This window comes from Anastrepha ludens, chromosome 5, assembly GCF_028408465.1.
Source record: "Anastrepha ludens isolate Willacy chromosome 5, idAnaLude1.1, whole genome shotgun sequence".
NCBI classification, from domain to species: Eukaryota; Metazoa; Arthropoda; class Insecta; order Diptera; family Tephritidae; genus Anastrepha; species Anastrepha ludens.
The window spans coordinates 59820772-60109129 of record NC_071501.1 but is presented as its reverse complement, the minus strand read 5'-3'; the positions used below and the strand labels follow the sequence as shown (position 1 = coordinate 60109129).

General features: G+C 39.1%; 2 protein-coding genes across 6 annotated transcripts; both read left to right on the top strand.

Annotated features, from left to right (window-relative positions):
* Positions 1–134549: 134549 nt before the first annotated feature.
* On the top strand, positions 134550–214678 carry LOC128864733 (protein Wnt-10b). The gene is made up of 6 exons (XM_054104485.1): positions 134550–134558; positions 149302–149481; positions 149548–149626; positions 201221–201603; positions 205339–205723; positions 214419–214678. The coding sequence occupies exons 1-6, from the start codon at positions 134550–134552 to the stop codon at positions 214604–214606; spliced, it is 1224 nt and encodes a 407-aa protein (XP_053960460.1). The 3' UTR covers positions 214607–214678.
* Positions 214679–223635: 8957 nt separating this feature from the next.
* On the top strand, positions 223636–276376 carry LOC128864935 (neither inactivation nor afterpotential protein C). 5 transcript variants are annotated; one of them, XM_054104713.1, is made up of 19 exons: positions 223636–223757; positions 231155–231459; positions 232660–232963; positions 241318–241598; positions 241674–241952; positions 242009–242397; positions 242956–243202; positions 244046–244347; positions 250899–251049; positions 254020–254161; positions 254251–254525; positions 254593–254879; positions 261284–261433; positions 261485–261585; positions 265277–265324; positions 266585–266772; positions 270036–270445; positions 275482–275803; positions 275888–276376. In XM_054104713.1, exons 2-19 carry the CDS (start codon positions 231175–231177, stop codon positions 276254–276256), a joined length of 4530 nt encoding a protein of 1509 aa, XP_053960688.1. In that variant the 5' UTR covers positions 223636–223757; positions 231155–231174; the 3' UTR covers positions 276257–276376. The 5 variants fall into 5 exon arrangements, with proteins under 5 accessions (XP_053960688.1, XP_053960692.1, XP_053960693.1 ...); XM_054104717.1 differs by having other exon boundaries at positions 275482–275807; positions 275888–275981; XM_054104716.1 differs by lacking the exon at positions 223636–223757 and adding an exon at positions 228839–228907.
* The last annotated feature ends 11982 nt before the right edge of the window (positions 276377–288358 follow it).

The window sequence follows — 288358 nt, the reverse complement described above, 5'->3', positions numbered from 1 at the left end:
CATCATCGGTGGCCATTTTCAGCGGGTGCTTCATTGTAGAGTGTGTGGTTCGGCCTTTTTCCAAAAGACTCTTTCCGAAAGAGTAGCGGCAATGCCGGATGACGCAACAGCTAACGCAATTTTTCCGGTAGATCTCAATTACTAATTACTGTTGTAATATCTTGAAAAATATTGTTTTTAATTATATGCTGTAAAGAGCCATATACATAGATCTATATGAAAACAACAATGTATTTAAGGTATTTAATTGGATAAGGATTAATGTTGTACCTATTTGTTGAAATCGTTTCGAAAATAAGCTATTAGTTGTCGTAAAAAGTAAATGACAAAAAATGTTATTGTATGGAATCGATAGCAAACTAAACGCGCTCCGAATCAATAAAAACTATTCAAAAACTGTATTTTAATTATGTGCGATTTACTTATATAGAACCTGAAAATAGCGTTTTATTTCGCTGTAAAATTGTATGTACATATAATTACATGGAATTCAGTACATACATAGATACATATGTACATACGTCCGAAATGAAATAATGCGAGCGATTCGTAAATACATACATACATAAGTCACCATACGATGTAATTCAACATTAATGAGGTGTGGTGAGATTATCGCTTAACGCCTGTTGCTTCATTCGGTTGACAGCGAACAAACACACAAACAGCTTTTTTTGGAAAAAGAGCTGCTTTTGTTTAAACAATTTTGGTTAAATAACAAATAAATCAATTTTTTTTTGATACAGAATGAAAGTAAATATTTCAAAGTTAAACTTCAAGAAAGTTTCATTTTAATTGGTTGATTCGTTTATGATTTATGGCCGTGAAAACAAAAAATTTATGTTTTTTTGCCACATTTTGACCGATTGCCACGCCCCCTTTATATATTTCTTCACATTATATAGATATAAACCTTCCTCTTCAATCAATCTATCTTTAAAAAAATCCGCATCAAAATCCGTTGCGTAGTTTTAAAGATTTAAGCGAATAAGGGGACATAGGGACAGAAAAAGCGACTTTGTTTTATAATATGTAGTGATATAACATCTACCATCCAAATTTATGAGGGCAGAAAAAAATCTTGACCTGCCTCATAACACAGCTCATATGCATATCTACATACAAACAATTCAACAGCAAATAGACAAACATATTCCTAGTATATGTAGAAAAAACTCATCTAAACAGTATGCGTTTACATATACATATGTTTGCATATATGAATACATACCCTACAAGACAGCTGACTATCATATACAGTACTATCTCGATAATCCGGACACGCGGTAGTCCGGTCACATCTATAATCCGGACAACTGCATAATTCGGACAGTTTAACATTTTTTACTCTATAATCCGGACATTTTTCAAATTTGCTTCGCAATATGTACATACATATGTATTTTAATTTTTAGTTTGCTTTGTGAGTTTTTCGTAAAATAGCGGTACTTTAACAACAATATATGTATACGAAATGCAACAGCATAAATCACGCGTTGTGTTTATTCTTTAGTGACAAACTGAATTGAGTGGACATTACTATTATGAGCAGTGGAAAATTTAATAAAAGGGCTCATAAACCCCTTACTCTTCAGAAAAAATGTGAAATTTTAGATCTCCTTGATAAAGGAAAATCATTAAGATGGTTTGAAATAGAATTTGGTGTCAACAAATCTACTGTTTTTGACATAAAAAAGAAACGTGATGCCATTAGAAAATTCGCGACTAAATGTGAAATGAAATAGTACATACTAAATAAAGAAAATGTTTGATTATGTACAGATGTACATATTATTATGTAAGTATGATATTAAAAAATATTGAAAAAAATTTAATAAAACTATTTATGTACATACATATATCTGAATTGCGTTATGTTCATTTCAAAAAAACAACGTTTAGTTAAAAAACAAAAATCATCTATAATCCGGGCACCCCCATAATCCGGTCGACCCCTAACATTAAGGGTGTCCGGATTATCGAGATAGTACTGTAAACACTCATATTATCATCATCCAACTACACATTTTTGTTCTAGCCATGGGAAAGTTCTGATAGTTTCCCCTTGTCGGTGTAATATTCTATCTCTCTTTTACCAATAGTAATTTCTTATAACTGAAAAATATATCTACTATGCTCTAAAGGCAAGGCAACTTCTCATTTTTGTTCTCAACAAGTAATCAGCACTGATAGGCCAAACTACTCATTTTCGTCATCAAAAAGTAATAAGCACTAACTCCTCAATAACTTCTCATTTTCGTTAAAAAGTAATAAGCCTGAGAAGTTTCGTTAAAATGTTTTATTTAGAGATTATAAAATTTATATTTTTTTGTTTTCACTAAAGAACTTTTACAAACCAATTCGGTGTTTCATCCACGGAGATTCGAAACCACGAATTTTCAAGTTTTAGCCAAGCATCTACTCATTCGGCCATGGCGACTATACAACAAATGCAGCTAAATTTCACACTAGTACTTTTTTCAGAGCACCACATTATTTCGTTAATATATATATAAATATGCATACATACAATTTCGCGCAATTTTCATAAAAAAACCAAAAGGTACAAATCCAATATGTAAACATGCATACAAATAATGTATATGGACATATCAAATAAACAAATCCATTCTGTACGCAAGCAAATGTAAGCTAATGTAAACTATGTACATTTCTTCACACTTGCGTATCACTCTCTCCCTCTCATTTCTCTCCAGCAGCCATATTAATTAATATGCTATTGTTAACGTGTGGTGAAGTATTCTGAGTAGAATTTCTTACCCGTGTTTTGTTAGAGCCCAAAATGAGGAACGGGCCGTAACTGCGCCTTCTCGATGAATTTACGTTCTCTGGCGCTACTGACAAAGACTGTATAAGCCCAACATTGAAGATCAATGTAACTTTAATGTTCGTGGCTTTAATTTAAAAAGAAGAATTTAAAGAGAATACATTATAAAACGGTCTCACATTTTGGTGCGTGCGTTTTATATTAGTAAATTTAAAACTTTATACAAATTTGGTAAAAACTGTTGCTTTTTTATAAGTTAATTGTTGCTATTTTCTGCATTTTACTATACGCTCGTGCGTGCACCAGAGAACGTTTATGATAGAGAGAAGTCTCACGAGCTACGAATACGAGTAGTGTGAATTGTCAAAAATGAAGTGTAACTGGCAGAGCTGATTACAGTGAATTCTGTATTAGTACATTGGCTCTGCACAGTTTTTGACCTACAAAGCTTTATACAACTTATATTTTATTACAGGGAATTATATACATATGTACGCATATATTTTCTAGATAGCATAAAGCTTTGAAATTTAAAATAAATAAAAGAAACATATTTTCATATATCAATTGCATCTTGAATTCTTATGGTATTACACACATATGCACTGACGCGACCATGAACTACCTCACTCGGAATCGCCTTATCATATCTACTTACAATAATTAGGGAGTAAATACCCAAATGAGCGAATTTCTGCCTAACATTTGCTAAAACATTTATATTTTGCATATGCATGTACATATTTATTTGTGCGATTACACACTTCATTTCCTAGCCTATGTGTGTACATATTTGTATTCTGAACTCCCATCAAAACAATGCATATTGGTATACACATTCATATCCATGTACATATAACCTGTATGTATACTTTTGTCAAGTGTAGACATGTAGTCAGACAGCTTAAAAAGTGCCAAAATAGAAGTGATACAAAAAGTAAAATTCAGCAAAACTGAGAATTTAAACAGGTACGTTGATTGCGGGCGAGTTCAATAAAATAGTGTACAGAGGGAACAAGTGGATAAAACAGAGAGAGTAGTAGTAAAACAATTAATTTTAACAGCTACGTTCGTATGGCTCAGTGTGGTGAGTTTTCACACTGAAGTGGTGTGCGAGCAATGGAAAATGTTAATCCGGTGAGTGCATCGCTCCTGCTGCCTGCGTTCGTCTCTCCTGCTAACGGTGACGCTCTTAGCATGCTGGCTCCAAGATTGAAGAGATAGCTGGAATGATGGTGCTGCAAAGACACGTAAATCAACAGATGAGAGGTGTTGGCTAATCAATCTCTGCACTGCTCAAAAAGGTAAAGGAGGTAAGGAAGAAATCAGCAACAAATAGCGAAGCCAAATTAAGTGTCAACACTAAAGCCAGTGGGAAGAGATCAAGGGTTCAATATAGCGGGAATTCCACGACTGAGAATTTTCCACAACCAATAGGAAAGCGTACGAGAACCATTTCCTTTAGCGTGCAAGCGTCACATTTGGCAGCCACAATGACAGGCAGCCAAAAACAAATAAATCGATACCCAATAATACTGAAGAGTGAGTGGAAGTACGCCGAGCTAAGCATCGCACAACACCTGCGCAATCATCGGCAGCGGCAGAAAACAGAAGCGGTACCTTCACGGAGATAGTGCGTCAAGGGGGTGAAAAGCTGCGAATTAGGGTCAGACCAGATGCTTTCATTATCGTAAACAAAGGCGTGGGGTCTTATGCAGATATTTTGCGTGCAATCAAATCGGACCCAAGCCTTTCGCAGCCCGGTGATAATGTTTCAAAGATTAGGAAAACACGAAAAAGGAAATGTTTTCCTACTAAAAACGAGGGGCGAGGGTTACAACGCGCAGTACCCAGGCTTGCTAGCAAAAGTTCTGGGCACTAAAGCCGAAGTCAGAGTCCTGACGCATGAACTAACAACAGAGTGCAGAGAGTATCTAGATACAAGGGAGGTGTAGTACAAGCTATACGAGACCAATTTAATATACCAAACATCAGCGTAGCGGTAGTGAAAAGCTTGCGTTTAAATCTTCCGGTAAGCACCGCAAATTTGCTCCTTTCTAAAGGAAACCTGGCTGGGCGGGTTGCCGTCTGCGGAAGGTAATACAACCTACACGATGCTTCCGTTACTTAGATTTTGGCCATCTAGCGAAAAGCTGTACAGATTGCGGTTGTACAGAATACAACAACATACAAAATAGTCAATACTGGAATATGGTATTCTACAGCAATATTTGCCAATATTTGTTGAATCTTGAATTTTTGTCAAGTCGAGTATGCATTCACATACATATGTATGTAAATATGTCATCTAAATGTTCGACAGCCGCAAGGGCGCATGAGCGTACAGTAAGTTGCAGAAAACAGCAACAAGTAGCTTATGAAAAAGTTCTGTCCTCGACATCTCGATGTTAGAGAAAATTTTGAGACAATTATTTTTTGTTTCCTGGTAGAAGGTAAATAATTCATTAGTATGTTATTTCATGTATGTAGTTCTCCAATTGATAAAAAGTGCACAAAAACATATGTAAATAGCAGCAAAGTAGGAAACTTACTCTGAAGTCACAGTGCGGCTTATTTGAAGGTTACTGTACATATTATATATTCAGCCTTCGGATGAAGCCCAAAGTGCCATATATTTAATACGAGTATTGAAGTTTCAGTAAGCTGTGCAGCGCTGTTCATAACAACAGGGACCACCGCCGCAAATTGTTGGACTAATATTTTTCAGTCTATATGCATTTTTTATTTCTAAAATGTATATTATTAAATACTTTTCCTCTTGGAACATTAAAATTCACATATCGAATAATTATGTACTTCTTCTTCTTCCTCTTATTTCGCGTGATAACCGCTTACGCGGTTTGGCAGAGCTTAACAAAGCCAGTCGTTTTTTTTTTCTCGTGCTAACCGGCGCCAATTGGACACACCAAGTGAAGTCAAGTCCTTCTCCACCTGATCTTTCCAACGCAAAGGAGGCCCTCCTCTTCCTCTGCTACCACCAGCTGGGACCGCATGGAATACTTTCAGAGCTGGAGCGTTTGTATCCAATCGGACGACATGACCCAGCCAACGTAGCCGCCATATCTTTGTTCGCTGCACTGTGGCTTATCAGCGGCTTATCATTCCGTCGCCGGCGATACTCGCCGTAACAAATGTGCAAAGGTCCAAAAATCTTGCCCAGAATATTTCTCTCGAACACTCCAAGATGCCCCTCATCGGATGTTGTCATCGTTCGAGCATCTACGCCATACGTTAAGACGGGCATGATGAGAGTCGTGTAGAGTGTTAGTTTTGTCCGTCGAGAGAGGACTTTACTGCTCAGTTGCCTACTTAGTCTAAAGTAGCACTTGTTGGCAAGAGAGATTCTACGTTGGATTTCCCGACTGACATTGTTATCAGTGATAATGCTGGTTCCTAAATATACGAAGTCTTTTACAACCTCGAAATCATAACTGTCAACAGTGATGTGGGTGCCGATACGCGAGTGTACCGACTGTTTGCTTGATGACAAGAGGTACCTCGTTTTGTCTTCGTTCACCACCAGACTCATTCGCTTTACTTCTTTATTCAGTTTGGCGAAGGCAGAACTAACAGCGCGGTTGTTAAGGCCGATGATGTCAATATTATCAGAATACGCCAACAATTGTACGTTGTTATAAAAAACTGTGACTGAGCGATTAAGTTCTGCGGTTCGCACGATATTTTCCGGCATCAGGTTAAGGAAGTCACATGGCAGCGAGTCACCCTGTCTGAAACTTTGTTTAGTATCAAACGGCTCAGAGAGGTCCTTCCCAATTCTAATGGCACTGCTGATGTTGAGCAACGTCATCCTGCATTGGCGCATTAGTTTTGTGGAGATACCAAATTCAGACATCGCGGCATACAGGAAACTCCTTTTCGTTATCTGTCGATTCTCCTTTCATGCGTTTTGTTCAAGACTTGGTTTATTGTAAATATTTGGTCGGTGGTACACGTTCCAGGTCTAAAGCCACACTGATAAGGTCCAAACAGTTGGTTGACGGTGGGCTTCAGCCTTTCACACAATACGCTCGTTAGAACCTTATAGGCGATATTTAGAAGACTAACCCCGTGGTATTTGGCGCAGATTGCAGGATCACCCTTCTTATGGATTGGGCAGAGCACACTTAAATTCCCATCGGCAGCCATGCTTTCATCCGACCATATTTTGCTCGCCGCCATGTTTGAATGGCAGTCCGTCGGCTTCCGTGGCTTTGTTGTTTTTTCGCTGCGTTATCGATATTCTCACCTCGGCATGGTCGGGTAGCGGACGACAACTTCGTCGTCAACGATAGGGGCGTCGGGATATTCACATACTCTGTGATATGCGCAGCTATCACTATTTAACAGATTCGAAAAGTTTTCCCTCCATAATTTAAGATTTCTCTGGATGTCAGTCCCCTGATCGCCGTCTCTGTTTTTACAGGAAAACGCCCCGGTCTTAAAACCTTCTGTAAGCCGCCGAACTTTCTGGTAGAATTTTTGGACGTTGTTCCTGTTGGCCAGCATCTCAAGCTCCTCGCAGTCACGTATTTCGGCCTCTCGTTTCTTCTTTCAGATAATACGTCTCTCTTCCTTTCTTAGTTATCTGTGGCGATCCCACATGGCTCGCGTTGCGCCCGATCGCAGCGTGGCTCTGTATGCGGCATCCTTTCGTTCTGCGGCAGCATGACATTCCTCGTCGTACCGACTGTTTTTTCGGGCTCGCCGGAAACTGATTTCTTCTTCGGCGGTGGTACGTAGAGAACGAGAAATTTTGCTCCATTTGACTGCAACAAGGTATTGTTCTGAGTCGATGTTGGGTCCTGTGATCGTACTTACATCTAATACACTAGAAGCGTGTCTTCCATCCATCACAACATGATCGATCTGGTTTCGCGTTTTCCGATCAGGAGACAGCCAGGTGGCTTGGTGAATTTTTTTTATGCGGGGATCTGGTGCTGCAGACTACCATATTTCGGGCCACGGCGAAGTCGATCAGCTTCCGTCCGTTACCGGATGTTTCGTTGTGCAGGCTGAAATTTCCGACTATGGGACCAAAAACTCCCTCCTTGCCGACCCTCGTGTTCAAGTCGCCAAACCCGATTTTTGTGTCGTGCCGGGGGCAGCGCTCATAGAAACGTTCCAGGCGCTCATAGAAGGAATCTTTGGTCGCCTCGTCCTTTTCTTCCGCCGGGGCGTGGGCGCAAATTAGCGAGATGTTAAAAAATCGCGCTTTGACGCGGATTATTGCGAGACGCTCGTCTACCGGAGTGAACGACAGTACTTGGCGACGAAGTCTCTCTCCCACAACAAATCCAACACCGAATTTGCACTCCTGTACATGCTAACTGTAGTAGACGTGACAAAGTGCTATGTTTTTCTCCCCTTGTCCGGTCCATCACATGTCTTGAATGGCAGTGATGTTAACCTTTACTCTCACGAGAACAGCAACCAGCCGGGCAGAGGCACCTTCCCCTTTAAGGGACCGGACATTCCAGGTGCATGCCTCAAATCATATTCCTTAGTTCGTTTGCAGGGGTCGTCATCAGTATAGGGAGGTCTCATCCTAGGCTTTGATAGTCTTTTCATTAGGGGGATTTTTAACTGTCGAGTCCCAAACCCAGCGCACAACCAGCTATCCTGGAATGCTTTGCCTTCTCACTTTAGCTCACTCCCGAACGGGTATTCGGAAGCTACCCAGAGGATACGTGGGCTAATCCCGGACGTTGGGAGCTGCTTGAACCATATGCAGAAGAATCGTCCTGGATACTCCCAAGTGAATGGCGATCATTAACTTTCTCCACTTGCGTTGACATTGGAACCATCCTAACTTACTAAATTACTAATTTACAGTGACTCTTAAAACACACCAAAAAAATAATATTTCTTCGGAAATACACAATTTGTATGTGTATACTACAAAGCGTCAATCATTCAATAAACGAATAACGAACATAATGAATGAAAATATGACTACTAATAGATCCAAAATAGTTCATGAATTCGCTCAATACTGGTCAAAGGAAGCGCTCGATAATAAAGTATACCCAACATTCCAGCAATACAACCGCGCAAATTTGCTAAATCTCTTTTAATCAGCGATCGCGTTCTCCTATTCGCACTTATCTCCAAAGCAACACAAAAGAAGATAAATAAATTAACACCCTGTTTAAACAGAATAATAAATATAGCAAGACAATTAGGTATTCCAATGGACTTTATAGCCAAAATTGGCAAAATCCCCTCAAAGGAAACCAAGTTACAATAAACACTAAACTGACCTCCTTTAGAGAAGATGAGACTCTTCCAATAATGTTTTGAAACAAATTGAACGAAATTACTCAGGAAATTTGGCTCAGAAATGAAATCTGCAACTAGCTACAATAATACATACGGAAAAATAAAAATAATCTTTCGTCCCTATTGCAGTTCAAGCTTTGCTGCCGAGCTAATACGCATATTTGAAGTTGTCAAATACCTTATGATTAAAAAGTACCGTGAAGGTGATGTTGAATGTTTTCTTCGATTGCCAGGCAGTCAATAAAGTATATTTTTTATCCGTCTTGAAAAGTAAAAGCACCCTCAATGTCGAAGAAGTCTCCCACTGCGAACTCTTTCTGCTATTGGGACACTTCTACATGTTTAACAAATTTTTCGTTTGCACTCTTCTAAACTCAGGGTTAAGTACAGTGATGTAAATGTGTGATCGAATACCTGCTGGGTTACGAAAATGGGATACGATACACTACTGGGTTACTCAAAGCGAGATGTGGTTAAACAATGACGCTGGCTACAACCGCAGCATGAAAAAGAAAGCGAAGGCAGAATAGATGCAATGTGCGAGAGCTGCGAAATCCATGCAATGTAGGCAGCGATCAAGACGATATGTCGCGATTTCGACAGCCGGTGTCATCATACACCATAATAATACAAAACAAGCAAGAGGAAGAGAAATTAAATGTGCCAATATTGAACATTCAGGGAATAGTATGTTAATATTGTGATTTGAAGATTTAAATTAAATAAGCCAATGAAAATGAAATGCGGCGTGTTAAATTGTCAAAGCACGAATTATAAAAATACCTCCAAATGCAGTTCTACGCGCTTTTATGTGGATGACGCCGTTGCAACAAAGTGTGTGTGTGCATAATTTCTTGCCTGTGGTAGTTTCACAAACAAGTAATTTCCCTTCTCTTTGTTTGCATATTCTTTAGCGATGACGTCGTTTTCTTGGGCAGCGACGGTAAATCAGTAACCAAAAAGTACAATAGCAGGAAGATTTGGTGTACGTGCACTTAGCGAAGATATGTCCTGGACGCTTGTAGTTGATTTCAATACTGTCAGGGGAGTATACGAAGACCGTAAAGATTGTTAAGGTTCCACAAGCCTAAGATAGCGGTCGGTATGTAAACTGTGATCACCGAACAACCTCCCAGTAAACAGTGCATTGTGAACTATTATTTAACATTGTAGTGCAAATATGTAAGTAAGTAAATAACTAAATTTATATAAATAACAAAATCCGCACAAAACAAAGCAGCTTACTCTGTTGCACAAATACTGCGCTATTGTTGCCGGCAAGTTGTCAATTCCGGCGTTACATAAATTATGCAAGATATCCGAACGCCTTCACCTGGAGGTGGGCTCCAGCAAAAAATTATGAAATTATCGCAAATAATTTACTTCACTATCTAAACATAATAAGTACATTGTTGGTACATCAACTAAAAAATATGGAAAAATATGAATGGAATCAAAATATTAGTTAGATTTACTCCAAACAGAAATCAAAACGTTAAAATGATTAATATGACTCCTCCACAAAATGATACTAACGTAAAATATGAAATGAGAGATGGATTGGATCCTGAAAAAACGCCAAGCAAGAAAAGGAAGGCTGAAGTATCACCTGAAATGCAGTATCCTTCGAGCTAAACGAGAAGAAAATCCGAGAGAGATCCAGGAGAAGTAAAAACATATCTTCTAAACAAGGGACTTAAAGCCGTCAACGCAGTGAATAAATTAAAATAGAAAACTAAGGAGCCTTTAGAAATATGTGAAAACATCAAGAAAATACATGAAATAAAAAGAATTTTACAATATGTTGTCACTGTTCAAGCTGTGAGGCAATAAAAACTCATACCACAATGCAAATCATGCCAGCCGTATATATATGTATATAGGGCCCGCCATCTATCGTTACGGATTTGAATTAGGTATTATTTGAAAAATGGTAACATTTAGCTATCATCTGACTTGACAGAAAATTAGTTTTATTCTTCCGCTGAACGAAAATGGTTGTGTATACGCTCAAAGTACGCTGGGAAATATTGCGACATTACTTTGAAAATCATGGTAATGTTGCAGAATGTGTACGAAAATTACGTACGGCAATGGGAAGAAGAAAAGCACCGAATGAAGCGTATATGCGTTACTTTGCGAAAAAAGTAAGAGAAACTGGGTTGCTTATTGACAAACCAACGCGTGACCGACCAAAAACCGTTCGTACACCCGTATGCCAACAAACCAGTAACAATTGATGCAATGAAGACCAACATACGCTATATCATAGCGGAAATACAGCCGCATACAATCGAAAATGTGTTGAAAAATTGGACCGATCGTATGGGATGGTGTATGGCTAGCCGAGGCAGTCATATGAATGAAGTTGTGTTCCATCATTAACCGGAAAGATTGTACTTCAAAATAAAAAAAACTGTTTGGAAAAATATTGAGTAGTTTCTTTTTTATAGCATTTTTAATTCCGTAAAGTTATATGGCGGTGTGGTGTGCGAGTTGATATTGTTCGACAAATGGAGGGACCTGCAGTTTCAAGCCGACTCCGAACGGCAGATATTTTTATGAGGAGCTTTTTTCATAGCAGAAATTCAATCGGAGTTTACCATTACCTGCCGAAGGGCGACCGCTATTAGAAAAGTATTTTTCTTAATTTTGGTGTTTCACCGAGATTCGAACCTACGTTCACTCTGTGAATTCCAAATGGTAGTCTTGCACCAACCCATTCGCCTACGGCGGCCGCCGTATGGACACAGGCAAAATTATTGTGGCAAACATCCAAGGTTTGTCAAATGCTCAGGGAAGCATAAAACGATTAAATGTCCAAAAGTCTAAACATCAACAACCGAAATACTTCAATTGTGGCGAGGCCCATCCTGCGAGCTACGGAAGATACGTGACCAACGAACTGGCTCAAAAATAAATTAAATAAGCAATACTCAAGACAAAAATACAAATAAAAAGCTTATAGAAAGCTGCTCAAAAAACCTTCCTCGCAAAATAATTTGACACACCAATACTGCATTACTTAAAAAACCAATATTTTCACAGGTAGTAAAAGAAAACTCACTCGGAATACGCTAGCACCTTACAACAAATATTACAAAAAATAACGGCACAACACGAGAATAAGATTGCACATTTTATCGACCTATCTTGCTCCTACCAATTATATAAAAACTGCTGGAAAAGCTTTTAGCCAAACGCCTCAACATAAATATTGATCACAGAAATATTATACCAAAACACTCTACCTCTGATCAAGTGCACAGAATTACTCGCATCATTGAAAGCGCCTTTAAGGAAAAAGGGTGTGCTCTGCTGTCTTTCTGGACGTGTCTAAGTCCTTTAACAAAGTTTGCCGTGGTGGGCTCCTCAACAAAATAAATGCGCCTCTGCCAAAACAATATTATGTATATATAGGGTTGTTCAATAGGTGCGCTTCAACTTTTTTCCGATAGGGAGGGCGAACGACGCAATATTTTTTATTTTTCGCTTGTCATTTGTAAACTTCATTAGTATACATTTCATCATGGAACGCTACACACTTGAGCAACGATTGCAAATCGTGCAAATTTTTTATGAAAATAATCGTTCTGTTGCTGCTACTTTAAGAGCATTACGTCCATTTAACAAGCCCGTTTTGGGGTTATGTGAAGTCATTAGTCTACAGTAACAAGCCGGCGACGATTTGTGAGCTCAGAGCCAATATTGAACGCGAAATTGCTGGAATTTCGGCCGATTTATGCAAAAGAGTGGTCGAAAATTGGGTTCAACGATTGGACTTCGTAAAACGTGCACGCGGTGGTCATGCAAAAGAAATCGAATTTCATACTTAAATGTATATGTTCAAACTCGATAATAAAAAACGCGCTCTTACTGAAAACCCCTATACAATTGGCGCTGACACCCTATTTTCGTGTTTGGCCGAGCTCTTCTTCCTATTTGTGGCGTGCGTTTTGATGCTGTTGCAGAAACTCTGATTGATTCAATCGAAAAACTTTTAACTGGCGTATATATATATAGTTTCCTTTAGCTCCTGTTGGGGCGTAAGGCCAGAACAAAATTATTGAAATCATTTCGATTGTGAGCAAGTTGTTTTAAGGAATTTCAGGTAGAGTTTGAGTTTAATAGATCCATATTCACCATGCATCGCCAGAAGGTCTTTGGTCTTTCACGGTTCTTTGTACCGTACGGATTCCATCACAGAGCCCTGCAAACTTTGACGGCATCTTTGCGCAAAGTGTGGCCTATCCAGCCAAATCATCAGCGTTTGATAATGAGCTCAATGGGGAATTCGTTGGTCAAATTAAGCAAATGCTGGTTTGGAATAACACGAGGCCACCGGATTCTCGAAACGAAATCAGTTCAAATAGACTTGACACAGAAGAAGATCAAATATCTACCACTACACATAAACGGTGCGAAAATCCCGCACCACAACACCGCCAAATATCATAATTAGTTATGACACAAGATACCAAGCTTAGATTGAGTGCTCACGTTAAAAAGAAAAAAGAAGGCAACCAATAAGCCTTATCCTTATAAAATAAAATTCTTTTATATAAGCAGGTGATTAAGCCAATTTGGATCTATGGGATCCAGCTATGGGGCTGCTCAAGCTACACCAATATAAAATCAATACAAAGATTCCAAAGTATAGTATTGCGATGCACTGTCAATGCACCTTGGTACGTTCACAACTAGAATACCAAACGCGGCCGTGGTATCGAATCAGTTGCACCTTCGATCAACAGAAACGCTGAGTCTCATATGGAAAGATTACGCCATCATGTAAATAGCGAAGCCTCTGCCCTAATTGACCCCGGTAAATGGGGGGAAAAGGCTGAAATGACAAAAAACCGCACCATCTCACGCAGAAGCTCACTTCTCCTTTGCATTATTGTTTTTTTTTTTAAGTGAAAACTTCTTTAGAATCATTGTGAGTGATTTGAGACTCGATGAAACGAAAAAGCTTCGTAGTGTCGCGTTATATGTTGACATACATATATGTGTGTGGCTGCGTACTGCTGAGCCACGCTAGTATAGTGAGTATTGTAGTATGTATACTACACTGCCTATTACTTGCTTTGGTGTTTAGTTCAAGCGTCATACGTATGTATGTTTGTATGTATGCTAGTACGTATGTGTGCGCGCCTGCGTATTACGGAGCCACGGTGAGCGAGAAGGCATTATGTATACCTATACTACACTACCTAATACTTGCTTAGACCAAGCCTCCTACAAATGTTTGTGTGTATGTTAGTACGTCTGTGTAATATACGCATTACGACGCTCATAATAGCAACCGCGTGTGCTGTATTGCGCCCGTATTTTTATATTCGTAAATATTTTCATATTTAAATATTTACCGCAATTATGCCGAAAAATAATGCAGAAAAGTGTCGTGAATATCGACAGAAAAAAAAACAAAAAGAAAATAAAACTAAAAAAACCGCAAAGACTTCAACAAAATGTGTAACAATCGCACTGAATCGACAACACGATCAAAAACAACAATTGACGTGGTATTTCAAAGATATGTTGACAACATCGAAACCAAAGCATTTGTATCATATTTTAGCTATCATAAGCCACTCGTATCATTTGTTGAAATTTAAATCATTGAGGATGAATAATAATAAAATGAAGAAAATAAAATATGAGCTTTATAGCAATATTATAATGAACCTATAATTATCCCGCTCCTAATGCTGCTTTCGTCTCATTCTCTCTCAGTTTGTTTTACGGAAGGCACTTCTATCGCGTCTAACCGTTAGACTGGTATTTAATTTTTTTTTTTGATTTTCATTTATTGCATACAATCTGCCATAACAATAACAATACGACTAAGTACTATTTTTACCTACAATTTTTTTATTTTATTTTAGTAAAGTTCAATCCCCCTTGCTGCAATTTAATTGCTGACACATTTCCGTTTGTGCCAAATTTAATCATCTACCTTTCTCACAATATTTACTTAAAGTGCTGACGACATGTTTGCATTGAGTGCACCTCAAACAGCTCACGTTGCATTGTGAGCTATAATGCATTCAATGTGATGATTGCTGTTCGACATTTAATATTAAGTAGCTAGTAAGAAACCAAATTATTAATAAGTCAACAGTCCGACTAAGAAGACATAGTCTTCCGGCAAAAAATAAAAATTATAATAAATACATAGAGGACATAGTCCTCTCTTTACAAAAAAAAGGAATTAATAAGTATTTTATTAAGTTATATGTTATAGTACAATTTTATAACTTTTGCATTTACGTATTTTACCTTTTAAATCTTTGCATTAAATCGATAGGCTGACGTTGTTTTAACCTTGAAGAGTAGTAGTAGAAATGTTATTCGCTCGGTTATTCGGATGAGTGGCAAGTCGGTTGTTATATTTCTGGCTGAGGTTGTTTATTTCTTCGAAATCTGTCGTAACTTTCACGTCACGGTGCAATATCTCGTTTCGCACAAACCATGGCGCATTGGCACACATGCGGAGCACCTTTGACTGAAATCTTTGCATAATCTCCAGATTTAATTTTGCAGCTGAGCCCCATAACTGAACTCCGTACGTCTATATCGGTTTCAGAATGAATTTGTAGATAAGCACCTTATTGTCTAGTGCAAGTGCTGAATTGTAGCCGATCGTAATTTCGGTATGCATTATTAAATGTATTTCCATTATACAAAATTAAATCCAAATTGTTCGTTAGTTTATAATTTGTTAAATAGTTTGTAAAAGAAAAATCACGGGGTTATCTATGTAAATCAGGGAGGCCACGCCAGGGTTGATGCGGTACCTTATGAGTGCACGCATTCAGAGTCAGGCTGGTGTTAATCAGGACAATGTCAACCGAACCTGCACGGCCAGATTAGTGGCGATGGGTGTCGAACGTATCCTGAGGCTCTGCCAGAGTTTTATCGGGGCGGGGGCTGCTGAGGCCGCTCCTTACATGGGAAACAGACGCTGACCAGGAAGCCTCCCAATATAAGTTCGCCTGGATTTTTCTATAGTTTACTTCGCTCACCTTTGACACAGAAATCTTATAGGACATGCTAGCTTTTATACCGCTGCCGCTCTTTGTCAGGGGTTGCTTATTTGTTAAAAACTTATTTCTAACTAACCTGATGCTACAGGCCGTCCGGCTGTACGCAGCCTGCCGTCCCCCAGGGTAAGTTAGAGTCCAAATTAGTGGTCCGCTCCTGAAGGAGCAAAGATCTCCATTGGAGTCTCTCGAGGTATGTGAGGCCTTTCGAGCCCAGCCCCCTTCCTTTTCAACCGAATTTTAGTCGCCTCTTACGACAGTAATGGCTTACCGCGGACGTATTCTTTTCCCCGACCCGCTTGGCTCGTTATAGGGTCCTCCTAGTCTGCTGGCATGCCTGCCTGTAAGACAGTGCCCTGTTAGAGCCCTAAAAAATTTCCGCCGTTCTTCCTGTTCAGTTTCAACAGTCGGTTTGTGTGGCCCATGTTGCATTCTAGCCACATCATCCTACTTATTGAACAGGTCAGGCATAGAGTCTATAATACGTTGGCAGCTTTGATGGTGTGTTTGTATATTAGTAGCTTACAAGTTGCTAGAGGTATGCTCGCTTTATCTTGTGGGATTCGTTATGTGGTACGCAATCTTATTAGTTTAACTGCTTCGTAGTTACCTTCTATGTCGCTGTAACCCGACATCCAAAGCAGGTTTATTGTAAAGTACTGTGATAGTTCTGCCAAACGGCGATACATTCTTCTACTGCCTTCGAGTTATTATTAGGTGATTGTAATGCTTTCAGGGCCGCTGGCTATCTGAATATATATTTATTTATTTCTCTTGTAGTGAAAACCCCTTTTGTTTAAGATACACAGGCTTCCCCTGATAACCAGAATTTCAGCATGAAATAAGCTACAATGATCCGGTAGCCGGAAGGAAATGTTGGCACTCATTTCCTCAGAGTGAAGGTCTCCGCCTACTTGTTCATTGATTTTTTAACCATCAGTATAGATACTGACTCCCATCTATTGTCCATTGCCCCATTGCCCCAATTTTCTCTCGTTGGGAAAGTTGTGGTAAAGGGGGCATTTAAGTGCAGCTCCAATGAGCTACAAAAGTCTGTTGTTTGATGTAAGAAGGGGTATTCCTCTAATATTTGTGTGTGACCCTTGCTGTTAGTGGCGAAGTAAAAAGATTCTCTTAACCTAAGTGTCGATTTAGGCATTCTTCTTCTTGTTTCGTCCGATAACCGCTTAAGCGATTTTGGGCGAATTTGGAGAAGGTATATACAACAAAACTTTTGTAGCCTATCGCTGACCTCATGGCGCGCTTAATGTCCAGATATACACACAGAATAAAATGGCCGATCTCAGACTGCATGTGTTACTAAAGGATCTCCGACACTGTCCTAAAGCTTTCAGCGGTCAATTTACCTTCAGCTCCACGTGAGTTTTCCAGAGCTTCTTCTTCTTAATTGGCGCGATAACCGCTTACGCGATTTTGGCCGAGCTCAACAAAGCGCGCCAGCCGTTTCTTTCTCGTGGTAACCGGCGCCAATTGGACACACCAAGTGAAGACAAGTCCTTCTCCACCTGATCTTTCTCTGCTACCACCAGCTGGTACCGCACCGAATACTTTCAAAGCCGGAGCGTTTGTATCCATTCGGACGACATGACCCAGCCAACGAAGCCGCTGGATCTTTATTCGCTGCGCTATGTCTATGCCGTCGTAAAGCTCATACAGCTCATTGTTCCATCGTCTGCGATATTCGCCGTTGCCAACGTGCAAAGGTCCAAAAATCTTGCCCAGAATCTTTCTCTCGAACACTCCAAGCGTCGCTTCATCGGATGTTGTCATCGTCCAAGCTTCTGCGCCATACGTTAGGACGGGCATGATGAGAGTCTTGTAGAGTGTTAGTTTTGTTCATCAAGAGGGGACTTTACTGCTCAGCTGCCTACTTAGTCCAAAGTAGCACTTGTTGGCAAGAGAGATTCTACGTTGGATTTCAAGGCTGACATTGTTATCGGTGTTAATGCTGGTTCCTAAATAAACGAAGTCTTTTACAACCTCGAAATTATAACTGTCTACAGTGACGTGGGTGCCGATACGCGAGTGCGCCGACTGTTTGTTTGAAGACAGGAGGTACTTCGTTTTGTCCTCGTTCACCACCAAACCCATTCGCTTTGCCTCTTTATCCAATTTGGAGAAGGCAGAACTAACAGCGCGGTTGTTAAGGCCGATGATATCGATATCATCGGCATACGCCAACAATTGTACGCTCTTATAAAATATTGTGCCTGAGCGATTAAGTTCTGCGGCTCGTACGATGCTCTCCAACATCAGAGCTACCTCTAGATATTTCACTTCCACAGGCTTCATGCCTTCAAACACTTTTCCGCGTGAACAAGACTAGGGAGATTTTACTGAAATGCTAGTGCACAAATATCATCCGCGTAAGCTTGGACGTGAAATAAGTATTGCATTTCATAATGAGTTCACTACCAAACACTACTAGATGAGATTACTCCGCTTTGAAGACAACCTCTCCCTAACTCTGGCCGGGGTACAGACGTTGAGTTTGTAAAGCTAGCACTCTTCTAGATAACAGGAAGTGAATACATCTTATGATTGCTGCATCCATTCCATACCACCTAGTCGCAAACTACATAGCGTTAAGGCTAGCATCGATAAAAGCCTCCCTACACCAGCAGAGACTCCCAATATGATGAGATAGACAGATAAACTCTTTACTTTATTTTGATTTGGCAATACCAATGATTCTAATAACATAATAATAATAAAGAATTTACGACAAAATATTCATCAAAATGCGATACCTATTACACATAAACATTTTTTGTTTTTCGTTTTTAATAATATTTGTTTGCAATTAAGCTTATAGCTTTTAAAGCATCAGTGATATACCAAACAAGACAGTCCCATTCAAATGAACCAATTCCATTTTAAGTACCTATTAATAATTTCTTCATGACTGAAATAAAGCTTTCCAAAATATATGGGACTCTTTTTAAAAATGGGCACCTTCCTAAAAAATGCCTTATGCTCTCTAAATCGTTCAAGTTACAAAGTGTACAGTTTTAATTTCTGTGTCCTCCAAGATGTATAAGGTCGCACCTGGTTTTCAAAATTCATATTATTTTATAATTATCTTCTGTTTTTCCAGATTGTCATTATTGAGGTGCATCGTCGGCAGGCTTGACTCAGTGGAATCAGTGAAAACTATGGAAGTGCAATTCACCCCTGTCAATCCTGTAGCTGATTCTGGAGAGGCTGGAACAGCTCATTTACGTCTCAGTGCTCAGACGATTTCTTTTATTAACAGAAGTAATATGGTTGATTCGGATACAAATCTGAAAAGTACCATTGCTCTAACGGCTATAGAGAAAGCGTCTATTCCGGGAGGCCAATTGGTGGGAGCAAATATAGATATTACGCAGGTAACCCCTGCCTGTCATGCCACCACATCCGAGAAAACCAAATTGGTTCCCGTCCTGGCACCAGTTTCGGGGACTTTGGTTAATCCGAGTTCGCACTCAGAGCCAGATACCGGAGTAAAGCTGTCCAAAGAGCAGAGAAAGCGACAAAGGCAGAGGAACGCAAAGAAGGCGAGACAAGTGGGAGCTATGGCTACGGCAAATGAAGCTATGCCAACTACGACTCAAAATGGAGCTGCGGCTCTTCTCCTTTCGGCCCCCCTGTAGCCGAAGCTGTCAAGAGGAACAGATCTGGTGATGCCCCATCGGATCTGGTCAACTTGGCAGGGGAGGCAATGGCGGTTGTAAAAGGAAGAAGAAAAGGAGAAAGAACAGCAAACCTGAATCACAAATAATCAATCTTAAACAACAGGTTACAGTGACTGCAAGAGGAGTCTCTTGCAGCAATCAAGTTTCTGGTGGTAGTACCAACAAACCCAGAAAAACGAGTGCTGCAGAAGCTAAAGGTGTAGGACCGAGCACAAAACCGAGTCCGCCTGGTGATTCACTATCATCTGTCGAAGGTAAATATGCTGCAGGAGCGGTATGATAGTAGAAATTTGTGGCGATGGATAAGCCAATTGTCATAAAAGCAATTGGACTTTGTCGAGAGCCTCGTTTTGAAGGCTAAAGAAGTCGAAAGATGTTCCGAGATTTGAGCAAATGAGAGTCGAGCACGGTATCTTCAAGGTACAATGCTCAAACTCTCAATCGTTCGGATAGTTGACTAAAACTGACGCTGCGAAGCCAGCATTTGAAGGGTGTACGTTTGTCATCCATCAAACGAACAAAATTCAAACACAGATGAGGGGTGACCATGCTGATCCCTGGGCCCGTAAGGGAGACGCATCCGATCATTTTCAAGCTCCATACCTTAAACAAAGGAGTGGATATGACGCACTGAAGATCGTGCCAATATACTAAGGTAGGAATGGGTTCCAAATATGGAAACTTTTCCCACCTGGTTCCTGGTGTGTACCCAGAATCGTTGAAGGTCATACGGTCTAGGTATGGGATGCGCCCATATCTGAATTTTGGAAGGGTACTCGTTACTGTTTTCGATTCAGACATGGACAATGTGTAACATTAAATTATGACTGTCCCTATGACACTCAACATTTCATTTACGCAGATTAACTTGCAGCACAGCATAGCAGCTACGGGTCTTTTATGCCGCAGCCATGCGAAACTGCACACAAATTTTCACATTATTTTAATTCAAGAACCATGGGTGTCCAAAAGGCAAATACAGGACTTGGGAGATATAAAGTAGTAGACCCCTTTGACCCCCTGAAACTTTATAAAGAGGAAGAGATTCGCCCGTGTATTATTATGCCAGAAAACGGTCGAATGAATTTTGTTAAGACAATTTTTTCGTCAAGACTTAGTTGCAGCCAAGATAGAGTATTGATTAGAAACAATGTTCTCTTTTCAAGTGTTGTTGGCCAAAGTTACGTCGATCAATCCGTTCATGCCAGTATAAGTACAGACATGATTGGTTCATTTCATGTACGATAGTTAACGAGGAAACGATAAGGTTCGCCTTCGCATCATTCGAAAACTTTAAGTCCCCAGGACCCAAAGCGTTTCAGAAAACAACTAATGAAGGTTCTGAAAAGAATCTTTACGGCATGCCTTGCGTACGCTTATGTTCCCCAATCGTGGAATTTGGTGAAATTTGTCTTTGTCCCAAAGCCAGACAAAGACAACTATGCTTTACCAAAAAGTTGAATACCTATAAGCCTTACATCGTTTACGCTTAAATGTCTGGAACGAATGGTCGAGAAGCACATTAGGAAAAGGATTCTAAGTTGCAACCCTCTCAATGTCAGACAATACGCTAACCAAAGTGGAAAATCTACACGAGTGTGTCAGCATAATCGAAAAATGTTTGGAAACAAGAGACTACACTCTTGGTGTGTTTGTGGACATTGAAAGAACTTTTGACAATGCTAGTTTTGATTGTATTGTGCTCTTCTAAAGCAGAAGATCTAGATCTTCGAGTAGAAGATATCATTGTCAGATGGATTCACTCTATGCTATCAAAGATGATGAAGGAAACGATGAAGGAGTCAAGGCTGAGGTTAAGAAGAGCTGTCCCCAAAGCAGTGCAATCTATCCCACACTTTGGTGCTTTTTTGTGGTCTCCTTTCTTAACAATCTGCGGATGATGTGTGCGTACTAATCTCAGTACGGCCACTTGTAGCTATATGCAATAAAATGCAGGTAGCCCTGTACAAGATTCATCATTGGTGCGAATTGCATGGTCTTTCGGTATAAAAACGACCTTGTTACTTTTCACTAGGAAGCGCAATATGGTAGGCCTGTTACTACCCACCTTAAAAGGAGTAGCGCTACAACTGTCTTCTAAGGGCAAATACTTAAAGGTAGTCCTTAGGGGCGGCCGCCGTAGCTAAATAGGTTGGTGCTTGACTACCATTCGGTTCAGAGGGAGGTCCAAATCTCGGTGAAACAGTTTTTTCTAATAGAGGTCACCCATTAGCAGGCAATGTCAAACCTCCGAGTGCATTTCTGGCATGAAAAAACTCCTTATAAAAATATCTGCCGTTCGGAGTCGGCTTGAAACTGTAGGTCCCTCTATTTGTGGAACAACATCAATGAACACGCCACAAATAGCATATACGCGCCCACCACACCCAAGAAGGGTGTACGCGCTAATTATATGTACAGGGTTTGATTGAAAAGTAACCAGCCTTCCCGCGCGGAGCGTCTGCCTAGTGATCAACCGAATCGGCTGTTGGGGGAAAATGATCGTTGGACCTTCCCCTTCCACTAGAAACCGGTCAAAGTTCGCTGGCAACAGCGGTGCAGTCAACATCGCTCCACACGTGAAAGCTGTTTTAAAAGTGTGTTAGGATTTTGCAGTGGCGAAAATGCAGCGATCGTTGGAGCAACGTTACTCGATCAAATGTTGCGTAAAGATAAACAAAACGAGTACCGAAACCATTGGGCTACCTCTGCATTGGCCAAGATGGGGGTTCCGGTGCTTCCCCACCCTCCCTACAGCCCAGACCTGTCCCCTCCGGACTTCTTCTTGTTCACGCGTCTGAAAAGAAAGCTGAAGGGGAGGCGTTTCGACTCCATCGAGGCGATCCAAAAAACTGTGACAGCCGAATTGAGGCGATTCCGCCAGATGAGTTTAAAAAATGTTTCCTGCAGTGGAAGGACCGCTACCAGCGGTGTATTGACGCTCAAGGGTCCTATTTTCAAGAATATTAGTTGTATAAGCCAAAATATTTAATAAAACTGCTTAAAAAAAAATAAGGCTCATTACTTTTCAATCAAACCCTGTATATACTATATGGTACATAATTAGGGAGTCTGAAAGGATTTTGGAGATCAAAGTGTGGACAAAAGACAGCCGCTCCTACTCTTTACGCCATTTTGGAACCATATGTAAAGAAATTGTATGAACGGTATGTGGTGGAGAATGTGACATTTAATTTCGCCAAAAATACTGGTTTGTTCAATTATAGGCAACATAACTCAACATCGCTACAGAATTCCCTATAAGAGTTTAGTTTTTTATGTTTCCTCAAAACGATATGATAACACTGTGGAACAAATTCAGGTTAGCAAAAATTAGGTCCATTCTGAGAGTGGCGGGTGAAAATAGAGGCAAAATTAGAAGACCCGTATCGCGCCGTTTTTTTATGTTAGTTCGAATTTTTTTTTTAATCGGCCTTCGAAGTTTGCAGTCAAATGCCGATTTTCAGTATATTGTTTCATAAGTACCACAAAAATTTTCGAAATCAATTTTTTCAAAAATTGTAATTGTTGCACAGGTCTCTAGCAATAATTTGGCTTTTACAGATTGAAAAAATATCAATTAGTCGACGAGTTATAGCCAAAAAACCATATAAACAATTTGCTCCGATTTCGAACTTCGAAGGTCGATTAAAAAAAAATTCGAACTAACATAAAAAAACGGCGCGATACGGGTCTTCTAATTTCGCCTCTATTTTCACCCGCCACTCTCAGAATGGACCTAATTTTTGCTAACCTGAATTTGTTGCACAGTGTAATCGGACTAGTACTTCGTTCTTCGATTTGCCTTGCCCAGAAGTCTCCTGGTCTTTGCGGATCCTCTCTTGAATGGATTTAAGATTTTTATGTTTAAGGATTGTATTTATACTTCAAAAGTCATGCCAAACTTTGACCAGTTCACTAACTGACGGCAAGCGGACGAATCTGGTCGTACTAGAAGTAAATCCAGGTAAGACAGACGTAGCGCTATTTACAAGGAAGTACAAGATTCCAAACTGGTCACCTCCGAGGCTTGGAGAAGTTGAGTTGACACTAAAATCATCGACCAAATACCTAGGCATTCTTGTGGATAGCAAACTGTCATGGAGGTAAAATGTCTAAGAAAGAGCAAAAAATCCTCCAATGTCTTATACACATGCAGAAAAATGCTCGGTAAGACTTGGGGCTTATCTCCTCGGCTCACACATTGGCTATATGTACTTGGTTCTCATTAGACCAATAGCGCTCTATGGTTCACTAGTATGGTGGACGGCGTGCGATAGTGACTTACGTTAAAAGATTGTAAAGTAAAGGATTGCAGGGATATGCGTAGCCGGCGCTATGAGCACAAGTCGATCAATGGATATAGAAAGAATTCTCAACTAGCATCCAATCAAACTAGTAGTTAGAAACTCAGCAAAAAGATATGCTCTAAGACTAAAAATGTCAGAACAGATGCTTTCTGGTCACAGAGGCTTTCAGGTCTTAGGAACATTCTGGATTCACACGGGAGGTCAGGCTACATAATTCCATAAGTTAAATTCATAAAGGTTTAGAACCACATACCTATACATACAATTTCTTTACATATGGTTCCAAAATGACTGTCTTTTGTACACAATTTGATCTCCAAAATCCTTTCAGACTAAGTAATTATATAAAGGGTGGCTAAATTTCAGGGGCCGATGTTGAATATAAACCACACCTAAACCTCAAGTTTTTCCACATTTTATTTGACATTTTTCAATTTCAGACTAACTCAATTGGAACCATGGAAAGATACACAATCGAGCACTGTGTTAAAGTTATTTAGGCTTATTATGAAAACGGACGTTCAAATCAAAACACATATCGCGCACTTCGTGATTTTTTCGGTCAATTCAATCGTCCAAATGTGCATACAATCGGAAAAATTGTGCAAAAGTTTGAGCAAACCGGGTCTGTGGGAGATGTGAAAACACCAGTGCATGCTCGTACAACTCGTTCTGCAGAAAATATTGTTGCTGTTCGCGATAGTGTGGTTGAAGAGCCGTCCACCTCAACTCGTCGTCGTGCCCATCAATTGCACCTCTCACGCTAGTGTTTGATGAACATTATGCATGAAGACTTGCACTTACACGCTGACAAGGTGCAATTGACTCAAGAACTAAAGCCTCTTGACCATTTCAAGCGTCGTCAATGGTCAGAATGGTGGCAGAAAATGGCAACAGTGAATTACCAATTTTCGAAGAGAATCATCTTCAGTGATGCGGCACATTGTCACCTCAGTGGATTCGTCAATAAGCAGAATCGCCGCATTTGGGCGAATGATAATCCAAGAGTGATTGCCGAAAAACCAAAGCACCCACAAAGAGTGACTGTTTGGGGCGGTTTATGGGCCGGCGGCATCATTAGGCCGTATTTTTTCTAAAATGAGGCCAGTCAAGCAGTTACTGTGAATAGTGTCCCTATCGTGAGATGCTAACGAACTTTTTATGGCGCGAACTGGAAGATATGGATGTGGACTATATGTGGTTTCAACAGGACGATGCCACTTGCCCCACAGCTAACGAAACAATTGCTCTTTCGCGCAAAATTTGATGGCCGAATAATCTTACGTCGCGGCGATGTCAATTGGCCGCCAAGATCATGTGATTTGACACCGTTGGACTTCTTTCTTTGGGGTTATTTGAAAGAAAAGATATACGTCGGTAAGGCAGCAACAATTCAAGAGCTAAACGGTGAGATAATTCCGCACATTAACGGCATAGAACCTAAATTATGCTTCAGCGAAAATTTTGACCATCGGATGGAGGAGTGCCGCCGAGGCCGCGGCGGCCATTTTACCGATATTTTGCTCCATACGTAATTGAGCCATACCAATAGTATCATAATAAAGAGAAATGATAATAATTTCCTAAAAAAATGTATTTTATTTAAAATCAACACCGGCCCTTGAAACTGAACCACCCTTTACATACAATATATATGTACAGTCCAATCGTGATAGTCCGACACATACGGGACCGACTCGTTGTCGGATTATCAAATATTCCGGACTACCGCAGGTTCCATTTAATGACACGAAAAGACAGAAAAAAATCACATCAACACCGTCAGAAATCGCGAGAGAACTGGCGTCGTTCAAATTTAATGACAAATACGTTGTGACCGGGAAACAAAACACAATCCCCCTCTGCTGCTCTGCTGCGACTGATCAAAATAAAATAATGCCAATTGCATCCATAGACGTTATGAGGTTGTCGGATTACCGAACGTGTCGGATTAAAAAAATGTCGGACTATCACGATTGTACTGTATATAATTAGCGCTTACACCCTTTTTGGGTCCCTACGTTTTTTCCAATCTTCGAAGCACTTCGAAAAATCATTTTTTTGTATCTTGTGCAGCTCCTCCTTCGATGCCGTCTTTATCTCATCAATCGTAGCGTGGCGACGTCCTTTCATGGGCCTCTTCAAGGAAAAGTCCCAGGGGGCCAGATCTGGGGAATACGGTGGCTGTGGCATCCTCAGTGTGTTGTTTTTGCCCAAAAAGTCGCGCACAAGCAACGATGTGTGAGCAGGGGCGTTATCGTGATGCTAGACCCTATTTTTGTTCTTCCACAAATCCGGGCGCTTCTGGCGGATTGCTTCACCCAAATTGCTCATACCTTGCAGGGAATATTCCGTATTGACCCTTTTACCTTGTGGCAAGAACTCATGATGCGCAACGCCCCTGTAATCGAAGAAAACGGTAAGCAAAACTTTTACATTCCACCGAACTTGAGTTTTGCGGCAGCTTCCATTGAGATGATTGAGCATTGGTTTCCACGTCTTAACCATAAACCCATGATTCGTCACCAGTTATTACACTCTGGAGCAAATTTTGGTCGTCGCGGACAGAGTCTAACATCGCATTAGCAACGTTCATGCGTTGCTGCTTTTGGTTGAAATTGAGCAGTTTTGGTATGAATTTTGCGGCGACCCGTCTCATGCCCAAATCATTGAAAAAGTCGAACAGCAGGAGCCAATCGATATGTCTAAGTCCTCAGCAACTTCTCTAACGGTGATTCGACGATTGGCCAATACCATTTTCTTCACCTTATCAATTTTTTCGTCTGTTGTTGTGCTCGGGCGTTCACATCTTTTCGGCCTTCTGAGAACATTTTGTACCACCAATAAACGTTGCTTTGGTCCAAAGTAGCTTTTCCGTATGACAAAGTCAACATTCGGAATGCATCCGCGCACTTAATTTCGTTTTTCACACAAGATTTTATACATCTTTTTGAATAGGTAAAAATCGAAGACGAGCCGAAACACGTGCAAGTAAAGCAGCAGTCAACAATTAACTGAACATTCAAAATGGTCGAACTCGTCGGCATGAGTGAGAGACATGAGTACCAACATATCGTCACACAAAAATCGAAATTCGAATATACGTAACCCGCGAATATTCAAAATTCGCGATACTTTTTGAACACACCTCGTATATATGTATATATGAAGTAAAATAAGAAAATATAGATTTTGGTTTTTAATAATTCATCTTTTAAAAGAAAATGTGCACAATATCCCACACTAATATGCTAGTTAACGCTTAAAATGAACCAAAAAGCTATCTTGATATGCTCCAGAATTAGAAGTTAATGATTTCGAGCAAACACCATCCATAACAATCATGCATAGCTTTGTTAATGTAAATACTACTGGAGATTCACTGAAGAAAGTTTGAAGGAAACCTCAAACAAGTAAGTTTTCCTACTAAAATCTTGTTCGAAATCTTGTCGAACTCTTTTGTAGAATCTATAGACTCTGATTTGAATTGACAATTTGAATAACATTGCGGAACGTTATAGCAATCTTCAGTGAAAACTGAAAGATGAGACACAGTAAATATTGTTTTGATTTGAACAAATCAAATGTTCGCTTTATAGGAAAGTTTGTCTTGTACGATACATTCACTTATATATATACATATATATATATAATACATTCACTTAGCTTAAGATAATATGGAAATTTGGATATAGGTTTTATATAATTTTTGCTATTAGAGCTTTTCTAAATAAGCTAGCTAAGCGGCCTATGTGGGTATTCCCTTATCCTCAAACAAGCTCAGGATTAGATCGATTTACAATCGATTTACAACCGGCAAGCCAACATTAGACGGGCCACTTAGCACATTTGTCAGATAACTAGACAGGTCTGCCCTAAAAGGAATGATCAGAGAAATCGGTGCAACATGAATCTGACTGACCTTCTATTAGTATCATATAATATATTTGTTGATACCCTCACCGACCACTGCCTAATGGGAACACATGGAAACGTATGGGGTTTGCCTCATATAACTTTTGTCGAGGAGGAGGTGATGGGCGTTGAACACTTCCACTGAAACTGTCTTGTTAGAATGTAATATTGGTGTCTAAACTCTTACTTCGTTTATCCCGCGGGCGGAGTGATTTCACTACATTGGGAATTAGAGGGGAAATTCAGCCCAATCCAGTTGCATTACTATAGCTTGCAGGCCTATGTATACGCCCTCTGTCCCCTTATAAGAATTGCTCGTAATTATGGACCGATTTTGACCATTTTCAATACTATCCGAACTACCTTGGCCAAACAAGTGATATGCGTACTAAATTTCATTGAAATGTGTGTATTCACTTTTTCTCGAGTTATCGCTTGCCGGGAGAGACGGATGGTCGGAGGGTCAGACAGGACTAAATCCACTCCTCTCGTCCCGTGAGCATTTTGGTTTATATATGCCTATATTAATCTCGATTCCTTTACGCTGTTACATACAACCGTGGACATATTAAATAATATGTAAATTAAACAGGATAAATTAATTGTGCGTAACTACTATTGATAGAAACGATTTGTTTTACAATAATAGCGGTCGAAAGGCTATGTCAAACCTCAGAGAGTATTAAATTAGTTACTATGTATGAAGGTATGTATATAAAAAAACGATATTTCTGTTATTTATAGTCTTCCTAAAAGGTGTATTTTCGGGGAAATTTTTGATGTTCTTAGGCAGTACTTATAGGTATACTCGTCTAACAGTTTGAGATACAAGCATATTTCATTCCTAAGATAATTGTTTTTTAGCTGAATAAATATTAACAATACCTTTCACTTTTAGTTACCATGGCATACATATTATTAAATTGGTGATATTTTTCTTAAATAACCAATTTACACAAATGCTGTAATTCTCAGTTATTTAGTATTTTAACAATTCTTTTTCTTAATGCACCAACATAGGTGCATTGGTATGTGTGTTTGCGCGTATTGTGAAATATTCTCCAACAGATATACGAATATACGAGTATGGTTGTACTGGCAATGAAAGCATTGCAAGAGTGGTTGCTTAAGTTTGAAATTCCACTCGAGCATTCATTTTTTTCTACACGTGGATTGCCAGATTTCGTCAGTATGTGCAAAAATACGGCCCGACAGTTTGATGTATAAAATATTTTATGATTAAAGATAGCTGTTTTAATATGAACTCCAGTTTCTATTTCACTTTTGAACACCTACTTACAAATGGATGTACCAGAAGTGTGCTTCTAAAACAATAGATGATTAAAGCATTTTATTGGTTCCTCGCAGAAAAAGCTGCTATCACACAATATACTCATACATACTATGTACTTAAAGGTTTAGAAAAAATAATAGTAGGAAATCATGATTCCTCTTTGTAATGTCTTATGGAAAGTGCAGGAAGATGTTTTCCGAAATAATATTTCATAAATTAAATCGAATTTCGTTAAACAAATCTGGCATCCCTTCGCTGACTACTTCTAAAAGTTACAGTGCGCATGCGTTTGCTGTCTTCAGCGTTTGTATTTCTATTTATGAGAACGATAAGTTAGAAACCGCTCGAAACTATTTTTTAATTAAATTTTTCTACCGATTTCCTCCTTTCTTTCTTAACGTCAAGCATCCAAAACCTCTGTCCTACCCTTCAGCCCCCCAAGCTAGCATTTCAGAATTCCTCTTTATTTGAAAATTTATAATTTGTGGAATTTCCTTAAACATGTATGTAATTTTGTTTTACGAATATTTGCACTCCCCTTTTTGTGTGTATGTATGTAGTTATATATAATGGCATTAATTTGTAATTAGTTTTCTTATGGAGCAACATTTTTCGGCATGAATTTTAAGTGAGAACGAGTTTACGTGTTTCAGTATCTTTAAATAACATTGAGTTAACAAGTTGGGCAAATTTCAGCGTATACTATACATACCATATACCGTTACATAAAAATAAAAATCAGTTTCCTCCCATTTTGTTCTACTGCACTTAATACTCGAACAATCCACTTTATATTTTCTATATACCGATTAGGTTTGACACGTACCCATAGCTACATAAAAGTCGACTTGAAATAAGTTAGAGCATATTGTAATTTAAAGTATTCTTTATCGTATTCCTAGTCGAGTTATGTTATAGCCCGCTTTTTCGCTTAGAGTCGACTTTGAATTTAGAGCAACGAAAACTGTTACTAAACCATATAGCAAACTGTCAAAATAATTAGAAGTTTAGTGAAAAAGCTAACTGTTTTATGCTATATGTTGAACGGGATTTTAGCATCATCCCATTGCCTAGGAGTCCAAAAGTTTATAAAAACAGAGCAAATCCGTTTGAATTAGACGATAGTGGGTTCTATTCTCGTATCGGTTTGACAAAGCCAATATGGAATTCATTATTCGCGTTTAAATGGAAAATCAAAGAAATAATACAGGTACTCTTAGATTCATAGAAAGAAATGTCCATCAAAGTGGAGTTGATATCTTAAAAGAGCGTAATTAATAGTTCTAAATAAAATTAAACTAATAGCACTGCTTTATAGCAAATCTGCATGGTGTACACCAGAAAGCTATTGGAAGGATAATAAAACAAATTTCCAAATGGATTGCAATGTTGCTACCACACTTTGCTTGATTCCGAAGCAGAAATTAACTGAACGAAGTAAAAAACAAATTTTACCAATAAGCTTGGATTCCTACCGTGTTCGTAGCTGTCAACTGCACTCGTGCGTGAATTAAATGTCCTTCAAAGAGCGTGGGTCCAACTTTGGAAGGTTCAATTTAAGCAGCAAGGTATACTATTCTCTAATTTTCAAGTAACTAGCCAAAAAGACGCCATAGTTTTATGAGCAAAAGTTTTATATATATATACATTCTGTCAAAAAAAAATATCGGGTCTACGAGTGGTTTTAGGTTTTTGCTGCGGGCCGCGAAGTCGTGAAAGATTTGCCCCGATCTGGTCGCCCATTAACGTCTTCAATGGATGAAAACGTCGACAAAGTTAAGGAAATGGTGCTGGAAAACCATCATTTAAGTTTGAGGGAGGTAGCTCGTGACCTCAGCGTGTCTCACGAGTCAATTCTTTCAAAAAATTCATCGGTTCAAGTGAACTCGGAGCCAACGTTTATCGAGCGTATCATAACAGGTGATGAGACGTGAATATATGAGTTTGACATGCATCACGACAGTACCAGAAGTTAAATATCTGGGAATAGTGATAGACAGGAGGTTATCTTTTAAAAATCACTTTGAGTATGCGACCAAAAAAGCATCAGTAACTGTAGCAGCCTTATCGCGAATAATGCCAACTTCTAGCGGCGATGCCAACTTCTAGCAGGCGTGGTGAAGAACCAACTATTATATGGTGCTCCTGTTTGGCACATGGCTATGCAACATCCTCCCTACTTCCGCGGTATAAAGGCAGCATATCACTTATGTGTGCTTCGAGTTTGTTCCGCCTTTAAAACGGTTTCAGAAGAAGCAGCGCAGGTTATCGCTGGAATGTATCCAATAGAGATACTGGCAAACGAAGCTGCAGTATTGGCTGACAATGAAACGCAACGCATCGTAGCACGGGAAACCAGTATCCAAACTTGGCAGCAAAAATGGGACAATACAATGAAGGGTCGCTGGACGCATCGCTACATTCCAGACGTGCGAAGTTGGATTGAAAGAAACCACGGAGAAGTGGATTTTTATCTGACGCAATTTTTAACCGGGCATGGATGCGTCAAGGCATAACTCCATCGGTTCAGACATGACACTAGCGATTACTGTGGGGTAAAAGCAATAAAAGACATTCACGACGTATTCTTCGAATGTAAGCGTTTTTATGGCTCGAAGCTTCGGCGCATATTTGGAGGAAACTGCGACCCAGATACATTCGTGCAATCCATACTTCAAAGCAGGGAAAAATGGACGGCAGCATGCGATGCCATAGCAGAGACCATGAAAGAACTAAGGACCCTCGAAAGACTACGGCGAAGAACCGGTGACTAATTCGCCCTTCCAAAAAAAAAAAACAAAAAAAAAACAGTTTCAAGCAGACTCCGAACGGCAGATATTTTATGAGAGGCTTTTTCATGGCAGAAATACACTCAGAGACTTGCTATTGCCTGCCGAGGGGCGACCGCTATTGGAAAAAAATTTTTCTTAATTTCGGTGTTTCACCGAGATTCGAACCTACGTTCTCTCTGTGAATTCCGAAAGGTAGTCACGCACCAACCCATTCGGCTACGGCGGCCGCCATTAGTCAGATTACCCAACTAAATATAACTAGCAGGTCACCCAAATTAATCCATACTTTTGACTCCAGTTAGAAATTCGGGCATAACAAAAGTATAAATATATAATTCGTAAAAAGGAATTCTGAAATATTAAATTTTCTAACGATTCTACAATAGTTTATATAATAGGCTATACATTCCAAAGTATAGTATAGTAGGTTCTATACTTTAAATTAAATTCCGCATAACTAATTACATTAAAAAATATTTTCTTAGTTGCGGATGTCTATACAACTACTGCCCGAATATTAATTGCAGAAAGCAGATACACCCTAGAAACCACCAGGGAGAGCATACAGAACTGCATTTATTAATAAATATTTCTGACTAAAATTTACTATTATAAAGTGAAACCCGAAACTCTCCATATGGAAAAATTAATTTCGATCCATAATGTAGCTATATCAATATCCTTCCTCTCTTTTATGCTTCTTATGTATTTGCGTAAACGGTGTATCTGGATATGGCTCTCTATACTTATGCTATGTTTCGACGGCACGTAATTCGCGCATTCCCCTGTTTCCATAGCGCATTCGTAATTCACTTTGGCAGCGCTACTTGTTGTTTTTCTTTTTGGCCTTTTATTATTATTATTTGCTGCGAATATCGGTGATGGAGAAAAAATTGAGTTAAAACCGATAATAGTTCGTACAATTTATCAATTTATAAAAAAGTTTCCGGTTCATCAGGGAATTATTTTTAAAGGAAAGCTCATCTGCACGCTGGCAGCCTGTTTCCCAGAAGGACTAACTTTCTTCCAGGCTAAATTTTCAGAGGTTAATGACAACTTCACAGTAGGAGATTAGCTGCTACTGCTCCTCATGGAGGTTGAACGGTTCCTCAGAGGGAAATTTGGTCTCCTTCTTAAGGTGCTCAGCAACGTTCTTGATATATTTAATATCTCTTCCCGTTGCCATTATTAAAATTCACCCATTCTTGTTATTATTCAATGTTTGGTAATTTTGTTCTGGTTTGTTCTTTTGTTTGGTTTGACAGCTTATATCCATAAATTTTCGATTATCGATAATTTCCAATAAAAAATTTGCAAGGTTATTGTGATTATTTGCAAATGATGTAATTCGATTTAAATATTTTATATGACAAATTACATTATTTGAAGGGTAATTGCGAATGGGAAAGCGAATTACGAATGGGAAGTTACCATGAACTGCTTCGCACATTCTCCTAGTAACATCTGTGATATCTACAAAGCACATACGGATAACAAAAAAATAACTTTATTAAGAATCAAGCATTAAGAGATCAGATAGTTTCTCCGACTTGGGTCCGACTTTCTTCTTTCAGATAAACTATTTAATTATTTTTTATTCTCTGTTTTTAGGCTTATAGGCTCAGTAGTTTAAAATTAATAAGAATTAGAGTAAACAAAACTACTTATAAAATAATTCAAAGAATTCGTAAGTGATATTTTGAATATGTATGAAAAAAATCGATACCACCATTTTTATAAATTATGTTGAACTCCTATCAGAGGAGGACTCTACGTCGCACTGATACAGGAACCCAGAGTGCGGAGCACTGAGGTAAGCGACTTCTCTCTCAAAAACTACAACTTGTACTATACGCGGACCCAGGGTAACTCCAGGACATGTATGCATTGTAGGAAAAAACATCTAAACATATTTTTAATTATGATATATCCTATAGCTCATCGGATGTTATGGTCATCAAAATGAAGGCTGCTGACGGCTTACAGAACATTGAGAGTAGGCTCACAACATTGGAGAAGACATTCAGTAGGACCTACAAAACGTCGTGTCCAATTAAATATGGCAAAAACTCCTATCCTCTTTTGTGGAGCAACGAGCTCTCAAATTTAAGAGATAAGCCAAATCAAATTTTTATCTCAGCTACTCAACAGGTATTTGGCAATTGAACAGATGAAGTCGGATACAATACAAGAAGGCAACCAAGGCCGCCAAGAAAGAGAGCTGGAGAGATTTCTGTTCTTCTATCGAATCCATCAGAAATTCTGGGAGGTTTAGCCGTATTTTGTCCAAAGATCATTCAATGGTTTCTTGGGTCAAAAGGCCAATGGTACTTGGACTTCTACGACAGAAGAATCTCTAAACTTCTTTTAAATACTTATTTTCCGGGATGTAGCACTCATGATAGCGGTGCTGGGAGAATTCGGCGGAGCCGATATGACCCACACCATCTTACCGATGTAATAGTTTCAAAAGAGAAGTTGCATGGGCAATGAAATCATTTTCACCTTTCAATCTCCAGGCCCAGACGGGATATTCCTTAAGATCCTGTTGATAGTATTCTACAATGGCTAATGGAAACTTTTAAATCGTATCTAAAACTAGGCTATATTCCAAATAGCTGGAAACTTGTTAGTCGTCTTCATACCAAAGGTAGGTAGAAGGGGACATGAATCAGTCTTTCGTCCTTCCTTTTAAAAACTTTTAAAACTGCACAACACGCTTAGCTCAAAAGCAAATCTACGGAGACAGCGCTTCACGAGGTAATCCGAAAAATAGAGGGGTCTCTAGTAAACAAACAGTATAGGGAGGCTCTTAACGCACTGGCACACGTTATGCCGGTAAATCTACATATCAAGAAGATGACAACCATGAGCGCATTTAGGTTAAATGAAGCGGGTCGCTGGAAGAAAAAAACTTATGGCCAAGCCAGTCTATTACTGCGACAGACTCTATTACCTCGGAGAGGACTGATTATTTCATCCCAACGTTAAGATTCAACAGGAATTTTGCCACCCATTTTCCATCTTGGGAGGAATGGAGTAAGGGATTCTCACTAAGCAACGTCGACTCTATAGTCTACACAGATGGTTCAAGAATGGAGTGTGGCATTAAAGCTGGTATATATCAGGTCAGTCCATAAGTTCGTGCGTATTTTACCCATAATTTTACTCTTGTACGATTTTTGCATACAAAAAATTATTCGCGGAATATATCGCAACTATTTATATTTTCTTTGATATATTGTGCATCCAACATGAGATTTTCATCCTGGATAGAAGCACGCGTCGTTAAAAACTAAAATGGAATCTTCGAACGCGTATAAGAGGCATATTTTGTATTTCTTTTATAAAAGAGGTAAAAATGCAACTACTGCTCCTGCAGAAATAAACACTGTTCACGGAGCGGATACCGTGAGTGTAAGTGGTAACTGTGTGTTCTCAGCTGCTGCAACGGCTTGAAAATGAAAGTTTTTTGAACCGTATTGTTAATGGTGCTGAAAAATGGGTCCTTTACAATAATCTTGTTCGCAAACGCCAATAGTTAGATAAAGATGAAATACCAGAACCGACCCCTAGAGATGGCCTTAACCCCAAGAAGATTCTCTTGTCTATTTGGTGGGATATGACCGGTATTGTTTGCTATGAAATCCTGGAACCAAATCAGACGATAACTGCTGATTATTATTCCCATCAGCTATCAAACCCGAATGAGGCACTTAACAAAAGTCGACCGTCTTTAGTGAATAGACGCAAAGTTTTGTTTCACCTCGATAACGCAAGACCTCATACCGCAAGGCAAACATTAGGCAAGCTGAACGAGCTCGGATGGGATATTGCACCTTGTGATTATCACCTTTAAGTGCACTTCAATCCCATATGAGTAACAAGAACTACTCCTCAAAGAAAGCAATAAAAAGGGATATCGAAGCGTATTTTGGCTCCAAGGACAGGGAATCAAAAATTTACCTAAACGTTGGGAAGACATTGTAAATAATGAAGGAAAATATATTATTGATTAATAAATACTTTAGGCATCTTTTTTATTAATTTCAAAACCACCTGTAAAAAACGCGCGAACTTATGGAGTGACCTTATATTATCATAGTCTTGGAATTGAAAAATCTGTGCGTCTTCCCAATACCAGGCGGAAGTACAGGCAATATGCGAAGCTTGTAGGCTAATAGTCGCAGACTTCCCTTTTAAACAGAACGTTATGATCCACCTACAACCTCAAACAGATGTCGACGCTGACAAGCATAAAACCACGGCACGCCTGAAGACTAACGGAAGTCATAATTGGCCTTTGGTCTGCCGGAGAACAAGCAAACAAAATGGGCATCCAACTGTGGCACACACTGTCACAGTTGTAAACAACTGGATAAAATGGAACAATCTTCCATTTCCTCTGTGAGTGCCCTACCCTATAGAATGACAGGATGTTACCCCTGGGTCAACCTCTGTTCGATAGTCTCGAACAACTATCTGGCTTAGATGTCGAGAACCTAATAAGGTTCTTGACTCACACAGACTGGATATAGTCATGCCGTAAATAAGCGTTAAACAAGTTGGTAACGAGGATGTGGCAACAAAATGGTGCGAAAGCGCAAGTTGGATTCTGGATGAATCACCCCTTCATCAACCAACCAGTGAAAACTCAAACAATGGGAGTATTTCGTGTATACAGAACTTTAAAAATGCCAACATGGAAAAACTCTGAGCATCGGAGAGGTTTGGCAGGTATATTAAAAAATCCTCTTTAAGAGTACGGAATAGTCTACAACACCACAGAATAATGACTAAGTGCCTTAACACGGTGTCGCCCTACAGTTGCGGATCCCCCCTTCCGAGCCTACTCGTGGGACCAAATAGCAAATGGATTCTAAAACAAGGAAATGAAAAGAAGAAGAAGAAGAAGGAAAAAACTAAGAGTGTGCTGGGCACGATCTCTGAGGACGATCTTCTGGCCTCCAGCCAGGACATGATCGTCGAGCCAAGTACGACGAGGGGGCACGTCACAGCCCCCCTCTTCTCAGGCCAAGCCGACTTCAGGTAGCCTCCAAGACGACCTCTAGTGAGGTGGTCAAGGCAGCTTCGGGAAAGGTTTCCATGGGGGCCTTTCCAAAGGCTGCCAAGGCGACCCCAGGTAATTACGCTCCGGTGGCCACTGTGAAGATCACCAAGAAGAAAAATAAGAAATCACCCGGTACCCTGCTCAAGCTGCGTTGCCTGAGAGCGAAACCCATCCTGGCAAAGATTCCCAAGAATGAACAGGGCGGTAAAGGGCACTGGCGGGACATCGAGGATCGTGCTAAGTGGGAGGCCGTGATTAAAGAGTACGAGGCCGCGACCGCCGCTAAGGTTAACCAGCCACAACAACAACCACTTCAACAGCCTAAATCGGCAAAGAGCTCGACTAAGCGTAACCGTTCACAGGATGTGAGCGAACGTAAACCCAAGAAGAGCAACAAGCGCGACAGCCGCGGCCGCGAGGGCGGCTTACAGTGAGGTGGCCGGGGATCATTTCCAAGTTGCCCTCGTGAACGCAAAAACCAATAGTGGAAGGGTGGTGTTGAGCCTTTGGGATGCTATTGAGGGACGGCTATCTAGTACGGTCGTCAGACACCTCATAGATAATAAAGGACCAGCATCTCTCTTTGACTCGGGTGAAATCTGGCAAGGTTGTCGGGTAGTAAAATGTGCCCATCAGTTCTCGAAGGAGTCTCTGCTACGGTTACAACGCCTCGGAAGAACTTTCGCTAAAGCTCATCCCTGCTTCAGAAATTCCAAGGCCACCACGAGCTCCAATTTGGTTGCCGAAAATGGAGCTCGAGAGTTCGGAAATTGTCAGCGTTTCAAGCTTCAAAATCCTGAGGTACCGATGAATTACTGGTCTGTCATCAAGGCAGAAGAACCTCAGCAACACAGCTCCGCCGTTTTACTGCTGGTTAGCAACGAATTCCTGGAGGCACTCGGAAAACAGCAGTTTAAACTTCGCTTTAGCCTCAGGTTGGCCAAAGTGCAGGTCTTCCCCGCCTCTGTTACCCTGGATGACGACTTGGAGAAAGTATGGGATGACACAAAGAAATTACTCGACGATCTGCGGTTGTCTGAGACGGACGCAGATTCTGAACAAAGGGAGCAGTCGTAAAGGTAAGCAACACTTTTATTAGTTTGTTAAAAGTAGTTCAAACTAAACTTCATCACTCTAAACTAGCCACCGATAACCTGGCGTTCACCCTCCGGGAGGAGGACATCGATGTCTGCCTGAGACAAGAGCCTTGAATCTGGCAGCAAAAAATCATGGGGCTGAGGGATAGATCCTATGCACTATTTTACGTCCAAACTGATGGTACGCTTAGAGCCTGTATCCTAGTTAGGAACACAATTAATGGCTTTTTGCTATTTAACTCCAGTTCACCGGATGTGACGGTGGTCAGGGTGGAACCATCCAGTGGCAATTTCATCTGCTTGTTGTCTGTCTATATGGCCCATGACAGGTCGGTGCCTCCGAGATCCAGCTTTTGGTGGATACTCTCCTACCCAAAAAAGAGAACATCCTGATCGGATGCGACGCGAATGCCAGACACACCATTTTAGGCAGCAGGGAGATCAATGAATAAGGTGAGTCTCTTTTTGATTTTATAATTAGCCGTAATTTACTCATTTGGAACAAGGGCAACACCCCAACCTTTCTTTTCCCGGCATCGGAAACATCAAGAGGTCGTGAGGAAGTTCTTGATATTTCTCTCTCCACAAACTCTTCTGCCGCTAGGGTTAAAAATTGGACGGTTACACAAAATAACTCTTTTTCGGATCACAGGCTGATCATTTTTGAAATCTATTTCGTTCGGTAAACCTTGCCACCCCGTGAGAACCCTAAAATAACTGATAGGTCTCTTTTTTATAGGGTTTCCAGGAGTAAGGTTTCGACTTCTACTAGGGAACAACTGGACATGCAAGTTGGGCACTTAGAAAGGTCCTATAAACTGCCTTTAAAGCGGAATGTCCAATATCCTTTAGCAAAAAAGACTCCTCCATGGTGGAGCAAGACGCTGACCGACTTGAAAAAGAAGGTTAGGAGAGTCTTGAATAAAATCTATCAAATTAGAAACTTTCAAGCTTACCGAGAAAGAATTTTGAAAGAATATGAGAAGGCCATTATAGAGGCGAAGCGCAACTCTTTGAAAGAGTACTGCGGATCCATTGATCCTTCAAAACATCTTTTTAGCGCGTATCTCGTTAAACACTTACCTGCTAGCTGGAAGCAAACCAAGGAGATCTTCATTCCTAAGACAGGAAGGAGGGGCCACCTCTTGGCTTAGAACTTCAGACCTATAAGTGTCCCCCTTAATTTGGAAGGTGTTCGGAAGAGTGATAGGTTTTCATTTTGATTTTGACATATGGTTGCCTAGATTAGTGAGTATTCTTTAGAAGGGCTGCAAAACCACTAAATTGGAGAGAGTGCAGAAAACTGCATTTGTGGGCATCACTCGGGCATGTGGAACATGTCCCGCCGCTGCCTTCAACGTGGTGCCTTCCTGTAGGAAATAGTAGCATCTTGATCAGATCTCCCCTTCCTTCTCTATACTTCGTACAGATGTCTCCATCCGCAAACTGGGTTTTGAGGGTTGCGCTAGGGATATCTTTCCGAGCAGGCTAGATTGGAATGAGTGGAGAGTCCTTTAAACTGCCGGAAACAAGCAGCGTCTTTCAAGCAGAGATCTTCGCGATCCTGCTGGCATGCAAAATACCTAGGGATCACTGTTGGCAGGGAGACATTAATATGTTTTCTTCTGGTCAACTCCTATAAGGAGGAAGTTAAATGTCTCGAGCGTTCCGGAAACATTTCCCTTATCTGGGTTCCTGGGCACAGAATTATAGAGGAACATGGAATTGTCGATGAGCTTGCCAGGAGGGGGTCAACAGAACCGGTTTCAGTTGTCCCCATCTCAGACAAAGGTACCCCCTTGATCATTGCTAAAGGTAAACTGCACAATTTCTTTCTCAAAAAAGCGCAAGACAGATGGAGGTCTATCTCATCGTGTGCTATCTCAATACCGCTATGGACTCAATACGACAGAAACGGGACGCATAAGGTGATGGGAATACCCCGCCATTCAATCTGCAAACTCATTGCGGTGTTCACTGGTCACTGGGTGATCGGAACTCATGCGGAGAAGCTTGTACTTCCGTACAACCCCTATTGGAGAAGCTGTGGGCATCCTGCAGAGAAAGATACTATTGAACAATTTCTTTGCAAATATCCGGCTCTGGCGGCTATGCGCTTGTGCCTTTTGTAGAAGGCCTGAAGAAATTCTCCAGCCTAGATCTTTTTTCTCTCATCCACTACATCAATAGCACTGGAGGCTGTAGATGGTTTCTCTTTCCAAAATTTTTCGGAGGTAGTGGCCCACATTATGTTATCAAAATGGCACGTAAGTGCTACTTGTGTATACCCGGGGTACTCTTGCCATATAGCCTACCTACCTATGTATGTTCCACAGTTGTGGTGATCGTTAGCTAGTGAAGGATGCACCACTACATTGGCAGGCCACAACTCAAGCAATATTTACCAGTGCGATTAACTTTTTATTATTAAGCTTATTCGAAATTAAATTTGAAACGGGAGAAAGATGCAGCAATTTGTAATGTTCATCTACTTTAATTTGTTTTTGTTTCCTTTTTGTTTTCAACACTTTTTCTCAGTAAGAATTCTTAATTAAAAATTTACATTCAAATATAGTATCCAAACTTAATTCCGTTTTTTAAAAACTGATTCCTGGGCTGAGCGTTACTAATTGTTATTAAATATTTAAATCTCAAAGAATATTTCCTCTGGCAATTGTTGTTCCTAGACCAGTGATACCTAAGTTCGAGGAGATTACTCTGTTCGATAGCATATCAACAGTGTTGAACGCTCTTTCGTCATCGAAAAAAGCCACCATAGGGAACACATTTCTCTATTGTTCCAACAACTTCGTGCAGTGTTGTTTTTACAAACTATCCCTTCTGGTAAGCATGATGTATATTCGTGAAGTTCTCGGTATTAAGAGAGCTCTTAATTGGAGAGAGAGAACTCAATTTGACTTTCTTATATTTTAAGTAAAGGCGAAGAGAGACTTATTGTTGTGAAAACTTTCGCAGTATTACGGCCTGGATTCCCTACTTTGTGAATATAGACCACACTAACCTCTCTCTATGAGTTTGGGATATACCCTGAAGGTTGAGATTACCGAAAGAGTTTAACTAATCATATTTTAATATATCCTATTGAATGCAGTAACATAATTGGCATTATTCCGCCCGGTCCTCCTGACTTGTATGGTTGGAAGGAGTTTACTGCCCAGATTACCTTAGTCTCTCTTGCTAGTTCATCCATCTGAACTCCAGAAAGGCTAGAACTTTGTACATTGTTCGTTCCATCTTGGCTGCCAGGGTGTATACGTTTAAAAGCGTTTGTAACAGGGTGGGCCAAATAAGACCTAGCGGTATGCGCAGTTGCTCCATGTTCTTGAAAGCACAAATTAGGATACTGCTCCGCCATTGGAGGCAAAAAGTTTCCAATCAATGTTCTGTAAGAAGCTCCTGAAATCGATTCCGTCGTTTCATTCGCATTTTCGAAGAAATATGGATAACTCTAGCGGCCGCCATAGCCGAATGGGTTGGTGCGTGATTACCATTCGGAATTCACAGAGAGAACGTTGCTTCGAATCTCGGTGAAACACCAAAATTAATGAATTTCTAATAGCGGCCGCCCCTCGGCAGGTAATGGCAAACTTCCAAGTGTATTTCTGCCATGAAAAAGCTCCTCATAAAAATATCTGCAGTTTGGAGTCGGCTTGAAATTGTAGGTCCTTCCATTTGTGGAACAACATCAAGGCGCACACCACAAATAGGAGGAGGAGCTCGGCCAAACACCCAAAAAGGGTGTTTTTATGTCGGATGAAGCGCATAACCATTTAAATGGTTATGTCAACAAGCAAAACTGTAGATTGTAGGGCTCTGAAAATCCAAGGGGAGCACACCAACATCAGTTGCACCCATCTAAATGTACTGTTTTGTGCGGTGTTATGGCCACTAGAATTGTATGGCTGTGGGCAAAAAGTAAGGTGAATTTGGTTGTAAAATGAAAAATCTTTATTTATTCTTGTAAATCAATTTCATCCCGTTCAAAATAATCCCCTCTCAATGAAATACACTTATGCCAAGGATTTTTTAATCCCCGAAACATGCCAAACAGTCCATTTCCGGTATAGCCATCAGCACCTTCTTCGATTCAGCTTTTATCTCCTCAATCGACTCGAAACGCGTTCCCCGGAGTGGTCTCTTGAGTTTTGGGAATAGCCAGAAGTCATACGGAGACATTATTATACCATTTATAAACATTTTTCTGCGACATGGTGGAATCACCAAATGCCTTCTGCAACATGCTAAACGTTTCCGCAGCCGAAATTTCATTCCGCAAACAAAATTTGATGGCACTTCTCTGCTCAATCAAATCAGACATTGTAAAAATCGAAAAATGCACTCTTGGTCGTTTGGTAAACACAAGCGTAAATATATTACTGATAATGACATTCACATGAAAGTTGGTCCAGATGTTATTAACAGTGCTGCCAGCTCATGAAAAAATAACTAGAGCGAAATTTTAATCCCGCGAAGTTTGACAAATAAATTCACCTTACTTTTTGCCCACAGTTATAGTGGCCATAACACCGCCACCATAGTATTCATAAGCAATGATCTGATCTAAAATTTGATGTCGAGCCCCTCTCTTCACCCTCTCTTTCTAACTCCATACACCACAAAGCGTTATGTGTACGCTTTAAACATATAATCTATATCAAATCAGTTATTAATAATTGCAAAAATTATAACTTCTGTAAAGCCAATTGGGAAACTGTCTTAAGCAAACCCGAACTATCACAGATGTATAATGATTATTATTAAAAAACTGTGCTACATCGTTAGCAGATTCATTAACAATTATCTTCAATAAATCACTAGCTTCTGATGAGTTTTTAAATAATTGGAAAAAATCATTTATCATACCGATACATAAGTTGGGAAGCAAGTCGGAAGTCCAAAATTATCGCCCTACCTGCAAAATCTCTTGCATACCCAAACTCTTTGAAAAGCTAGTTCTTCATTTGATTTTCTTTCTACTGTTACGAATTTAGGGTTATTTGCAAATTTTGTCTTAAACCAATTTGAAACAGCCCAACAATGCGATGTCATATTCACCGATGTTTCGGAAGCGTTCGATAGAGTCAGCCATAGTATCCTACTTAAAAAGCTGGGTTCAATTGCTCTTCATCCTAGCTTACTCAAGTGGCTTGCATCTTATCTAATAAATAGAACTCCCGTGTGGAGTTGCCTGATCTCCCATCGGGCGCGTCCTGCTTCTGAGTGCCTGAGTTGTGAGGTCTCTTCGGTGGCTGCACGACCTCCCAAAGAAGCAGGGAAATCGAAGAGCGCGGCAAGGAGGAAGAGAAGAAAGCGGCGGGCAAGGCTCATGCGGGAGAAATCCTCATGTGGCTCTGCCGGCCCTTCTGAGTCTGTGTCTTCCAAACGACCTCGGTCAGCGGAAGTGACACCCACGGAAGCTACCGAATCTACGGTGGGCACGGGCACTCCCAAGTTGTCTCGCTCTCGAGGCAAGCGGAGAAAGACGATGGCTGAAAGCAGCACACCTCCCTGCCCTGCGGTTGCCGCCAATGGCCGAGCCACGACCCCCAAGGTACGAGCGCGGTCTTGGCGCCAGTCAATGTGACGGGAAAAGGTTCTGCTGAGCCACGTCCCTATCGGCGCCTCGACAAAATGTCCAGTACAGCTGTCTGCCTGGCGAAATCTTCGCCAGTGGAGGATCGGGAGCTGGACCTTCGCCCAAGCACATCCAAGGGTGCGGCCAAGCCATCCTATAGCGAGAAGGCTGCTGGCCCACGACCTGTGGCTGTGATTGGAAAACTGGGGCCTAACCATCAGCTGACGGATGCAGAAATCAAATACTGCAAAAGCGTATACTGATGCGTCGGGTTATTGCCTCCGGTCCGGAAGCCAACGCGAAGGGCTATGAGACAAAGGACGGCTCCATAAAGGTGACGTGCGCGTCTCTGACCAACTTCGAGTGGATCAGGATCGTGGTCAATAACGTGCCCCCCATGGGGACCACTCGCTTCGCAGTCTACAGCGAGGAGAGTGTACCCCTCAGGAAGGCCATCTGCTGGATTCCGGATCCAGACCTGTCTACGGCGGATGTTCTATCCTGTCTACGTGCCCAGAATCCGGGCATCAACACGCGGCTTTGGCGAGTCGTCTCGTACACCAAGAGTAAAAACGGGACGGGAAGGAAGGGGCTACTCTTGTGGTGCGAGTAAACGAGGCCAGTGTTGATGTCATGGGCTCACGGTACGGGAACCGCCTGAGTCTCTTCTTTGGGACGGTCAGCTTCCATGTCTTTCCCAAATGATTAACTCGGACGATTCCTGTAGCTACCGTCCCTTGACGGTGACGCAAATTAACTTGCAGCATTCCAAAGCCGCTACTGCACTACTAAGTAGAAGGCTTTCCCAGCTGCACACATTACCCCACATAACAGCAGTGCTAGAGCCCTGGGTCTTTAGGGGCCGTCTCTGTGGCTTAAGTGTGCTGAAAGGGGCCACGTTATTATATGACAGGAGTTCGAGTAGACCTAGGAGCGGTCTTATAGTATCATCCCATCTCACTGTCACGGGTCTTGAGCAATTCTGTTGCCAAGACCTAGTAGCGGCTGAGGTGTGTTATAGAGGTAGACGCGGATGGTCGAAGTTTGTGAATGCATCTGCTTATTTTCCTTACGATGCTCTGGAAGGGCCACCACCTGGGAAGGCCACTAGTCTCGTGAGGTTCTGTGAGCGGCGCAGTCTGGGCCTCATCCTATGTTGCGATGCTAATGCCCAGCATACAATCTGGGGCAGCAGCAAGTGCAATGGACGGGGCTCTCGACTATTCGAATTTATCGCGTCCTCCTGCCTAGACATACAAAACAAGGGCTCACAGCTAACGTTTGTAACAGCTAGAAGGCAGGAGGTGATTGATCTAACCCTATCAAACTCAAAACTTAGGTGGTCAATCAAGAACTGGAGAGTCCTTGCCGAAGATTCGTGCTCGGACCACAGGTACATTGAGTTTCAGTGTGGCGAGGAGGCACAAATGCCATTGCCCTCTAGAAACCCCAGAAAAACAGACCGGCAGAAGTTTAGGGAGGCGTTGCGGGACCTTGACGTTGCGCCACCAAGACTTCGAAAAGAACAGGCCATTGAAGCTTCTGTTGAGAAACTCAACGCTGCCCTAACCGACTGTTTTGAGTCAACCTGTCCAATTCCACCTCTCCCGAGCCGGACTCCCGTTCCTTGGTGGAATCGAGAGCTTCAGATGTTGAGGCGTGAGTCGAGAAAACTTCTAAACCGGTCCCTCAAGACTAACCTTGCAGAGGACTGGGAGCGATACCGTGATGTTCAGAGGAACTACAAGAGGCTTATTCGGGAATCGAAAAAAGCCCCATTTTTAGGGAATTCTGCAGCGGTATTGAATCTCTGAGTGACACGGCGAAATTGGTTAGGATCCTGAAAAGGGACCCAACGGCAAAGCTGGGGTCACTTAGGAAATCTGATGGCTCCTTCACGGAGCGGAAACTCAAGCAAGCTGAGTGTCTCACTTTCCTGGTAATCAGATAAGCATCAGCCGGCAACAGCCCTTATTGATAGAGGCAGTTGTCAGAGCTATTACACCTTCTTGGAATGACTGGTTCGTTGCCAGATCTGTGGTGAATGAGGCCGCCATTCGATTTGCCATCAAATCTTTTGGCGACTACAAGTCGCCCGGACCAGATGGCATATATCCTGCCATGCTGAAGGAGGGTGCAGAGTTCGTGGCAGCAGCCCTGAAGAAAATCTTCTCGGCATGCCTGGCACTAGCTTACATACCACGCTCTTGGAGGATGGTGAGGGTCGCTTTGATCCCAAAGGTTGGAAAAGACGACTACACCAGCCCCAAAAGCTTTAGACCCATCAGCGTGACCTCTTTCATGCTGAAAAGACTCGAACGACTAGTGGAACTGCGCATACGTCAGAAGTCGCTGAAGGCTCACCCTCTGTCTCTATTTCAGCATGCCTATCAGAGTGGAAAATCCTGCGAGTCGGCACTGCAAAACCTTGTTGCTAGGGTAGAGCTGGCCATCGACAGGAGGGACTACGCTATGGGTATCTTTTTAGACAAAGAGAGGGCGTTTGATAATGCCACTTTTGATAGTATGTGTAAATCTGCTAGTAGGCACGGCGTAGACCGGGTGCTAGTAAATTGGATTCATTCGATGCTGGCCCAAAGAATCGTTTCGGTGCGAGCAGAGGAGGATCTGCTGGTGTCATCTGGGGTTACCATTGCTCTGGTGCATGGTAATCGATCCTCTACTCACGACTTTAAACGATTCGGGAGTCTACGCACAAGCATATGCGGACGATGTTGCTTGTTTGGTAACAGGCTCTTCGCTTAAGAACATCTGCAGGAAAGTGCAGAAAACTCTGGATCGGATTGACACTTGGTGCTGTGCGAACGGGCTATCGGCAAATCCCGCCAAGACTGGTATTGTCCTCTTTACCAGAAGGAGGAAGCTTGACGGACTCGTTCTGCCAAAGCTAAAAGGAGTCACAATCCAGCTATCCAAGGAAATTAAATATCTTGGAGTAATCCTCGATAGTTAGCTCCTATGGAAATCACACGTTGAGACAAAGGCATCCAAAGCGCTGACAGCTTTCTGGCAGTGCGCAAGTGTCTTTGGGAAAACGTGGGGTCTCTCTCCTAGCAAGGTCCCTGGATGAGTAGACTCTCTCTCGTGGGAGTCAGGAGGACCTTATTAAGACTACAACGCACTGTGGCCATCTGTTGCACCGGAGCTTATCCGACTACTTCAGGCCCGGCACTAGATGCTCTGATTGGTTTACCACCACTTGATGCTTTCATCCGAGGAGAGGCCTTGAAGGCCATCTGCAGACTGAAACACAGTGGGAACTGGTACGGCCCTTGTCCGGCATTGGAACACAGAGAAGGCATGGACATCGATCCAACGATTCTCTCCATGCCCCTTGACTCAATGTCATCAAGAGTCGTACTTGAAAAGAGATACAGTGTAGTGCCACCAGAAGACTCAGAAAATGAGCCCGGCAAACACTGTTTTCGCATTTTTACGGATGGCTCCAGGACCGAGCATGGCTCCGGCTCTGGGGTCTTCTTGGAATCCACCAGGACAAAACTGCACTTTGCTCTTGGAATGCATGCATCTGTGTTTCAAGCGGAGGTGTATGCAGTTCAAGAAGCGATGAACTTTGTTGTGGAAAAACGATGGAGAGGCAGATCTATATGTGTCTGCAGCGACAGCCAAGCAGCGCTTATGGCCTTAGGAAGCCCTCAAACCACATCACGGGTAGTGAAGTCCTGTAAATCCAGGCTGAACTATGTCGGTAGACATAATAGCCTGATGCTAACATGGGCCCGGGACACGTGGGTATCGTGGGTAACGAGACCTCTGACTCCTTAGCTAAGATGGGCTCTGAAGCCAACTTTTTTGGCCCAGAGCCCGCTTTGCCACTCCCCTCTGTGGCCATCACGGCCACGGTTAGCAAATGGGTAACTACTACCCACAAGCGAGCTTGGCAGGCTGAGAGAGGCTGCAGATGGACTAAACTGATGTTACCTGTCATGTCCGATCGACTGTCGCAAACCCTTCTGTCATTAAGCAGAGGGGAGTGTAGACGGCTGGTTGGACTGATGACGGGCCACTTTCTGTGGGCAAAGCACATGGAAAGGTTGGGCATCTCAGACAGTGTACTCTGCCCAACTTGTGAAGAGGAGGATGAGACGGCGGACCACTTCCTGTGTGTCTACCCCGCCTTCGCCCGAATCAGGCTTGAGGTCTTTGGCACTGACCATCTTGGCTCCCTGGCACCACAAGATCTGCTCCGATTTCTTCGGAGATCGGGTAGATTTAAGGAAAATTAAAAGGGAATCCACGTGTAGTACAATGGAGTCAATTAATGTCTGAGTGCTGCACGTGCTAGTTGTCCCGACAAAAAAAAAAACAAAATAGAACTCAGTTCGTTCGTATAAATAACATAAATTTTGATGCCATCAAACTTACCTCAGGTGTACCTCAAGTAGCCATATTGGGCCACTATTGTGCTTAATGTTTTTTAATGTCATTCCAGGCGCTTCCGAGACATTACGTTGTCTGATGTATGCAGATGACCTGAAAATTTACAGTCAGATAGAGGACGTAACTGACTGCATAAAATTTCAAGAAGGCTTAAAAGATTGGAAGCTTGGAGTGATGATAACTCCTTACCTCTTAATGCTGGTAAACGCCAGCACATGTTATTCAGTAGACACAAAGTTACGATTGATTTCAATTACAAGTTGGGCACTACCACCCTCAAAAAAACTTATGAAAAGAAAGACTTGGGGGTCATATTTACGTCGAACACGTCGTTTTCTAAACATATAGACTTTATGATTGCCAAGTCTAGATCTATGCTTAGCTTTGTAATAAGGAATTGAAGGGAGTTTCAGGATATTTCTACGTTGAGGAATTTGTATTTTTCTCTTGTGAGATCAAACCTCGAATATTGCAGCATTATTTGGGATCCATTATTTATGGGTTCGTCCTTAAGAATTGAGTTGATTCAAAACCATTTCAATAGATTTGTTATTCATTCACTTCGTTGGTCTTGCAGTTTGCCTGTATATAAAAGAAGATGTCTTTTGTTAGCATTGCCAACTTTAGAAATGCGGAGAAAATTTTCATCGGTAATATTTATAAGGCACATAGTTACGAACCATATCAAATGTCACTTCTTTTTAATTGTCCCCCTCGTAACCTTAGACTCAGTAATATGTTCCATTTACCTTATCACTAGACCAATTTTAGTCGAAATGAACCGCTTGCACTTTGTATAAGGCAGTCCAATTATGCAAAAATTTAGATATATTCTCTAACTCACGAGAGACTCTCAAATCAAATCTTAATCTGGAGATACACTATTTGAATTGTGACCAATGTATCTCACTGTATTGTTTACTAAATATATATTATATTTAAGCTTTAGTATTAGTAATCTATTTGAGTTATACTTTAATTGATGAAAGAATGAATAAATAAATAGATAAATATCTGTTAGGCGCGAAACCTACTTAAAATGATGCCATAAATTTATATATTTACTATATAAGTACAATGAACATTTAAATAGAAAAAGGGTATGTCTTCTTCGGCGAAAGCGATAACTTAGCAATGGGTCCTAACAGTTCTCCTTCGGACTGTCAAGAACACGTCCAAGTTTCCATTTAGTGGGTGATGCATTGTTGTCGTGGATAATCACCACATCGTCCCGTTTCAAGTTTTTCGTTGAACGAAACCACTTCGTGCGTTGCTGAAGATTCCCGAGATATTCATCTCGCCATCACTTCCAGAAATGTTGCCTTATTGATGTTATTATTAGCCATCGTTGATGAAGCGTTCCTTAAAAAACCTCTAAGGCAGGCTCCGGTAGACCTCTTAATGGTTCGCCGATCATAAAATGGCCTGGTGTTAGCACTTCAAAATCGTTAACGTCAGAGGGTATCCAACAAATAGGTCGAGAATTTACGCAGGCCTACACTGTTGCAAATTCTTCATACGTCAGAAGAGTAGAGTCTAAGACGCGTTTGAGGTGGTATTTAATACGCTTTATACCAGCCTCCCAATAGCCAACCATATGCGGGGGCTTGGTGGAATAAAGTGCCAAGTAGTTTGTGCATCAACGAAGTAAGACGTCGGCTTCCTGTCACCAATACAGCGTTCGAATGTAGCACGCAACTCTCTTTCGGCACCGACACAATTGGTGCCATTGTCGAAATAGATGTGTTTGCAATAACGTCTTCGATTGGTAAAGCGCTTGAAGGCGGCGATAAAACTAATTGCAGAGATAACTAACGAGTTCCTGGGCAATATCATCGGATGTTTGATATCGTTTGAGCACGATGGATTCTTAATACGGCCTCCTACTCTAATGTCTTCTGTATCCAGAAATGGTTGAAGGCGAATTAGACTGCTGCATATGGGTATTGGCTTCTTCGACCTGCGGCTTGGATTTTCTTGCAAACATGCTAACGTAACCATAGAGTGGGTCCACACATATAGCCTTTCGAACTTGTAACCAAAGCTTGATTGAATCTTCCAAACTAACTTCGCGCCCAGATTAACCCTGTGTGCGGTAGTAGGTAATGAGGTAGTTTTCAGGGGTGCGGTAATGAGGTAGTTTGTAGGGGTGCGATCCTTGTTTTTACGGCGATTAACACAACGTTGACATTGTTGCTGGAAGTTAGGGTTCGACAATAAACAGCAAGACGTGGAATTCAGTATCTCAACACCAGAGTTCAAAAACCACTTTAGGAAAGTACGTGTGAAATGTCCCGATGAATCCCTGATAGATCCAGTAGTGAGTCTGAGCCAGTCAGTAGGTCGTCCACATAAAAGTCGGACGTAACAACTTCAGCGATCCTTTCATATATATCGCCGGAATCTAATGCTGCGCGATGTAGCGACTTCACGGCGAGGTGCGAAGCGGAGGCCACCTCATAAGTCACCCTCAGTAGGCGGTAATCATGTAGAATTTCTGACGAATGCTCACGCCGAACAATACGCAACGTAGACCTTCTTTTTCTTAATTGGCGCGATAATTGGAGCGTTTGTATCCATTTCGACGACATGACCCAGCCAACGTAGCCGCTGGATCTTGTCTATGTCTATATCGTCGTAAAGCTGATACAGCTCATCGTTCCATCGTCTGCGATATTCGCCGTTTCCAACGTGCAAAGCTCCAAAAATCTTCCGCAGAATCTTTCTCTCAAACACTCCACGGATCGCTTCATCGGATATTGTCATCGTTCACGAGCCTTGTAGAGTGTTAGTCTTCTTCGTCGAGAGAGCCCTTTACTGCTCAGTTGCCTACTTAGTCCAAAGTAGCACTTGTTGGCAAGAGAGATTCTACGTTGGATTTCAAGGCTGACATTGTTATCGGTGTTAATGCCGGTTCCTAAATAAATTAAGTCTTTTACAACCTCGAAATCATAACTCAGCAGTGACGTAGGTGCCTATACGAGAGTGCGCCGACTGTTTGTTTGATGACAATATGTACCTCGTTTTGTCCTAGTTCACCACCAGACCCATGCGCTTTTCCTCTTTATCCAGTTTGGGGAAGGCAGAACTAACAGCGCGGTTGATAAGGCCGATGATGTCTCTTATAAAAAATTGTTCCTGAGCGATTAAGTTCTGAAACATCGTTTGGTATTAAACGGCTCGGAGAGGTCCTTCCCAATTCTGACGGCACTGCTCGGGTTGAGCAACGCCATTTTACAAAGCCATATTAGTTTTTTAGGGATACCAAATTCAGACACCACGGCATACAAGTAACTCCTTTCCGTACTGTCGAATGCAGCTTTGAATCCGACAAAAATATGGTATGTATTGATTCTCCTTTCATGGGCCTTTCCAAGATTTGGCGTATTGTGAATATTTGGTCGATGGTAGACTTTCCAGGTATAAAGCCACACTGATAAGGTCCAATCAGTTGGTTTACGGTGGGCTTCAGCCTTTCACACAATACTCTCGCTAGAACCTTATAGCCGATATTTAGAAGACTAATCCCGTGGTAGATGGCACAGATTGCAGGATCACCCTTCTTATGGATTGGGCAGAGCACACTTAAATTCCAATCGGCAGGCATGCTTCCATCCGACCATATTTTGCATGGGAGCTGATGCATGCACCTTACCAGCTCCTCGCCACCATGTTTGAATGGCTCAGCCGCTTGTCCATCAGCGACCGCGGCTTTGATGTTCTATAGCCGCGTTATCGCTATTCTCACCTCGTTATGGTCGGGTAACGGAACGACAATTCCGGTGTCAATGATTGGGGGCGCAGCTATCACTGTTTAATAGGTTAGAAAAGGGTTCCCTCCATAATTTAAGTATTTTTTGGATGTCAGTCACCAGGTCGCGGTCTTTTTTTTTTACAGGAAAACGCCCCGGTCTTAAAACCTTCTGTAAGCCGCCGAACTTTCTTGTAGAATTTTCGGGCGTTGTTCCTGTGGGCCAGCATCTCAAGCTCCTCGCACTCACGTATTTCGGACTCTCGTTTCTTCTGTCCGATAATACGTCTCTCTTCGTTTCTAAGTTCCCGGTTGCAATTTCACATGGCTCGCGTTGCGCCCGATCGCAGCGTGACTCTATAGGCAGCATCTTTTCTTTCGGCGGCAGCATGAAATTCCTCGTCGTACCAACTGGCTCGCCGGAATACGATTTCTTTTTTGGCGGCGGTACATAGAGAACGATAAATGTTGTTCCATTGCTCGTGCCTGTCGGAGTGTTGGGCAGTACTCTCTGAGAGCAGGAGTGAGAGCCGAGTGGCGAATCTTCTCGCTGTCTGTTTTGATTGCCACTTTTCGATGTCGAACATTCTTTGCGTAGGTAGATGTACATTTTTTGCTGTACAGAGACGTGTGCGCAGTTTGGCTGCAACGAGGTCGATGTTGGGTCTTCGGATCGTACGTACATCTAATACAATAGAAGCGTGTCTTCCATCTATCACAACATGATCGATCTGGTTTCGTGTTTTTCGATCAGGAGACAGCCAGGTAGCTCGGTGTATCTTCTTATGCTGGAATCTGGTGCTGCAGACTACCATGTTTCGGGTCCCGCTAAAGTCGATCAGCCTCTGTCCGTTCCCGGATGTTTCGTTGTGCAGGCTGAATTTTCCGACTGTGGGACCAAAAATTCCCTCCTTGCTCACCCTAGCGTTGAAGTCGCCAAGCACGATTTTTAGGTCGTGCCGGGGGCAGCGCCCATAGGAACGTTCCAGGTACTCATAGAAATCTTCGGTCGCATCGTCCTTCCTTTCCATCGGGGCGTGGGCGTAAAAACAGGCTTTAATGCGGATTATTGCGAGACGCTCGTCCACCGGAGTGAACGACAGTCTTGGCGGCGAAGTCTTTCTCGCACAACAAATCCGACACAGAATTTGCGTTCTTTTACATGGCAGCTGTAGTAGACGTCGCAAGGTCCTATGTTTTTCTGCCTTACCCCGTCCATCGCATTTCTTGAATTGGCAGTGATGCCAGCCTTTACTCTCACGAGGACATCAACCAGCCGGGCAGATACACCTTCCTTTTATTGGCGTTATTGTTAGCAGGTGTAGGCTGTTGTGTGTTGAGACTAGCGTAGAGTAGCGTGTGGTGACGACGCTGGCATATGATACACGATGATTGACTGCGACTGTTAGACTGTTAGCGATAACGTGACCATAACAGGCAGTTTCAAGCACGCACCTTGAACCTTGATTGCATTAAGCTTATCCTTCCAGTCAAATTGGCCAAACTTTGAGGTGAAAATTTTATGATCACCGATGCAGTACGTACACACAATTGCTTTAGGAGAACCAACAGTGGAGTTGAGTGGAGAACACTCTTTGCGGCTGCCCTTGCATTACCCGAAATCACTGGTCGGCCGAGTGCCCGCTCCAACGTGCTGCAAAGTTTGGTTAACTACTTCGCCCAGCATTGGCATTGACAAGCGTTAGAAATGCGTCCTGAAATGTGATCCATTCGGTGGGAATGCCGCTTAATGATGGCAGCTGCAGCTTTGTAAGCGGCTTTAGCGCGCGCGTAATTTGAGTGGCTTGAGGAGAAGGCACGTTAGGTGGCGCAGTAAGGCGTTTGAAATTCGCCTTAACGATAGTGTACGATTCCTCACCTTGAATACGTGATTGCTCTTCTATCTCAGAGTTTTCATCCCCACAAGACAATTCAACTTGTTGAGCTGCAAAAAAGTGACGCTAGTGTTTCTCCAACAATTCCATGTGCGTCGAAATAACTTCTACGACTACTGAAAGTTCGTCGGTTTTGCTTGCTTTTAAATAGCGTTTAATGCGGAATCGCGGACTTAAAGCGGCGACATTTTGCGGGTACGGTAAAATTGTTATTTTAAATAAGGCGGTGTGCATGCAATTAAAATATCGCGGTATCCGGCACGACGGACCAAATGTACATATTTAAAAGCGTTTGTAAAATGCACGTGTAGTTTGCCCGAATTTATTTAATAGAATAAAAAACGAATTAGAAAAATTTCCAAGTTGACAATCGATAAGTAATTCAGCCAACTCAAACATTTACATTTTTAAATGCTAAATACAAATGAGATAATCAAGTTTTTTCTGCCTGTTTCTGTGAAGCTAGCATCCGGTCTTTGCAAACAGATTGGTTTGCAGGGCTCCCTAGAGAGATATATGCGACCTAAGATGTGTCCCCCAATTCTTCATAAAAAATCATCCAGGACTCTTTCTTTGCTTTCTTCATTTCTATCTCGTTTCTCCCTTTCCTACTTTGCTTTGTTATCTACGCATTTCATATATTAGCAATAGTAAAGTGGCTAGTATGAAACCTTTGCCTATTGCTAATACCGTTGTGCCTGTAGCTTTTGGAAAGAACACTGCAGAGAACGTTAATGTACATATAGAGAAGTTTCAATGACGGGAACGAATGGAATTTTGAGGAGTACTCGTTTTGCGCGTGGTTCACTATACACATCACCAAAAGTTGACGGAAATATATTCAACTGGTCAAATCAAACGGTAGTTAACGCTGTAGGCTAGCTACAGATACTTTATCATAAAAAACAACTCTGCTAATTTCAATAGTGACTTAGAAAGAGCAAATCATCCAAAAATATATTCATATATTATGTCTGCCTAAGGCAGCTTCTGTTAAAACTTTGTTGAACCAAATCACATCCTTCATAGAGAATTGATTCAATATTTGGCTCTGTGGGCTTCATCCAAAGGCTGAACTTATGTGCAGTAACCTCCAAATAAGCCGCACTCTGATTTCAGTGTAAGTTTCTGTGCACTTTTTATCAATTAGAGAACTACACACGTAAAGTAATATATTAACTAACTATTTACCTACTATCAGAGAACATATAAAATCAGTTGGTACGACGAGGAATGTCATGCTGCCGCAGAAAGAAAAGATGCTGCCTATAGAGCCACGCTGCGATTGGGCGCAACGCGAGCCATGTGAAATCGCTACCGGGAACTAAGAAAGGAAGAGACGTATTATCCGACAGAAGAAACGAGAGGCCGAAATACGTGAGTGCGAGGAGCTTGAGACGCTGGCCAATAGGAACAACGTCCGAAAATTCTACAAGTATGTTCGGCGGCCGCCATAGCCGAATGGGTCGGTGCGTGACTACCATTCGGAATTCAGAGAGAGAACGTCGGTTCGAATCTCGGTGAAAATTAAGAAAAAGTTTTTTCTAATAGCGGTCGCCCCTCGGCAGGCAATGGCAAACCTTCGAGTGTATTTCTGCCATGAAAAATCTCCTCATAAAAATATTTGCCGTTCGGAGTCGGCTTGAAACTGTAGATCCCTCCATTTGTGGAACAACATCTAGACGCACACCACAAATAGGAGGAGGAGCTCGGCCAAACATCTAACAGAAGTGTACGCGCCAATTATATATGTATATATACCTATATATATGCATACATGTTTTCATCCGACAATATTTTGCATAAAAGCTGAAGCAGGCACCCTACCAGCTCCTCGTATTTATATATGTATATATATATATAAGTTCGGTGGCTTACAGAAGGTTTTAAGACTGGGGCGTTTTCCTGTAAGAACAAAGACGGCGATCTGGTGACTGACATCCAAAAAATACTTAAATTATGGAGGGAACACTCCTCGAACCTGTTAAATAGTGATAGCTGCGCAATTTAGGGAGAATGTGAAGATCCCGATACCCCAATCGCTGACGACGAAATTGTTGTTCCGCTACCCGATAATGAAGAAGTGAGAATAGCGATAACAGGACTAAAGAACATCAAAGCCGCGGTCTCTGATGGACTGCCGGCTGAGCCATTCAAACATGGCGGCGAGGAGCTGGTAAGGTGCCTGAATCAGCTTTTATGCAAAATATTGTCGGATGAAACCATTCCTGCCGATTGGAATTTAAGTGTGCTCTGCCCAATCCATAAAAAGGGGATCCTGCAATATGTGCCATTTACCACGTGATTAGTCTTATAAATATCGCCTTTAGGGTTCTACCGAGCGTATTTTGTGAAAGGCTGAAGCCCACCGCTCAACAGCACCAGCACCGTCAGAATTGGGAAGGACCTCTCCGAGCCGTTTGATACCAAACGAGGTTTCAGACAGGGTAACTCGCTGTCGTGTGACTTCTTTAACCTGATGTTGGAGAGAATCGTACGAGCCGCAGAACTTAATCGCTCAGGCACAATTTTTTATAAGAGCGAACAATTGATATTGACATAATCGACCTTACCAACCGCGCTATTAGTTCTACCTTTTCCATACCGAATAAAGAAGCAAAGCAAATGGGTCTGGTGGTGAACGAGATCGAAACGAAGTACCTCTTGTCATCAAACAAACAGTCGGCCGATATCCAATCCAACGTAGAATCTCTCTTGCCAGCAAGAGCTGCTTTGGACTGAGTAGGCATCTGAACAGTAAAGTCCTCTGTCGACGAACAAAACTAACACTCTACAAAGCTCTTATCATGCTTGTCTTAACGTGGCGCAGCGACGCTTGGAGTGTTTGAGAGAAAGATTCTGCGGAAGATTTTTGGACCTTTGCACGTTGGCAACGGCGAATATCGCAGGCGATGGAACGATGAGTTGTATGCGCTTTACGACGACAGACAGACATAGTGCAGCAAATAAAGATCCAGCGCCTACGTTCCGGCTATGAAAATATTCGATGCGGTACCAGCTGGTGGTGGCAGAGGAAGAAGGTGGCCTCCTTTGCGTTGGAGAAATCAGGTGGCTTCACTTGGTGTGTCCAACTGGCGCGAGTTAGCACGAGAAAGAAACCAGTTGCGTGCTTGGTTAAACTCGGCCAAAATCGCGTTAGCTGTTATCGCACCAATTAGAAGAAGAAGAAAAAGAAGGGAACGTAAAATAATTGTTTTGAAATTTTCTCCTGGTATCAAAATGTCCGACACAGAACTTTTTTATAAGCTACTTGTTGCTGTTTTCTGCATTTTACTGTACGCTCATGCGAGCACTTGACGAACAAGCAGCTGTGGTTGTCGAGCACTTAGAAGACATATTTAAATACATATAATGATGCATACATATGTACGGAGCTGTGGCCACTCGACTTGACAAAAATTCAAGATTCAACAAATATTGGCAAATATTTCTGTAGGAAATATTCTGGAATTGACTATTTAGATTTGATTTCTTCAATCTTAGAAGTAAACTTTTGTCATCGTTGAGAAAAATTGGCATGTGGGCGGCTCGTTTTATGAATGCAAGTATTTTTCTCATAGAAATATGAGCTCGAACTTATCAATTAATTTTTTTATTTTGATGTGCAATAGTTGAAACTGTTCAGCGCCGCCGCGACTATTTTAGACTGTTCAGCACCATGGCAACTAGAATGATAGCCGCTACGCCTGTGCCCATTAATGCATTTTGTTCTTGTAGTCGCTAGGCATAGAATTTTAGCTTGCTTTGGACGACATACGCATTTACAGTAATATTTAAGCTTTACATAGGCTCGGCCATGAAGTGTGCATACGCACATACATTTGAAAATTATTTCAGCATTTGTTAGGCAGGAATTCGCTCATTCGGGTATTTACTCCCTAATTGTTGCATGAAATATGATAAGGCGATTCCTCATGAGGTAGGTCATGGTTGCTTCAGTGCATATGTTTGTAACACTATAAGAATTCAAGACGCAATTGAACTTAATTGTCCCATATTTGTATGCAAATAGGTTTCTTTCAATTTCTCTTCTTTTATTTATTTATAAATTTCAAAGTTTTATACTATCTTGAAAATACATACGTATATTACTGCCTGTAATAAAGTGTCAGTTTAATAAAATTTCATTCGCCAAAGAAACAATTAAATGTTTTTTCAAACGCCTTGCAATTTGAATTCATACAGAGGCCAAAAACTGTGAAGAGCCAATGATCTGAGAATTCACTGTTATCAGCTCTGTTAAGTGCTTCCCCGCTATCGAGTTGGTCGAGGTGGAAAAGTCTTCGCGATTATAAATACTTCGCTTTTGGCAATTCATACTATTCGTAGCTCGTGAAGCTGAAGCTAAATTTTGTGAAACACAAAACGAATGGCGTCGGCATATATGTCAAATTCGCTCAGAGCCGAATAACGGTATGCTAGGTAGTACACCTCTAAAACTCCTTTCACCATGAATCCCACATACGCTCCCATCAAACAGATTTGATATACTCTCTCAGAGAACGTTAATACATATATAGAGAAGTCTCCACGGGCAACGAATAGTGTGCATTGTCAAAAATGAAGTCTAACCACCGGCGGGGTGTGGTGAAACTTTTAACAGAACTGATTACAGCGATTTCTCTCTTTAGTATGTATATGTATATTGGCTCTGCACAGTTTTTGGCTTCTGTAGGAAATCAAATTGACGAATAGCCGACGCCATATTGCAAGGAATTTGCTTGTGCATTTCTACGTTCCCTTGATAAACGTAATTTAATTCCATTTATATTTTCAAACAAACTTAATTGATTGATGAAAGTTTGAATGCCCCAACATTTAAAATCAAAGTAACTTTCAAGTTTGTTGATTTAATTAAAAAAAAGAATTTAAACAAAATATATTATAAAACGACCTCACATTTTGGTGTGTGCATCAAACATAAACATAAAATTTCGACTTATCGTTGAATATGACGTTTTCCTAAAAAGAATCTGGCTCACTTACATAGCGTTTGGCGAACTCCAGTCTCTTGTTTCTGTTAATATCTGAAATGTGGAGCTTGCGGCATGGCACTCTACTATGATAACCAGCGTTATACAGACAATTAAGGACTGTTCATGGGCTAACTATTTTATGCAAAGACTCTTGAATATTTCGGCATACTATCGTGGAGGTTATTTTTGGATTTTGCGCGACTGATGCTACTATGTTGCGTTCCGCACGTGAAGTCCATATTTTGCGCCTTCTGGCTTGGTGGTGATTAGCTTCCAATTTACCAGTATTACGTAATTACAAAAACAGCCTGCCTGTTCGCATATAAAACCTTGGGGACACTAAAGGGAAACTGCACTTTCGTGCAAGGATATTGGCCTGAAGACGGGACTCAATAGAATGGATTGTGAATTCACAAAATCTAAAAAAAAACACCGAGCAAAATACAGAAGAAGGATTCAGAGATGGTCGAAATGTCAACGTGGATCCAAGAGCAGCCTTTAGGTAAAGTAGCTTACTGCTAAGACCTCCGCCGGCACAGCATGCACCAATCCATGCAGCTGGAAGCGTCCGCACTGCGTTCAAAAATGTCAAAGCTGATAGCCCCGCAAGCGGCAATGGGCACAGTAACATCAGCATTCAAAAGAAGGATGTGCCCAATACCGCCATTGGAGGGCTACACTCAGCGCAGCATACGCCAACCAGCACTCTTGCAGCAGGAGCACGGTTCGTCACTCCCATTCAATTCCGATCCTCACAAAAGAGAGCGCGTCAATCGACGCTATTGAAATGTCTCCTCGGCTCGAGCTAATAAAAAACATAAGAAGGATGGAGAAGGATGCGATTTCCCAATGTAAACAGGTGATAAGGTCTATGCAGCAGGTGTTCAGATGCCAAAAGAACACTAGCAACTAAGTGAAAGTTGGGGTAGCAAAAATGGCTGAGCTGCTGTATGTAACATTGAACTACAGACGTTCGTGGAAAGCAGCAGAAGACGGAAGGGCGTTCTTGAATCCACGAAAGAACACCGTCATCCAGCAAATAATGGATACTCCCGCCTCGGCGACGACGAACCCGAAGCGAATGGCAACCAGTCCGGCTGCCCCTGAGAGTTGTAAGAAAGCCAGGGCAAATGGTCCCACAGGGAACAAAACAAAACCTCCTGAGAAAACTGATGAGGTCTGGCAGACAGCTATTAAGTGGGGCAACCAAATGAAGCCGAAATATAAGCTAGTCGAGCCAAGCTGAAGGACTTGCGCGCGAAGATTACGACTGATGAGTCAGTCAAAGAAAGATCCGTCAGGAAAACGAAGGCTGGGGCCATACTTCTGGACCTTGGTAGGGGAGAGAAAGCCACGCCAGAGTTCGTGAACCAGCTGAAAAGCACTGTGCAGAACACGGCTTCAATCGCGGAGTTGATTGATCACCACGATTAAGATACGAGGTCTCGACTCCCTGACGACCAAGGCGCAGGTAGAAACAGCAGTCCGGAAACTGCTCACAAGAGGAACAGACACAGACGAGGATAACGGCGCCGAATACACGGGAGCAAGTACGCGCTTTTCTCACGCTATCTACAGAAGTGGCCGCGAAGCTCATCGAAGTCGGCGATATAAAAATCGGCTGAATCCGAGCAAAGATGCGACATGCGAACAAATAAAGGAATGCTATCGCCGCCTTGGGATAGGACACACGCAAGCAAACTGCAGTGGACCTGGCCCTGATAGAAATGATACGTGCATCAGATGCGGGAAACCAGGGCACAAAATAAAGCCCCCAATTGCATTCACTGCGTAGACGCGAAACGCGACCGCATTGACCACCTGCCATGGTCAAGGAGATGTCCTCTAGCTAAAAAGTATGAAAGTACTCCAGGCAGATATGCATAGAAGTCGCCCAGCAGACGCCCTGCTCGAACAAATAGCTTTCGAGAGGGAAGGTCATCAGCGAGCAGTACGGACGGATTACCAAGGGAACCTGGTTCGCAGACGAAACAGGAACGGCCGCACTCTGGCTACCAAGTGGTAGCGCAGTCGCTGTCCCACAGCACGGAGCCGGTCGTTGCTACACATACGTTCAAAATAAACGCTTCACAATGCTAAGCTGCTATCTTACCCTCAGCGACAGTATTAAACAGTTTAGAGCGAAACTGTACCTAATTGAGGATAAGGCTCGGGAAGTAGGTGGCCCCTTCATCGTAGCCGGAGACTTCAACGCCAAGGCTGCCGAGTGGGACGCCCCTACTCCGAACACACGGGGAAGACATATACTAGACATGGCTGCTAGACTGGAGCCTGTAGTGGCAAACACAGGAAGCGCCACTACTTTTAGGAGACCAGGTTGTGAACACACCACGCCCTTGACTGCTAGTGACTGATAGCCTAGTTGAGGCAATCAACAGGTGGGAAGTTCTGGAAGGATATACGGGAAGTGACCAGCAGTATATCACATCACGGATCAGTGCGAGAACTGACCCTACGCCAACACCTAAAACAAAGCGCACTCGCAAATGGAACATGGCCAAAGTGAACACTGAAGCGTTTCTAGCTCACTTTGATGCAATTTCCATCCCGCACCCGGGCCTCAGAAAAACCTGCTTCCGTAATAGAAGAAGGTACACCAGAGCCAAACGAAACAGAGAGCCAAATGGAAGCAGCTGATTTCAGACAGTCCCAAAAAGCGCTGAAGCAAGCAATCATCTGCAGCAAGAAGGCAAAATGGGAGGAACTTCGGAGGAATCTAAATAGCAACCCTTGGGGTCTGGGCTATAAAATTGTAACGGGGCAGCTAAACGCCAACTGCACAGCCGTACATTTAGACAGTGATGCTATGAGAAAAATACTGACCAGACTGTTCCCCACGCACCCTATGATTTGTGGGGACCGAGACCGCCAAAGTGACGAGATGCTTCCTCCCTTCACCGAGGAAGAGCTTAAAACCGTGGCAAGAAGCCTCAAAAGAAACAAAGCTCCGGGTCCAGATGGCATCCCAGCTGAAGCTCTCAAACTTGTGGCTGAAAGCCGAGCAGATGTGATGCTCGATGTTTATGGTACAATGCATGCATTGCTAAAGGATTCTTCACTAAGCTGTTTAAAATACACAAACTGATGCTGATCAGTAAGTGTAAGGGTGGCCCAGCGCAACCGTCAGCTTGGCGTCCGCTTTGCATGCTGGACAGAGCCGGAAAATTGCTTGAGAAACTCATACAGCGCAGACATGCAGAGCATGTTGAGAGTGCAGGAGGATTATTACGGTTTCTGACGCGGGAAATCAACCTATGGAGCAATAGAGGAGGTGATAAGCAGTGCTCAAGACATACGCCTCTACCCGAACCGTTATGAAGAAAATTAAAGACGGGTTGTCAAGGATTTATCCTGAAGAAACTTCAGAATATTTAAATTTGAAAATTGTTGGCGGTTATAAAAGCATCCTTCAAGAACGTAACAAAATTTTTTATTTATGAAAATGTTGATTATAGAGCGCGCTGCAGGCGATTTCTGGAACCTCCTTTAAAAAAAGACGATTTACGGTGTACATCGTAACTCAGGATTGGATTATCTGAAATCAAAAAACCAAACAAATTTTGTTATTTAATATATTAGATTATCTAGTAATTAATCGTTCGGCTAATCAAAATAGTGAATTTTCACAAAATGGCGGCTTTTAAAAGAAATGATTTCGATTTTTACGTTAAAATTTGGCCGTAAATTGATTATAAAATGGAAAATAAGTATCAGATTTACAAAAGGAACGATTAATTACTAGAAAATGTATCTTTAAAGATTGAGTTAAAACGGTTGACCGATCAAAAAAGCCGTTTTCGAGATATCGTGTACACCGACTTGAAAAATGCCGTTTTGAAAAAAACACGTTTAAAGTTTCAATACCTACCTTAAAACGTGCCGAGGCATCTCTACATATTTAGGTATAACTCCGAAAGAATTGCTTAGATCTACTTCAAATTTCGTGCGTATACTTTTGAATATATGTACATTACAAAAATGCAATAAAAAAAATCGATTTTTTTGAAAGTCATAACTGCGTATAACCCCTTAACAGCCTACGATGGATAGACATTATAAAGGCACTACGAGAAAGGTTTCGAATACCTGCATACCTGCTAAAGATTCTCCAGAGCTACCTGAGTGAGCGTGAACTACTGTATGACACACCAGATGGCCAGAAAGCAAAGCGATAACGTCTGGCGCAGCTCAAGGATCTATTCTCGGCCCTGATCTCTGGAATCTGAGCTACGATGAGGTATTGAGCATAGAAATGCCAGAAGATACATGTCTAGTAGGATACGCGGACGATATAGCGGTGGTCATACCAGCTCGGGACTCTGAGGACGCTAGCAGGAAGCTGAACGAAGTCATGATAAGGACGCAAATATGGCTTAAGGACCACGACTGGAACTGCCAAACATAAAGCCGAAGTCATCCTTATGACACCAGGTCACACACGAGGTCAGCATGGAAATAAGCGACACGTTCGTAGTGACCCAAAACGTAGTGGAATACTTAGGTATTCAACTTGACGGCAGGCTTACCTTCTGGGCCCAAAGCAGCAAAGATCATGGATATGCTAAGTAGATTAATGGAAACCATCGGTGGGGCCAACACAGAGCTAAAGAAAGCTAATTGTACTAAACTGCAAAGCGAAGCGCAAAGCACTGGAGACTGTGCAACGAACAGCGAACAGCTGCACCTAGAGTTGCCTCAGCCTACCGCATTCTCTCAGGCGCATCAATTTTCGTAATCAGCGGGCAGATACCCATCGACCTCATAGTGCGGGAGCGAATGGATGCGTGGGACTCCAAGAAGAAACACGTCATCACTAGCTTTTCAGAATGGAGATGCCAAACCATGCTGCGGTAGCAAAGCCGATGGGGCACAGAACCGAGTGGCAGATGGACGGCGAAACTTATTCCACCAATTGACAAATGGGTCCAAAGGAACTTCGGGCAAGTGAACTACTTCTCAGCTCAGTTCCTCTCGGGCCACGGAAACTTCCGGAGATACCTATACTGCATGGGCAAGGTAACCGAGTCTAAGCGAATATACTGCGAAGCGCTGAGCGATGCCGCTGAACACACATTTTTTAGTTGTAATAGATCGCTCTCGGAAAGAAATACTCTGAGGGAGCAGATTGGCGGCATCACACCGGGCAACATAATCAGCAAAATGCTCAAACGCGAGGACAGCTAGGACGCGGTAAGGAAATACACCGAGAACGTACTACGGAAAAAAGATCGACCTCGACACAGTGGAGAAAAGTGAAGCCGTACAGATAGCGACACAAGAAGACGAGCTTATAGCATCGAAGCTGGCTACAAATATGGTGGACCCAGACGTGGGTGAATAGAATTGGTCCTTTATGGAGGGCCCACACTCCCGAAGAAAGCAGTTCCGGGAAGGGTGTCTCCCCAGAAGGAGAGGAGGGGTCGTTTTAGCGGCCACACCACACGACGTAGTAGACGATGGTCGCGGTAAGTGCGAAGGCATTTTAAACCCTTCTTCTTAATTGGCGCGATAACCGCGTACGCGATTTGGCCGAGTTTAACAAAGCGCTTTCTCGTGCTAACCGGCGCTAGTTAGACACACCAAGTGTAGCCAAGACCTTCTTCACCTGATCTTTCCAACACAGAGGAAGCCTTCCTCTTCCTCTACTACCATGAGCTGATACCGCATCGAATACTTTCAGAGCCGGAGCGTTTGTATCCATTCGGACGACATCACCCAGCCAACGTAGCCGCTGGATCTTTATTCGCTGCGCTATGTCTATGTCGTCGTAAAGCTCATATAGCTCATCGTTCCATCCCCTGCGATAGTCGCCGTTGCCAACGTGCAATGATCCAAAAATTTTGCGCAGAATCTTTCTCTCAAACACTCCAAGCGTCGCTTCATCGGATGTTGTCATCGTCCACGCTTCTGCGCCATACGTTAGGACGGGCATGATCAGAGTTCTGTAGAGTGTTAGTTTTGTTCGTCGGGAGAGGACTTTACTACTCAATTGCCTACTTAGTCCAAAGTAACACTTGTTGGCAAGAGAGACTCTACTTTGGATTTCAAGGCTGACATTGTTATCGGTGTTAATGCTGGTTCCTAAGTACACAAAGTCCTTTACAACCTCGAAATCATAACTGTCAACAGTGACGGGGGTGCCGCTACGCAAGTGCGCCTACTGTTTGTTTGATGACAACAGGTACTTCGTTTTGGGTATTTTCCAAGATTTGGCGTATTGTGAATATTTGGTCGGTGGTACACATTCCAGGTCTGGAGCCACGCTGATAAGGTCCAATCAGTTGGTTGACGGTGGGCTTCAGCCTTTCACACAATACGCTCGGTAGAACCTTATAGGCGATATATAGAAGACTAATCCCGCGGTAATTGGCACAAATTGCAGGATCACCCTTCTTATGGATTGGGCAGAGCACACTTAAATTCCAATCGGCAGGAATGGTTTCATCCGACAATATTTTGCATAGAGGCGCACGCACCTTAGTAGCTCCTCGACGCCATATTTGAATGGCTCAGCCGGCAGTCCGTCAGCGCCAGCGGCTTTGTTGTTCTTTAGCCGCGTTATCCATATTCTCACCTCGTCATGGTCGGGTAGCGGAACATCAATTCCGTCGTCAACGATTGTGGTATCGGAATCTTACATTCTCTGTGATATGCGCAGCTGTCACTATTTAGTATGTTCGAGAAGTGTTCCATCCATAATTTAAGAATGCTCTGGATGTCGGTCACCAGATCGCCGTCTCTGTTCTTACAGGAAAACGCCCCGGTCTTAAAACCTTCTGTAAGCCGCCGAACTTTCTGGCAGAAATTTCGGGCGTTTTTCCTATTGGCCAGCATCTCAATCTCCTCGCACTTACGTATTTCGGCCTCTCGTTTCTGCTTTCGGATAATACGTCTGTCTTCCTTTCTTAGTTCTATGTAGCGATATCACATGGCTCGCATTGCGCCCGATCGCAGCGTGGCTCTATAGGCAGCACCTTTTCTTTCTGCGGCTGCATGAAATTCCTCGTCGTACCAACTGGGTTGCCGGAATCCGATTTCTTTTTCAGCGGCGGTACGTAGAGAACGAGAAATGTTGTTCCATTGCTCGTGCGTACCGGATTGATGGGCAGTACTCTCTGAGAGCAGGAGTAAGAGTCGAGTGGCGAATCTTCTCGCTGTCTGTTTTGATTGTCACTTTTCGATGTCGAACATTCTTTGCGTAGGCAGATGTACGTTTTCTGCTGCTAAGGGACGTGTGCGCAGTTTGACTGCAACAAAGTAGTGATCCGAGTCGATGTTGGGTCCTCGGATCGTACTTACACCTAATACACTAGAATCGTGTCTTCTATCTATCACAACACGATCGATCTGGTTTCGCGTTTTTCGATCAGGAGACAGCCAGGTAGCTCGGTGAATCTTCTTATGCTGGAATCTGCTGCTGCAGACTACCATGTTTCGGGTCCCGGCGAAGTCGATCAACCTCTGTCCGTTACCGGATGTTTCGTTGTGCAGGCTGAATTTTCCGACTGTGGGACCAAAAATTCTTGCCCACCCTAGCGTTGAAATCGCCAAGCACGAGTTTTAGGTCGTGCCGGGGGCAGCGCTCATAGGAACGTTCCAGGTACTCATAGTATGCATAGGTACTCATATCCAAAATTAGCGATATGTAAAAAACAGGCTTTGATGCGGATTGTTGCGAGACGCTCGTCCACCGGAGTGAACGACAATACTTGACGACGAAGTCTCTCTCCCACAACAAATCCGACACTGAATTTGCGCTCCTTTACCTGGCAGCTGTAGTAGACGTTGCAAGGTCCTATGGTTTTCTTGCCTTGCCCCATCCATCGCATTACTTGGATGGCAGTGATGTCAGCCTTTACTATCACGAGAACATCAGCCAGCCGGGCAGAGGTACCTTCCCCGTTAAGGGACCGGACATTTCAGGTACGTGCCCTCAAATCGTGCTCCTCAGTTCGTTTACAGGCGTCGTCATCAGTGTAGGACGTTCTCATCCAGGCCGTTGTACATCTTTTCATTGGAGGGGATTTTTAAATGGCGGGTGTCAAACAAAGTGCACAACAAGCTATCCTGAGACGCTTCGCCATTTCACGTTAGCCCACTCCCGAACGGGTGTTCGGAAGCTACCCAGAGGATACTTGGCCTAATCCCGTGAGGTGTGTGCTGCTTGAACCATATGCAGGAGAATCGTCCGGGTCACTCCCAAGTGAATGGCGATCAGTAACTTTCCCCACTTGCGTGGACTTCTAAATATGGAACCATCCTCCCACCCTACCGCACCCACCAAAAAAAAAGAAGAAAAAAAAAACGTAATTAGCAATAACACTTTGCATCGTAGAATGCGATTTGCCAATTGTTTTGCCGAATTCGCCCAGAGACTTGTTTTCCAAGTACAATTTAATAAAATTTTTACGCATTTCTAATGGTAAGTCCTCACTTCGTCCCATTTTGTCATTTTCAATAGAGATATTACGCGCAACTGAAACTGAGTCGGCGATAAAAACTAATAACAGCCACTCTTATTTCATTTTCAGCAATATTAGTAAGCACACAATCGATTTTTACTGTTACTTTTGCAGCAAAAGTATCATGAGCTGAAAGTGTGCGAATAAATGTTTTGTAGCATATTGCTACCTCTACCTGCTTTCCTTGGAACCCTTCAGTATGAGTTGAAATAACGGGAGTTTTGTTTGCGGCAATTCATCAGGAATGTAACATTCTTAAAGTGACCCAAAAGAAATATATTGTCACAGCAAATATTATGCACAAAGCTAAAGTTTTTATGTACTACGCGTACGAAGAAATTGTGTGACCACTGTGTATAGTTAGATTGGCGCGTACATCCTTTTTGAGTATTTGGCCAAGCTCCTCTTCCTATTTGTGGCGTGCGTCTTGATGTTGTTTCACAAATGGAGGTTTGGCATTGTCTACCAAGGGCGCTATTGGAAAAAATCTTGTTCTTCATTTTGGTGTTTCACGGAGATTAAAACCTACGGCTTCCGAATAGTCATATATTTACATATATAATATAAAGTATTCATTTAGAGGTTTTACTTGTATATTTTTGCTAATTTGTGTTTAGTCGTGTTTTTTGTATTAATTATTACTTTCAATTTATTTATTTTTTCACTACTTTGTTTCCAACCTTAAGAGCTTTGTTCTCCGTATCACTGTTAGTTTACATTCTATTTGACTAGAACAAAATGTTAAAATTTTGTTACTTTCTTGTAAATTGTAACTGTAACTGTAGATGTATTATAAAAGATTCAAAGCCTCACATATGTATTTTAAACAAATAAATAAATATTGACTTCCCTAATAAGTTTGTATATATATATAATGTTTTTCATTGCGACGCTGCATGAGTTAATATAAGAATACTTGAAAATATGCGAAGGCTGCTTTACTAAAAATATTTGTGCCAACAACCATAAGTTGAAACGCAAGAAGTAACCCAAAAGCCACGGTAAAGCAACGAAAAAATATATACAATTAAAAACAAGGTATTTTCCCACAGTCTCTACTCACACATTATAACAAAAATCACGGTGATGTTACTATAGGTGTACCTTCCTCGACGCTGGCCAACTTACATACTTGCATTTGTGAAACTATTTCATTTTTTTACAAGCACAGGAGCACCATGCTCAAGTATGAAGCAATGTCAACAAATAAGGCCTGTAGGAATATTTGAAGAAGGTAATTGACTAGATAGTATTGAGGATTTTTTAAATTTTTATTATTATTTTTTAATTATTAATTTGGGTGGGTGGAATTGGGTACTAATATCGAACCTGTTATGATTTTGAAACATTAAAGGACTCTGATCTCCTCACACTCTACATTACCATATCACTTTAAATGTTTCCCAATACCGTTTTTTGTATAAAATCCCTTTAAATATTGTGACGTGAGGTTCAAAGACTTCTCGTGTACCGTCTGGTTTCTCAAGAAACCTTCTAACTCTGCCGACTACAAAGCTCACGTCGGGCTCAATTAAAGCATTAAGATACATTAAACTGCCTACTATTTGCCGCTTAGTTTGGTTTATCTCTTAATCTTCAAAACTTTTTATCATTTGGTGTGGGTCATTTGATATAGCAATTACCTTCCAATTTGTTCTATCATTCTTATGCATAACTTTTCGCAAGTACGCAGGCTGATGAATGAAAACCGAAGCGATCAACTTCAAATTCCAAGAAACAGCTTCCATCCATATGAGTCTTAAAATTATCTTGAAGATAATTGTACAATAGTTGCTACAGATTTTCTCACTGCATTTTCGGCAGTCCACTTATTATAAATTACCTTATGATCTCCTGGCACGTCAACCAAGGCCCAGGGTGAATTATCTTGGGTTTGCTTAGAGATCGAATCGAATACCCAATGTGGTGAAGCTACTTTTTCTCTCTGAGAAACGATTAAACATTTTGGAAAGTTAAAGATTCCGGGTTTTTCAGACACCTAAAGAAGTTAGATCTGACAGCGATGCCGCAGAATAGTGGCAAAGGAAGTGTTCAACGCTCTCCACCTCTTCGTCCTTCCTATAATTATGAAAGAAGTCAATAGAGGGACTGTAGGGATTTAATAGCAACCTGACTGTCGGAACAACGACATCATAACCTCTTTTACTGCTATTAACACGTCACTATAGGCTTAGATTCAGCTGGAGTACTGCTGAATGGATGACACTCCCTACCCTATTATTAAGCCTTAAGCCCTTAGTGAGCACAGCCATTAACCCTGGCACGTCTCAACACGTTGAACAACTAATGAGTCACTTTCAAACGCTTGGACGTAACAGGAGCATCTGGTTACGTTTTCGTTACAACCACCTAAACTATTTTCTCGCTAATCTTGAGGATCTATGTGAAGAACAAGGTGGGCGTTTCCACCAGGACCTTCCTACGAGAGAGGAATGCTATTGGAATGCACCCATGATGGCAGACTACTGTTGGAGTATGTGGAATGGTTCTCTGACCTCAACTTCTGAAAAGAAGTCTAATTAAAAACAGAGTTTCCAGCTTAAGAACGTAATTAAATAGTGTTAACCTTAAATATATTGGCTGTAGTCATAGAGGTTAAAAAAAGTTTTAACGTTGTGCCTAACTCTGTCATAATCCACTTAGTTACCCCTTTTTTCAATTTTGTCAAGTTACATGTACTATACTTATATTTCCGTCCCCAATTTTGAGAGATGACTATAGTCACTGACATACCCGCAGGATCCAATAATGTAATAAAATTGTTATAAATATATAACATTATGGTTCTTAATTTTTTTATTTCGTGAGTCCTGTGGTCTTGCCGAAGCTATTCCGGTATAAAAACAGCTAAATAAAGGAAAAGCGAAATAATTTTTCCTGATGATTTTTCACTCAAAGAGGGAAACCCCTCTGGTCGTCCAGTTGATGTAGACGATGCCCTAATCAAAGCAATAATCGATTATGACCGTCACAGCAAAACGCAGTTAACGCAACGCATTAACAGCTGCGATTTAAAATGTAAAGAAAATGATAAATTTCTAAAACGACTGATAACTGGATAAAAGATCATGGAGCAGGCCAGGCAAACCAACCAACCAACAACATCAAAAACTTATATCCATCAAAAGAAGGTTTTGTTATCAGTTTGATGATACTACAAAGGAATGGTCTACTTTGAACTCTTACCACCCAACCGAACGATCAATTCTGATATCTACGTTGAACAACTAACGAAATTAAACAATGCAGTTGAAGAAAAGCGGCCCGAATTGTCAAATCAAAAAGGTACTGTATTCCACCAAGGTCACACACATTTTGGGCCACTTGCAACAAATTATTAGAGCTTGGTGGGGATGTTTTGCCACATCTACCATGTAGTCCTGACCTTCCACCATTTGATTACTTTTTGTTTCGATCTTTACAAAACTCCTTGAATGGTAAAAATTTCAATAATGGTGATGGTGAATCCAAATCGTAGCTGATTCAGTTTTTTGCAAATAAAAACCAGATGTTTTAAGAACATGGATTATGACGCTGCCTGAAAGATGGCAAAAGTCATTGACCAAAAAGGGCAATACATTACAGAATAAAGTTATTTAGTTCCATGAAAAAATTGTCTTTGATTTTCTAAAAAAATATGCAATTACTTAGTTGCCAGCCCAATATAAAAGTTCGCACAAAGAGCATATTATGGCATAGATAGGGAAATATATTATGATAAAAACCCATATTATGAGGTGATGAAAAATGATAGGACATAAAGTATGTCAAGGGTGGGTGGTCAATCAAGGGTGGATGGTCAATCAAAAACTGGAGAGTCCTTGCCGAAGATTCGTGCTCGGACCACAGGTACATTGAGTTTCAGTGTGGCGAGGAGGCACAAATGCCATTGCCCTCTAGAAACCCCAGAAAAACAGACCGGCAGAAGTTTAGGGGGGCGCTGCGGGATCTTGACGTTGCGCCACCAAGACTTCGAAAAGAACAGGCCATTGAGGCGGCTGTTGAGAAGCTCAACGCTGCCCTAACTGAATGTTTTGAGTCAGCCTGTCCAATTCGACCTCTCCCTAACCGGACTCCCGTTCCTTGGTGGAATCGAGAGCTCCAGATGTTGAGGCGTGAGTCAAGAAAGCTTCTAAACCGGTCCCTCAAGACTAACCTTGTTGAGGACTGGGAGCGATACCGTGATGTTTAGAAAAACTACCAGAAGCTAATTCGGGAATTGAAAAGAGCCTCATATGGGGAATTCTGCAGCGGTATTCAATCTTTAAATGACACGGCGAAATTGGTTAGGACCCTGAAAAGGCACCCAACTGCAAAGCTGGGGTCCCATAGGAAGGGCAAAGTGAGACACTCAGCTTGCTGATAGAATCTCACTTTCCTGGTAATCAGCTAAGCGTCAGCCGGCAACAGCCCTTATTGATAGAGGCGGTTGTCAGAGCTGTTACACCTGCTTGGAGTGACTGGATCGTTGTCAGATCTGTGGTGAATGAGACCGCCATTCGATTCGCCATCAAATCGTTTGGCGGCTACAAGTCGCCCGGATCAGATGGCATATATCCTGCCATGCTGAAGGAAGGCGCAGAGTCCGTGACAACAGCCCTGAAGAAAATCTTCTCGACATGCCTGGCACTGGCGTAAATACCACGCTCTTGGAGGATAGTGAGAGTCGCTTTCATCCCAAAGGTTGAAAGAGACGACTACATGCCTTCTTTGATGCGGAAAAATCTCGAGTGACTGGTGGAATTGCGCATGTCAGAAGTCACTGAAGGCTCACCATCTGTCTCCCTTTCAGCATGCCTATCAAAGTGGAAAATCCTGCAAGTCGGCACTGCAAAACCTTGTTGCTAGGGTAGAGCTGGCCCTCGACAGGAGGGACTGATAATGCCCCTTTTGAGAGTATGTGTAGCTCTGCTAGTAGGCACGGCGTAGACCGGGTGCTAGTAAATTGGATTCGTTCGATGCTGGCCCAAAGAATCGTCTCGGTGCGAGCAGAGGAAGATCTGCTGGTGCCATCCAGGGTTAATAGAGGCTGCCCCCAAGGCGGTGTGCTGTCTCCATTGCTAAGGTGTCTAGTAATCTATCCTCTACTCACCACCTTAAACGATTCGGGGGTCCACGCACAAGGTAAGAGGCCCATCGCTTATGAACATCTGCAGGGAAGTGCAGAAAACTCTGGATCTGATTGACACTTGGTGCTGCGCGAATGGGCTATCGGTAAAACCCGCCAAGACTGGTATTGTCCCCTTCACCAGACGGAGGGAGCTTTATGGACTCGTTCTGCATAAGCTAAATGGAGTCACAATCCAGATATCCAAGGAAATTAAATATCTTGGTGTAATAATCGTTAGTAAGCTCCTATGGGAATCACACGTTGAAACAAAGCCATGCAAAGCAGTGACAGCTTTCTGGCACTGCAAATGTGTCTTTGGGAAAACGTGGGGTCTTTCTCCTAGCAAGGTCCTATGGATCTACACGGCTATGATAAGACCTATTACCACCTATGCATCAGTGGTCTGGATGAGTAGACTCTCTCTAGTGGGAGTCAGGAGGACCTTATCGAGACTACAACGCACTGTGGCCATCTGTTGCACCGGAGCTTTACCGACTACTTCAGGCCCGGCATTATATGCTCTGATTGGTTTATCACCACTTGATGCTTTCATCCAAGGAGAGGCCTTGAAGGCCATCTGCAGACTGAAACACAATGGGAACTGGTACGGCCCCTGTCCGGCATTGAAACACAGAGAAGGCATGGACATCGATCCAACGATTCTCTCCATGCCCCTTGACTCCATGCCATCAAGAGTTGTACTTGAAAAGAGATACAGTGTAGTGCTGCCAGAGGCTCAGTTGTGGTCAAACTCAGAAAATGAGCCCGGCAAACACTGTTTTCGCATTTTTACGTATGGCTCCAGGACCGAGCATGGCTCCGGCTCTGAGGTCTTCGTGGAATCCAGCAGGACAAAATTGCACTTTGCTCTTGGAATGCATGCATCTGTGTTTCAAGCGGAGCTGTATGCAGTTCAAGAAGCGATGAACTTTGTTGTGGAAAACCGATGGAGAGGCAGATCTACATGTGTCTGCAACGACAGCCAAGCTGCGTTTATGGCCTTAGACAGCCCCCCAACAACATCAGGGGTAGTCGAGTACTGTAAATCTAGGCTGAACTATGTCGGTAGACATAACAGCCTGATGCTAACATGGGTCCCGGGACACGTGGGTATCGTGGGAAATGAGACCTCTGACTCCTTAGCTAAGATGGGCTCTGAGGCCAACTTCTTTGGCCCAGAGCCCGTTTTGCCACTCCCTTCTGCGGCCATCAAAGCAACGGTTAGCAAATGGGTGACTCTAACCCACAAGCGAGCTTGGCAGGCTGAGAGAGGCTGCAGATGGACTAAACTGATGTTACCTGTCATGTCCGATCGACTGTCGCAAACCCCTCTGTCATTACGCAGAGGGGAGTGCAGACAGCTGGTTGGACTGATGACGGGCCACTTTCTGTGGGCGAAGCACATGGAAAGGTTGGGCATCTCAGGCAGTGTACTCTGCCCATCTTGTGAAGAGGAGATGAGACGGCGGACCACTTCCTGTGTGTCTACCCCGCCTTCGCTCGAATCAGTTTTGAGGTCTTTGGCACTGATGTGTTAAAAAGCGACCACCTTGGCTCCTTGGCACCACAAGATCTACTTAGATTTCTTCGGAGACCGTTTAGATTTAAAGAAAATTAAAAGGGAATCCAAGTGTAGTGCAACGGACTTAATTAATTTCTGAGTGCTGCACTTGCTAGTTGTCTCGACAAAAAAAAAGTGTATGTATGTGTTTTACTGTATGTATAATCATAGCTACAGTAAGACAAGGCTTAATTAATACCACAGAGAGCCCATTTACTGATGGACGGAAGAAATCTCCGCTGCATGCGAAAAATGTATAAGCCAAGACTCCCAAGAGGAACGGCCAGTTTTAAAGGAAACATTGTTCCCCCAACAAGAAGGTATCACAGCTAACATTGCGATGATGAAATTTTGCATATTTTCAAACAGATTAAAAACAATAAGGCCCCCGGCCTCAAGGCTCAGTGCTGGGCCCACTTTTCTGGAATATAATATACGACGGAGTTTTGTGGCTCAAACTACCAATCGAGTAAACTGAAATCGGGTGATCGAAATCACAAATGATTGGCTGCGCAATAATGGTCTGTGCGTTGGATACCATAAAACGGAAGCAGTTGTTATCAGTAGGAAAATAGTTGTGCCAGCAGTAGAAAACCACGCATTGGAGTCTAAGCTGTACATCAAATATCTTGGAGTAATTACTGAGCACAGGTTGAGCAAAAAGCAGCACTTCACATACGCCAAAGCCTCGTATTGATGCACGGATTCTGGGCATGCAGGCAGGGCAGGACATCCACTGGGGATATATCGGGATCCGGAATCCAGCAGATGGCCTTCCTAAAGGATACATTCTTCTCGCTGCAGACCGGGAAGCGCTGGGTCCGCATGAGAGGTACGTTATTGACGGCGGTATTGGTCCACTCGAAGTTGGTCAGAGATGCACACATCACCCTTATGGTACCGTCCTTTGTCTCATAGCCCTTCGCGTTGGCCTCGGGACCGGAGGCAACAACCCAACGCATGAGCCGGTTTTTGCAGAATTTAATTTCTGCATCAGTCAGCTGATGGTCAGGTCCCGCTGTAAACATACAGATTTTCAACACGAGTTCGTACAAAGACACTCGTCATCCGTGATCTATTTATTCTACAGACATTGGATTGGCCCGTTGTATCGGATACCCAACCCGTGTTTATAGAGTTCGCTGAGTATTGAAATGTCTATTTTGTGCTCTCGTACAGTCTCCTCGAGGAGGTTTTGTACCTTTTCGCAGTAATTCAAATTTATAAACTTCATTTATGTTCCTTCTGGGCCTTCTGTTCCGACTGGCCCGATATCCCTTGTTGAGGCGATGTTTGCGTGCATAGGTTTTTTACTTACACTTTTTGTCTCTTTTCACATCCCTATTCTAGAAGTCAGAATGGCTCTCTCTACCTTCTTGTGGAGCTCGGAAATGCTCACTACCACATCTCGCATTTGCTTTGGAAATTCCAACATCTCCATTAATTCTTTAAGTTTAGCGCTCATCCTGCGATTGAGCTTTTCGATTGCGACCTCCTTTGCGACACTCCTTTACAGCATACATAGTGACGCAGGTCTAGTTCTTCCAGTCAACGGAGGCAATGATCCAATCTGGAGCTTCTTTGGAAGGTGTTTTGGTGGCCCCCTGCTGCTGCTACTGCCATCTTCGTTAGTAGAACCAACGATGGTGTGGATGTTGCTAGTATATTTTGTTTTATGTTGTTCAAATCCATCTACAGCTCGTCGTGATGCCCTTCCTCTAATTTTCACCCGACCGACCGCATCAATATGCCTGTTTGCCAAAAATTGAGTGATTGTGATTCTGTCTTATTACTTACTCAATACATGCAGCCATACTTAACCTTCCTTTCAATCTCATCTGCAGAAGCTATCAGGCGGAGGAGGTGAAAGAAGGTCTGTTCCTCTATTTAAACGAATGTCCAGGTCTAGCTAGAGCAACTTTACGCTTTTGCGGTAAGTCTTTCCTACAGCAAATTGGTAAAATATCAGACATAGAGGTAAGAAGAGGACCTCACAAGCTGGATCTGATACAAAAACAAAAAACAAAACAAAAAAAACAGCAACAACACATCACAGTCGTAGTAAAACGGCGCCAGACGCCAATTCGGATTATTTCAGTAGCAACTCAACCACTTCAGCAACAACAACTCGAACACTACAATAATGTGTGCAACAATTATGCAAGGTTACCGGGAAAGTCATGCTAGATACTTAAGGAAATTAGTATTTCATTCATTTCAGATCACTTTTGATTATTTTGAACCCTTTTCAAGATATTTTATTTCGAAATTATTTAGAAAAACATATTTTACCTTAACATACAAAAGAATTCGACCCTTAATCTTAGATTTAAAAAAGTGGGCATACAAATAAAAACAAAATATATTTGAATAAACATATATGTACATATATATGCATGTTTTTATCAATCACGATGTATGTGTGGCAACATTAGACCGTTAACCGGCTTTCAGCAATTTTGAAGGAATCAACTGATTGGCTGACATAATAGGGGTCATGTTAGCGGTTTGTTTACGACAAAATTGAGATTGTGTTGGTGATGCAAAGAAAAATTAATGCAACCATTACTCATGTCACTACGTTGCCCTCTGAATAACGACTGATTGGACGAGTGTGTCAGTACTTGTAAAATGAGTTGGCAGAATTCTTGTGCCGAGTCCCCTATGACGTAAGAGCCGAAGATACTTTCAAAAATTTGATTCGGATGGCCAAACCTTGGATATGACGTACCCGTGTGTTATATGGTGCCGAATTCTAAATAATAAGCATATGGTATGCAAATAAATACATGAGAAATTTTTTTAACATGAGTTAACATTGGTGGCCGCCGTCGGCAGGCAATGGCAAACATCCTAGTGTATTTCTGCCATAAAAAAGCTCCTCATAAAAGACCATTTGCCGTTCGTAGTCGGCTTAAAACTGTAGGCAGAGATCGTTAATGTGTAGAGAAGTCTCACGAGCTACGAATAGTGTGAATTGTCGAAAATGAAGTCAAACCGCCGCCTTCTTCTTCCCTGAGAATGACACAGAGGTTATCGGGACTAAACTAGCAGGGCGAAAGTTAATCTGAGTTCCCCTTAACATTACTTTGTTGAAGGACGCTCACCAAAGACTGTTCCATGGCTTCCCCAGTCTCCGAGGATTTCATGGAGCTCTTGGCATCGGGCACCATGTTCGTCGGAAATGGCCGTAGTTCGTCAAGCTGATAAACTTCTTCCCCTTTTCCGTCAAGGACGCTATCCGAAGCAGCAGACGTGAGGAAGATCTTAGCTTTTGCCATCCTGCGGCCGAAGCAGTCGTCTCTCAATGGCACCCTAATGGGCCAGCCTACCACTATAGAATTTTTCATCTACGAGCGCTACTTGAAGGTGATCCCTGGCCACTGCTATAAGCCACCAACCTTGCCTGGGCATGGGAGGGGACCACTAATGACTGGTTATTTGGGCACTACCAGTCACGCACCTCTCGGGACTGGTACCACAACACATTAGCTTAATGTACTGTCAAGGTTACACTCGGTTGACTCGGTTGTTAAGCCCTCTTACATTTTACACTCAAAGAATTATCTTGTTCTTTTTTGCTTGCTCCACTCCGTGAGTTACAAGGTGTTAAAAATGGAAATCAACAAAGAGAAAATTCGGTTCATTTTACAGCTTTTCTTTGATGAAGGCTGCTATGATTGTGAATAGTGCTAATGGTGTCGATATTGTAACAATTAATTTGCAAGTACAATTTTGATTTCGTCGATTCACTGCAGGTATTTTTATGTTAAAGAAAATGTCGATAATGCAATCAAAGTTGACCCGCACTTTAGTAGTCTTAGCATCACCCAAGAGCTAAATATCGACCATAAAACAGTTTTAAACAATTTACACAAAATTTTACGCAAAAATAATGCATTTATATTTTTCCAAACTAATATAAAACCTTCGGCGTAAAGATCTTGGAACTCTTTTGAGTTCCTTACTACAAAGCCGAGCATTGACCTAGATTTGGTAATCATAAAGTCTATATGTTTAGAAAAAGACATTTTCATTGTATAACTAAATATGTTTCCAAGTCTTTCTTTTCACACATTTTTGAGAGGGTGGTAGTGACCAACTTATAATCGAAATCATTCGCAACTTTGTGTCTACTGAAAGACAAGTGTTCGCATTTGCCAGCATTAAGAGGTAAGAAGTTATCATCAGACCAAGCTTTCAATATTGTTAAGTCCTTTCGAAGTCTCATCCAGTCAGTTACGTCCTGAGTCATTAACAAAGAGATGGCCCGAGATGGCTGCCGTGATGTACATCTGACGTAACTAAGATAGGTAACTATCAGCATGCCGCGCTGATACTGCGATACAACATCTGAAATTTGGAAGAAAATCAAACCACGAACCAGTCTTTCTAAGAGTTTAGGTATACGAGATAATTTTGGACATCCAATTTGCTACCAGGATTATGTAAAAATTCACCAATTTACCAGATAGCCAGCGATTTATTAAAGAGTATTGTTAACGGTTGGGCTAACGATGTACGACGGTTTTTAATAATATAGGAGGGAAGCCATCTTTTCTAAGAGTTGGTAACACTTGAAAACATTAATACCTTCACATACTTAGATTCTTGAGTATAAGGTAGAATACATTGGTACTCGTATACTCAATTGAGAAAATAATCCGTTCTGTTTAATAGACGTGTCTTTCGTCACTCCGTACTAACGCAATACTTTTGAAACATTTTCGCTAATAAATGTCCTGTGTGTGTGTCCAAATGTGTCATGAAAGTGCGTTAATATTTTGCTTCGAATTTCTACAAAGTTCAGAAAATCAATTTATTACAAAAATTAATTATTTTTATTACGTTCTATTTATAGAATACCATATTATTTATGTGGCTGCCTTGGCTAAACTCAGTTTTCCCAGACCTTGGTGACGGTTTCTAGATCTAACTTACGAATGGCTTTCTCAGTATTTGCCTTAATGACCTGACTTGTTAAGGGATTGTTCGTATAATATCGGTATTTCGCCCGACCCAACCAAAGACAGACTAACGGCGTCAAACAGTAGCTCCGAGGGGACGTTCTAAAGTAACCATTCCTTTACTATATGGGGTTGTTGCTTCATGTCGTTGTCCTGTTGGAAATACGAGTACCATTCACCACTCATACCCAATTTGGTTGATAATTCCTTCAAATTACTTTTCAGAATATCTAAATAAACCAACCGGTCCAAAGTTGTTTCCACAAGCTAGAATTTACCAACACCACGCGCTGACATATAGCCATCATCCATGCCATCACCGAATCTCCGCTACGATTCCCAGTTGGGTTAAGGTTTTTCGGTTTCAGCTCCTCATTCGCCTTGCGCCATATTGTCTGTTTTCCAGAACCGAGAAAATTGAGTTTACTTTCAACACTAAACAACGCATTTATCCAGAAATCAATCGATTTGTCGGTATACTGTAAAGCGAATTCTGGGTTTTTACTCAGGACGCGACTATTATATCTGTTTTCACTCAAGGTACGAAGTGACTGTTTCGGCATGAACCTTATTATTGTGGTCGATTCCCAATGTATTCCAAACTTCTACAGGTGTGGTTTTTTGATATATAGTCTAACTCTAGGTTTGCTTGCTAAGGACTTTGTTTCAAAAAAGTTGTTTAATATTGTTTGCTGACTTAGCACAATAAATAGTTTTAGCGATGAAATTCAAAGAATTTCCATCTTTTTTTAATCTTCACGTTTGTTCTCGCACTTCAATGCACATTTTTTTAATTTGTGGCCTATTTTCACTAATAATATTGTATAATAATATATAACATAACAGCAAACTTCGTCAATCGAAACAAAACTGAAGTCTGAACTAACGTTATTATATAATATTTTTTGTATAACATGCGAAATTTTAAAAATGCTGCTCCCTCATTGGGGTAGTACGTTTACTCGTTTGTACATTCATCCTATTCAAATGGGATTCTAAAAATAGTAATAATAATTTACAATTCTATTACCTCCTTATCAAAAAAAATGTATCATGAAGCATTATCATAATTGGTGTCAAAAAAGAAGTCGAACATCTGGCATTATTGCGATTAGTTGGCACTTTAAAAGGGTGATTTCACAACTAATTTTCTGTCGATAGAACAATGCAAAGAAAGAACTAAACGTAATACATTAAAGTAGAATTTCAGTCGTGTTTTGTTGACTAAAATTCCAAATTGTAAACATGGGTAGACAGCGTGAACAAAGCTCAATTCAAGTCAGAAGTTTAATTATTAGTCATCATGAAGAGGGTAAAACCGTTGGGGAATTCGCGGAAATAGTGAATAGACCCTGTTCGACTCTATGCTACCACGTCGTTTCAAAGAAACCCGTGGAAATAAGAAGAAATCGGGACGACCAAAACCGTTATCGTGTAACAAATTAAGACACCGATTCCAAGCATAAGGCACTTGATGTCCGTCTATGGATTATGTACAACTGCGCTAAGGTGCTTGAAACACCTCCGCAATCTCCAGACATCCATGTAATTCAACATCTATGGGCAAGAAACAAGAACTAAAAGATGTTATTAAAAAAGAGTGGAGGAAAATAGATCCTTTAAAATGCAAGAAGCTGGTCGAATCCATGCCAAGATGAGTGAGTGCTGTGAGAAAAAACAAAGGCTTGCCGACTAAGTATATATTGTTTGTTCCTAAATACTATTTGCCTAACTCTAATGATTAAACGCATGTTCTTATACACATGATATTATAAGTATATTTTCAGATTCAATTAAATTACAGGTTGGGCATGCACTGAATATTACATTTTTAAAGCCTCTAGCATCTAGATTCAAGAGACCACCTCTTGAACGAAATATGAGGGTTATATGATATGCAAAGAAGTTGTCACAAAAGTAGTCTATATCTGAAAAATTTTAAATTGGATATGGCTCATTCCTCATCATCAGAAAATTCAAATTCTTTAGGCGATTTAACAACTCTGGTATAAAAGATTTGCGTGAGAAAACTCAATTATTACGTCTGTATTTGTGCTTTTAGCAAAATTAAGTCACTCTTTAACCCAGTTAGCATTTTTACGCAATGAATTTCAAAGAACTTCTATCTTTTCCATCTGTTTCCTCAGCAAGTTTACGCGGTAGTCTATTAGACGGCAAGCCGAGGGAATGCCAAAGAAATAATATATGGGCACGAAGGACGTGGATAAATAAGGGCAGCATTTTTGTTTCTACATATATGAATCATATATTAGGGGTGTTGGATCGTAAAAAATTATCTTTTTTATAAAGAATTACAGAAGTTGCTCGACTATCTCATATTTATCTATAGCCCACACTTGAGCCCCAAAAACATTATAGACCTTAAAGCAGCATCGAAGCTCTTCATTTTTTTCGCAATTATAAATAGAGGTGGTTCATATATTGCAGCTTTGGCTTTTTTTGAGTCTTAAACTTTTCAGCTCAAGTGTTTTTTATGTGAAAGTTTAAAATGTAGAAGAGCTGCCAAGTATTTATATTAATTTACAATTTTCGCAGGTTCATTCTCGTAAATGCAACTGAAGCAACCCGGTATTCTAAACATTCTCTGAAAAATACGACTTTCGATTTAGATTAACTTTCAAACCGTCGACGCACTTGCGTATCGGCACCTACGTCACTGTTGGCAGTTATGATTTCGAAGTTGTAAGAGGCCTTGTTTATTTAGGAACCAACATTAACACAGATAACAATGTCAGCCTTGAAATCCAACGTAGGCTTTCAAACCCAACTAAAAGCACAAAGAAGGTGAACGTTTTCTTTTTCCCTTGAAGGTTCAAAGGAAATATACTTGTTAAATTGAAATAGTTATCCATTGTAGAATAACCCTTACAGAACTCAGCCTGAAATTAATTTATTATTTCATTGCAATCTAACCATGCCAGTGGAAATTTAAAAAAATGTATCTAAAAAGATATTCCTCGATAGTTGGATACAAAGTTAAGGTCACCCTTCTTAAAAATACTAACAGTGGTAGCTTTACGAAAAGAGGAAAGGATCTACTTTCTTAGATATATATATTTATGTAATGATAAAAGTTCACAAAAAAAAGCAAATTTATGAAATTCATAGCTATAGCTAAAATTCATGTCGATGCCCGCATTTCAAACGGACCGGGGGATCACTGGGCGTAATTCGGCACATGAGTTGAAAAAAAAGAAAGTTTAAGTGATTATAAATGTTAAAAAGCTTTAAGTTTTATATTACCACAGGTGGATGTTGCTTCAACGTAATTTTCCCAAGAGCCAATTGTTGAGTCATATGTGATATGGGCGCCAATTAACTGTGGAGCATAAGAAAGCAATTGAACAACCACAACCATAGTGAATTGTTGGCAGCTGCTTTGCTTGCACGTGTTGCGGCTCGTCTTCGATTTTTACCTATTCAAGAAGATGGATCAAAGAACCTGTATTTTGTGTGAAAAACGAAATGAAGTGCGCGGATGCATTCCGAATGTTGACTGTGTCATACGGAGAGGCAACTTTGGACCAAAGCAACGTTTATCGGTGGTACAAAATGTTTTCAGAAGGCCGAGAATATGTGAACGACGGAAAGCGTGCCGAACGTCCGAGCACTTCAACAAGAGACGAAAAAATTGAGGAAGTGAAGAAAATGGTATTGGCCAATGGCCAATCAGCATTAGAGAATTTGCTGAAGACCTAGACATATCGATTGGATCTTGCCATTCGATTTTTTTAATGATTTGGGCATGAGACGGGTCGCCGCAAAATTCGTACCAAAACTGCTCAATTTTCACCAAATGCAGCAGCGCATGAACATTGTTAATGAGATGTTGGACTCTGTCCGCGACGACCCAAATTTGCTTCAAGGGTCATAACTGGTGGCGCATCGTGGGTTTATGGTGATGAAGTTGAAACCAATGGAAGCTGCCGCACGAACAATGTTCGGTCGAATGTAAAAGTTTTGCTTACCGTTTTCTTCGATTGCAGGGGCGTTGTGCAGCATGAGTTCTTGCCACAGGGTAAAACGGTCAATAAGGAATATTACCTGCAAGGTATGCGCAATTTGGGTGAAGCAATGTACAATTATGCACGACTTTTTGGTCAAAAACAACATACTAATGATGCCACAGCCACCGTATTCACAAGATCTGGCCCCTGTGATTTTTTCTTGTTCCCGAAACTGAAGAGGCCTATGAAAGGACGACGCCACGCTACGATTGATGAGATAATGACGGCGTCGAAGGAGGAGCTGAACAAGATAAAAAAAAATGATTTTTTGACGTGCTTCGAAGATTGGAAAAAGCGTTGGCACAAGTGCATAATATCTCACGGGGATAACTTTGAAGGTGACAAAATAGATATTAATGAATAAAATTTTTTTTTTTATTGCTGCCAAAAAATATTACACCTGTCTATATTAACAATAAGTAATTTGTTTTAAAGATATTTGGATAGTTAAGTGATACTGTAAGGCCATTGCACTTCAGGATCATTTCGGAATACATATGTAGTACATTTGTAAAATATTTACTATAATAATTAGGTAATTACATAATCATTATTGTTATAATACAAGAGGTCTGTTGGGGTTTTTCGTTTAAGTCTCTTCTTATTGAATTTTTCTTCGGCAGGAAGCTTCCTCATCGTCGGATTTGTGTGCGTCAGAAGTCTGCTCCTGAAAAGGTTAAATTTGTTTTCATCCGCAAAAACAACGGATTTCCAGAACGAAATGTCTTGTACAAATGTTGTCTGAAAAACTCTATTCTTTGTTTTCTATTACAAGAATTAATCAGCGGCTTATTTCGGGCAGTCCTTCCCTGAAAATTTTCTGTGCGTAGAACTCAACGAACAGTTTCAGAGTTACAGATCTTGCCTAAGTATTTTTTGACTTCGTTCGTTAATTTTGGAGCGCTTAAATCGGCTTTGTCTTTAACTTTGCGAACAATTCACCTCTTATCTGCATCATTAAATATTTTATTTGGCGCAGATCTGCCCTTATCTTTTATCCTGTTTTCGTGGCGAAACCTTTCTATGATGTGCTGGACTGTTGAAGAACTAATAGCAACAATTTCTGCAATTTTTCGTTGGCTTTTGTCATTTTAATTATTACGAATAACATCTTCCCTTTTTTCAAGTGAGGTCCGTTTTCCCATTTTAAAAAATTTAAATTTTTTCAACTTTTCTTTACAAAAACTTTTTGAGAATGACTAAAAACACTAAGGTAAACAGAAAAAAATACATTTTACCGTTATTGCATTCTGAGAGAAAATATCAAATACAAAGCATGATTTAAACTGTGAGCATATTTTGATGAGAAAACTATTTGTTTCTATATTTTTTCCCCAAGCTTTCTTTTTGTTATTGTTCTTTCTGCAGTGGTAAACAGTACTCGTACATACGTATCTTAGTACAAGTCGTATACATTTTTGTTTATTAAATTTAATAAACATCAAGTCGTTTTCGTTTTTCTAAAAAAGTATTACCTGCATCAAATAAGCTGTGAGTCAGTGTATAGTATGAAACATTTTACATAGGTACCTGTATTTTTTTTGAAAACTGTGTGTTGGTTTATGTTTGTAAATTTGTATATATGCAAATATTTTATGGTTGAGCTATTTTACAAACATACTTAACTATTACTTCTTTTTAAGTAATAAAAAATTAAGGGTTATCTGCTGCAATTTTTTTTGTTATCGACTTTCTATGTTATAAAAATTTTATTTACATATCAATTTCTTTCAAAGATACTTCGTTCCTGTTTGAACAACGACTGATTGGCCGAATTTGTGAATATGTGTGAAATTATGGTGCAAATTTCGGCAGGCGATAAGATTGTGTTAATGATTGTTATAAGGTCCCACGAATACTTACGACCGGGCTTACGCAAAATGGAAAAAACAACCGGCTTCCGTTATAGAATTTACATATTTAAGTGATCGCTTACTTCTAAGATTTATTATGTCAAGTCGTTGTAAAGAGTCGTTTCAAGGAGAGAATGGCAAAATAGAGTGAATTAAAGATGCGTTTGGTTGCAGAGTTGCCAAATCGACACTATTCAATATATTCTAACTCAATCTAAATGCATTCACATGTATTTCAATAAAAAAACTTTACATTTCAAAACTTCAGAATATTCAATACGCCTTTATGTGTTTCTCTTTAGACAAAATCTTCGTAAAAATGTAAGCCGCAATTTCTTATGAGCTCACATATTCGGCTTCAATTGATCCGTCGTTTAATTTGTCCCAAATGTAGTGGTACTTGATGTCAATATGCTTGCTTCCAGATTAGACCTGCGCATTTTTAACCATTGATAACGCGCTTTGATTGTCACACAAGATTTTCGTCGAAGTAGCCACATATTCTTCGAAACCCCTTTTCTCGCAATAAGCTACGAATGAATACGATTTCTTTGACCCCTTGGTTAGCCGCCACATATTCAGCTTCCATAGTACTCAGTACGACAATTGCCAGTTTTTTAGACTCCCAGGCCACGATACCTCCAGCCATAAAAATTGCAAAACCAGTGTACGACTTTCGGTCAATGGGGTCAAAGCCCCAATCAGAATCTGTAAAAATAAGAAATTCGTCCTGATTACGCCTATAAGAGGTTCTACATTTTTAGGTATCTCAATACATGTTCAGCCGTTTGAAAGTGATTTTGATGTGGATGCGAGTTGAACTGGGATAGTCTTGAAACTGCATGTGCTATTCCCGCCCTTGGATGATTGCCATATACATGAGCCCACCGATTAGACTTTGGTACTCTTTAATTGCGAGCCCATCACAGTCGTCTTCATATTTTCTTCAGATTTGTACCACTTGGCCATAGTGTAGATCCCAATTTACTTTCGTTCATGTTCCAAAGTTTCAGTAGTTCCAGTGTATACTTGTCTTGATGAAACCGAATGGCCCCACGCAATCCATCTCGCACGATCTCCATTCCAAGATAAAATAATATCGGGCCACGATTCTCTGCTTTCACATGCTCATTCAACTGCTGGATAGTCCGCTTTATTTCGTTTTCCGATGATGTTGTTATGGAGGATGGTTCCATGTGTAGAAGTCCACGCAAGTGGGGAAAGTTATTCATGTCGTCGACATACCTATAATCCGATGAAACTTACGTTCCCACCTTGGCGTTTAACGTACACACAGCTATCAGAGCGGCATCTGCTAAAACCCATTATTTCCAGAACTTCAGTTGCCTTTCTGTTCCACTCTCGGCCTGCTTGTTCTAGACCGTACAAAGCTTTTTCGAGTTTACAAATTTTATTGCGATTATTGCCGTCTTCATCTCCAGGCGTTCCCGCATGTACTATATATTTCTTCGATCAAATTACCATTCACATACGCCAATTCGATTTCCACATGGTTAACTAAGAGCTGATGTTTTACTGCCAGTGCGAGTAAAAAGCGAATGGTCGAATAACGCACCACGGGGGCAAACGTTTTTTGAGAGCACCCCTGCGCAACCAATCTTGCTTTAAATTTTTCCACTGATCTATTTGGTTCTTTCTTATTCTTTTTAATCGTAAAACCATGTTGATCCTATAATATTTTTATTTTCGGACTTACTCACGAGTGGCCACGTTTTGTAGTCCGCGTCCATAGCTTTCTTCCAGTTTTCTGCGTCGGCAGATTGCAATGCCTCTTGCACGGTTTGTGGATTTCCCGTGTACAAAATTAATGTTTGCTGCTTTGCACGATTTCGTGTTTGACGCCTAACAGGTTCAACCTCACTTTCCGTTACTTCCGAATCCTTTCTGCATTCAGCATTTGATTCACTTATTTCCGTTTTAAACTGCTCCTCTCTTCTGTTTCCAGTAACCGATTCGCTGCTTGCCGTTTCAAACTGTTCCTCTAAGTCATCGCTATCAATCACGTCAGTCGTATTATCTGGGTATAGAATCGCAACACAGAACGATTCAGATTCTTCCTGAGGTTGTTCCTTGTCAAGTTTATCGAAGGATTTTTCGAAGAAAGTTACGTCTCTTGCTTTAATTATTTGACGCTTTGCCGGATCGTAGAGTATGTATCCCTTTGTTAATGTCTCGTAGCCAACAAGTTTGCACTTCGACCCCTTTCGGTAAAATTTTCCGTTGCTCCTATTTTTGTTTAGCATAATCGCGTCACAACCAAACACACAGAAATGAATCACCGAAGGTTTCCTTCCAAACCATCGCTCAAACGGAGTAGTACCTGTTAACACTCTCGTTGGTGACCTGTTCTGCAGATATACAGCTCCTGCCCACATGCCTGTATTCTGTATGCCTCTCTGTTTAAAATACAACGAAAATTTTGAATTCACATATTCCTTGCCGTTGTCAGTTCTAAGCGTTTTAATTGATCGTCCCGTCATATTTTCCGTCAATGCCGCGAACCTTTTGAAGGTTTCAAAAGCTTCCGATTTTTGCTTAAAAAAATAAACAGAAACGAATCGTGAGAAATCGTCAATAAATGTTATTAAATAAAACGAACCGCCAAGTGATTTAGTAGTAAAATATATATAATTATTTCCCCTTCATCATAGGTTTCTGATTTTAAATAAAAAATAAAAAAAAAAATTTCAAAATAAAAAATCATCAAAATCGAAGCTGTTCTTGAGGACTTCCGAGAAAAAACCTTCATTGACGCCACTATAAATGGTCCGCACAAACCACTGTGTATCAATTCAAGTGCATAATATTTGCAAGGTATTGAATAAATCTCACACAAAGCACGCGTAATGCACTCTATTCTTTCTGCCATTTTAATATTTAGCCCGATGGCCATATTTTTGTCAGATAATTTATTAAAGTAATTTGTATTTAAATGGCGCTAACGGCAATGTCATTTTTCCACTCATTTTTCGAGATGCAGATGTACAATGCTGCAATTTTAAATTTTTTGCAAAATTTACAACAAAAATGTCATCGTTTTCATGAGCCTCAAACAGTTTTTCATTATTTTTTGTTTTTTACGATTTTAATAAATTGCTCATTGATAGAATATTATACTCCAAGTCAGGCATATGTCGCATATGTAAATGCGTGCTGGCCGTTTGATCGAACTGTCATTCGAACACCGACAGCCGCCCGAAAATGATTGAATGTAACCATAGATGTAAGCAAATTGTAAAAATATATATTTAATTACATACGGTTTTTGTAATAAATTCATTATAGGACGAATTTAAAAAAACTCAACCCCACCAAAAAAGATGTCATGGTGGTATGGCCAACAAATAAAAAATAAATTTGCGTATTATCTTTTTATTTCACCTTAAGCTGTAATCGCACGAGTTCCGGAGCAGCGAAACGCACTTAGGTAATATTTTACACTATACAATTTTGAAAAAGTGGTGCCTATTATTATATTAAACTATATTATTTACCAATGCTTTTGCAAGTCCTGTTTTTAAAATGTATTATAGGTTTCTAGCTTAGCCAGTTGTTAGTTGCCTTATTACAGTGGTGTAATTATTTATATTGGGTATGCGAATAAGTTGCCGCCCTCGTAAAAGAGCGACACCTCTGATACTATTTTTGTGTTCGCTTTAGTAATATACTGGTGATCTGAAGGAGTACGAGGTGTGTTCAAAACGTATTCATTAATATCTATTTTGCCCCTTTCAAAATAATCCCCATGATATACTATGCACTTGTGCCAACGTTTTTTCCAATCTTCGAAGCACTTCAAAAAATCTCAGCTTCTCCTTCGATAACGTCTTTATCTCGTCAATCGTAGCGTAGCGTAGTCCTTTCATGGGCCTCTTCAGTTTCGGGGGAAAAAACACAGGGGGCCAGATCTGGGGAATACGGTGGCTGTGGCATCATTAGTGTGTTGTTTTTGGCCAAAAAGTCGCGCGCAAGCAACGTATTGTGAGCAGGGGCGTTATCGCGATGCAAGTGCCAATTTTTGATCCTCCACAAATCTGGACGTTTCTGGCGGATTGCTTCACCCAAATTGACCGTTTTACTCAGTAGCAAGAACTCATGATGTACAACGCCCCTGCAATAGAAGAAAACGGTAAGCAAACCTTTTACATTCAACCGAACTTGCCATGCTTTTTTCGGCCTTGGTTCGTCCGGCAGCTTCTATTGAGATGATTGAGCGTCATAACCATAAACCCACGATGCACCACCAGTTATGACACTCTGGAGCAAATTTGGGTCGTCGCGGACAGAGTCCATGCTGCTTTTGGTCGAAATTGAGCAGTTTTGATACGAATTTTACGGCGACCCGTCTCATACCCAAATCATTGAAAAAATCGAATGACAAGAGCCAATCGATATGTCTAGGTCCTCAGCAACTTCTCTAACGCTGATTGGCCATTGGTCAATACCATTTTCTTCACTTCATCAATTTTTTGGTTTGTTGTTTTTCGTCTATTTCAAAATCTACTTTGTTATCATGTGCTTCTTTTGGTGTACATTTTGTCGCTGAATGGAACCTATCATTATAGTTTCGAATTGATCTCTGTATTAGTTATTTAACTGACAACCCTTTTTCTAATTTATACAAAATTCTAAATTTTTTTGCTATAGTGTTATGGAATCTTTCAATGTCTGCATTGCCCGTATGGCTATTGGGCTTAGTTAGATGAAGTTCTATATTTTCATTATCAAAAAATTATTTTATCCTTGCGGTTTTAAATTCATTGTCTGCAATTGTTTTCTTTGGTTTTCCCAATTTAGAGAAATGGTCTTCTAGTTGTTCGATAATGGTAATATGATTTCTGTCGTTTAAGGGATAAGCCGCTCCGAATTTTGAAAATTTATCTATGATGGTTAAAAAGTGGTATCCTTTCATAACATACGTATCTATGTATATAATTTCATTTTTTTCTGTCGGTGTTTCTTTAATATTAAATTTTAATTTGATGGGTTTTCTGTCATACGTCAGCTCTTGGCAAGTTTCGCACTGATTAATAACGATCTGGATCAACTCCAATAATTTTGGGTAATATATTTTATTTCTTATTTGATTGTATGTTTCCAATATGCCTGAGTGCATGAGTTGGCTGGAGTTTCTTCTTGATTTTGCCTGTCAGAGATTAAGCGATTTTGGCCAATCTGCTGACCAGGGTGCCCTACCATGCGAAGCCTACTCATATTTAATTGGATGTTATATATATCCATTGGTTCAACCGGACCCTGTCTAAATGGACTTGGCCGATATTGGCCTGAACCTTGTATAGGGTGTGGTCGTTGGAAATTAGCCATATTTGTAAATTGGTTGAAGTTGTTATACCTTCCGTTATTAAAATTGTTATTTTGTCTGTATTGTCCGGAATGGTTATATTTTATTTCATTTTGGTAATAAGGATTTTTGTTCCATTGCCTTTCTTGCGGCAAATTATTAAATTGTTTGCCTATATTTTGACTCATATTTCTACCGTCTGCATATGCATTATCCTTTATCTTGATACCTACTGTCCCATGTTTTTGTGTCCTTTATTTTAAATTTCCTATACTCTGGTCTAATGCAATTGTCTTCAAACCTTGCGTCATTCCTTTTATTGTATTTATTAGCATACTGTCCATGTTGCTTAAGTCTATATAATGGTCATCTGTATAGTATACTGACAACTCGTTTTATTAAGTTTTTTTCTTGGATCTCTATCATTAATTCACTTACATTAGCTAACTTGAGGTTTGCCACTTTCCTGTATAGTTGGTGCTGCTGTCTCTGTTGTTAACTTCTGTCCTATTCCTTAATTCGAGGTACGCCTGTCTCATTGCCTCCAATTGTTTTTCTCTTCTTGCCAATTCCTCTATCAGTTCTACAGGTGCCGCTTGAGGTTGACCTTCCGCCATATTACTTTGTTGATCAAATGCACGTTGCCTTCTTAGACGAATTTTTGCACAATTATTTAAGCAGCTTTTACTGATTTTCGTGGTGATTCAATTTAAAAAATGTTCACTTTAATTTGGTGGTGTCTGGCTTGAGGATTTTACCACTAAGATTTCACTGCACCAAAAATTTTAAAAATTGTTCCAGTGTGTGAAAAAGCAATATATGCATCCTCATTATCAAGGAATCAAATTTCTGTATTCGTGCGTTTAAGGATCGGTCACTCCAGGCTAACCCATGAACACCTCCGTCTATCCACGTCTCCTCTCACATGTCCCTTCTGTAACGATCAACTTAACCTTATACACATAATAGACATCTGTGCAAATTTAAATACTAAACGTGTCCCTATCTTTGGTTCCAAAAACCCCTCTGAACTTTTGAAAAACACCACAACAGAGAATGTCATTAAAATATATAACTTTATTAAAGCAATCGACTTAATTGAAAGCTTATAAAATTGTCATTTATCCTATACCTTAAAACTTAAACATAATCTCATAATTACCAAGCACCGAAGGCCCAAGCAGCTAGTGTGCTCTGTTTTTTTTTAAGTTAGTGTAATACTTTATATTATTCTAATAAATAATAATAATAATAATAATAATAATAAAAATTGTTCACTTCACTTTGGTGGTGTTTGGCTTGTTAAATTTAATACTAAGCTTTCACTGCACCTAAACTTCTTTGTACAAATTGAACGTGGTTCGTATCACGGGATCCTTTTCTTTTTTTCACTAGGATCCTACCGGCTGCGTCATTTAAATAATTAAATCTAATATTAAGTTTTTAAAAAAATGCGAGAGGAATTTATTGCATTAACTTATTACCTTTAGGCCAATTCTCAGACTGAATTTATATTTTTGATTTTCTTACTTGCTAAACTTAACTATTGTATTGCATCAGCATTAATCTAAATTAAATTGGCTTATTTCACATTACATTGGAAATTGATATTTTAATTGTCAGCATTGATTTCGCAAATTGTCAATATTAATATTTTATTAAGCTAATTTCGCAATTTCCAATGTAAGCATTTATTTTGCTTGCCGTTTCTTATTTAAAAAGTCGTCGAACTTGTCTATAGTTGCTTTTGCTTTTGCTTTAATTGTTTTGTCAAGTTCGTCGACTTTCTGGGTAACTAATATATATACAGTTAGTAACATAACTAAGTATACAGGAGCCTGATTTATGGCATTGTTTGACGCTAACGCTTTCCTTAATATGTCATCAAAATATTTTACCCATGGTAATTGAGTACTGGGATAAGCTTTCATATGCGCCTTAATTTAGCTGTAATTTTAGGTACCGTTATCCACTCTTTGCTTTGTCTTTGATGCCAGCCAAATGTAGGTATGTCACAAAAGTTAGTATACAGCAAACGATTGTTCAGTTAGCATAACATTTATTTTTACGTATTGATTAAAAAAGTTAAAGCTACAATATTAAAAGAAAATAATTAAAGTGAGTATAAAAATTTAGGGAAGTACGTTTTGTATTAATTTTTGTGGCATTTTTAGTAATGGCACCAAGAGGAAAAGAGCTTTCTGATGATTTAAAAAAAACTGATTATAAAATATCACAAGGAACATAAATCATTGCGAGAAATCGGTTGTTTGATAGATAGGAGTTTTGCTACAGTTCAAAAGTTTGTGAATAAATATAAAAGTACAGGAAGTACCACTAATAAAGAGCGCTGTGGGCGTCCGCCGCTCTTAAGTCCCAGAGAAAAAAGCTTAGTCGTACGGAAAATCAGGACAAACCCCAAATTGAAATCTGAAGTTGAAAATGAGACTGGAAAACAATTAAGCACCCAAACTATTCGCCGGGTTTGCATAGTGCTGGTTATCATGGGTGCAGTGTTAGGAAGGAATCCTTCGTGAGTAGTGTCAATCGGAGTAAACGGATTTCATTCGCAAAAGATCATGAAAAATATGACCAAACGTTTTGGAACCAAGTCATATGTTCTGATGACTTTAAGTTCAGTATCTATGGATCTGATGGCCGTGAAAAAGTTTGGAGAAAAGTTAACGCGGAATTGGATCCAAGCAATATGACCGGCACTGTGAAGCATGGAGGGGCTCTGTGATGGTTTGGGGATGTATGGCTGCGAACGGGGTTGGAAACTTGGTATTTATCGAAAATACAGGGTGGCTGATGAAAACCGCTACCAAAAAAAAATTTAATAACTTTTTTTCTTTTTAAGTTATCTGTTCCATTTTTGTTTTAATTTGCAGATTGATCTTTAAAATTTATTAAAATGGATAACTGGGACACGCAAACAAGAATTTGGATAGTCCGCCGCTATCACGCACTGGAGTCCGTAGTTTTGGTACAGAGAGAGTACAGGCGGATGTTTGGCGGCGATCCCCCGAGCAGATGGACCATAATGAGACTGGTGAATAATTTTGCTGAGCAAGGAACAGTCGCAAGAAGGCCTTATCATCGAAACCCACCAGTTCGGACGGAGGAAACGATCGCTGCTGTAGCTGCAGCTGTACAAAGCAATCCAAGGGTTTCAACAAGAAGCTTATCTGCTCAACTTGGTGTCAGCCGACAGTCTTTGCAAACAATAATGCACAAAGATTTAGACTTATTTCCCTACAAAATTCAAATGGTTAACAAACTGAATGCAGCAGACTTGCCGATTCGCTTGGAATTTTGCCAGAAGATCCTGCAAATGGTGGAAGAAGACCAAAACATGTTAAACTGCCTTTTCATGTCTGATGAGGCCCATTTCGATTTAAACGGCAATGTGAACAAACAAAATTGTCGAATATGGAGTACTTCTAACTCACAGATACTCCACGAGACGGAATTGCATCCTCTTTGCGTGACAGTGTGGTGTGCGGTTTCTTCACGCTGTATTGTCGGGCCTTATTTTTTTGAAGAAAATGGTCATACCGTTACGGTTACTGGAGACCGTTATTTGAAAATGCTGAAAGAATTTTTCTATCCAGAACTACGCCGAAAGAGAATTCCTTTCAACTCTGTGTGGTTTCAACAAGATGGGGCAACGTCTCACATAGCCCAGACTGTTATGACAGAGTTGCGACGAAAATTTCCCAATAAACTGATTTCAAGAAACTCCGAATTTCGTTGGCCCCCCAGGTCGCCTGACCTTACTGCACCTGACTTTTTCTTGTGGGGTTTATGTAAACAAGAAGTTTATAAAACAAAGCCAAAAAATTTGGATGAACTAAAACAATCCATTCGGGCAGCAATTGCGGCTATTCCTGTCGCAACTCTCAAAGCAGCAATGAACAACTTTTTACTAAGATGCCGCACTTGTGTCAACGAGCATGGGGGGCATTTAAATTCAATTATTTTTAAAACTAGTTAAGCTCATTTAATAAAATTTAATGACCTTCAACTTGAAAAAAAAATAAATGAATTCCATACACTAAAAAAAAAGTTATTTGAGTTTCTTAATGTAGCAAAATTCATCAGCCACCCTGTATTATGAACCGATATGGTTACTTAAATATTTTGAAAAATAGTTTAAAAGAAAGCGCTACGTAATTGGGCCTTGGAGCAATGTTTATCTTACATATATCAGGATAATGACCCCAAGCACACATCCAACATTGTACGAGAGTGTCTGTTGCGAAAACAGCTGAAAACACCCCCACAGTCCCCGGATACCAACCCAATCGAACATTTATGGGAACATTTAAAGCGGCATATACGTTAACATCCCATTAGATATAAGGAACAACTGAAAAACGTCCTTCAAGAGGAATGGAATAAAATACCACCAGCTGTAACTGAAAACTTGGTGAAATCAACGCCATCACGACTTAAAGCTATTGTAAAGTCTAATGGTTATCCTACCAAATACTAGGATTTGATTTTAATTATGTTTTTGATTTCACAAATTAATAATATGATGAACTGTATACTTACTTTTGAGACATGAATTTTTATAAAGTTTAATATATTTGGTTGCTTTTTAAAATTTTATCATTATTTGGATTAAATATGATTTTTGTATTTCATTCATGTAAATAAAACACAATTTTGTTATAACTTAGGTTGTTTGAAGGAATCGATTGGGGGTAAATTGAAAACGTATCCGGTGTATACTTACTTCTGTATGTAACTTGCATTAACACCAAAAACTGCTTCAGCTTTACGTAACGATAAGTTCGGCTTTGTCACAAACAAATCAATGATCTTGCTTTGGAGAGGTTTTTTTGTTTTGGATCTCGTCTCGGGAAGTCGTCATCGATTTCGGTATACTGTTGCATCCATTTATAAATACCTTCGACCTCTTCAAATATTTTTAATGCAGATTCACCTGAAATTTTTGGACCTATAGCGTGTGTACATGGCAACACTGCTTCAAATAATTTTTCATGCGCGGAAGTCATTTTCTAAAAACAACGACGCGTATCACGAGATCATGAAGGGTATTTTAAAAGACACCCTAGATGTTAGTTTAAAAATAAAACATGCAAAAATTCAGATTTTTTCAGGCTTCACTATTTTTATTCCATTTTTATGTGAAAAATTACATCATATAAATTTCCACCATGAGTACGTCTACAGGTAAAATCCGCCAAACAGTAAATTCATGAATGACTAATTGTTGCGCTACGGTAGCAATATTCTTAACAGAATGTTTTGGTCTGCTTGTTCGAATGATTATTTCCACCAAAAAAAATCACGAATTTCGCGATATGTTGTTCTTAAAGATCGGTCGTTTTCATAATATATTTCAATAATTTTAATGCGTTTTCTACCATGTAAATATCAATGGCTAAAATTTTATTGTACATCTGCCTACTTGGCAAATGTCAAAGAGACAAAAACAAGCTGCGATCAAGGAATTATTCACTAATTCGTCTAGGCGCCACTTTTGAAAGACTATTTATAAAAATAAAATTAAAATCAGCTTTCCAAGACTCACGTAAGTACTTTTCTAATCATTTTTCTTTAGAAAAACGTTTTATTTGTATATATGAATCTATAACAGGTTTTATTAAACATTAGGATTGGGTTAGTAAATATGAAATTAAATGAAATTATATACTCTGTGGTAAAAAAGTAAGGTGAATTTGGTTGTAAAATGAAAAATCTTTATTTATTCTTGTAAATCAATTTCATTCCCTTCAAAATAATCCCCTCTCGATGTAATACACTTATGCCAATGATTTGTCCAATCCCCGAAACATGCCAAATAGTCCATTTCCGGTATAGCCATCAGCACCTTCTTCGATTCAGCTTTTATCTCCTCAATCGACTCGAAACGCGTTCCCCGGAGTGGTCTCTTGAGTTTTGGGAATAGCCAGAAGTCACACGGAGCCAAATCAGGTGGATACGGTGGTTGCGGAACGATATGCGTGCAAGTTTTGGCGAAATGGTCACGAAGAACGAGTGCAGTGTGAGAAGGTGCATTATCGTGATGCAAAAACCTAGAGTTGTTGGCCCATAATTCTGGTCTTTTTAGACGAATTCCTTCACGTAAACGACGCATAACGCTCAAATAACATTCCTTATTAACAGTTTGGCCAGGTGGAAGGAATTCATAGTGCACCACACCCCGAAATCGAAAAAATTGTCATCATGACCTTTATTTTTGAACGACTTTGACGTGCTCTTTTCGGTCTGGCCTCGCCTTTAGCACGATATTCGCTTGATTGGTCGGTTGTTTCAGCTTCGTAAGCATAAATCCAAGTCTCATCTCCCGTAATGATGCATTTGAGCTTGTCCTGATAGTCTGAAAGCATTGTTTCACACACATCAACGCAACGACTTTTTTCCAAGAAATTGAGAGTTTTCGGTACCAAACGAGATTTGACTTTTCGTAGGCCCAAATGGTCTTTCAAAATGGTTTTCGCAGATCCTTCTGATATTCCGATCATATCAGTAAGGTCTTTAACAGTCAACCGATGATTTTTGAGCACTAACTCCTTCACTTTATTGACGTGTTGGTCATCTGTTGACGACGATGGTCGTCCGGAGCGCTACAAGTCATCAACACGTTCTCGACCCTCTTTGAAGTCTTTGTACCACTTATAAACATTTTTCTGCGACATTTGGTCGCGTTCCAGATGTGTTGCTAGTGGATGGCGTGATGTTTACTAATTTTATTTAAGACCCATTTATTTCTATGCTGTGGAAATAGTTTTAAATATTGCCATTACATTAGTCCAGAATAGGAATCTATCTTGAAATTTATTACTGTTTTGTCTTTAATGGTCCATGGGTTGGTTTCATAACTACAATTCGTTGAGCCCATCCATAATGAGAAGCCATTGAAAACTTATTTTGATATTTTTTATTTCTTTTGGCTAACTTCTTGGTAGTTTTCAAAATTTTGTTCAATCATTTATTTATGTTGATAATAAAACGTTAGACTGGCAAATAATTGATACCAAGCTTTAAGAAAATTACTATTACTAATTAAAACTTCGATATTCAATGCAGTGGAATCCTAATAATTCGTAATTGCTTCTTTACCATTTTCCGACGCACCTAACTTTATCGAGTAAAGTAACCATTACACTGCCTTACAAAAACGAACTTTTTTTCTGTCCTATGAACCAAATATACTTTTTCGGAAAGGGGAGAAAAAATAAAAATGCACGTGTATCGGCGATTTTCATGTACACGTCAGAATTTTTTTTTATGTATAAAATATAGAGCTCGTAATCCGCCTGTGTGAAAAACTTTGGATCAATTTTTAACCCTTTTTCCGTGATCCAATCGCGCTGAATTTCTGCAGGTAGACTCGTGGAAATGTTTTTATTATTTAAAATTAAAAAAAAAAAGAAATTTATCAATTCTCAGATTTTCTTTTTTTTTCTAAAAAAAATTTTTTTTCTACATTTTCGGCATAACTTGAAGGGACTCCAAATTTTTAAACAACTTATTAACCTTTAATTTATTGTTTCATACAACACACTCTGTGCCGTTTGTGTGTTTGTTACAGTTCCGGAAGTTCCGATCATCTGACAGTTGCGCTACTAGCAGACGTATACTTTGACAATTGTTTTAAGTTTTGTTGCGCGAAAACGTCTTTCTGTATATTTCATCTTACGAAAAATGCAGTGCCCGCCTCGAAATAACTTTTGTTACGTTTGTGGCTTATTCGCACCAAGTAAATATTTTAAAAATATTACGAAAACGATATTACGATGGAGAACCAACAGCAGCACCAACAATGCTATCAACATTTCTTGCATCGAATGCGAGATGCGGGAAACCAGAAGTATCGGAATTAGTACCAACACCCAGTGAACTTGGGACTGCAGTGCCGCATTTAGTAACGCAAGCCGACTTCAATGGCCTTGTACGAGAAGGAAAATTGTCAAAGAGAACAGCCGAACTCTTTGCATCACGCTTTAAGCAGTGGAATATAGTGCCGGCTGATTTTAAAATAACAGCCGCTCGTGATCGACGTAGCAGTATTCCATATGACGAATTTTTTAAATTGCACGAAGATAGGAGAAAAAACCTGGCTTATTGTTGTGACTTTTCATCGATGCATCGGCCAACAGCCTTAAAGTAGTGCTGCTTCATATCGGTAACAAACAGCCAGCTGTCCCGATCGCATATGCCACCAACCTCAAAGAAACATACGAAGGCATGGAATTAATATTACAGCTGATAAACTACCAAGAGCATAATTGGAAAATATGCTGCGATCTAAAAGTGATCGGATTACTCATGGGTGTTAAGCGTGGATTTCCAACCCACCAGTGCTTTTTGTGTACATGGGAAGGTCGCAAAAGAGATCAAGTAGACGTAGAAAGTATAGAAAATCTACCATTAGTGCAGCCATCTCAAATCATTTTGCCATCACTACACATTAAGCTCGGTGTCGTATCAAATTTTGTTAAAAAACTGGATCGTGAGGGTGAGGCGATTGCAAGTTTGCGCAATATTTTTCCGAAACTGAGCGGCGAAAAGATTCATGCAGGTATTTTTTTACGAAGGCTTTTAGTAACTTTATTTTTTAATGATGTGTATAATTTAAGGTGTTTTCAGTGGTCCGCAGATAAAAAAAATAGTTGCAAGTTATGAATTTTCATCAAAATTGAATGCTATCGAACAAGCATGGAAAGGCACAGTTGCCGTTATTGAGCAGTTTCTTGGCAACAAACGAGCTGACAATAATTATAAAAATATTATTGCAGAAATGATTTCGGCATATGGCAAAATCATTTAGATTGTTTCCCTAGTGATTTAGGAGCTTGTAGCGATAAACATGGCGAAAGGTTCCATCAGGACATTGCGGCTATTGAAAAGCGCTTTAAAGGACAAGACATTACGCATATGCTTGGCGAATACTGTTGGTCTATTTGTTGCGATACTGACACAAATGCTTACAAACGCAAACATAAAAGGCCTAAGTTTCTTTAAAAGCATTAAAACTTTTAATGTAAGAATTTTTAATTTTAATATTATTAATTTTAATAAAAAAAATTCGGGGTTTTATATCTCTATTGTAATGCGGAGTGAAATACCTTTCTTTTGATACCCACATCGGCATATCTCATGCAATTTTTCTTTTTAATTTCGAACAGGTGGCAACCCTGTGAAACATTGTCAGTGGCAACACCTAAGTGAAAAGTCTAGAAATGTTATACACTATCTGTGTGCCCAATTTGATTCAAATCCGTTAAGCTAATCCTGAGATCGTGTGGCTATACAGATATGCATACAAGAATTGCACGTTTAAAGTTATAAAATACAAAAAAAAAATTGTGACGTGTACATGAAAATCGCCGATACACGTGTATTTTTATTTTTTATCCCCTTTCCGAAAAAGTATATTTGGTTCATAGGACAGAATGTGTGTAACGCGGTGTTATGTTCTTAAATGTTGTGAATAAACGCGATTTTTTCAAAAGCCAACGGATTGTTCCGAGCCATTGGAAATTTGTAGGGTACGAATTATCGAAACTGTACTGTATTCGAAAAATATATTCTCAGCTTTTATATGTACATGTTTGCCAAAATTAGTCCCTTCTGTAGTTATAGCTGAATTATTAAAAATTCTTTCCAAGTTCGCTTTCATTTAAAAAAAAATAGCCAGTTGCATTCCACTTTATTCTTTTAATTAAAATGCCGGCAGCCAAAGTAACCCTTAGGCAACAAGTGGCTATGCAATCAGAGTATGGGAAACAAATACAAAATAAATTCCGACCTATATTTAATATATTCAAAGCACTACATGAGCAAGCATATGTACTTCTGCACATACATATGTATGTGCATACCTCAATAGAGCTTACAAATTCGTCTCACCCTCAGCTGCTGGTGCGATTCAGTCAATTATATCCTTTGTCTTTTTCGTCATAGGTATGCTTCCAAATTAGCACATTTCACAGTTAGAATATGGAAGTGGAGTATTTTAACCCTGGACGTACTTCGCTCATTTGACCCTATTGGAGGCTTTGATAGTCGTAGCGATTAACCCCTCCAATGAATATAAATAAGAAAGAAATAATAGTTAAAAAGAAAAATACATTTATTATTTTATATTATTTATTGATAATATTTTATGTTTTTAGACATATTAACCGAATATTAAATACATATAATTTTCCATATTACATATAATAAACAAACTGCTAAATAACTTCAACAAGAGATACGAAGTGGAATACGGTTGATGTTAGTCAAATAGACTAGCAAAGCATGCCCAGGGTTAAGTTATGCATCTAAAAGGGTTGCGCATAGTCTTTCATTCTTCTTTCTTTTGAAGCAGTTACTAGAAATCTGTGTTCCTTTGATCTATTTACAAGTGGTACTTGATTTATGTAATCGTCTTTCTGAAATATAAAAAAGAAATGTTTGGATTTGTAGAAAAAAAATTTTACTTCGAAAGAGTTATATTTGCCTTCCTTTTTCGAAGTAATTTCACTGTGCTAGGTGTGAAAGGGCACATTGTCAGAATATTTTTTTGCATTTAAACCGATTTTAAGCCGATAAGGCTTTCGTGCAAGTTCACACTTGTTATTCGAACATTGCGTATATACATACAGTGGTCACACAATTTATTCGTACACCCTGCGCAGTGCGTAAAAAACTTTAATTTTGCGCAAAATATTTGCTGTAACAATATATTTCTTTTGGGCCACTGTAAGAATGTTACATTCCTAATGAAATGCCGAAAACAAAATTTCCGTTATTTCAACTCATACTGAAGGATTCCAAGGAAAGCATGCAGACGTAGCAAAATGCTACAAAACATTTATTCGTACACTTTCAGGTCATGATATTGTTGGCGCAAAAGTAACAGTTAAAATTGTTCGTGTTTTTACTAATATTGCTGAAAACTAAATAAGATTGATTTCTCTTAATTTTTATCGCCGATTCAGTTTCAGTTGCGCGTAATATTTCGTTTGAAAATGACAAAATGGGACGAAGTGAGGGCTTACCATTAGAAATGCGCAAAAATTTTATTAAATTGTACTTGGAAAACAAATCTCTTGGCGAATTCGGCAAAACAATTGGCAAATCGCATTCTACAATGCAAAGTGTTATTGCTAATTACGTTAATACTGGTAAATTGGAAGCGTGAGGAACGCAGCATAGTAGATTCAGTCGCGAAAACTCCAAAAACAACCTCCCGGATAGTATGCCGAAATATTCAATAATCTTTGCATAAAAGCCCACAAAAAGTCCGTACCTGTCTGCATAACGCTGATTAGGATAGTAGAGTGGCACGCCGTAAGCCCTACATTTCAGATATTAACAGAAAGAAGAGATGGGAGTTCTCCAAACGCTATATAATTGAGCCAGATTCTTTTTAGGAAAACCCTTCATAAGTTTGGCAAAAAGAAAAGAAAACAGAACTGAATGAAAAAAACCTTATTTCACCCTTAAGCATGGAAGAGGAAATGCATCTGGAGTAGGAAAGATGGTTTGTGTTGATGATAAAATGGGCAAACATCTGTATTTAAACATTTTGAAGAATTATTTACATGACAGTGCCGTTAAACTTGGACTAGATACTAAAGCGTTCATGTTTCAACAAAACAATAACCCAAAACACTCATCTTATCTCGTGCAAGATTGGCTCGTTTACATCTGTAAGCAGCTTAAAACTTCACCTCAATCACCAATTGAGCTTGTCTGGGAGGTCTTAGATAGGAGAATCAGAAAGCACAAAATAACATCAAAGCCGTCATTAACGATAACTTTAAGTGTTGAGTGGGGGAAAGTTTCATCGACGTGGAAGCAGTTATTAAAGCTAAAGGAATAATATTTTTGCATAAAATAGTGCTTTATTTCGTTTTTTGCCTTAAGTTCTCTAATTCCAGAAATGAATTTGGAAGTTTTTAATCCTTAAATATTGAATAAATATGTTTTTTTAAGAATATATCCAATTTTTATTCTTTTATACAAATCGTTCTAAGTATCAGGATTATCTGTTTAGAAACTGTGTGTATACGAATAAATTACGTGGCCATTGCATGTAACAGGTGGCGCTAAAGTAATCCTCCTATCAGAAAATGCTATAAATTTTGGGTTTGGCCCCTAATGTCAGTTCTGTTTTGGCATATGTGTAGTAAACACATGCGAAATACACGTTAATAAACAATGTTACGCTACACTGCTCCAGAACGCGGAATATTGCTGACTATTTATTTGACCAATAATCGGTCGGTGACTTTGGCACAACGTGAATTTCGTCGCAGATTTCCTCGCCGTCCAACGCCTACTGGTGAAACACTGCGACGTTTAGCCGCTCGCCTCGAAGAGACTTGCACAACACGAGATGCTGCCAGGCGTGGCAAACCCCGGGGTAGCCGTTCTGCAGAGAATATTGCTGCTGTAGCCGAGGATGTCATGGAGACGTCGTCGACATCGACCAGACGACGTGCCACGCAAATGGGTATCAGTCGACGGTCTTTACCTTATTCACCACCAAGAGGAAGATGATTTTTCATCAAAAATAATCATGAGTGATGAGGCCCATTTCCATCTTAGAGGGTACGTAAATAAGCAAAATTTACGCTTCTGGGGCACTAAAAATCCGCGTGTAACACACGAAGAGCCATTACACCCGCTCAAAGTCACTGTATGGTGTGCTGTTTTCGCTGGAGGAGTCATCGGACCTTTTTTCTTCGAAGACGTCGCGGGCCAAACGGTTACTGTGAATGGTGAGCGCTACAGAGCAATGATCAACGAGTTCTTTTTGCCGCAACTTGATGAATTGGGATTGGAAAACATGTGGTTCCAACAGGACGGTGCAACGGCACACACTGCACGTGCCACAACCGATATGCTGAAGGATGCATTTCCCGGGCGCCTAATCTCCCGTTTTGGCGATTTGCAGTGGCCAGCAAGATCGCCTGATTTGACCGCTCCAGACTTCTTTTTGTGGGGCTTTTTGAAGTCGCGGGTTTATGTCAACAAGCATCAGACTCTTGCAGCTCTTAAAGACAATATCCGTCAAGAATGTGAGGACCTATCGCCGGAAGTTTTGGCCAAAGTGATGGAAAATGCCATAAAAAGGGCTCAAATGGCAATCAACTGTGGCGGCGGCCATTTACATGACATCATATTCTCGATTTGATGTAAAAAAAAAATTAAAAGACCAAAAAACAATAATCCACAAGAATAATCAAAGTTTTTCATTTTTTTGTTTAAATTACAGCCAAAAAACATCGCAAGGTTACTTTTGCGCCACCTTGTAGTAACAATTCCAACAAATTGCTATACATTAAGCAACATTTGTGTCGTTGCTCCACAAAAACAACAATCGGCTACTAAAGGCCTTGTACGAGGGTAGTTATTTATATTTCAAACCTCTGGTGTTGTCAGGCACCATATGATGTTTCCATTAAAGAGTTTAACCAATTACAGTCACTCACATCTTTTTTAATACAGTTACGATATTTTTTGTAAAGTGTTCTATATTATATAAACCATAATAATTTTCGAAAATGAAAAAAAGAGTACTCAGACTTTTTTTTTTTGCTTTATTTCATTTCTCAACATCAGAATTCGTTTTAAAGGTATGGTTCCTTCAGCAAAGTTTCTTATTTTGATAAACCAGTCTGAATGTCAGGATACTCTATTTTAAAGTGTTCATGTAAATCCACCAAATTGTAAAGTAACAATCTCTTCTGCGGTTTCAATTTCTTTCCATTTTCCTATCAGTCACAGATTCATACCCCCTTTCCTTTTTCAATTTTTTGGCTTTTGATACCATCCTTTTCGAAATACTAAATGTTTCACGCATTTGTTTCGATGTTACCTCATCTGCTACCGTTGTTAAAATTTGAATTTTATCATTTGTATTTTTTTTCTTACGTTAAGCAGACTTTATATTCTCCACGAATGCTGAATTCAAATTTTTTTTTCCTTGTTGAACATTTACTGTATCGCTGTATCTTCATTTTTTTCGTTGATGGTTTCTGCTATTATCTCTTTGACATTGATATCACTTAATTTTAAAAAACGTCGTTTTTTTATTGGTGGTTCACCAAGTTCCTGTAAACTATTGTTCCCCTTTTCTAATTTCATTTCCCAATTTCCTGGTTTTCAAAATTAGCTTCACTATCCGAACATTCTTTTGCATCAGAAGAAACTTCAGACTCATCGTTTTCTGCTCCTTGGTCAGCACTAGAAAAAATTAATCAAAATTTTCTGTCACAAATTTTGAAAACTTATTGACTGTATTTGCTTAAATATTAACTATTCGATGTACAATATGTATAAATATACATAAATATAAAGATTATACCCACTGTGAACTTGGACGTAGGTATATACACTGCACTTTCAGTAACATTTTGATCTCGATATATCTTCGTACGATATGATTTGCAAACGTATTTACCGATATATTGTTTGAATTTTACATCCCAGTGGGCGGTTATTTGGAATAAATTATGACGTACGCACTTATGACCTTTTTTCCTCAACGGATTGCAACACTCATTAGGTCGGACCATTTTCATAACAATGCATAATAATTTTTTTCTAACCTCAAAGCATAGACGACATACTAGGAATCACAGCACACTGACACTAGAAGTTGCAACGACTGTACGACTCTGCAAAGCCATGTTCGTGCAAATTCGAACGGTCTATCTCTATCCAAAAATGCATTTGATTTTAAAATCTCTGATTTGGTGGACATTTCGGGGCCCAGTTGGCGTGGTTTGACTCTTTTATTATTACATATTTGATCCAAAATGAATTAATTCAGTACAAACAAACAATAAACTAATATTTACCAACCTGCCTTTTTCCTTTGCCTCGTCTAATGGACAGTTCTGGGAGTTTGCCAATATACATAGATATATTGTAAAAGAGGTTAGCATAAAACGTGGCTTTGGCAGCTTCCAACCTTACAAATCCCTAGGACCACGTGGAACTATCTCCGCTGACGTGCAACATTGTTAAAGTGGCTGGGCTAATAACTGTCGCTCTTAATCCTGCGAAATAATAAAAAAACTACGAATAAATTTAGATTCACAACTTATTTTATTTGCTTTACAGAATATTCTCCAACTTTTTTATCATTGAGTTACTAGCTTCAAATGCTTTTGAGACCTAGAACAGGCAGCGTGGATGAATTTATTTCAAATTTTCTTCAAGCAAAGCTTGAATTGATCCATTTTAATGTTCTTTAGGTTTTTCAATTTGTTCAACATATATCCGCGTATTCATAAACCTAATGGGCCTAGATCTGGAGGAGATGGAGACAATTCGTCCACTAAAAAACTTTGAATATTGGTAGAGTCTTGCAGGAAACAAGGTGACGATTCCCCAAAAAGTGTGGACACTTGAGAAAAAATTTGTTGATTAAGGTTTCGTCGAAATAATACTGGGCGTTGACTTTAACTAATTTTGCGACAGAAAGCAGCCAAAGCTTATCTTTAGTAAATATGGTACAAACATGATAGATGTGGTTTTTTGATACCACACAATGGTTTTTTTTTGTCTGCTGAAATATCTGTCATACTCGATATATACACTCTAACATTATTTTTTACTTTTACTACTATTTTTTACTTATCGAGCCACATAGGTTTTTCAAGTTAGGTTAACTCGTTTTGCGATAAACAGAAAAAGAAATACGTATAATTAATGCATGTTTGTTCTTACACAGTATTGCTTCAAAAAAGTGCGAAAGCTATTAGGGCCCATGCTGCATCTACATAGACGACGATCTCGTTTAATTACATCCCCAGGAAATCAGTTGAGGTAAGAGCAGTTTTACTCCCCAAGGAGAAAAATTCACACATACGAGATCCAAGAACTTTACTTGCGGATTAGTCTATCATCCTTCCACATCTATCAAGAAATTTCCAGTCAGGGGTACGCCTTGGGGTGAGGTAATCTCACCACGGCTGCCAATAGTCTTCTACAAAAATTTAAAGATATTGGAAGAAAGATAAATGCATATCCTGATGATATTGTAATAGCAATCGAAACCCTTCCAATATTGTGTGATGTCTACAAAGATATCTCATCAAAGTGTACCTTTGGTGTAAGATAGGTTGCCCAAAGATACGACAGCGTTGCACACCAGCAGCTGATAAATAGTTACTGGCCCTAAACAGTGTTAGTTATGTCTACTATGGTATTATACAATTGTATAGTGGAACGCCTCTGAGGAGAGTGTGAACATTAAAAGAGCTGGCAAGGTCCAAATCTCGCATCTACTCTCATAATCGGTTCAATGTCAACCACTTCGACAAAAGATATGTATACGACACTATGTACATAAGACTCCTTCTAGCAGATTCACAGGTAAAATACGCCGTTAACAGTGAGTCAATAAGATTGAATACTTTAAGTAAGTCGGCAAACATGAGCCACGTTCACGGTGTGATAATAACTGATATTTCCGAGCTTTCCATACATCTATACGCTCCCCACAATCTGAACTGGTGGTAAGTATTAAAGCCGTGATAAAGTTACAGTGGAGATGATATCTAAGTTTTACATAGCCAGGTGGTAATAAAATTCCTCACAGAATTGGCGCAAATTTCAAAGGTGGCCATAAATTTCCGGGGATCTTTTAATGATGTGACGAAATAATTTCGCCCAAATGTAATATGGGTTCCTGGCCATTGCAACATCGGTGGAAATTGTACGGTAGCGTACAGGTATGCAGGCTACTCATTTTTAAGAAATCTGTAAGAATAGCAAATGAAAAATAGTGTAATGAACCCGCCAGTAGAATCGCCCGACAATTATGCTGACTATCGATGCTACACTGATTTCCGATATAACGGACCACTGTGTAATAGGCAATTATTTATCTTCGACCTGTGCCTTGTCCTGCACTGGAAATTCACCATTTTAGGTAGACACTTAAGTAATGAGTGGGAAGATCTCAGTACTGTGGTCTGGCCTCATTCATCTGTGATATTTGCGCCTTGCTACAGTGTAATAATAAGTCCAACGATTCTTCTCCGTTCCCTGACGTTCATTTTTGTTGTGGCGCTAGCTCCTGAAAAGCAGAAGATTGTTAAGCGTCGAAGCTAAACATGTTAAGCTATAAAAAAAAAATCATTAGAATAGAATTGGCTCGTTCGCTGCACCAGCAATGGCTTTAAATGTTCAGGAATTATTTTGTTTTAATGAAAAAGCAAAAATATTCATAGCTCCAATCACATTAATTTCAGCTCATAAAATAAGTATACATGCAGTTGAAACTCGATTCTCGCACGTAATGGAAACCGGGCTCGGTGCATGTGTCAAGGTTGTCGCAAGTACTACGATTTTTTTTCCAAACAAAATAAAATATTTTTTTAATGAAAGGAATCCAAGTTTATTTGCTCTTATTATATTAATAGAATACACTTTATAGCAATACGTTGCATGTGAAATTAAAGAAAATTTATTTTTGTTTGTTTTGCACGCAGGCGCTTGTTCGGTACCACACTGTTTCTAATCCTCTGCAGCGTCATTACATTGTTTAACCAAGCATTGTTTTGTTCTGCCCAATCCACGTATATATTGAATGCTGATATTGTCTCCTCCGATGTAATTTTATTTGTATTTAGCATCACGACGTTAGTTCCTTCACCGACGTTTCGACGCCTTCATTACAGTATTCTTCATTTAAAGCTGTGGATTCCGAATGAGGTTTTACAAACCATTGCTCGATTTCAGGTTGGTAGACTTGTTGCAATGGTTCTACCCGAAACAAAGTTGCAATGAATTGAAAATTGGATGCATCCTCCGAAAGACTAATGATATCATCACAATCCCACTCAGACCCTTTTTCAAGCAGTTTTTGAAATGATGACTGAATTGAGTTGCAGTAAGTGCATCCCATGCCCTAGCTAAAAAGCATATTGCATTTTGGTAGTTTCTCCACAAACAACATGTGACTTAAGAGGAATCTTTTGTTGTTCAGTTTTGTAATGTTTTGAGTTGTATTAGAGCGGTACAGTTCGGTGGGAAACACATTCATGATATTTGGCCATCGTAGCTCTTTAACTCGCCTTCGTTGGGATGACATAGATCATTATCAATGAGAAGAAGTGCTTTTTTCGGAAGATTTTGCGCACAATTAAGCAGTTTTTGATCAAAACAAGATTCTTTGATTTGACAAAAAATTAGCACTGGAGCAAATGTTCCTTGAAACCATTCTTCAAATAAAGCCAAAGTCATCCAAGGACCTTTTTTTCTTTTGTAGAAAACAGGCATCAATTTCCCAATATCCATTATTTTTACTTTATGATTCCAGCAGCATTTGTGCAAGCAAGGAACGTTATTCTCTCTTTACCGGGCATAAGAGCCGAGGCTTCTTTTGAGAGCACAAGAGCTTTGGGTAAAAGCTTCTAAAATAAGCCAGTCTCATCGGCACTGCATATCTGCTCTTCTGTCAAATTTAAATCTATAATTGTTTTGTTAAATTTGTGGAAGCCTCCAGGCTTGAATTTTGGCATGTAATAACTTGGCTTTCTCTTTTACTTACCACTTATCATTGGTAATTTTTTTGTCTTTTGATCCGCAAACCAATTGGACAAAGCCTTTCTTATTTTTGAAAACTCAGAAATCTTAAGAGTTTTCCTTTCCAATACCCGGACCGGATTCAAATCGCTTAACACTCTTCTTTATGGAATGTTCCATTTTCTATGCACGTGAAAGTTTTTAGCTAATGCATTCAAGAAAATTGCCTTATTTAATTTGTTCGGAATGTCAGTCAACCCAAAACTATAATTTCGTCAGCAAATGAATTAGACTGTAATTTCTCCTAAAAATTGTGTCGCAGGCATCCAGTATGTTTATAAATAAAATCACTCAGACAAACTGATAGAGACAGTAAACTTAGAAATAAGGCTGTTTCACATTGTTGAAAAGCAACTGACAGCTGAAAGTCATGAACACAATGCCGGTATCAAACTAATGCTTGCTAGCATCATAAGAAGCAAACCAATAACATAGTTTATTGCATTCACCTCTTTTTTCAGTTAGTACTGACCTTAAAACGAAAGCTGTTAAAATTTCATGATATTCTAGTCATTAATTCGTGAGTTATTGTGCTAAGAGTGACGCTACTTTTGTTGATATTTTTAAAACAAGGGATCAAAAAGAATTTAGTGTTTTCATTTTATACTGCTTCTTGATAGGAAAAAAATACCGCTTAAGCGAAGCAATGACTTGAAAAATATTATGAGGACTCCGCTTCATTAGAAACAACAATAAAATGATGGTTTGCTGACTTCAAGTATGCTCGTAGATCCACCGATGATGCAAAATGCAATGAATTTTCAAATGAGGCGGTAACACCTGAAAACATAAAAAAATCCGGAAAATGGTTTTGAATGACCGAAAAGTGAAGTTGCGTGAATTAGTCGATATCGTAAAGATATCAACAGAGAGCCTCTGTTCAAAGTTGGTGCCGCGTTTGCTCACTGTTGAGCAACAGCAAGAACGTGTTGATGATTCTGAGCAGTGTTTGGCCATGTTTAAACATAATAAACTGGAAGTTTTGCGTTCATATGTGACAATGGATGAAACTTGGATCCATCACTTCATTTCGGAATCAAAACGATCGTCATCTGACTGGACAGCAACTGGTGGACCTCGCCCAAAGCGCTCCTAAGCACAACAATGGGCTGGAAAAGTTATGGCCCGGTATTTTCGGATGTGCATGGTATAATATTCACCCACTATCTTAAGAAGGGAAATACCACCAACTGCGAATATTATATAGCATATTTGGAGCATTTGAAGGACAAAATTTAAGCGTTCGTATATGATAAAGAAAAACGTGTTTGTTTCATCAAGACAACGCACCGTGTCACAAGTCAATCAAAACAATGGCAAAACTAAAAGAATTGAACTTCGAATTGCTTCCACATCCACCGTAGGTATTTGCCATATTTGGCTCGCAGCGAGCACTGGTTGTTCGCAAATCTAAAAGAAATTGTTAACACTGAGGCTGATTTTGAGGAAAAAGATAAATCGTTCAACAAAAGTTGTATTGAAATGTTAGAGCGTCGCTTGAATGATTGCGTTGTTCTTGATGGAGTAAAGCTAATTTTGAACAAAAAATAAAAAAGTGTTTTCTTCGTTAGGCCCGGAACTTTCAATCCCATGTTTACATTATGCAAGTGGAGCAAATCATTATGAAGCAGTAATACACCAATTGTCCCGCAAGCTAAAATATAAGGAAAAAATATGCACAGATTGAAACAACGAAGTGGCAGAATTAAGGACAGAAAATAATGAACTATAATCCTGCACAGGAAACCCAAAATATAGATGTTCAAACATATAAATCAGATGAAGAAAAACTAACTAGAGAAATAGAATAGATACTAAAAAAAACAAGACCCAGCAAGAAACGTAAAACTGATTCCTCTTCTGAACAAATAAATATAATTTCGCAAACTGAACCCCTCCCATTTCTAAATTAAATATAAGTTATTGAAAATGCAACACCACTAATGCTGCTTAAAAATTTAACTTTAATTTAATGCTAATGCTAATATTGTGTAATCCACAATTATTGGCTTTGCCTTATATTTTTCTGCTTGTATTATTTCCATAATTCAAAAACTGAACTTTCAGCAAATTAAAAGTCATTGGCTTTGCCTTATATTTTTTTTGTTTGTATTTTTATTTCCATAAATCACTTTGCACTATCGCAATATTCTCATTACAAAGGAAGTGAGCCAGACACCTAAATTAAAAATATGTAGCAACAAACATTTCTTTAATATTAAATCTAAAGAAAATTAATTATTTGTAAAAAGTACATACAAAAAATTAACAATAAATAAGAATAAGCAAAATTTCATCTCATTAAAGAAAACTTATTAATAAATAATAATGAACTTAATTTATTGATTAAGCTAAAACTTTATTATAAAAAGAGAGAATTATTTAAGAATACGCAAAATTTCATCTCATTAAAGAAAACTTATTAATAAATAATAATGAACTTAATTTATTGATTAAGCTAAAACTTTATTATAAAAAGAGATAATTATTCTTCAGTGTGAATCTCAATATTAACTAACTGTTTTATTTAGTTTGAATCTTAATCTTAAACGTAACCTGTGCTTTCTTATCAAAATAAACCTGTGTTTTCCTAGTGTTTGCAAATCAGTGTTTTTTTTGTACGACGGCTTGACACGCAACATAACTTGTATGGACACGTTTTTCTTTTTCCTCTAAAACATTCTTTAAACAGAATGTAAATAGGTGAAATATGGGTTTGTAAATAATTAGGAATTCAACCACAAGTTTTTGGCTAGGTAAAAATTTTGCAGGTATTGCGCGATCTTGAATAAATTCAGGTAGTCGAAAGCTATTTATTTAACCTTCATACCTGGGTATGCAAAACTATTTGTATGCTAATTTATAACTTTAAGCCAAGCCAATCTACTACTTGACGTTAAAAACTACTTGATACAACAAGAAACATTACAAGAACTATTAACGTCCACTTCCACAAGTCTTTAAAATAATAATCATTAAATGTTTGTCTTTTGCATACGATACATTCAAAACCAACCATCATAAAGTGTATGCTGAGATCTTATTATTTATGCATTGGAATCAAAATATTTTAGGTTAAAGGAAATGTGTGAACTGTTTTTCAAAAGATGGTCCATCACACAAAGAAACGATTCAAGCACGAGAAGAGATGGGGACCTTGGTGCAGAGACGTTTTCATAAGTTACTAGGGTTGATCATCGATGACCAAAACCAGTGTGTGGTAATACCAATGGTGGTAGTTCTGCTAAAAATTTCATTAGGCGACTTTTCATAATTCTGCAAATTCCCTCCACAGGGCTATAAATGTTAAATGCCGAGAGCTATTGGTACTATTGGTACTATATGAAATTTTCGGTATATAAAACTATAATTAACGGAGCAAATTTAATAAAGAATTTTACAGTAGTTTCTATCGGTGCATTTTCAAAGGATGCGTAAGAATCCCTTGGTAAGGAATATAAAAGTTTCGCTTTAATCATCACAGAAAATGCTCGCGATTAGCTATGATACAAATGAGGATGGGTTTTGTATTTTTCCGTACATAGCGATGTGTACATCACCAGATTAAAGAACCGTTTAACAAGAAATACGAGCAGTAACTTGATAAAGAAACTCTTCGTTTTTTTTTTTTTTGCAATCAGCGAACTTGAAGGTATACAAACATAATAAAATTGTACCTATTTATACATAGGTATATCTGCAAAATCTGTCTTTATAAAGACTAATAAGAAATTATAGATTATACGCCTTCATTTTCCACAGTGCAGTGCTACATTTGATTTCTTTAGTGATTCATATTTTTGCGCTATGATATTTGAGGTTTGTAACTTTTGTTATACCTGAGGTCAGCAATTGCTTCGGTTGAAGATATTGTTGAAAACAGCTGTTTTACGAAGCGGAAACAAGGAAAATAAAAAAAAGTGTTGTAGAAAAAAGGGGAAAAAATGTTGGAGGAACTACATGCAGAAGTGGATAGTTGAGGCGACAAAGAGAGTATTGGTCAGTATGCGGGCAAAATAAATGCTATTATTACGCCGCTAGGCAATCTTGACACCATCAGCGATAATGATGAATTCGATGACAATATCCAACAGACTTTTTATTTGATCAATTTTTTAGAATATGCTATAGTCTTCTACCTGTTTTAAGCAAACAAAAATCCATTTTTTTATATAAGCGGTGTAGGTATATAGGAACCAAACTGCTTCAAATTTATTCTTCGATTCCTGAACTTTTTACTATTCTACAAAATTTTAGAAATCTGGGAATCTCTGACTTTTTATGTTAAGAAAGAATTATTAGTAGTTGAAATTTTCTCTTACCTTCAAAAGGAAGTATGTAACTACATCTTTCTTCTACTACCAGGAAAGAAAACTAAATGAATATCACATGGGATGAATATCAATGGATTAAATCGATCGTGTATAATATATTAGTTTTTTCACCGAGAGCTCGTAATTCGGTGATATTTGGCAATATTTGTTTATAAATTCGATTTTCAATAGGTAATTGGGAGATTCCAAGTTTCAGTTTTCCCAAAAATATATACTTTTTCCGTATTTATTCATATAATATAATGTTCATAAGGTGGATATAGTTTGTGGCGCAAATAGCGAGTGTACTAAAGTTCGAGGATATTATGGTAGGTAGGTAGGTAGGTGGGGTGGTTGTCATAGAGACACACTTAGACCTTTCGCAGGTCCATTGTGATACCACTGGCGCTTATCCTTACTCTACGTGTTCCTTTTCAAACCATCCGGTAGCTTTAATAAGCGAGCAGAGCTTCGTTAGTTTTAGATGGGCTATGTCCGCTACATCGGTTAGAAATGCTGTATCAAAAGTGCGCAGCCTTCTCATAGCTAGGCTTTCACACTCACATAAAAGGTATCTGACTGTTTCCTCTTCTTCTGTATTAAGACAGCTTCTATAAAAATCGAAGTACGGGAGTCCTAACCTTCTAACGTGGCTGCCTATTAAGCAATGACCAGTTAATTAGGTGTATTATCATTTTTCTTATAGATTCTCTGTTAAATCTTAGCAAGTTCTTCGATCGACCGCTGTTCCAGTTCGGCCATGTCTATCTGCTTAGTTCGCATGTTGTGAGGTTTTGCCAGCTTGTACATATTTACCTTTTTGATGGTTTCCCTGTCTATAAGTAATTTACAAGTGGATATGGGCATGGGTATCAGCGCCTTATCCGGTTCGAGATCGACCGTTGTACCGGTTCGTGCAAGTTCATCCGCCTTACAGTTTCCTGCAATATTCCTGTGGCCTGGCACCCAGATAAAGTGTACCTTGTAGCACTTAGATACGTCATTTAGTAGTTTAAAACATTCTAGAATTTTTATTGCCGCTTGACAGTCCGAGTAAATGAAGACTTCATTTGTGGATAATACTCTCGTTTTTATTTCTGTAAGTCTTTTATGGCAGTGACTTCCGCCTGAAATACATTGCAATGGTCAGGTAAGCCAAATGATTGGCATACTTCGAGTTTATCGGAGTAGACCCCTCCACCTACTTTGTTGTCCAGTTTTGAGCCATCTGTGTAGATGTTTAAATCAGTTTTCTTAACAATAAGCCCGATATCCCATTCCTCTTTGGAAGGAAATACTGTGACAAAGGATTTATTAAAATTGATGTCCTTGGTCCTACAGAAATCCGTTGTGCTGGGAATGCAGGAGAATTGTTCTAAAATTGAGGAGTGATCTCTTTGGTTCGTTCTGAGTAGGCCGATTTCTCTTAGTCTGAGAGTTGCTTTGGCAGCTGTTTGCTTACCGAATTGCTCTATTGGTAAAATATTAAGCATAATATTAAGCATCTGCGGGTGTGGTTCTAAGGGCCCCGCAGATGCAAAGACTGGCCATTCTTTGTACGTGTGCTATGGTTCTTTTCGGAGGATATCATAAATCGATGCATTTTATCACTCTAAACAATTTGATATGTTATGTGAACAAAGCTATGTAAAATTGTGCCCGGAAGTTTACACATTATTAAACACGAGAAGTGAGCAACGAACCCGACACCAACCGAATGATATCCACGCACAACCTATTCAGCTAAGCAAAATTAGAATACTCTATGCGTCACATATGTTACGGGGTCTTACTTAACATTTACTCTCACCACGAACTATGTGCTCATTCAAAGGAATAATAACCCAAATCTAAGATATTTCAAAACAGCTTTGTATCTAAATAGAAAGTTCGTAGAGATTACGTTCTGTGAAATATTTAACATTATGGTATTAAAATAATCCCTTATAGCCCGGCATTTTCTCCTCATGTGGAACAAATGCTGCTGATGTTAAATAACAGTAACGCACTTGCATGTACGCGCATATCTTGCTAAGAATGTATGATGCGCGCATAGCAGCAGGCGGGCATAACACTCACGCCAGTAACTTCGCCTTTACAGAATTGCATTAATCCAATGGTAATTTAACAAACTCTCTATTATGTCGTTTCAGAGGCTTGTGAGAACGCTGCAGGAAAGGGCGTACGCGACAACAAACAATAATTTTATAAACCGTTTTATACAAAGTGGATATTCAAAAGTATAATAATTATATGCCCGCGTCTCAGTATAGTTCGTTATTTAAATAAAAAACTTTAATAATGAATAATAAAGTTTTAAATCTTAATAAAGAGTTGTGTCGAAAACTTTGAGTATCACATCAATAAGTCCAATTAATAGCAATACTAGTGTTAATAATAATAAAAATAATAATAAGAAGAAGAAGAAGAATAGCAGCGAGATGAATAACAATAAAAAGTTACGAGGGCATAACAATGATTGGTTACAATATTATTATTACATATTGTATATGTTAAATTTAAAACGATAGCTTAAAAATATTTAGATAATTGTTAAATTGTGAATGCCAAGAATTACTTTCCACTTATTAATAAAAATCTGCAAAAATAACTAAACTTTATTGCGAAGTACTATAAGTATACAAGTGTGAATATTTAAATAAAAATCCTTATACCTCTCAATGATCAGATGAATATGTTTAACAATTCCAATTACATCAGGCCACAGCAAACAATGAGCTTGCCATTACAATCGAGGGAAATCTTGGCATTTTGCTCTAATAAAAGTGGTTTAATAAATCTAAAAATCTGTATTTTGTACTTTTATTTCTTGTGCAATGTTTTGGTTGTGCTTTAACCAAAGAAAGTTTTATCAACACCTAACACTTCGGCATCTCGAATACCAAAAACAACGGTACTATCAAAACGTAGCGCTCCTCCAATCCTTTAATACAAACATCGAATCCACTTTCATCTCAGGATACAATGCCTCGAAGAGCCAATTAGCCTCTGTTAGAATAATCCGCAAATACTCATGGGATACATTTGGTCACATTGGCTTACACTTCATTATTTTAATAATTCTAACTTGCCGTATAGGATGGTAAGCATTAAACACGGGACAGATACCTACATACAATAACTAACACTTTTTCTCGTATCAATATATATGTATATAAAATATAAGATCGATAACACCAGAAAACAATCGCTTTTTTACTCTCTGCGGTCTTTTTTTTCAATCAATGAAGTTCCGTTTATGACTTACTGTATTCGTTTCTTAACTATATTCATATAGTCCAAATAATAATAAAACATCTTAATGCCAACAAAATATATAAGGAAAATGCGAAACAAGCAACAAGGAATATTATGAAGAAAAATAAATGAGGTGAATGATAGCAAAAAGTGGTGGGACCTAGCCAGGGAGATACAAGGCACAACCTCAGACACAAGGTCTGGTATATCAGAAGAGGCATTTATTCTTTTAGTATTTTATGCACATAAAGTATATTATGAATCGCTACCAATATCGGATGATAGTTTAGATAAACCGATCTCTTCGAGAGAAATCTTACAAACGCTTCATAAAACAAAATCGGAAAAAGCTCCAGGCTTAGATAGAATCACATATGAATTCTTTACTGCCTTAATGCAGATGAGTTGGCTAAAGTCTACACTAGAATATATAATAATAGGCACGCAGATGTTACTTTTAAAACTAGTATCATATTCCCAATGTTTGAGAAAGGTAATAGAAGGAAGTGTCGAACTACAGAGGATTATTTTTCATCAACTGCATTGCCAAAATCATGATGGGCATACTAAACGAGCGACAAATTGGTTAGAGAGTAAAGGATTAATCACAGAAAGCCAAGCAGGTGCTCGGAAAAAGTACTCCACGGCGGATGACATTTACAACTTGACATCAATCATTCACATTATATTTGAAGAAAGAATTAAAGTTCATGCATTTTTGTAGACTCAAGGCAGATTTTGACATTTCATTTGATTTACATGACAGCTTGCGAGGTGGTATCTGGATTGAGAATATGAATGATGGACTTCCTCTGTATGCGAATGACATAGTTATGTTATCTGAAGATGTAGATGAACTGCAAAAAATTATTTATAATTTTGAAAATTATTGTAGCATATGGAATATACAAGTAAATTTACTAAAGTCAGCAATAATGGTTTTCCGTCAATGAGGAAGGTTAGCAAAGAGAAATGTTCAAAGGAGAACAAATACCATAGAATATGATCATCGAAGTATAAAATTGACTCCAAAGTTAAGTTTTAAACAACACGTTTTAAATAGAAGCAGCGTAGCAAACATTAGTATAAACGCTACATACGAATTTTTCTGGCCAAAGAAAAAATAAAATTATCAACAAAATGGAATATATTTTTGGCAGTAATAAAAGCAATACCAAGTTACGTCGCTCAAATTTGACTATGGTGCTAATAGATTGCCACGTAGATTCTGAAAAATTATCACACAAAGGCAAATCTTTTGGGCAAAAGCAGGTCAGCACTCAGAAAGAAAATTAAATCTAAATCTGATTTACGACTGTGAGATGACATATCAACTTTGAGATCGACGAACAAACAAAGACTGGGGAAAAGAGCTTTGAAAATTACTCGCATATACAAGGACCTAGATCATAATATTGGTAAAAGCTATGCCATACGATACGGTTCGCAATTATAAAATCTCTTGGATTTTCAAAGCCAGATGCCATCTTATTTACCTCGGAGGCCACAAAAATGTAAACTGCTCTCTTTGTAACTTAAACGAATTAGAAATGATAGCACACTTCTTAGGAAGGTGGCCTATTTTTAAACAAGTCAGATATCGGCACTTTGGGCAATTCTTCATAGACCAAGATGATGTTAATAGTAGATTGAATGGAATGGGTTCAGGCGGCTTTAAAATATATATATATATACAGTTAATTGTAAACGAACATAATTAAGAGCAATTTATTTTGAAGAAATTTAGTATTTAATGTCAATTTAATTGTGTTTTTCCGGCAGACGGCCAGTTTTTAAGATATTTATATATATTTCCATAACAAAGAATATATCTTTCTATTTATCTATCTATCTATGTATTATATATAGTCCAAGTCAACTTTTAGAAAAGCTTCCGCTGCTTCAGTATCTCAGTACTTCGGATTTGAGTGAATATACATATACAGGGTGGGCCATATAGCGTTTGCTTTTTGAACCACCTATTTTTTTGAGAATGGTAACACAAATGACATGTCAAATGTGTTGGGACGCTATACGCTTGAACAAAATTGCGAAATATTGAAAACCTATTTCCAAAGTGGTGAGTCTTCTACTCAAACTGTGAGAAATTTGAAAAACAAATTCCAATAAAAGATTTGCCAACAAGACAGTTTGTGGATCAATTCGTTAATTGTGTTCGTGAAAGTGGATCGTTAATGGAAAAAACAACACGTAAACCTGCTCCTACAAAGCCGAAAATGTGCGTGAACATACAACAACCTCAACTCGTCATCGTTCTCAAGAATTGAACATTTCACGCACTTCTTTGAGGAGAATTTTGCATAAAGACCTCGGTATGAAGGCTTACAAAGTTCAATGGGTGCAAGAACTGAAGCCTAATGACTATCCAATGAGTTTTCGGTTCGCTCAATGGGCAAAAAATCGTTTGACCGAAGATGAGCATTTTTACCGAAAAATCATCTTTTCTGATGAAGCTCATTTTTACTACGTCAATAAGCCAAATTGTCGGATTTGGGGCTCAGAAAATCCACTGTAGAGAAGCAAATGCATCCACAACGAGTCACTGTTTGGTGCGGTTTTTGGTCTGGCGGCATCATCGGGCCATTTTTTTTTTTTTCGAAAATGAGCGAGGAGCCGAGGTTACAGTAAATGTTACCGAGCCTTACCGTGACGTGCTCAACAAATTTCGAAGTTGCCATTCATGAAATTGGAGACCAAACAATCGAAAATGTGCTTAAAAATTGTGTTGATCAAATGGCCTACTGTAAAGCCAGTCGAGGCAGTCATTTGAACGATATTATTTTTTATTCATAAATGACAATGTTCAATCTTCAAAATCAAAAAAAAAAGTTTGAAAAAATATTGATTAGTTTTTTTTTATAGCCGATTCAAAAATCAAATTTTACATGGCCCACCCTATATATTATATTTATATCTTCAAAATAAAATTAATCTAGTCAGCAGTTCGGTATAAGAAATGAGATTTAAAAAGTATTAAGGAGTTTTTAAATAAAATGTCAAAGTAGTGGCTTAAAATTATAATTTATTATCATTAAAACCGAAACCAACATATTATTAGGTGCCATCTCAGATTATCCGAGACCTAAGATATCGATCAGAAAAAGAGCTTGGCTAATTTATATTTCAATTTATATTGCCCAAGTTTGTGTTTTGATGGGAGGTTTATGTGGGCCTGCTTTGACTAAGTTTTTAGTTGCTCTTCATAGAGAATAACCGTGGCTCCGTGGCTCCCAAATTATGTATGCATTCCTCAAGCTTTTTATCTAGGTGTCGTTTAGTAATGTTTTTACTTCAGCTATTTACTTGTTAAGTTTTTCTTATCTTCAGGATGTTAAGTAGTTTGCCACTACTTTCGGAGTTTCCTTTTTTGCTGCATTTTTTGTTTGTTATGCATTGAAACAAATTCCTTTTGTGCAATTTTAATAGTCGATGCCGAAAGGATGACCCCTTTATAAATGGAATCGTTGAAAAAAGCTATTGCTGCACCAATTTCGTTTTCCATTTTTAATTAAATACTTATTGCCAACTGTGCTTCCACACTTTGTCGAAAATAACTCCAGTCCATTTTATTATTATATAGACTTGTAAAAATTTGTTCGTTCAGATTTCCAAGAATTGTGATTAAAATGATCCGTCAATAGCTACTCGCATGACTTAATGGTCAGATGAGTTTGGAGAATATTTTTTACAATGCATACATCAAGTAAATGTGGTTATTTCTCCTTATCAGTAGGCTAATATGACGGATCTCCAGTGCCTATGAAATGTACATTATTTTCACTTGTAGCATCTAGCAATTTTTGGCCTTTGGAACTTGTTAAGCTTGATCTTCAATGATGATATATGTAAGTGAGAACATTTTTTTTTTTACGTTTTAAATATTTAAAGGTAAACAGAATTTATTTTAAATTGAGGGGAATATTGTGAAAGTAATGCAAGCGTGGAGCTCATTTATAATATATAATATAAATTGAAAATAATTGTGAAAAATATTAACTTAAATTGAAATGCAATAGATGAATTGCGAAAATAACATAAGATTTTGATTTGAAAATTTAAAAATTGTGAAAAAGGAAAAGAAGAAACTTTTTAGAAAAACTTTAAGAAAATCTTTAATTTGCTATGAAAATAATACAAACCAATAAGCAAATGACTGGATTAAGTGTGGCCAGTGGAAGTCGAATCTACGACTTTCCATTCGACGATAGATTTAAATTTAGCAAACGAAATAACGAAAACAGTTAAAGAAGTGTGTGCCAAACTTAATAAATACAGCTGAAAAATGATGCACTACTCGGATAAGCGAGATATATGCACGTTGGAATACCGGCAAACTACCTTAACACAAAGAAATTATTCAGTTTTATACTTTATCAAAAAGTCTACCAACATTTTTTTTAATATGGGACAAATATCCTTTAATAAAACGAGCTAGTGGAAATAACCCACCACATAATAATTCGTTAAAGTTGGTGGGCAAAAAGTAAGGTGAATTTATTTGTCAAACTTCGCGGGATTAAAATTTCGCTCTAGTTTTTTTTTCATGAGTTGGCAGCACTGTTAATAACATCTGGGCCAACTTTCATGTGAATGTCATTATCAGTAATATATTTACGCTTGTGTTTACCAAACGATCAAGAGTGCATTTTTCGATTTTTACAATGTCTGATTTGATTGAGCAGACAAGTGCCATCAAATTTTGTTTGCGGAATGAAATTTCGGCTGCGGAAACGTTTAGAATGTTGCAGAAGGCATTTGGTGATTCGACCATGTCGCAGAAAAATGTTTATAAGTGGTACAAAGACTTCAAAGAGGGTCGAGAACGTGTTGATGACTTGGAGCGCTCCGGTCGACCATCGACGTCAAGAGATGACCAACACGGCAATAATGTGAAGGAGTTAGTGCTCAAAAATCGTCGGTTGACTGTTAAAGACCTTACTGATATGATCGGAATATCAAAAGGATTTGTGAAAACCATTTTGAAAGACCATTTGGGCCACGAAAAGTCAAATCTCGTTTGGTACCGAAAACTCTTAATTTCTTGGAAAAAAGTCGTCGTGTTGATGTGTGTGAAACAATGTTTTCAGACTATCAGGACAAGCTCAAATGCATCATTACGGGAGATGAGACTTGGATTTATGCTTACGAAGCTGAAACAACCGACCAATCAAGCGAATATCGTGCTAAAAGCGAAAAGAGCACTCAAAGTCGTTAAAAATAAAGGTCATGATGACAGTTTTTCGATTTTCGTGGTGTGGTGCACTATGAATTCCTTCCACCTGGCCAAACTGTTAATAAGGAATATTATTTGAGCGTAATGCGTCGTTTACGTGAAGCAATTCGTCTAAAAAGACCAGAATTATGGGCCAACAACTCTTGGTTTTTGCATCTCGATGATGCACCGTCTCACACTGCACTCGTTCTTCGTGACCATTTCACCAAAAATTCCACGCATATCGTTCCGCAACCACCGTATTCGCCTGATTTGGCTCCGTGTGATTTCTGGCTATTCCCAAAACTCAAGAGACAACTCCGGGGAACGCGTTTCGAGTCAATTGAGGAGATAAAAGCTGAATCGAAGAAGGAGCTGATGGCTATACCGGAAATTGACTGTTTGGCATGTTTCGGGGATTGGAAAAATCGTTGGCATAAGTGTATTTCATCGAGAGGGGATTATTTTGAAGGGGATGAAATTGATTTACAAGAATAATTAAAGATTTTTCATTTTACAACCAAATTCACCTTACTTTTTGCCCACAGTATATACTTATAAGACTATTTTAGATAATTTAGAGATAATTTACATTAAGTATTAAAAACTAAAACTTGGTATTATGTCGGATGAAAATAACAATAATTTTATATATTAAGTTCAGCTAAGATTTTAATTTTAAGGAAAGCGTTAATATTATCTGAGTTTGCTGATTTCAGATGATCAGAGGGTTTGCTGCTGCCAAAAACTGTTGTTCGGATCTGACTTAAGCCAGGGCATTCGTCCAGGAGATGTTGTACTGATAAATCTGGTCTACTGCCGTATGAGCATGGCGGCTTCAAGGCTTCATTTAGTAAATGACTATGAGTGGGAATTAAATGTACACTTCGTAGATGTACAAAAGTTCTGATACCTCTGCAAGGGGCATGTTCTTCGATTTCAATGTAACTCAAATATGTTGCTCTCTGGTCAAAATAATGAGAAACGTATTTTTTTGTTCACCCAAAAAAAAAATTTTTGAGATTTATCGGCACTTTTGTTTTTCGGTTCAAAATCGATTTTTTTCATTATAAAGCGTGGTTAAATTACAAGGGCCGATGTTGAATGTGAACCAGACCGAAACGTCAAGTTTTTCCTGCATTTCATTTGACATTTTTTAATTCCAGACTAATTCAATTTGAACCATGGAAAGATACACAATCGAGCAACGCGTTAAAATTATTCAGGCTTATTATGAAAACGGACGTTCAAATCAAAACGCATATCGCGCACTACGTGATTTTTTCGGTCAATTCAATCGTCCAAATGTGCATACAATCGGAAAAATTGTGCAAAAGTTGGAGCAAACCGGGTCTGTGGGAGATGTGAAAACACCAGTGCATGCTCGTACAGCCCGTACTGCAGAAAATATTGCTGCTGTTCGCGATAGTGTGGTTGAAGAGCCGTCCACCTCAACTCGTCGTCGTGCCCACCAATTCTACCTCTCACGCTCGTTGTTGATGAACATTATGGATAAAGACTTGTATTTACACGCTTACAAGGTGCAATTGACTCAAGAACTAAGAACTAAAGCCTCTTGACCATTTCAAGCGTCGTCAATGGTCAGAATAGTGGCAGGAAATGGCAACAGTGAATTACCAATTTTCGAAGAGAATCATCTTCAGTGATGCGGCACATTGCCACCTCAGTGGATTCGTCAATAAGAATTGCCGCATTTGGGCGAATGATAATCCACGAGTGATTGCCGAAAAACCAATGCACGAACAAAGAGTGACTGTTTGGTGCGGTTTATTGGCCGGCGGCATATTTTTTCCAAAATAAGGCCGGTCAGGTAGTTACTGTGGATAGTGTTCGCTATCGTGAGATGATAAAGAACTTTTTATGGCCCGAATTGGAAGATATGGATGTGGACGATATGTGATTTCAACAGGACGGAGCTAAAAGTCACACAGCTAACAAAACAATGGCTCTTTTGCGCGAAAGATTTGATAACCGAATAATCTCCCGTCGCGGCGATGTCAATTGGCCGCCAAGATCATGTGATTTGACACCGTTGGACTTCTTTCTTTGGGGTTATTTGAAAGAAAAGGTGTGAGTCGATTAGCCATCAACAATAGCTAAAGGATGAGATAATTCGGTACATTAACGGCATAGAACCTCAATTATGCCTCAGCGTCATCGAAAATTTTGACCATCGGATGGAGGAGTGCCGCCGAGATCGCGGCGGCCGTTTGGCCGATACTTTGTTTCATACGTAATTGAGACGTACCAATATTATCATAATCAAGAGAATGAAATAATTTCTTAAAAAAATTGTATTTTATTCTAAATCAACACCGGCCCTTAAAAATTAACCACCCCTTATAAGAAACAATTTTTTTTTAATGCTCATAACTTAGTTAAAAATGAACCGATTTTAATGATTCTGGGTTCAAAATGATTGTCATTACTTGCACGAGCGACTTCATGTACAAACAATAGCAAAAAGTGGTTGAAAATTTTTTATTTTGCAAAAAAACACCATGGTCTTTAAATGTAAGATTTTTGTCAAAAACAACGCCGAGTACCTATCTTAAGAGTGTTAGTGTCTGGGATTATAGTGTTAGAAATGGAAAGGGAAGGGAAGATACACTTGTGTTTACGGCAGATGTGGAATGTTGCACACTTGTTCAAAGCAGTGCTAGCTCCTGATGATTTAGACCATTCAGAGATCTGACTTGAAATAATAAAAAAATGAGTTTTTATCTGGGAAAGACCGTTTGGGTCAGAGCAAATTATCAGATCATCAGCGTAAACAAAATGCCTAATAGATGGGCGTGGGGAAATTAAGGAAGTAATTTCATTGAAAGCTATGATGAGCAAAATTACTGAAAGGAGGGAACCTTGAGGTATGCCATTGTGTAATTTTAAAATATTAGTATTGTAGTTGTTGATACTAACAAAAAATTTGCGGTTCAGTAAAAAAGTATTTATTGTATGGTACATTTTCTTGCCAACTTTCCAGCGTTTTAATTGCCGAAGAACAATATGAGGACCTATCCTATCGAAAGCTTTTTCGAAGTCTAGGTTAAGAACTGAAACGTGTTTTCGAGAGGATAGAGCGTTAGAGGCAAAGCGTTCAAAATATAGAAGTGGGTCAATCACACCAAGACCCCTTTGAAACGTAAATTGATTGTCAGATATGAAACCTTTTTGTTTAGAGTACCACAGTAACCGAGTTGAAATTATATTTTCGAAAACTTTACTCATGCAGAGGAGTAAGGAGATAGGTCTGTAGTTCGAAATAATGGTATGGGGTTTATTAGGTTTAAGGATAGGAATAATCTTTGCAGTTTTCCAGGCCTGCGGGTAAATACTGTGGTTGAAAATGTTGTTATAGAGATTTACGAGTCTGTCCTAAGATTGCATGGGATTTTTGAGGAGGGCATATGAGATTTTATCCGCTCCTGGGGTATTGCAGGTCATTGAGCCTATTGCACTCTCAAATTCTTCTAGCGTAATTGGTAAATCAGAAAGGATGGATTTGGGGCAGGGAAACGTGTTGTTGTAGGGTTCAGATAGGATTTTGTTCTTTACTGTATTGAAATTTGTATGGAAATTAGAAGAATGTGAATAATCTCTCGAAGTGGTTGCAAATTCTTCGGAAATATCCTGTGCACTGTAGATCGGACCTCTTTGGAAGTGGACAAATTTTATATGGTTGCGTTGGCCTGATCCTGTAAATGATTTTAGGTCTGTCGAAATATGCTTGTGACTAGATGCCGGAGTGATTTCGGCAGTAAGTGTTTCTAATTCTTTAATTTTTGCTACTTTTAACTCTCTCCTAAATATAGCGTTCGCTTTTATAAATCTTACAAGGTTGTCTAACAAAGTAGAACTTGTTTATAACTCGCCCACAATGATTGTTTGTGGTTTCTTAGGGATGAGTAGACCAGTAAGGAAGCTTTGTAGCGAACTGGATTGAGGGATAGCAATGTGAACAGCCGTTTATATTATGCAAAGATGGCTTACTGCTACATGTATCTGACAAAAGAGAGAGGAACTTAGGCCAGTCCGCTTTGTCTGTTAAAAATTTTGCTCTAAGATTAATTTGGTAATGGAACGGTAGGTTGAGGGTAGTAACTGAGTAAGTGATCACTGTTATGGAGTTCGTCAAGTGTGTGGGATGACAATTTGGGTCCTAGGGAGGCGGAAACGGGGATAATGTCAGGATGGGTGAAGGAGCCTTGAGTGGAAAAGTGAGTGGGTGAACCGTCGTTAAGGACGATGAGCTTTTTGGATAGGATAATATCTGCAATTATTTCGCCTCTACGATTTGTTGATGGAGAGCCCCACAGTAGGCTCCAGGCATTGACATCACCGAGAAAGATGTAGGGAGAGAGAAATAAGATTGAGCATTTCTTGTCAGTTTTTACTACAATAATCTCTTTCATTTGCTTAAACTACGGGCAAAGCTTCCTGGAAGCGAAGTAGTTACCAGCGCAGTTTACGCAGAATATTTGAGTGCATGGTACTGGAAGATAGGGAGGAAGAGCGCACATATTACATGCAAGTGTTTTCTGACAGCGTTTAGCTGTGTGTCCAAGCAGTTGACAGCTCTTGCATCTCATTGGATTTGAATAATATGCTCTTACCTTAGTTGTATACCAAGAGACATCGATTTTCTCTAGAAGATAGTAAGAATCAAATGTAAAGAGTACAACTCTGCTGGGAAATGCTTTGCCCTTATTGTATTTCTGGAATTTATAAACACTTACAAGGACCATGATCTTTAAGGTTTTCCACTATTTCGCTCTCTAGTATTTCATTTAAGCACGGGGCGTAAATGGTGCCCTTGGATATATTATATTAAGGGTATTGTGAAGATCAACATTAACTTTACAAATTCCGTTTAAATGTTTGATTGCCAGAAATTTCTTAGCAATATTGGAGTTTTTTACCATTAATAAAAGATTTCCTCTTTCAAGTCCGTGATTTTCATGGGTTCTGAGATTATATTTTGCAGAGCTTTATGCACGGCAAAACACGAATATTTTTTCAGGGGCTTATCTGTATCAATGGCACTTACCACGAGATATTTCGGGTAGTCTTTTTTTACTGTTGGTAAGGACGGAAAAAACTATGTAGTTACTGATTTTGTGTTTTTGCTCTTTGGTTTGGGACTAGGGGATAACAAGGAAAACCCGTTATTCCTTAGTGGAGGTCCCTCTAGAGACATTTCGGCTTGCACTCCAAAAAAAACAATAAATCAGCAGAAGCAAAATCACACGAATTAGTAAGTGTAAAATAAGAAAGTAAAGAAAAGAATAATCGCTCTGAGGAGAAAAAAACACAACTACGCTGTGGAAATAACCGTATGGTTCGGAACGCAGTCGATGACTGCTTCGTATTTTAAATCGAAAAAATTAGCTTAGACTTTCTCACCATGTACTCCGAATCAGCAGCGAGTTTCTTGAATGGTGTTTCAAATATATATATATCCTCCGTTAAGTGTTGATACATTGTTGAATTGTTATATACTAAAGAACTGAAAAATCTTAAAAACTTGAGCAAAAATATTTATTTTTTTATTTAGCAAAGTTATCAAACTTCACCACTCGTAAAGATAAATATTTGCATTTGCCTAGAGAATTTAAATCTTTGGATCGGATATAAAATTAAATCCTAGTTCCTTCTGGCGATATGTTAAATCCAGGAAATCATGCTCAAGTATTCAATTTAAAAACGCCCCCCGAAGAAATTTTTTCGTTGCTAAAGATAAACGATTTTTAGATAAAAAATACAAAAAAATAATAAGGTTGATCACACATTTACTTGTACTTTTAGTAGAACGCTCATTATATATATTACCCGCAATCGCAACTATCTGCTCGTATTCTAATCGTGACGATAAAAGAAATGACAATGTTTTAATGGTAAATGAAATTTGAAGAGGGAGCAGCTGACGCTGTAATCCCACACAAAAGTAGTCCTAAACTCTAAATGCGCAGCCCAATATTGGCCAAACATCAAACCAGAAACTGGCGTTACTGCCCGAAACACATAATCAGAAAAACACCAAACACTACGTTAACTGTACATGAGGTTGGCTGCCACTTTTAAGCGTTGTAGCAATTTCATTTCTGCTCCGGCTACAGAAAGCCAAACGTTGACCAAATATTGTTCAAAAATGGTATCTGCCATACTTTTAGCTTCGTACCATTTTTGGAATAATGGAATGGAATAAATAAAAATTGATCAGTGTTGGAATTCAACTCTATGTGCTTTCTATAGAACATAATTGTCAAAAATCAAGGCGATCGCTGACATTTTATCAATTTCATCGAACGCTATTACGAAAAGAAGCGCGAAAGTGACCAAATTTGTGGCATTCCATTGCCTATATTAGATTAAAAACGATTAAGACAAAATCATTGATTGTCACTCTGCATGTTCCATTAGGTAGGAAACTTTTAAAAAAGTTTATAATTTTGCAAATGTATTTAATTGTTTCAAAATTCGGTAGAAAGCCTTTTATAAGTAGATTGCTGAACGTAAAACATAGATTCTTGACGATAGTGCATAGTCAAGGTGCAATAGGCCATCAATTGTGCCACTGCTCCGCCGTCTCATCCTCCTCTTCACAAGCTGGGCAGAGTACACTGTCTGAGATGCCCAACCTTTCCATGTGCTTTGCCCACAGAAAGGGGCCCGTCATCAGTCCAACCAGCCGTCTGCACTCCCCTCTGCTTAATGACAGAAGGGTTTGCGACAGTCGCTCGGACATGACAGGTAACATCAGTTTAGTCCATCTGCAGCCTCTCTCAGCCTGCCAAGCCCGCTTGTGGGTGGCAGTTACCCATTTGCTAACCGTGGCCGTGATGGCCGCAGAGGAGAGTGGCAAAACGGGCTCTGGGCCAAAGAAGTTGGCCGCAGAGCCCATCTTAGCTAAGTAGTCAGAGGTCTCGTTACCTGCGATACCCACGTGTCCCGACATAGTTCAGCCAGGATTTACAGGACTTGACTATCCCTGATGTGGTTGGGAGGCTGTCTAAGGCCATAAGCGCAGCTTGGCTGTCGCTACAGACACATATAGATCTACCTCTCCATCGGTTTTCCACAACAAAGTTCATCGCCTCTTGAACTGCATACACCTTCGCTTGAAACACAGATGCATGCATTCCAAGAACAAAGTGCAGTTTTGTCCCGCTGGATTCCACGTAGACCCCAAAGCCGGAGCCATGTTCGGTCCTGGAGCCATACGTAAAAATGCGAAAACAGTGTTTGCCGGGAATGGAGAGAATCGTTGGATCGACGTCCATGCCTTCTCTGTTTTCCAATGCCGGACAGGGGCCGTACCAGTTCCCATTGTGTTTCAGCCTGCAGATGGCCTTCAAGGCCTCTCCTTGGATGAAATCATCAATTGGTGGCAAGCCTTTCGGAGCATCTAATGCCGGGCCTGAAGTAGTCGGAAAAGCTCCGGTGAAACAGATGGCCACAGTGCGTTGTAGTCTCGATAAGGTTCTCCTGACTCCCCAGAGAGAGAGTCAACTCATCCAGACCACTGATGCATAGGTAATAATCGGTCTTATCATATCCATAGGACCTTGCTAAGAGAAAGACCCCACGTTTTCCCTAAGACACCTTTGCAGTGCCAGTAAGCTCTCAGTGCTTTGGATGTCTTTGTTTCAAGGTGTGATTTCCATAGGAGCTTACTATCGAGGATCACTCCAAGATATTTAATTTCCTTGGATAGCTGGATTGTGACTCCTTTTAGCTTAGGCAGAACGAGTCCATCAAGCTTTCTCCTTCTGGGGAAGAGGACAATACCAAGTGTCAATCCGATCCAGAATTTTCTTCACTTTCCTGCAGATGTTCATAAGCGAAGAGCCTGTTACCAAACAAGCAACATCGTCCGCATATGCTTGTGCGTAGACTCCCGAATCGTTTAAGGTGGTGAGTAGAGGATCGATTACCATGCACCAGAGCAATGGAGACAGCACACCGCCTTGGGGGCAGCCTCTATTAACCCCGGATGACACCAGCAGATTTTCTTCTGCTCGCACCGAGACGATTCTTTAGGCCAGCATCGAATGAATCCAAATTACTAGCACCCGGTCTACGCCGTTCCTACCAGCAGAGCTACACATACTGTCAAAAGTGGCATTATCAGTCCCTCCTATCGATGGCCAGCTCTACCCTAGCAACAAGGTTTTGCAGTGACGACTCGCAGGATTTTCCACTTTGATAGGCATACTGAAATGGAGACAGAGGGTGAGCCTTCAGCGACTTCTGACGTATGCGCAATTCCACCAGTCGTTCGAGACTTTTCCGCATGAAAGAAGACATGCTGATGGGTCTAAATCTTTTGGGGCTCGTGTAGTCGTCTCTTCCAACCTTTGGGATGAACGCGACCCTCACCATGCTCCAAGAGCGTGGTATGTAGACCAGTGCCAGGCCCAGAAGATTTTCTTCAGGGCTGCTGTCACGGACTCTGCACTTTCCTTCAGCATGGCAGGATATATGCCATCTGGTCCGGGCGACTTGTAGCCGCCAAAAGATTTGATGGCAAATCGAATGGCGGCCTCATTCACCACAGATCTGGCAACGAACCAGTTATGCCGAGAAGGTGTAACAGCTCTGACAACTGCCTCTATCAATAAGGGTTCCCGGCTTATCTGATTTCCAGGAAAGTGAGATTCCATCAGCAAGCTGAGTGTCTCACTTTGCCGCTCCGTGAAGGAGCCATCAGATTTCCTAAGCGACCCCAGCTTTGCAGTTGGGTCCCTTTTCAGGATCTTAACCAATTTCGCCGTACCACTCAGAGATTCAATACCGCTGTAGAATTTCCTATGTGAGGCTCTTTTCTATTCCCGAATAAGCCTCTTGTAGTTCTTCTGAACATCACGGTATCGCTCCCAGTCCGCAGCAAGGTTAGTCTTGAGGGCCCGGTTAAGAAGTCTTCTCGACTCAAGCCTCAACATCTGGCGCTCTTGATTCCACCAAGGAACGGGAGTCCGGTTATGGAGAGGTCGAATTGGACAGGCTGACTCAAAACATTCAGTTAGGGCAGCGTTGTTCTTTTCGAAGTCTTGGTGACGTAACGTCAAGGTCCCGCAACGCCTCCCTAAACTTCTGCCAGTCTGTTTTTCGTGGGGTTTCTAGAGGGAAATGGCATTTGTGCCTCCTCTTCACACTGAAACTCAATGTACCTGTGGTCCGAGCACGAATCTTCGGCAAGGACTCTCCAGTTCTTGATTGACCACCCAAGTTTTGAGTTTGATAGGGTTTGATCGATCACATCCTGCCTTCTAGCCGTTACAAACGTTGACTACGGGCTCTTGTTATATATGTCTAGGCAAGAGGACGCGATAAATTCGAATTGTCGAGAGCCCCGTCCATTGCACTTGGTGCTGCCCCAGATTGTATGCTGGGCATTAGCATCGCAACATAGGATGAGGCCCAGATTGCGCTGCTCGCAGAACCTCAAGAGACAAGTGGCCTTCCCGGGTGGTGGCCCTTCCAGAGCATCGTAAGGAAAATAAGCAGATACAATCACAAACTGCGACCATCCGCGTCTACCCCTGTAACACACCTCAGGCGCTACCAGGTCTTGGCAACAAAATTGCTCAAGACCCGTCACAGTGAGATGGGATGATACTATAAGACAGGTCCTAGGTCTACTCGAACTCCTGTCATTTTAAAAGGTGGCCCCTTGTAACGCGCTTCAGAGGCGGCCCTAAAGACCCAGGGCTCTTGCCCTGCTGTTATATGGGGTAATGTGTGCAGCTGGGTAAGCATTCTACTTAGTAGTGCAGTAGCGACTTTGGAATTCTGCAAGTTAATCTACGTCACCGTCAAGGGACGGTAGTTACAGGAACCGTCTGAGCCACTCATCTGGGATAGACATGGAAAGTGACAGTCGCAAAGAAGAGACTCAGAAGGTTACCGTGCGGTGAGCCCATGATATCAACACTGACCTCATCCACTCTCACCACAAGAGCAGACCTTTCCTTTCCCTCCCGGTTGTTGCTCTTGGTTTACGAGAGGACTCTACAAAGCCTCGTGATGATGCCCGGATACTGGGCACGTAGACAGGCTAGGACATCCGCCGCAGACAAGTCTGGATCCGGAATCCAGCAGAAGGCCTTCCTGGGGGGTACACTCTCCTCGCTGTAGACTGCGAGGCGAGTGGTCCCCATGGAGGCACGTTATTGACCACGGTCCTGATCCACTCGAAGTTGGCCAGAGACGCGCACGTCACCTTTATGGTGCCGTCCTTTGTCTCATAGCCCTTCGCAATAGTCAACTTTTTCAGTATTTGATTTCTGCATCCGTCAGCTGATGGTCAGGCCCCAGTTTACCAATCACAGCCACAGGTCGTGGGCTAGCAGCCTTCTCGCTATAGGATGGCTTGGCCGCACCCTTGGATGTGCTTGGGCGAAGGTCCAGCTCCCCAGCCTCCTCTGACGAAAATTTCGCTAGGCGGACAGCTGTGCTGGACGTTTTGTCGAGGCGCCGATAGGGACGTGGCTCAGCAGAACCTTTTCCCGCCACATTGACTGGCGCCAAGACCGCGCTCGTACCTTGGGGGGTTGTGGCTCGGCCATTGGCGGCAGCTGCAGGGCAGGGAGGTGTACCGCTTTCAGCCACCGTCCTTCTCCGTTCACCTCGAGAGCGTGACAGCTTGGGAGAGCCCGTACCCACCGAGGAATTGGATAGCTTCCGTGGGTGTCACTTCCGCTCACCGAGGTCTTTTGGAAGACACAGACGCAGAAGGGCCGGCAGAGCCACATGAGGACTTCTCCCACATGAGCCTTGCCCGCCGCTTTCTTCTCTCCCTCCTTGCCACGCTCTTCGATTTCCCGGCTTCTTTGGGAGGTCGTGCAGCCACCGAAGAGACCTCACAACTCAGGCCCTCCGAAACAGGGAAACATTTCTCAGACTCTGAAGGAGAGGAGATTGCGATAGCAACCCCCTGCCGCCTAAGCAGGTGGATTGCCCCTTGTGTGGATTCCACCTGAGGTAATAGATCCATTGTTTTCCATTACCTTTTTGGTTTTTTTCGGGACTCTTCCCTAGCCAGTTTGGTTCGCTGAAGGAGAGGAGATTGCGATAGCAACCCCCGTCTCCTCCAGGATGCGCTCTTGCTCATAGAGCTGAGAGACTTGGGTAATGGTTGGGGCCTCCAGAATTCATGCCCCTGCCGCCGGCGCGGTGGATTGCCACTTGTGTGGATTCCACCTGGAGTAATAGATCCATTGTTTTCCATTACCTTTTTCGTTTTTTTCGGGACTCCTCTCTAGCCAGTTTGGTTCGCGGATGGCACCCTGATTCTATGCCAACTTTGGGTCATCACACGAGTGTTGAACCCACCCCATCAGTGAAGGCCACTCGTGTGATGTCAGGGCTTCCCTATCCACCACCTGGGACGCGCCCGACGGGAGATCAGGCAACTCCACACGGGAAGATTCGACCCAACAAAGGGGCAAGGAGATAGTAAAAATTCACCAATAAAAATTGAAAACAAAAATCAATAAAATCAAAAGCAACGTTTAGTTGGCACATATCACCAAACAGCTTTATCGGCCAACTCTTATTTTTTTATTAGCACCAAAAGTTTGTAATGTAGATGGGTACATTATGATCGAATACAGAACGAGTTTGGAGTCTGTCCAGAAGCTTATATTTTCTCTCTGACAGCGGGGTGGTTGCTGCTGATGCTGGGCTGCCGATCGGTACGTCCGATATCGTAAACGCAGCCGTGTTGTCCGACTCCGAAGTAGCTCTATCTAACAGAATTTTTGTGCCCGCCACCCATCGCGACTTCTACTTATAGGTTAGGCGACTTTAGCGCAATAGTAGCCTTTTCAGAATCCTGGTTCAATTACTGAATTTTTAGGTAATGGTACTTGTGCAGTGTCCATTGCAGCTTTTCAATCCACAATTTAAAATAGACGCCACTTCGTTCAGCAGAACTCTGAATTCGTTGCCAGAAGCCCACGTAAAGCTTTTAATAACCAAAACAAGTATTTTAGATTTGAAATTTGGTTGCGAAATGTGTGTGTTGTAGGAAATTCACTAAAATCTGAAAATTGATTAAACTTGTTGTTACAAATTCTTTATAATTAATAGGTCAGAATCCAATATGGAATAACTTACACTTTTAAGAAAAAAAAGGAACTTTTGCGTAGGGAGATAGCGGTACAACTTAGCAAAATATGGCGTACACTTAGATCAGATGTGTTGTAGAAAGTACATAGTGGTTGAGTATTCTTCAAGAGGTATTCGTATGTTAGAAGGTAAAGGCCTAAACTTAGACGTATAAAACATTTATTCATCCAGGTTGATGTGTTTGATGGTAAGTTGATCCCGTTCGAATAAATATTCACTTCTTGCTGTGAACCCAATGCTTTGGAGAATATTATTTTGTCCGGATGGCATGGGGTAGGTAATACACAATTTAAAGCACGTTTTGCTGCTTTGTCGGCATATTCGCTGTCTGTGATGTACGTTTTACTTTTGGTGACAGGCTAATTAGTAATTGATGTAAACGGTATACAGGATCGTCAGCGATGCGAAATCTTTTTGCAGCTTTAAAGACAGTTAGACTGTCAGTGCATATCACCGGTTTTTATTGATGCCTTTACAGTGCCTTTCACAGTCAAAGCTGATAATATACCCTGCAGCTCCGATCAAATATGGTTGCATAGTTCGGAAGGAGCCCGCAGGCTGCAGTGTCGCCATTACTGTTTGTTACATCAAATGAGACTCCATTATCTTGTTTCGAGCCATCCGTGTATATGAAATTCCAGCCACTCTCGCAATGGATTTGTTACGCTATAAAAATGTTTCTGGTAAGTAGAGTTATTAGTTATTCCTTTACGCAGGATAGCTAATTCATTCACAAACACAAACATTAGCCTTGTCGATGTTATCTTTTCCATAGTCTTACTTACACACGAAATTAGAGTAATCGGCCTGTAGTGAGCAATTGAACCAGGATCTGTATTAGGTTTTGCTACTGGAACAAGAAAGGGTGTTTTAAATCTGTGTGGAATAATTCTAGAACTCAAGACAGCGTTGTAAAATTTAATCAAACGTTCTTTGAACATCACAGGAGTGAAGCGTAGCATTTGGTAATTTATGCCATCAAGTCCTGGTGTGGTGCCTTTCACAGTTTTAAGGACTGATTCTAGTTCATTGAATGTAATAGCATTTTCAAGGTGAATGACCAAACTGTCTATGCAGTCGGCAGGGCACGCGTACGAAGTATTTTTAAATTGGTAAATTAATTGTGAAGGAAAGTTCGATGTGAGCGATGCCTCGAAAATATACCTACCGAATTCGATGGAGATGTCCGATGGGTCGTAAAAACCGGACTATTGAAAGTTGTTGACTTAAGGATTTTCGGTGTATATGCGTTTTTATACTTTTCCAAAAGCTTCCGTTTAAGTGTATTGTGAATTCTTCAAAACTCTTACGTTTAGCAAGTCGTTTTTCTTTGTTGAACCGGGCATTACGTTTTTTATAATGTCATAAGAGTGGAAGTACAGAGTGACTTTAAGCATGTTCTCCATGCAGAAACTTTTTCGGTTCGCAGAGCGTTAAGAGCGGGTGTTCACCAAGAGACTTTCCTCGAAGCTATACTGCTTCGCGTAAGGATTTTTGAATCGTTATTGATATTTTTGACGTCAAATGCCGGTAGGCACTTCGTAACCAAAATTCTTGATACTTATTCCAGTTATCCTTTGAGGTGTTGTATTTTTTTAGTTTTTTTGTAGCAAGAGGAGTTTGTGGGGGATAGTGTGATAGAGCATATTATCTGTTGTGCCGATCACCTAAGATGAGCCATGAGGCGAGCGGATGTAATTGCGGGGAACATAATGTTAGGTATATATGCGTAAAGGTGGGGACTACAAAAACGTGTTGGAAAATAGTCTCCTCCCTTCGTTTTTTAGCAAGACAAACACATAAACCCATTAAAAAGTATTTGGGGTGTATTAGTCAGAAGAGTTTAGGTCAACAATCGCCAATTTGACAACAACAACGAGCTTAAAACGGCAATTAAAGCAGAATGGGACTCTATAGATGTAAATGTACTTAAAAAAATTGCAGAATCGATGAAAAAAATGTTATTTTGTGTCGCTAAAACAAATGGTGCTTCCTTAGAATACTAAAGCATTCTAGACGACAGAAAAAAAAATTTTTGAAATTTAGTTAAATTATTTTTACTAAACAGTGTCTTATCATCTTGAAACGCCTAGAAATAAGTTCATGCTATAGATTGTCTTTATGTATTAAAAAAAGTTCTAAATTCTGTAATGAAACAGCTTACTTTTGTTACTTTAATCGATGTGTAAAATTTTTATTTTCCTCTGAAATCTATAAATTAAAATACTTTGAAAAATTAGTTGTGTCTTATGATTATGGTATACATTTGTACCAGCGGTATCGAAAGGGAGATATTTTTGCCCATTATACATTTATAATTCTTTTCAGGTCTGAAATTATATCATAATTCCTAAAGGATTTTTTTCAATTTACCACAAGATAAAATTGTGTCCCAATCTTAAATTTTCTGCACTTTCGGGAAGAGTTTGATTTAAAATACCTATATATTACCTTACGTTCATAATTCCATCTATAAAGTGTAGTTCCTTTAGTTCCTTGCTTAAATGTGGATATGAAATTGCATCGATCTAAATTAGTGTTAGGTTATCATTAAATTTAAATCCGACCATCTGACATTTTCATGTTATATTTACATTCATCGCTAAAAATAACTCTTTTCCAGTAACGACTTCCTTTATTTAAGTACTGTTTTACGAAGCTGAGCCGACGCTTCCGATTTATGCTGTTTTCTTCTAACTGTTTGGCATCTAAATCCGATTTTCGAACGTAATTTCGCACTGTTTGAGTAGTAACACTAATCTCGATTCGCAGTTGTCAAATGGCAGCAAACTTTACAGCACTTATAGTAAAATGTTTTAAAATTTAGCGTCGAATAAAAGATTGCATTCGTCAATTAAATGGCGACCAGTTCTGATTCCTTACTTTTTTATTGATGCGCCGGTATTTTTATATACCTTTTCTATTTATTGAATAATAGAAACACTTCGTTTTACTGGTTTAGCATTTTTTTTATCAATAAATCGCGATACTTTTGGATGTTTATGATTGAATTTTTCATTTCATTGGACAATTCAGTCGATGTACGTCCCACGATTAAAATTACAAAAAATCGTTCTATATTACTTGCTAATTGAAAGCAAACGTGTACGAATATGAATTTTGCTCCTCCTCATCATAAAAACCAGCTGCTGTCGGAATCAGCTTAAAACTGTAGGCCCTCCATTTGTGGAACAACATCAAGACGCACTCCACAAATGGGAGGAGGAGGTCGGCGAGGTCTTAATACTGCGAAGACATCTTTACATGCATATATGCAAAAAACTCACGGTGTACCAAATAATGGCAAACTAGCAATAAATTCTAAATAATAAGAAATATTTCGATGTTAAGTGTTGGTCATAGGTGATGTCTTCAATTTCAGATTTGGCCGCTGCGTCTGCGCCTATGAATGTATTTTGTTTTTTTATTCGCAAGGCTTAGCATTTTAGATTTGGATGACATACGCACATATAAAATAAATTACTAATTAGAATACTGCTGATTTTATTAATATAAAATTGAAAATTATCTTTAATTTGATATGAATCAAACGCATAGTGTTTTTATATATTATTTTACATGCCATAGAGTTCTGTTACATATAAAGTGTGTCCCATAATTATAAGATCACGATAAATTTGCAAGTTTTGACCTTCCATTTTCAATTAATTTATTGTTAAACCGCGCTTTCTTCATCTTCACCGTCAAGTCTTGTCAAATTCGTTTTCATCCATGTTTTCCTTGGCGGTTTTTATCGCGTCCAATCGTTTTCCTCTTGTGTGGGCTTCACAAGGTATCATTTTTTCGTTAGCGCGCCTCGCTAGCATAGATATTACCATTATTTTAAAGAGTATACGAGTATATCTTCTGAATTTTTCTATAGTAATGCCAACGAGTCAACGGGCCGAGAGGGCCCGTGTAGCACATGTACCTAGCGGGGTAGAAAAATACGTATATTATTAAAATCTGTAATGTCTGGATAATCGCTCAGCCGATCAAGCCAAATAAGATATCAAATTAAAAGTAATTAAAATTGTCTCTATATTTATAAAGATAACAGAAAGTGTTTTTGTTTTTGGTAAAAATTTGAATATTTATGTTTCATAAAATATACAATATAAAACAATAAAATACAATAAATATATTGCAAATATATTACATAAACATTAAAATATGAATGAATAGGTAAAATGTCTAAACTTATAAAAATATAAAAATTCAACGCCGAAATTAGTTTTTAATCCGAGTTAACAGCTAAAAAGTACGCGGATTACATTAATTTTTGCACAGTGAATCTTCTTATTATATAGAATCTCTCTTGCCACCAAGTTCTACTTTGGACTAAGTAGGCAATTGAGTAGTAAAGTCCTCTCTCGACGAACAAAACTAACCCCGTCCTAACGTATGGCGCAGAAGCGTGGACGATGACAACATGAAGGCCGGCGGGCCAATTAAAAGGTCAAAAAAATCGATTTTTTTTTCCTGAAATCAATAGCTTAGATATTCAAGAACATGAGACACAAATTTTCAGAGTTAAATTCCAAGTATTTGCAGAGCTACAGAGCCGAGCGTAGTGCGGCGTCGAGCAACCGTGCGCTTATTGTTGTAGTTTGAAGCGCGTTTTCTCGGCTTTTCATTTTCACGATTTTACCTAATTTATGTACACGATTGCAAAAAAACTAAACGAGCTATCCATTTCATTCAAAATGCGTTATCTTCAGTATTGTTTTCTCTTCTATGTGAACTAAAAAAAACATCCAAAAACTTTTTTTAAGCGACTTTTTTACCCAGTTGAAGAGTTTTTTTTTCCTTGAAAAACCACTTTTTTTTCTACCTTCCCCAAAAATTCGAATTTTACGTGTTTCTCCCAATTTTCTTAGTGCACATCGAAGATAATTACATCAAAATTAATAATCTTTTTTTTTTTTTGTTTTCAGATGAAAATTGCAAGTTGTATCTTGTACAGAAGTTGGATACTTCAGTGGCAAGGCGCTCTGGGAATCTATTGATAACTCGGCTTACAATATATTGTTGGAGATTGTACAAATTTTTTTTTTTTGTTCAAATATATATTAAACTATCCCCAAAACTTCATTTGGCTAATTGTTTTTTTTCTCATCCTACAACGCTTCGCGAAAACTACTGAATTTAGGACATCTAATTGGCCCGCCGGCCTGAAGCGACACTTGGAGTGTTTGAGAGAAAGATTCTGCGTAAGATTTTTGGACCTTTGCACGTTGGCAACGGCGAATATCGCAGGCGATGGAACGATGAGCTGTATGAGCCTTACGACGACATAGACATAGCGCAGCGAATAAAGATCCAGCGGCTACGTTGGCTGGGTCACGCCGTCCGAATGGATACAAACGCTCCGGCTTTGAAAGTGTTCGATGCGGTACCAACTGGTGGTAGTAGAGAAAGAGGAAGGCCGCCTCTGCGTTGGAAAGATTAGGTGGAGAAGGACTTGGCTTCACTTGGTGTGTCCAATTGGCGCCGGTTAGCAAGAGAAAGAAACGACTGGCGCGCTTTGTTAAACTCGGCCAAAATCGCGTAAGCAGTTATCGCGCCAATTAAGAAGAAGAAGAAGAATCTTCTTATTAAAACCAACTAAATATTTCAAATATTTTGCAATGGCTTTCTTGGCAGCAAGCTCTGCAACTGTACAGATAAATATCGCAGAATTTCCATCTTTCGAAAATATCGTTATTTGGGAGCGTGTTATTGTCTGATTTCCATAAGTTGTGCGGGCTAACAACAACACGGGTACCAACTGGAATTGGTTCAACGGTTACTGAGTTACATATATTTCATCCGAAATTACAGCGCTCATTTTGTATTGTAGAATTTACACGAAATTAAAATGTTTGCCGGAAATGCACTCTACTTCTACATTTTTAACAAATGGACTCAAATAGTTAGTTACTTAAGTATCGCAGTTTTTGCATTTTCCAAAAGAACCGTTATATGGAAGTGGCGTAGTTTTGTTCCGATTTCAGCCTCTTCCATTTCCAACCCAGTCTGGGTAAAGTGTAACAAATGCATCAAGTTTCATAACGAAATCTCATTTAATTTCAGAGATAACGGTGTCTGACCATTGCTCCGTACAAGTGGAACCACTGCGCGATGATTTCACTGGTTCGCACCAACCCATTCGGCATAAATAATATACAATACAAGTTTCACTTTACATAACTACAATTGTATAACAATATAACAGCAATTTAACTATTTTTACATATTTATTTTTTTCTAGCATTTATTAGGTCGCTTGGACGAGTTCTCTTTAGACGTCTTTGTTTTTCCCCTTTCAAGAAGTTTGTTGATTTCTGCATTATTGTGTGTGTGTATTTTTTCAAAGTGCCTTGTTGTTATTTTTTTTTATTTCTTCGTCTACTGTTGCTATATTAGAAGTCCTATGGATGTCATCATTTTTCGTGTACCTGTCACACAAATTCGGTCAAAATTCGAAGAATCTTCGATTGTTGTCGTTGAATTTTTACTACATGAGACTTTTTAGCCGTTCCCCACACTTGAAGTCCATATAAACAGATTGGTTTAATCATAGTTTTGTACACTAACAATTTGTTCTGTATAGTAAGTCTGGATTTTGTGCTGACTAACCATTGAAGTTGCCGAAGTTTTTCTCTTATTTGTATGACCTTTTCCTTTGTGTGGTGATTCCAATTTAGTTTCAAATCCAAGTGAATTCCTAGTCATTTAGTAATTGGTTTTATTGTAATTGCTTTGCAATATATATATATGTATTTAAATATATTCCTTTCGAGATATTCGATTTCAAAGATTATTTTAGCTAGTTCAAGCCGGATGGTTCCATATGTAGAACTCCACGCAAGTTACTGATCGCCATTCACTTGGGAGTGGCCAGGACGATTCTTCTACATACGTTTCAAGCTGCAAACAACTTCCGGGATTAGTCCAAGTATCCTCTGGGCAGCTTCCGAACAGCTGTTCGAAAGCAAGCTAACGTGAGTAGGCGAAGCATGCCAGGATAGCTGGTTGCCGATAAAACTCGTAGACGTAGTTCAACAGTAGCGTTAAGATAAAGGTAAATAATAACACAGGTTTACAAATAATTTAAAACTTTTTAAGCAATAAGCAGATTATCCAATTCCAATGCCCGAAGATCCATATAATTTTTTTCTGAAATGTCAACAAAAAAACAGCTATGATGCCAACGAAGTATTTGAGAAGGTACTGTTTTCGAAAGAGATTTAAGATTTCATTTTAAACAGCTGGCGGTCATTAGAGCTTGTCGCATACGCACTTATTTTTTAGTAGATACGTTAGACTCGTAAGAACTTCTTATATTCGCTTATATTCAACTGCTCTATTATGCTTTGATTTCAATTTGCTTTAGTTATTATTAGATACTAAAAAATAAGAAAAAAAAACACTTTATAATTTCTAGGCCCCAACAATTTTGTTGCTGTTGAAAATAGGGCTGAAATCAAAAGTCAGGCTCCCACATTTTTCACGCTCCATTTTCCATACTCTAAATTATATGAATTTTTAATGGATCTCTGCTGTGGACTTAAATATATGTATATATTTAGGCTTCGACATAATTGAAACCAGCGATTTACTTGTTTATTGAACTTATTGGTCTTTTAGCATGTGATTGTTCATACACATGACCCACAAAGTCTGCGTTCACCCGAATAACCTTCTTAAATTTATTAAAAACAAAATAGAATATTATGATTAAATTGAAATCTTTACAATTTGTTTATTCACTACATTCCCAGCTTTTAAGGGCAAAAAAAAAAAAACAAGATTCCTCACTTCACTTTTTAGATAACGGGAAAATAATTTCAGCAGCATGTAAATGTGGTACCAAAAAGTCTGCGTTCAGCCTGTTTATATTGTTTATATTAATTTTTGATTGCACATTACTTCGACTGAATGTTAACAAAGCTTTGTTGAACATTTTATTTATAACTGCAGATAATTAAAGAACATGGAATGAAAGGGAAAAGAATTAAACGTGGAAAAATATATAAAAATATATAAATAAAGAAAATAATTATAAAAATGTGGAAAGACGGAAAAAGTTTTCGAAATATTGCAAAATCTATTGGGAGAACGTATTCCTCTATTCAGCGAGTTGTAACAAGTTTTCGGCAAACTGGAATTTTTACACCTAAGCCCAGGTCAGGGCGTCCGAAAAAATTATCGACCCGGGAAGAGCGTTCTATAATCAACTTGGCAAATGTTAACCCCCGGATTACATCCTCAAAATTAGTTGAAAACATAAATCAAACATTTAAAAAAAGTATTGTATTTGCGCTGAAACTGCCCGAAAAGTTCTAGCCATGGTAGAGTCGCCCGAAAAAAGCCTTTCATTTCTCTTGTGAACAGACGTAAACGCATTCAGTTTGCTAATGAGTACATAAATAAGCCTCCCGAGTTCTGGAAAAAAGTAATATTTTCAGACGAAAGTAAATTTTGTATATTCAGAATAAAAGGCCGTCAAATTGTTTGGCGAAAACCTGGAACTGTTCTTGAAAAGCAAAATCTTGTTGACACGGTTAAGCACGGAGGTGGTTTGGGGCTGCATGGCGGCAAATGGGGTGGGTCAGTTAGAATTTATTGATTCGACGATGGATAAATGGGGATACTTGAACATACTAAAACGGAATTTAAAGCAAAGTGCAGAAAATCTCGGCTTATCAAGAACATTTTGGTTTCAACAAGATAACGACCCGAAGCACACAGCCGAGATCGTTAAGCTTTGGCTCTTGTACAACGCTCCAAAACAGCTTAAAACACCGCCGCAGTCCCCCGATATTAACCCCATCAAGCATCTGTGGGATCTATTGGAAAAAAGAATTCGTCAGCAAGTGATTACTAGTAAAGAGGTTTTGCGGAGTGTCATGCAGGCAGAATGGAGGAAGATAACAGCAGAGGAAACAGATAAACTAGTAAGTTCAATGCCAAATAGGCTGAGTGAAGTCCTGAAGCAGCGTGGATATCCAATTAAATATTAGATTTAATTTTTGCATATAGCATATCATGTTTTTGTATTAGACTTTAAGACTGAACGCAGACTTTATGGTCGCTTTATTTACTTGTTACAACCATTATTCACCGTTAACTTATGAGAGGAATCTTGAAATTTATTTTTGTTTTTAAAACTTAAACATATAATAAACATATAAATATATACAAATTTATAAAAATTATAAAATCAGGTTGTGTGTTTCATTCACTAAAAAGTTATTGTAGGGTGAACGCAGACTTTGTGCACGAGTTCCGTTTCAAATAAATTACTTTTTTATTTCATTTGTGTAAATCGTGAGCAAAGAAACGCATTCTACAAAAGTTTGTTCCAACTATCTACTTCCGTTATTTAACTCCGTTCTGTGGCATTTCTAAATGGTTTCTCACGGTTTGAAACAGCCGCTAATGCATATATATAAGAAGCGCGTAGCTCAAAAGACGAACGAAAATGCATTTTAATTGGAATAAAAAAATTACTGCATGGTATTTTTACGATAGCGATAAAGAATTTAAGCTGATACCCATTTTGTTAACAGCTTCATAAGCCAGCTTTGCAGTAGGAAATCTCAACGCAATGCACAAATGTCAGTAAAACTGATAAAAGACATTGTGCTGCAATAAAAATGTCTCAGCATTCATTTAGTCGAAACTGTTTGCAACCAATCCAGCAATCTCACAAAAATACACTCTTAAAATCATTGCACAGTGTGCGAACGAAAACGAAATAGCTTATGAAATTTTGCCATATAAGAGATAAACCTACATCCTTATAACTTATGCACAATGTAAAAATAAATTAAGCTTGTATTGCCAACTACGGGCCCATTACATATATACATTCAGCATTGATGTAAATGTACACGAAAAAGCAATTTTTTTCGTAGTTCTTAATTTTCATAACGATCGCTATTTTTCCGCACGTATTTAATATGGATGGGCTACTGTATGTCGCATGCGCCGTTCCCTTTCAGTTGGCCAATGCTATTGGCATTTCGACTTCCATTCTGGTTCACTGAGTCACCTTTGGTCATGACCATTCATACCTTATGAGAATATTTTATACCCATACATATCTACAAACTCACACATAAACATGTACTTACGTATACGAGGATGATAGTGGATACTTCGCATTCTAAAATCCACTTAAGCCAAAGAGGCTAATAACTGATTGCGTATAAATTAACCGATAGTGTTTCGCGACGCATCGCTGTTGCAGAATGAACCGATACGTTATCAATATCAACTGGATGAGTTTAGATAAGCTTGTACACTTTACGAGCAATCGAAAGTGTAGCATTGCAACTAAAGTGGACGTGAAATCCTTTACTGATAAAGGCAACCATAATGGCAGAGCAAATACCTGAAATACTCACGGAATGCTTATGAATTGTATTGAATTCTCACTACTGGATTTTGGCCAAAGAGTGTTCCAACTTATTTTAAATATTAAAAGGGAGGCAGGTGATTAGGTTTAGCAAAATCAATTCATATTAATTGTTACAATCTTTGGCCTCCTGGTTTCGTTCTACGGAGCGGACAATCCGCACAATGTTTCATTCCACAACGAATAATAATAATACCAAAGTCTCTTGGCGCAGTATGCCTGACATGCAAATCATTTATTTTGGTGCTGGGCCAAGGGGAAGTTACAGAAAGAACTCATCAGCTGAACCACAATTTAGAGATCTACCATCGTTAATCATTTATTGTAAGAAGATAATACCATTTTCTTTATCCGATGTATCAAAATTGCTGATATGAAAGTTAAAATCTTGTGAAGGGTTTTTCAATAAGGGCGGGTAGATGTTGAAATGGAATAAAATGGCGTTTGCTGTGTGGCACGTAGCGCCATCCTGCTGGAACCACATGTCGTCTAGGTCCATATGGTTCAATATGGGCCATAAGAAATTGGAAGGGCCACCACGTATACCGAAAAATGGGCGCAATGCGCGCAACGTTTGCGTTAATGAACACTCATTTTGATAATAAAGTTTTATCATTTGAACGTGCTATTCAATCGTTTAACTTGCCATGATGATTTGGCATAAACAACTGAATAATTAACAAATGATTTGATAGATGTCACCAAAACAAAATGGCTGCCACAGGGCGCCAAAATCGACCCGCGCCAATTGAAAACCCCTTTATAACGCTCGAAGTGGTTCATTAAGGTCGTGATTTGTTTTACATGGAAAAAGTGGAATAAAATACCTTGATATTCGTTATGATCTATGGTATGCTCCGAAATTTATGAACAACTCAACACTTTAACCAGTAACTATTCGTCTGCTACTAGCTAAATTGTATTAGTTACTAACGTTACTGTATGGTTGTGAGTTAAATAGTCATTGTGATGGTGTGTGCCGCAGTAAACTTAATGTTTTGTTTAATAACATTACAAGATAATTTTACTGTAAAAAACGTTATGACCGCATTTCTGTTTCTGCGAAAAAATTGCTTTCGTATCTTTTGACGATTTGCTTATGTTTAAATGTTTAGTGTTACTCCAGAAGATCCCAGAACCTAGATACCTCAAAGATCGGCTGAAGCTTTTTAAATCTTGCCGTTCGTTAAACTTAGCCCCGATGATATTCTGTTGTTTGGTGACTGAACGTAAATACTTTGTGTTCTCTGCCCGTCTTCGAAATAACTTACTCCAAAAAATTAAACGCATAAAAGAGAGCTCGCCCTTCAAGCATAAATTGCTTCGTTACCCTGTCGAATATTGCTGAATGTACTCAAATGATTTCTCCTTATTTCAATATATTCCAATCAATTCCTACTCCTACCTTCCTACCTACCTCCCCAACTTCAACTTGTTTACCACTAGCTATTTTATTTATTTATTTTTGATTTTATTGTTAATCCTATTATGTATATACGATGTAATTATGTAAGTTATTCTTAAGGACAATCACTGTAAAAATAATCAATGGTTGTACGTTTGACTTTATTAATAAATAAATAAAACCAAATCAACAAACTTACGGTATATTTGGATAAAACATGTTCGTGTTGGGTTTTCCAAATACAGGGTGGGCCATATAGCGTTTGCTTTTTGAACCACCTATTTTTTTGAGAATCGTAACACAAATGACATGTCAAATGTGTTCATAATTTACTTAAAGGTTTGACATTTACGAAATGGGACGCTATACGCTTGGACAAAATTGGGAAATATTGAAAACCTATTTCCAAAGTGGTGAGTCTTCTTCATCTTTTGTGATTTTCACATCGGTGGCTACGTCAATAAGCAAAATTGTCGGATTTGGGGCTCAGAAAATCCACACGTTACTGTAGAGAAGCAAATGCATCCACAACGAGTCACACTTTAGTGCGGTTTTTGGTCTGGCGGCATCATCGGGCCATTTTTTTTCGAAAATGAGCGAGGAGCCGCGGTTACAGTAAATGGCGAGCGTTCCTGTGACATGTTCAACGAGTTTTTGTTTCCAAAAATTGAAGAGAATGACATGGACGACATTTGGTTACAACAGGACGGTGCAACTTGTCACACTGCCAAATTTTAACTCAAACTTTTGGCTACCGTTTTTGAAAACCGAATAACCAGCCGAAATTCCGATATCAATTGGCCGCCTCGCAGCTGTGATTTAAGCCCGTTGGGCTATTTTTTGTGGGGAGCCGTTAAGGACAAATGCTATACGAACCATCCAGAGACGATTGATGCTTTAAAACACGAAATCGAAGTTGCCATTCATGAAATTGGAACCCAAACAATCGAAAATGTGCTTAAAAATTGAGTTGATCGAATGGCCTACTGTAAAGCCAGTCGTGTCAGTCATTTGAACGATATTATTTTTCATTCTTAAATGACAATGTTCAATCTTTAAAATAAAAAAAAAATATTGAGTAGTTTTTGTTTTTATAGCCGATTCAAAAAGCAAATTTTACATGGCCCACCCTATATAAGAACTTGCAAAAACTCAAATATCCGCCATTGAGAAAAAAGGATGAAAACAACACACCCATTGGTAAGCCTCAAAACGCAACAAGTTCGATCTCCATCACCCAACTGCTCAGACACGCCTCATACTTTCCCTCGTACTCAAAAGTTGTAAAATATGGTCAACACAATACAATAAGCTTCCTCCTTCAGCCCAAGGTAGGTAGGGTGATTGTCGAATTGACACACTTAGACTTGTCGTAGATCCACTGAGATACCACTAGAACTAATTGGTCAGCTTCGGCTGGCACATTATTCAGTTGAGACAGAAGTGCGCCCATTTTCCGAATGAAAATGTCTGTTGTCTCATTATTTTGTTGTTTGTTTTCAAAACCTTCAACATAAATACGGCACGATGGCTTCGGAGGAGAAAACGATTCACGTAACATGCGAATAACATCATTAAAATCTCGACCTTTGATTTTACCCCACACCACCCTCTAATATCATTGACTTTTAACGAATCGACAATTGTAATTTTCGTCTACAGTATTTGCCGTTTACGCGAACGATTTTGCTATTCACAAACTTATGTTAACTAACACTGTTTAGTGTCTGTCTTCTTTTATTTACTCAAACGGAAAGAGAGTGGCATCTTTTTTAAATTAAATATCAAAATGAACGAATAGTTGTATGTTTGAGTGTTTCTTCAATTATATTTGCACAAACTAAATAAAAGAAAATAATGATTTATTTGAAATTAATTAAATTTAAATAATAAATGAAAGGATTGTCTACATCCCGGAGCAATCATCGATCCGTTGGTTAAGGGTTCACTATCTGCTCTCCAAATACTCAAAGGACATATTCGCATTTGCCCCGTTTTTGTTAATGGAATTTAAAATTTTTCATTCAAACTATTGTACTTGTTTTCTCGTTTCATTAAACCACGGCAAAATTATTGTCGTTTAGCTTGAGATAATTGAAATGTTAATCAAACAGCTGATTTTGTCTTATCGATTTTCGTTATGAGATGTTTTTTTCGTATATCAGTAACACAAGCTAAATTTTGTTAAGCACATCTCAAATGACGTAAGTCCATCTGTCAAATTCACTCAGAGCCGAATAACGGTCTGCTAGGTAGTAAATGGTTCGCTCGCTTCCGTTCTGGAAATTTCGATATGAAAGATGCACCTCCCTCCGGTCGACCTATCGTTGAAAAAGTCGAAGAAATTATGGAAAAGATTGACCAGGACCGTCACATAAGCTGTCATGCATCGCCAAGGCACTAAACATTCATCATCAAACGGGTTTGAACCATTTAAAAAAGGCTGGTTACAAAAAGAAGCTTGATGTTTGGGTACCACATGAATTGTCTGTGAAAAATTTACTGGACCGATTTAACATCTGCGATTCTTTGCTGAAACGAAATGAAATAGAACCATTTCTGAAGCAAATGGTAACTGGAGACGAAAAGTGGATCAAATGCGACAATAATGTGCGAAAAAGATCATGGTGCAAGGGTGGTGAAGCTCAACAAATGGTCGCAAAGCCAGAATTGACGCCTCGAAAGGTTATGCTATGTGTTTGGTGGGATTGGAAAGGAATCATCCACTATGAGCTGCTCCATCCTGCTCGAACGATTGATTCTACACTTTACTGTCAACAACTGATGAGATTGAAGCAAGCTATCGAAAAAAACGGCCAGAACTGATCAGCAGAAAGGGCGTCGTCTTCCATCAGGACAACGCTAGGCCACACACATCTTTGATGACTTGTCAAAAACAGGGAGAGCTTGGCTGGGAAGTTTTGATGCATCCACCATATAGCCCTGACCTTGCACCATCGGACTACCATTTGTTTCGGTCAATGCAGAACTTCCTTAATGGAGTAAAGTTGGCTTCAAGAGAAGCCTGTGAAAATTACTTGTCGCAGTTTTTCGCCGAGAAACCACAAAAGTTTTACACTGATGGAATAATGTCTCTAGAAGAAAAATGGCAAAAGGTGGTCGACCAAAATGGTACATATTTAATAAAGTTCATTATAAATATAAAAAAAATGAGTTGAAGTTAGACTAGAAATACGAAAAGACTTTTTCGATTACCCAATATATTGTAAGGTTAATTTGTGACTATAGCAAATGTTATACGTTTTAATTAAATATTTTGGTTTAATTATTATGAACATGTTTATTAAAAATCTAAACAAGAAATTAGAATTGGTTTAATTACATTAAAAGGTCAATTCTGCAATCTAAGGTAGAGACTTTTCACTTTATGCACTTATAATAAATTCGTTGACATTACATGTTGCGATGCATTGCTCACTTCATTATCTCATCGTTTAACTGAAATTGCCAGCACTGCTGCAAAAGAAAATAAACTTAAATGTGTAGGAAGAGAATGACAATTCTAAATTCTTATTCAGTTCAACAGTTCGGCACAAGAATAATAATAATTGACTTATTTATGGCCTATTATGTCTTATCTTCTGGTACTTAGGTACTTACATATATTATTATAATTTTGTATAGGTTTCATTGTTCACCTGATGGACGTGCGACTTGTCGCTCGGTGCCTGGATTAACTAAGGATCAACTTGAACTTTGCTATAAAGCCAGTGATGTAGCAAATGCAGCCCTTGAGGGTCTCGGTATGGCGATTCGTGAATGCCAATTACAGGTATAGAATATTTTCGATATACTATACTACTAAATTTATTTTAAACAACATTATCATAATTAATAGTTTCTATGGCATCGTTGGAATTGCTCATCCCTTAGCACAAAAATTCGCAACCCACATGTGTCAAATCTTCTTAAAAAAGGTGAGTAAAATTCTGAATGTTATCTTTACGTTATATATATTATATTAAATCCGAGAACGAAAAACTAACTAACATAATATCGCACATGCCCATATGCATTATATTGTTACTAATCCGCTAAATTATCTAATAAATTATCTTGTAAATTGATAATACGTATACAGCGCACTGCAATTAAAAAACCATTCATATTTATATTTGTGCTGAGATCCTCGAACTTCGTTGATCGCAATCACTTATTGCTTTTTATTCTGCTTTATTCTAAAATTGAATTTCATTTACTTTAGAACCGTGAATAAAACCAAGATTGTGTGGTGATGTAAGAAAAAATCCAAGAGTGATATGTTACTAGGTGTGACTTCTCGACACAAAATAGTGAGAGTAACTTTGTTCTAAACAAATTGCTGTCATAACCCCATTTACCTTCTGCTCAAATATGAACGAGACGTTATCAATAAAAGGGTCCGCGGATGACATATGGCCAAAATAAATTTTTTGTTTTTTGGTAGGACTTTTATAAGCTTACATGGCAAATTTCAGCATGATATGTCACACAGTTTGTTTTCTGTGCTACTGTAAACAAGTCAAGCTCGAGTGTGTTCTTCGAATTTAACGATGGAAATTCAAGTTGAACAAAGAATTTGTTTGAAATTTTGTTATTCCAACAAAATTTCGGCTTCAGACGCCTTAAAAATGTTGCAGACAACCTATGGGGACTCTGCTCTATCGCGTGCACGTGTTCTCCAGTGGTACAAATCGTTCAAAGAGGGCCGTACATCGGTTGAAAACTTGCCTCATGAACGTCGTCCAGCAACATCAGTAAACAACGAAAACATCGGAAAAGTAAAGGAAATTGTGGTTGAAAATCGCACAAATCGCAAAATCGGTTAACGCTGAATATTATTTAGACGTTTTAAAGCGTTTGCGCGAGAACATTCGTCTTAAAAAGAAGGAATTGTGGGACAACAAGTCATGGTTCTTGCATCACGATAATGCACCAGCTCACACATCACGTCTTGTTCGCGATTATTTGAACAAAAATAATATTAATATCGTTCCGCAAGCACCGTATTCGCCTGATATGGCTCCATGTGACTTTTTCCTGTTTCCCAAGCTCAAGTTGCCGCTCCGTGGAAAACATTTTGAGACAATTGAAGTCATAAAAGAGAATTCGAAGAACACACTCGAGCTTGACTTGTTTACAGTAGCACAGAAAACAAACTATGTGACATATCACGCTGAAAATTGCCATGTAAGCTTATAACAGTCCTACCAAAAAAAAAAAATAATTTTTTCCATATGTCATCCGCGGACCGTTTTATTGATAACGTCTCGTTTATATTTGAGCAGAAGGTATGTCACCTGATTCCTTTAAAATTGCTGAAAGCCGATTAACGGTTTTACGTTGCACGCTGCCCCATATACCATATGTAAATGTGTAATGTAAATATGCCTTGTAAATGCACGAGAGTTGCGGAGAACAATGGTTGATTTATTTACAGTGTGTCAAGTGCGAGCAGAAGCACACACTAATAATACGTCCCACCAAAGACACAGCCAGTATTTGCAGGTTTTGTGTTTGAGAGAATTGCAAACTATTACCACTGCGTGCTTGCCCTTAAGTATTGATCAGTCTTGAATTTGTTTCCGGCTATGAATTTGTTTCCAAGTCTCTTTAGGTAGTCGACATAATGCTTTATTTTGTTATTAAATTTTGGTGGACAGTATACAGCTGATATAGTCAATAGGCCATGAGTGTCATTAATTTGAAATGTCGTTGCTTGTAGATGGTTCATTTTGAGTTCCTCCATTTCGTTACATACAATATTTTGTCTTAAATAATAGCTGTGCCTCCGTGTGCTTTTTTGTCAGGATGATTGGTACACAAATTTTATAATATATCCTGGAATTCTTACAAAAGATTTATCACTAAAATATGTTTCCGATAGCATTAGTATGTCAATGCTGTTTTGTCTGATAAAGTTTTCAGTTTCCAGTATATGTTGGCTTAGTCCGTTTGCATTCCATAAGGCTATTGTCAAGTTATTTTCTTTGATCACCTATTTTGATGACGAGAAGTGTTATGATGTTCATTATGTTCAACATTTGATAGATTAGCTGACTTATCTTTGTTTTCAATTCTTGTATATCATGGTTTTGAGGCATAGTATTTATTTTATTTGTTACTTTGTTATTTGTTGACTGTGTTACTACTTGTGTTTTTGTAACTATATGTCCGTATCCAGCGAGCTCAGATATAATGTCATCCTTATCTGTAGAGTGATGCATATTTCGTAGTATAACCTTAAATCCTTTTTATTCCTTTGGACGAAATGTATATATTTGTGTGTATATATAATATTGTGTGTTTCGTTCTTTTAGAAGTTTTGTGGTTGTTGTGAAGTGTGTTAATTCTTTTGTCTGTATTTTTATTTTGTTGTTTTTAAGTACCTTAAGCTCATAGTTATTTTGAATGCTATCATTCAAAGCATAGATTAATGTGCTTAAGTATTGCATATTCTGCACATATATTGGTGGTGGTTTTGGTATTTTCTTTTGGTCGACCACCTTCGATGGTAGCGGCCTTTGTTGCTCTTTGTTGGTAGATTCTTCCACATCGCTCTCTTGAGAAAGTATGTCGAATCTATTCTCAGTTGGTGGTTGGCTCAACCAGTTTGTTAGTTGTTGCTGTTTTTCAGGTTTTTCAGGTGAGCTGCGAGTGCGTTTGGGTATTGCATTAGTGCGTGTGTTTAGTGTCGTTAACATTATGCAACTTGGGTTGGATACTGATGATACTGTTGTTGAAGTTGTTGAACTTACTGCTGCAGCACTGGTGTTTGTTGTGACTGTTGAGAGAGAAACTGCAGTCAGAGCATAAGAATTTATACTGTTTATTTATTTTGCTTTTATTTCTTTGTTCGCGCGCGAGGACATAACGCCGCTTGATCGGGCCGCAAGCGGTTGGCGTGAGAGAGAATTATTGTTTGTTGGTATTATTGATATTATATCGGATTCACTGTGCGAGCTTCTACGCTACGGGAGTGAGTGAAGGACACTTATATACTGAGTTCAAGCAATAATGATTTTTTCTGTTTATATTTATTTTTGTTTTGATTTTTATATATTTAAACTACACAATAGTAAAGCAAAGCTTAACGAGTCAGTTAGCTGATTTTTGGTTGCTATATATTCCACGCAAGTGAAGAAAGTCACTGATTGCCAATCACTTGTGAGTGACCTGGACTATTCTCCTAAATATGGTCCAAACAGCTCACAACTTCCAGGTTTCACACGGGTAGCTTCCGAGCATCCGTTTGAGAACGAGCTATTGTGAGAAGGCGATGCAGCACAGGATATCTGGTTAGGCGTTAGGTTTGCCACATAAAAATTCTTCTCCAATGAAAACGAAAGCAAGCCTCAGTTGAGAACCACCTACAATGATGACGACCACTGCGAACGAACTAAGAATTACGATTTGAGGGCATGCACCTGGAATGTCCGGTCCCTTAATGGGGAAGATGGCTCTGTCCAGTTGGTTGGACGGGGCAAGGCAAAACAAACATTTGACCTTGCAATGTCTACTACACCTACCATGTAAAGGAGGGCAAATTCGGTGTTGGATTTATTGTGGGAGATAGACTTGGTCGCCAACTACTTAAGTTGATTCCGGTAGACGAGCGTCTCGCAATACTTCCCGTAACAGCGCGTTTTTTCAACATATCGATCATTTACTGCCACGCCCCGACGGAACAGAAGGACGATGCGATCAAAGATTGATTCTTTGAGAGCCTGGAACGTTCCGATGTATGAGCGTTGCCCCCGCCACAACATAAAAATCAGACTTGACGACTTCAACGCCAGGATGGACAAGGAGGGAATTTTTGTTCCCACAGTTGAAAAATTCAACCCACACAACGAAACATTTGGTAACGGACAGATGCTGACCGACTTCGCCAGGGCCCGAAACATGATAATCTGCAGCACCAGATTCCAGCATAAGAAAATACACCAAGGTACGTCGCTGTCTTCTCATAGTAAAACGTAAAACCAGATCTATCATGTGGAGATCGATGGAAGACACGCTTCTAGCGGTTTAGATGTGCGTAGGATACGAGGACCCTACATCGACTCGGATCATTACCTTGTTGCAGCCAGTCGAGCTCCTGCTCTCAGAGAGTACCACTCAACAATCGAGCGCACCGCGTGCCGTGTTCGATCGCTACTGGGAACTGAAAAAGGAAGAGGGAAGTATTATCAGAATGAAGAAACGAGAGGCCGAAATACGTGAGTACGAGAAGCTGGCCAATAAGAAAAGCGTCCAAAAATTGTACTACAATGTTCGGTGGCTTACAGAAGGTTTCAAGACCGGGGAGTTTTCCTGTAAGAGCAATAACGGTGATATGGTGGCTGACATCCAGAGCGTACTCAAATTATGGAGGAAACACTTGTCGAACTCGTTAAATACAGGGTCCAGCACTCGAAATGTACCCAATTAAAAAGGCCATAAATTTAGTTTTGAAAATTACTTTTATTCAATTCAAAGTAAAAAATGTGTGCAAATAGTACCAAATTAAGAATCAATTTACTTTTCTCAAATATGATCACCTTTTGCCTTCACTTGGGATGGTCCAGAAACGAATCGCAAGCTGCCCTAATGTGACTTGCAGGTATTTTGGCCCGCTCGCGGACTTAGTTCGGTCCATGCTCTTCAAAATTGCCCAAATTCGCGTCTGCTGAATTTGAGAGTCATTGTGTGGACGTGAAGTTTGGAACGTTGTTTTTTAACAATTCTTGATTCACTCGAGCTTTGTGAGAAGGTGCCGAGTCCTGTTGAAACGTCCGTGGTCTACCACCGAAATGTTTGTCTGCCCACGGCTTCAAAGCAGCCTCCAGAACACTTTCCCGATAATATTTCGGATTTTCTCATTTACCTTGAAGCCAAGACTATAACGATGATGTGGCTAAAAAAACAAAACTGCGGGGGCCGATGGACTGCCGGCTGCGTTATTCAAACATGGCGGCGAGGAGCTGGTAAGGTGCATGCATCAGCTTCTATGCAAATTATGGTCGGATAAAAGCATGCCTGCGATTGGAACTTAAGTGTGCTCTATCCAATCCATAGGAAGGTCTTTACCGCAGAGTTTGGCATCAAGCGTCATTCCTAAATACTTCGCAGTATTGGAGTATGGAATTTGCGTACCTGATATGTATATAGGACGATATTGAATTTTTTTATTCGTAAAATTTACATGTCGCTTTTTACCCCGCTTTTTATTCGTAACCTCCATGTCCAGAAAGGAACTGTGTCACATGGTAGGTTGTATCTCCAAGACTCCGATTTAGCCATGATCGCAAATCGGGAATCAGTTTATAAGTCCATCGCACTTTACTGGAGGTATTCCATCGGTCTTGCCACCTTGTTAGTGAGACAAGCCGCTCTTCTTCTCTCACCGCTTTTTTATTTATTTCGGCATCCGCTGCACATCTGTCATAGACTCGCTTCATTTCACTCGCGAGAATATGCACTGGTATCATACCAGCTATGACAAACGCCGCGTCATCCGATATTGTTCTGTAGCCGCAACATGCCCTTAGGTCACTTAGCCTATATTCAGACAATAGCTTCCTTTTATTATCCTTCAGTTTCGCCGCATTTGCCCAAACTGGGGTTGCATACAGGAGGACTGAAGTGGCCACATTTCCCAGCAATTTTCTCCTAGTTGACTTAGGGCCACCTATGTTAGGTAAGATCCTTGAGAGTGCCGCTTGTATACTAGCAGTTTTACCTACCGCGTAGTCAATATGGGCCTTATAATTTAACCTACAATCGATCATAACTCCAAGGTATTTCAGAGCCGGTTGTGAGTGAACAATTCGCTCTCCCACTCTGAATCTCATATGCTCGACTTTTTTCCGACTTGTTATCAGAACCGCCTCCGTTTTTTGTTCTGCCAATTTGAGTCCCGCCTGTTCGAGCCAATCTTTCACTTGTTTTATCGCTCCATTTGTACTCTGTTCCACTTCCTGTATGTGCTTAGCCACCTTCACTATCGCTATATCATCCGCAAAGCCTATTATTTTTACCTCTCTGTATACCGGTAAGCGAAGAACTTTGTCGTACATAATATTCCAGAGGACAGCACCTAGGACCGATCCCTGCGGCACGCCAGCAGTAACTTTATACATTTTTATTCCAGCACTGCTCTCATACATCAGTTCTCTATCAGAGAAGTAACTCCTTAATGTCCTGAGAAGATTCAGCGGAATGCCAATTTCATACAGGCTATTCTAGATATGCGACCAACTTGCCGAATTAAAGGCGTTTTTGACATCCAATGTGGTTACAGCACAGTATTCCTTGGTGCTCCAACGCCACCGCTTTCTATTCATATTTTATTTAGTTTTTCCAAATAGTTGTATTTTTTTTCATAAGGCGTCTTGCGGCCCATTTTTATAATATTATCTTTGAATAAACAATAAAAGTGGGGATGCAGGATGTAAAAAAATAAAAATAAGGCCAAATTAGTTTAACAAGCTAACCTATTAGTGTTGTATTAATCTATTCCGCGACCGATAGAGTTAGCAAGATAGAAAGTTTTGTGACGCGAAATATTTACTGGCAAGCGTGTGCATAGGGATGAACTAGATTGCTAGTGTGGGGGGAGCTGGGCGACGGGAAAAAACGACGATATTGAGCGAGTGAGCAGGTGGATCGATAATATCGATAACGCATCCTTTGAATCGCAGAACCAAACAGGGTTGCAGCACAGACATTGCGCAAAATGTTTCGCAGATATCGTTGCGGGATATTTTGATTGCTATGCATGGTATTGAGACTAAGTTGCTGATAAACTGACCATCCAGCTTCCAAAAAAGATATAGATGAACTCAAAGAAAATTTTTCCCCACAAATTGAGAGTTTAAAAGTAGAAAACCGAGTGTTAAAAGAAAATCTATAACAACTTAAAAAAATAAGAGAAAGTGACCGGAAATAAATGGAGCGATTGGTTAGCCATAAAAAAAGAAATGAAATAATTGTACAAGGTTTAGTGAAAGATGCAACATCCACGGATATAATTACAAAAACATATATACAGCATTTGAATTTGCAACATGTTGCTGTCCGGAATGCACATATTATAGCTGAACGAAATGAAAAGGTTAACAAACTAGCAGAATATGGCAACGGAAATTTGGAAAAACTCGAAAAAGCTAAAGGGCCCCAATATGTTCACCGAAAAGTATCTAAGCTCAGAGGAACAGCAAAACAAAAAGGCACTGTTACAATTAAAAAAGAAATTTTCATCTTCAAATTTGCCCCACAAAATCATGTTAAGGGTGATGGTGTCTATATTGACAACCAGTTTATGGCCTTTAATACCGACATATCTCTTATGTGTAAAAATCAACTTGCTAAAGAAATACTGGCATACATTTTTGGTAGCGACCTTGCAAAAATTAATTTAAATCGAATTTAGAAGAAAGTAAAACAAAAAACTAAAATTATAATTTATATGTCAAAAGCAACAGTGACATATCCGCCATATGAAGAGACATAGTCAAATATGCGTTGGGTTTTAAGACAAAGATAAGATACAGTCGGACCATATGCAGATTACATTTACACTGCGACGGAAATCGGACAATTCTCTTAGACAGTATCAGAAACTATTATCTAAATTGACGGAGATTTTAATAACGCAGCGGCACGAAAGCAGGTTAATGGAAGTTAATTAAAAAATCCAAATGGCACAACTACAAATGCTTGCCGGCTTCTAAAAAACTATTAAGGAAACTATTAAGTAAAAGAAGTAATGCAGGACACAAAGACAAATATTTAAATGCAAGCAAAAAATATAAAGAAAAATGTGAAATAAGCAAGAAGGAATATTATGAACAAAAATAAATGAGGTAAATGATAGCACAGAGTAGTGGGATCTATTCAGGTCTGGTATATCAGCAGTGGCATTTAATGACCATTTTAAGGAGCTTTTAATCCAACTACCTCAGCGCATAAAATTCCGGATGATGCGAGGGCGAGTCATAAGTCCGTGACTTTTTGTATTTCTGACCTCTTTACTGAAAAATAAATACTGCTCCTGTCAACAGGCATATGTCAGTTGACTCCTGTCAAAATTTGAACGTGCTGTGTCAGTTAGTTTGTGTTTTACAGCTACCTTTATCAGACTACCCAGTAATTTGAGGCGAAAATGGAAAAAACTGAATTTCGTGTGCTTATTAAGCCGATTCACCCTTAGAAGCCCAATGTTTCGACTATTGTTCGATCTCTGATGTGTGGTGATGGATCCATGTTTCATCCACGGTTACAAAACGGCGCAAAAACTCCTCCATCTTGCGATTAAACAACGCCAAACCTTCCTGTGAAGTTGTTACACGATTGACAGATGCCTGTTGACAGGAGCAGTATTTCTTTTCCAGTAAAGAGGTCAGAAATACAAGAAGTCACGGACTTATTGACGCGCCCTCGTAGCTTAGACCGATCTCTTGAACAGAAATCTTCCAAACGCTTCATAAAACAAAATCGGAAAAAGCTCCAGGCTCTGATAGAATCACATATGAATTCTTTACTACCTTAATGCAGATGAGTCGGCTAAATTCTACACCAGAATATATAGGTAATAATAGGCACGCAGATGTTACTTTTAAAACTAGTGTCATATTCCCAATGTTTGAGAAAGGTAATATAACGAAGTGTCGAACTACAGAGGTGTATTTTTCATCAACTGCATTGCTAAAATCATGATGGGCATACTAAACGAGCGACAAATTGGTTAGAGAGTAAAGGATTAGTCACAAAAACCCAAGCAGGTTCTCGGAAAAAGTACTCCACGACGGACAACATTTACAACTTGATATCAATCATTCACATTAAATTTGAAGAAAAAAATACATTTTATGCATTTTTGTAGACTCAAGGCAGATTTGGACACAGTTCCAAGACATCTTTTAATTTACAAATTGCATACCCAGCATTGCAAGCAAAATTTAAAATTTCATCGAAAAGGTTACCCTTATCCCTTACAGACTCAGGCGAGAAAATGTCGGAAAAATTTAGTATATTATCAGGAGTGAGGCAGGGTTCGACTTATCTGAATGACTTACATGACAGCTTGGGAGGTGGTATCTGGATTGAGGATATAGGAGATAGTTATGTTATCTGAAGATGTAGATTGTAGCGTATGGAATACGCAAGAAAATTTACCAAAGTCAGTAATAATGGTTTTCCCTCAAGGAGGAAGTTTAGCAAACAGAAACATGCTTTAAAGAGAATCAGTGTAGCAGAAAATAATACAAACGCTGCAAATGAAGAAATGGAATATCTTTTTGGCAGTAACAAGATCAATACAAAGTTATGTCGGTCAAATTTGGAGTTTTGACCTGTTTGAAGAATCTTGCAGAATCGGTATTCACACCATTAGGTGCAGTCAAGAGTACAATTTCCCAAAAACATCTCCGAATCGGGGACTGTAGGTGAAAAGTCCAGACGAAATGCAAAATTATCAGAACGTTATGGCCCACCTACAACCTCAAGCAATCGTTGACATTAATAAACATGAAACGACGGGAAACCTGCAGACCTACGGCAGTCATAACTGGCTTCTGGTCTATCGGAGAACAAGCCGCCAAAATGGGCATCCCTCACAACACATACTGTCATAGTTGCAAACAACCGGAGAAAAAGGAGACAATCTTCCATTTCCTCTGTGAATGCCCTGCCCTATGGAAGGACAGAATGTTAACCCTGGGCCAACCGCTGTTCGAGAATATCGAACAACTGTCTGGCTTAGACGTCAATAACCTAATAAGGTTCCTTAACCGCACAGACTGGATATAGTCCTGCTGTAAATACCCGTTAAACAAGTTGGTAACGAGGATGTGGCAACAAAATGGTGCGGAAGCGCTAGTTGGATTCTGGAAGAATCACCACTTTAACCAACCAACCAACCAAAATAAAACTCGGTTGTATTTGTAGACAAATACACGTCTTATTGCATCCTTTTAGAAACTGGCTTTTAAAATTGTCATTTGTAGACATTACAATTTCTATGAAGATTCTATGATGATAATAGATTGTCTCGTAGATTCTCAAAAATTATCTTACGACGTCAAAACTTTTGGGCAAAAGCAGGCCAGGACGCAGAAAGAAAATGAAATCTATTGTAAATCTGACTTACGACATATCAGGTAGGAGGCTGTAGAATACTAACATAGATCTACCTACTTCTTTCAACTGCGAGTTCGACGAACAAACCGAGATTGTGGCAAAGAGCTTTGAAAAGTACTCGCATATACAAGGACCTAGATCATAATATTGGTAAAAGCTATTTCAACGGTATGGTTCAAAATTATAAAATCTCTTGGATTTTCAAAGCCATCTTATTTACCTAGGAGGCCACAAAACTTTAAAGTGCTCTCTTTGTAATTTAAATGATGATGATGTTAATAATAGATTGAATGGAATTGGTTCAGGCGGAATAGTGCTTTAAAATATAGGCAGTTAATTGTAAAAGTATAATTAAGCTTTGTGCATTTTATTTAAACCAAATTTGGTAACAAATTCAACGTCAATTTAATTGTGTTTTTCCGACAGACGACCATTTGATTCATTGTGGTATATTATTTAATAAAAAGTTTTTACGATATATACTTATAACAGGTGGCGCTAAAGTAATCCTCCTATCAGAAAATGCTATAAATTTTGCGATTGGCCCCTAATGTCAGTTCTATTTTGACATTTGTGTAGTAAACCCATGCGAAATACACGTTAATAAACAATGTTACGCTACACTGCTCCAGAATGCGGAATATTGCTAACTATTTATTTGATCAATAATCGGTCGGTGACTTTGGCAAAACGTGAATTTCGTCGCAGATTTCCTCGCCGTCCAACGCCTACTGGTGAAACACTGCGACGTTTAGCCGCTCGCCTCGAACAGACTGGCACAACACGAGATGCTGCCAGGCGTGGCACACTCCGGAGTAGCCGTTCTGCAGAGAATATTGCTGCTGTAGCCGAGGATGTCATGGAAGCGCCGTCGACATCGACCAGACGACGTGCCACGCAAATGGGTATCAGTCGACGGTCTTTACAGCGAATTTTGGTACTGGATTTGAAGATGTGTCCGTACAAAGTCCAGACGGTGCATCAGCTGTTAGCTGCTGACCGCCAATATCCGTCAAGAATGTGAGGACCTATCGCCGGAAGTTTTGGCCAAAGTGATGGAAAATGCCATAAAAAGGGCTCAAATGGCAATCAACTGTGGCGGCGGTCATTTACATGACATCATATTCTCGACTTGATGTAAAAAAAAATTAAAAAACCAAATAAAAATAATCCACAAGAAGAATCAAAGTTTTTCATTTTTTTTTCTTTAAATTACAGCCAAAAAACATCGCAAGGTTACTTTTGCGCCACCTTGTATTTGTATATTTCCATAATAAAGAAAGGAATCTATCTATCTAATCTAAATTATGTTTATCTTTACAGCTCTTAATTTTTTAACTTGTTTTGCTAAAACGCACTGAAAATACCCGTTTTTTTACAAGACAAAGCACAAAAAAATAGCTTCTCCTTGGCACTATAGGTTTGAATGTTGCATGATTGAATTAGGCCGCTTGCGCATCACTGGAGATCGTTGAAGTAGACATCATTCAGCATAACTGGCAGTTGTTCTAAGTACTACTATATACATACATATGTTCCAAAAAAAGTTTATTTATTCATATGAAACATAATTTTATATATAATTAAATAATATGGAGTAGAGCAAGTAGCAACTATTGGGTTAGAAAAGTGTTCAATTACGCTATTCGGTAGTTTCATCGTTAGTGGCATTGCGACTATCGACACTTGTGAAACTGGCAAACATAGTGTAGTTTTTATTGCAGCCTCCATGGGTGTCTCTGTATCTGTGGCGTATTGGTACTCGTATATTATACTTAATATAAACACACAAAGTTATAGTACGCTTTGCACATAGCAAAGACTGTGTGCTTTTGCATAACAAGCTCCTGCATTTACGTTGTGGTTTTCTTGTAACTTTAGAACATAAAACGTTAAATACAAGAGGCTATACGGAGAAATGTTTAATGACGTAATGCTTAATATGTTAAGACTTGCAGGCATCGGTTGTCCAGCTGTTGTTATTTCTGTTATCCGACTACGCAAGAGTAAACAACCATAGATGCATACTCTGTGCAGAATCCTGGCCACTTGAGCGAAAAAATTAGAGTTTGTTTAGATTTGGGTTTTATTATTTTTTTGTCGTTTCGAAATATCCATGGACAATTTCAATAAGCCGGGCTTTTTACAAAAAATTGTTGCAGAAGATTTCAGCTGCTTTCTATAAGCTATGTCTCTTGAATTCCACGTTGTGTATGATTTAGCAGTACTGCATAATTGATTTTTTTACAAACCGTTATGTAATCGTATTGCTTTCCAATGCTTCTCATCTGAAATTATGCAAAGGACAGTCAAAAGACAAGCATCGTGCTCCTCAACAAATGTCGCTCGAACTGGTATGAAATTCTATGTTCCCTAAACTATGCAAAATATAACAAACTATGTTTACTTAAACTTGAAAGCCCTAGCCTAAGCATGTCTGTTATGAGCTAGGAGGCTATAAACAAAATCGCTTGATCATCGCTAAACTGTTGTTGCATTTACATATAAATTTTTCGCTTGGCGAACAGCGAAATTCTCTACCATAGCAAGCAGAGAAGAGGTTATTCGAAAGTGACAAATGTTTATTTTGCAACTCCTGACAAAAGTATATGCATTAAAATACCATATATAAAAGCGTGAAATATAATAGTAAACCAAATTTGGAAAGCCTCGGGTTAGACTTTAAACAGATTTCCATCAGTTGAAACTGGACTAAGGTAGCTAGTCTACTAGCTAGATAGTCTACTAGCTAGACTAACATCAAATCAATTTGTAAGTTTGTATGTATAACTAAGTTGTTATTTTGAGAAGTTTTCACAGGGAACATGAATTCGGATGCAGTGAATTTCCCTGCTGGGTATATACTGCTGCATGACTTCGTATTTATCACTCATGCTTATAACGTGCACAGCATTAATCAAATGTATAGACGTGGTGCGCCTCTGAGTCTTGGCTTTCCATAGTTGAGGCACTAGCTTTGCACACGTGTGCAGAATATTCATCAGGGTATAAATGAATCTAATTAAATTGACTTCAAGTACTGTTCATTTTCCCCTGGTGAGTAAAATGAGGAAAACGTTAGGTTTTCAGAGCAGAAACCGCAAACCAGTTGGCAGTTCGTCTGTTTGAACTTATAATCCTATCGCTATAAACTTTTTAAAGCGTTCCACTAGCACTGATACTGAGTATTTAGACTTTATAAATATGAGTATGCACATGCGTGTGGACATACTGCACACATACAAACATATTTATATAGGTTTAATGCCTTTAATCACTGATACGGCACGATTGAACTAATTTTTGCAATATGGTTACTTAAATCATTCGTCCCTGAAACGATCCCAGTCGATAGCAGTCGATGTGCTAGTTAAGAAGCCCTATTACACCGGTCTACAAAATTCATTTTCTGGCTTTAGATTTTTTCAGTGTGAACCTTAGCCCCCGGTTCACTTGATCAGAGGCAATAATTTTTATGGAAGAAAATGGTTATTAAAGCAACCGTGTTTGATCTATTAATCCAAGGTTTTCAGATAATTCCGATAATACTGTACTTTGCTCGAAAATAAATATGTATCAAAATATTATTCCATCCAAAGGTATTTCGAAGTAGTAAAACTTCAGCAGCTTGATTTATTGGTTCACTTGGATAGAGACACTAAGTTTGCCTACATTATTTGCGCATTAAAGATAGATCGATTCATTGCGTTTCGTCGAAAACTTTTTAATTCCAATAAAATGGGAAATAAGAAAGGTTTAACAGATCCCGAAAAAAGGCAAATCGATATTTTGACGTTAGAGGGGCTTTCAAATCACCTGTCGAGGGGCGCCCGGTATTAGAAAAACTTGTTCTGCCATTTAATATTTCATGACCTCTGATTCGAACCCGATATTAGCTTATAATGACTTGCACTTATTCGTATTCATATTCAGTGAACTTTAAAGAGTTAACCGCATTTTGTTCAAAGTTGTTTGTCTCTTTTGGTACTTGGATACATATACAGATTTGTGAGATACTTATAAGATAGAAATCTGTACCCTCTGGAGGATGGTTCCATATGTAGAAGTCCACGCAAATTTGGACTGATCGCCATTCATTTGGGAGTGGCCAGGACGATTATTCTACATATGGTTCAAGCAGCTCACAAATTCTGGGATTAGCCCAAGTATCCTCTGGGTAGTTTTCGAACAGCCGTTCGGGAGCGAGACAACGTGAGAAGACGAAGCATCTGAGGATAGCTGGTTATGCACTGGGTTTGGGACCCTCCACGTAAAAGTCCCCTCCCATGAAAGCATGTACAAAGTCTCGGATGAGAACTTCCTATACTGATGACGACCTCTGCAAACGAACTAAGGACTACGATTTGAGGGTATGAACCTGGAATGTCCGGTCCCTTATTGGGGAAGGTGCCTCTGCCCGGCTAGTTAATACCCTCGTCAGGATAAAGGCTGACATCACTGCTATTCAAGAGATGCGATGGACAGAGCAAGGCAAGAAAAACATAGGACCTTCCGACGTCTACTACAGCTGCCATGTAAAGGATCGCAAATTCAGTGTGGGACTTGTTGTAGGAGAAAGACTTCGTAGCCAAATACTCCCGTTCAATACGGTGGACGAGCGTCTCGCAATAATCCGAATCAAAAAACGAGTTTTAACATCTCGCTCATCTGCGTCCACGGCCCGATGGAAGAGAAGACCGATGCGACCACAGATTCCTTCTATGAGCGCCTGGAACGTTTCTATGAGCACTGCACGAAAAGCTGCAATCACAACAGACAGCCAGAAGCTTCGCCACCCGACTCTCACTCCTGCTCTCAGAGAGTGCTTCCCAACAGTCCGGCATGCACGAGCAGTGGAGTAATATTTCTCGTTCTCTACTTACTGCCGCCGAAGAAGAAATCGGATTCTGGCGAGCCCGAAAAACCAGTTGGTACGACGAGGAATGTCATGCTGCCGCAGAAACAAAAGATGCTGCCTATAGATCCACGCTACGATCGGGCGCAACGCTGGCCATGTGGAATTGCTACCGAGAGCTAAGAAAGAAGGAGAGACGTTATATCCGAAAGAAGAAACGAGAGGCTGAAATACGTGAGTGGGAGGAGCTTGAGCTGCTGGCCAATAGGAATAACGCCCGAAAATTCTACCAGAAAATTTGGCGGTTTACAGAAGGTTTTAAGACTGGGTCGTTTTCCTGTAAGAACAAAGACGGCGATCTGGTGACTGAAATCCAGGGCGTAATTAAATTATAGAGGAAACAGTTCTCGAACCTATTAAATACTGATAGCTGCGCATATAACGCGGCTAAAGAACATCAAAGCTGCGGGCGCCGATGGACTGCCGGTTGAGCTATTCAAAAATGGCGGCGAGGAGCTGGTAAGGTGCATGCATCAGCTTCTATGCAAAATATGGTCGGATGAAAACATGCCTGCCGATTGGAATGTAAGTGTGCTCTGCCCAATCCCTAAGAATGATGATTCTGCAATCTGTGCCTATTACCCCGGGATTAGTCTTCTAAATATCGGCTGCAAGGTTTCAGCGGAGTTACCTATATGCTCAATACCAGCAACGCGATCAGAATTGGGAAGGACCTCTCCGAGCCGTTTGATACTAAACGAAGTTTCAGATAGGGTGACTCCCTGTCTTGTGACTTCTTTAACCTGATGCTGGAAAAGATCGTGCGAGCCGCAGAACTTAAACGCTCAGGAAAATTTTTTTATAAGAGCGTACAATTGTTGGCGTATGCCGATAATATTGTCATCATTGGCCTTAACAATCTTGCTGTTAGCTCTCTCTTTTCCTAACTGTATAAACAAGCAAAGCGAATGGGTCTGGTGGTGAACGAGGAAAAAACAAAGTACCTCCTGTCATCAAACAAACAGTCGGCGCACTCGCATATCGGCACCCACGTCACTGTTGACAGTTATGATTTTGAGGTTGTAAAGGACTTCGTTTATTTAGGAACCAGCATTAACACCGATAACAATGTCAGCCTAGAAATCCTACGTAGAATCTCTCTTGCCAACAAGTGCTACTTTCGACTAAGTAGGCAACTGAGTAGTGAAGTTCTCTTTCGACGAACACAATTAACACTCTATAAGGCTCTCATCATGTCCGTCCTAACGTATGGCGTAGAAGTGTACTCGATGACAATATCCGATGAAGCGTCGCTTGGAGTGTGTGAGAGAAAGATTCGACGGAAGATTTTTGGATCTTTGCACGTTGGCGATGGCGAGTATCACAGGCGGTGGAAAAATGAGCTATATGAGCTTTACGACGACAAAGACTTAGCGCAGTGAATAAAGATCCAGCGGCTCCATTGGCTGGGTCATTTTTTGAGAATGGATACACACGCTACGGCTCTGAAAGTATTCAATGCGGTACCAGCTGGTGGTAACAGAGGAAGAAGAAGGCCTCCTCCGTGTCAACCGGGCTATTCGGGTCAGGTTCTTCGATTTCGATGTAAGTCAAATATGTTGCTCTCTGGTTAAAATAATGAGACACGTATTTTTTTGTTCGCCCGATTTCAAGATTTATCGGCAGTTTTGTTTTTCGGCTCAAAGTCGATTTTTTTTAATTATATAAGAAAACTTTTTCTTTAAATGCTCATAACTTAGTTAAAAATGAGCCGATTTTAATGATTCTGGGTTCAAAATGATCGTCATTACTTGTAGAAACAATTGTAAAAAAGTAGCTGAAAATTTTTTATTTTGCAAAAAACAAAAAGTGCGAAACAGGGTTTTTACTCAAAAATTCATTACTCAAAAACAACAAATTTTAGCTACTGGGCATTCAGCTCAATTACAGTTTGAGATGCCCTTTTGATTTGGAAAAAGTTAAAAAAAAATACACTTTTTGAAATATTGAATTTCGAAAAAATTTAAATTTTTTTGTACTTTTGCACACCTATGTATGATTGTATTGAACGACAAACTGCAAGAAAAAGTTTCCATTTAGCTTCAATTGAAGTTTCTTCCTTTTTTAAAAGGCAAGTCCACGAAGCATTAATATCATTCTTTACAGCAGCTGTTCTGTTTTCAACATGTTTTTTAAAATTCATCTGAGGTGTTATTTCCACTCCTAAGTAAGTATATCGAGACACAGTCTGTATTTCTTCCTTACTATTGTATAATACCATTTCTCCTCTTTACTAAGCTTCGCACCTTTTCTGAACACCATTATTTGAGACTTTAAGCTGTTTACTTCAAGATTCCACAGGTTGCAGTAGCTTTCAAGGTTATTAATCATCACTTGTAGTTTGCCTGGGTGATCCGCTAACAAAATGATATCATCTGCATACATTAGAAGTCCAATATTTTCCCCTACTATTTATGTTTAATCCTCCTTCTAAGCTTTCATGTAAGTCGTTTATGTAAAGAGCAAATAGTATTGGCGACAAAAAACATCACTGTTTGACGCCTGACTTTGTTTTGAATGTATCTGAAATTTCTGAGCCATTCCATACAACTGTCTTTGTATCGCTGTATATGTTCCTATGAACTTCACTAGTTTCGTTGCAAGACCAATATGGTGCAGTTTATATATCACAGCGTTTCTTGATACTCTATCAAATGCCGCTTTAAAGTCGACAAAATACGCTTAAACTTTCTTCTTTTCTTCGAAATTTAAATGGATAATAGCGGCTAAATTGAATATATTGTCGACTGTGGAGTAATTCTTTCTGAAGCCGGCTTGATACTCGTTTAAGATACTGTTCCTTTCAGTACAAGAAGTTATTCTTTCGTTAATTATGCCCTTCATAACTTTAGCAATGCTGTTCATGAATGAAATTCCTCTATAGTTTCCTACCGGGGCAGAATCCCCTTTTTTGAAGATAGGAAACACTATGCTGGTTCTAAAAGCCTTGTCTACTTTGCCTTTTTCGTAAAGATTTGTGTAAGCATTTGCCATAGCCGCAATGAAACTATCGGGAACATTTTTTAAGAACTTGTAAGGAACTCTATCAATCCCTGGAACTTTATTTAATTTAACTTTGTTTAGCACAGATCTAACTTCGTCTGGTGAAAAAACTGGCTCAAGCAGATCGTCAGCGTGGAAGTTATGTGCATAAAAAATGTTCTTGTCATTAGCAGTAGGGCTTAGCAGATTTTCAAAATAAACCTTAAATTCAGGTGTTGATATGGCGGAACTTATTTCCACCAGCTAGCGCTATCTTTAATGTTGTTAATATTTTCTATAAGCCTGTTATACCATTCTTCTCTATTCCTTTTACATACTTCTTTAAAATATTTATTTGCTTTCAAGTATAACAATTTATTTATTTCATTATAGCTTTCTCTAAGGGCGCTTAAACTGTCAAATGGCGAGATTCTTGCTTCTTCACATTCTTTGATAAACCACTCATTCTTGCCTAACCTTTTTGATTTCATTTGGTACCTTATCGACGACTGTTCTATTGCTTCTTGGAGTTATTGAATATTAATATCTTTTTCTCTACTTATAATTCCTATATTCTTATTTAAGTTTTCTTGATACTTCTCCATTTTTTGGATATTCCTTTTTCAACTTTGGCAATAAGCAACATTTTGACATTTTGAAGGCTCTTCCACCCAACTTCAATTTAATTGGCTAATGGTCCGACCAACCTTTAAAATTAACTTCAAAGTCTAAAATTAATCGCTGTAATACATCTTTGTTGACTAAGCAGTAATCTATTGTCGATTCTCCCACTTGACTGATTAAAGTGAAATTTCCGTCCACATCCCCTTTTGTTCTACCATTTAAAACAATTAATCCGAAATCATTACAAAAATCAAGCAAGATCTTACCTCTTTGAATTTCTTATTTCGAACCATGTATCGCCCCCCTAGTTGTTGTTATTGTTCCCCAATTCGAGCATTCATATCACCAATTAGAAAGGGATTAATAATATCATCTTCTAGGAAAAGTGTAATAATATTATTTATTTCTTTCCGCCACTCAGCTTGTCTTATACATGTGGGAATCAGTGTAAATTCCTCAGCTTCGTTTTTAATTATTAATACATCTACACAGTCAGGGTTTCAAAAAACCATTGATAGTTAAGCGTTTTTAAGTTTGTTTTCACACCGCAGGAGTAGTGCTCCTCCTATACCTCTTAGAAAAAGACTAATGCGACTCGAATGTTTCCAAAATGTTGCGAAACCCCCAAAATATATTTTATACTTTTCTATTTTATCTGCACTTATGAGTGTTTCGAGTAATATGAAAATATCAAAAGACTTGACATATTGAAAAAATTCAGGTTGCAATGATTTGTTTTCTGATTATTAATTAATTTTTGTTTTTTACAATTTCTTAGTTTTTTGAGTTTACTTTATGTTCTTCCATTTTCAAAACTAAATTATTAAAATTAATGTTTGTATCGTCAAATTTATTACCATAGATATTATTCAATACTTTTGTTGCATTCTCCTCGCCACTCACCAATATTTTGTGTTTATCCCATTTAAACCATTTATTTTCTATTTTCATCCTGTTCCCCAATACTTGAATTTTACGCGTTGCTTCCATGTAACGAATTTCTCTTTTAAGTAGAAGTATAGGGTGGGCCATGTAAAATTTGCTTTTTGAATCGGCTATAAAAAAAAACGAATCAATATTTTTTCAAACTTTTTTTTTATTTTGAAGATTGAACATTGTCATTTATGAATGAAAAATAATATCGTTCAAATGACTGCCACGACTGGCTTTACAGTAGGCCATTCGATCAACCCAATTTTTAAGCAAATTTTCGATTGTTTGGGCTCCAATTTCATGAATGACAACTTCGATTTCGTGTTTTAAAGCATCAATCGTCTCTGGATGGTTGGCATAGCATTTGTCCTTAACGGCTCCCCACAAAAAATAGTCCAACGGGCTTAAATCACAGCTCCGAGGCGGCCAATTGATATCGGAATTTCGGCTGGTTATTCGGTTTTCAAAAACGGTAGCCAAAAGTTCGAGTGTAACTTTAGCAGTGTGACAAGTTGCGCCGTCCTATTGTAGCCAAATGTCGTCCATGTCATCCTCTTCAATTTTTGGAAACAACTCGTTGAGTATGTCACGGTAACGCTTGCCAGACCAAAAACCGCACCAAACAGTGACTCGTTGTGGATGCATTTGCTTCTCTACAGTAACGTGTGGATTTTCTGAGTCCCAAATCCGGCAATTTTGCTTATTGACGTAGTCACCGATATGAAAATGAGCTTCATCAGAAACGAAGAAGAAGACTCACCACTTTGGAAATAGGTATTCAATATTTCCCAATTTTGTTCAAGCGTATAGCGTCCCATTTCGTAAATGTCAAACCTTTAAATAAATTATGAACCCATTTGACTTGTCAATTGTGTTCCCATTTTCGTGGTTCAAAAAGCAAACGCTATATGGCCCACCCTGTAGTACCTGTTTTTCCTCTCGTTTGTCTACGCTTAGGTCGTTCTCAACGAAAATAGGAGAGCCCGCTAGCTTTTTGATATTCCTAAAGATTGCTCCAACCGCTGCTTCGGTTGAGAGTTCCACCCTAACTGCCATCTTATTGCTTCGTTCATATAGAAGTTTAACGCCTCGAATTGTTTTTGCTTCCACGCCCAGTGTTTCTTCGCAGATCTTTTTTACGGCTTTTTCCGGAAACGTTTGTTTTTCTATTCCTTTGAATACGTGGTTCTTTCTATTGCTGTCATCAATTAATCGCTTAATTTCGGTCTTCTCGCTTTCCATTTTGGCTTGCAGCAAGTTGACTTCAGAAACCAACGCTTTGTTTTCTTCAGTTAAAACCTTAACTTTTTCAGTTAGGTCCATCAACCTTTGCCAATACTATTAATAGACCGTTTTTCGTGGCTAAATTTTGTAAATTTTCTTCTAGCAAATCTTTCATAAGCCGCATTAACTCCGCTACATCCAAATTTCCAACCGACCTCTCTTTTCTGTATCCGGTGAGATTTCTACCAGCATTCTTTTGGATCACCGGGTGACATCCCTGCTATTAGTATTTAGTGGTGGTGTTCGTTGCATACTTCCAGGCTGCTAAATTGCTGTTGATTCTTTTTTTTTTTTTTTTTTTTTTTTTTTATTTTTTATTTTTAACACACTTTTATTAGGTCGGGTTGTATGTATGTATGTAACGGAATCTTTGAGCTTAATTTTCACTAGCTTCTAAACATCTGATCGACTTGAAATTTTCCACACCTACCAAGGACCGATGACAATGCAATAATTTGATAAAAGTTTTCCATTATCCTTATTGGGATTGCCAGGATTAATATTTTCTTTTTTTACCTGTGGGCAAAAAGTAAGGTGAATTTGGTTGTAAAATGAAAAATCTTTATTTATTCTTGTAAATCAATTTCATCCCCTTCAAAATAATTCCCTCTCGATGAAATACACTTATGCCAACAATTTTTCCAATCCCCGAAACATTCCAAATCGTCCATTTCCGGTAGAGGTCTCTTGAGTTTTGGGAATAGCCAGAAGTCACACGGAGCCAAATCAGGCGAATACGGTGGTTGCGGAACGATATGCGTGGAATTTTTGGCGAAATAGTCACGAAGAACGAGTGTAGTGTGAGACATGTGAGATAAATTTTCTATTATCCTTATTAGGATTGCCAGGATTAATATTTTATTTTTTTAACACATTTTTATTAGCTCGGGTTGTATGTATGAATGACTGTAACGGAATCTTTGAGCTTAATTTTCACTGGCTTCTAAAAATCTGATCGACTCGGAACACACAACATAGATGACTAGATGGGAAACTCTTTTTCTCGTGAGAGCGCTGAAAAATGTACATTTTTTTATAACATTTGCCAATATTGCCATACCGGTAGAAACATGAATTGGGTATTTTTTTAAACAAAAATTGAGAATTTTTAGTTTCCACACCACCATTGAGGTTAGTATTTAGTGTGCGGTTGTGTAATAGTATATTACTCGCAAACACCTACATATACTAAAAATAAAAAATAGTTAAAAAGAAACTAAAAAACACGCTTTTTAGCAAGAACTAAAAAGTAGAAAATAAAAAATAGTTTAAAAAAACTAAAAAACACGCTTTTATTGCCAATCGAACTAAAAAGTATAAAATAAATTTTAATGACAAAGAGACCTATAATGAAGTAATAGCAAGTCGAACGATCAGTCATAGTCAACTACCTCAGAACAGAATTATAACAAAAATTAAGATACAAATAGAATAATTCAAATTAGAGTTAAAAGCGTGGGATGCTTGATATAGTAAATATTACAATCATTCTATTGGCAACTACCTATGTACAGAGGGTTATGAAAGTGAAGCAAAATGTTCATTAGTAGCTCAGCAACTTGCCAGACGCAGACAGGGAGAAACTAATCAAATTTGATGGTGGCAGTTAAATCAAAAAGACGCTAGGACTCCAAAGGAATCCCGATTTGAACTTATTCCTGTTTTCCTTTGTTGGAAGCTAGATAAACTGGAAAGTAACTATACACTCAGTTTTTTTTTTTTTTTTTTTTTTTTTTTGTTTATTTATTTTCAACTAATATTATATTATTAAGTACTACAATAAACAATAGTATTAGTATAGTAATGATGTGTCGTACAATGTCTCTAGACGAGCTCTCAAGTACGTATATTATCTGATGTCGAGTAACTTTTCCTTAGTATTGAAATTAATTTTGTTTTAACTTAGAAGTTATTAAAATATTTTATAACTTTGATGCAGGGAGAAAGGGAACAAAAACGATGCATAGATTATTGTTTATAATAAAAGGTTTAAAAGTAGTAAAAGAAGGTAGTCAGACTAGAAAGGTGGTATGAGTTAGTGTTGCGTGTCATTTGTTAACCACCAGCAGTTTTTAATGGTAAGGGTGGATTCGATTTTGTCGCAGCTTGAAATATATATATCAAAACGTTTATTATTTGCATTAAGTGTTTTTGATGTGATTATTTTATTGTTCGCTCTTCTGAATATGTGATATATTATTGGCGTGTGGTTTTCGTTTTGTATAAAGCCTTTTTTGTCGAGGTATAAGAAGGATTCGGGAGGTGGAAATCCATTAGAAATAGCTAGTGAGAAATAATCGTCGCTTTCGTAGTAAAACGCTCTTATTAATATGTTATTGGTATTATATAGGCAACGCCGGATATGTTTTCTTATTAAATTTATAATATGACAATCAATTCTGGGCACTTTCGCTGTGTTATATAGCTTTGAGTTCGAGATGTATTTGGTATAGTTACTATTTTGTGATCTATATAAGGAAGTACATGATCGTAGTATTCTTCTCTCAAGCTTCCTTAGTCTTTCCATATATGAGGGTGAAATGTTGTACCAAATTGAGCAACCATATGTGAGTATCGGTCTTACCAGGGTTTGATACATTAATATTTTGACTTTCTTGTGTACTAGTTTCGATGAAAACATTCTTTTATAGATATGGAAAGCTCTTGCGGTCTTCTCGACTTGGAGGTTAATGTGATCGTTATATATTAGTATAAAAATTGATCAAGGTGAATACCGAGTTTTTTCGCAAAGAATCCAACTTTATAACCCACCAAAAATGATTCTTCAACGCCTATAGTTGGAGAAGCTCAATTGGGGCGAAAGTCTAGTAATGTCACATTAAACAGCCTGGTCTCAGCTGTATAGGGAATTTGGAACCCGAATGCTAGTCTAGAGTTGCATGCATTCTGTGAAGCTAGCCTCTCAGCATACAAAGAAATGTTCGCATTATATTAAGAGTACTCTGCTCAAAGTCGATGGTTGCACACCTGAAAATGTTTACGATGCCTAAGATGTAGTTTGAACCGCTGCACTTCTGGCGCAAGTAATCCATGTCATTGACAAGATACGTGTTTCAGTTGGTCGGACGCAACAGCTGTTTTATCATGGGTTAAGTAGGATCTCTCTAGTTCCACAAACGGTTTGGAATGACGCAATGGAATGGGTCTTAACCCATCAGGCATATTATCAAGAGGCGCTTCGCCTATCCTCGCCTTCAGTGGCAAAAGTCCGGAAGTTATGTCATAAATGGAGCTGATTCTTCTACTTCTCAATTGGCGCGATAACCACTTACGGAATTTTGCCCGAGCTTAAAAAGCGCGACAGTCGTTTCTTTCTCGTGTTAGCCGGTGCCAGTTGGACACACTAAGTGAATCCTAGTCCTTCTTCACATGATCTTTCAAGCGCATAGGAGGCCTTCCTATTCCTCTGCTACCACCAGCTGGTACTGCATTGAATACTTTCAGAGCCGGAACGTTTGTATCCATTCGGACGGCATTACCCAGCCAACGTAGGCGCTGGATCTTTATTCGCTGCGCTATGTCTATGTCATCGTAAAACTGGTACAGCTCATCGTTCCATCGCCTGCGATACTCGCCGTCGCCAACGTGCAAAAGTCCAAAAACCTTCCGCAGAAGAGCGTTAGTTTTTTTCATCGAGAGAGGACTTTACTACTCCCCCTACTTATACTCGTTCACAGAGGGACGTGGCAGGATGATGTCCTGTCGCCTCTACTTTAGCTAGTTGTTATTGACAAAGTTCTGATAATGCTACATAAGGGTGGGGTTAAGGTTGTATCATACGCCGAAGACTTGGTCCTGATGGTATTGGGTTTCCCGAGTTTCCCTCAGTCATGCCTGAGATTTTGGAAAGGTCACTGGCTGTACTCAGTCGCTGGGCTGCCACTTGTAGCCTCCGAGTCAACTCTGACAAATTGAACATCCACGTTCTCCCGCTTTCATCGGAAGTTAGGTATCTTGGAGTGACACTTGATTCCAAACTCCATTGTAAGCTACACATTACAAGTCGGGTAAAGAAGGCCAATATGGCCTTCTACTCCTGCAAATCTATGTTCGGTAAAAAATAGGAACTCAAGCCACAGGTCGTTTTGTGGATATACAACGCAGTGGTTTTGCTAATTTTAACAATGGATGACTGATTTGGTGGGAAGCTCTTCGGAAAGGCTATAATATCACTAAACTGGGGAGGGTGCAAAACTTGCCCCAGTTCTGCCCTTTTGCACTTACTTCCCATCGGCTTTTACGTTATTTCCATCGCAGCTCAAAGTGCAATCAGGTTAAAAGAGACTGACCTCTGGAAGCAAGCTCTCAAGGGACATGGTAGCATTTTCGGGCAGTGAACACCGTATTTATCCGAACTTCGAACAGATCTCTCTATCTGCAAATTGGAGTTTGAGGGTCGTGATAGTGCAATCTTTCCAAATACAGGGTGAACGATATGAAGTGTTACCTATTCAAAACATCATAACTTTTTTGTGTGAAATTAGTTTTTATTGATTTCAAATACAAAATTTTTCGAAAATGATTACAATTTTAACATATATTCACTTTAGCTCGATATGACCACCTTTTGCCTTGACTATAGCCTTCAAACGGTCAAAAACTGAGTTGCATGCTGCACGAATGTGATCTTGAGGTATTTTGGCCCATTCTCCTATAATCGCTTTTTTCAGCGCATCCATACTGACATATTTTTTAGTCCTCACCTTGCTCTTCAAAATGGACCAGATGGAATAGACCATCAGACTTGCGTCTGGCGAATTCGAAAGCCATTGTGTGGACGAAATGAAATGTGGAGCATGATTTTTTAACCATTCTTGGTTCACACGAGTTTTATGCGACGGTGCCGAGTCCTGTTGGAACGGCCATGGTCTACGACCGAAATGCTTGCGAGTCCACAGCTCTAAAGCAGCCTCTAAAACATTTTCCCGATAATAAGTCGCATTCACTTTGACACCAGGCTCGATAAAAACGGTTGGAGAGCGTCCATCAACGGTCACTGTGGCCCAAACTTACTTGCGATGGGAAATTGTTTCGAGTGGCCATACATAGGCTCAAATTCTCGTATGAGCGTTCGGTCAAGTAAACACGATCGTTTTGAGTGTTTATGAACTGCTCAATTGGGAAATTTTTTTCATCAGAAAACACAATGTTAGGAAATTCGCCACGTTCGTGCAAGCGCAACAACTCCTTTGCTCTTTCGCACCGAACTGTTTTTTGCTGGGATAAAAGTTCGTGTGCTTTTTGGGACTTGTAAGCCTTGACCTTCAGCTCATTTTTCAATATGCGTCGAATGCTGTCTTGCGATATTTTCAGTTCTTTGACCATTTTTCTTCCACTTCGACGTGGATTTCGTTCAAGTCGAGCCTTCACTCTCCGAACCATTTCTGGCGTTGTTGCGGTTTTTTTTGGTCTACCTCCATAGCGTTTTTCAATGCTACCAGTATCATTGTAACGCTTTATAGTCCGACACACAAACATTTTATTCACTTTGAGGTGACTGAGCTCACGAACAATGGCTGGTTGTGATTTTTCAGCCAAATATAACGCAATCTCACTATTACGTTTGAATTCCATCACAGAAAAAAAAATCAACAAAACAGAGAGGCAAATGCTTTTGATGGCTTATAAACAATATATTGAACTGTCATTAGAACAATTTTGACAGATACAAGCAGTGTGAAGTTGGTAACACTTCATATCGTTCACCAGGCTGGATGGGATCGAGGGGAAAATCTGCACCGAAGCTTTCACCTCTGTCTTCACTGACGGTTCCAAGATGGAGTGGGGAGTCGGAGCAGGGGTTTCTCTAAATCATCCAATTTATCTATCTCCTTTAAATTGCCAAATACTGCTAGTGTTTTTCAAGCAGAAGTCTTTGCGATCCTGCAGACGGTCAAAATGCTTAGGGAACGCGGGATTGAGGGAGATATTAACATTTTCTCCGATAGTCAAGCCACGATCAAGGCTCTGACGACGCCATGGTGCATAACGAAACTAGGAAACTCCTTTAAGGAGGAGATCAAAAGTCTTAGGTGTGCAGGTAATATATCTCTGATCTGGGTTCCAGGACATACCAATGTAAAGGGAAATGAAATTGCTTATGAATTTGCCAGGAAGGGGACCGAACTGGCCTCAGAGACCTCCTACCCGATCATTGGCATCCCCCTGACAGTTGTTAAAGAGGAACGTCATTCAACTTCCAAACTCGTAGCTGTGTTTACCGATCACTGGATGTCGGGATTTGGCAGATAGACGAATAAGATCACTGGATGCTCCTTTTTTCGAGCCAACCGCCAACCTAAATCCCACCAATCTTCTCCATTATATCAACAGCTCTGGCTGGCTGTAGATATTTCCCTGTTGGAGGTCACTTAATGGTATCAAAACGGCGCTTTAGTCCTACTTGAGGAGTGCCAGACTGGCGTTTCAACATTTCACCTACCTACCTACATGCTATATATTGTGGGGCTACAAAGCGGCTACGAGAGCAAAGTGGTACTATCCAATAACAACAACAACAAATGAAACAATAGCTACCAATTAAAAATAGTCAGACAGCCGCTGATTAAGCATTTTATCAATAGGATGCCATCGAAGAATTTCGGCGCTTGAAGCTCCTTTCGGAAGGTTATTATTTAAAAACGTTTATAAAAGCTACAGAAGCAAATAAGAATAGATGTGAACTTAATGCAATTTTGTCTTAAGATTGTCTCAATTAGGGAGCTGCAAAGTGGCGGTTAATGGGAAGTCACTATGGGAACTTATGGTGAAATTTTAAACTACTAAACACTTTGTGTTGCCATTAGTCTGCGACGTTTATTTAGCAATCTCGTGGTCGAACACGGATTAATTATTGAAAGGCGTTTATTTCGATAAAAACGAAAAAAAAAATTCGTCACAATATAAAGGTTGGCAAAAAAGTCTTGCGGTATTTCCGCAAGCTTGTCTTTGCAAGCGCGTAGTTCTAGTTGTATTCGTCGCATCGGTTCACGCTAGAGCTTTTTGTAAAGCTCTTTTCACGTGCTAACACGTGTTTGATTAATTGTTGTTTGCTTTTAGTCGTTCGTGAGTTATAGCGTCGCAAACATGGAGCAAAATAAAGAGAAAATACGGCATATTTTACAGTACTACTACGATAAAGGCAAAAATGCATCTCATGCTGCCAATAAAATTTGTGCAGTTTATGGACCCGATACAGTTTCCATTTCCACCGCACAACGATGGTTTCAACGTTTTCGTTCTGGTGCAGAGGTGATCGAAGATGCGCCACGGTCCGGAAGGCCTGTCGTCAAAAATTGCGATAAAATCGCTGAATTGATCGAAAGAGACCGGCATAGTAGCAGCCGTAGCATCGGCCAAGAGCTGAGCATGAGTCATCAAATCGTTATAAACCATTTGAAGAAGCTTGGATTCAAAAAGAAGCTCGATGTATGAGTGCCACACGACTTGACGCAAAAAAACATTTTTGTCCGTATGGATGCATGCGAATCGCTTCTGAATCGCAACAAAATCGACCCGTTTTTGAAGCGGATGGTGACTGGCGATGAAAAGTGGATCACTTACGATAACGTGCAGCGCAAACGGTCGTGGTCGAAAAGCGGTGAAGCTGCCCAGACGGTGGCCAAGCCTGGATTGACGGCCAGGAAGGTTCTTCTGTGTGTTTGGAGGGATTGCCAGGGAATCATCCACTATGAGCTGCTCCCCTATGGCCAAACGCTCAATTCGGACCTGTACTGCCAACAACTGGACCGCTTGAATGCAGCACTCATGTAGAAGAGGCCATCTTTGATCAACAGAGGCCAACTTGTCTTCCATCAGGACAACGCCAGGCCACACACATCTTTGGTGACGCGCCAGAAGCTCCGGGAGCTCGGATGGGAGGTTCTTTTGCATCCACCGTATAGTCCGGATCTCGCACCAAGTGATTACCACCTATTTCTGTCCATGGCGAACGAGCTTGGTAGTCGGAAGTTGTCCACAAGAGAGTCCTGTGAAAATTGGCTCTCCGAGTTTTTTGACAATAGAGAAACGAGCTTCTTGACTTAAATCGCATTATTATAACCAATTTTATGAACAATTGAAAATTCAATAAAAATACCGCAAGACTTTTTTGCCAACCCTTATTTGAAAATAGTAAATTTTATGTTACTCGATTGGTTCGACTTTTCACTGTAAGTGTGAACAGGCGTGGTTTTAAATCGCTACGCGAAATACTTTCGAAACCTAATAATTAGTGCGCACACTTGATCTGAGACAGGGGCTCTGAACATAAAAAAAAGCCAACTGGCTCGTTACAGTCCTACACTCACCCCCGTGCGAGCGTAGAAGCTCCCGCAATGAATCCGATAACAATTGGCCTCTGGTGACGATACAGCATGCTTGACTGAGCTTTGTATGTGTTAGTGCAGTCGGGTGGCGTCGTGTCACACATACTTGTTGTCGGTAAAAATCAAAAATTTTAGATATTAGCGTCAAGCACCCGACACGCACACATACAAAGTTCTTGTCAACCGATGCTTGACCGTCACCAGAGGCCAAATATCAACAAGCAATAGTTATCTCTCAAGCCAACCGCTTGCGGCCCGATCAAGCGAATAAAGCAACAAAAATACAGAACTAAACAATATGAAATCGAATGTTCTGTTTGCAGTTTCTCTCTCAACAGTTACAACAAACACCAGCGCAAAACGACACGAGCAACTTCAACAACACCAACTGCATCATCAGTATCCAACTCAACTTGCATAATGTCAACGCCACTACATACACGCATTTATGCAATAGGCAGCAACGCGCAAAAATAAATGCAAACTACAGCCAAGCGTACTCAGCTTTGCGGAAAAAGAAAATGCTCACTCCACAAACAAGCCTAAATCAGCAAAACGACACACGCTAACCCAATAGAAAAATCTGAGGGACTTATGCACAAGTAGTAACACAGACAACAAATAACAAAGTAACAAATACAACAAATATTATGCCTTAAAACGATGATATACCAGAATTAAAAACAATAATAAGTCAGCTAATCAATCAAATATCGAATATCATAACACTTCTCGCCACCAAAATGGATGTTAAAAAAAAAATGCCTTGACAATAGCCTTATGGAATAACGGACTAATTTTTAATTTTTGCTGGTTACGATATTTTGGTACTCATATCTCTCACTCATGCCTACGAATTCAGCCATTTTAAATGTTCAGTTAATTGTTGACAGCTCCTTTGCTTGCACGTGTTTCGGCTACTTTGGAACAAAGAAACGTTGCTTTGGTACAAAATGTTCTTAGAAGGCCGAGAAGATGTGAACGACGAAAAGCGTGCCGAACGCCCGAGCACTTCAACAACAGACGAAAAAATTGAATTTTAGAGGTATGGTTCCTTCGGCAAAGTTTCTTATTTTGATCCCTAGAATACGATTTTCACAGAACAATGAGCGATTTTTAAATCGACCCGCCCTAATAAGGCGTTTTTCAATAGGTGAGCTTCAACTTTTTTCCGATAGGGAGGGCGAACGACGCAATATTTTTTATTTTTCGCTTGTCATTTGTAAACTTCATTAGTATACATTTCCTCATGGAACGCTACACACTTGAGCAACGATTGCAAATCGTGCAAATTTTTTATGAAAATAATCGTTCTGTTGCTGCTACTTGATCCAGATTTTTTCCAAAAAATCATCTTCAGTGATGAAGCTCACTTTTGGCCAATGGCTTTGTGAACAAGCAAAATATGCGTTACTGGGCAGAAAGCAATCCACACGTGATTCATGAGGCACCGTTGCATCCCGAAAAAATCACTGTTTGGTGCGGTTTACATGCCGGCGGCGTATTGGCCCATAGTTTTTCGTTGACGAGAACGATCGCTACGTTACTGTGAATGGAAATCGATACCGCGACATGACGGGGCCACAACAGGACGGGGCCACAAGCAACACAGCACACGCTACAATTGATTTGTTGAAGAGTAAGTTCGATGAGCGCATTATTTCCAGAAATGGACCGGTCGAATGGCCGCCGCGCTCGTGTGATTTGACGCCTCTAGACTATTTTCTTTGGGGTTATGTGAAGTCATTGGTCTACAGTAACAAGCCGGCGACGATTTGTGAGCTCAGAGCCAATATTGAACGCGAAATTGCTGGAATTTCGGCCGATTTATGCAAAAGAGTGGTCGAAAATTGGGTTCAACGATTGGACTTCGTAAAAGGTGCACGCGGTGGTCATGCAAAAGAAATCGAATTTCATACTTAAATGTATATGTTCCAACTCGATAATAAAAAACAAATTAGTTAAAAAAGGCAAACCGTTTGTGTTTTATTCAAAAAAGTTCAAAAGTTGAAGCGCTCTTACTGAAAAACGCTTTATATATTATATATTACACAACCAAAAACTAAAAAGCACGGAGCTCGATGAAAACATCAATTCCGAGTGCCTACTGATATACATGACATATAAGTACGTATACTTATATAATTAATGCAACAAACTACGAGCAACATCTGACATTGAAATTATTGAAGAACTCTAACTCGAATAATAAAATAATAAATTAAAAATAAAACTATTTAAACAGCTTTGACTACCATAATATTTGCTACAGCTATACTACCAATAAAAAAAAATACCGGCTATATATGATAAAAACAACAGTGGGCGTATATATTCCTCAGATTCTGTGCAAAGATCGCCTAAATTCGCCCACATAACTATTATAAATAAAAACTGTCCCATATTTATACGTGAGAAGGAAAGTCAGTCAATCAGAGTCACGTCACGAGTAGCCCAAAAAAACTGCATGGTTTATATATAAAGAATGGCGTCTACACAATAACTATACTCATACATACGAGTATACTCATATGCTATCATCAAGATTGATAGCTATGGTGGAAAATAACAATTGTGAAGGGGATTTTGGGATTCAGCAGCCGAATTCTGCACATTACACCATCCACATTGAGGATGATAGATTACCAGGATTGCTCGTTAGGTAAGGTGAAAAAAAATTGAGGGGAGCTCTGGACTCCACGTCACTTAGGATGTGTTTCAGAAAATCTAGCTTGTGGTACTGACATACGATAAAAATCATCAAAGCTGCTGCATGGTTTGCCAATTGTGAAAAGTTGTGTGTGTTTTAAATTAAATGTAGCTATATTTGAAAATCAATTAAAATATCTATTCTAATTAAACAATACAATTTGCAGCTTTGCACGTTTGTATTCACCGCATTCGTAAATAAACTAATGGTATGATTATTGGCTGTTATGATTTTTATCACTACCACAAGCTAAATTTTGTGAAACACATCCCATGTGACATCAGCACATCTACGTAGTACACCTTTAAAAATCTCTTCACCATGATTTCACATGTATTTACACACTCGTGCAAACAGTCGTTGCTCAGATAGCAACGAAGCAACATGAGTGAAGGTTGTGTTGATTTGTTTTCGTATATCACTAACACACAAGAGAGTGCGTGACGTCGCATTAGTTGAGTTGTACAGTGTTGCCAACCATTTACTCTTCGCAAAAAATTTGCTTTTTTATACCCAAAATGCCAAAATTTTTATGTTTGGTGTTCTTTTCATTTTTTTTGTTTTAGTTTAAAGCTACCGAAACTAAGTTAAAAAAAACTGTGTTATTAAACAAAAGAATGTTAAAAAAGGTCACTCTGAGTAGATTTTAGTGTTAATGCAAATTTGTTGGTTCTTATAAAATGTGATATTATAAAAGTGAAAATTTAATTTTTTGCTCCTTTTAAGGTTATATTAGAATATTAACTTTTCTTGTCTCAACTCTTATTAACATTGAAAACCTTTTAAAAAAATAAATAAATAAATAATTGGCGCGTACACTTCTGTTAGGTGTTTGGCCGAGCTCCTCCTCCTATTTGTGGTGTGCGTCTTGATGTTGTTCCACATATGGAGGGACCTACAGTTTTAAGCCGACTCCGAACGGCAGATATTTTTATGAGGAGCTTTTTTCATGGCAGAAATGCACTCGGAGGCTTGCCATTGCCTGCCGAGGGGCGACCGCTATTAGAAAAATGTTTTCATTAATTTTGCCTTCACCGAGATTCGAACCAACGATCTCTCTGTGAATTCCGAATGGTAATCACGCACCAACCCATTCGGCTACGGCGTCCGCCTTTTTACACATTTTAAAAAGCATTTGAATTTACTGAATGCTAATTAAAACCATAGAGGTGTAATTTCTTCCGGTCCTCAATCCTTAGTGGGATATAGGGCATCAAGAGGTGTATTCACAGTAAAAATAAGCAACAAAATACCAGAAAATACTGAAGAAACCATAACGACATTTTTACAAAAAGAGTACCTTATCTTGTTACTTAACCTGAAATATAGCTAAAAAATCGTTCTCTTAACAAGAAACTCATAAATTTAATTTTACATAACCATAACACATACATATGTATATTTAAAAAAACGTACATTTTAAAGACAATTTGTCAAGCGTGCAAAGTTCTTTAAGTAATTTAATAAAAATTTGGTATTTTATTGTTTTTTTAAATGAGCATTTTAGGGCGTTTTTATATCCAAAGCAGGCAGCACTGCAGTAGCGAGAGAGAGATTTGACTGTTGAAAGGAGAAGAACATCAACAATAACCGCAATCGCGGGCAATGCGACCAGATGTTAAAAAAAATCAAGCTAAATAAAACTGAATTAATTATTGAACTAAGAAAAAAAAAGTTGAGAGCAAAGTAACGATACCACGATAGGCGCCATCTCATTATTCCTTCCATCATGAGTAATATACGAAAAAACAAGGATAATAGATTTTAACGCTTGGTTGATAAAAACAAAATTGAGGGAGAACTTTTAATTGAACAAAAATACACTTTAAATAACGCACAATAAAATTACGCACTTTCGCACCCTATTCGTAAGCAAGCCGTTGCCATGGTATGGGCATTGGCATATTTCCTATGTTGATTTTTATCATATGGTAGTAGCACGAGCTAAATTTTGTTAACCATATCCCAAGTGACGTCATCCCATCTGTCAAATTCGCTCAGAGCCGAATAACGGTCTGCTACGTAGTACACCTCTAAAAATCTTTTCACCATGCGAAAAGAATTAGCCAATGACACCACAATGACACCCGTCTTATTATCTAGGATTACCCCTAAGTATGTTATTTAACCTCAGAAAACAGTTGTAGTGTTACTCCTTTCCTCCTTGTTTAGAGCTACTTGCATTTTATTGCATATAGCTTCTAGTGACCGTCCTGAGATTAGTACGCATACATCACCAATTCCCAGAAGATTATTTAGAAGGGTCCACAACAAAGCCCTTATGGGCAGCCCTTCTCAAGCTTAACCTTGACTCTTTCATCGTTTTCTTCATCTGTGATATGCAGTCTCTTGGACAGCATAGAGTGGATCCATCTGACAATGATTTCTTCTACTCCATGACTTCTGAGAGAAAAGCACATAGAGTCAATGGTAGTATTGTCAAAAGCTCCTTCAATGTTCACAAACACACCAAGAGTGTAGTCTCTTGTTTCCAACAGTTTTTCGATTATGCTGACACACTCGTGTAGAGCCGATCCACAAGACTTTCGAATTTGGTTAGCGTGTTGTCCGAAATTGAGAGGGTTGCGACTTAGAACCCTTTTCCTAATGAGCTTCTCGACCACACGTTCCAGACTTTTAAGCATAAACGATGTAAGGCTTATAGGTCTGAAACTTTTTGGTAAATCAGTCCCAAAGTCTGGCAAAGACAACTTTCACCAAACGCCATGATTGTGGAACATAAGCGTACGCAAGACATGCCGTGAAGATTCTTTTCAGAACTTTCATTAGTTGTTCCCTGAAATGCTTGAGCATGATTGAGTAAATCTCATCGAGTCCTGGGGACTTAAAGTCTTCGAATGAATTGAAGGCGAACCTTATCGTTTCCTCGTTAACTATCGTAGATGCAATGAACCAATCACGTCTGCTGGTAGTTATACTGGCATGATCAGATTCGATGCAGCTTTGGCCAACAACACTTCTGCAGCCACAAAAATGTGTTGAAAAAAGAACATTGTTCGCTTCTGACTTGGAGTCAGCATAAGTACCATCAGATTTGAGCAATGAGTCCAGCTTATAGAAATTTCCTGGAAGCTTTTCGAAGGTTTGAAAGATCGGCATTCCACCAAGGGACAGCCTTAGCTTCTCATCTCCTACGTTCCGGGCGTACCTTCTAATAATACTCGATTAAAATTTGCCCCATTGAGTTTGTGACTTCTTCAATCGCAGTTATTGTCCGGATTTTGTTAACTTCGGAGATTTCCACTTTAATAAGATCATCATGTCGAGTTCAGTCCACTTTTCGAGGATTAGGACCTACTGGAATTGAGGTAGTCTCGACCGCAAGCCTAAACTTCATGTAACGATGGCTCGACAGGGAATCGATCTGATATTTTATCGTAAAATAATGTCTTATCAATCACTCCCTGTCTCCTGCTGGTTACGAGCCAAAGTTCGGTATAACCAAGGGAGATGACAAAATGAAATCCATGAGTGCATAGCCCATGAAGTTACATTTCGAGCTGCCCAGTGTGTTATGTAAATTTGCGACACATCCCACAATAAGGCCTAATTCCATGGATGATGCATATCTTACAACTTTCATAAACTCCCTCGTAGAGGGAAGGAGAATAGAATCGCAGGAAAAACAACGATTGTCTCTACCTCTTTACCCTCTAATAGATACTTTATCTTCACTGCGGAATTTTCTCTGACCTCTTCCTCCATATACAGGATATACCCCCATTTCATATCTCCCAAGCCCTGTATTGGAATTAGTATTATTTAAGGATTTGTATGCAGTTTCGCATGGCTAGGCATACGAGAGCCATAACCGATATGTTAGCTGAGCCGAGCTGCAAGTTAATTTGTGTAAAGAAAATGTTGAATGTCATAATTTCAAGTTACGCCTTGGCTATATCTGAATCAAGAACAGTAACGAGTACCCGCTCCAGATTTAGATATAGGCGCATTCCATACCTAGACTATATGACCTTCAACGATTCTAAGTCCATACCAAACAAATAGGCACTTCCATATTTAGCATCCATCCCCGCTTTGGTAGAGTGGTATAATCTCCAGTGCGTCATATCAAATCCTTCGTTTGAGGTATGGAGCCTGGAGATAATCTCACGCGGCTCCATTGGAGGCCCAGGGAACAGCATGCTCACATTCTAACTACGTTTGCTATAGCTATAGCTTCCAATTCCCTCTCCGCGTTCCTGTCCCTTTGCCACCTTCTCTAGCTTTTGAATAGATTTGCTCCTGTAGCTGGGACAGTGCCCATTGGTACATTTGTACTTTCTGTGCGCGAACTCGGGTTGACCATAGCCCCAACAGTCTCCTGCCAGGACAGGAACTACTTTGGGTTTCTCGTATGCGGTGACATAACAGACAGGGCTCCCTTTGTCATAACCACATCTGAGTCCAACAAATTGCCTCCCAGACTAGACCCTTTCTTCATAGCTGTTAGAGCAATGATACTTTTTAGATTCACAACTGAATCAACCACATTACTTCCATCCTCGAAACAAAGTGTCAGAGCGCTCAGACATAAATGAGCTAGTCCAGTCTCCCTAGGATTAGCAGGGGTCACCTATACCTCCATGGCTTTCACTGGTTCCACTGGGCCAAGCTCGTTTTCACCCAGCAACAGGCTCCCCATATAACTTCAAATAGGGCCCTCCGAGTATACACCGTCTACTAGGTGTCCATCCTCAACCAGTAGCTTGCTTCCCCAGGATACTAATTTCTTAGTAGCGAATGAGTTTTGAGCCTGCACATCCAATGCCGCAGCCGCTGGTGAACCAGCGGAAGGATTACGACAAGTGTGGGTACCCCGTTCAGAAAAATCCTAGTTTTTACTCATTCTGCTTACTAAATCTTCCAGTGAGTCACTGTTGAAGAGGAAACAGTTTATCCACCAGTAGTTGTAGTTTAACAGCGAAGGATTTACTGAGTTATATAGCAGGTCACCTCGCACAGAATGTGTGAGTTGGCGAGGTCAAGGAAAAATAATGAGTAATAAATATTGTTACGAAAGTGTTCGTTTTTATCCAAATAAAATATCTTTCAATAATTCGTATGAGTTCGACCACTGGATTATTAAAACAAAGTCACAAGCTATTAGTAACTTAAGACTGAATACTCAAACGTAATTTCTAGATTTGGCAACTCATTTCTTCAGGCGACTTCTGTCTCGCCTTGTTCTGTCTTGTCATCTGGTGTCAAGGCGAATTCATATTTTTACTTTTGTATCTTATTCGCTCGGTTTTTGTTGCCAGTCGGTTGTGGAACTTTCGTGTTTCGCTACACTGCTCTCTGCTTAAATCTGATAGTCTCGATTAGACACCAAATTCTTCGATCCCAATTGCAATTTATACGATACACCACATCTAGCAGTTTTTGAGAAGACTTCCTTACATTGCGGATTATAAAGAAGTATCAAATTACCTTCGCTGATTGGCCAGTAATTTCATATACAGCTGTGTTTTGTGTTCCTCTAGAGCACGATAAAATGTTTATGGGTGCAATGAATCAACCAATACAGTTGAATCCGAGGGCGGCTGCAAGAGTGTTGTACGTATTTTCTTAATTTCCATCAAGCAACACACCTCTTTAGATACTGTGACCTCGAAGTTCCTTGCTTGGTGTGAATGCAACTCAATAGGTACTCCAAATCGAGTCACCCAATTCTAAACAAAAATCTCAGTAATAGTTTTAGCTTTTTGGTTTGGTAGGGCGTAAACTTCTGGCCACTTACTGAAGTAGTTCATAACAACGAGTACATATTTGTAGGAGTACTAATTGGAAACGCTACATCCATGGCCACTCGCTCAAATGGTGAACCTGCGTTGTACTACTATAATCTACCACGACATTTTTTCTTTGGACCTTTTGCTGCTACGCGCAGTGTAAATGTCGAACCCATTCGATAATTGATTCTCTGCAATTTACTCAGTAAACCCACTGCCCCACTCTTGAGACTTCAATGGATGTCTGTCAGACTTAAAATCCGCAACCATCCACAGTATTTTATCATTTATCCGAGAGATGAAATGATTTCACCACAGTGGAAGAGGGACAACCACGTGACCTAACGTATGCGGTCGTGAGGAGGGTTCTCGTTGGATTATTAATATTAAATTTAGCTTATGTATTAAGCTATGAATATAGTTGCGATTATGGTGTTTGTATCGTGCGTACCTACATATCCATAGGTATATATTGTACATTACCCTATTTTGAAGTTGTTAAAATTTTACTTCGGATTTTTATTTGCATGTTCAAATTTCTCACAATCATTTTGCACATATGTATATATGTAATTACAACTATTTTGTAGATTTTGCGCTATGAATGACTCCTGCTTGTTATTATTGTATCATGTAGTTCGGCTAACTCCAGCTCAACTCAGTTTACCATAGCTGTCAAGATATATCCCATAAAAGTGTCGCAACCAAACCAAGTATTGACATGAAATACCAAGGTGCATACTTCTTTGTTCCAATAGCGATTGTATGTCTAGATTGGCGGGTGAAATATTTTGCATATCTTATTGAGTGCGCTCATCGCATTGTCACAGTAGGTTGTCAATCAAAGTGGTCCTCGAAAGAGCAAAAAGTATGCTTATTTAATTCCACCAGGGAATTAATGGCGTACATTGTGGCAGGGATTAAACGATCTTTGTCGTTTGGATATGTTGCCAAGAATTGCTCGAGTATTGTCTGTTTGTATATACTATATTTAAGTAGTATTCGGAAATGTAGCATACGTAAATATGTGCTTGATGATAGGTAGTAAGCTGATTTTAGTTCCAATGCTTGCATTCGTTTGTATGTGTAATTTATGCACGTTGAAGCAATAGGAACAGCAGCAGTGAATCTGTACATTGGATACATTGTGACGTGAACGCAGCAACATTGTCCACTACCAACATTTAGCACTGACATCCAGACAATAGACCGTTGGAGCAAAGCGCTGAAATTGACAAGCGGCCAAGCGTTTCCACAATTTCTGGTTTTTGTTCGCTTTGCAACATGTTAGCATCAGCCTGTTTGTAGTGACATTTTGTTGGACAGACATAGATTTAAGGCAGCGAACGTTATTTCAATCCGTTCAATTCTTTAGATGGACGACCGGTTGTCAAGGGACAGACTACGAATGTCGGCGGATAACAAGTTGACGTTGTTTGATTGATGGTGATTTAACGATATGTTAAGCAATCAATAGCAGATTTTGTCAACAACATTGCCGACGAAAGGAGACCAGATAATAACCAGAACACCGTAACAACAAAGCCGACACAGCAATGGAATTTACCTTTGCTTACTGATTGTTGGTTATGGCTGTGACAGTAGGTAACAATGGGGACACTGAGGGTGGCACTTATTTATGTATAAACGTATGTACATACATATGGATTGGTCATGACAATGCTCAGCACTTGTTGCAAATATTGCATTTGATGCACATCGCCGAGTGTAAGCTTTTATATATTTTATGGTCAAATTGCTGACGCTTCGCTGATTACATACTAAACGTCCTTGTATACATACAAACATACTTCTGTATATAAACACGTACTTGTGTTTGCATACAATTTATGCATTGCTTTAACTCCATTCTACGAATATCAACTTATTTTACTTTTACTGTTTAATCTAAAGTGTTTACATACATATTAAGGTGGTTTGAATTTTTCTCAATTTTCTTTCCATATCATTTTTATTCGTCCTTAACTGACAGAAAAATGTATATACGTATTCTCCTTCGATTATTTAATTAAATTTTGCTACAAGTAATGCACTTATATACTTACATGCTAGTATCATACATATTTATGTGAACTAGTTAACAAAATATTTATATTGGATCATTAAGAAAATATTTTCCATCTTAATGCCCTACGAAGTATGTCCTTCGGAACATGTAAATATACGAGGTGTGTTCAAGAAAGGCGAATTTTCAAAATGTCGCAGAAAATCGTCAAACATGCAAAACACTTGTCTTATTTTTGCCTCTCACAAACAAACTAAACATGCTATGTTGCCAAAAACCGTGAACCTATGATATCTTCGAGACGAGTGTACCAACATCAAAAAAAAAAATCGAAAGTCGAATGTACGTAGCCCGCGAAATTTGAAACCATATCCTTATTTTTGTAACACACCTCGTATACTCTACTTTCGTCACTTGCCCTGCTGCAAATCAGAATGTCTTCACTCTACAATCAGACTGCCCCATTTCGGCTTGGTACCAGTCCGCTCTTTATCCTTTCATTTGCCTATAATTTGACGATACCATTCGTCTATCGATCTATATCATATATATAAAATATCATAAGTAAATATAATATTATGTTTATTTACTTTCTTTTAAGCAGATGAATATGAATGAGTCGCAAAACACATGCTTGCTGGATTGATTACTTTCATCTTATTAGTGAACAAAAAGTAAAAGTGAAGCCTGATCCATGCACATCCATGTAAAAGAAGCGCTACAGTAATATTTAAATAAAACCATACTCAATCAATGAGAAATAATTATTACTACAACGTTAAATTTAATTAGCCAATATTAGCCAGAATTGGGACATTTTGAGTCCATTGTCACTAGTTTGAAGATGATTACGAAATAGTATGGTTAAATTGCTCACAGATTTACCCTTACCTGGGAGGCGAATGCGGTTGAAAAATGCGGGAAACACTCTACTTGTATTCTTTTTTGGTTTTAAGTTCGGACCCAGAGCCTTTCCGTCCATGTTGTAGTGCCGCTTGAATTAGCAAGATTCGTTCATATATATATACGAGTATGTACTCGCCAATAAGGTAGGAATGCGCTAGGAAAAACGAGTAGTGTGGTCCTGGACATATTGACCATGTGAAATTTATTGATATTTACTGCATATGTACGAACTTGTATTTAACTTTTGCTTTGTCTTACGCCAGACGATTGACGAGTGACATTGTGACATAGTGACATTTGCTTGACAGTAATGCAATTTTTCTGTACGGTCGTACATTATCCAAGCATATACATACATGTGTATACATATATATGCAAATTGAAGCTCAGCGATCAGCGATTGCTGGATGTATATTGATGGCTGGCTGTGCTTTTGAGTGACAGTTGACAAGTTGTACGATTGCACTTGCGGGCGACAGATATGTCTTAATCTGTATTGACTGAAACATAACATTAGCATGATATTGTCATAAACAATTACTTGAGCCCGAGGAAATGAATGTTGTGTGGGGTAGTTTGATTTGCATAGTTATCAAGATGAGAGGCGTCGATGAATTGCAATTGCAGCCAACGTATGTAAATGAAATAGGAAATTAAAAATACTGTAATATCCAATTAATTGAAATAAGAAACACTGAAATATATGTACTTAATAAGTTTTATAAATTCAGCCGATTTATAAATTATATTTTTAAAGATTAATGCTAATGACTTATATGCATGACAATTTTCACAGAGGCTGCACTCAATTAATTAAAATTTTAAATCGGAAGGTTTACTTTATTTAAATGAATTATAGATCACTGAAATACGAACATATGTATATTCGACATATTTTATTAATTTAAAGTACTTAATTAAGTATTTTTCCTAATGTTTCCGCAGTTTCAACATAACACAAGCAAAATCAAAAACTTATGGTACGAAGTATAGCGCAACTGTCAGCTGTTTGCATGTGTACAAATGGCGATCACAAAGTATTGTGATCTCTAACAATTCGTTTATAGTACACACATACATATGTAATATCAAAAGCCCACTCTCTAAATGACAATTATATTTATATCGTATGTGTGGTGTTCGTCTTGATGTTTTCACAAATGGAGGGACTTACATCTCCTCCTTCGACCGGCAGATGTTTTTTTATGAGGATCCTTTTCATGACAGCAACACATACACTCGGAGGTTTGCCATTCATTGTCTGCCGAGGAGCGACGGCCATTAGAAAAACTGAAAAGTAATACACGAAATTCCAGATCTTTCGGTCAAATTTTCGATGACAAAAGAAATTTATAATTTTTTTTGATAACACTGCGTTACAAAAACGAACTTTTTTTCTGTCCTATGAACCAAATATACTTTTCCGGAAAGGGGAGAAAAAATAAAAATACATGTGTATCGGCGATTTTCATGTACATGTCAGATTTTTTTTTTTTATGTATAAAATATAGAGCTCATAATCCGCCTGTGTGAAAAACTTTGGATCAATTTTTAACCCTTTTTCCGTGATCCAATCGCGCTGAATTTCTGCAGGCAGACTCGTGGAAATGTTTTTATTATGTGAAATTAAAAAAAAAAAATTTTATCAGTTCTCAGAATTTCTTGAATTTTTTTTTTCTACAAAAAAAATTTTTTTTTCAATTTTCGGCATAACTTCAAGAGACTCCAAATTTTTAAACAACTTATTAACCTTTAATTTATTGTTTCATACAACACACTCTGTGCCGTTTGTGTGTTTGTTCCAGCTCCGGAAGTTCCGATCATCTGACAGTTGCGCTGCTAGGAGACGTATACTTTGACAATTGTTTTTAGTTCTGTTGCGCGAAAACGTCTTTCTGTATATTTCATCTTACGAAAAATGCAGTGCCCGCCTCGAAATAACTATTGTTACGTTTGTGGCTTATTCGCACCAAGTAAAAATTATAAAAATATAAAATAATAAAAAAATTCGGGGTTTTATATCTCTATTGTAATGCGGAGTGAAATGCCTTTCTTTTGATACCCACATCGGCATATGTCATGCAATTTTTTTTTTTAATTTCGAACAGGTGGCAGCCCTGGGAAACATTGTCAGTGGCAACACCTAGGTGAAAAGTCTTGAAATGTGATACACTATCTGTGTGCCCAATTTCATTCAAATCCGTTAAGCTAATCCTGAGATCGTGTGGCTATACAGATATGCATACAAGAATTGCTCGTTTAAAGTTATAAAATACAAAAAAAAAAAAATTGTGACGTGTACATGAAAATCGCCGATACACGTGTATTTTTTATCCCCTTTCCGAAAAAGTATATTTGGTTCATACGACAGAATGTGTGTATCGCATTGTAATGATACTATAAATGTGAACTCATAAATAACCAGCTAATGCATTATATTTGTGGGCATGAGGTTTGAGCGCAATCAACCTAAAGTGCAGTGCCCCAAATGCAGAGCATTCTTCTTCACCGGTTGTGTAAATCTTTCATCAGCGGATGTGACATTTTTTAACAAACTTGGTACGAGCTTTTTCTATGAATCATGCTCTACTTTTCGATTGACCCTGTATACATATTCCTTAACTTCAACACATTTAGTGCCTGTCGACACACCGAATTCGGAATGCGTAACCTTGTATTCTATCATCCTTGAATTCTGCCCGCTCATTTAAATCAGTCGTTGTGCAAACGGCATCGATTTTTTGGCTTTACCCCTATATCACCAACAGAATCTCCGCTATTTCGTAAACAAATCGTTTTCATGCCCTCGGTGATGTCAACCAATCAGCTGATTCTTTCAAATTCGCTGAGAGCCGGTTAACGGTCTGATATTGGTCACACCTTCTGAATTTTGACGTGATAACGTCTTATAATTCGATTTAACAGGCTGCACGCACGAAAAAATGTGTCGTTACCTTGCTCATTAGTGTTACCTTACTCATATGTCGTTACCTTGCTCATTAGTGTTACCTTGCTCATATGTCGTTACCTTGCTCATTTGTCGTTACCTTGCTCATTGCATTGAATGAACTGCAAGCGAAAGCGCGGAACGAACGACAAAGCAAACAAAGCAAACGAACGGCAACGTTCGACATCTTGCTCTCTCCTACTTAAGTGAGCGTATATATGTATGTATATGCGCATATGTACATATATAAATTCACGTATTTGTATTTGCATATGCCTTCTTATTGATTATTTTTAATTTGATTCACTTGAAGAATTTAAAATAAAACCAAGTTTGTTAATAATACCAGTTGTTTTAATGTTATTATTATTAATTTTTTTATTATATATGAAAATGTATGGTAATATTTACCATATACCTTATAAGATATGTTGTATACTAATATATGTATTCGGAGGTTGAATTAGTTTTAAAGGTTTTTTTCGAAGATTTGGGGCTTTATTGTGAAAAAACGGTACAAAATATTTTATTTGAAGTATTGGCCATCGCTAGCTACAACTTTCGCCCATCTTTCGGGCAATTTCCGGATGCCGTTTCTCCAAAATTCTGGCCGCTGCTTGGCTATCCATGACTCAACCCATATTTTGGTAGCCTCGTACGAGGAGAACCGCTGGTCCGCCAAATCGAGACTCATATGCCGGAACAAATGATAATCGGAGGGAGCTATGTCTGGACTATACGGCGGGTGGGGTAACACTTCCCAGCCAAGCGTTCCAAGGTATTTTTTGACAGGTTGAGCAACATGCGGCCGAGCGTTGTCATGTTGCAAAATAACCTTGTCGTGCCTTTTTACCGTTTCCGGCCGTTTTTCTTTCAATGCCCGGCTTAAACGCATCAATTGCAGTCGGTAACGATCCCCCGTGATTGTTTCGCCCGGTTGGAGCAGCTCAAAATATACGACGCCGACCTGATCCCACCAAATGCAGAGCATGATTTTCTTGCCGTGAATATTCTGCTTGGCTGTCGTCGTTGATGAGTGGCCGGGCAAACCCCATGATTTTTTGCGTTTTGGGTTATCGTAGTGGATCCATTTTTCGTCGCCAGTCACCACCCGATGCAAAAAACCCTTCCGATTTTGTAGCTCGATCAGCAATTCGCACGTAAAAAATCGCCATCCGACGTCGCGCAGCTTCAACTCGTACGGGGCCCAATGTCCTTGCTTTTGGATCATTCCCATCGCTTTTAGACGCTTGCAAACGGTTGATTTATCAACGCCCAATGATTCAGCAAGCTCTTCTTGGGTTTGGCACGAGTCTTCGTTTACCAATTCCCCCAATTCCGCGTCCTCGAACTTTTTGGGCTGGCCAAGACGCTCCTTGTCTTCGGTGTGAAAATCACCACTTTTGAATCGTCGAAACCAGTACTCACATGTTGAAATCGACGGAGTATGGTCTGGGTAGGCCTCCTGCAGCAATTCACGGGCTTGGGCTGTATTTTTTTTTCAAATTGAAGCAGAAAAGCAAAGCTTCCCGCAAATTGCGTTTCGACTGCACGAAAGTTGACATACTCGGAGCACGAAAACACTGCGTTGTTTATACTTCAGCGAAATGACAGATACTGATAAACAAAGCCTAGGGATGAGGCTTTGTCATGAATATATATTCAGTATTTCCAACGCGATAAAGTGATAAATAGCGCCATCTGTGTGTCACCTTTAAAACTAATTCAACCTCCCAATATATAAACATGCATATACATATACAATTTCGCGCAATTTTCAAAAAGAACAAATCTATATGTAAAGAGGCATACAAGCATATGGGCATATCAAATATACGAATATATTCCGTACGCAAGCAAATGTAAGCTAATGTGCTTGAACTGCAAGCGAGAGCGCGGAACGAACGACAAAGAGCACAATCGGCCCCCGCGTTCGGCAACGTTCGACATCTGGCTCTGTCCTACTTGAGTGAGCATTATATGTATGCATATGCGCATATGTCTATACTAATATTATAAAGAGGAAAACTTTGTTTGTTTGTTTGTTTGGTTGTAATGAATAGGCTCAAAAACTACTGGACCGATTTTAAAAATTCTTTCACCATTCGAAAGCTACATCATCCACGAGTAACATGGATTATATTTTATTTTGGAAATAGGGCTCGAGATATAGGTCAAAACTTGAACCCGGGTAACCTTCGGATGTGTATGTACAATACGGGTATCAAATGGAAGCTGTTGGTAAATGCTTTAGTCCAGAGTATTTTTCATGCCGCTCCGTGACTGGGGTCTCGAGATATAGGTCAAAACGTGGACCCGGGTAACCTTTGGTTGTGTATGTACAATATGGGTATCAAATGAAATCTGTTGATAAGTGCTTTAATACGGGGTAATTTTCATACCTATTGATGACTAGGGTCTGGAAATATATGCCAAAACCTGGACCCGCCGTGTCTTTGAATCGAATTAAACCAAACTTACACACATTGTTAAGGAGGTATTGAAGATGGTTTCCGTATAGTTTGGATACCTATTGGTAGATAGGGTCTCGAGATATAGGTCAAAACGTGGACCCGGGTAACCTTCGGATGTGTATGTACAATATGGGTATCAAATGGAAGCTGTTGGTGAATGCTTTAGTTCAGAGTATTTCCATCGGCTCCGTGACTAGAGTCTCGAGATAGAGGCCAAAACGTGGACCCTAGAATGTGTTTGTACAATATGGATATCAAATGAAAGCTGTTGATAAGTGCTTTAATACGGGGTAATTTTCATACCTATTGATGACTAGGGTCTCGAAATATATGCCAAAACGTGGACCCGCCGTGTCTTTGCACCGAATTAAACCAAACTTACACACATTGTTAAGTAGGTATTGAAGATGATTTCCGTATAGTTTGAATACCTATTGGTAGATAGGGTCTCGAGATATAGGTCAAAACGTGGACCCAGCTAACCTTCGGACGTGTATGTACAATATGGGTATCAAATGAAAGCTGTTGGTGAATGCTTTAGTACAGAGTATTTTTCATGCCGCTCCGTGACTGGGGTCTCGAGATAAAGGTCAAAACGTGGACCCGGGTAACCTTTGGTTGTGTATGTACAATATGGGTATCAAATGAAAGCTGTTGATAAGTGCTTTAATACGGGGTAATTTTCATACCTATTGATGACTAGGGTCTCGAAATATATGCCAAAACGTGGACCCGCCGTGTCTTTGCACCGAATTAAACCAAACTTATGCACATTGTTAAGTAAGTATTGAAAATGGGTTTCGTAAAGTTTGGTTGTAATTCGGAGGACTGGCACGGGTACAGCGTTCTTTTGAACCAGCCATAATGTCCCTTACTTTTTTAACGCTTGGGGCGGAACTGAACTGTCAAATTGACAGTGCGAGTTACAATGTGTCAATATTTCTTTCTGATTTGGATGGCATAAGGAAAAAACGTAAGTGCAACATGTAAAAATTGTTTGTGAATTTTTTTGGAGTGGATTTTGGAACAGTGAATAATTTCTTACGAAATTTGAGAATTTAATGTGAAATACGAATGAAATTATGTGTTCGTGGAAAAAAAATTTTTTTTCGTTTTTTTTTTTTTTGAAAAATATAAATGGATAATGGTTAAAAAAGCTCCAATGCTTAATAAAACATATAAATTGAAACGAAAAATTCATGGATGATCAGGAAAAAACACGATTGTTTATTCATATGCGTTGATTTGAAATTTAAAAACAATCTTCTTTTTTCCTGATTTTCAATTTATATTTTATATTTACTCAAAAACAAATAGAAAAACAAAAAATATTGTTTATGCCAAAGCGCTTGAATAAAGAATAAAAAAATAAATAATATGAAAATCATATATTTTCTGTTCTAAACCATACCTATTCTATTTTAGTGTGCCCAGCGAAGGGGGCCGGGTTTGCTAGTAGGTATATAAATTCACATACTTGTATTTGCATATGCCTTCTTCCTGTGTGCATGGTAATGAACCATTTCTCTGTTGAGAATAGGACGATGATAGAAAAAGTAGGAAGTGAAAGGGAGTGTTTCGAGTGTAAAGTGTCTTGAAAAAGGCAAATCAATGATGGTGCTTCTTAGTGTTGTTGACTTATTAACGTCTTATGCACAATCGAAATTGAACATATCGCACCCTAAATACAAAAGGATCACAACTCAAAATTTTTCACACTCGAGCTTGACTTGTTTACAGTAGCACAGAAAACAAACTATGTGACATATCACGCTGAAAATTTTTTCACGTTTGTGTAAATGTAACTTGACCTATTCCATTGCAATTCAATTTACCTCCTCCTCTATATCCATACAAAATATCTATCAAACAAATAAAATTAAAATTTTGTTTTGAAAATTGCAACCCTTACATTAGTATTTTCTTGTGACGTTGTCACGTTAAACTATTGTCAGTAAACCGACTTTACAGACAACCTCTTTTTTTTACCATGGCTCATACACACAGACAAAATTATTCACACAACAACCAATTTTGTAATCAAGAAACTGTATGAGAAAAAGTAATTGAAAATGTTATTCTAAGAAAAATACACAAATATATTGTTCATTTAAAACTAACATAAACTTAACAAAACTTTACTCCATAAATAAAATATTAACGAAAATCATACGATTCCTCATATTTTCAAAGGACAAAATTATTCACACAAAGTATGAATATTAAATTTTAACTGATTTCATTTTTCTAACAAACCAACTTATGCTTTCGAATAAGTCCCATTATGAATATGATCATTCGAAACTCAACCTATTGGGACATTTCAAGTCTTGCTTTCGCCTTGTTAATACTTCCATAAATTTAGTTTGGAAAATTACTTTTATTCAATTCAAAGTAAAACATGTGTGAAAATAATACAAAATTAAGAATAAATTTACTTTTGCTCGATATGACCACCCTTTGCCTTGACTATGGCCTTGAGACGGTCCAGAAACGAATCGCAAGCTGCCCGAATGTGACTTGCAGGTATATTAGCCCACTCGCGGACAATGGCTTTTTTCAGCGCCTCGGGAACTTAGGTCGGAACTTGCTCTCCATAATGGCCCAGCGAAAATAATCCATCGGATTCGCGTCTGCGGAATTGGAAAGCCATTGTGTGGCCGTCATCGTCGTTCGGAACCTTGATTTTAAACCATTCTTGGTTCACTCGAGCTTTGTGAAACGATGCTGAGTCCTGCTGAAACGTCCAGGGTCTGCCACCGAAACGTGTGTCTGTCCATGGCTTCAAAGCACCGGCCCAATCCATTACCTGTGGCGGGTGCTGCCTCCTGGTGACCAATCGATGACTCAAATTCTCGTACGAACGGTCGGTCAAATAAACCCTATCGTTGTGGGAGTTTACGAATTTGAAAATTTGAAAAATTTTCTCGTCAGAAAACACAATGTTCGGAAATTGATCGCTTTCGGCCAAGCGTAGCAACTCATTTGCTCTCTCAAGTCTGACTTGTTACTACTTTGGTGTGAGATCATGCGCCTTGTGGATCTTGTAAAGCTTGACATTGAGATCATTGAACCATTTCTCGTGATGTTGCAATCTTTTGATGACCACCTCCATGACATTTCGCGATGTAGCATCATTGTAACAAGTAATGGTGCGATAAGCAAAAACTTTATTTATTCTAAGGTGCTCGAGCTCACGAATGATCGCTGGTTGTGATTTTCTAGCCAAATATAATGCAATCACACTATTATGTTTGAAATCCATTACTGATTTTCTTTTTTCGAATTTACTCTCTCCAAAATTCTTCCGCGCGCTTGTAAATAATACCAGCTGCGCGAGCGGTCGTAAGTTGATTACACTTCGAGTACCGGACCCTGTAATAAGAAAAATAAAAACAAAATCCAAAAATTACATCAACGCAAGTGGTAGCAGAAGTTCTTGAAGAGATTAATAAAGAAGCCCATCCGAAAACAGTTCGCAGGGCCTTGAAACGTGCCGGGTAGAGATCCCGAATGGCTCTAGGGAAACCACTCATCAGCAAAAGAAGAGGATAGAGTTCCCAAAGGAATATAAAAATAAGCCTCTTGATTTATGAAGCAACGTCATTTTTTAGTGACGAGAGTGAGTTCAACATGTTTCAATCGGATGGAAGGATGCGAGGCTGTAGAAGTACAGTGAATCATCGTGGTGGGGATGTATTCAACGGCAGGCATGGGAACTCTTGTATTTATTGCTGGTATTATAGATAAATCACTTTACTTTAATATTTAAAAAAAGAGGTTGTCTGTAAAGTCGGTTTACTGACGGTAGTTTAACGTGACAACGTCATAAGAAAATATTGATGTAATGGTTGCAATTTGCAAAACAAAATTTTAATTTTATTTGTTTGATAGATATTTTGTATGGATATAGAGGAGGAGGTAAATGGAATTGCAATGGAATAGGTCAAGTTACATTTACACAAACGTGAAAAATGACGAAACTTTTATCAAATTCATGAAAGATATGTTCAATTTCGATTGTGCATCAGACGTTATTAAGTCAACAACACTAAGAGGCAACATCATCGATCTGCCTTTTTCAAGACTCTTTACACTCGACAGAGAAATGGTTCATTACCATGCACACAGGAAGAAGGCATATGCAAATACAAATATGTGAATTTATATACACATGCGCAATATTTAAACCATTATTGAATTAAATTACTAATGATTTCAACGAAGATCAATAATTGGTTTTACCGAAAGTTCACGGGTATTTTTGTAAAATCATAGCTCGTCCAAGTTTTCAAAAATATGTTTATAATGTGATGATACAATATTAAGAAAACTCATTGTCGACTTTACTATGCCTTAATAAATAAAAACACGTTCTACATACTTTTTCCTTACGTACGCGAAGAGCCCTTATTTGGCATCCAATTTTTGGCAAGCCTATGGGTCTGGGAATAAAATAAATACTTTATAGCAATCAAACTGCTTAACCAAGAAGAAGTATGAAAAAATCCCAAAACAAAATATTTATGTATAAGAAAAGTTAAAATCCTTTAACCTACGTTGTGAAATACCCAAAACATCCAATTCATTTCAGCAGGGTAATGTCTAGTATTGTAATAATTTTTGAGTGCCCGACAAAACTACGCAAAATATTCTGACGGAAGCCTCTTAAAACCAACCAACTATGCATATTAAAAGCCTTTCTTATGTTTATAAGTTATATTCTTTTACATTCAACTTGCTGGACATCGCTTATACATATATATACATACGAGGACAGGACAATAAGTCCGTGACTTTTTGTATTTCTGACCTCTTTACTGAAACAGAAATACTGCTCCTGTCAACAGGCATCTGTCAGTTGACGCCTGTCAAAATTTGAACGTGCTACGTCAGTTAGTTTGTGTTTTACAGCTACCTTTATCAGACTACCCAGTAATTTGAGGAGAAAATGGAAAAAACTGAATTTCGTGGGCTTATTAAGCCGATTTACCCTTAGAAACCCACTGTTTCGACTGTTGTTTGGTCTCTGGTGTGTGGTGATAAATCCATGTTTCGTCCACGGTTACAAAACGGCGCAAAAACTCTTGCCTATTGCGATTAAACAACGCCAAACCTTCCTGTGAAGTTGTTACACGATTGCGTTTGTGGTCGACTGTGAATTACTGGGTAGTCTGATAAAGGTAGCTGTAAAACACAAACTAACTGACGCAGCACGTTCAAATTTTGACAGGAGTCAACTGACAGATGCCTGTTGACAGGAGCAGTATTTCTTTTTCAGTAAAGAGGTCAGAAATACAAGAAGTCACGGACTTATTGATCCGCCCTCGTATGATACTGGTGTCATCTCTCAAAATACCATATATGGTCTGTTCGTAAAATTTGTGAATTACAACTCTAATTTTGAACTGTTTTCTTAAACGTTTTGTTTTTCCAGGTATTCTTATAATGAGCCAATTTCAAGATTTTGACTATTTGTTAAACATTTCTTTAATTATATTTACAGGATACAGAGAAAGTGCATTTGCATTTGCGATCTCGGCAGCAGGTGTAGCCCACAATGTTGCCCGGGCTTGTAGCCAAGGTCGATTGGTATCTTGCGGTTGTGATCCTTCAATCAATCGCAAAACGCTGAGTAAAAATCTTCGAAGAAGCCTTGATAAAGAAAAAAAGCTGTTTCTTCAGTACTTAGAAACAAATCAAATACTCACACCCGAAGAAGAAAAAAAACACGAACGTGCGAAAATCACCAGCCGTTGGAAATGGGGAGGTTGTTCCCATAATATGGACTTCGGCGTTGAATTTTCTAAATTATTTTTGGATTGTCGGGAAAAAGCCGGAGATGTTCAATCAAAAATTAACCTACATAATAATAATGCTGGAAGGATTGTGAGTAAAATATAATAATTAAAGCTATGTTTTAATTAAATCTTTAACTTTAACCCTTGGCTTCTAAGATTTCCTTATATTTTATCACGTAATTCAAAAATAAAAAGTGTTTGGGGAGTTCAGTAAGAATAATACAAATGTTCGATTTATTTTGGTACTGTTAAATCTGGGAGAATCTGCAACGAACGTGAAAATACTCGAAATCGCAACTTTATAAAGAAGAAAATCTTATTAAAATTGGCGCTTTGCATATATAAAGGGTTTTTCAATTGGCGCGGGTCGATTTAGGCGCCCTGTGGCAGTCATTTTGTTTTGGTGACATCTGTCAAATCTTTTGTTTATTATTCAGTTGTTTATGCCAAATCATCATGGCAAGTTACACGATTGAACAGCACATGATAAAACCTTATTATCAAAATGAGTGTTCACTAACGCAACCGTTGCGCGCATTGCGCCCATTTTTCGGTAGGCGTGGTGGCCCTTCCAATTTCTTATGGTCCATATTGAACCATATGGACCTAGACGACATGTAGTTCTAGCAGGACGGCGCTACGTGTCACACAGCAAACGCCATTTTATTCCTTTAAAACATCTACCCGCCCTTATTGAAAAACCCTATATTTTTACCTTTTCCCATTGGAAGCACTCTGTATTGCGTTTGCTACTATGGCAAATTTTGTTCCACAGTTACACAGCCAGTGTCAAATTGAACTATTTAAGCTTCTCAGCTTTAATCAAAAAAAGCATAAATTATATTTAATGCTTCGAAAACTACTTTTTGGATATCTGAAATGAGCCGCATTTTCTACAAATAGGCGCAAAGTTTAAATAAGTTATATGGTTTGAAGCATTTAGAATAATTTCAGTACAGTGTACTGCCTCCTAGCAACCATCTCCTCAAATGGGCACTTGCCGTAAACGAATACTTTTTCAGTACCACAAAAATCTTAAGGTATTTTTTAGCTTTATCTCTATTGAGCTGGCAACCCTCCCATAACAGGACACGGACATTTTCCCCCCAACAAAAGTATTTTACTTGTTGTTCTCCTGTAAGCGAACAGAAGGGATGGGCAGCGATATAAAAACTCGGTTTGTGATTAATTGTGGTTTTTTATATAGGTTTTAAAACGGTTACCGGGTTATTGGCCTAGTCATATGAATTTATAAAACTCCGCATGAAAGTTAGTTGACATGATCTTTGTAATCAATTCAGGTCACCTCCGTGAGAGATAATCATATCTTAAAATCGGTAATAATGAATTTGTATTAGTTACACGTGCTGCTCAGTCGTACTAAAGGGTTTTCGAATAACAGGTGTTACTTTGGAATGGATTGCGCTATCGAGATGATTAACGATTTTTTATGGCCGAAATTGGGTGGTATTATCTCTCGAAGAGGTGATCACAATTAAGATCTTGTGATTTAACTCCTTGTGAGTTTTTATTTAAGACCACGTGAAAGAGAAGGTCTACGCCAACAGCCCAGGGTCGATTCAAGACCTCAAAGATGGAATTTGTAAGGCTATCGAGGACATAGGGCAGCCACTTTGCAATTCGGTTATGGAAAATTTCATTAAAAGGATATTGTCCTGTAAGCGTGGTCGTAGTAGTCATTTGCCTGATGTTATTTTCCACCATTAACGGCATACCCTCCCCTTTATAATAAAATAAACAACCGATCATTAAATTATAAAATTTCTCTTTGAATATCAAAATAACACCTCTTATTGGAAAACCCTTGCTAGCTGCGGTAATTTGACTGATTTAAAACATAGATTGGACAGACACCATCAAAACATGGCGGCTACAACCTATCAGTACCTACTCGTCTCTATTAGAAAACCCTATTGATATTTAATGGCACAGCTTTGTCAAATGCTCCACAAGCCGGCTAGCTGTTTTTGCCCCTATCTAGGTAACACAGCTACAATTTCACTCCCGCGCCGCTTAACCCAGGCTCTCTGGGATCATCCACCGCACTAGGATAAACGGAGTTGGGCGTTTACCCCTCCTCCGCCTACAATTCCTCTGTCAGAGTCGCACCATTCCCAAGACTCAGATTGCCGGAGGGGTTTGTGCCTACTGCTCACTGTGGATTGCGCTTCATGTCGCTGCTGGGATATTCCCGATCGGATACTAGCTCGACCAGTATCAACAACGGCGTCAGTGATCGCTGGTGTGAACTGCTCAATTGGTAGCTGACCCGACCGGATTGCATGGTGACTAGCCCACTCAATCCCAAAGTATGTAGGACCCTTCTGCGGTAAACTCTCCGGCTGGTAAAGGGTTTATCATCCTCACGGGCGTGGTCCTCGAAGTGTGAAACCCCCGCTACCGAGAGCCCTGTGAGATGGTTTTTACCTATCTTTCTCCCACTGTCCTTCAAAATATTTGTATTATTGCTGTTGTTGTTGTGCTCGTATTCATTTGGTTCGTGTGACCGTTTGCTTGGCATTGTAAGATCAGCACCTCTTGTTTTGGTAAGGCCACCGTTACTGTTCAATGGCAGTTACCAATGGGAGCGGTGAACCATAACAGCCTGGGTGGCAGCCCTTGGTCATGAGGGTGAATCATATCCCAACTACATTCACCGATTCCATGCAATGCGTCAAGGTACCTGCCCTAGAAGAGGTAATTGTTTGTAGATACTATTTTTTGTGTATTGGGTACTTTGCCGAAGGAACCATACCTCTAAAACGAATTCTGATGTCCCCCAATTTGGGTCGAACGAAAAATCCCACTTTGGCACACCCCCTGGAACTCCCCTGGGGGTCCCCATACAATCATTTCAAAATATCACCATTTTTGGCCTTTACATGAGAAAAGAAACTAAAAAGTTCGACCCAAATTGGGGGACATCAGAATTCGTTTTAGAGGTATGGTTCCTTCGGCAAAGTTTCTTATTTTGATCCCTAGAATATGATTTTCACAGAGCAATGGGCGATTTTTTTGTCTCCCCACAAAATACGGTAAAAGTTCGACCCAAATTGGGGAACATCAGAATTCGTTTTAGAGGTATGGTTCCTTCGGCAAAGTTTCTTATTTTGATCCCTAGAATATGATTTTCACAGAGCAATGGACGATTTTTTTGCCTCCCCACAAATCGACCCGGCCTAATATATATATATGTATATAACCATATAACCCTAACATTTGATATTTTTTTTTTTCATTTAATATTTTTTTAGGGTATTTTCAGGTGGATTCATAATATAAAATTTTCCCCAAAAAAAATCTGTCGGCATGTTATTTTATTCTAACCCTCAAATCTTGGTTCTTCCCCTTAATGCTTATCTAAAAATGAATTTCAGTGGATACCACAGGCTACTCAACTATGATGCCATAATTTTTGCCTCCTTCATAGTCAAGGAAATTGTTTGAAATTCATTCAAACTCTTTGCGACTTTAATATTCCAATTTTTTTCAATATACTATGATACCTTCTTTCATTTTTGCATTGTTAAATCAAGAAAATATAGTTTGAAAATAAGAAATATGTCGGAACCAAGTAAAATAATTTTTATTTAGAATTTAAACAAAAAATTGGCGAAAATGTTAAATATTTCAGAGGTGTTCAAATTATGAGTAAAGTCATTATGAAATCCGGCTCAATCTATGCCACTAAAGCAAATTATGAGAAAAGAAATATTTAAAACAATACCTAATTATCTATAAAACCGAAATATTCTGCACTTACTTCAATTTAGTCGATGTAATGAATTTGTATTTTTTTAAGGCCGTTTCTAACAACATGGAGTTGCGATGTAAATGTCATGGAATGTCCGGCAGTTGCCAATTGAAAACATGCTGGAAATCTGCGCCTAACTTTCACATAGTAGGCAAAGTCCTAAAACATCAGTTTCGACGAGCTATATTAGTTGACCAATCGAACTTTGGAAATGGAGAACCGATTGTCGTACTAAAGCGTTCACGCAATAAAAAGCTTAATTCAGCTAAAAAAATCGAACGAGTAGACGAACGGGAAGGCAATGACCGGCCTATTCGTAAAACAAAGACGAATAAACATGAAGAAAGGTCAGCAGGGTCGCTCGAAACATCATTATTTTATTACCAAAGATCCCCGAATTTTTGTGAGCGAGACTTGACCGCAGATATCCAAGGTAAGTTACGTATCTTAAGTACAAATTGTATTTAATTTATTTCGGCAGTGCAGTGAATCACTAATTACAGCCGGTTAATTATTGTGAATGAACGACGTCAATAGTTCCAGTGGCAAAGAAAAATGGAGAGGTAAGCGGCGATGTTTAGGTAATGCTAAAGCCCAGTCTTATGATCGAAAAGGACCCAGTTCCACGCATAGAATATATGCATATTTGGAGAAAGAAGCTGAGTACAATCTGCTTGTACTTATGGACAGCTCGCTAATGTTTTCAAAGCGGGTGGTCGTTTTATTAGTTGGTACCTGATAACCGGAAACCACACCAAATCGCAAAATCCATATCGTGCGATTAGAAAAATTTGTGCGGATATTGCGGAGTGCAGGGTTGTCCTCAGTAAGTGCGATTTTTTTGTGACGTGCTCGCGCCACTGTGTTCTTGAAGGATGCCGAGAAGTTTAGACGCGCAGTTGTCTTCCACATTTAAATCCGCAATGAAAGATCTCACATGAAATCCTGTCGTGAAAAGAATTAAAAAGATGTGGCCAATATCAGACCGTTAACCGGCTCTCAGTGAATTTGAAAGAATCAGCTGATTAGCTAACGTAACCGGGGTCATGACAGAGGGGTCTTTATGTAAAAACTGAGATTGGTTTGGTGATATACGGTAAAAATCAACACAGCATCCGTTGCCGTCTGAACAACGACTGATTGGACGAGAGTGGGAGTACGTGCGAAATGAGCGCGCAGAATAGTGCCGCCGAGTGCCCGGCAATTCACTCAATTCCTTAGCTGATGGCCAAACTTGGTATTCTATCATCCTTGGATCAAACTGTGCGGTATATACAAAAACGGGCACAATGGTGCAAGTAAATGTTCGACTAGTTGTTAGGCAAACATTTTTAAAGCAAAAACAAATCGAAAATGCGAAAGAAATGAAATGAGTTTCAGGTGCCGTTATAATACAGAATTACAGTTTACCACTCTAAAAAAGAGTGCAGATCACCAAAATAAAAAATTAAATTAAAGAGAATACTATTACCGCTACATACCTTCGGCCGTCGCCCTCACCGCTATCACTGCCCGCTGTCGCTCAGTCACTGTTGCCGCTTCTATTGCTGCCGCACAAGGCGAATTGAATACAGAAGGTGGGGTCTTCCCAAAAAATTTGCTTTATTTTTAATTTTGGCAACTATGACGTCAAGCACCTTAATAATACAAAACAAACAAAATGAGGAGAAAATTTTGTTTACTACTCTGTGAATCTGCTGCACAATTTAATGTTATTTTGGGAAACCAAACTGGTGAGAAGGGATAGCGTCTTTTTGTTTTAGAATCGGGTCAATTTTATCAAATAGTATTTTCTGAAACAATTTGGAGAGGATGGGCAGCAAGCCAATTGGCCTGTACGAGCTTGAAACAGTGGTTTCATGTTTGGCTTGTGCAACTTTCCATGTTTTTGGAAAGTATTGTAGCCTAATTATTCCGTAAAGAGGTCTCGTTTGTAGCTTATTATAGTATCGGGTAGTTCCTTTAGTATTTTCCCGTTTATATCGTCATGTCCCGGTGCCGTTTTGTCTTTGAGTTTCTGTATATGTATAATATTTTATTTCTTCTTTTGTCGTGTTTTGTATTGCGTGATCTGCATTTTCAATTGAGTTTGGAGCTCAATGCTTTTATTATCCATACTATTTGTAAATATTGTGAATATGTGCTTTCCATAGAAAATAGTTGGTAGCCGTAGTTGTTTCGAGGCTGCTAAGGTACTTCTTCAGTTGATTGTCTTTATGTTCTTGGAGAATCTGTTTGAGTTCATTTGATGATTTGTTTAGTTTAGTTTTATCGACTGGGTGTCTGGAGTGTTGCCATTTTTTTCTCAGTGTGCGTTTTTTCTTTTGCTTTTGGTCTAAAATAAAAGCAGGGTTTTTCTTTGTTGTTGAAGTTTCTAATATTGGTATGGATTGTGTTACTGCTTTTATTATGTCATCATTTAAGTATACAATTGCATAATCCAGTTCGGTGGTGGGTTTCAAAGAGACTCTGGTTCGATGTTTTCTTTTATGACATCACGAAATATATTCCAGTTATAGCGAAGTGATGATTGTTCCAACAGGTCTACCGTGGAGAGATATTATAATTGGTAAGTGGTCTGTTGATAAGTCAATGCACGATTTTATTGCAATGTTTTCATGAGTCAGGATTTCCGTAATACAAAAATCGATTAAGACAGGAAGCTTTTTAGTGTCAGTTGGCCAATGCATCGGTTTTCCTGTGCTTAATAGGACTATGAATAAGTTCGTGCGGTTTTTTTTCGAAATTTGAAACTTTATTGACGTAAAATGGTTACAAATTTAATATTCAAAATATTGTCCATCGCTTACTACTACTTTTTCCCATCTTTCTGGCAATTCACGGATTCCCTTTGTGAAAAATTCGGTCGGTTTTGCCGCAATCCACGAATCGATCCATTTTTTGACTTCATCGTAATTACGGAAGTGCTGGTCAGCCAGGCCATGTTGCATCGATCGGAAGAGATAGTAATCGGATGGCGCAAGGTCTGGACTATACGGCGGGTGGGGTAGGACATCCCATTTGAGCGTTTCTAAGTATGTTTTGACCACTTGTGCAACATGTGGCCGAGCATTGTCATGTTGCAAAATAACTTTGTCGTGTCTATCGGCGTATTGCGGCCGTTTTTCTCGCAGTGCTCGGCTCAAACGCATCAATTGTCGTCGGTAGACATCCCCCGTAATCGTTTCATTCGGTTTCAGTAGCTCATAATACACAACACCCAGCTGGTCCCACCAGATACACAGCATAACCTTCAGGCCATGAATATTCTGCGCCGACGTCGATGTTGAAGCATGGCCAGGGTATCCATACGTTGCCCGACGTTTTGGATTGTCGTAATGGACCCACTTTTCATCGCCAGTCACAATTCGATGCAAAAAACCCTTTCTTTTGTGCCGTTGAAGCAGTTGTTCGCATGCCATAAAACGGCGTTCAACGTCTCTTGGCTTCAATTCATACGGCACCCAATGGCCTACCTTTCGGATCATTCCCATGGCTTTTAAACGTTTGGAAATGGTTGATTGATCAACTCCCAAAGTTTTTGCAACCTCTTCTTGCGTTTGAGCCGGATCTTGATCGAGCAATTCCTCCAATTCGGTATCCATGAACTTTGGCGGCGCACCCTCGCGTTCTTCGTCTTCCAAGCCAAAATCACCACTTTTAAAGCGTGCAAACCACTTCTGGCACGTTCGCTCAGATAGAGCATGCTCACCATAAACTTCCACCAAGATACGATGACTTTCGGCTGCTTTTTTCTTCATATTAAAATAATGAAGAAGAATTCCCCGCAAAAACACATTATTTGGCACGAAATTCGACATTTTCAAGTGTGGTAAAAATATTGTTGTTTACGCTTCAAATAAAAAACTTATACTGACGTTTGTGCCTTACGACAGTAGCTCTCCAATGAATGTTTGGAAATGTGGATCGATGGAATAATAATCAAGTTACGCCATCTGTTGTAAAACCGCACGAACTTATAAATAGACCTATTAATATGCTGTTGTTATTTGCCTTAGTGGTGGTTATCCTAGATCCCCATGTTACGTGCTTAGCATTGCAGTCTCCTTCTGCTAGTTGTCGGTTTACAATTGATTTAAGATAATCAAGATATTGATATACTACTTGGGTGGACAATAAACAGCTGATATGTATATTTATTGGGCCAGTCAAAGTGTTGATGAAGACTGTAGTCGCTTGTATATATTCTGCTTTATAAATATCCATTTCTACGCATTTTGTTAATTTTTTTATTATGATTGCTGTTCCTCCATGATCTTTGTTTTTAGGGTGATTTGTATAATAAATATCGAAGCTTGGTATCTTTACATAGGTGTTCTCAGTGGCATGGGTTTCGGAAATAAGCATGATATCAATTGCATTGTCAGTTAAAAATATTTTCAATTCTAGTAAGTGGCGGTACAGTCCGTTAGCATTCCAGATGGCGATTATTAATTTATTGTTTCTCAAGTTTTGTTACAAGCAAGGTTATGATATTCATCACGTTGGCCATTTGAGCAAATAGTGGTTTCATCTTCTTGTAAGTCATTTTGGTGTTGTGTCGGGTAGGTGTTAGTTGTGAGAGAATGCTGTTTATGGCTCATTGATGACGACTGTAATACTGGTTCATTTTATAATTTGCAGTGTGATTTTCGCCGCATAGGGCACATTTAATTTCTTTTTTATTGGTGAAATGATGGATTTTGCAGTTAAGTGTATTATGGTTACCAGCATATTTTACACATACTGGATGTTTTGTCCAATAATTATTCGTGTGCTCATATTTTTGGCAGTTTGTGCATTCAGTGTAGGAAAAATTAATTTGGTAAACTTCTTTGTTATTGTCTTGTTGATTTATTTCTACAGCGAAGAAGGGGAAAGGTTGTTTTGTGTTACTGCGTTGAATGTTGTGTATGTTCAGCACTTCGTGACCAAGTTCTGTTAGTTCCATTATAATTTCGTTTTTATCTGTGGTACGATGAACGTTGGGAAGTATTACTTTGAAGCGTCGTTGGTCTTTAGGTCTAATAGTTTTAAAATATTTGCGTAATTAATGCTTTCTTGTGGTTGGATTTTAACTTCATTTATTGAGAATGTTTTGAGTTCGTATTTTGTATCAGCTAGTGATTAAAGGCTGTTGTTAACGCATATACATTGTCTACATTTTGCACATACATGTGTGTGGCTTAAGTTTGCGTTGTTCTGTTTGGATTTCCGGTTTTGTTTTCGGTTCTGTCTCCCTGTCAGTACATATTTATTTCACTTTCTTCAGCTTCTTGTGCCACTGACTCAAAGCGATTGTTTGAATTTGGATTGTCCAGCCTCTACTCTTTGAGTGTTTTTTGTACAGTATTTTGAGTTTTGTTTTTATGTTTTTTATTACGAACCATAATAATAATCATTAGTTTATTACATCTTCTTTTCCACTTAATTTATATATACATATGTACAATATGTATATAAATTATCTGGTCTTTAATTCACAGACCGAAACTTAGTTTTAAGTCACAAAATGGTTATTCTTTAAACTCTAACCTACAACTTACTAACAACCACTGACTTTAGAACTATCAAACCTCTTATTAATGTAGTCCTAAACTACCAGTGCCAGCAATTTGCGGATTTTTCCAACGTTCCATTTACGCAGCTCGTGGCGGATATTGATTTCCTGGCTTGCTTAGTAATGCTGATCTTGTGATTCTTGTTTATATTATTAGTTTATGTCAACTAATGTTGATAACATTATTCCTCTTCCCCTTGATTGCCGCGATAACCACTTAGGCGATTTTGGCCGAATTTAACAAAGCACACCAGTCGATTTTTTCTCGTGCTAACCGGCGCCAGTTGTATTTCAGATGTATCTATCTGTTTACATAATACAAACACCGGGACGTTTGCATCCATTCGCTTTGATTCTTTATCCAGTTTGGAAAAGGCGAAACTAACAGCGCAGTTGTTAAGGCCGATGATGTCAATATCTTACATCTTATAGAAAATTGTGTTTGAGCGATTAAGTTCTTTGGCTCGAACGATCCATTCCAGCATCAGGTTAAAGAAGTCACACGACAGCGAGTTAGCCTGTCCGAAACCTCGGATGGTATCAAACGGATCGGAGAGTTCCTTCCCAATTCTGACGGTGCTGTAGGTATTGAGAAACATCACCTTACAGAGCCGTATTAGTTTTGAGGGGATATCAAATTCAGACATCGTGGCGTATAAGTAACTCCTTTCGTACTGTCGAATGCAGTTATAAAATCGACAAAAAGATGGTGTTTGTCAATTTTCCTTACATGGGTCTTTTCCAAGACATGTATTTTGTAGATTTTTCAGGGCATAAGATCCAATCAGTTGGTTGATCCTGGGCTTCAGTCCTTCACACAATACGCTCGCTAGTACCTTATAGGCGAAATTTAGAAGATTAATCCCATGGTAATTGGCACAGATTGCAGGACCACCCTTCAATAGATTGGGCAGAGCACACTTAAGTTCCAATCAGCAGGCATACCTTCATCCGATCATATTTTGCATAGCTTACCCCCCCCCTTTCATTTCCATTGGAATGAAAGTTCAAAAACTTTAGTGAAAAATGTGTTTACACAGTTTTATTTGAAAGCTTTTTCTAATCATTATAAACTTAAAAAAATCCATACATTAAGATAAAATAGCAAAGCTATGGAAAAAGAACCTAAAACCAGCGTTGACAAAAGTCTACATACAGTAGGTACACAAATATCTTACTCCAGTGTGAAAAACTTTACTTAACTCTAAGTAATATTGCTCCTTAGTATTTAGTTGGTCCACCATTAGCATCAAGCTTCTATTAGTCGCTCTTTGAGTACTGAGGCGCTTGAAATCGGATTTTTTCTAATTTTTCGATATAAAATTTCCCAGACATGTTCAATAATATTCAAATCTTCACAATGTGTGCTGTGTGCTTTGGATCGTTATCCTGTTGAAAGACCCAACCTGGACCAAACTCCAAATCATCCACCGAAGATTTCAGATTGACTTTCAATAGTGATTTGTGTTTATAACAATCCATACTCAACAGCACCCCAAACCATTCCATTGCCGCCACCATGCTTCACTGTTGATACCAAATTCTTTCGACTCAGTGCAGTATTTTTTTCCTCCACACTTTTGCTCTTCCATCGCTACCGAATATATTAAACTTCGAATATTGTGTAAACAAAACTTTTTGCCAAAAATCCATCCCCTTTTCCCTGTGTGCTTTGGCGAACTCCAGGCGAAGTTTACGGTTTTCTTTTTTCAGAAATAAAAGGCTTTTTTTCGTGGTGTTCTACTATGAAAGCGGTTTTTGTTCAGACCTCTTTGAATTGTTCTTGAATGAACACACTTGTTGGATGAGCTTGCTATATCGTCGACCAATTTCGGAGCAGAAACTTTTTGGAATTTTTGTCCACTTCTTTTAGTATCAAGCTGACGTCTCTGCGAGATAGTTTGCTCGGGCGTCCACTGCGCGGCTTATCTTCGGTGGAACCACTATTTTTTAAGTTTTTTACAATGGTTTGGACTGTTGCACGACTTCAGTTTAAGGTTTTTGAAATTTCGCCATATGATTTTTGTTCTTTCCTTTGCTGAATAACTAAATTTCTAACGTCAACTGATATTTCTTTTCCAGGAGCCTTTGTAGATGCTTAAGTACTCAAATTGCAACTAAAATCAATATTAGCAAAGCAACAAACATAAGAAAAGGGAAAAAATAGACAAACGGTATTTTACCGTTATCACAACATAGGGTACAAGCTAGGAAACCGGTTCTGTATGCACACTTTTGCCAACGCTTTTTTTTGCGTTTTTTTAGCATAACTGTGTTGTTTTATGTTAAAGAATGGATTTGTTTTAGTTAAGTCGATTAGAAAAAGATTTCAAATGAAATTGCATAAACACATATTTAAGCAAAGTGTTTGTACTCTGTAAACAACGAAAGGGAGGGGTGTATGTAGACTTCTGTCGGCCACTGTATATATATATATAAATATATATAATTGGCGCGTACACTCTTTTTCCACTTTTTTTTTGGGTGTTTGGCCGTTATTTGTGGTGTGCGGCGGCCGCCATTTTACATAAGGTAAGGTACATATATAAAAATAGGAACGTACACAAATCATCGCGTCGAGTAATAGTGGCGACCAATGATGACTTTGCTCGTAAACACAAAGAGCAAACGGTCAATATAAACAGTGGGCAAAAATTAATGAATTTTGATAAACATTTTTTCCTTAGTGAGCTAGACTACGAAGAATCCTTGTTTTTCGTTTAAACTTGCGATGAAATTAAGTATAAAATGACGGTTAAAATTATTTTTCCGAAGGATTTCAACAATCCCAATATGCCTATGTTTCCAACAGTAAAATGTTTTATTTGTTTCCGACAACATTGAAGCATTTACATGTGAGATACCGGGCCAAACAGTGGAAAGAGTATGCCAAAATTGGACTAAGCGGATGGGCCATTTGAAGCGCAGTCGCGGTCAACATTTGCATGAAATAATCTTCAAACATTAAATTATGTGGACTGTACTATCGAATTCAATAAAAATTTCATGCATTTTTCTGAATTTTACGTGTGTTTTTTTGAAAAACTATCCTATAGCTCTTAAAAAGTCACCCTTTATGCTGCGCGATGTTATGTTATGTCGCTTCTGCTATTCGTTTTGTTCAAGGTCAAAGCAACGGCCTATTGTTCGCGCTGGAAGGTAATGCTTGTGCTGATGCTGTCGCATTTTCTTTTCAAAACCAAAACGCGAATACAATTCTTTCTGTAGAAAATATTCAAGCAATTTTAAACCCTGCATAGAACACAAGATTACGCCATCCCAAGGGTCATGGCATCAGTACAGCAACAAAACAAATAGAACAGAACCGGAGGAATAAGTTACGGAAAATTGCAAACAAATAACTTGCAGACAAAGGTTTGTTTATTTTCTGTGCTGACTTCATTCAAAGTAGCTGATGCCGCCAAGCTCACGAAGACTAAATTAGCGACTAGACATTTTCACCCACTTTGCTTTTGTGTGTTTTTTATTAATTATTAAAAATATAAAAAATTTACGTTGACTAATCCATACACACGTATATATAACTTAATTTTCCTTTTTTTTTTAGGTACATCGGGACGAAGGTGCAATCTAAACAGTACTGTCAGCGACGGTTGCACATCATTGTGTTGTGGCCGCGGTTACAGTTTGGTAAAGGAAGAGCGGGCTGAGCGTTGTCATTGCAAGTTTCACTGGTGCTGCAACGTAGAATGCGATGAATGTCAAGTTGAAGAATGGATAAGTGTTTGCAATTAACATTTGTTCAACTTAATGTTTTTTTGCACAAAGAAAAATCGTTAATTAAATCAATCAGAATTTATTGGTAAAGAAAAAGCAAATACATTTTCGTATGTTGTAAATAAATATGTATTATATAAACTTTTAAAATCATGTAGTTCAAGAGCCATAAAAATATATAGTTTTCGTCTAATAAGTGGTATTATAAACTTACGATTACAAATTAACATGTCTATACTTGCCTTATTTAATGATTAGGTTTCAACAGAGCAATGATTGCAACTAGAAATTTTGAGTGCTTGAATTGTGCTCATACATTACACCCCTTAACGCCCGCGAGCAGTAAAAATTCAATGAACGTTGAGATTGGCTTGATCGTCGTGGAGTGGGAGGACAAAAATTGTGAAACGGAGCTCTGCGAATGTGAGGAAATAAGTTGTCTTGTATGAATATTTTAAGTTCTTTGGATGTGAATGCTGTCCCGTTGCCCATTACTATCTCATCCAATCGTCCATGAGTTTGGAAGATTGATTGATTCAACTTCAAGCCTTATCTTTTCGTAATCTAAGCCTGCGTTGTCGAAACGGCCTCTTGCAGCCGATCTGTGAAATCAGCCTCTGTTTTGTCCATTAGCACAATAACGTTGAAAAACATTAAGGCAGCCATGAAATTTTGAAAACTTCCTGGCGCTGAAGACATTCCAAATTTTAGCCCCGTAAATTCTAAGGCGCCTTTGGGAGTGACGATTGTTTGGTAATTAATTGGCGACATGAAAATTGCATATACCTGCGCAAGGTAAATTTTGGCAAAAATACTGCGTCCTATAGAGAGTTGAGTATCAACTTATAAACGCCACAAATGCTTTCCGTCGCTTTTAGAAATCGGCACAATTGATGTGGCCCAGACCGAGTACTCAACTGGCTGCAAATATTTTGTTTTATTTCAATATTTTATAGTCAACCAATTTTTTTGTGTATTCTGGACTAATTTGGCTTCACTCTTCAAGTACTGTTCAAATCCGGAGATAGTGCAGGAGTTTCAACAAAGTGGGGACATTTATATATTAACTATATTTATATTTTTTGTGGCTTGTGCTTAGGGTCACTATCTTGATAAAACCGAAAGTGACTTTCATTTTTGTAATTTTATTTTATTTTAAACATATTTGTTCACTGTTTCTTCCATAAATTCAAATTCAAATTTCGAACTCCATTTTATGACATACGTGTTTTATAGTAGCTCGCAAATTTTGGGTTTTAAGATCCGTATTGACTTCGCGCCATATAAAAGATCCGCCACCTAGTCCAAATAAATTAAACATACCTTGTCTACAAAAAGTCCTACAAAATGCTGGAGTTCTTTTCAGATGGTCACGCGCAAACTGCAATCTCTTACTTCTATTCCCTGCACTTACGAAGGTTTATTACGGGATATTCTATCACTTAAGTTTACTTCCCTGAGTATGTTTTGAACAGGTTCTGGATAGAAAGTTTTGCTTGGCGAACATTTCAGTTATTTTACGATACGACATTCTTTTTTTGAAATGCTCCAAAATTAACTCATGTTTTTCTACCGAAGTACGCGGTCCCATGGATAAAAAAACAAGCGTACATAAAATATAATATTGCTTTATGTCTCTAACTCTACAAAATCTTGCATACTAAAATAAATTTGCGGTACTTTTAACTGTATCATTTAAGCTGCGGCGTGAATTCTGTAGCTTGTGTGTTTCTTTTTTTTTGCATTTCAATATTGAATAATATTGAATAGCATTTTGAGTGGACACTTTTTTGTATTTTACATTGAGAAGTGAAGTAGAGCAAAATAAATAAGATATCTGTATACTCTGGTTTTCCATTTTCGCAAAATATTGTGAAATATAGAACACTTTTCAAAAAATCGTATCTGTATCAAATAAGGTATGAGTGACTGAATATCCATAAAATCGTCATGGATGAATTTGAACAGCGGCAAGAATCATATTCTGCGCCATTTCTGCTTATGTTGCCGCAAAACGTAAGCATTAATGTTTTTGGAGTATTGTAAGTATTTTGCATTATAATTCGTTCATAGATTGCGTACGCATGCATGTGTACGCATTTCTGTATTTATTCTCAGCTGCCTGCAAAAAGAAATATTATATGAAAACATTTAAATATTGTGGGCACTAAACGAAATATGTATGTGCCTGCACTGCTTAACTCCAATAAGTGTCAACCGCCGTTGAATAGGCAATGTAAATGATTGCCAAAGGTCTACGATGGTTTGAAGAACTTGAAATAATAATAACATACGTTGCCATGGTCACATAATGTTTCAGTTATAAGATACCTTCAAAAAAACAACTATATCAGAAATTTTGATTCCGAAAGTATTTAAATTGAATTTCAGAAGAACAACAGTAGCTACACAATGAAACAGCCAGCGATGCTGAAGAAGTAGGTACAACATCATTTTTTATAAAGCATCACGGATTAAACACATTTCAAAGGACAGCACCAGATGGTAAGCCCGTGAAAATATTAATAGATACAGGTGCCACAAGTATTTATATGAAAAAAAGATTATAAATATGCTAAATGCATTTTACTGAACAAACCTATAAAAACAAATACCTTGCATGGTAGCTCAATAATAGCACACAAAAGAAAAATTAACCTAAATGACATGAAATTGAATTATTCGAAATAGATAAGCTTAAAAATTTCGATGTAATGGTTGGTTGGTTAGAGTGGTGATTCATCCAGAATCCAACTAGCGCTTCCACACCATTTTGTTGCCACATCCTCGTTACCAACTTATTTACCAGTTATTTACGGCATGACTATATCCAGTATGTGCGGTTTAAGAACCTTATTAGATTGTTAACATCTAAGCAGGACAGTTGTTCGAGACCCTGTCTGTCCTTCCATAAAGCAGAGCATTCACTGAGGAAGTGGAAGATTGTTTCCTTTTTTCCCGGTTATTTACAACTGTGACAGGAAATGTTCTGAGCGATGCCCATTTTGGCTGCTTGTTCTCCGACAGACCAAAAGCCAGTTATGACTGCCGTTAGTCTGCAAGCGTCCCGTCGTTTCATGTTTAACGAAGAACAGGTTGATATTCATTTTAGCGATGAAGTATCTGCTAGGGCTGTCGGAGTTATTCGTTTTAGTCTTCGTTTTTGCAGTTCTGAATGTGGAATTTTCAGCATATCTTCGTTTGTGTGTGTTAGTAGTCTGAGAATATGTTTTGTGCTGCATTCTCGAATGACGTCTTCCATAAATTTAATTTTGAGGTCAATGCGTATATCGTCATTGGTTATGTACCAGGCTGCGTTTGTGATGGTCCTTAGAATTTTTGATTGTAGTCGTTGCATTATTTTAATGTTTGATTTGCTTGCCGTTCCCCATAGTTCGATGCCATATTTCCAGATCGGAGTTATAAGAGTTTTGTAGATTAACAATTTATTACCAAGCGAAAGTCGCAAGCCGTTATATATGTAGTAGCCAGTAGAGTTGTCTGAATCTGTTCTTAACTTCGTTTCTCTTTTGAAGTATATACTCCTTCCAGGTCAGTTTTGCATCAATTATTATGCCTAAATATTTGGCTTTTGTATCATATTTAATGACTTAATTATTCATAGTCAATATTTGTGGATCATACTTTTTGTTTGTGTAAATTACTTGGGTAGTTTTATCTGTGTTAATTTCGATTCCCCATGTGTTACGAGTAAACCAGGCCAGCGTTGTATTAAGTAGCTGTTGTACTTTATTTGTGGCAACATTTATGTTTTTGTTAGAGGTCATTAAAACGGTGTCATCAGCAAAAGTTGCAATCATGCGATCATCACTTGGGCAGGGTATATCATGTGTATATATAATGTGTAAGAGTTGCCCCAAAACGCATCCCTGTGGAACACCTGCTTCCGTACGTACATCAGAGCATTTGTCCTGATATTTAACATAAAATATCTTTGATTAAGAAAACCCCACAAAAGTAGATAACAGTCAGTTGAAAGTATTTTTTTTAATTTGTGCAATAGTCCGTAATGCCATACACTGTCAAAGGCCTTAGCCACGTCAAGATAGACTGCGACGCAATAATTTTTCTTGTCAATTTCCTTTTGTATTTCGTTTGTTACTCTGTGTACCTGTTGTATCTTTGAATGTTTTCGCCGAAAGTCAAATTGATCAGAGGGAATGATGTCGTTAGATTATATTAGGGGATCGAGGCGGTCATAAATCAGTTCAAATAGCTTCGACAAAATATGCCTGTATGATGAAGGCTTGTTGGCATTTTTATTTGGTTTTGACAGAGCAATTATTTCAGAAAATTTCCAAGGCAAAGGGAAATATTTGAGTCTTATTGACGAGTTAAATATATTTATTAGATACTCAATTTCATTGCTGGGTAGATTCTTTATAATTTGTCCATTCATTCTGTCGTAGCCTGGAGATTTTTTATTGTTTATATTCTTAATTTTTGTCAGTATTTCATGTATGGTCACTTTTCTGGTTTTTCTGAAGCTATTTTGTTGCCTATTTATTGGATTGTAGAAGATATTTTTGAAGTGTTTCGCAAGTGTGCAAGCTTTATCCAAATGTGTTTTAGTCCACGTATTATTTTCGGTAAGAATTGCATGTTGGTGAAGTGTTGTTTTGTTAATGTTCTTCGTCGCTTTCCATAGGGAGAATTTGTCATTTTTTGAAGGGTCTAAATTTGCCAGATAAGATTGTAACTTTTTGTTTACAAATTCCTTTAGCATCTGTTTAATATTTTTAATCATTTTGTTTAAGATTGTTTTGTCGTCTGGATGTCTTATTGTTTGCCATTGTTTCCTTAGTTTTCTTTTACGTTTTATCTTCTGTGTAATGTCTTTCGGTTGTGTGTTTGACTGTTGGTGTTGATAAGGTTATTGCATGAATGATTGCATTGGTGAAAAACGCAAAAGCGCCATCGATTTGTTCTTCAGTCTTAAGTGGGGCATTGCAGTCAATTGCGCTTTTAATAGTTTCTCGGAAAATTCCGGTCTGTGATTTTATTGTATAATTTTGAGAAATGTACTTGGGACTCATTAGTTGTTTGACACCATAAAAATATTGGCGAATGATCTGATGACAAGTCGAAGTTAGGTTTAATTGTGAGGTGATTTTTATATATGTACACCTTTGTACATAAAAAAGTCGATAAGATCTTGCTTTTTATTCATGTCAGTGGGCCAGTAGGTACTGTCACCTGTACTTATGTAGTCGCTTTTCCTTTTTTGTATTGCATGCATTAGATGTTTTCCTTTGGTGTTTGTCAGTATTGATCCTCATGCTGTGTTTTTTGCGTTATAGTCACCTCCGCAAATAAACCTACTGCCGAGAGTTGTGAGATAGTCCAAGTATTGGACCGTCGAGTTGTTGTGTTTCGGTGGACAATATGCAGCTGATATCATCAGAGGCCCCATTTGGTCTTCAATTTGGGCAGGTGTAGCTTGAAAGTTGTCTTTTTTGTACGGGTCCATTGTAACACATTTGCATGCTTTTCGTAATATTATAGCTGAACCCCACCTGTGCAAATGTTTTATATGGTGTTACCATTTGCAAGAGAAGATTTTGGCTTTTTTCTTTAAGTGCTTGCTTTGGAAGCTCATCGGCATTTAATGTTGTGACTTTTGGTTTTAGTGCTGGGAGACGCTTAATTTTTAAGGACTTGTATACCATGCATCCTTTATAGTTTACGGTATGATAAACCATGATGTCGAGGACTAATTAGATGTTTAACGCTAAAATATAACTTGTCTTTAACAATGCATTCAAAAAGTGTAGATACAGCAGATAATTTGGAAATTGGTCTATAATTTGCAATATCGCTTTTATTACCGCTTTTGAAAATAGGAGTGACTGAAGTCAGCTTCCAATCATCAATAAATATTCCTTCGGCCAAAGATTTGTTAAAAATTAGCTTAAGAGGTTGTACCAAAGAACGACAATTTTTAAGCAAAGTTACCGAAAGCCCATCTACATCCGAATGAGCAGAGTTTTTAATCTTTAACAATCCCTCAATGACATCATCATCTGATACAACAAGTGTACCGAAGTCTACTGAGGAAGACACTTTCCCCAAGAAATTATGGCGAATGGCTGCCAAATGTACTTCCTGAATATCTTCATCAGACACAAAGATTGATGAAAAGAAATCGGCAAATAAATTCGCTGCCTCACTGACAGAGCCGGCAGTAACGTCCCTATAAAAACAGAATTAGGAATAGAAGAGGCCTTTTTAATCGATTTAATATATCGCCAAAAATTCTTCGGATTACTTTTTATATTAAGCTCAAAGACTTATTTAAAGTAATAATAAAGTAAAAGTATATTACGAAATTTATTCCCGTGGAGGATAAAAGACTCATAATAGCGGGTTTCCTTAGTTAACTTGAACTTTTTAAAAAACTTATTTCTCAAATTTTTATGATGTTTAAGTTCTTTCGTGCACCACGGACTTATAATTTACACGCTTAAAAATTGGAACATGTTGAGAACATATATCTAGGACTAAAGTTTTAAATATCTTAAAGCATTCAGCAACTTCAATATTGCTATGCAAGATGACGTTGCTCAACACCAGCAGCGCCGTCAGAATTGGGAAGGACCTCTCCGAGCCGTTTGATACCAAACGAGGTTTCAGACAGGATAACTCGCTGTCGTGTGACTTCTTTAACCTGATGTTGGAGAGCATCGTACGAGCCCCAGAACTTAATCGCTCAGGCACAATATTTTATAAGAGCGTACAATTGTTGGCGTATATCGATGATATCGATACATCGCCCTTAACAACCGCGCTGTTAGTTCTGCCTTCTCCAATCTGGATAAAGAGGCAAAGCAAATGGGTTTGGTGGTGAACGAGGACAAAAGGAAGTACCTCCTGTCTTCAAACAAACAGTCGGCGCACTCGCGTATCGGCACCCACGTCACTGTAGACAATTATAATTTCGTGGTTGTAAAAGACTTCGTTTATTTAGGAACCAGCATTAACACCGATAACAATGTCAGCCTTGAAATCCAATGTAGAATCTTTCTTGCCAACAAGTGCTACTTTGGACTAAGTAAGCAACTGAACAGTAAAGTCCTCTCGCGACGAACATGCCCGTCCTAACATATGGCGCAGAAGCGTGGACGATGAGATCATCCGATGAAGCGACGCTTGGAGTGTTCGAGAGAAAGATTCTGTGTAAGATTTTTGGACCTTTGCACGTTGGCAACGGTGAATATCGCAGACGATGGAACGTTGAGCTGTATGAGCTTTACGACGACATAGACATAGCGCAGCGTATAAAGATCCAGCGGTTACGTTGGCTGGGTCATGTCGTCCGAATGGATACAAGCTCTCCGGCTTTGAAAGTATTCGATGCGGTACCAGCTGGTGGTAGCAGAGAAAGAGGAAGGCCTCCTCTGCGTTGGAAAGATCAGGTGGAGAAGGACTTGGCTTCACTTGGTGTGTCCAATTGGCGCCGGTTAGCACGAGAAAGAAACGACTGGCGCGCTTTGCTAAGCTCGGCCAAAATCGCGTAAGCGGTTATCGCTCCAATTAAGAAGAAGATAGAGCCAATGTGTAATGCGAGGTTTTAACCCCATTTAACACCGACCGCTTTATTTCAAGTATGTAATGCAACTTTGGCCGTTTTTACTCTTTCCGCAATATTAGGTTTCAACGTGAGTTTCCTATCTAATATGAGTCCTAAGTACTTGACATTCTCTCTCAAAGAAATCTCCACACCCTTAATAGCCAGCGGGGAGATTATAAGAAGCCTATGTTTCCTTGTAAAGAGAACTATTTCAGTTTTTGTGGGGTTTATAGGAAGTCCCCTACTGTCAGTCCAGCTCCTAAGCATGGCCTGTTAGAGCGCAAAATGTACATAAGGGTGTTAGGATATTTGCAACCGTTATAATTGCTTAATAAAATTTGTTTAATAAAGTCATGCTCCGAGAATAGTTATACAAACAAAAGGAATGCGAATTACTGCTTTGTAAAGAGGAAGGGTAGGCGAAACTACCAAACACAAGAAATTATACGCAAATACACACACTTTCCACGACGGCATCCGTATAAAAACGCAAAAACAAACTGCATTTGGAAGCACGCGATACTTCGTTTTCATTAGTTTGTTTAGTTAAATGTCACAAATCACAATATCACCAAGTCATTTACTGAATTTCCACAAAAATTTAGTTTCTCCGCGTTTTATTAGTACTCATTTCGCCGCGGTGGGATGGCGGGCAGCGAAACGATATTTTCAGCTATTTGTTCGTATTTATTTCAACTAAGTTGTGTATTTGCAGATGACAGAGTCAAAAATTTATAATAACTATTTTAATACTTTCGGGCAACGAGCCGAAATGGAAATGCGTCATAAAATGGCATGTATTCGATGAAAAACATTTTTTAAATGTCGCCTTCAGGTTCAAATTATTCCAAAAGGCAAATTTAAATTTAAAATAAAATTTTTTGTATATATGATAGCTTTAAGATATGATAAAAAACAAAAACAAAATTATGTGGGTTGTCGGCCTCAGCAGCCGATTTTACCTGAAAATAGGATGGTGTGTTTCATTGGTAAAAAAAGTCATTAATTATTTAATTAATAAAATAATTTGCAGTAAACAAACCAATTTTTTCCCCTGTTTATAATTTTCTATTTGAAACATGTTTATAAGGCCCAAAAATTAAGCGAAAGTTTCACAGACTCCAATTATTTGCATAACTACATACTATATGTGTACTGGAAGGAACTTTGGACAAGTTTAGTAGGAGTTTGAAAATGTTTGGCAAAATAAAAGAATCTCCTTCACCAAATTCTGAAAACATTAATATTCGTAGCAAACGCAGTAAATTAATATTTTATTTATTCTTTGTGGGACTCGCGGGCCCATCCTAATGTACTCACATATCTACGTTTACTCTTACTTATATAAATATGTTCATCCCATTAGTCAGTTTTAAACCGTTTATTCGCAAATAACTTAAAAGGTTTCTGTTGAAAGGTTTCTATGCGAATTTTCAATTCCTTTCCAATACAATTTCAGTGCGCGTTATGCAGCGTATGGAGCTGCAGGCTGTTACGGTGAAGTAAAGTTTTTCAAAAGCTAGTAAAAGTGTGAATTTAGTTTAATAATATAAAATAAGTAAAAATTAAGATCTATAGGTTTGTATTTAAAAAATATTTAAAATTCTAAAAGATTCATAAAACATAAAAGTAATATATATTATAAAAATTATGTAAAATGTATATCAAACAGTTATTTCAAAATACCTGTTGTGCATGTTACAATAAAATTATTAAGTTTGTATACGTTTTCGAGTTATAATAACTATACTCTTGAAAATTATTACTTACATATATACAAGTGCATATGTAAACGTAAATGCAATATTTACGTACACGGGTACATTTAAGTACTCACATAGGTATGTTTCATATCACTTCACAACAAAAATTAATAAAACCGTACTTGGCATCCTCTGTAAATCAAAAAATAGGTCCATCAGATAAAGATTTGTAAAACAAACATTGCATGTCTAGAATCATGCATGGAAGTGGTGCAACGATTATTAGATTTTTGCTTATTAATATAATAAATCCGCTATTAACTTAATCTTCAGTCTGTTAAAGGAGATGGATTCGAGAGTTATTTCTGCAACTAAAGATTGGATTGCGATTGGAGGAGTCTTATATTGTGTGATGTGGCAAGCTTTTTTATCATATATCTTGAGCTATTGTGGAAAATTTGAGATCTCGATGGATTTGAGCATTTATGATATAATGTGGTGCGTTTGTAATCATTCTACTTATAAATGTTCTCGATTGTAATCCTTGAAGTATTTCGATGTTAGAATTGGCTGCAGTGCTTCAGAGCTTGTATGCCGTAGGTCCATATTGGTTTTAATATGGCTGTGTAGAGTGTGAGTAAGTGGCCAGTATAGATTTTTGAGTTTGATTCCAAGTGCCTTACGTTTAGTCCAAATATGTGTTTTCCATGTACGCTTGCTGTGGAGGAGTATACCAATATATTTCGTAAATAATTTTGGGGTCTGATTATATTATTGAGTTTTACGGGAGGGCAAGCGCTTCGATTGAGTGCGAGCGTTACTTGACCTCTTTTTGTCCCATTGGATTTTATTCTCCAATGTTTTAACCAGTGAGTTAAAATATCAAGTCCTTTTTGGAGTTTAAATGAAAACTTCTGGGGGTTAGAGTCAATTGCGAGAACAGCGGTGTCATCTGCAAGAGTTCCAACGATAGTTTCCTCAGAGACTGGTAAATCGTGCGTGTAAAGCAAGTAGAGGATTGGACTAATTATATTGCCCTGGGACACGCCAGCTAAACGTTCACAGAGTTCAGAGTGTTCTTCAAATGTCGGTCACTGAGGAAGGACTTTATAGAAATGTAATAATTTATAGGTAGAGTGTCTTGTTTTTATTTATTATTAATATAATATTATTATTATTTATTTAAAGTCTTGGAATATGTCGAAAACTGCGGCTAGGCAACACTTCTCAAAAACTTTGTAAATACTAAATATTTACGCGCCTGTGTACCTGTTCGATGGTAGCCTATGTCTTTCTGAAGCCGAATTAATGTTTTGGGATTCATTTTCGGCCTTGAATTTTGGGCATCAATCTTTTGAGAAAAAGGAATTTCATAACTTTAGAGACAAAGGGTGTTAAGCTGATGGGGCGATAAGATTATACTTTCTCGGTTTTGAAGAATTTTGTATACCCTTCTGCCTTGATAGCATGATTGGGTGAGTCGTATACTCGTACTGATGAGATTGTGGGTGGGCCTTTCGAGTTTTCCACAATAATATTTGTGGCTAGAATAGCTTCTGTACAGTAAGAATTTAAGCTGTGGTGTTTAATATGACCTATAATGAGAATAGCAGGGTCAGCATAATGTAATTTGGAGTTCGAAAACTGCTTTTATCTGTAAAATGAGTTTCGTATATTAGGAGAATATCTATGTCGTGAAATTTGAGTCGCGTTTTTATTTCTAGTATGTGTTTAAAAAGCCCATTGGCATTCCAAAGAATATTCATGGGTTTAAAGGGTTTCAGGGTGGTGTCGTGAGAGTAACGAGCAGATTCAGCATTGCGGAGGCTTCTTGCAAGACTTGTCAGAGAAGCGTCATCATTTATCGTATTTCACTTGATGTCTTGGGTGTTGTTTCTTTAGGCTTCGGGTCTGGGAGACTGAGAGACTCTTATATTTTTTGGGATAACTTGAGAATGAGTAGCAGCGATGGGTCTAGACGAACTTTGTGACTGGGTGAGAGGTGCAGGGTTCTCATTCTTGTTTCTCAGTGTCTGGCTGGTAATTCGCGTTTCGGGCGTGGGGGTTCAAAGACAATTCTCGTTCGAGTTTGGCTTTAGCTCGACAATGCTTGATGTTGTAGATATTTTCTGCTGAATGACCAAGCTCTTTCAGCACTTGTGAAATATTTTCTGTAGCTCTGGAAGGGTGTATAAAGTTTGTCTCCTGTTTGGACTTATAAGAATATAATTTCGTGTGTTTTTTCTCCAATAGAATCACAATAACTTTGTAGGCTTCTGGGGTAAATGGTTGTATTTTGACCGGGTTACCATTAATGAGTTTCAAGTCATATGAGTTTTTGGGCAACTCCTTTTAGAAGCTTTATTAGTGGAGTAATGGTGAGGTAAAAAATATTGGCGGGGGCTTTGGAGTTTTTTCACGGTGTTTGGGATTATCCTTTTCTGGAATTTCTAGAGAAGTAAATCTATTTTGGGTAGGTTGAGTGCTACGAGTATTCAGCCAATATTCATCAAGTTTAGCTTGCTTTTGAGAGACGTGCTGCTGAATCTGTAGGCAATATTTGCCCATCCGTACTTCTCTAAAGTAGCCAACATGTATACATGAAGGACTTTTAAATGCATTGGAAGCTTGGAATGCATTGGAAGTGCGGAAATAAAATGAAGACGCATATTGCTCAGGAAAGGTTGTCGGTAGATGCCCAGCAATAAATTTTTTCTCACAAGGGAAGTAAGCGCTTATTGAGCCAGTATGGGCGAGAGTTCACGTGAATGATCTTCATTGGCCCTACTTTTTCTATTTTACTCCGACAGCTGCTTATAAACAAATGGTTGTGTATTACTGGTAATTGGCGAAAGCGTTAAATAAAAACAATCACTTTGCATACAACAGTAATTTTCAAACTAGTAACAAACTAACCAGCTAACTAGTTCTTAGCACTTAATTTTAGTGCAGATTTTGCAGTTCAAATCCCTACACTAATTAGTTCCTTCTAGTTCAGTACCTTTTCCTTCTAGTAATTGCATTATGCATATTTGCACAAGACTGACCCAGATTCAAACCGTATTAGGTTCGTTTTTTGTAATCTCTCTAACAATGTAGATACATTTTTTATTTCTTATTCATAGACACACATTCACATTGGCGAAGGGTTTTTAAAAATAACCATTGGGAAAATAAATAAAATAAACCACAGCTAACAGTTCACATCTCGTTATGCCTTAATTCATTTCCGGCTTTCCGAAGACTCTGATATATATAGTATGCAACCACTTGTTCGTGCCATTGAGGATCTGTGACAGTACTCCTCCTATTCCGTATACAGTACAAAGAAGCTCTTTCAGCTGCTGGATCGATCCCTTTTGCTCCTTGTAACAAACAAAATACCAACTCTTCTTAGTGAGATTATAGAGACTCCGCGCAATATTTGCGAATCGAAAAATAAAACGACGGTGATAAGGGCATGTGACGAACTTCGCGCACATTTATTGGCCGTGGCGAATTATTCACTGCCTCTTTTTCCTCGCCTGCTTTACCGCCGTCGGTTGCCACCTTATATCCAAGACTTCTGTCTTGAACAATGCACACTTCTGGTTTAATCATAATGATGATGCCATCAGTACATGTTCCATCAAGCGTTCAGAGGTTGCTGGAGCATTGCACAACGCATTCTTCTATTTCCGTCTGCCAGTAACCAGGATTTAAATCAAGCGAGTCAAACTATTTTGCACCGGTTAAAGTGTAATGTGTAGATGTCCTTTTTCATCACTTTATTCAAATTTTTGTAATCTACACAAACCTATCTTTCTTTTTAACCAGCACAACCGGTTAGCTCCATGGGTTTATTGATGGATGCACTTCGCTGAATTATCTTGAATTATTTGATTTGCTTCCTTGTGCTTTGCTTCCTGTGCCCTTACTCGATTGCTCGTCGTACATTCAAAGGAAAGGCGAGTTTTTTATTTAAAAAAAAATAACGCCATTACATTAATTTTACCGTACATGTTACTAGGATGCCGACGTCGGATGATGGTGAACATGGAAATGCCAAGCAGTGAAGTTATGCCATTACTTTGCGGCTCATCAAGTTCTAAAATTTACGTATGTGCATCTATACGAGGCTTCTTTTGCGAACCATAACGGATATGAGATGATGAGAGACTGGGACTATTTGGCCATTTTTCCTAAATTGCTATATATACCTAAATACATACATTGTAGCAACACCATTTTTTTCCGATTCTATTGGGCATTTTCCTCTAGGCTCAATCTTTCTATGCATGCTTGGGATCCGTTTCTGGCAAGGGAGTCCGTGAGCGTTTATGTATTATACTATAGCTAACGTGGTTTCTTTTTGAGCAGAATTTACTCTAAAAAAAATTTAAAAGAAACGTACTTTTGGTCAGTTGGATTTTGAAGCCAACTACTAGAGAACAGATTATATAAGCTCATTGTAGTTTAAGCAAATAAACTGATTGGCTGTAAAAATTTTAAAGTTTGTAAATTCTAGTGAGATTGACTTTTAATTTTAAGATTCGGAAAACACACACAAAGTACGAGTATAACATATGGTTTTAACATCATTTTGGATATACCTACATACTTAAGCTGCCATAGTACACTTTAAGTGGGTCTACACTGGACTATTTTTTTTATATTTATTTATTAGAAATACAATTATGAATACTTATATTACATTATGAAAGGCATTAGAAACTAAGAGTATCGGTCAAAAATATTGTAACACTAATAGATTTTTTACATAATTATTACAAATTATTAAAATATAATTGAATTGTGTGGGAAATCAATAAACAGAATTATAAAAGATAAACTAGTCCAATTTGGAACATAAAACAATAAATATTTTACATATTTTGTAGAGAATTCTCTTTTAATAAATCTTAAGGTTTCCTGTCTTTAAAGGTGTTGTTTCTGCCGTTGCTGTACATGGTGCAGTAGTTATGTGAATAATGGACAGTTACACGCTGAGCAAATTGGGCCAGGCATTACTTTCAGAAGGTGTTGGTGAGTGATATTTGTATGTCCTAGTCGGAGCCAGGTGAAGATTTTTGCCTGCTGTAGTGTCTCTCCTTTTGGAACAATTGCTTTTAGTCGTTCTGGATTTATGGATTTCTAGTTGTATTTGTATGTAATCCATTTTTAGTTGAGTAATAGCTACTATCGGCTATCCTGACAATGTCGGTTTTAACAAAAGTTTCGAAACCTAATGTCTGCATATTGCTGACACCTTTTGCTGCTTCATCATAGTTTTCGTTGCCAAGAATCCCGCTGCATCCAGGGGCCCACATAACTTTTATTTTTGCCTTTTGCTGAGACAATTTCTTTCGAATGCACTCTGTTTGAACTCGACAGAGCTGCGATGATAAATTTACTATCTGTGCAGATTCTATATTTTCCCTTAGCAGAGAAGGCGTTATCAGAAGAAAGAAGGCGTTGGCAATCGTCTCGGCGGTAAATATCGAACTGTATGGGAATAGAAAACCACTCCAAGGAATTTTATCCCTTATTAGATACCACAGAGTGTATTAGACATTACTCTATCACTCAGTCTGGGAAGTCAAGCTTTGGCTAAAATATTTTTTGACGGGGAGGTTGGGAAAGCTCGAAGACTTTTACGAATCGCTGAATGGTAGAGTACCTTTTGAACACTCTCCATATATTGGTAGACCATAATCAATTTAAGATATTATTAATGATTTTGTTAGATTTATTAAAGAATTTTGAAGAACATTGCTGTATTTTGAAGCGAAGTATTTAATGAGATTTAAGGTATTATTAAGTTTACGTTTTAGATATTTACAATGTACCTCAAAGCTAAGAGTCTTATCAAAACTTATGCTTGCTATTTTCAAATTAGTCACGTTTTCTATTGTCTGATTATTATAGGTCAAGTTAAAGTTACATTAGGGTTGTTTCTTACATATATGTAATATACAAATATCATATAATGTTTGCACACTTACTAAAGTAAATTAATATCAACAGATTGATTGCTGTCTTGATTTTGCGATAGAGCCTGTATCGAATGTGAAGTGAGAGATTGGATAAAAGAGTGAGTATTTTGCCTAAGCTGTGAGTAGGATTGTGGAAAGCAGATCGCCTGCATTTGTAGCGTTGGAATGTCAAATTGTAAGTTGGCAATAGTCTTATTTTGTGGATGAGTGTTGTTTAGTTCAATATTGTTATTTGAATTAGAAACTATCGAAGCAAATGAACGAGACTTCTCAGAGAAATTTGGTGTGATTGTTTTGTGCGTTTTTATGGCTTCTCGAATGGTGCACTTTTGAGTTACCTTTATTTTTGTTAATTTCTTTTGCTTGGGTAAATTTTTCATATTTGTTAGAGGAGGCAGAGTGATCAGAGTGCATAATGCGTGCCCTTACACGCTTTGTGCGAATGGGAGGGCGAGTTAGAATTTTCACATACAGAATTTAGCTGTACGTATGTCCGAGCGATTGACAGCTCTTACAACGCATGGGGTTAGGAATGTATTGCCTAACACGAACATTTCGCCAAGCAATCTCCATCTTTTCGGGGGTATGAAAGAGGTCGAATTTTACACAGCGACCACTCCTTGGGGTCTAAGTTCACTCACAATTTCTTTATCTGGTACATTGATTAGAAATGATGCATATACATACTGTTCCCTTGCTGTAGTTGGGATTTTCGAGATATTTTACTTTTGTACGACATATGCCGCGAAGTTCTTTTAGGAAGAAAAATCTTTCAGAAATGCTTTTGCTGTTCACTAATAATGAAACGTTACCGTCATGCAGTTTTAAAACTGTTTGGAATTCTTTACTCACTGCGCGAATATACGAGGATTCATGAACCGCAAAGCAAGAGTAATGAGACAAAGGCTTTTTTTGTCGGCAGATTCCAAAACTCTGGATTTAGGAATTGCTTTATTGGTAGTCGGAAGCTCCGGGAAACTAATGAAAGGGGTGTCCAGAGATGTGTTTTTGTTTTTGCTTTTCAATATTAAATTTGATTAAAATTTGATGCAGAGCGAATTTAGCACCCTTCGTCTGAGTTCACCAAAATCTTGCTATACTGTTTTAATTATTTAAAGGCACGTTTTTGCCAACTTCATTTAGTGGCTGACAGAGGTCTCTGATCCTCAAAGTTAGCAGAGTTGAAGCTAAGGTAAACAATATAATTTAAGAGCTGGTTATATGAATGACAATACTTCTTTTTATATTTTAATTAAATACTGAACTTTAATTAATAAGATATTGTTTACTTTTTCAGGATTTTGAAAAACACAAAAAATGTATTTACCTTACACACAACTGCCGGATCCGACAGACAAATTTGAAATCTACGAAGAAATTGCTCAAGGTGTCAACGCAAAGGTATTTCGAGCAAAGGAGTTGGAGAATGATCGGATGGTAGCTTTAAAAATTCAACACTATGATGAAGAACATCAAGTATCAATCGAAGAAGAATACCGCACCCTGCGTGATCATTGCAACCACCCGAACCTGCCAGAATTTTATGGCGTCTATAAGCTTGTAAAGCCAAACGCGCCTGATGAAATATGGTTTGTCATGGAGGTAAGGAACTTTTTTATTTTATTTTATTTAAAAAACACAAAGGTTCTTACTGGCTGTTGCCTTAGTGTTAATATTATATAAACATTATGTGAATAGAATAATCTAAAACTTAAATACAAATTATTTAAAAATAATACGATTATATTAGCGATTTTAATGAGGTAATACATATATGTGTTGCTTTAACTCCTTGTGGAGTATAGGGCGTCAACAATTCCAGATCACCAGCGAGTACGGTTTTGCGCTAGAACCTTCAATTCGCTCCATGATAAGTCAAGAGTTGCCATTTGGGATTCGGTTGATCTTCGCCAGGTTGTACGAGGTCTTCCAACAGAAGGTCCTGCTTGTTGGAACGGGTTCGACCTTAACGCTTGTTTAGCCACATTGTTGTCGTCTTTTTGAAGTGTGTGACCAATCCATTGCCATTTCCTTCTCCGTACTTCACAGGCCATCTCGACCTGATTGGTAATCCTAAGCAACTCAGAGTTGCTTATTTTACGGAGCCACAAGATTCGAAGTATGCGTGGAAGGCAGCGGTTGATGAAAATTTGAAGTCGTTTTGTAATTGTCATTGTAACCTTCCAAGTAGTGTACCCATATAGAAACACAGATTGAACGCATGCATTGAATATTTTCAGTTTGGTACCGAAGCTTATGTTTTTGTTATGACATAGAGAATGCCAAATGAGGACTTCGCTTTGCATACTCTTTGTTCAACATCTATGTCAGAGCCTCCACTTGCGTCGATAATACTCACAAAGTAGCAAAACTTCTCCACGCTCTGGAACCGTTGTCCATCGATGTCCATTGACTCAGAGGTGGTTGCACGGACGTTACCATAGCCTTAAGATCAGAAAACTTGCGTGACAGATGTCATCGTCATAGGCCAGGTATCTCAACGTGGTGTTTTCGGAAAAGATTCTTTTTCCCATATACATAGCTTACGCCTGATTGTCTGCAGAAGTCGAAAGCTATTGCTTCAGTGTTATTTGGATATTTCACAATTTAAATACGTAACCAACCACTTTCCTTGAAAGTGAATAGTTATTACTTGTTTTTATAATAACATCTTTATTTATAAAATTTAAAATTGTAGAAACCCATTCAAAATTAAACTAACTAATCTCTTGTGATAATTAAGAATAAGACCAATACGTTAATAAGTAAATATGAGGTTGCAAATAATAACCCTATATAAAGTATTGCAGTGGTGGCACAGCTGTGGATATGGTTAATAAATTGGTAAGACTGGAACGTCGCATGCGAGAAGAGCATATCGCTTACATTATACGTGAAACATGTCGGGGAGCTATTGAGCTAAATAGAAATCACGTAATTCATAGGGATATACGAGGTGATAATATCCTACTTACAAAGGATGGGCGAGTGAAACTTTGTGATTTCGGTTTATCGCGAGAAGTAGATTCAACATTCGGTAAGCGGGGCACATGCATCGGATCACCCTGTTGGATGGCGCCAGAGGTTGTAACTGCGCTGAGTGCAAGTAAGATTATATTTCGGTTTTTACTATGTATATGTATGTATAAGAGAACAGTCTAACATAATCAGTATATTTAGTGGTACTGGAAAAACATCGATGTTTGAAGTTAATTTAAAAACATTTATGTATCGATATTATATCGATGTGCCTTGCAGCACTAACATTTAGTATTAGTATGCATACACAAAACGTATATACCCCAAAATGTTCAAAATATGTGCATATATAATATCAAATGGCGGGAAGAGTCCCCTCAGCCACGTCAATTTGTCCATGACCACATATGATAAGTTATAAAGAGTATACAAATTTAGATAACTCAACGCCAAGCTTTGATATTACTTCTCCAAAAATCCAAAACTATTTACCAGTACGAGTATGCAACAGTCATAAATACTCGTATGCCGAAATGTTATACTAGGTGAAGTACAAAATAAACAAGACTGGCGTCATAAAAATGTTTGTGATGGCGCCATCTTTTTAATGAGTTAATGCGTTCGAAGTTGCATTCCTAACTGACTTCCAGTGCAAGCTTGGTAACATTCGGTTAAGTGGAAGCGAAGTTATTGCGTCTAAAGTGTCGGTATGTTTCTGTTATCGGTACAAAAATGAGTTTCGAACAAAGAGCTAATATCAAGTTTTGTTTTAAAGTCGGTAAAACGTTTACCGAAACAATTGAATTGATGAAAAAAGTTCATGGCGATAATTGTCTATCTCGTGCTAGAGTTCATGAGTGGTTTATTCGTTTCAGAGATGGTTGCGAGGACATAAATTATAATGAACATAGAGGCCGCCCAAAATTAGTAATCACCGAAAATTCCATCGAAATTGTTCGTAGATTTATAAGAATGAACCTAAATCATCGTTGAAATTCATGGAATCAGAGTCGAATATCTCCAAAACATCGATTTATCGCATTTTAACTTATCATTTGGGGTTACGAAGGGTCTGTGCACGTTTCGTTTCGCGCAAGTTTACTGAGGACCAAAAATTGCTCAGAATTCAACATTGTTGTTGTTGTTAATTCCATAAGATCATTTTCTTCAGCTTCTTACACAACTTTTTCAACTCAGTATGAACTTAGCAAGGTAAACAAAAATAATTAGGTAAAACGGAATTGTGTAAAAAAAATCCTTACAAAGCGGGAGTTGGCTTCCTTAATATCAAATCTGGCAATTTATCCATAGTGGAGAGCATACAGAAGTAAGCGGCATTCTCGAATTCCTATCCCGAATTACAGAATTATATTGTTTTTCATTTTTGTTGTTACGAGTATTAACGAGCTAATTTATAGTATAACGCCGTTTTCTCTTTCTTGTTTGCTTACTTGTTACGTCTAGAAATACTCTCACGGAAGTGGCATTCTTGTAATCTATCTTTCTTGATTATTATCGATGTTAATTCTGGTTCCTAAATAAACGAAGTTCTTATTATTATTAGAAGGCCATTGCGCACTGCGACCAGAGTTGATCTATTGTGCAAGACCTATTTTTGTAACCCTAGAGTTTAAGGCTTTTTATAAATTTTAGCACTATTGTGGGTTTGTTGTTCCAAAGATTACATGGAGATACTACGATACCACCAAGGTGGTGAAGTCTTTGTCTGCCCAGCGCAGGACATTCACAAAGCACATGTTCTGAGCTTTCTATATCCATTTCGCAAAAGCGGCAGACATTGGTCTCTGATAGACCAATGTTATTTAAATGATACCTCAGGCTGCAGTGACCTGTGAGGTATCCTGTTAAAAGACGCAGATCTACTCTGTTTAGTGAGAGTAGCTTGTCTGATATTCCTTTGTTGGGACTAAGAAATTGTTTGGCTTGACGCTGACCGGCACAATTTAGCCAGTGTGCAGCAAATTTCCTTTCTTCCCATTTCCTGAGGAATTCATTAATGTGGCTTTTCGTGAGTCCACAGAAAGGCTCAGGACCAGTAAGTTGCATATTTGCTCCTTGTTTTGCGAGGTCGTCAGCCATTTCATTCCCCTCATGCCCTTCATGTCCCGGAATCCAGACTACATTTACTGTGTTGAGGTTTCCTAACATGTTGAGAAGGTTTAGGCAATCATTTACCAATTTAGAGGTGATAGTTGTTGATAGAAGGGCTTTTAGAGCCGCTTGACTATCTGAGAGTATGTAGATGTGAGTACCTCTCATTTTCCTGCGAAGGCATTCTCTCACACATATTTCAATGGCATGTATTTCTGCCTGGAAAATTGTTGGGTAGAGTCCCATCGGAATCGATTTTTTAAATTTAGGCCCATTGATTCCTGCCCCTGTTCTACCATCTTCCAGCTTGGACCCATCAGTGAACCATAATTGAGATCCAGGCTTGAAATTGATAGAATTAGTTCTCCAAGTTGTTCGTTCATTAATAATAATTCGGAAGTTTCTGTAGAGAATGGGTTTGGGAGATATTGTATCCACCCTGTGTAGTATAGGAGTGTGTAGAAAGTCTTCTAAGATCTTTAGATGTCCTCTCATATCTCCACTTTTAAGATCGGCGTTGCCTTTTAGTCTTAAGGCACTCAATCTTGCTTCTTTTTCAATTAAGATGGGAAGCGGTGGTATACCTAGGAGCACGCCCAAAGCTTCAGTTGGGCATGTTTTCATTGCTCCTGTTATACCGATGCAGATGAGGCGGTACAATTTGTTAAGATCGCTTGCCGCCTTTCGTTGCTTAACTTTGGGCCACCATGCTATGGAAGCATAAGTGACTATAGGCTTAACAACAGTAGTGAATGTCCAGTAGGTCATTCTGGGGCTGAGCCCCCATGTTTTACCAAAAAGCCTTGTGCAGGCATAGAATGCCCTTGTGGCTTTTACAGTAACTTTCTCAAGATGCGAGTTCCAGGTAAGCGCTTTGTCAAGGTTGATACCAAGGTAGTTCGCCTCTGTGGAGAGTTGTAGAGTCGATCCATTCAGGACAGGACATTTGATGTTGATATTCCTTTTCCTGGTGAACGGCACTAGCGCAGTTTTAGATGGGTTGATAGAGAGCCCTTTGTCAGTGCACCATTTGTTTATTATGTTAAGGGCTTGTTGCATGCGGTTAGAGATGGTCTCTTCATGCCAGCCCATTATATATACTACCAGGTCATCAGCATAGCCCTGGGTGTGGAATCCTAGGTTGTTCAGTTTGTGGAGAAGTTCATCTATTACTAGTGTCCACAGAAGAGGAGAGAGTACTCCCCCTTGCGGGCAACCTCTTGTGGCCTTGATAGACTTTATTCTTCCTCCTAATTCTGTACTGATCGTTCTGGATTTCAGCATCGATATAGTCCATCGTCTGATGGGTTTAGGTACGTCCTTTTGAGATAGGGCATTGTTGATTGCCTCATAGGACGTATTATCGAAAGCTCCTGTTATGTCAATAAAAGCGCAAAGTGCGATTTGTTTTGACTCAATAGCTTTTTCAATAATGGTTACCAGACTGTGTATTGCAGTCTCAGTAGATTTACCTTGTTGGTAGGCAAATTGAAGTTGGTGCAGTGGGAAATTAACCAAGTTATTCTCCCGTATGTGCTGATCCAATATTTTTTCCATTGTTTTTAGGAAAAATGAGCTAAGGCTAATCGGTCTGTATGACTTAGGCAATTGTTCGGGTTTTTTCCCTACCTTTGGAATGAATACGACCTTTACCTCAGCCCATTTCGTAGGAATATAACCTAGCAATAGGCTTGCTTTATATAGTCTGGACAAAGTAGGGACAATGTATTGGCTTCCCTTTTGCAGAAGGCAAGGGAATATCCCATCAGGTCCAGGAGATTTGTATGGGCTAAATGTAGATATAGCCCATTGTACCCGATTTTCATGGAATAGCTTATTTGCCAGCTTTAGGTCCTCCCTGCCAGCATAAGTGGTAGGTTCTACCAACATTGTGGACTCATGTAAAGCATGGCATCCCGGGAAATGGGTGTCCAGTAGAAGTTGGCTAGTTTCTTCTGGGTTTTTAGTGTAGCTACCATCTGGCTTTTTCAGGGTACATATGCCGTTTGAGTGATCCTTTGATAAGGCTTTCTGGAGGCGGATAGCATTAGGAAGATTTGAAATCTTATCACAGTGATCCCTCCAGGAAGCTCTCTTAGATTTCCTCAATTCTTTGTTGAAGTTGGTTAGAGCTCTTGAGTAGGAGACCCAGTCCCCTGTTTGTTTAGCTCTATTCCATAATACTCTGGTTTCATGGCGTAGTCTTGAAAGCGTACTATTCCACCAGGGGACATCCCTTCGTGGTTTTTTCACTTTTTCCTGACAGCTCTCATGAAATGCAGACGTAATGTTTGAGTGGAGTTCATTTGCCTCCATCTCAAGCTCAGATTTAAGCACCAGGTGATGCTTAGAGTAGTTAGCACTTTGTTCCAAGTTAAAGTGAAAGACATTCCAATTTATATTCCTTGGATTTCTGTAAATTGTTATGTGCGGTAAGGTAGCACCTAAGTCAAACCTGATAAGACTGTGGTCCGACATTGATGCTTCCCCGGACACATGCCAATTTGAGACTTCTGATAGTACATTTGGACTGCATAGGGTAAGATCAAGTACTTCCTCCCTTATTGCATTCCTAAATGTTGGTTCATTGCCTCGGTTTACTATTGATACATTATATCTAAGTAAGAATTCAAGAAGGCACTCACCTCTCGCATTGATGTTTGTGCTGCCCCATATCGTATGATGGGCATTCGCATCGCATCCTATTATCCAGCGTAGGTGGTTCTCCTTGCAGTAGTTGACTAGGGCTACAAGTTCCCTTGTTGGAGCAGTTTCCTCATCTCCTGGAAGGTAGGCAGAGGCAATGATTACCTCGTGCTCGCCTTTGTCTGTTGGCACCTTGGTCCAGATCGCAACGAGATCGGTGGTAGTGAACTGCGAAATGGGAATGAAAGCTAAATTATTGCTAATTAAGATTGCCGCTCTAGGGCGATCATTGTTGGCATAGATTAACTTACCATTAACATCTTGGAGTCCCTCAATGACTCTGTCACGTACCCACGGTTCTTGGATTAGAGCTATATCCAAGTTTTGTTTGTTAAACCTCCTTGCTAGTTCAGCCGAGGCAGCCTTTGCATGGTGGAGGTTTAATTGAAGGCATCCGAGTTGCCTTCTATTGTTGCTTAGGATAGCGTGTGGCATTATCGCCTCTGTTTATTGGCACTGGCTGCCTTTCTCTTGCCTCTGTTGCTACCCAGCAAGGCCGCTTCCTCAGCAGAGTGACGCTCGCCTTTTTTGGTCCTCTTTGGACCATTATTTTTCTTGTCGGCACGAAGCGGGGGTCGCATTCTTATGCCTTCCTCTACCCTTTGAGCACTTGACATTGGTGCAGGCTTGGTGGCGTGTGGCGCATCTTTAGAGCAACATGGCTGCTCATCAGTTTGCGTTACGCTCACTGCGGTTGCTGCGATCGCCGATGCCGAAGTGCAGGGTTGTTCCTCGGTCCGCTGCAATGCGGGAGGCTTGGGCGCTTCTGGTTCAGCATCCTTCTCCGTGGTTTTGGCCTTAGTTCTAAGTTGAACTGTGCTAAACCCATAGTTCAACCAGTAGTGATGTTTTTTGATCACAATGGCGGAGATGGGGTCGATTGCGATGGTTAGCTCCGTCACCTTACCCTTTTGTACTCTACGTAGTACCCGCCATTCCTGAACGTTCAGGCCAGAGTTTTGCCCATCCAGGAGGTTGAGGATGTCCTCTGTGGATGTGCTGTCCAGTTCTGGAAAGTGGCATGTGAAGATCAAAGGCCTTGGTATGTCCTCTTCTAAAACGATCTTAATTTGCGCATCTTTCCATGGTTCAAGTTTAGGCATTGCTGCCTTTAACCAGTCGGTTGTTTCATCGTTGCCACATGAGACAACTATGTATCCTGCGCGGAAGGTGCAGCTGTTAAAGATTGGCTTGGCACCACCAGTCTGCTTTTTCCTTATGCTGTCCAGGATAGCGTGTTGAATGGCCTTTAGTTTATCCGTAGGCCATATCGTTGCCGGATAATCAGGTGGTATGATACCCAGCTTGGTGCTACATGCAGCATCTTTGTAGGACATTTTAGCCGTCCCTTCTTTCACCTCCAGGTTAGGCACTGCTGCCTTTGCCCTTTCGGCTTCTGATGGGTCAGTTGTCCTTTCCACTAAGTTAGCTCTTTTGGGAGATCTTTGCTTAGGGGTGGTGCTGCTGGAGCGCTGACGCTTTAAGTTCATTGGCTGCTGTGCTAGTTGTCGCGCTTCTTCAATGGAGTGACCTTTACCCAGGTGGTACCTGAGTCGCTTTCTGGCGGCACCGCTGAGCCGCAGCTTCACTTCCATTTCCGCTCCATTCTTAGCCGAACTTGTGTTTTTTGAGGGAGAAGTTAAGAGTTTCTCCTCTTCCTCTGGTGATAAAGCGGAAGTTTTCCCGATGGGCCCTAGGTCCATTTCGTCGACTTCCATCTCTAATTGCGCTATGGCAGAGGTCGGGCATTCGCTGCCTTTTGTTGCCTGCGGCAGTTGTTGTTGTTCGACAGTAGCTGCCGAAAGGTCACTGCTGACCTGGTTTGTAGAAGGCATTGTTGCCTTTTCTTTGTTTTCGTTTTTATCGTTAGTTTCAGACATAAGTGAATCCCACGAGTAAAGGGGAATGGAGGTCGAGCCGCAACAGTGCCCCGGTGTTGCGGTAAGGCTAATTACAACCAGAGGGCGCCCGGTATCTGGAGGTCACCGTTAAAAGACACACTGACGTAGTGCCATTCATCACTTAGGCACGGTACGAATAACACCTGTGATTACGGGTTTTTTCGAGTTTGCCTCTCTAGATCCGCCATTTTCGGTCGAAAGCAGGGGCACCTCGTGCAGGAGTGGAATATTACCACAATGGTCGGTCTTTAGGCTTTAGGCAGTTCCTGCCAGTCGCCTCTGTGTGCCCTACCTCTATAATAGAACCAAAACACACTTAACCCCCAGTTCTTATTACTTCACAATTAAAACTGTCAACAATGGTGTGGGTGCCGATACTCGAGCGAGTCGACTGCTTGTTTGATTATAGGAGGTCCTTTGTCGATCCCGTTCATCACCATCATAATTGAACCTAGACGCGCAAATGTAACTGCATACCCAGAAGCACCACTATACGGCCGGCAAAAACACCGCTCAAAATTTATATGTTAAGATTAGAATTAAAGTTTCGACTTGAAACTTGTACTTTAAAAGAATGTTTTGAAAAACACGAACTTGTGAAATAAGTTACTATTTTCAAGCAATTCACTTCTAAGGGGTGATCAGATAGGAGGTACTTGAAAGTGACAGATCCCGCGTTACTACTGCCAAACTAAATATATAATTTTTTCCCCGTATTCATTGACATTTAATAATGGAAAGACGACTTTACAAATAGTACAATTGTACTACAAAAATCGACGCTATGTGAAAAGTGTTATCGCGCGCTTATGGTGTTCAGCGATGATACTCATTTTTGGCTTAATGGCTACATCAGTAAGCAAAATTGTTGTATTTAAGTTGAGGAGCAACCCAAAACCATTCAAGAACAGCCATTACATCGATTGAAAACAACCGTTTGGTGTGGTATATGGGCTGGAGGAATCATCGGTCCTTATTTGTTCAAAGACGCTGCTAGCGCCAATGTAACAGCAAATGGCGAATGGCCGTGAAAGAATGGATTTACTGCGTCGATTCGGTGAGCAATTTATCTCTCGTCTCGGACCAGTGGATGGGTCACCAAGATCGTGTGATATCACATTTTGGGCATTTATTTATTTATTTATGGGGATCTGTAAAGTCTAATTGCATTGTGGATAAACCAGCCAACATTACTAAAGTTATTCACGAGATACCGACCAAGATCCTCCAGGGAGTCAGGGCCACCCAGGGCCGAATTACGGCCTAGTTGCAGCCAACATTATCTTTAAAAAATATTTGTCATGAATGGGTCTACACAAAAATATCAATTTGAATTTGTTTGTTTTATTTCATTTTAAAATCCGATACTCCTAAATTTATCACCCTTTATTATAAGACTTTATTTCTTTTAGAATCAGATCTCAGGTAACTTGAATTGGCCTCCAAGATCGCGTGATTCGACCTGGTAGGCTTTTTCTATGCTGCTAGATTTATGTGATTTATGTAGCAGAGTAAGGGAACATTTCACATTTGAATACACAGGCCTTTCAAATAAAACCCATTTTAGTTAATATCTCACAGATTGCTCAATTTATTCAATTTCGACCCGTTCTTATTGAAAAACTCTGTTTATGCACATTGGAATACATACGTATACATATATATGATTTTTTTTTTTTGCTATAGAAGAATATAAATATGTATATACATACATACACCGCTATTTGTTAACAATACTTAAAGTACGATTTTAAATGCTTAGAGGAACCTGAAATCACCTCAAGGGCAGATGTATGGGCGCTAGGTATTACAACAATTGAATTGGCAGATGGCCAACCGCCTTTTGCTGATATGCATCCCACACGTGTTATGTTCCAAATAGTGCGTAACCCTCCGCCTACTTTATTACGGCCAACGAATTGGTCTCAACAAATAAATGATTTCGTATCAGAGTGTTTGGAAAAAAATGTTGAAAATAGGCCAATGATGGTGGAAATGATCGAACATCCATTTCTGAATGAACTATTCGACAATGATGAAGAGGTATATGAAATTTTTTATAGACTCGCAGTATAGGAAATAAAAGCGATTATAAAATTTATCGATTATCATAACTAGATGCAAGCAGATATTCGTGAACTACTCGTTTTCTGTAGAGACGCACCAGCGATATACAAAGAACCAGAGATCTTTGTTGATAGGGGTTACATAAAACGCTTCGATGGAAAGCCAGAACGAATGTATCCAGAAGACTTGGCTGCTATCGAGAATGCTACAGAAGAAATGATTTTGGAGTCACTGCGAAATCGCATAGAACTTGGTGGTTCTTATAGTTTTATCGGAGACGTTTTATTATCACTAAATTCGAACGATTTGCAAAAAGATTTCGATGAAGAGGTAAAAATATTCTACGCAAAATTAAAATAATTTCATTATTTATGATTTGTTTTCAGTTTCACAGTAAATATAAATTTAAGTCGCGCTCACAAAATTCCCCACACATTTTTGCTGTGGCGGACATTGCTTACCAGGATATGTTACACCATAAGGAGCCGCAACATATTGTATTTTCAGGGGAGAGCTTTTCCGGTAAATCGACCAATGTCCGTTTACTTATAAACCATTTATGCTACTTGGGATCTGGCAATCGTGGAGCTACTACACGAGTGGAGAACTCCATTGACGCAATTCAAATGCTGGTTAACGCTGGTACACCCATTAACAACGAATCCACAAGATGTGTATTACAGTACTTCCTGACCTTCGGTCAAACCGGAAAACTTAGTGGCGCCGTTTTCAACATGTACATGCTGGAGAAGCTTCGAGTTTCTACAACCGATATGTAGGAGAGTTTTTCATTGTAAAATAGGGGACGAAAATAACGGTTATGATGTTTTCAAAAACTGAAAATTCAGGCCTACAAAATTTTGTACAATAGAAGACAATTTTCGAAATCTTTGCCATCCTCGTCATATTCTCACGAAATATTTTTATTTATCCAATTTTCTTGAAAAAAGTACAAACTTAACTGTGAAATACTGTCTCTTTTTATCAAAAAACCCACTTATTCTATTTTGGTTAATTTTGTGCCAAGAATTGAAACTCAAACAAAGTATATTTATATTTTTGACATCTTGAAGATAAGGCAAATGTATTGTCACTAAATTCACTGAAATAGGATTAACGATTTATTCGTTGTTTGATCAAGCCATTTATTTACGGCAAACAAAATATTTGGCTTAGGTTAACTTTGCCATTTGACTGAGACAAGAAAATTCAAGTTTTTACTATAATTTTATATTAACAAACTTTCTAGACCTTTATTTGTAAAGTCATAATTGGTTGGGTCCCTGTCATAAATATTCATTCTTTGTAATACAAATAGTCGTTTTCTTTCCAGGAATCAGCACAATTTTCATATCTTCTACTATTTCTACGATTTCATGAACAGTGGAAATCTGCTAAAGGAATATCATTTAAAGAATGACCGTGGGTATCGTTATCTTCGTATTCCTGCAGATAACCAAACCACTAAATTAAAATACCATCGTGATGACCCCATTGGAAATGTTGAAAATTATAAACGTTTTGAATCTATTTTGCAAGACCTGGACTTTAACCACAAACAGCTGGAAACGTTACGGAAGGTATGTATGTATGTATGAATGATTCCAAAAAACACTCGGCCTGAAAAAATATGACAATTAGAAAAAGATTTGGTTTATAAGGGCGTGGTTTTCGCCCGATCTCAGTAGTATTCACGTGAGATTGGACGCATACGTGTATCAAGTTAGATCGAGTTTTGTTTTAGAAAGTTGGTGTGGCACCGCCCATTTTAAAAAATTGGCTTGTGTCATGTTTTTGTTTTGGTTTCATCATTTGTGTAAAATAAGAGTTATTTAAATTCATTTATAACAGAGATATTACTTTTTTTCTTTTTATATGGAAGATGAGGGTGGCTTATCACTGATTTAGTACCAAAATACCTCGGTTAAGAGTAACGCGTGTAACAAGTTTCATTGAAATACCATATATGAATTTTTGCTCGAGATTTGGTACACACGTAGAGACGTTGCATACAACCATTTTATGAACAAAATGTTAAAACCATTCTTCACAAATGCGCGCGGGTATAAAAAAATACAGGACTGCCTTGGAAATAAAGGATTTGACTGTTTCTATTTGAATTTAGATATCACGAGACCTGTGTTGAACTAGGATATATCGCTAGATAGTTAGAGTGCCAGTGGCGCTTAAAAACTACATTTTACTTCACAGCGATTAAAAATGGTACAATTGCAGTCCAATTAAAAATTTTAACTCTTAAAGCAATTAAAACGCACAAAATAGGCCCATCTCTATTGAAAAAAATATAGTTTGTATTCCTCATTAAAATGTGCGAATAAATATTTAATAACATTTTATTTAAAGCAATCTTATTTACATTAAGTTTCCTAATTCCAAACTAATATAATATTGATATTTAACAGGTACTTGCAGCTATCTTAAATATTGGCAACATTCGTTTCCGACATTCTGGTAAATATGCTGAAGTGGAAAATACCGAAATGGTTACGCGCATTGCGGAATTGTTGCGTGTGGATGAAAAAAAGTATATGTGGTCATTAACTAACTTCATTATGGTGAAAGGTGGAATAGCAGAACGCCGTCAGTATAGCACTGAAGAAGCACGCGATGCTCGGGATGCTGTTGCATCGACTATTTACTGCCGCCTCGTCGACTGGATTATCAATAAGATTAATATGAATTTGTCATTTCCTCGTGCAGTTTTGTAAGTACCAATATAAATAATCTAGAAAACTGAACAAACACAGTGTCAATTAAATCATTTTTTTCATAAGCTGTATTCCATATCAAAAAATCCAGAAGTCAATGCGTTATATATTATGTGTTTTGCATCAAAATTTTAGATTTATCTGCAAAAGGCAGCGATGGGCCAAATGCACTTTTAAAATAATAAGCAGACAAAGTCGATGTTCAAAAAGAACACCACAAAACGAAATTAGGAAGTACATTATAATTTACTATTGTACAATTCAATATACGTATGTATATGTGCTTATAAGCAAGGATTGGTCTATCCGGCTGAACTTTCACTGACAGATGGAGTCTATTCCTATTCTGCCATCGAAATATTTTCAAAAATCATATTTGTGGTCCGAATTTTTGTTGTAACCCGAATGAAGTTTCACATACATCTAGAGGATGACAATGTGTCCATGATGACCAAGTTGACCAAGCCTCAATGCATCCACAAAGATTGACTGTTTGGTGCAGTTTATGGCATGGCATGACTTCCAGTGGAAAGTGCACGAGAACATCGATATATCCGAACTGCAGTTTCAACAAAATAACGCTGTTTGCTAAAGCGACACAATTAATAATGGTTTTTCAAATATTGGGGCCAGTTTGATCGCCTGACATTAGGTTAGGTTAGGTTAGCCTGGTTGGCAATAAGCCACGCATAGACCTTTTGGTACCGAAAGTAGACATCATGTAGGATGTCAGCGCTTTTGGTGAATCTAAGCAGTGCTGGGAGATCCGCTTTTGAGACGTCCTCCAGACCCTCAAACAATAGGGCTCCCAGGCATTTTAAACACGTTTTTGATCATGCCGGACAAACGCACAGAAGGTGTTCTAAAGTTTCCTCAACATCCTCTCTGCATTTCCTGCATTTGTCCGTGTTAGCAATCCCTACCTTGTTCGCATGTGTAGCCAATAGATTATGACCTGTCAGCATACCTATGATAGTTCTGCAGTCCTTTCGCGAGAGCGTAAGTACGAATTGAGTCAGTTTTTTGTCGTTAGTTCTATACATAATATAACTTTTGGTGTTTAGTATGTGGTTAGATTAGTCCACCTATCTTCCACTCGCTTTTTCATGTTGTCGTCCATTTCATTGTATATTGTATTTAGCGGTTTTGGTATGTCGTTCTCTTGTTCAAAGGGTAGTCTAACAGCACTTTTTGCTATCTCATCTATTATTTCGTTCCCCATAATGCCTTTGAGACCAGGCACCCAATAGATATGCAGTCTACTGTTTGCAGCTAGCCTTTCGAACATTTTTGGACTTAATACAATATGAGCTGATTGCTTTTATTGCTGCTTGACTGTCCACGTAAATATTAATTGTTGAGTTCTTCCTAGTTCTAGTGTAGGCTAGCTCCGCGGCTTTACCCACAGCAAAAACTTCTCTTGGAAAATACTGCTGTGGTCTGGCAGCCTGATAGACTGCGTTATCCCTAGTTTTGAACACTAAATACCCACTCCCACTCCGTCTAAAGTTTTAGAGCCGTCTGTATAGATGTGAAAAGTACTATGGCCAGGCTTCATGCCTCTTCAATTGTAGTACGGAGTCTCCCAATTAAAGTACGGAGTCATGTAGTCTGTGCAACGTGAGCTCCACTTTCCTATTGAGCTGTGACCGAAGGTTCTGCAGGCGAATACTCTAGCAGCCACTAACCTTCTCGCGGATTTCGCTGCCAGGTTTTCCGCCATAAGGTCAATAGGTGGCATCTTTTCTAGTGGCATTAAGTATGTTAGTTTTCTTGTCGCAGTCCACCATACTAAGGCCCCGTACAGCAATATCGGTTTCGAAATTTAGAATGGAGACTATGCAATAGAAAAAAACTTTGTAGCTTAAAAACGAATGCGGAATGTTATTAGTACAACTGGTGCTATTCCAATGTTTTCTACCGATTTTCTATTTGATTTCAAGCGACAACAGTTTCCTTTGCGCCTTGCATTAGGTTAGGTTAGGTTAGTATGGTTGCCCAGGGAGTGGGCACACTTGGACGAAGAGAGATTCGTCCTTTGTGATACCATTGTCAAGGAAGTGAGGAGAGGGGAAGGACCGATGAGGTGCAGGGAGAGGGCGGGGAGAGGTGGTGATGGGAAGGTTAGGAGCGTGCGGATTATGAACGATGACTATGTTTGCGTCAACCGCTTAATGCTGCTGATGAAACTCATCAGATTTTTAATGTCAGCGCCAGCTATCTCAGCAGGCGTGGCAAAGAAGTAAGAGCCAAGATGCCTGAATCTTAGCCCCGCCAGGGCAGGGCAGCTAAGGAGAAGGTGCTGAGATGATTCCACCTCATCCTCCATACATCCAGCACAGAAAGGACTCGAGATGATTCCAAGTCTCACAGCATGCATTCCTCGCGCATTGTGTCCTGTGAGAGAACCCACTAGATTGGAGAGCTGATATTTTGTCAGCCTCAGAAGCTCACCCGAGCGCCTTCGGTCCACACGTGGCCAGAAGGATTTCGCGACTTTGCACGTTTGTGCATTTTCCCAGCGCTCGCTGAGTTTGCGCGATGCCCATCTTTCCAGGAGCAGACCGCAGGTAGTCAGGGGGATTCCAATTTTCTCCCTCCGCGGGGAAATCACCTCACATGTCCCTTGTCTAGCCAGCTCATCCGCCTCACAGTTTCCCGCAATGTCGCTGTGACCGGGAACCCAGATGAGGCTGATGTCAAAGGAATTCGGACGCAGTCGAAAGTGAGGTCAAGCATTCCTTGACCAATTCCGAATGCACCGTCATAGACCCGAGGGCCCTTATTGCCGCTTGGCTATCGGAGTAAATATTTACCTTCTTGACTGTTAGTACACATTTGAGCAGCCAATCAGCTGCCTCCTTGATTGCGGCTACCTCTGCCTGGAACACACTGCAGTGGTCCGGTAACCTGAATTTTTGTCTGACGGGGAGCCCTTCGCAAAAGACTCCTCCGCCAACCTTTCCTTCCAACTTCGATCCATCCGTGAACAAGTTCACCAGGCCCTGCCCCCAAGTGTAGCCCCCCGCCCACTCTTCCCTTGACGGGATGTGAGTGGTGAATGTTCCGTTTGGACTAAATGAGGGTATACACTGGTCTGTTGGCAGAGGGATGAACTCAAAGTTTCTAAGGATGCTTGAGTGCCCATAAGGGAGATTGAGCTTATAGCTCCAGCCCCTCAGTCTGATTGCGGTACGTGTAGCGGCAGTTCTGCCTGCGATATCTACGGGTACCACATTTAACATTGCGTTGAGCGCCAGAGTAGGAGTCGTTCGAAGCGCCCCACTGATTCCAATGAGTGCCGACCTCTGAACTCTTTCCAGCTTCTTCACCAATGTCGTCTTCTCTAGTGAGTTCCACCAGACTATGACTCCATATAACAAGATAGGCTTTACAATGGTATTATACAGCCAGAAAACAACTCGAGGCGAGAGGCCCCATCTTTTGCCAATTGCGCCCTTGCACCCATACAAGGCGATTGTTGCCTTCCTCACCCTTTCCTCAATATTGGGCTTCCATGTAAGCTTGCTGTCAAGAATAATACCAAGGTACTTCACCTTGTCAGAAAGCATCAGAGGAGCGCCCCCTAGTGAGGGAAGTTGAGCTCTGGGTATTTTATATTTCCTCGTAAATAGGACGAGCTCCGTCTTAAGAGGATTCACCGACAGGCCACAATCCGTTGCCCATCTAACAACTGCATTCAGATATCCCTGCATCAGGTTGTACAGAGTATCCAAAAATTTTCCTCTAACAATTAGTGCCACGTCATCCGCGTAGGCAATTACCCTGCAGCCTCCCTTCACCAGCTCCTCCAACAGATCATTTAGAACAACAACCCAGAGGAATGGTGAGAGAACCCCACCTTGCGGATGGATGGAGATACCGCCCCACTCTGCCGTGACAGTTCTGTCGCCTTGCATTCATAATTACAATAAATAAATGTCAAAGTAAATCTTTATAAAATGTTCGATCGAACTTGGTAAATGGGCAGCTACATACGAGGTGTCTTCAAAAAGTATGGCGAATGTTGTGCGTTTTCAAAAATAATTTATTTATTCATTAATATATATTTTGCCACCTTCAAAGTAATCCCCATGAGATATTATGCACTTGTGCCAACGTTTTTTCCAATACTCTTCAATTTCGGATACAAGAAAAACACAGGGGGCCAGATCTGGGGAATACGGTGACTGCGGCATCATTAATGTGTTGTTTTTGGCAAAAAATCGCACACAAGCAACGATTGAACAGGGGCCAATTTTTGTTCTTCCACAAATCCGGACGTTTCTGGCGGATTGCTTCGCGCAAATTGCGCATAACTTGCAGGTAATATTCCTTTTTAACCGTTTTACCCTGTGGCAAGAACTCATGATGCACAACGCCCCTGCAATCGAAGAAAACGGTAAGCAAAATTTTTATATTCTACCGAACTTGGCGCACTTTTTTCGGTCTTGGTTCGTGAAGCAGCTTCCATTGAGATGATTGAGCGTTGGTTTCCACGTCATAACCATAAACCCACGATTCGTCAACAGTTATGACCCTCTGGAACAAATTTGGGTGGTCGCGGACAGAGTCCAACATCTCATTAACAATGTTAATGCGATGCTGCTTTTGGTCGAAATTGAGCAGTCTTGGTACGAATTTTGCAGCCACCAGTCTCATGCTCAAATCATTGAGAAAAATCGAATGGCACGAATCAATCTATATTTCTGGGTTCTCAGCAACTTCTCTAACGGTTATTCGATGATTGGCCAATACCATTTTCTTCACTTCATCAATTGTTTAGTCTGTTGTTGAAGTGCTCGGGCGTCCGGCACGCTTTTCGTCGTTCACATCTTCTCGGCCTTCTGAAAACATTTTGTACCACCGATAAACGTTGTTTTCGTCCAAAATAGCTTCTTCGTATGACACCGTCAACATTCGGAATGCATCCAAACACTTAATTTCGTTTTTCACACAAAATTTGATACAGGTTCTTTGATCCATCTTTTTGAATAGATAAAAATCGAAGACGAGCCGAAACACGTGCAAGCAAAGGAGCTGTCAACAATTAACTGAACATTCAAAATAGCCGAACTCGTCGGCATGAGTGAAAGATATGAGTACCAACATATCGCCACAAAAAAATCGAAATTCGAATAGACGTAACCTGCGAGAATTCAAAATTCGCGATACATTTTGAACACACCTCGTATAATTATATTAAAAGGTGTCTGATGATGCAATCTGCGTAATAGCTAGAAAAATATCCCAGGACTTCTTAGCAGGTGAAATGTATCGACTCTATGCAGCAATAGAGAAGGCGGACAGTTTCTGAAGAACCGACAACAAGCACAGACTTTCGAGTAAAACACTCAATACAGTATCGCACAGAAGACAAGAAGGTAGTGAGTTAATATAACACTACTGCAAGTTTTCCGAGGTCTCCTTTACTTTGGAACCAGCTATAAACACAGTGGGAGTAATTGGGACTATCGACGATGTATAGCCTTCATATGCCTGCAGAAGAGGAACCTGGGCACAGGTACCTGTCGGGTTTTCGGACATAAACGCGGCTCTACCCAGATGTTATACTTTTGTGGTGCCAGGGTAGAATTAGCCGAGGTGGAGGATTGTTCTAGTATTAGTGGGAGCGTCCCCCACATACCATGGGTATCACGGCACCTCTGAGATGTTTCTGACATTTTGATTTAAACCTCCTTCCGATAAAAAAGAGAATGACCGTTAAAAAGGAGCTGCCGCAGAAAGGACTCAAAACAATGCCAAGTTTCACCGTATGAATTCTTAATGGACCTTATTCGCTAAGGACACCCACAAAGTTCTAGAGCAGCGGCTTTGTTAACCTTAGAAGTTTCCTTGAATGTCTTCGACCTACCCGTGGCCAGGAGGATCCCGCGACATTGCACCTTTGTGCATCAACCCACAGCTCGCTGAGTTGACGTTTAGAGAGTGCTTAGCTAGCTCTTGTGACCAGGCACGCAAATCAGTCTAATTTCGCAGTATTAGAAGAATATACCACAAGAAACAAGACCAGGGTCCTAATTGCTGCTTGACTTCCTGATATTAATTGCACAAGTCAGCAAGCAATCAACTTCTTCGTTGATTGCGGCTAACTCCGCAACAACAAAAAAACATTAAAGTGGCCTGTTAGGCTGAGCTTAATGTGAGCTCGTCGCAGAATACTGCGCCATGAACTCTTCCGTCCATTTTTGAACCATCCGTAAACATATTTGCCATGCCCAGTTTCTCCCTCTATGTTAGTTGTGTAAGAAAAAATAACGATTTTTGTGCAAAATTAAGGCCTGATATTACCTCACACACTTGTCGAAGCCAGTGTAGTGTGACTTTTACCGTTTAAAAAAAAAGCATTCCGCTATAAACCTTTTATGTGAATACCGTGAAAGCTGTTGAAGATAAATTTTTCCTTATTACCTAAACAGACGCAAATGCTGCGATTCAGTATTCAGCAAACATAAGTTATTAGTTATAAAGTTAATGACTTCATACCAAAATTATTGATCCTTATTTATATCCTGTCTATAATTAGTGGCGACACCAACGCTGTTGTAATTCACGATATGTACGGATTCGAATGCTTCCATAGAAATGGTCTAGAACAACTGATGATAAATACTTTTAATGAGCAAATGCAGTACCATTACAATCAACGTATTTTCGTGAATGAAATGCTTGAAATGGTAAGTAGATCGCATTAATCGAGTTCACGTTCTTCATTACTAAATCCATCAGGCTTATAGATTTTCCGCAAAACAAATATTTATATTCAGTAATTATAATAAGTTAAGTTTAAAACATAATAAGAGTTATACTTTTATCTTAAAACCGAAAAGTAAAATACATTTTTCTTATGTGAAAATATATATTTTTTCGTATAAAAATTATGAAAATATAAAAAAATAAAATAAAAAAGTAGTATAAAAATAATTATATAATGATTTAAGACAGTACCGCAATTTAATAATTTAGTGGATCATGTATATTTGAGTTCTTTAAATAATAAAGATATACAAAACGTGATTCAATAAAAACAAGTGCGTGTAGCGTAGTACGCACAACAGAAGTGAAACTTTCAAGGCAGGCAAAGAAAGAGGGAGAGACCCGAGAAAGAATGAGAGAGAAAAAGAGAGAGAGAAAGAATCTAAATAAATTCACCAAATTTGCAGAGAACACAAATAGACAAAATTTACAAAAAACGGAGAAGGGTCGACCGGTGTAGGTAAACGCCGGACACAAACCCTGGCAACAACGCGCACTACTCCGAGCGTTTATCACCCGCACAAACGCAGCGATTCCAGGACCGCAGCAACGGCACAAATTACCGCAAGACAATACCAATAAATCCGACGCCGGAATGGATAGCACTTTATAGTGCGCACAAGCACTAGCCAGGAAACGGAAATAAGCGCCAAAACAAAAACCTCAAAAAAATTGGGACCAAAAAACGCCCCAAACAGTAGGCACCAAGGAAGTATAACGCCAAAAAGTAGGCACCAAAAATATATTTCCCACAAGTTTGTACCAACAAACAAGCGCTAAAAAATAGGCAGTGTTATTTCTCACTAAAAATTAGCAACCACAGGAAAAACTCAGGAAAAATAGCCTAAAGTATATCTAAGATATATATAAGGTATAGCTCCCTCCGTTTCCTCTACGTTATATCTTTTTTCTCTCTCGCGGAACGAAAATGCCCAAAACGTGGCATGGCCTTGAAATTTTTCTCTCCATTCACGCTCGTCCATCGACGCCTAAAAAGTTTCACTTCAAAAAGTTTTCCTCAGGGAGCAACTTGCTCATTCCCTCTTGACAAATCGGCTCACTTAACAAGAAATTTGGAGTAAAAGTGAAAGAGAAGTAAAGTTTGCAGAAAAATATGTTTAAAATGGTGTGCTTACGAGCAAGAACGTGTGCAGGGGTTTGTATGTGTACGTGCAAAACCGCTATGAAATGGAATGTATCCAGAAATACCCTTTAATTAAGATATAATAGAGCTCTTTTTTTGGTAATGCGCGCGAAAGGTAGGCTTTTTAACAAGTGACACATCATTAACAAACTTTCTGATAATGAGGGGATTATAATGGAATTCACGTTTCGCAATAAGTTAGCATTAGAATAGCGATAGAATATAATGCAAGCTTCATTATAAGAAAGTCGGGATTGACGGAAAATATTTCCAATTAGCATACGTTCCCGTGGGTGGATGAAATGTCCAGAGAAGGCTTAACAAACTCCAGCACCAGCTTCCACAGTACTGCTAAAAAATTAGAACTATTATTCAAAGGTTTTTATGATTCAACTACTCAGCACTACGACAGCTACCTGGAGAACCTTATTGTAGTTCGGAGCGCAAGATATATAATGGTCGCGTATACCCTTTTTGGGTGTTTGGCCGAACTCCTCCTCCTATTAGTGGCGTGCGTCTTGATGTTGTTCTACAAATGGAGGGATCTACGGTATTTTTTATGAGGAGGTTTTCCACGGCGTGGGGTTCCAACTTTTGTTGCAGTCTGATATAACTTTGCTTGTGTTTATAAATTTATGACATAGTACACGCTTAAGTCACAGTTTTGGATATGATGAATCATTGATTAGTGATAAGGTTAAATAATAATCAAAAAAAGATTGAATTTCAATCATTGAAATTAATTTATTATAATATGCTGTATAATAACTCATCAATGTTTTCATGTTTTATTCGTATATAATTTGTTTTCTCTCGGCCGCGGCCGCCGTAGCCGAATGGATTGGTGCGTGATTACCATTCGGAATTCACAGAGAGGTCGTTGGTTCGAATCTCGGTGAAAGCAAAATTAATAAAAACATTTTTCTAACCATTCGGAATTCTCAGAAAGAACGTAGGTTCGAGTCTCGGTGAAACACCAAAATTAAGAAAAACATTTTTCTAATAGCGGTCGCCCCTCGGCAGGCAATGGCAAACCTCCGAGTGTATTTCTGCCACGAAAAAGCTCCTCATAAAAATATCTGCCGTTCGGAGTCGGCTTGAAGCTGTAGGTCCCTCCATTTGTGGAACAACATCAAGACGCACACCACAAATAGGAGGGGGAGCTCGGCCAAACACCTACAGAAGTGTACGCGCCAATTATTTATTTTTTTTTTTAATTTGTTTTCTCTGTACAACAGATTACAACACAACGGAAGTCAAGGATAAAAATGTTTATCTTGAAGTCAAACAGGCTTTTTCAGAAATGCCAATGTTTTCTTTTCATATCGATTCATGTCAAAAAAAATTTTTAAAACTTCGTCTGGGGGGGTTTGAATCCTGCAAGTTGATTTGGCAAACAACAGGCAACCAACATTACTAAAATGTGCGCAGGGATATAGAGTTGGGTCCAAACCGAATTTAGCACTTTCTTACTTACTTGTTATGATAAAAATGGTATATTACGCCTCCGAATGTACAACGTGCGTAAGAATGTATCAACACCAGTAGCATGCACTGCAAATCATCACAAACTAAATATTGTTTAAGGTTTGGCAAGCCGATTTCTTTTTCGTTCTTTTGCAACGAATCTGATTAGTTGCTCACTGCAGAAACTAATTCAGCTCATATCATAGTGATTGTTTTCCTTTAATAGACTAATAATCTTTATAAAGCTTACAAACATTTAGACATTATTTCTTATGTCCAGGAAGCGGATGATATACCCACTGACAATTTGAATTTCTACGATAATAAAGTAGCACTTGATAATTTACTGACAAAACCAGATGGACTATTTTACATTATTGATGATGCTTCTCGCACCAGTCAAGACCAAGACCTTATTATGGGTAAGTGTATAACATAAATATTTGTATAACATGAGAATTTTGAATTACCTTACTAGAAACATCGGGTATACATACATATATTTTTATAGATCGCGTTGTGGAAAAGCACAGCCAATTTGTTAAAAAACATACAGCTACCGAAATTTCCGTTGCTCATTATACAGGGCGCATCATATATGATACGCGCGCCTTCACAGATATCAATCGTGACTTTGTGCCGCCGGAAATGATAGAATCCTTTCGCTCATCGATGGATGAAAATATCATGATGATGTTTACTAACCAACTCACGAAAGCAGGTAACTTAACAATGCCATTTGAAAGCGTGCAGCACAAGCCGGAAGACTCACAGAGAAAATCATATGTAAGCGACTAGTTAAACTAATAAACATATGCATATTTCCATAACGTATTAACGCATTAATTTGCAGCCACTAAATACTTTATCAGCCGGGTGTATTTCGCAAGTGAACAACTTACGAACTTTAGCAGCAAATTTTCGATTCACGTGTTTAAATTTATTAAAGACTTTGACAGGCAATATCAATCTTGGTGTGCATTTTGTTCGATGCATAAGAGCAGACTTAGAATACAAACCACGAGCATTCCACGCTGACATGGTACAACAACAAATGAAGGCTCTTGGTGTGTTGGATACAGTCATCGGAAGGCAACGCGGCTACTCGTGTCGGATCACATTCCAAGAGTTCCTTAGACGGTTTGTACACAGAGAAAGAATATTGCGTATTTCATGTGAGGAAAGAACAATAAAAATCCATCACTTCTATATATTAAATACATATACTTATATATATAAATACATTAGAACACCAAAATGCGTAGGATTTTTTTTTTTGAATGGGTAATGTTTCAAAAATAAGATCTACGACAAAAAATTATTCCTTCTACAGAAAAATAGTCATGCTAGATTGATTTAATTGATTCTGTAGCTCGCAAGCTAAAAATTTCGGGCGGTTAGTGTAAGTAGGTATTTTATTTAGAATCAACTAAGGAATATGTTGCCATACAAATTTTTGACGTCCAAGCGAATTTTAATTGTATTTGACGCAACAACAGTTAGAGTTTACCCACGATGGATAGAATAATGAGATGGCGCCTACCGTGGTCCCGTTACTTTGCTATCAGCAAATTTGACAATATCAGCTGAGTTTCATGTCGTCACACTAGCCCAATTGGGGATCAGCGTGACCAGATGACCATTTTCGTAACTTGATTTAGCATTTTTTATCATACTGTTCACTTAGTATTGCAGCATCAATAAGCAGGTTTTGTGCTACTTCGCAGTGCTTAAAATTTAGTTGCAAGAACTTCATATTTTGTGCTGGATTGTCACCATGTGTTTAGCTTTTGCCCTCTAAAATACGGAGCACATTCGGTCGCCTGAAACTTGGTTGGGGCGCTCTTCCCTTGCTTAAGACATAATGCGCACCTCGGCGCCTTTGTACAACATTTGGCCTGGTGGCCTTGCCTACTACATCTAAAGCTTGTCGCTTTGACAATTTCTTGCCACATGACCAAAATCGTGGCATTTTTAGCACCTTGTTACAACTATTTTTCGATTAACCGGCAGTAAACCCAGCCCATTCGAATTTTGGTCAAGCTTAACACCTTTATAACGGACGCTGACGGGAGACAAATTGTGCATGCTGCGTGCCTCCATATGCTTTGCGCATTGAGCGAATTGCAGATAGCGTGACTTTTCCATAAGACTCTAATACTTCTTTTTTGGAAGTAACCTCATCAATGTCTTTTATTTCGATGGCAGTTTCTTGAGTTAGGGAGCAGACCAAAACGCTATCGCCGAGGACAACTTCCGCTGCTGCCTTAAGTTTATCGGTGGCCTGATCAGCTTTTTCAAATAAGAGTTCGTCCCTTGCCTTATTTCGGATGCCCATTATGCATTGACTAAGCTAGCGATTTTATCTTTTTTAAAATTTCCCGCGTACGGGAGTTCACCAACTTTCCTCAATACGTGTCTGATTTTTTGATTTTCTCTGTTTGATTTCGGGCTTACGCTTATCGTCTTTTGTCGAACCTTCTCGTGATTGGGCGGCTTTCTCACCTATAAGCGTATTAATGAGTGTAGTCACCGCGCTTTGTTTTCTTATATCAGCCTCCACCCCACATTTTAATTGGTTGAGACATGGTTGCTGCTGATTGGGTTTCGTGTCTATTGGTACTTTTGGCAATTCCAAACGGACATTTCTTAACTTTTGGTGCACCTCTCGCCCACTACCAGAAGCTGCACGGGCTCTCTTTGAGTGCCTGTTGGTATCATTCTCAGCTATTTCTGTTTGTTTACTTTTATTGGTGCGCACAGTGGGTGGCTTTGCTAGACTGATGCTGCCTATCAATCTCACTCACTAGGTCTCTCATGAGCATATTCATATATATCTGCACTTCTACCATGCTGATAAACTCACTTCTCTCTCTCCCATCATATATAGCGGCTCCTCGCCGGATTCTTTCTTTGCCGCTTACTCGCTCACGCATTCCTTCTTTGGTAGAGGTACAAAAAAGGAGAAGAGATTGTGAATCTATGATACTATGCTCAGGACCTCTTGGTCTATTTAGAGCAGGTCTTAATTTTTGTTTTAATTCAACATACACAAGACACCCTCCATATTTAAAAGTTGAAGTTAAATAGTAACTTATTTTACAGCAAATGGCATTTGGAGTCCAAAGCCCAATAAAAACAGCTACCTTTCTGGGGCTATTGATTTTCCTGTTGGACTAGTAGTTGAACTCACTGTCTTGGCTCCGTGTCTTGAAACCATATTCAGAATGTCGATAGCTTGCGGTCAAAACGTTGATCGTAATCAACCAAAGGGGTTGTGTGCAATGATATGATTTTAGTTCCACAGTGGCACCTACAAAAGTTGCAAAGCCTTTGTAGATGTCCGAGCTATATTCTCGTTGTCTAAAGAACCTTTGGAGCCCTGCCAGAAACGCTCCTTCAAACATCCATTTAAGTAAAGAATACCATCATTATTCAAAACTGACTTTAATTTGAGAAGCTTGATCTTTGGACTAATCATTTTGCTATGGAGAGGATAAGAGATCTCATAAGCAAAATTAAACTGCTGAACATTCCTGGTCGAGAACTTCAAAGGCATGCTCTCACGGACACTGCGCACCGTGGGAACTTACCAAATTTTTGCTTCACTTACACAACAATGAATCGCTAATACCAGGATATTACTGCTAATGCATGTTGAGATTTGATTACTTTTGAAATAAGGTTGAAGCAATTATTGGTTTCGATATTCTCATGATTGTCACTAACGAGACAACTGTCTCTTAGAATAGGTGCAAAAGTCCACCTTTGTATTTAAAGCTTAGGTTGAGAGGATTTGGGCGCCATACAAATTTGGTTTGTTTATTATTTCTTCGTTATTTGGTCTTGAGGAGTTATATAATGGCTATTAGCTAATGGCTATTTGAGTTCAGAAGTCGTTTTCACATTGAGTCAGTTGCCCAAAGTTGTACGTCCTGGGATAACATTTTTGTTTCACTGAACTGAAGTACTTTAAAATTCATTAAAAGTCTACTTTTAAACTATTTTGCTAAACTTATAAATCAAAAAGGTATAACAAAAAGTTACATTAAACATTTACAAATATGGAAAAATTAAGCATTGCCAGAATGTGACCCAGGCGGTTCTCATCAATGACACACTAAAGGTGTCTTAAACTTGTCATTGTGGTGAGAGAGGCCAGGCATTGAAATAAAATAAACATACATTATACTGCAGCGGCCGTTGAAAATGTCGTTTCATTTGTGCATTTACTCCCATTTTCTAGCCAGTGCCATCACATCTTATAGTAATCAAAGAGGGAAGGGCATTGCGTACTCAAGAATATGAATATATATTGAATAATGTATCTTGTTGATAAATAAAGCAACAATTCCGAGTGTCAATATAACTAAACCAAAAAAAAATTATATTATATCATATTATATTATATTTCGGCAATAAGTAGCGCGATGCTTTCTATACACATAATGTCACCTAATCTTATGCGAAACAATAAAACCAGTTTTTTTATTAAATACTCTGCACTGAGTTGAATTTTGCTATACCTACATATGTTGTGTTATATATGTACGAGTACATATCTACATACCTGTGCATGGTTCGGTAGTTAGTGCTTAGTAGCAACGTCAACTAAGAGCAGACTACTTCTGATAACAGTAGCAAAGAAGAAAGACTGCGAACAATGACAATGGCACATGCGATGGGAGCAATCCGAAAAAGGTTAGTGGACTTTCAAGCTGATTCCTAACATTCGGATTTCTATCGAAATGGGTTTCTACATCACGCAGTTGCTTACTGCACACGACTTCTTCTAGAGACCAACCCTTAGTACCCGCAGTGCCCCGAAGAACAAGAAACGGCGAAGTATATCCTTTTTCATTACCCTCGGTTCATTAATGGGCAAAATAGGCTTGAGAGAGCGTTTGTTGAAAACATAACGGAGTCACACCGCATATGCAGTGGCTGAAAATGGCATGAAAATCCTTCAATACGTAGAATACGCTCATAGATCCACAGAAAGAACTCGTTATTGCAATATATTGCAAAAAAACGGACTCGGACAGAACGAATATAGATTAATAACTTTGTGAGTACCCACTGTCGGTACATTTGTGTCACTAGAATGGCAATTTCGATTCGTCTTTTCGTCACTCTCAGCACTCCAGTCATGTCTTGAAAGCTTACTCTTACAACTCCCCCTGCACTAGTGAAATATAAAGTTTGTAGCATCTCGCAGTTCATATACATATATTAGTTTGGAGAAAAAGAAATTCATTATTTTTGCGTAAATTTTTGCGCAAATGGTTTAAAACGGGCGATGCTGCGGCTACTAACATGCCGATCAACTTCGATTATTTCTGTGATTGTATCGATATTTCCTTTAACATCAAAATTAAATTAATTAACTATTACAGTATCGTATCGGCACCATTAGCACCATTCACAATTTCAGCGGCCCGGCTTGCATTTTCCCCTTTATCGAAGAAAAACTGTGAAATATAACAAATTTTCTCTTTGTTGATTTCCATTGTTAACACCCTGTAACTCACAACTGAATGGAACAAAAAAAAACAGCAAAAGAATTTATTTAGTGTAAAATGTCACCTTGACTACGAGCATAAACTTTAAAGTGTTTGATCGGTAATTTACGAGATATCGATCACTACAGCCATCTACAGAGAAAATAATGGATTTCTTTTTCCCCATAGGAAAAACAGTATTTTAACAGTTTTGCTTAAAAAGTTATTAAGCAGATTTCTAAGTTAGTAATATTTAAAATAGCTCTCGTTTATTTCAGATATGGTTTTTACGACATTATCATAGAATCTCATATAAAATGAGAAATTTAACCTTCGAGGTAGCACAAAATTAAAAAAATTACTGATGTAAATATTTAGTAAAAACATCTCAGAAAAATTCTTAGAGATTATGAGATTACCATCGGGATTTTCATAGACTTCTAAGAATTTTCTAAGATTCTCCAAGTATTTGTTCAAATATTCCCTCCTTTATTCTCACGTTTGTGTATTTCTGGATTAACTCCATAGGATGCTACTGTATATTTCAGAAGAAACAAAATCTAATACAGGTATCCCTCGTATAACGCGATAGTTACGTTCCAGAAGAATTGCGCGTTATGTAATTCCGCGTTATCTAAAACATAGTTTTCATATAAATTTGGGGGTTATGTTCCAATAGGTTTTTTTTAAATCAAATACATACAAAATAACAGATGCACATATATTTCAACTCAATACTAAAGTTCAGACTTTCTTATACAATTAAAAACACAAGATATGAATAATAATACATATGTACATACATATTTCAAAATTCAAAAAACAAAATTTAAATAATTATGTGCACATTAAAAAATTTAAAAACAAACTAAAACAAATTAAAGGTTTATTAAAAACTTGATTGTTATTCTTCAAACTTCTTATGGTAATTAATCTATTTCACTGTCTTCAAAGATCTTTGCACGTGGGCGTTTTGGGGGAGCAATAGCTTCATCAGAAGATATTTCTTCAACATAGTTTTCGCTATTGGATAAGAAACTAGTTGTGGGACCTTGTGGTTCTTCTACTGGTTTTATAATTGCAAAATCTGTTATCAGTTTTTGGTGGGTGGTTTTTTTAAGCTCCTTTTCAATTTCGTAATAAGGTGCTAGATTAATATCTATTTCCCTTATTATTTTGCTGGATCTCTCCAGCGAAGGATCATTAGTTGTAAAGAAAGATTTCATTCTCTCAACCAAACTTAAACCCTCTCGTATGCGCTTCAGAGAGAAAGATTAAAAGATCACGCCCACATGCAACTCTTTTTGTGCTTATTGATGACCCAGCCATAACAGAATTTCTAATTTTATTTTCATTTTGTTTAATGGTGCGTATTGTGGATTCATTTAAACTGAGAGATTTTGCTATTAATAATGCTTTTTCACCACTCCTTAATCTATCCAGAATCTTAATTTTGTCATCCAAGGTAATAAATTTTCGCTTCAGCGTTGGTTTTTCGGCAGTTGAAATTTCACTATTCATGGCTGCAAAAATTTACATATGTACATTGTAAATAAAAAAGAATATTACCAATAACAAAATTTCACACTGTACTGATAATATAATAAATATTAATGAGCAAGAAGAGTACAAATATTTATATATGCCGTAAGAATGCCTGATATACTCACACATGTTGTGAAGGCAAAAAAGGGTAATTCCCGGTTTACATTAAAAATACATTACATATTATATATATTATATGTAGTACGCAAATTAGTGTTACCAGATTTTATAATTATGTATTTTCCCTTCGCGTTATATAAGCCTAAATTTCGCGTTATACTGAAACCTAATTTTTCCAAATCGCGTTATATCGAAACCGCGTTGTATAAGACCGCGTTATACAAGGGATACCTGTATATGTACTATGAATTTTCTGATTTCTTTCTGTTCTAAACAATAGCGCACTAACTTTTCTAGCTAAGAATTTTGACCAGATTATTATGACCTTATGAATATGTATGTAACAATATTTAATAAATTGTTTATTTGTTTACGCAGCTACCAATTTTTAGCTTTCGATTTTGATGAAACCGTGGATATTACTAAGGAAAACTGCCGCCTTTTGCTGATACGTTTAAAAATGGAAGGGTGGGCCATTGGAAAAATGAAAGTATTTCTACGTTATTATAATGATGAATTTCTGGCCAGGTAAAGCACATTAACCATTTTATATATGCTTATATAGAATTATTTTTGTAGACTGTATGAAGTTCAAGTAAAAAAAGTCATTAAGGTTCAATCAATGATGAGAGCTTTGCTGGCAAGAAAGCGCATGAAAGGAGGCAAGGATCCCAAAAAAGGTAACGAATCCTTACTTTTTTATGTAAAAAAATGCTAGTATTTTCATTTTGTAAAACCAAACTTTAAATACATGTGGGGTTAGTATTCAAGTACCCTAATATGATGTTCCCACCACAAACTAGAGTTTAAGGTTTTGTATTTATGAGTGGAGTGTTTAAGAAACTCAGAGCTTAATTTGCCAGTTGATAGTTTTCTTTATCTTTTTCTCATTCTACTTATATAGGCATCTATGTATGTACATGTTTGTATGTATATATATATACATATGAGAGTGAACCGTCAAAACAGTCCGTGCGCCCAAATTAAATTATTTATTTACAAATTGGTTTATTAACACTTTACATAATATGTACTTGAATTGAACATATTTGTTTAAAAAACGGCATACTTATTTTTTAATACGTTTCTATAATATATAATTAAGTACCTATTCTCTATTACTTGGATACTAACAATAGTTGCTCTCTGCTCGTAAGGCTACATTTAGACACGCCAACTCAAGTTGTGTTCACACACGGCAACTTGGGCTTTGTGAGATTTATACTAAACAAACTAATGAAAATGAAGTGTCGTGTGCTAAATTGTGAAATCACAAGTTAATATAAGGCCTCCAAATACAGTTTGTTTGCGTTTTTATGCCGAAGACGCTGTGGTAAGAAAGTGTGTGTGGGCGTATAATTTTATGTGTTTGGTTGTTTCTATTGCTTTCGCCTACTCTCCTTCCCCGCACACAAGTAATTCCTCTTCCTATTGTTTGTTTATTCATGGATTCTTACGACACAGCGAATTCGGAGCGCGCAATCTCTTACTCTATCATTCTTGCTAGGTACCCCTCTACCTTCCCTTTCGCCCGCTCTACCAAAAGTTACAAGTTGCGACACAAAAGTTGCCGAGTCTGAGCGCAGCTCTCGCGAACTCCATTGCTCACCAGCGAAAAATTTTTATGTGAAAGCAACAATAGTTTAGCGATGTACGATGTACAGGATGCAGAGGTGTGACAAGCATCAGAGCGGTAACCGGCTTTCAGCGATTTTGAAAAAATCAGCTGATTTCCTGACGCAGTCGGGGTTATGACAACGATTTTTTTACGACTGAAATTGCTTTGGTGATTTGAGAAAAAAATCAACACAGCCATCTTCGTTGGCGTTAAGCATTGCAGCGCTATCCAAACTCCTAAAAGAATATTCCATAGAAAATATACTAAGCTGAACTAACTAACAAAAGTGTATCCAATCTACATTCTTGTGTTCAAGCGTACAAATCCATAGACATCGATTTTGACTCTCACTTAATTATTGTTATTTTTATTTGTTTCCGCCTTTATTTTTTTAATACTTTTAGTATACACACGAATTCACATATTAGTATATTCTTTCGATTTATGTGCATGCAGTGTTTGAAGTATCTTTTTTCTTAAAATCTTAGAGGAGTTGTTTACACAAATCATGCATCTTTATATTTCACAATTTTTATTTTATATTAATTTCAGTTTAGCGTATAAAACCCGAATGTGTACATTAGGGCGGGTTAAAGTTTTCTCTCTGAACAAAAAGCCAATGGAACTGAATTTCGAGCCTCCTTATTTTTAATTTTAATTATTAATCCCCAATCATTTTTTTATTCGAATTTTTCGGAAGCAAATGCATGTGGTTTTTGGGTACGAGAAACTTATTTTTGATATTTATATGCTTTGCTCTCCTCTGCTATAGATTAATCTCGTAGATGAAATACATCTTGCAGTATTTCACATTAATTCAGCTGTGGAGCCAACGTGTCAGTTACGGTCCGTGGCACAATTGATCTCGATTTTGTCAACGCATCATACCTTATTTAGCTTATTAAAACTAGAAATCGTAATAACAACGAAGTGGTCGTTTTAACTGTATTTCTAATGGAAAATATCAGCATATCGGCGATTTAAAAGTTTACGTCTGCGATTTATTTTAGAGAGTGTCAAAGGAAACTATGACAACCTTAAGCGATTCAATAAAAAAATATAAAGAAAAAATAATAATTTTTCGGTTTGGGTTTTCGAAGTAAACATTCTACAATCGACCAGGTACACAGGATCACGCACGAAATAGAAAAAGCACTCGAAAACAAAAAAGTATGCTATTGGGGTATTCCTCAATGTGGCAAAGGCATTCTATAAAGTTTGTCACACAGGTTTGCTTGTTAAGCTAAAATGAATACTTCCCTAACAATACTACGAAATCTTGGAGTCGTAGGTACGTACCAGATCGCTACTTTCAAGTCAAGCAATCGACAAATAAAGGCAGGAGTAACCCAAGGTAGTGTTCTTGGGTCTCTACTGTACCTTATCTGCACACGTGACCTACCATCTGATCCTAATTACGTCACAGTAACGTTTGCAGAGGACACTGCGCTGATTGCAGTTGGTGAAACTGAAAACGAATCAACAGCCACATTACAGCCGCTTTAAGGTAAGGGTGGAAAATTAAGCTAAGCCAAACAAAATCTGTACACGTTGTTATCACAAACACCAAAATACAGCATATTATATACCACTATACATAGATGATCAACAGATACCATACTCAAACTCTGCGAAGTACCTAGGTACGAAACTTAATTGTAAACTTCGATGGAAAGAAAGAAGAAAAAGAGGGAAGAATTGGACATCAAACTTAAAAACATGAAATGGCTCATGGATAGAAAACAAACTTTTAATCTACTTACAAGCAGATACTAAAACCAGTATGGGGTTATGGTGCGCAGCTTTGGGGATGCGCCAGTTAAAGTACGAAAAGCCAAATCCAACAGTTCCAGAATAAGGTTAGGTGCATTGTTAAAGCAGAAGTTCTGACATTGAACGCGACCTTAAAATAAACTCCGTCAACAAATGAAATCGAAAAACTGCAGTGGCCCATAAAGAAAGATTAATAAACCACATCAATGAAGAAGCAGATAATTGAATTAAAACCTACGGATTAATACGAAGACTCAGACGAACTAACTCGAGCGATCTCATACTTCCATAAAAATGCTTTATGTTATGGAAAAAGTGGAAAACGAAGATTAAAACGACTAACTCCAACAGCACTCACAATATAACAAATCAAAAAAAGAAAAAAAACAAAAAATAATAGCAATTATAACACTTAGAAAATAATATAATGTAGCATGATCTGAAGCAAAATTGAATGTTTATCTAGCATTGGTTAGAGAACAAAGAATTCCAATACTACTTTAAAAATAATTACTTATTGTTCAAATTTCACAGATTGTAATTTAATAAGGGGAATAATAAAAAAAAATGTTATCTAGTGAAAAGTGTGCAATGTTGTCATATTTAAGTTCCTTGTTAGTCATTTGTAAATATGAAACGTTTTAAATATAAAATTGGGGTAAGCATAGGCTTCAAAAACCACACACATGCATGCAGTATCTTTCCAAAATAAATAAAAGATATTGTGAATTAATAACTAAATATAAAAATAGAAAGGCTCCAAATTTTTTCCTATGCTCTTTTTCAGCTAAGTTCTTTCATGATCTTTTTGTTCGCCGGAATGAAGTAGGTTATATTTTTAGAGAACAAATTGACCCGCCCTAACTTACATGTATATTTATACAATAAAAAAAAGACCTTGGAACTGAACTACTAAATGTGATTAATGCTTTTTCTTGCTTTTATAACAATAAACAATTTTTTTTTTGTTTCCTTTTTAGCCAAAGGAATCACGCGCAATGATGAGGCTGCCGCTAAAATTCAAAAAGGTAATAAGGAGCGCTCGGAAAAAGATTTTGATGTTGAATACTTTGATGCCAGTGAAACGCCATCTGAAGCGGAGGAACTCTTTGAATCTGCACGCAAGGAAGAGGCACTTTCAGCTGCACGTTTAGCGGAAGTGGAGCAGGCAGTGCAAACGGAGGACGATTAGACAAAAATAACAAATACAAAATTACAAAAAAAATTAGAAATTATCACAGGATATTCTCTACAATTAGCAAAATTTTAATAATAACATGCCATGAAAATAATGCCATACTTCAATTTTCGTACCTTCAGCTGCTTTTCAAATTTAAGCTATATTCATAACCAAAATACCAGATTTACTTCTATGCATACAAATAAAGGAAAATTTACATGCAATTGTTTGTATGTATATACATATATAAAAAAAAGTTTAAATAAGCGGCAAGACATTTTTTAGCCTATATTGAAGGGAGGTTACTTAGGTTGTGCTACAAAAAAAGTGTGTTAAATAACGTTATACAAACTTGAAGTAAGGTCTTCCCAAGTTATCAATAAAAGAGTACTTTTTTTGACATACTTTTTGAGCAATAGAAGAGATTTCTCCTTTATTTGTTCTTTTTAAGTCATTAATAAACGAGTACTTTCAAATGGCCTCTGAATTAAATCAATGAAAAAAGCGATATAGTTACTCTTATTTTTTTCAAATTGGTAATTTTTCTGATTTGTTAAAGTAATATCTTATTCTTCGCTTATAAGGGTTTTATAAGTACCCTTTATTTTAAGAGGTATCAATACTTACTCTTCAATTGCTTATATAGGAGGCTTGAGGGATGGTTATCCAAAACTCCCTCATTGCTCGGTTGGGAGGAAAGTGAGATTTTCAACCAAAACTCTATCATTACTCATTTAGGAGGGGTACGGGAAGATTCTCTCGAACTCCTCCAGTGCTCGATGATCCCTAGTTCAACTGGGAACACTTGTGCAAGTAGCGCAAAGAATGACGCATTCGTTCCACTTTGCACTATTTCAAATATTTTAGTGCTGGCTTAAGCAAAAGTGAGGCACATAGAAAAATAAAAAATAATTTTCAAACATTTTACAAGAACATAAGAGCCCCGATTTTCTAAAATAGTTTCTCATATGTACGTTTATTGAATTATATTGGAGGTTGACCAGCCTATTAATAAAAACGAAAAATAAGGAGATTTGTTATTTTTTAGTTTAATTAAATAAACAATACACAAATATACAAATATCGCATTATTGTATTATACTTACAGCATTTCGTGGGTATCATGAGAGACAACGATTTCAGCCTTTGGTCAATGAAAAGACCGGCCAGTTAAATGAGCAGACGGCGGATTTTATACGCGGCTATGCTAAGAAGTGGCGCGAGAAATCTCTATTTCAAGTTTTATTACACTACCGAGCGGCGCGATTCCAAGATTTTGTTAATTTGGCGCAGCAGGTAATTATTTCTATGTTAATATATTATTCTTTAACTGTGTTCCTACAAATACAATACTATTTTATTCATAAAATCCTTATTAAATATGGAGATATTTTGTGTACTGCTTTCAGAGCACTCATAACGCAGTAATGCGTTTGATACTATCAATTTACGAAATCTATGCGAAGTACAAAACACAAAATGATATGCTTTGAAATAATTGATATCTTCTTCTTTATAATAATTCTTTTAATAGAAATAATACACCTTTTAAAAATAATGCTAATTTGGACAGTAATAACAAATAACCGTCAGCAATTACCATATCTTGATCCAAAAGTTATATCTCACCAGCTAAGCGTCTACATATACATAGTATGTATTGCCTATAATATGTACTATAGACCCTAACGTTTTAGAAACTTGTTTCCTGCCACCGTTGGCAACATTAATCACTTCCACTACGAGCCACTACTTTTCGGTTTCATTTAATTTAATTTTAAATATACATTAAAGAAATAAACTTTAAAGAATCTCTCTTTGCTTAAGATGACTATTGTTTTTAGATCGCTTTGCCGATGAGCTTTGCTTGCATAGGGAATGAGTTTATCCCTCAAGTCAGATGTGTGCCTTAAGAAATATTAAATCCGATTCCAACCAGCATTTTTCCTGTTAAACTGTATTTATAACAGGTGTCGACTTAAAAAACAAAAAATCGACACAAAAACAAAATGAAAATATTTTGCTTTAATCTGTGAAAGGCAGTTTGAATGGAATACCAAATCTTTATATCAAAAGAGACTCAAACTCCGAAGCTGGAAATAATTAAAAAAAAATTGCTGAAAACAAGCAACAAGTCGACATAAAATTATGATTAAATGTTTCCAAATGTTTCGTTTCATTGTGATAGGGTTTTAATGTTTTTTCATAAAAAAAAGTTTTTTCTTTGGCTTCTTATTAAGTAAGTAAAGGGTTTTCCAATAACAGGTGTTATGGGTGAATGGATTGCGCTATCGAGAGATGATTAACGATTTTTTATGGCCAGAATTGGATGGTATTAATCTGGACAACGTTTATTTTCAACAAGGCGGCGCTACGAGCCACACAACGAAACTATTGTTCTTTTACGGGGGGCATAGGGCAGCCACTTTGCGATTCGGTTATGGAAAATTTCATGAAAAAGATATTGTCCTGTAAGCGGGGTCGTGGTCGCCATTTGCCTGATGTTATTTTCCACTATTAACGGCATACCTTCCTCTTTATAATGAAATACTCATCCGATCATTTATATTAAAAAATAGCATTTTTCTTTGAATATCAAAATAACACCTCGGTTTGGAAAACCTTTTAATAAGGGTTTCGCTATCACAATGTCTCCGTGCATGGATGTAACGCATAAATATGATGTTGTCTGCCATTTGTATTGTAAGGTCAACTTTATTTCAAACCGAATTCTCCAACGAAAATTTGGTTCTGAAAACAATTGCAAACTTATTCTTATGAGAAACAGAAAATTTGGCAACAGATGCAATTAGAAAAAATGAAGAATTTAATGTATGTATATAATTTTATAATTTTTAAATGGACATATTATTACATTTTCTTTATTCAAACTACAAAAATTAATCACCCATCAACATTTTCCGCTATTATAATTTTTTGCAAATGGCGTCGTACGTCAATCATACTTGACAATTGTGAACTAGACAGCTGCAGTATACAAACAGACAAGCAATGGAGCGCTATAATCCGCAAAGGCCTGGAATAATTGTGTATAGTTTCTTGACCAATAATCGGTCGGTCTAGTTGGCGCAGCCTGAATGGGGTTGATCGTTCGGGCGAGAATATCACGTGCATCAACTAATGATTGCTGACCTTCAGTAGCATGGGAATTGCTGTCAAGCCATCCACAATCTCAAGAACGAAGAGGACAATTTTGAGTCGAAAATCACCATAAGCGGCGAGGCGAATATCGACTTAAGCGATTACGTCAATAAGCAAAATCTTCGGTTTTGACTCATTGAAAATCCGCATCCGATGCACAAGGAGTGATTGTGGCGTAATTGCTTGAGGACGTTATCGGGAATACGGTCACTGTAACTGGCGAACGCTATTTGGCATGGTCAGCAAGATCACTCGATTTAACCAACCATACTTCTTTCTTTGGGACTATTTGGAGTTGCATTTTTAACAAGCCTCAGACAATTGAAGCTCTTAGGGAGAATATTCGACGGGAATCCGGACAGTTATCACCTGTAATCTGGCAGAAAGTCATGGAAAGTGCGATAAAACGGATACAAATGTGTATCAACACTGGCGGCAGCCACTGGATGGATACCATCTTTTCCACTTAACAGAAAAAATTGTAAAGGTCCAAATAAAGATTTTCATCACCCAAAGTTATTTATTTATGTACTAGAAAAGTTATTCAGAAACAAATGGGCCGTTATATTACAAGATGAAGGTTTGTACACATAAGAAAATCCAAAATAATGTGAAAATATATACCAGAAGGAGTATTTAAGCAATTTTTTATAGCAAGTCAAAATTGCTTTAAATTGCCCTTAGCTGTGACGGTTTTCAAAAATTTATGAATAAAAGAAAACATCAATAATTAAGTAAAATTTGGTCCTACCAAATAAATCATTATTAGGCCTCTTCTATTGGCCACTTCCCCACTCGCTATATCTTTGCTCGATGAACTTGACAAAAACTTTGCATGCGAAAGCAAGAACAAAGTTATCGAGTAATATTCGCCACTGACTGGTACTCGTATAACTCACTGCTTACAAACACATGTAATTTAAGGCCGTTCTATTCCCACGCTGCCAATATATAATATGTTCATTTATACTACATAGATGCTTCATCTATTCACCACTTGCTAACGCTAGGCGAAAAGAAGACGCCTATTACGAGTATTAATAGTATCGACCGCCATAGCAGAATGGTTAGTGCGTGATGACCATTCGGCAGGGTTCGAGTTCGAAACACCAAATAAGAGAAAAGGTTTTTTCTAATAACGGTCGCCCCTCGACAGACAATGGCAAATCTCCGGGTTTACTTTTGCCATAAAAAGAACATCAAAACACACACCACAAATTTGAGGAGAAACTCGGCAGGCCCCAAATATATACGTATATATGTATATAATATATTTAAAGAATTTTTGTTTTCAATATAAACAAATTTTAGTTAACAAACTGTCTAATATTATACCGAAAATACTTATTTTTAATAGATACATATGCAAGTTCCTTAATTCTAATTCTCCTATACAGGTACACATTTACAATCAGCGATTTTTTGCTGGAATAAATAAATGCACACGCAACGTTCCATTTGATCGTATAAATACACGCGAAGTCAACTCTTCTCAACTTGGGCCATTGCCAATACCTACAAAGAAACTACCGTTTCGTTTAGACCAGATACCTTTTTATGATACTCAGTACATGGTTAACCCGGCTAATTCAGTTTCAAGGCAAAATTTTTCAAATTCTTTGATCAGTCATGATGATGAAGAGGTTTGGGATAGTCCGCTGCAGCGAAATCCATCAATGACATCATGTCTACTTACATATAACGCGCATAAAAAGGAGCAAGCTTGCCAGACAAACTGGGATCGAATAGGAGAAAGTGATGTAATCTACAACCAAAACTATTACCGTGACCCACAACTAATAAAAAGGTGAATTAATTGTGCTAATATATGTGCTAATAAATGTACTATTCATAGTTATACAAATTTATCTTACTAAGGTAATTTAATTGAATTACTACTGCAAAGTAATATATAATATTATATTATAGTAAAGAGGAACTGATATCGCTATACCATAAATTTTCCAATGACCTTATTATATATGATTTCAAATTTGTAAATGAACTTTATGAAAAATTTGTTAACTAATTAATTAATTTGTAAATTAGTAACAATTTGTATACATTTGGTTTCGTTTTCCGTCAAGTGTAAAGGCACATAGTAAACTTCGCACTCTTCACAAAACTATTCTGATTTGATTCCTATCTGATCAGTAGAGAAGAGATACCTGCCACTATAAGTAAGTTATGTACTTTGATATAGGTCACGGGGCCACTCAGCTTTCACATTTGGTATTATTATTATTAGAAGGCCATTACGCACTGCGACCAGAGTTTATCTATTGTGAAAGGCCTATTTTGTAACCCTAGAGTTTTAGGCTTTTTAGAAATTTTAGCACAGTTTTGGGTTTGTTGTTCCAAAGATTGCATGGAGATACTACGATACCACCAAGGTGGTGAAGTCTTTGTCTGCCCAACGCAGGACATTCACAAAGCACATGTTCTGAGCTTTCTATGTCCATTTCGCAATACTTACTTATAACGCGCATAAAAAGGAGCAAGCTTGCCAGACAAACTGGGATCGAATAGGAGAAAGTGATGTAATCTACAACCAAAACTATTACCGTGACCCTCAGCTAATAAAAAGGTGAATTAATTGTGCTAATATATGTGCTAATAAATGTACTATTCATAGTTATACAAATTTATCTTACTAAGGTAATTTAATTGAATTACTACTGCAAAGTAATATATAATATTATACTAAAGAGGAACTGATATCGCTATTCCATAAATTTTCCAAAGACCTTATTATATATGATTTCAAATTTGTAAATGAACTTTATGAAAAATTTGTTAATTAATTAATTAATTTTGTAAATTAGTAATTAGTTCCGTCAAGTGTAAAGGCACATAGTAAACTTCGCACTCTTCACAAAACTATTCTGATTTGATTCCTATCTGATCAGTAGCGAAGAGGTATACCTGCCACTATAAGTAAGTTATGTTAGAGTTGATCTATTGTGAAAGGCCTATTTTGTAACCCTAGAGTTTTAGGCTTTTTAGAAATTTTAGCACAGTTTTGGGTTTGTTGTTCCAAAGATTGCATGGAGATACTACGATACCACCAAGGTGGTGAAGTCTTTGTCTGCCCAACGCAGGACATTCACAAAGCACATGTTCTGAGCTTTCTATGTCCATTTCGCAAAAGCGGCAGACATTGGTCTCGGATAGACCAATATTATTTAGATGGTACCCCAGGCTGCAGTGACCTGTAAGGTATCCGGTTAAAAGACGCAGATCTACTCTGTTTAGTGAGAGAAGTTTGTCAGATATTCCTTTGTTGGGACTTAGGAATAGTTTAGCTTGACGTTGGCCGGCACAGTTTAGCCAGTGTGCGGCAAGTTTTCTCTCTTCCCATTTCCTAAGGAATTCATTTATGTGGCCTTTTGTTAGTCCACAGAAAGGCTCAGGACCAGTAAGTTGCATATTTGCTCCTTGTTTTGCAAGGTCATCAGCCATTTCATTTCCCACATGTCCTTCATGTCCCGGAATCCAACATAGTGTTACTGTGTTGAGGTTTCCTAACGTATTTAGAAGGTTTAGGCAATCATTTACCAATTTAGAGGTGATAGTTGTTGATAAGTCACATTTGGTAATTTCCAGGACAATGCCAACCACGACTGAAAAATTAAAAGCCTTGACATACCGAACTTCTGCGACGCTTGCAGCAAATCATAGCGATACATTATTTCCACTGCCGCAGATTAGAGATGGGCAGCAGAAACTATAGTAATATATGTTCAATATTCAATGTATATACATACATACTAAATTGGCAATAACTTTGTGTCTGAATGGTTGGAAAATCTGAAGTTTGTAGAATATTATAAAAAGTTACAAATACACGCATATGTACTTTGTAATAAAATACTTTTGAAATGACTATTAGGGTATAAGTCAACTTAATAATTCTTCTACATATATACATACATTATGAAATAGATTTTTAATACAAAATTCATGGATAACCTTGAGTAAGTTTTGAATTTGAAATAAAAAAAATTCGGTATGGAATAATCCACAGATTGAAAAAATAAAATTGTAAAGATATACATATGTATGAGGATGACGCCGTTCGCATCCCAAAAAATCGTCACAATGACATTTCCGGCCGATGGGACTGTCATAGCCTTCTTTGGAGCGGATTCACCGGGAGAAGTTCATTGTTTTGAATGTTAATTAATATAGTTTATGGTGTGTAATAATGAATCCAGGTTTCATGAATCGTGACAACTCGACTCAAAAATTCCTTCGGATCTCGCTTAAATTGCTCCAAACACTGCTTCGAAGTTAACAGCCGCATCTACTTGTTGTTGCTTGTGAGCAATCGCGGCACCCATCGGGCCAACAATTTTTTCATCGCCAACTTATCATGTAAAATATTAATTGCCATTCCGGTCGACACACCTATTCTGTGACAAATCTTAAAATGCATATGGCGTCAACAAATTCGCTGAAAAAAGTTCCGTTATTTATGCTTTTGTTCGGAAGCATTGCCTACTCATAAATTATATTCAATTTCGTGGTACATTTCGCTTGTTAACAATGGACGGGAGAGCTAAGAAAATTTGCAATGCAGTGATTGCATTAAATAAATGTGGTAAAAGTGCAAGTAAGATTTACGAATTGCTGAAAAAACTTAATATTTCAAAAATGTTTGCTCACCGCGCGACCAATCGTTTTTCGCAAACGTCTGAAATGACAGACAGAAAGACAGAAAAAGAAGTGGTCCTCCTCGCGTGATTCGAACCAGTGCAGCCATAAAATCCGTTCAAGAAAGAGTTCGCGTAAATCTCCGTAGAAAGAAGAAAATCATGTCAACGCTGGAAGAAAATTAGACTCGACAGATGCAAACAGCTTTTTCGGTGGCACGCGGTCAACTGCCATGAAAATATTCTTTTCACAGATGAGAAAATGTTTACTGTTGAAGAATTCTTTAATAAGCAAAACGACAAAATCTATGATAAAACTTCTTAAGACACAAAAAATATTATTCTAAGGGTTTAGCGTGCCCACCATCCAGCCTTCGTAATGGTTTGGTGGGGAGTGTCTTGTAAAGGCCTTACATCTCTTCATATCAGCGAAAAAGGGGTTAAGACCGGGGCAAAGGTATACCAGGAGGATGTCTTAGAAGGTGCGGTGAAGCAATTGAGCCATACTCTCTTCAATGGAGAGCGTTGGATCTACCGGCAAGATTTCGCTCCAGGCCATAAGGCAAAAACCACTCAGCAGTGGCTAAAAAACAATACTCCTGGGTACATAGCCACACAAGATTGCCCGTCTGGAAGTCCAGATATGAATTCATTGGACTAAAGTTTGTGGTCAAAATTGGAGAGCATGGCCTATGGAAGACCTCACAGAAATTTGGAGAGTATCAAACATCCTTGGTTTGAGCAGCGACCGTGCTTAGAAACCGTGCTGCAATAGCTGAATGTGACCATTTCGAATGTAAATTTAAATTCTTTTTAATATTTACTTGATTGAATGAAATTAATTTCATTAAAAAAGCATTATTATTTCATATCTATAACAGACTTAACTTGTAACAGAACTTATGGCAGGACTAAGTAGATCGTCCCCTTAGTATAACAATAGCCTATGTGCTCATAGGCTATTATTTTTTTATTGAATTTTTGGATTCTCCATCGTCGATTTTATATGTGGTCAAAATTTTGTCAAATTCTAGTTCCACAAAGTGGGTCAAAACGTCAGTCAAAAAATAATAAATATTTACAGACATAACGAGATTTGAGTGAGAGCTACTTTCGACAAAAAGTTTGAAATTCATTTTCTCAAAACATCAAAAAATTTATAGACTATTTTAATACTAAGGGGACGAGATATGAATAGGTTTGGTTTGCGTTTTGAAAGAATACTTCCCTTCTTTAAAGTCATTTTTAATATAATAGCTACAAAGAAAAGTTATAAGAAGTTGTAGTTAAAATTATTGCCAAAGAAAAAGCTGTTGCACATTTCTTAGAGCTCGCGAGATAAACCCAAAATACTTATCACCCATTACTTTTAAAATGGCGGCCGTCGTGCAGTACCACCCAAACCGAAAACTAATATTTCAGTTCACGAAGTTGCAAGAAGTTTCCTCCCGATATACAATTCACGGTTCGATTTTATATCATAGTTACTGCGCTAAATATTTACCGAGTTTTTTTAAAAACTCCAGTTCAAATACATATATTACCGTATGTAAAAAGAAAAAATGAAGTTTGACGCCTAAATGTATTTACTTCCTTGTATTTAGTAATAGAAAAGTGCAACTTTTTAATAAATTTTGCACGGTTAAAACAATCACTTTGCTCCTTCAGATAATTAATACTAGGTATCATTAATTGGTATCTCCATCGACTTTTTCCGACCAATTTTTCTATAAGTATAAACATTTGGGGTGCAAAATTTCAATAGCAAAAAAGCTGTTTATTACCTCTAAAATGCGTTAACACTACATTCCAATTTTTTGTTCCCGTATAACTTTAAAGCTTCATTCCTTTCTTATTTGTTTCCATTTCTAAACATAAGTACGTATATATATATTTATATATATAATAATATCTGATATGATTTATAAATGGATGTGTTTTGATTTTCAGTGGAAAGCAATTAAACTTTTAAATATCAGGATGTAAAACTGTTAAAGTGCTATCAGAAGAATACTAAAATTTCCGTACAACTTATGAGCCTCGAAAAAACATACAAATAACAGTTTTTTTGATTATCGATTTTAATTATAGTTCGAATTTAAGCTTAACCATTAATAGTTTAGAAACAAATTCTTATATTTTAATGAAATAATTTAATTACTGGTACAAATTGTTTACTTTTCCTTAGGAATCAAGTGCAAATGAATATGAATGCATACAACAATTATAGCCAATACAATAATAATTACAACAATGCATCTTCACAAATATGGAGCAACCGAGCGGGTTCGCGGCGAAACTCTTTAAAGGGTTATTCGGCACCGCCGCCTCCTCCCATGCCTCCTGCACACATGGTTTATCAAAATGATCAAATGCAGTCGCGAATGGCGCAACAAGCCCAAAATCACATGAATCGCATGAATCAGAACTATCAACAGCGTTCTTCATTTATACCTTCCGACCCGGTGCGAGAGTTGAAGGACATAGTGCGCCGTTCCAATGATGAGGATGTAGGTTGGCCAGACTATATTTTATGAATAAACTACATAAATTGAAATTTTTACTTTATTTCCATGTTATTGTATGCTGGTTAGAGTTCTGAAGATCCTCCGTTTAATTTCAAAGCTATGCTTCGTAAAACTAATTATTCTCGCCCTGACTCAACCATTTATGAATTTAATAACGACATGCCAAATAACAACAATGAAAACATAAACTTTCAAGCATCGAAACTACGTCACACGGGACGACGCATAGATGATTTCGAAAATTCGTCTTCAAATAATATGCAAACTGACCAAATAAAATTTTCCAACCGAGCACCACCATTAAAACAAACTGCTACCGTGGTTGGTAAAAGTTTCGAAAACACAGATGCCAAGTCATTTGAAGAGGCTGGTTCATACGTTGAGGAGGAAATTGCACCGGGGGTTACATTATCTGGATACGCTGTCGATATTTAATATTGTACTTTAATTGTCATTGCTAGTTTTTTAGTAATTAAGAGTAATTTTCTTCAATGTTGTGGTAGCCGCAAACGTTTTCGCCATTTTAATAAATTATTACATATCAATCAAAACACAGACGCAATAAAACAATTTTAAAAACTTTTAGTAAAGGAATATTTTAGGATGATTCAAAGGTGAAGAAGATCTTGGATAACAAATTGTGAAATGTTAATAGTTCTATTTCGAATAGCACTAAAAAATCTAATATTGCTGTGCTGTGAAGCAAATATATTTTGGAAAACCTTTTTGGTTTTGCTTTACTGCGCGCATGCTAAGGCTAACTTGCTCCATAGCTTGGTTATAGTTTCCATAGAAGTTTGCACTTTGACCTCATGGTCTTTTGTGCCCTCTACGCATCACAGTACCTCATCCAGACCCAGTTCGCTTATTAAACTTTTTGAATGTATCATCCAGGACAAATTGTTCAAGAACATGGTGCATCCGGAGCAGCATGGCTTCTTTCCGGGCCGCTCAATAGTGTCTAATTTAGCAGTACTTTCGTATGATTGTATCGTTGCCTTCCAGTCAGGGCGCCAAGTTGGCACCGTTTATACCGACTTCTTCCACTCAACCTTCTTAAGTTGGATCTCATCTTACTTGCAGAATCGCCATTGTTTGGTCGTCGTCAACTTCCTTCCTTCTAGGTCTCTTCCTTTCCGATGCTTGCTTTTGTTAGGCGTCATAGCTCCGATTTCTGAGACCCTTATACGCTGAAGCTTTTGTATTCGGCGTCCCAAACTGGTGTATGCATCCTTTATTTGGTATCCGTATTGTACGTGCCATGCTGCTAGAATTGAACGAGTCCAAAAAGTATGCTTACATTTCGCGTTGCGTAATTTGCGGTTTTTGGATCCTATCCCTACATATGATATATAATAAATAAGTAGTTTAATTGTATTAACTTTTTTTTTATTGCCATTAACCTTAAAATATGTCCACTTAGCGTATAAGAATCTATTATATTCATTCGCTTAATAAATAAATAAATAAATAAGTAAATTCAGGATAGAGCTGAGTTGGATTGAGCGTATGTGCCCTTCCTTTGGCTGCAAGTGGATGTCTCAACCTTTTCCGCGCTATAACGTTGCATTTCAGGAAAAATTGCATTGGAGTCTCCTAAGATTGGTCGCAGAAACGACCTTTTTTCAGAGGCGGTTAAAATCGGAAATGTCGGAAACATCATCAAAGGTGCCGTCACACCAGTGGTATGTGGGGTATGCTGCCACTAACCCTATAACATTCCACCCCTCTCGGCTGATTCCACACTGTGATTTCTAAAAGCATTTCATCAAGGTGGAGCCGTGTTTATGCCTTTTTGGGTCTGAGAATGGCACCAAGATATTTATATTCTGCCACCATTATAATTTCTTCACCTTGGTACCACCATTTTTCTGCCTGGGAAAGTCGTCCACCTCTTCTAAAGACCATCACCTCCGATTTATTTGGGCTTACTTCCATATTCCATTCAGCGCAGTATTTCTCTAGGTTATTAATCATGAATTGCATGACTTTATGGTTATCCGCCAGGAGAACAATGTCATCGGCATAACGGAGAAGACGTATATTCATGCCCCCAACCAAATCATTCAGGTATAAAGTGAACAATAATGGCGACAACAGACATCCTTGTTTAACACCAGTACAGGTTTCAAAATAGTCGGATACTTATTTTCCCGTCCAAACCGCAGATCTAGTATACTGGTAGATATTTTGTATCAGTTTCATTATTTTGCTAGATATTCCCATTTATCAAAGTTTATAACTCAACGGTCACTCCATCAAACTCCGCCTTGAAATCAACAAAACTTTATAGCTCTTCACTCCTGAGCTTCTCCTTGGTGGTGTGTTATCCCACAGCAAGAAAAGGCTCGGGTCCTATTAAAGGCGAGGCCGTAGCCTCTCTCGCCAAAGCGTCCACTATTTCGTTCCCAGTTATACTCCAGTGTCTTGAGACCCAAATTAGCCAGATGCCGAAGTATTTTTGGCTTCTGCGTTTCCAGTAGATTAAGTTTCTCGATACACTGAAGGACCAATGAGGATTTGATATCACAGGACGATAGTGCCGTCTGACTGTCACTCAGAATGGCAATTCACTCATTCTTGAAATTTCTGACAGCGGATTCCGTTGTTTTTCAGCAATTAAAACAGGTCATCTACTACCAGGCTTCACATAAGACTCCCCCCTGCGGACACCGCTTACTTGTTTGTAGCTGGATAGTACTGCCCGCTGTTGCAGTTTCAGCTATCCTTGTCCGTCGCAAGGACTCTATCCATCTGCAGATGGACATAGGGTCATATCAAGAACTTCTTGTCTATTCCTTGTTACAAAAGTTGTTGTACGTCCAACATTTTGTACATATGTATATATAAATCATTGCTTATAATAAATTCAAGTGGGGACTCATATCTTCTGTTGCAGTCGGTGCTCCCCCATGCGTCCTTGTGTGCATTGGCGGCACAATCTAACAGGAGTGGTAGCTTTCTCCTGTTAAAGTAGCCTAATAGACTTGGTACCTCAACTTGGGGAACAGCGCTGTTATCCTCCGCAAAATATGACGACAAAACTACGACGACTTTGCGCGTCCCGTCCATCAGTGCCAGTTGTGCCTCGATCCGCAACCAGATCACGGTTCAAGAACTCTGTAATGCAAAAATAGTTAATGTTTCTATTTAACACAGCGCGTGCTGTAGCTCTCTTCCGAGAGATCCCAAATGACCTTATTTTTGTTACTATTATTGAGGACCCTTACGTGACCTCTGTAGTCCCACGGCTCTTGAGCCAATATTATGCCCAGATCTCCCGGGGCAGACCATCGTGCTATGACGACTGATGCCGCTACAGCACGATGAAGATTGATCCGACTCTTCCTCGTCTGAGAGGCTACGCACAAGTCCTCGTCAATGCTTAGATTAAGCCTGAGCCCTGCGTCCTTAAGGCTGCCTCTCAGATGGCGCCACGCTTCCGTTTTCAAGCCGCAGTTCTGAGCTTTCGGCATATATGCTACAGCATATTCCGCAGACTTGTCTGCGCCCCTCGGCAGGTACACCGTGACATTGTGCATAGGGGGTATATCATGCCCCCTTTTGGTGTAAAGCTGCTGACCTTTCCATGCCGCAAGCTTGGGTGTCACGCCTGCTAAGCTTTCCGCGGTCTTTTCATCTTTGAAGTCTACCAGTAGTAGACCTGGCCTGAAGTAGACCCCACCAAAGGCCAGCGGGTGAGTCCGTCCTTTAAATCCGTCGTCCAGTATGGTCTTCCTGGCCTAGCGTCTCCGCAGGATAGTTCTTTGGCTGCACTACCAAACGGATGCCTTTGAGACCGTCCGAATAGCTTATCTGCTGTCCATTACTATCCAGCGGGGCTGTCGGGGGAGGCATGCCCTGCCGCTCCCTGGGCCATACTGAAGGAGGCAGTAGATGCGCTCGCTGGGTACCTGCGGGGAGATCTGTCGCTTCTCCACTTTGCAGGCTCTACTATTACTATTCCGCTTCCCTGTACTGGGGCGGGTGCGGGTGCCTGCCCGACCTGTAGCGGTGTAGGTCCCGCTTGGCCATCGATTTTCCTTAGGCTGGTCAGGCACATTCTTGGGCCGTTTCTCCACAAGTTAGCGATCTGTTTCTAGCGTTTTACCCTTCTCCAGGTAGCGCAGGTACCATTTCACCCCCAATCTCCAAATCATAACTGTCAACAGTGACGTGGGTGCCGATATGCGAGTGCGCCGACTATTTGTTTGATGACAGGAGGTACTTCGTTTTGTCCTCGTTCACCACCAGACCCATTCCCTTTGCCTCTTTATCCAGTTTGGAGAAGGCAGAACTAGCAGCGCGGTTGTTAAGGCCGATGATGTCGATGTCATCGGCATACGCCAACAATTGTACGCTCTTACAAAAAATTGTGCCTGAGCGATTAAGTTCTGCGACTCGTACGATCCTCTCCAACAACAGGTTAAAGAAGTCACACGACAGCGAGTCACCCTGTCTGAAACCTCGTTTGGTATCAAAGGGCTCGGAGAGGTCCTTCCCAATCCTGTCGGCGCTGCTGATGTTGAGCAATGTCATCTTGCAAAGCCGTATTAGTTTTGTGGCGATTAATTCAGACACCGCGGCATACAGGAAACTCCTTTTTGAACTGTCGAATGCAGCTTTGAAGTCGACGAAAAAATGGTGTGTGCCGATTCTCCTTTCATTTGTCTTTTCCACGTCTTGGTGTATTCTGAATATCTGGTCGATCGTCGAGACTTTCCAGGTCTAAAGCCACACTGATAAGGTCCAATCAGTTGGTTGACGGTGGGCTTCAGCCATTCACACAATACGCTAGCTAGAACTTTATAGGCGATATTTAGAAGACTAATCCCGCGGTAATTGGCACAGATTGCAGGATTTTGCCAACCATAGCCTAACCTTTTCTGCTGCGTCATTCCTTTTTGCTTCCAGCTGGTCTATGTATCTATCCGTAACTACAAGCGCAATATCATCTGCAGAGCCTACGATGGTAGCACCGTCTGGTAGTTTTAGTTTGAGGACCCCGTCGTACATGACATTCCAAAGTATTGAACCCAGGACAGATCCTTGGGGAACCCCGCTAGTGATTTGGTAAGTTTTTTGGTCACGGTCTGTATCGTATTGCAGAATTCTCAAGATGAAGTAACTATGTAGTATGCAGATGCAGACTGGGCAAGTGATAGCATTGATAGACGTTTTTATACTCGCATCTGTTTTAACAAATCTGGATCTGTCATCTCTTGGGAGAGCAAAAAGCAAAGGACTGTTGCTCTCAGTAGCTGTGAAGCTGAGTATATGGCTTTGTCAGAGGCTTGTCGAGAGGCCATTTATTTAAGAAATTTAGAATATGAATTGACTGGTTGTTTCAACAAGATAATATTGTAAAGGGTGGCTAAACTTTAAGGGCCGATGTTGAATCTGAACCACACCTAAACGTCAAGCTTTTTTCTGCATTTTATTTGACAATTTTTATTTTTAAGACTAACTCAATTTGAACAGTGAAAAGATACACAATCGAGCAATGCGCTAAAGTTATTCAGGGGTATTATGAAAACGGGATTCGAATCAAAATGCATATCGCGCACTTCGTGAAGAAAATCATCTTCAGTGATGAGGCACATTTTCACCTCAGTGAATTCATCAGTAAGCAGAATTGCCGCATTTGGGCGAATGATAATCTAAGAGTGATTGCCGAAAAACCAATGCCACCACAAAGAGTGACGGTTTGGTGCGGTTTATGGACCGGCGGCATCATTGGGCCGTATTTTTTCCAAAATGAGGCCGGTCAGACAGTTACTGTGAATAGTGTTCACTATCGAGATATGAGAACGAACATTTTATGGCCCGAATTGAAAGATATGGATGTGGATGATATGTGGTTTCAACAGGACGGTGCCAAATTACACACAGCTAACGAAACAATGGCTCTTTTGCGCCAAAAATTTGATGGCCGATTAATCTCACGTCGCGGCGATGTCAATTGACCGCCAAGATCATGTGATTTGACACCGTTGGACTTCCTTCTTTGGGGTTATTTGCAACAATTTAAGAGCTAAAGGATGAGATAATTCGGCACAGTAACGGCATAGAACTTCAATTATGCCTCAACATCATCGAAAATTTGGACCATCGGATGGAGGTGTGCGGCCGAGGCCGCGGCGGCCATTTGGCCGATATTTTGTTCCATAGGACAGTGTACAGACAGGCCATAAACGGCATTCGTCGAGAGACCATTACCGCGTTCTTAAGCTCCCGACCCCTGAATGCCGTCATCGGAGTCCAACTACCACCCATTGAAGACAAAGGGCTCCAACTTCCTCAAGAGTCCCACGTAACCTTGGCAAAATTACGTTCTGGATATTGTAGCAGGTTAAACTCCGACCTATCCCGAATCGATACTAAACATGTGTCCGCCATGTGAAGGCACAACGCACGACATTCCCATGGTAGCAGGTTTTACGTTACCGGAAAGACTCGAGGTTTCTCTCAGTAAACTAGCCCTGTCTAGAGTACCGTATTCCACCCCCAATCTATCGTCGCAGGAGCAATCCGTCGCAGCACGTTTGCTCCAAACACTTCTCATCAGGACTGGCGTCGAACCCTGGACCAGAGGTATCTTACTGCTGCATTTGCCAAACGGATCCACTCGAACTCCACCTCGGTTAGATGCAATAAGTACAACGGGTGGTGCCATCTTAAGACCTATTCAGGCCTTAAGACTCATAGGGAGTGGTCCACAAGGCCACGTGTTGCTCCCGCCATCAGGCGGCCCCTGCCTCTGCGGCGATACCGTCCTCAGTTTCGGCACGTTAAACTGCCGCCACCAACAATACCTCAACGGTAAGGAGCCCTCAGGCGCAACACAACTCCCCAACGACCCAAAACCCTCCTGCTCCTATCCCAGTGCGGGGACAAACCAGCAGCTCTTGGTCTCCCGCACCGTCTGCTTCGTGTGTCAGACCAGGGTCCCTCCGAACTTGACAACAGTCAAGTGCAATTCTTCCAATGGTTGGTGCCACTTTCGGAGGTGATCTGGCCTGCGCACCACCCGTGAGTGGACACGCGACTTGGTTGCCCCCTGCTGCAGAGCTCTGCACCCGTAACCGCCCTCTGCGGCGTGGCCGTCCGTCAACGTCAGACCACAACAACTCTTGCGAAACATACAGCAGGACCAATGCAGACAACACCACACGTCTCCCACCCTCCGAGTTACGATCACACCGATTAGTTTTAAACTCTTACAACTGAACTGCAACGGGCTTACGAGTAAGCTTGACGAGATAGTCAACTTCATGAGCCGACATGGTATCAGATAGCTGCGGTTCAAGAGACAAAACTGCACGCTAGCTCCCCCTGATCACCAGGGACGGCTACAACGTGCACAGAAAGAATCGCGAGCGAGAACACGGTGGTGGCTTAGCGTTTATAGTCCACCATACAGTGCAGTATCGTCTCATCCATTAAGGCATCGGCCGCAGGGACAGCATCTCAGGTATAGCTGTCCGGGCAAGCGATGCCGAGCTCAAAATTTATAATATTTACATACCCCCTGTCTCCTGCTGCCCGGCAGGATATCACCCTGATATTTGTGCGCTCATTAGGGGAGAAAACCGATTGGTAGTAGGTGACTTTAATGTGCATCACGATCTTTGGCATTCAAGCGTGCCAAATGATCGTAGGGGACTGCTATTGGCAGAGCAGATAGATGATTCGACATTCCGCACTGTAAACAACGACGCCCCACTAGGGTAGTGGACAATTGCAGCAGCTCGCCTGACATCACAATTGCTAGCGCAGATCTTATAAATAGCATAACGGCGACCTTTGCTATCGTTTGCATCAGACCACTTGCCCATTATCATCTCGATCGAGAAACTTGACGACATTGTTTCCGCGGATCACCGGTCATACATCGACTTTAACAAAGCTGATTGGACCGGCTTCCCGGAATTCACCGAGGACACATTCGCCGCTCTCCCCATTCCCACCGATGTGCGTGCAGGCGAACGCGTATTCCGTAAGGTGATCACAGCCGCCGCTGCTCGCTCCATACCCGCTGGAAGGATCCGGGCATACGTCCCAATTTCCCAGTTGAAGCAGCTGTTCTGGCGAACGAGCGTGAAGTCCTACGCCAGACCGATCCCGGGGATCCTCGGATAAAGGAACTCAATTCGGAGATCCGGCAACTGGTAACCCGACATAAGCGGAACGAATGGGAAGAGCATCTGAAGTCCTCTAACTTCACCTCTGGTGTGAGCAAACTCTGGTCCACCGTACCCTGTCGAACCCGACGAAGCACAACGACAAGATGAATATCACCTTCAACCGATGTACTTCGTCGGATCCGAAGAGATGCGCCTGCTACTTCAGCCGGCAATTTATTCTGCATCTTCCGGCCGACAAATCCATCCTAGTGCCACCAGACGGCTGCACAAACTGGCATACAACAGTGCGCCACTTGCTTTCTCCAGCGACGTGGTTCAGGGCGCCATCAAACACATGAAACCATCCAAAGCCATTGGCCCTGACGGACTAAACATGCTGATGTTGAAAAGGCTGGGTCCATTGGGAGTAGAATATCTCACCAGGGTCTTCAATCTGTCTATGGCCATTCTCATCATTCCTGATAAGTGGAAATTAGGGAAAGTGGTCCCACTACTGAAGCTTGGGACTGCGAGAGGACTGTCCTAGTAGTGTTGGATCAAAAAAAGGTTTTTGATACAGTCAGCCACGCCACGCTACAAGATGACATTTTACAGTCGACACTCGCGCCAGGGCTGAAGAGGTGGACCGCGAACTACCTGAGTGGTCGTCATTCGTCGGTGATATTTCGAGACCAAACCTCTAAACAGAGGAAAATAAAGCAAGGAGTTCCGCAGGGTGGTGTCCTTTCACCCTTGTTTTTCAACTTCTATATCTCGAAACTCCCCCAGCCACCAGAGGGAGTCTCCCTGGTCTAATACGTCGACGACTGCACGATAATGGCGTCGGGCAATGACATTGATGGCCTATGCTCCAAGGTAAACGACTACCCCGCCTGCCTATCTCGCTTCTTCACTGCGAGGAACGTACAACTCTCCCCCACTAAATCCACGGTGACCCTTTTCACCACCTGGACAAAGGAGATCAAGCTACAAGTTAAGGTAAAAGTCGATGACACAACAATTCCGACGGTTAACAACCCCAAAATATTGGGAGTTAGTTTTGACAGCTTGCTCTCCTTTTCAGCGCATACAACCCCTATTCCAACTTAAGTACAGAATCGCAACAAGGTCTCAAGTCGCTTGCCGGCAGCACTTGGGGCAGAGACAAGGAAATGTTGCTGTCGACTTTCAAGGCAATAGGCCGCCTGGAACCAGTGATTCGCAGTGGACGAAGCTTCAGACCTGCCAAAACACAGCATTAAGGACCGCGACCGGATGTGTTATGATGTCACCGATACAACACCTACACGATTAGGCTCTTATGCTGCTTGTTAAGGAGCATAACAAACTGCTCAGTACGCAGTTTATGCTAGGGTGTTACCGCAGGCCTCACCCATTCAGACACCTGCTTGAGGCTGAGCCACCTCCCAGGCACGTCAGGAGGCATTTCCTCAACTACGCGGACGAGATCCAAGACAAAACGAACAGACAGCTACTGGATCGGACAGTGTACAGACATGCCATAAACGGCATTCATCGGGAGACCCTCACCGCCTTGTTAAGCTCCCGACCCCCGAATGCCGTTATCGGACTCCAACCACCACTAATCGCAGACGAAGAGCTCCAACTTCCCCAAGAGTCCCGCGCAACCTTGGCACAATTACGTTCTGGATATTGTAGCAGGTTAAAGTGCTACTTATCCAAAATCGACCCCGACATACTAAACATATGTCCAGCATGTGAAGGGACCCCGCACGACACTAACCTCCTTTTCACATGCCCTATCAAACCCACTGATCTAACACCCCTCTGAACCCAACCTGTCGAAACAGCTAGTTTCCTGGGCCTACCGTTAGATGGGCTAAACGAAGGCGACCGGTGATTATGCTACACTGGCAGGGCAAAGTTACTGCTACAACAACAACAACATTAACCACCTTTTCACATGCCCCATCAAACCCACTCATCTAACACCCCTCTCTCTCTGGGCCCAACTGGTCGAAACAGCTAGTTTCCTGGGCCTACCGTTAGATGAACTAGGCGAAGACGACCGATGATTACACTACACTGAGAGGGCAAAGTTACTGCTACTACAATAACAACAACAATGCAAACTTTCTGAGTCTACCGGTAGATGAGTTAGACGAAGACGACAGGTGACTAGTAAACTGCTGCTACAACAGAACTTGCCAAGATACGAGCTGCCAGATCTAGAAATTACGATAGTTATTAAACACATGTATGTACAATATATAAACCGAGGTGTATGCGCATGGGATATTCAGTTGGAAATTGAACTTGTAAGCGAATAAGCGAAAAGTAATAGAGTGATTTATAATACGTTCACATGTGCATTATATATATATTATATATATATAATTGGCGCTTACACCCTTTTTGGGTGTTTGGCCGAGTTCCTCCTCCTATTTGTGGTATGCGTCTTGATGTTGTTCCACAAATGGAGCGACCTACAGTTTCAAGCCGACTCCGAAAGGCACATCTTTTTTTATGAGGAGCTTTTTCATGGCAGAAATACACTCAGAGGTTTGCCATTGCCTGCCGAGGGGCGATCGCTATTAGAAAAATGTTTTTCTTAATTTTGGTGTTTCACCGAGATTCGAACCAACGTTCTGTCTGTGAATTCCGAATGTAAATCAAGCAATAACCCATTCGGCTACGGCGGCCGTATGCATTAATCACCTATAAGTCCACCAAATTATTCTAGCCGTTCACATATGGCAGATTACCTGCAAAATTGACAATCAGCTGTCAATACTGCTTTGAGAGGTTTTTCTTCATAGAAATTATTTCGGTTGAATATTTCGGTGTTTTTGTTTCTTTAATTATTATTAACGATATGAAGAAAATACAAGGAGAAAGAATAGCTAATTTAATTGCGCAATTGGCTGCTAATAATAAACATTTGGAGGAAATCCGTAAATGACATTTGCAGAGGTTGCAAAAAATTACGGTAGCAGTAGTTATAAGAGTTATTGTAACATGTGTCTCATTATAATTTCATACTTAAGTTACATTTACAGTCGTTTTCAAAAATAGGCCGCTGTAGCCCAATGGGTTGGTGCGTGACTACTATTCGTAGTACGTAGGTTCGAATCTCCGTGAAACACCAAAATGACCGCTCCTCGGCAGGCAGTGGAAAAACTAAGAGTGAATTTCTGCCATGAAAAAGCTCCTCATAAAAAGTATCTGCCGTTCACAATCGGCTTAAAACTGTAAGTCCATACATTTGTGGAACAACATCTAGACGCACGCCACAAATAGGAGGAGGAGCTCAGCCATACAACCAAAATGGTAGGTGAAAAATTTCAAAAAACTTGTTTTGTCGAGGATAGCAAGAGGATTGGCAGACCAAAAACAGGGCTTCTGTCGAGAATATTGCTGCTGTAGCGCAGTATTGCTGAAAACCTTCGACATCGATAACTCATCGTTCTTAACAATTAGGCATTCATGAATCGACTGTTGACGGATTTTACCACGCGCTCATAGTGGGCATTTAAATGAATAAAAATAATGAAATTTGAAAGAACTTTAAATTTTACAACTTTTATTTTAAAACTACATCTAGGCGCGTATTTTGAATGCCCCTTTACATATGTATGCACCCATATACATATGTGTGTATAAATGTCTCCTGCGTGCGCCACAATTACAGAGAATGGTGATTGTTTTAGCTGCTGTGTGTCAAGTGGGCGCAAAAGCATACATTTTGGACATTTTCTACTAATCCTTTTTGTCCTTTCATAGTAGGTAAATACTTAATTCATATAAATCTCCACATATGGAACAACACAATTCATAAAAAAATAATACAAAATAAGTAGTATAGCCGCGAAGTTAAAAAATTACTTTGAAACAAGAGTGGGACTTGTTTTTTTCTTGTTTGTTTTTTTTTAGCTGCATTCTGTGCACCCGGTACGGCACTTGCTCCGCTGCAAAATATATTATTGGAATGCTTCGGAAAGAAAAATGTTGAATCCTTAATTTAATCGAAAATATGAAATCTGTGTAAAAACAAATTTGATTTTCGACTTCAGCGTACTCTAGTTCACTAAGGAACACACTTTTATCAAAATAAATTTTTCCCCCTATTTTCGCCCACTTTTTATAAGGAGTCGTAGCACTGTACGTTGTTTATTCTTTATTTTTACTCTGTATACTTTATATACTTCTTTTTATTCTGTATTTGCATATCTCCCATTTTTCACACTTCTTATGGCCTCTGGTGACGATCCAGCATGCTTGTCCACCAGGCTTATATGTGTGCGTGTCGGGTGACACTCGTACTTGCTTCGTGTCACACATACTTGTTGTCGGCTTTTGCTTGATGAAAATCAAAAATTTTAGATATTAGCGACAAGCACCCAACACGCACACATATAAACCTGCTGGA

Coding starts and splice junctions, on each gene's coding strand:
- LOC128864733 (XM_054104485.1), top strand. Junction 149,627..201,220: donor GTCAAATCTTCTTAAAAAAG/GTGAGTAAAATT, acceptor TTATATTTACAG/GATACAGAGAAAGTGCATTT. Junction 201,604..205,338: donor ATAATAATGCTGGAAGGATT/GTGAGTAAAATA, acceptor TATTTTTTTAAG/GCCGTTTCTAACAACATGGA.
- LOC128864935 (XM_054104713.1), top strand. CDS start 231,175: ATGTATTTACCTTACACACAACTGCCGGATCCGACAGACAAATTTGAA. Junction 251,050..254,019: donor TGAATGAAATGCTTGAAATG/GTAAGTAGATCG, acceptor TCTTATGTCCAG/GAAGCGGATGATATACCCAC. Junction 254,880..261,283: donor TTCCAAGAGTTCCTTAGACG/GTTTGTACACAG, acceptor TTGTTTACGCAG/CTACCAATTTTTAGCTTTCG.